Source organism: Haliotis rubra, unplaced genomic scaffold (genome assembly GCF_003918875.1).
Source record: "Haliotis rubra isolate DU_JTF1 unplaced genomic scaffold, ASM391887v1 Scf382, whole genome shotgun sequence".
Taxonomy (NCBI): domain Eukaryota; kingdom Metazoa; phylum Mollusca; class Gastropoda; order Lepetellida; family Haliotidae; genus Haliotis; species Haliotis rubra.
In genome coordinates this window covers 551,801-810,421 of record NW_025767060.1, presented here as the reverse complement: position 1 = coordinate 810,421, position 258,621 = coordinate 551,801, and the positions used below count along the sequence as shown (strand labels likewise).

At 41.7% G+C, this 258,621-nt stretch overlaps 6 protein-coding genes across 13 annotated transcripts; 3 read left to right on the top strand and 3 right to left on the bottom strand.

Annotated features, from left to right (window-relative positions):
- Positions 1 to 13,174: 13,174 nt before the first annotated feature.
- On the top strand, positions 13,175 to 20,435 carry LOC124286425 (endonuclease V-like). 2 transcript variants are annotated; one of them, XM_046722803.1, is made up of 9 exons: positions 13,175 to 13,332; positions 14,017 to 14,299; positions 15,928 to 16,120; positions 16,716 to 16,850; positions 17,330 to 17,369; positions 17,625 to 17,737; positions 17,943 to 18,011; positions 19,188 to 19,316; positions 19,913 to 20,435. In XM_046722803.1, exons 2-9 carry the CDS (start codon positions 14,028 to 14,030, stop codon positions 19,964 to 19,966), a joined length of 1,005 nt encoding a protein of 334 aa, XP_046578759.1. In that variant the 5' UTR covers positions 13,175 to 13,332; positions 14,017 to 14,027; the 3' UTR covers positions 19,967 to 20,435. The 2 variants fall into 2 exon arrangements, with proteins under 2 accessions (XP_046578759.1, XP_046578758.1); XM_046722802.1 differs by having other exon boundaries at positions 13,176 to 13,637.
- Positions 20,436 to 63,034: 42,599 nt separating this feature from the next.
- LOC124286416 (dehydrogenase/reductase SDR family member on chromosome X-like) lies at positions 63,035 to 73,957 on the top strand. The gene is made up of 7 exons (XM_046722790.1): positions 63,035 to 63,182; positions 63,947 to 64,048; positions 64,303 to 64,371; positions 65,466 to 65,567; positions 67,796 to 67,997; positions 70,139 to 70,358; positions 72,186 to 73,957. The coding sequence occupies exons 1-7, from the start codon at positions 63,044 to 63,046 to the stop codon at positions 72,378 to 72,380; spliced, it is 1,029 nt and encodes a 342-aa protein (XP_046578746.1). The 5' UTR covers positions 63,035 to 63,043; the 3' UTR covers positions 72,381 to 73,957.
- LOC124286414 (arylsulfatase B-like) lies at positions 73,830 to 195,152 on the bottom strand. Of its 7 annotated transcripts, none has more exons than XM_046722785.1 (15): positions 194,825 to 195,152; positions 193,814 to 193,925; positions 192,776 to 192,827; positions 191,877 to 191,980; positions 188,809 to 188,915; positions 188,241 to 188,305; positions 187,147 to 187,248; positions 186,830 to 186,893; positions 185,488 to 185,585; positions 185,057 to 185,196; positions 182,461 to 182,519; positions 161,724 to 161,835; positions 161,508 to 161,546; positions 74,952 to 75,043; positions 73,830 to 74,185 (listed from the first exon to the last, which is right to left on the bottom strand). In XM_046722785.1, the coding sequence occupies exons 1-15, from the start codon at positions 194,931 to 194,933 to the stop codon at positions 74,013 to 74,015; spliced, it is 1,428 nt and encodes a 475-aa protein (XP_046578741.1). In that variant the 5' UTR covers positions 194,934 to 195,152; the 3' UTR covers positions 73,830 to 74,012. The 7 variants fall into 7 exon arrangements, with proteins under 7 accessions (XP_046578741.1, XP_046578743.1, XP_046578744.1 ...); XM_046722787.1 differs by lacking the exons at positions 73,830 to 74,185; positions 182,461 to 182,519; positions 185,057 to 185,196; ... (7 more) ...; positions 193,814 to 193,925; positions 194,825 to 195,152 and adding exons at positions 74,314 to 74,575; positions 162,137 to 162,195; positions 162,995 to 163,134; ... (7 more) ...; positions 172,704 to 172,815; positions 173,436 to 173,587; XM_046722788.1 differs by lacking the exons at positions 73,830 to 74,185; positions 161,508 to 161,546; positions 161,724 to 161,835; ... (9 more) ...; positions 193,814 to 193,925; positions 194,825 to 195,152 and adding exons at positions 74,314 to 74,575; positions 75,282 to 75,393; positions 76,516 to 76,574; ... (8 more) ...; positions 88,249 to 88,360; positions 90,680 to 90,821 and having other exon boundaries at positions 74,952 to 75,082.
- Positions 195,153 to 200,299: 5,147 nt separating this feature from the next.
- Positions 200,300 to 220,792, bottom strand: LOC124286407 (beta-alanine-activating enzyme-like). The gene is given in 19 exon segments (XM_046722775.1): positions 200,300 to 201,784; positions 202,073 to 202,204; positions 202,768 to 202,893; positions 203,069 to 203,232; positions 204,442 to 204,593; positions 205,083 to 205,773; positions 205,918 to 206,005; positions 206,862 to 206,965; positions 207,923 to 208,133; positions 208,755 to 208,906; positions 209,463 to 209,572; positions 209,987 to 210,216; positions 210,961 to 211,128; positions 211,515 to 211,684; positions 211,744 to 211,957; positions 213,395 to 213,512; positions 216,911 to 217,002; positions 219,158 to 219,287; positions 220,375 to 220,792. Coding segments are annotated over 19 exon segments (4,512 nt in total). The 5' UTR covers positions 220,377 to 220,792; the 3' UTR covers positions 200,300 to 200,326.
- A 7,832-nt stretch (positions 220,793 to 228,624) lies between these two features.
- LOC124286406 (probable maltase) lies at positions 228,625 to 242,916 on the top strand. Its single transcript, XM_046722774.1, is given in 12 exon segments — positions 228,625 to 228,732; positions 229,034 to 229,286; positions 232,206 to 232,385; positions 233,553 to 233,710; positions 234,398 to 234,523; positions 234,793 to 234,918; positions 235,094 to 235,212; positions 235,546 to 235,732; positions 240,361 to 240,546; positions 241,098 to 241,136; positions 241,138 to 241,233; positions 242,132 to 242,916. Coding segments are annotated over 11 exon segments (1,800 nt in total). The 5' UTR covers positions 228,625 to 228,732; positions 229,034 to 229,057; the 3' UTR covers positions 242,486 to 242,916.
- Positions 242,917 to 244,106: 1,190 nt separating this feature from the next.
- LOC124286431 lies at positions 244,107 to 250,120 on the bottom strand. Its single transcript, XM_046722808.1, has 5 exons — positions 250,022 to 250,120; positions 248,802 to 248,868; positions 246,211 to 246,351; positions 245,406 to 245,741; positions 244,107 to 244,220 (listed from the first exon to the last, which is right to left on the bottom strand). The coding sequence occupies exons 2-5, from the start codon at positions 248,860 to 248,862 to the stop codon at positions 244,210 to 244,212; spliced, it is 549 nt and encodes a 182-aa protein (XP_046578764.1). The 5' UTR covers positions 248,863 to 248,868; positions 250,022 to 250,120; the 3' UTR covers positions 244,107 to 244,209.
- Between the last annotated feature and the right edge of the window lie 8,501 nt (positions 250,121 to 258,621).

Below are 258,621 nucleotides of genomic sequence, written 5' to 3'. Positions count from 1 at the left end.
TATTTATGAAAAGAGAGTGAGTGAGTTTAGTTTTACGCCGCACTCAGCATTATTCCAGCTATATGGCGGCGGTCTATAAATAATCGTGTCTGGACCAGACAATCCAGGGATCAACAGCATGAACATCGACCTATGCAGTTGGGATACGATGACATGTGTCAACCAGGTCAGCGAGCCTGACCACCCGATCCCGTTAGTCGCCTCTTACGACAAGCATGGGTTGCTGAAGATCAATTCTATCCCAGACCTTCACGAGTCATGAAAAGAGAGATGCCTGTCAAAATATTTCATATAATACAAATATCGAAACGAGCTGAAATTTCGGATCATATTACGTTTCAGTGTTTGTACAAGTGAAAACGGAAGACCCATGTAGAACAATAAAGGAAAGCTAGTGCAGTCTGCTGCCAGATCAGCACATTTTGTATCGGAAATGAAAATTGTCTACTTGCCCAACGCCCCATCCGGCCAACATCGCGCCTTTGCTTAACAATAAAACCATCCCCAGGCCCCCACCCCAATCCTCCAACCCCCTTCTCTCTTCCCCTGCCCTTTTGACGTCAGATTGTCGCAGGGTCACCTAATCAGCAGTTCCCAAGTGCTCCTTAATGATCCTTCCTTCAACCATACCACATAACAGAGCATGACACATACTGACAACGGGGAAGCTGAAGCGACAGGTTGTTTCAATAACACACGCCCATACTTTACATGTGGGTGTCCCCCGCCGTGATATTGCTGAATATTCCTAAAAGCGGCGTAAAACTATACTCACTCACTATATATTCATATGCCTCATTGTAAACTCAGTTGCCAAATGAACAAAAATCTACCCGGTATCCAACAAATGTTTAACGAAATTGTACGTACGTGGTACTTGGAACTGAACTGAACGTGTACAACATTCCTTGCTTGACATCTGAACCACTTCACGTAGCTGGTACACCGTTTTCTGTATATAGTGCTCTTTTGTAGATAGAATGTGCAACATTGTGTAGATTGCGTACTTTGTAGATAGAATGTGTCACATTGTGTAGATTGCGTACTTTGTAGATAGAATGTGCGACATTGTGTAGATTGTGTACTTTGTAGATAGAATGTGCGATATTGTGTAAAGATTACTTCGAAAACAGAATGTGCGACATTGTGTATCGATTACTTCGAAAACAGAATGTCTGGCCTTGTGTTTATGATGTACATCGCATGTAAAAATGTGTGACAATATGTATTGTGTACATTTTGCATGTAAGAATTGTGACATTCTTTATAAAGTGACATTGTAAATATATAGAATGCGTGCCGTTGAGTATACAGTGTACTTCGCATGTAACAAATGTGCCGTTTTATAGTTTACTTTAACAACTAGACTGTGCGACATTGTTTACATAGTGTACTTCCCATGTCACAGTGTGCGACGTTGTTTACATAGTGTACTTCCCATGTCACAGTGTGCGACATTGTTTACATAGTGTACTTCCCATGTCACAGTGTGCAACATTGTTTACATAGTGTACTTCCCATGTCACAGTGTGCGACATTGTTTACATAGTGTACTTCCCATGTCACACATAGTGTACTTCCCATGTCACAGTGTGCGACATTGTTTACATAGTGTACTTCCCATGTCACAGTGTGCGACATTGTTTACATAGTGTACTTCCCATGTCACAGTGTGCGACATTGTTTACATAGTGTACTTCCCATGTCACAGTGTGCAACATTGTTTACATAGTGTACTTCCCATGTCACAGTGTGCGACGTTGTTTACATAGTGTACTTCCCATGTCACAGTGTGCGACATTGTTTACATACATAGTGTACTTCCCATGTCACAGTGTGCGACGTTGTTTACATAGTGTACTTCCCATGTCACAGTGTGCGACATTGTTTACATAGTGTACTTCCCATGTCACAGTGTGCGACATTGTTTACATAGTGTACTTCCCATGTCACAGTGTGCGACATTGTTTACATAGTGTTTCCCATGTCACAGTGTGCGACATTGTGTACTTCCCATGTCACAGTGTGCGTGTACATTGCGACATTGTTTACATAGTGTACTTCCCATGTCACAGTGTGCGACATTGTTTACATAGTGTACTTCCCATGTCACAGTGTGCGACATTGTTTACATAGTGTACTTCCCATGTCACAGTGTGCGACATTGTTTACATAGTGTACTTCCCATGTCACAGTGTGCGACATTGTTTACATGTCACAGTGTGCAACATTGTGTGTACACAGTGTGCGACATTGTTTACATTGTGTACTTCCCATGTCACAGTGTGCGACATTGTTTACATAGTGTACTTCCAATGTCACAGTGTGCGACATTGTTTACATTGTGTACTTCCCATGTCACAGTGTGCGACATTGTTTGCATAGTGTACTTCCCATGTCACAGTGTGCGACATTGTTGACATAACGTACTTCCCATGTCACAGTGTGCGACGTTATATTTGTGAATAGTTTGCTCGGTGTAAGAAACACACACATCTGTCTATGTAGCGTTCCGTGTGTACAGAATGTGTCACATCGTATACATGTGTTGTAATTGTGATATGGAATGTGTGACATTAAGCATTAATAATGTACATGGCATTTGGGAACGTGCAACATTTTATAAATATACTCCATTAGGTAAATAGAAGGAATACATAGTGAACTGACAATCGGCAGTGATGGCTATAGTGTATATTGCATACTCTGTGCAATAGTGAGTGAGTGCGTTTGGTTTTACGCTGCTTTTAGCAATATCCCAGCAATATCACGGCGGGGGACACCAGAAATGGGCTTCACACATTGCACTCATATGGGGAATCGAACCCGGGTCTTAGGCGTGACGAGCGAACGCTTTAACCACTGGGCTACCCCACCGCCCCCTCTGTGCAATAACAATATGCTCTTCTTTCTTTGTCTGAAGAATGTTGTGTTTGTTTGTTTGATCTAGCCCAGATGATCGCGGTTGGTCAAAAGAATGTTACACTTTATTGTGTATGCATTGTACTTGGGAATATAGAGTATACTGTGCAAAAGTGTATAGAGCTATGTTTAGTGTACTTTGAAAATAAATGAACATTCTGATCAAGGCGGTTTAGTTAAAAGTGATGCAATCTATGTAAATTCACCCATTCGTAGCCTCCATTTGTGGCCATCTGTACACGCCCATGAAACCATAAATGTGTTTTAAAATTATATTATATTTACCTAAGAACAACATTACTTTTAATTTTTCATACATGTTTCTCCTTCAACAACGGGGCGGTGGGGTAGCCTAGTGGTTAAAGCGTTGGCTCGTCACGCCGAAGACCCGGGTTCGAATCCCCACATGGGTACAATGTGTGAAGCCCATTTCTGGTGACCCCCGCCGTGATGTTGCTGGAATATTGCTAAAAGCGGCGTAAAACCAAACTCAGTCAGTCCTTCAACAACGGATGCGGTTTTATTATTTGTTCAAATCAATCCCTGGCTTTACATTTTGCTTGATGGTAGTAGAAGTTGTAAAACCCTTTGTAGTGTGATTGACTTACAAGGATCATCTTAAACATCCAGTTATATTAAAAAATCTTTCAGGTGTAAATGAGAGCGAGAGATCCTACAGGTGCGTTCCGAGTAGTCATATATAAGATCATGACGGCCTATACATGTGTTGGAGTTGTCAAATATGACAACGTTGGGACCTACAGTTACGATTAAGTTACCAAATACAATAAGGCCTACACGTGTGTTCATATGTTGAGATCGCCAAAGACAACACTACAGGGACCACAGATGCGTTGTTGTCGTTAAAGGCACAGTGTCACACATTTTCGACAATATTTTGGCCTTTTATTTTATATATTGGGGGCATATGCACTCACTTTAGCTTCCTATTGATGCAATAAAAGATCTATTATCCCTTACGACTTGCCTGAAATCGATAATTGAAACTTCGAGGCGAACAGCTTTCAAACAGAGAACACTTGCCATTTATGGAATGTAAACTACATTGAAAACTGTCGCACGCTTTGTTGACGGTGCTTGCCGAACTGGTTTCAATCACACGTTGTCCGTAGGATATTCGTGAAGAGCGCTCCAAGGGACACAACTCTATGGGGTTCGCTTGAAATAATGTTCGGCCGGTAGAGGCGCGAGAGTCGATTTAATGCAACGTTGCATTAATTCAGTCGAACTTTTTAATTTAATATTGTAATCTAAATACGTAATAATATATTTGGAATAAATAATATGGTAGGTTCCCCGAGGGCTGATAGTTAGTATTATTGAGAGAAATGCATTATGTATTTTTAGAGAAATGTGGCGTGACATTTTGCCTTTAAATATAAATAACGATAGGACTTACGATCGCTGTATATGTTATTACCTTCACGTCGATCATAATAACTTTACCTTTAGACGTCTGTAGTAAATGGGCGATAAACACTTCGCTGAGGATTGTATAAACGTTTATCCAGCCTCATGTAAGAATGTCGAGTTTTGATTGGTTCACGTGGTTCCGCGAGCAGGAAGTACAAAAGTCATATTATCCCGCCACGCGAGGTGAGAAAAGCGTGAATCGCCAAGCCTTTAGTAAAACGTGCGCTGCATTTGTCATTCGATCAGACAGACAGACAGACAGTATTTCAATATACAAGGCCATGGCCCACATTACAGAATAATTTTACATTTGGTTTGATGCTGGTAAAACCAGTAATAGTCATACATAATTGCCTCTGAAAGTTATGGAAACATTTTTGCACAATGTACAGGCATAATATACCCTTCTAAAGAAAAAGTAGCAATACTTATCAAAACATCATCCTTAGATGACACAAGTCTAACAAGACTATCTTTACACGGGTTACCAATATATATGTAAGGTGGAAAACATTCTATCTTATGCATTTTTTAAACATTGACAATTTAAATGGTATTCCTCTTCAACTACTGGTATAGCAATATAAACAGAGTTTATTACAGTACAGTGTATTATGCCTGCCTGTTACAGTTGGAGGTTGGAAGCTATTATATCTGGACTAGCTTAAAACATGTTTATAATACTGTAGAATATATCTAAGGAAATATATCTTTCAATTTGCACAAGTGTCATAAAGTGACAGTATGTTGTATTTTGCTTTATAAAGTGTCTTACATATTTGCACAGTGTATAGGCATAACATATCTAAGAAATAACATATAGATCTTAATGTGTAGAACATTGACTGAAATTTATGCATTTCTAATTTTACGATCAGCTGTTGTCAACAAGTCGATTCGATGCGTATTGTTTTCTTTTGATTTAGTAAAAACATTCGGCTAGATAAATGCGTTATCACATCGTGTCTCGGGAAATACGGGGTTTTATCAATCAGCTGTTGTCAACAAGTCGTAAGGTATACAACCTTACTCGGGACTTGATAAAACCCCGTATTTCTCGAGACACGATGTGATAACGGAAAACGAGTGGTTTTGACTCGCATTAATTAAACTTTATAACTAAGTATTTGTTTGTAAGATCATCAGAAACGTCAAGTTCGCCTGCAGTGTTAAGAAAGGTTACCCAAAATCAAGGATCGCCAAAATGTAACCAACATGTAACCATTATGTTCTTTCCCAGACATCAAGTTGTCTGATCAGCGGTGGTGTAGCGTTAGTGATCAATGCGTCCACGCATACGTCACCCTGAAGACCCGGGTCCGATTCCCCTCATGGGTACAATGTTTGAAGCATTTCTTGTGCCCGCCGCCGCGATATTGCTAAAAGCGGCGTAAAACCCTTCTCACTCACTCAAGCTGTCTGATATGCCAAGCTAACATGACTTGATGACGTATCATCCCACTGTGTCAGTCACTGACCTTGAAATGTATCTACAAATCTGATATCTCCAGTCATACACATTGAAGCATTGGTGGCAAGTCGTCCAAGGCGCCGTAATTCGACATAGCTTCGTCCCTCGGGAGTGCCAAGAAATAAGCTGGGTTCCTGTTCTCATATCGCAATATACGCTGACGAAGCGCCAAGGGAGCCGGGAACCAGCTTATGCCAGTAATCCATGATCATGGAGTCGAATCCCAGTTCACCTGGATCATGTTTCTAGGTTTGATACCACCAGACACGTGGGTTTAACCAGTCCCCTAACACCTGCATCAATTAGGCCTGTCTTTATCAGACACGTGGGTTTAACCAGTCCTCTAACACCTGCATCAAATAGGCCTGTCTTTATCAGACACGTGGGTTTAACCATGCAGTCCTCTAACACCTGCATCAAATAGGCCTGTCTTTATCAGACACGTGGGTTTAACCAGTCCTCTAACACCTGCATCAAATAGGCCTGTCTTTATCAGACACGTGGGTTTAACCAGTCCTCTAACACCTGCATCAATTAGGCCTGTCTTTATCAGACACGTGGGTTTAACCAGTCCCCTAACACCTGCATCAATTAGGCCTGTCTTTATCAGACACGTGGGTTTAACCAGTCCTCTAACACCTGCATCATTTAGGCCTGTCTTTATCAGACACGTGGGTTTAACCAGTCCTCTAACACCTGCATCATTTAGGCCTGTCTTTATCAGACACGTGGGTTTAACCAGTCCTCTGACACCTGCATCAATTAGGCCTGTCTTTATCATCACGCTTACAAGTTGTTGTGATATACCCGAAATACTGTCCCTCGCGGTATTACACCCCACAACACTGGTAGGTTACTTGGTCACAGTGAGAGTGGAGTCTTTGTGATTTTTGCGACGGCAAGGGAAGGGTAAGGTACGGTAAATGGCCTGTATGCCTACAAAATGAATATTACAAGAGAGTTGAATCCACATTTACTTACATTAGGATTCCATCAGTAACAAGTAAATATTATGATGTTCAGAAAGCTACTGATAATCATGTAAAACCATTAGTTGTCACGAAATTAATCCTTTTTGTTTTGTAAATAATCGGTATATTGTGACAAATGATCCCATAAAGAAGTGTAAAAATAATACAATGTGTTCCGATTAGGGTTGATCCCCTTTCATCATAAAGCATGTGCTGTTTTATCAGCGAAAAACACGCGTACATGTATATCAATTTCCATGCATTGGTCTTATGTCACAGAAACTTTGTGATTACGAAATTGATGTAACGGAAAATTCATTCATTGTCACAGGTAATTCCCAATCACAAAATGGGGTAGACGGGGTTTGATGCGTCCAGTCTGGACAGTGAATCCGATTTGGACGTCTCTTCAAACATATCTGAAACATCATCGCAATTGAAACATTACCATGGTCCCTATGAGTGAACAAACTCAATCATGATCAAATACTGTACACAGTTGTACCTCGTTAGTTGAGATCCTGTTACTCCAGAAACCCCATCCTCCTGGGAATTCTTACATTACAAAGTGGCATTATAACCTAGTCCTGACTCGTTAATACTTGTATGTGTTATTCCGGACGACTTCAGTGTGGTTTTGCTTCACACATTTTACCTATGTTGGGAATCGAACCCGGGTCTTCGGCGTGCCGAGCGAACGCTTTAACCACTAGGCTACCCCACCTCCCCCACTCACATAGAAGATATAACGCAATACAATACGAAAATGGCCAAAATATACGTTCGTTAAAAGATAACGCACACTCAGTCGAACTATAATAATCGCATGCCTACGTAACTGACTTTTTATCAAACACTTCCCCGGAACCCAAGCAGAATATGTTCCCAGCAGCTGAAGTCTGGTCATATGAGCCGACTTTGTGGACAGGGTGGTCGAATACCGAGTCCTGTCTGTTGGCGTGGTATCTTGCCCGGCCGGCGTGGGTCGTTGCTCGTGTTATCGATCACTGGTTGGACTGATGGAGACTTGACCATTTCCAGGTCGCCGTCAGGCTTTAACAAACCGAAAATGGTCTACAGACATGACCCATTCCATGATATGATATAGCTTTCTCCAGGTACAGGGGTTGGAAATAACAGTTGTCGGCGGTTGTGTCGAGAAAGTTGGGGCATTATAAGAAATTGGGAAATGTAGAAATCAGCAGCGCATGATGTTTTATATATGATATAGGGTAATAAAGGCAAAGGGGGGTTGGTTCACGGAGCGCGTTTAATAATCTCTGCCTAACAAGCACGAGGCCAACAGAGCATCCATGTGAGCAGACGACAATTCTCGCTTGGTGGGAAATGTTAAGGTTTGTTTCGCGGTTGATACGGAAGGATTACTTCCACCTGAGTCAGTGTAGGGACGACAAAGTACAAGGACTAAGTTGTGTCTGCTGATGGCCCCAAGTGAGGTATAGGGCAGAAGCTAATGCTGTCACGGTATATGTTATGCGTTCATGCTTGGCGGATTCCATCCACTCAAAGCTTTGTGTACCTGAATAAAGAGATATATTATAGCTGCAGCTCTTCTTCACCTGTTTGGCCCTTTCATTGCCCGATAAGGCTTTTCATACATTTTCCCTACGTTTCCCATCTCCCGTCTGCACTGATTTTTTATATCCCGATGGAAAATGATAAAACGTTTCCTTATCTCAGTGATCTCCGCCGTTGTATAAATATACGCTCCGGTGTGATACGGAAATACTTCAACCATCACACACTCACAAAACACCCAGGTCACCGTCCTATTTCTTCAGCTACACTCTTCAAAACAAGAAACGCACAGGCGTTTTCAGCAGTTCATTTCGATATATTTTGACAGCAATCGTCATTAAGACATTTCCTATGTTCGAATCCCGTTGATCATGTCGTGGTTGTCGTGCGCGTCAACGCATCACAAAATTGGGGTTTAAACGTTTGTCATAAATAATGAAAACGATACATGCAAAGTGCATGCAGAAAAAGTTATCCAAGTAATGCACGTGCAATTTGTTGGAAATATGAGTAGAGACATCGACTATAAAAGGCCAAACCATAGTCATCATTTAATTACGAAAGTTACGACGTAAACGAAGATAAAAAGTACCAAGATGCTACTGACCGAAATATTGCCATTGGACGTTTGGAAGCAGGGGAGTCCCCGTCTGCCGTTGCAAGACACTTACTTCAACGTCCACCACAGCACTATATCTCGATTATGGCATCGATATACCCGCTTCAATTCAACTCAAGATAAGAGCTGGTGGTGGTTCATGACAATCTCACGGCAAATCGCTACATTGACCAAATCCTGCTACCTCATTTCCCCCCACTTTTTAACCGCAAGAGGGAGCTGTTTCAACACGACAACGCTCGACCCCACACAGGTGCCTATCTCGCCCATGTAGACGTCAATGTCCTTCCCGGCCTTCCAAATCTCAAGTGTGTCGAATTTCCTTCATCTATGTTCAAGCTTAATCGACTTATGTACACTTAAATACGTTTAATACATTTCCTTATTTTTGGCCTGTGCGTTTCTTTTTTCTTTTTTTTGAGGAGTTCTATTGTACATATATGTATACATTTTTACATAAATGTATATTTTTGGGGTTTTTTTTGTAATATATTACGTGAAACCCATAAAAATATGGATGTCTAACATTATACAGCATGTAATTAATAACATGTAGACCAACCCTAAGGTATTCACATGGTATAGGGATCGTATGTGACACTGATAAATGTGGCCCGTTCGATGCCCGATTTCGTGAAATTCGCATCTGCACGGTGCTACAATGAAAAGGGAGCAACGTCTTTAATACATAAATGCAACTAGTACCGTTATCAAGCATATGATGTGAGTGAGTCTAGTTTTACGCCACACTCAGCAATATTCCAACTATATGGTGGCGGTCTGTAAATAATCGAGTCTGGACCAGACAATCCAGTCATCAACATCCATGCATCATTCTACGCAATTGGGATATGATGACATGTGTCCACAGGGGTTCGAATCACTGTTTGGACAATAATTTTTAAAAATAAAAAATCTAGACATTTGCAATCGTATATTGTTTTATATGGTATGAGCAACTTATATTTCAAATTTGAACGAAATCGGTGAAGAAATGGATTTTTTAGAAAATTCTCCCGCTACACTTACCTAAAATACATGTAAGTCTAGATTTTTTATTTTTTTAAATTATTGTCTAAACAGTGATTCGAACCCCTGTGCATGTGTCAACCAAGTCAGCGAGCCTGACCTCCCGTTATCCGCCTTTTACGACAAGTATGGGTTACTGAAGACCAATTTTAACCCGGATCTTCACGGGTCAAGCATGATGTGTGATATCACATAAGTTGCTTGATAACGGGTTTAGTATCAAATTAACACGTGTATATTTAATAACGTGCAAAAGCTATATACATTCGTTTTTTAAACGTTATACAACCCGTCTACAAACAGTACACGAGATCAGTGTAGAAAGTAATATAATTCTAGTTTGTTTATTCATTCAAGTCAAAGGCCACAGGCCCATAGGACATACATTAACGGCATGTACACATACTTGTTATACATCAATATATAAACGATGAATAAATTTCACAAGGTACTACAGTAATACACAATGCACGATAATAACATTATTGGTGTACCAATGGGTAAAGTCTAAATGTTAAGAATACTTACTTACTTAGATTTAGCAATGTTTGAGGACATGTGGAATTGATAAGATTGACAAATGCTGCAACAGAGGGATGTTCATGGTATACAGGGTGAATATATGATTTTCGTAAATTTGAAAAAGCTTTGCATACAAGTAAGAACTGAAATTCATTTTCAACTACATCTATTCCGTAGCGGCTGCAGTGTGTACATAATCTGCTTTCTACATCTATTCCGATTCTTCGTCCACGTTCAATCCTTAAATTGTGGCATCCACATCTAAATCTTGACAAAGCTTGACGGTATATTCTTAAGTTGATATGAGTTAGATAGTGTTCGACATTTAAAACTGATTTGTAGGTAGCATATGAGGATAGTTTAGAGTTGTTTTTAATGTCTGCTTGCCATTGTTGAATATCTACGTCGACGATACGTTGTTTTATTTCTGATAGAAAGAGTGTTTTATTTCCGAAGTCCTGCATGATCCACGTGTATCCAAATCCATATTGAAATAATATCTGTTTAACCTTTGAAGCCCATGATGTACGATTTAAACTGTCCAACCCATATAACATCACATAGGTCTGCTTTGGAAGTCGGCGATTGTCCATCAAAAGAAGTTTGGTCCAGTATGTGATTAACTTCATTACATGTGTGACGAAAACAGTATGTCTTCCACAATCTCCAAGAACGGCAGCATTGCATGCATTTTTAGGTACATAATTTTTTTGAAAATATTTCAGCTGAACTTTTTCTATGTATTGTATATGTTGAAAACCCCAGATATCAGCTTCATATGTCAAGATTGGTAAAGCCATTCTGTCGAATAGGTTTGCAGCTACATTGATCGGCAGTCCACCACACATATAATGTAGTTTGTAGATTACCTGACACACTTTCTCGGCTTGCTGAGCTAAAGTTGTTGTAGCTCGAGTCCATATTGCTTTGGGTGTAAAGATCAGTCCGAGATATTTATAGTATGACACCACCTAAATCTGCGATCCTTTATAAAACTACCTTTCGTAGTTGCGCAGGTATCCTCCGTTTCGAAAAACTACAATCTGCGATTTAGTTTTGTTTAGAGCGAGACCCCATTTGTCACAGAAGGTACTAAGAACATCAATATGTTTTTGTAGTCTCCCTACTGTATCTGTTGAGTTAGCCACGTCATCAGCATTTAAGAGAGAACACACTATAATTCTAGTTCAGTGATGCAAAAGAATACATCATGCGTTGCTGATGATTGTACAGACAGACTGTTCTTTTAGGTCGGGGCGGTGGGGTAGCCTAGTGGTTAAAGCGTTCGCTCGGTTCGATTTCCCACATGGGTACAATGTGTGAACCCTCTGGTGTCCCCCTTCGTGATATTGCTGGAATATTGCAAAAGCGGCGTAAAACCCAACTCACTCACTCACTCTTTTTGGTCGACCGAGCAGAAACGGGCGCAGATCACCGAAATCAATTGTATAAAATACACTTATATATTTATAAACTACGTTTATAACGAACACACTTCTAACGAAATGACGGATAAAACGAACAGGATTTTTTCGCCCCCTGGCACATACTTTATCGTTGGGCCAGAATGTGTATAACGAACTACGGTTAAAACGAACTGAAAGTAGTGGTCCCTTTGAGTTCGTTTTAACGATACTTTACTGTATAATAAAGAGGACAGTTAATTGTTTTGCAGGCGTCTAATCACAAGCATCACCAACTAAGACACATCAACATTCAACAGAAAACACTGCCTGAAAACCGAATCAGTGTATGCGACGGAAGCCGGAGAGCCGCTCCTCTCGTCGCGTCGTGTTGGCTTCACGACCTCCTATAGGTCACAACGTTATATGTTACGAACTGGTTGTACTTGTCGCCTGCGGAGCTCAATAGATTCACGATACAAGGTTGCATCTGTTGACATAATGAGGACATTTCTAACGACTGTCCACTTTGTTTAAGTGAGACAAAGTACTCTCATTAACAACATGAAGTTCAAGGTCGCGAGTAGACTGGGCGACAGTCGATGAGACATAATGTTTTGTTTATTTATGATGGTCTGACCTAATGCCACGATTCTCACTATAATAAAAACAGAGTTTATCCTTTCTCTGATATAAACGTATAAATTCTGCATGACCTGCGTTAGACCAAACGCTGCAATTAGCCGACTTCAAAATTCAAATTATATGTCAACAATGTAGCAACTTTTGACATCCGTGTCAACGCAGATCTGATGTTTCGTGCAACTTATAAGGTTCTGTCGGGAGTATGGTTAATAATGAAAGTCGGTTTTAACGTCATTCCAGTTATCTAAGGGGCAGGTTGGGTAGCCTAGTGGTTAAAGCGTTCGCTTATTAACAAAACTTAATACAACAATTACTAGAGAACTCACAAAAATGACTAAAAGTCCAAAATTTAAGTTAGGGAACGGAAGGAACTCTTTCCGTTATTTGGATTCCATGACGCTATTAGCTCACGGAACTGTGTACTTTTTAAAAAAGTGCACGTGAATATGTAACAACGCGCAATGAATTTCTACACGGTTATCTGCATGAAAAAAAATGTCATTACCGGGGTACGAACGGGAATGTTGCGGGCTTTGATCGCGGTTCAGTAGGGAGAGTGAGCGTCTGATTGAAATTTTAGAGTTACTCCCCTTTTACCAATCGGAAAAAATTGTCGTATTTTACTTTCTCGGGTCATCGTCACCAATGCTGTGACATTGAGGGTGTTACGGAAAGGGCCGAATGGCCGAGGTTTTCTGATAGACACGGATCTTGCACAATGTTTACATCTGACGATTTACAAGAATGATCTTGAAAATTCTATGCTGCAATACACGTGTAAGTCGTGGGTTTACACATTGATATGAAATATAAACTAAACATTAACGGCATCTCTGCAGGACACACTCACACTGAAACGGTTAGTCGGTTAGTGGTGTGCAACAGCAAGGCTGCTGGGAACAGTTTATTGATATTGGGATGCGCGGACTGGGTTCAATCTCTGGATAACGCCCGAAATCAACATTTACCTAGCTAGAGATCCCGCCGACTCAGATTTCACTTGATAGTCCATGTGTTAGTCACTGATCACCTGCTGACATTGGACCCCGGCCAGTATTTCCTCAGTCCAACAAGGAAGACCGGTAAGTCACCACCAGCGCTCTAATTAGGAATGTTGCATGTTTCACAGGGGCTTGTAACGCTAAAAACTGCCATCAAGGTATGTACTGTCACTAACGCGGTCTTAGCCTTTTATATAATGCTAAGACCTCGTCAGTGACAGTACATACCTTGATGGCAGTTTTTAGCGTTACAAGTCCCTGTGGCATGTTTAAATATATTGAAATATGAAAATATAATATAATTTACACACATTTGTGGCCATACACATATATGTGTACAAAATGGGTGACCCCACCTCAAAATCATCATCATCACCCCCCAACCCCACCCCACCAAGAAAGATCACATCAGTATGTTCAGTACAAATATAATTTAAATGTTTTCTTATTTCCATTACAGAAGACATCAGAATGATTTATTGTGCCGACTGTGGTATTCTCCTGTTTGATGATGTGAGGGGCAAACAGTATTGCAAGGCATGCAGAACCGCTCAAGAAGAAAGAAACAAGTTATCGAGACAATCATCCTGTGGCTGCAATTACTGTGATCGAAACTATGATTGGAATGACAAGGAATTTTCCTGCAGTAGGAAGTCAACAGCCTCTGAAAAAAGCAAACCCAGGCCACTGAGGACTCCAAGAGAAGCACTGGTGGACGAGGGAATCAGGACAAAGTGGGAAAAGTAAGCTTGTTACTCATAGTAATGATAAGATAGCTGATATTTGTTCAGCAGGATCATCTGTTATAGTTACAACAATCAAAGGTATCACATAAATGAAAACACACTGATCAAATGTAGTACTTTGTTCCACTAATTCTACTTCTTTAATACATTATGTCTCTGTAGCTTTTGGGGCAGTGGGGTAGCCTAGTGGTAAAAGCATTTGCTCGTCACGCTGAATACCCTGCTTCAATTCCCCTCATGAATGCAATGTGTGAAGTCCATTTCTGGAGTCTGACACCAACATATTGCTGGAATATTGCTAAAAGTGGCGTAAAACTCATACTGGTTTATCAAGGTCATGATAGTCTGATAGTTGCCATTCAACTAATCATTATCCAAGGGAGATAATTTGGCAGAGTTGCTCGTCCTAGTTTGTAACGAAGATACCATCCAAGATCTGCATTATTTCTGCCAACCTTACCTCTCACATCAAGCTGGTGTACCATGAGGGAACTGGAATACTGTTCAACGTAGTGTTAACCAAACTGCTGACTCACAATGTTGTGAATGTATCGACTGTTAAGATAAACTTGATTACATCACAGATGACAAATATGACCCATTATGATGTGCACTGTAAGCAGGATGAGCTGTATTGGCAATACTTGTTACAGCCACTATAGGGTTAATACAGAAACAGCGGTAATCAGTGCACATTCTACAACACCTCTCTAACCTTCATCAGAAGACAAGGAAAGAGGCAACTGATGGTGAGGTGAGGTGAAATTGGGTTTAACGTCGTGCTTGAGAATATTTCGCTCATATGACGACGTGCATGCCTGTGTATGTGTATGCTGCTGCTTGTACTAGCCCAGACTGAAGCTGGTGTTATAGTGCTAGCCCACTGAGATACCATGCCACAGTGAAGCATGAATACCCCTCTCAGACACATTATACTGACTCCGAGCCGACCAGTCCTTGTTCTACCCATTAATGCTGAGCGCCAGGCAGGGACCAACAAGTACCATATTTTAACGTCTTTTGGTATGATGCCGCGAACCCGCGAATTCTGTAGTCCTCGGGCGGACGCTCTAACCACTACACCATGGAGGCGGTCGGCAGCTGATGGTTTTCATGGGAGACTGAAACCTGAAGCACCTGTTGTCTGTATCAATTATGTTTTGGGTCTTATTATTCATTGGCATTTGCATTGACATAAACACTCTTTTCATATTCTGAACTATTGCCTTGATTACTTTAACATTTTTTACTTGAGCTATTACTTTAACATCTAATACTTGGTGCTTTTGTTACTTATTATGTTTCAATTATTTTTGTAAATTTTCCGTGGAAACAATATAGACTTAGTCTCAAACAAGAGAAGAGTTCATTGATGTGAAAAGCATTCAGCATGTTCCACTGAAAGTTTGGATACGCTTTGCTCCTAAAGCTTCTCACTGTTCATTATGAACATAAAGAGTCAACATGACATCAGATGGAATGCTGTTTAATCAATGGCTTAAGCAGAATCTGTACTGGTATTTGTTTTGCTAATATTGTTTTTCGGATTTACAAACACTTCCAAACTTAAACTTAGTTTATGAGTAGCAATACATTCTATTTGAACATTTTGTTGTTGTTTGTAGAGAGCAGATGGAATTAAAACGACAGCTGCTGACGGAGGACAGTGATGTCATCAAATCCATCACACAGAACATGAAGAAGGACCGACTGAAAGAGGGCGACCTGTACGTTGGTGGCGTGGACATCTCGTTTATCAAGGGGGACGATGTTAACGCATGTTCAGCATTTGTGGTCCTCAGTTATCCAGATTTAGAGGTAGGACATTTAGTATGTCTTTGAGTCGAAGCATGGCTGGTTTCTGAGATTGGCAGGCTAAAGAAAACGTTATTTGATATAATTATTTCATGAGATTCCATTTACATTTGACACACTTGTACAGTTCTGTTTCCAGACTGTCATATTTTGATGTTAATTTGGAAGTTGTCCATTTCAGAGTTAAAATAGGGTCAAAACTTCCTTATAAATCCATGTACATCACATCTGTTAATACATGTTCAGTTGCTAAAAATATTGGATCTGATGCATATAACAAATGGGTTATATCCATGATAAAATGCCTGTGATATATATATGATATCATGCATGTGACATGCATATGATATGCATGAAGTATACAGATGATGTAATGCATGCAATATGCAGATGATATGCATGCTAAAATGCATGTGATATATAGGTATCATAAATATGATATACAGATAATATGCATGTGATATATAGGTATCAAAAATATGATATACAGATGATATGCATGTGATATATAAGTATCATAAATATAATATACCAGGTACAGATGATATCCATGAAATAATACATGTGATATATATATATATATGCGATGTCCATACAGGTTGTTTACGAGGACTACCAGATGATCCAGCTGACGGCACCATATATCCCAGGGTTCCTTGCATTCCGTGAGGTGGAGTTCCTGGTAGCACAGTACCGCCACCTTGAGCAGACAAACCCGGAATACCTGCCACACGTAGGTTCATAGTTTAGTTAAAACAGGCACATATCTTCTGTCCACAACACCTGAACAGTGTACAGCTTACTTTCTTACATACATTATGTACATTTCTCTATGATTATTGGGGCGGTGGGGTAGCCTAATGGTTAAAGCGTCGGCTCGTCACGCTGACGACCCGGGTTCGAATCCCCACATGGGCACAATGTGTGAAGCCCATTTATGGTGTCCCCCGCCTTGATATTGCTGGAATATTGCTAAAAGCGGTGTAAAACCCAACTCACTCACTCACTGTATGATTATTATTTTATTATAATTATGATTCTTACCTTTTCCGGATTATAGTAAAATGAATAAAATTGGATCTTCTATGTTTTTCAAAAATTGTATAGTTACAAATAGTTTGCAACCATGTTGTGCAAAGAAGATAGATAATGTTTATGATAGATTGCTGCAATATTTTGAGGTTATTGAAACATATTTTGATATTTTTCCAGGTCATCTTTGTTGACGGGAATGGAATTCTGCATCCAAGAGGTAAAATAACAACTTTTTCCAAAATTGAATAAATACTTCCTTTCAAAAGTTTAGACTCACTTAAAACACTCCCTTATCTCTGGATAAATTATTAAAGTTTTTGAAAAGATTTACATACTTTCAGCAAGGTCACTCACGCCAGTTCTCATATTTTCATCTTGGTCAATTTGTTTTTCAAATAAGTATGCTGTTCAAACATTTTATGCCCATGAATCTCCCTTGTGAAATTACTAGTTAACCATGTTTTCATTCCAGGATTTGGCTTAGCAAGTCAGTTGGGGGTGCTGCTTGACGTGGCGTGTGTAGGCGTCGCTAAGACACTCATACATGTTGATGGTCTGGAGAATGACGACAACCACAAAGACAAGGTGACTATGTAGTTTCTTAAGTAACTTTATTGAGCAATTTAATGTCTCAAACATCAACTGTTTTAAGAATGGTATATATTATAAAGTGTTTCTCGCATGGATAGCAAGTCAAGAACCTCTAACTTTGTGGAAATGCAGATATTTTATAATTATTTTATGTCAAGTGGAGGGATCATGTAGAGATTGTTGTTTATGTTTGTTTCAGAAACACCTGCTGAAAAAGGAAGGGGACACATTCTTACTGCAGGACAAGTCAGGGCATGTTTTGGGAAAGGTAATGGGAAAGGAACTTTTTTATTTTATTGGGCGAAGGAAGGATTCACAGCAGTCCGTGTACCAAACTGAAATAACAAATGTGTCCACTCATTCCTTGTAGTGACATTTTTCTCACTTTATTGGAATAACATCGGCTCAAGCTGAACATGGAGAATTCAGCTTAGTCTGGTCGTGAACATCAGTGTTGGGAATTGGTTTCAATCTCATAATTGATGATTGGTTCATTACAACCGATCAATCATCGAAAATAATTGAAATTTATGAAATTTCCCTGGTTATGTTTGTTAATGCACAAAAAATAAAGAAAAACATGTAGTTCTCTCGGTTTTTTTCACAAATTGCACAAAATGCATTTGCAAATTTCACATCTTTAAAGGATGACTAGTGTGTTAGGAACATACATTTCCTGGAGTTGTTAAGATAAACTTAATCATGACTTGGAACGAGCTTGTAGTGCTTATGCAGTGTAGAGACAAAACAAACCTTTTGAAAAATATTGTTATTGCAAACAAGTGTTCCAAACTTGTTTGTGTTCGATTATGAGAAAACATGATTGATTGCTTGGTCGTTTTGTCATTGCGACCAATCTTCGATTATTTCAATTAATCGGACCACCACTAGTGAACATCAGTGCAGTGGTATTGTAATCTTCTGTATAACGATTGTACAGTTGTATCTCTTGACACATTGCTCTTATCACATTAATATATGACCACTTGGGGCATTGTTCATAATGGCAGTCACCTGACAATCAATTTGATTTAAGCTAATGGCATGATCCTGATGGCACATATTGGTGTTCGTTGAGTCAATTTGTGGTATGAGTGGGGTTCGATTCCTCACATGGGTACAATGTGTGAAGACCATTTCAGGTGTCCCTTGCTTGCATATTGCTGGAATATTGCTAAAACGCGACGTAAAAGTATACTCACACTAGTTTATCAAGGTAATGATAGTCCAAAAGTTGCAATTTTATTATCCAAGGGAGATAATTTGACAGAGTTGCTCCCCCTAGGTTTACTGTGAAGATATGTTTCTTTTGCTGTCTAAACTAGGTCATATTTTCCCTGCTGTCATTTATCTGTAATATAATATTATATGATATTTTCATAAGCACCAATTTAAGATATATAAAACGTGATGGTTATAATATGCAGATATATTTGTGTTGCAGGCCCTGAAGAGCACTGATAGCACCACTAACCCAGTATACATCTCGGTGGGACATAAGATTAGCATTGACACAGCAGTATGGCTTGTCCACAAGTGCTCAAAGTACCGTATTCCTGAACCAACAAGAAAGGTAAAGTCTGCAACTACATGTACTGGAATTGATGGAAATGTCAACTTATTCTCACTAATCATATCAAATGGTATTACACAAGAAACCTAATGAGACACTCACTTCCTTGACCCTGTTCCTCAAAGCGATCATAGATGATCGCAACTCCCACACTTTAACACAGACTTATGACTGTCATAGCACTATGAGAGCTTTGAGGAACGGGGCCCTGTTGACAGTTCCAGTCATGTTTACATGATGCCACCTCCCTCATGAGATTAAAAACCCTCATTTAAAACAAATAGATGTTTAAACACCATTTTTTGAGTATCTTCCAGCATGCATTTTCTGACAATTTCTGACCACTTCAAGTATGCCCAAAAACAAAGGGCATATGTTTATATTTTTTTTTTTTGTACATAATAAGATATAAGACTGTATAAACTTCTACTGCATCAGCGAGTTAAATTTGGTTGAAATACATAAATTGTTCTGTATATTTTACACTTACCTGTGCTGCTCTAGTGTGGTAAGTATGTGAAAAGAACTGTTCCAGTACACACACGTTTTCTTTCCTCAGAGGAAAATTTAATTATTTTAAACTTTTTGGGTTGCAGGCTGACTTAAATTCAAGAGAATATCTCCGTGTCCACCATCCACAAGGAGCATAAGTTTTACCGGAGTCTTCTGTCTACTCACATCTGCAAACCTGGCTGTGATACCAGCGGCCGTGTGAGCAGTGTGATAGTGTACGTGACTGTCACACCTGAGTGAATGAGTGAGAGGGTGGAGGGGTTGATGAGAAAGCGAGTGAGTGAGTGTGAGTATGTTGTTCATCAATTGTTCACATCTGTCAATTGGCATTGAACATAAAACTATTCTGCTGTGTGACACCTGAGCAGTAAACTTGGACAAAGTGCTGTGACTATGTGTCCCAGTCCCCCCAGCTGTGAATGGGTACCTCATAAGGATGGGAATGCCACAATAACTCGGTGCGCCTAGTGGCTGCAAGAGTTGTATGCTCCCCAGGGAGTTGAGATTGACAATACGATGTGCCGTTGAGCTTGACACTGAACGAGGGAAAACAACGCGCCTTTGAGCAGCTGAGCTGAGCTGCATATTGGGTTATGTATGTATGTATGTATGTATGTATGTATGTATGTATGTATGTATGTATGTATGTATGTATGTATGTATGTATGTATGTATGTATGTATGTATGTATGTATGTATGTATGTATGTATGTACATTGTATGTATGTACATTGTATGTATGTACATTGTATGTATGTATGTATGTATGTATGTATGTACATTGTATGTATGTATGTATGTATGCATGTATGTATGTATGTACATTGTATGTATGTATGTATGTATGTATGTATGTATGTATGTACATTGTATGTATGTATGTACATTGTATGTATGTATGTATGTATGTATGTACATTGTATGTATGTATGTATGTATGTCAGTGCTAGGACGCTCCTTGTTAACATTACCATGATGTCGTGATATGATAGTCACTAACTGTCTGTTTAAGGCCTCAAGGAATCTGGCAACCATGTTTTGTTGTTTATTGTTTAAAGCTGCACTCGGCAATATTCCAGCTATACGGTGGCGGCCTGTAAGTAATCGAGTCTGGACCAGACAATCCAGAGATCAATAGCATGACCATCCGTCTGTGTAACTTGGATACGATGACATGTGCCTGCCAAGTCAGTGAGTCTGACCATCCGATCCCGTTAGTCGCCTTTTACGACCAATTTTAACCCGCTGGCAACTATGAGCTATGATGATGCATATATACGAGTCACATATGTTTAGTGAATGTTCCTCATTATTATGCAGAATGAACCACAGCAATAAATAGTCGATACACTTTTGAAATATAACAGTTTATTTGGGATAACATTGTCCTAGTAAAGTACAAATTGTAGTACATTTTAGGGTGTAAACCCACATTTCTGAGGGTGAGCCACTTCACGGACTTCAGTGATCTAAACTACCCATTAGGCTTTCTTAAAAGTACACGAATTTGTATTCAACAAAGAATGTGCAATCCTATATCAAACAGATGTCAATATAATATGCTTAGAAAAATGATGTTCTAGCAAGAACAATAGTTTTGAAAGAGAATAACTTCTGAGTGGCATTGCTTAGAAGTTGGAGAGTAATAAACAGATAAACTTTATGGATAAACAACTTCTTTATTTGGTAGATGCGACGTTTCGATACAGATCTGTATCGAAACGTCGCATCTACGGAATAGAAGAAGTTGTTTATCCATAAAGTTTGTCTGTATATTGAAAGAGAATGATCAAAGACTTGTGTTTCAAAGTATACTCACTGAGTGTGTGATCTCATATCTAATAGATGTGATATGATAGGATATGTTTCCTGAAAAGTTTGTAAGAGTATAAACTGACACCTGAGTTCACCATATATATTTCTCAGGGATGGTGATACAATAACTTGAGCATACCAATGTTCTGTAAGTATGTTTGTGTCAGCAAGTATATCACCCTGATAGTAATGTCTTGTTGATATGTTTGACATCTTAATTAGTATATGTTTTTGTTTATTTGTTGTTAATGCTGCAACTCAGCAGTATTCCAGCTATTTGGCAGCGGTTTGTAATAGTATTGATTTGATGATTTAATTTAGATGACTGCATGATTTTAGAAGGTCACTTTCTTCAAAATGTTATTTTTATGCAAAGTTTACAAATGTTTATATGTGAAATTTGGCGAAAGAGCCTCCCCGTTGCGTCCTGACATTCCTCCCTAAACCAAGCTGTGATGATATTAAGTGTATTTTTGAATAAAAAAGGTGGATATGTTTTGTGTTCAGGTTCAATGAGTTGTATTACAGTGTAGAACGAATGTGGCCTCTCAGAGTTTGTGGTATGTGGTAACTTCGGCCACAACATTGAAGTATGAGTGATTCTGATTGGTCAAAACATCATTCAAATTACATTTGATATGGGGGAATTAACAAGTGTTTTTTTAGACACAAACAGAGCATATTGGAGACATGTTGTGGTGCAGCTGGGGAGATTTTTGGGGCAGCACTTGGCCCGGTGAGTCTTGCATTGATGTTGTTCCATTCAGCAGGATGAATGTCACCCTGGATTTAATGTCGTTGTGGATCTCCCAGAAGGTGGTCACATAGCCTGTTTGGACAGATGGAGGGGACATTTGAGGATGGGTCCACATTCGTCCTATTAATGCAATGTGTAAAGTTGTTTCCTGTCCATCTCCATGATATTGCTGGAATAATTGTTGTTTTAAAAAACTGTTCATCCATCAACGCAGTGTCCTCCAGAGGCGATGGGGTAGCCAAGTGGTTGAAGCGTTCGCTCAAGAACCAGGTTCGATTCCCACATTCCTACATTGTGTGGAGCCTGTTTCTGGTGTCCCCCGCGGTGATATTGCTGGAATATTGCTAAAAGCGGTGTAAAACTAAACTAAGCCCATTCACTCATTGTCCTCCATACCCGCACAGGCGCCTGGTCCTGTTTCGTCCATCCATCAGTGGGACATGAGCGCCATGTGTTTACACACGAGTCCAGATTCAGTCATTCCACAAACTGATCTCATGGCTGCGATCACCGTATAAACAATACAACTGGGCTCTAGGGTCGCCTCTTTTGTAGCCCAGATGCTCCTTTCACGAGGCAAGTTAACCATAAGTCCCATTCTTTAACATTGCATTAAGGAGTGAGTGAGTGAGTTTAGTTTTACGCCGCACTCCGCAATATCCAAGCTATATGGCGGCGGTCTGTAAATAATCGAGTCTGGACCAGACAATCCAGTGATCAACAGCATGAGCATCGATCTGCGCAATTGGGAACCGATGACATGTGTCAACCAAGTCAGCGAAACTGACCACCCGATCCCGTTAGTCGCCTCTTACGACAAGCATAGTCTCCTTTTATGGCAAGCACATGGGTTGCTGAAGACCCATTCTACCCCGGATCTTCACGGGTCTTGCACTAAGGTTACCTTAGCGACTTACGATCACTTTAGTGCTTTGTGAAAGGAGGCACAGGCCTGATTAAAGATTCCATGGTTTGTGTTGATACAGAGATGGCTAACTTCTCTCATCCTACTGAAGCACCATGTAGAATAATAAGATCTTAGAACCTTACGCTGAAAAAAAACATTAAGCTGAGTCTTGTCGTCACTTAGCGGTCAAGGATAAGTTTGATTTCCACGAGAATATCAGGTTTGATGGAGTTCATGGTGCAATATAACGGTCTTGTTTGGGAATGCGTGAGTACGTCATTGCCTGTCTGAAAGTAAATGATAATTATACTTAATAATGCAAATAACGATGTGTACTATAGCGCTAAATTCCATACACCAAGTGCATGCTCGAAGCGCAGCTAAACAGCTCATTATTAACCCAGATAAACCAAGCTGCCTGTGAGGCGCTAGGTTTATAGTCACATGACTTATCCCACCGGGTACCCATACTTGTGATGGTTGTTACAATCAGAGACAACGTGCAACATAACTTAAGTTATATCACCGACCATTACATTTAGAAACGTTTATAGACGTTATTCAATGGTCGGGTTTCTGGACCATGTCGCTTGTAGCGGGATTAAACTTTATAAACAACGATTGAAACACAACGTATCTTAAGTATAGATTCACACCCGAAAATTCGGTTCCTTGGCAGGGGTGGATGCAGCTTTTCGAGGAGGGGTTGGGGGTCGTGCAGAGTTCATTTTCAACCATTCTCAACCAAGTTTCAACCCAACACACACCTACACCACACACACCTTCTGGATCTGCCAATGTTTAGCGTCTTTTTACATTTTAAATCTGATATGCCGTATGTATTTGATATCCACAACTCGTGTTTGAAATGTGCACGCCGAAGGCTCATGAATATGTATCGGCTACACACCGACGGATTGTCTCAGTAAACCTTGGCATCTGACCCTGCGCGGCATCCTCTACATCTCCAGGGCTTGCGGCAAACCTACACTACCGCCTGAATACAGTCCGTAATTCCTGCAGTCGCAAATTACCTCCTGTCCACCAAAGGGATTGTGAGGACTTTCTTTTGCGTTCGTCATCATTTCCATGTTGAACTTGTGGATCATGAGCAATGGTTCCAGCTGCCATGTTGTTGATATTGCCAACATTGAGGCTGGGACGATGGGTAGAGTGCCGCCATTCCGAGACTAAACCGACCCGCCCTTCTTGTCTTATTTGCTACTTTGATAGGGGCAACGCTACTCGATTTTACTGAAACTGCGACTTATAAGAAACCAGGGCTGGTTATTTGAAAGAAGCCAGAACCACGGGCATGAACCCAAGGGTTATAGTGTTGGTGTACAACTAAAGTGTAACCACTAGGGCTGTAACGATGCATCGAACTATCGATGGATTGTAATTGTTGAATCTTCGATAGCAATTAAACGATGGTAGAAACGAAAAACTATATCGATGCATCGATAGTATGTGGGGCTATCGATAGTTCAGTAATTGACTTCCGTTGATAAATGTGCAGCGCAAAATATAGGATATTTGGGTGCAGACTTGCAGCTTCATTGAGTTTATGTTTTAACTGTTTACTTGATCTGGGTTTCAAGTCTCTTGTCAGTTATTAAACGAGACTTTCAATGTTTTTATTTGATATAAACTTAACATTCATTTGGGAAATGCCTTCAAATGAGGCATTTCAAGGAGAAAACTATTGCAATAGTTGGTCGTAATAGTTTTTTTCCCGTCAGAGTCACCCCTAGTAATTGGTACCTTGAAATATCAGTTTCAATCTATTCGCCACGGAATCTAACTGGCTTTGCGAGGGCAAAGTTTAGCTGTTCTAGCTACCTGTTATTTGTCCTTCCTGCAGACATATCCTTTCTGAATACTCGGTTGACAGACCTGTCCAACACGACACTCGTGGTAGGCACACGCACCTGCAATATCCTGCAATGTAGATTGATCACACGTTGCATGGTGACATAAAGCTTGTAGTTAATTTCATAACGACATTTTCGTCACGCCGAAGACCCGGGTTCAATTCATTTCTGGTGTCCCCCCGCTGTGATATTGCTGGAATATTGCTACAAGCGGCGTTAAACTAAACCTTACTCACTCATTGGGATCAAGTTACAGACAAGTAAACAACCAATTTAACGTCAGAAAAATTTACAAACAAACCACGTTTTTTAACCACGTTAAATACAGGCAGGTTTACAGACAGACGACAACAGTCGAGAAACAAAGTTTTGTATTTTATCGGTATCTGTTCATAGAAACTGAAACGACAGCAGACACAGTATCAGTGAGGGATCATTATTTTTCAGTCACTTCGTGCAATAGACCACCAGCATCACTGTCATCAATCTACAGATAATATCTTTTCATATACACTGCACGATGTATTCCACATCTAAACGGGGCGTTTGTCATATATGCCTGTGTATTATGGATTTACATTTTTTTTACGTTCTATTCATTTATCACAGCGTGTTTAATCATTGATAATATACTGAGGGAAACAAATAAGGGAATATCACTTCATGGCAGTGTGCCAATATTTATTCTAAGGTTACCTTCCACAGTGCTATTCAAAGCTGCTGATGAAAACTTGAAAATATTAACGGAACACCTGAATTCCACTGTGTTCCTTTATGTGTTTCTCTCAGTAGATAAGATATTTCCGTTGGTTAATATACCCTCTTCAAGAAAGTAAGACATTGGCTTACTTTGAAAATTTAATTGTGTTCAATTATATTAATTTTTGCATATTTCATTTCATCTGATTGATAAAGGATGAAACGTAAGAGGGGGGAAGTCGTGTATTCTGTTGACATACTGGTAATGCTGACTGTCCTATCACAAGACACGTAGATCCACGCGGGGACGGTCCAATCAGTACCTCTGCTCTACATCTCCTTTGCACAGACTACGGATTTTGTCCTGTGAGACTCTTTTTCATTTCCCCTGAAGCATGTTGACAAGTTGTGCAAATGCCTGTGGAGGATGATGCCGTTGCCGCGCATGTCTATGAGGAGAAGGATCAAAGAAGTAAGCCCGCGGCAGAGGGAAATTGGGGAGGGCCGATAGGCCCGACCCAATTTCCTCGAGGCCAAGGGCTTACTTTTTCAAACAAAACCGAGGAGGATGTTTTGATCAAAGTTATGAACGGACCGAAGATATACTTTAGATATAATATTTGGTATTTACTGTTGAAATCAACAGGGATGCGACTGGTAGCCGATACCTTGCCTTGCACCACGCGCTACCCGTGTCCTGTACGTGCGCTGCTCGCACTGCCCATCTTGTGGGCAACACATGGCTCATACTGACAAAGAATCATATTCTTCACAGCGATCCTTCGTAACCTAGTGGATAAAACCAACAAATTTGTCAGCGAAGGGTGGCAGGTTCGAAACCAGGCAACGGCACAATATATTGGAGTGAGTGAGTTTAGTTTTACGCCGCACTTAACAATATTCCAGTTATATGACGGAGGTGTGTAAATAATCGAGTCTGGACCAGACAATCAAGTGATCAACAGAATGAGCATCAGTCTACGCAATTGGGAACCGATGAATTGTGTCAACCAAGCCAGTGAGCCTGACCACCAGATCCCGTTAGTCGCCTCTTACGACAAGCATGGGTTACCGAAGGTTCATTCTAACCCGGACCTTCACGGGTTCAATATATTGGAAGTTTTCAATGATGTGATATTTTACGATCGTATTCAAAACTTGTACAAGTAAAATAATACAAAGTCAAGGGCTATTCTTCAGAAAATCCTTGGACAGTTCTGAAGAAAATCCCTGGGCCCCGGGCAGTTCTGTAGAAAGTACCCGGGATTTCTGGGAGAAAGCCCGGAAACTGCCTGCTGACTTTTACTCGCTAAATGTTGATTTATTAGTTCATCCCACAGAAGCTGTACCTGACTCAGATACTCATTGGAAGTAGTTCGAATTATCATCACCAATGACAAAAGTTGTCAGTGGCTTAGCACTGTCATTTTGAAACAACTATCTCAGATTGTGGATAATCTGAAGGAGCTGGTATTGAATAATCTGGCCGACGTACGATTTTTGGTATTTCCCCATGAACCACCAGCAAGTGAGAAGTATGTCTGATGTATCTACGTCAACACACTTCCAGCACGGAATATGTCCACCTGTCGCACAAAGTTGGGTGCAAAACGGTCATGTTGACGTCTGCGGATACTTTGTCTTAGGGCTGTGCAATATTACCGGTAAACCAGTATATACCGCTACAGCATCTCGCGATACGATTATCGCGATATGGTTCAGATTCTGCAATATATTGGGTCATTCAGAGCTAGCTCCATTTGAATTATATGCCCTTGACTTCCATAGCAAACAAATGCGCTCTAAAAGTGCCAAATATACTTTTATTTCTGTTGGTTTCATATAACATTTTACTAGTGGAAGTGTCATTATAAGTGGCTCCAAAATTGCCAAATAGTCTACCAAATACTTTACGTTTTGTGGGTGTGAATGGTTTCATTTGAAGGAATTAAGTGGCCTCAAATGGACCAATTTTATATTTGGACTTATCAGTAGAGCCTCGGGCTCTGAGTGACCATTTCACAGTTCACAGGATTTTGTTATTTTTGTTTGTTTCGTGATGGAGCATATAATATCAATTTATCATACAGGCCTGAGTCTTAGAAAAATTGTAGGACTGTATAATGACATTCCAGGCAAGGCTCTTAGCTATTGAGGTTACATGCGATTTTGATCTCAAGTAGTTCAACTAACTCTTGTTTTTGTTTCATTTGGCAATAGTTCATGTTAACACACTGAATCTGAATGAATCGCATACAGTAACAATAATTATATACTGCATTAAAGTGCATTCTGTTTAAACACAACACTGACTATGAAAAAACATGTTATGTATTACCTTTATCATTATGTTTGCTGAACGTTGGTGCAATATATTCCACATTCAGGCTCTATATTATTTTATCTGTAAACGATTGGCATACACCCATACACAATGGGGACGGGGAGCCTGAAAGTATGGTGTAACCGCAACTGAGAAGATGATGTCGCACACAGAGAGCTATTATGAATTTATGATGTACAAACTTGGGCAGAAACCTTCCAGTGAATATATCACAATATCTATTGCAATGTCTCTTAAATTATTGCAATATATCACAATATGAAAATCAGGGCAATATCCAGCCCTATACTTTGTCTTATCTCGGCGGTGGAATGGAAACCATGATTCACCACTGAACCAGACTCGGTGCCCGCGGAAAGGAAACCATGATTCACCACTGAACCAGACTCGGTGCCGCGGAAAGGAAACCATGATTCACCACTGAACCAGACTCGGTGCCCGCGGAAAGGAAACCATGATTCACCACTGAACCAGACTCGGTGCCCGGGAAAGGAAACCATGATTCACCACTGAACCAGACTCGGTGCCCGCGGAAAGGAAACCATGATTCACCACTGAACCAGACTCGGTGCCGCGGAAAGGAAACCATGATTCACCACTGAACTATACTCGGTGCCCGTTTCTGGAACTCCCCCTTTCGCAGACAATTCCGGATTGTTTGGTCCGATACCCTTCTCAAACATGGCACATGTCCTGCAATCTCAGTGGCTGTAACATGCCGATGAAGTAGATGAAAAACTCGGATGAAACCATCATGTGCAGGGGAGGTAACTCTTACTCTCTCATACACAAGACGTGGTGCTCTCATGTACTTTGCAATGACGTGAATTTGCACACAAGGACTATGCAGCTACAAGTAGACAAATGGATGACAGGATGTTCGAAGTCATTATCACCTCACTTTATTGTCACAACATGCTGCTTTTCTCTTTCCGTGAATGCTGCCTGTTGCTGTAGAAAGCTATCAATATGTAAATGCGTTTTTTTGCACTCTGCCAGTTAACGAGCAAATCAACATTACCGTCTATTCGTTTCATTTTTGTAATAGTATGTGTGTTCACATGGTTAACATTGCAGGAAAATGTCGAATATATCAGTAGCACAATGGCTACGTTTTATAACATAACTCAGGTTTCCGCCAACGCGTTTTTAAGTATAAAAAAATCGTGCCTAATCTTGCTTAACAACGCCGGGTGATGAAGGTGAGGTACAGAAGCTTTCTTTGCTTTGTTAATTGTTACACCAAGAGTGAGTGGGTGAATACTATATTCCAACAATCTCACGGATGGGGACACTAGAAATAGGCTTCACACATTGTACCCATATGGGGAATCGAACCCGAGGTCTTCAGAGTGGCGAGCGGGAGCTTTAACAATTAGGCTACCCCTTCGACCTTTTAATGGAGTTGTAGTCAAAGAAAATACAGCTAAATCTCTGTGCTGGCTTAAATACTGGTTCAGGCTATATGGCCTTACAACTCTACGCAAATGCGGTTATATTGCTGAAAAATCAATTCTGTGGTCGCGACGCCGATAGCCTGGGTGCAGCCAAGACTAACAAGATATTTTGTCTGGTACAAGTCAGAGTTGGCAATTAAAGAGTTATATTCCTATATTTCAAATAGCTCACATTATCTCGTAAGACATGTATCCAGTGTACTCCTAGCACACACTCAATGTTCTATAAAACCCAATGAGCCATAGATCAATATAAGATTCATGTATGTGATGGTATTTCCAACTTAATGCAATAATTGCCCAATCGGTCCTGACCCAATATACTTCATGGATCAAGTGCTATTTCACACAGATGCGTGCAGCAGCTGGACCAAGGCCAGTAGAGTATTCATGGGTCTGAAGTGTAATTCCGCAATAATTATCTAATTAGTTCAAGGCCAGTATAGGATTAATTGACTTCACAATTCATACAGTAAAATAATTATTCAAATGAATTCACATAAATATGCGCAACAGCTACCAAGTTGGTCCAATGCTAAAACAGTGGTCACGTATTGGATTGTAAATTCACCGACATTTGTACTTACTCTGGGAAACTTGACGATAAACCCACCGCTGGATTGGCACGACTGCGTAGCTGTGTACGATGATCCGCTGCCTGGGTTCAGATCCAGGACGCATTTATATGTGTGAGAAATTCGAACATGGTTGACAACGAAAAACTTACAGCTATTCCTCTTCAGACACTCCTGTGCACAGTGAAGGCGACTTTTGGTGTCCAGTCGTTTTGAATTTTTATCCGTTAATGCCCTAAATATGTTACCGAAGCTATGTGCACTGAATCTGAAACTTGTGTGCCTCCTAGCTTGCAGGGCCATTATCACCACCCATAGGTATAGGTGTGTGGCCCGCATCCTAGCTACCCGGATAGTGGCTCACAAGTGAATGCGCTGAGGTTATTGATTTCTATATTCAATACACATTCCGCCCACGCCATCGTTTCCATGTGTACGCGTTGTAGAAAGATGAACAATAAATGTTTTCTTTACATTACAACGAACGAGGAATTGTAATAGAATGACCACAGGTATTAATCAAGTCAATTTATGACCGAAAAAATGCTAAGTTCAAACAAATTGCAAACGAATGTATGTTAGTAGTTTCAAGAACAGAAACGTTTGATACATGACATAAAAAGTCTCAAAAAACTCAAATCAATTTTGCAAATATGATTTCCCTTGACTCATCATATGTGTTGGCCAACTTGATATCTCTCCTATTGTTACCAGACATGAATATACGTCGATCGCCTCTGTGATCATTTCCCATTCCATCTTTTAAACAGCATAACCCCATATCAAATAACTTTCATAGTGATCTGTTCAACCTCTTTCTCTTCATAGTGATCTGTTCAACCTCTTTCTCTTCATAGTGATCTGTTCAACCTCTTTCTCTTCATAGTGATCTGTTCAACCTCTTTCTCTTCATAGTGATCTGTTCAACCTCTTTCTCTTCATAGTGATCTGTTCAACCTCTTTCTCTTCTCTAGTGATCTGTTCAACCTCTTTCTCTTCATAGTGATCTGTTCAACCTCTTTCTCTTCATAGTGATCTGTTCAACCTCTTTCTCTTCATAGTGATCTGTTCAACCTCTTTCTCTTCATAGTGATCTGTTCAACCTCTTTCTCTTCCTTTGGTCTTGCTAATCTCCTTGAAGGTCAGGTTGAAGGTCAACAGAAGGTGCGTTGGAACAGTTGATACCTCGAACAGTCTCCTCGAACACTGAACAATGAAAACAATGTTAGTGGCTGTTGAAGCCTCACTGGTCACAGTCTGTTTCACTGTGACATCAAGAGATCTTCAGTTTTGTTTAATCCCGTTGATGATGACTGCATTACAGTTTGGTTTAATCCCGTTAATGATGACTGCATTACAGTTTTGTTTAACCCCGTTAATGATGACTGCTTTACATGTTTGTTTAACCCTGTTAATGACGACATTACAGTTTTGTTTAACCCCGTTAATGATGACTGCTTTACATGTTTGTTTAACCCCGTTAATGACGACATTACAGTTTTGTTTAATGCCGTTAATGATGACTGCGTTGCATGTTTGTTTAACCCCGTTAATGATGACTACATTACAGTTTTGTTTAACCCCGTTAATGATGACTACATTACATTTTGTTTAACCCCGTTAATGGTGACTATATTACAGTTTGGTTTAACCCCGTTAATGGTAATTATATTACAGTTTTGTTTAACCCCGTTAATAATGACTGCATTACATTTTTGTCTCATACACCCGGCAATGAAGACTGCATTTTTTTGTACATATCAACACCGTTTACGAACAGTACATTTTACAGACCTTTTATAACCAAATGTATATATTATAGCCAAATGTACGAAAGATGGATGTTTGGTCCCCATCAACTTGTACAATCGCTACAGTCTCTACTTTTCCACCGCTCTGCTGTCTATACATGTATACATAATGTGCGTATCATTTAGCACATTGACCAATGAAAACTGTGAATTTGTGAACGAGATATTGAAACGTGATACAACCAAATGACAACCGTAATCCCGATTTTCCATGTAGGACCTATTATCTATAGCGGTAGATATTTGAGACTGCTTATAATCTGGCATTATGGTCGGATTATTTAAGTTCTGTTTCCGCATCCTTTCATAAAACCGAGACCATGGTACACTGAGCGGTATTGATTTCATTTTATTGATTTTCTTAAGTAGGCACAATGTCTGTTTGAAGACAAGACAAAAGACTATTCATATAACATATTCATAACAAGACACAACAGATGGTTATAGATTCCTGAACTTGAAGGCTCAAATTGAAGCCGTAACACCTGCTCAGGTTTTAAGTGCTACACAATGACAACTTCTTTTGACAGAGTAACTCTTGTTGCCATTCGAGACAGAGCAGATCTTAAAGGTCACATGCAACCAAAAATCAAACATAATTAAAACACAATTATCACTTATTCATGACATATAATATACATTGCTGGTTATGAAAAAACATATAAACAAAATTATAAGCGTACAATCGCAAATCAAAAGTGCAATATTGTGTACTTGGGTTTACTTCCCAAAAAACGAAGCAGCCGGGATACCGAACCCAGTCAGAGCGCTTGGGTGTGCACTCAAGTGTAACGGCTGGTTCATTTGCAGATGCCCTCACGGCTCATTGTGTGTGTGTATATACATTGTATAGAGATGTTGGATTTTGTAAATACATGCTCATTTTTTGTGTATAACATTTTGCAATCAACAGACATCATTACATGTCATCTGTTCAAGTATCACACCTGCCTGTCTGTGTAATTACATAATGTGACAGAGACCGAACTCGGGCCATAAATCAATGCGTTATATAGTCAATGTATAGCCTGATTGTGTTAAGTTCGAATTGCATGTGGTCAGTGATCGCAGTTGTGTACTGAATATTGTCATTAGCAGACAGGCAGGCAGACACACAGGTGTCAATAAAACAAGACATTGAGTTTTGTCTGTGACAGCGACATATCTATATCACAGTTAGAAATTCTGTCAACGCTAAATAATGACATTGCTTTTAAGTATCGAACTGAGAAAGTGACTCGGTAAGAAGAACGTGTGGTGAAATAGACAAATGAAATTATATAAACAGTTTATTTACTGTCATAACATATAAAAAGCTCGCGCCTGTGAGATATCAACAAAACATTAGGAAAATAGCTCACACCAAAGCCTTCACCGAGTATTCACTGGACAGCCCGCTTCCAAGTTGCGCGAACCTATTTCACTGCGCACGTGCTATGAGCGCAGCTCAGCTGTTGAAACAAGTTTTCCCCCAAAAGTCGGGGGAAAATTAGTGAATTTTTTTAACTCCGATATTGCGCGTTTTTTTTCATCGCGTTATTTTTCAACTTTATAAGTTGAATTTGCATTTTTGATGATTTTTCTTGGTAAGTCCATACCGAAATTAAAGGTCACATGCAACAAAAATAAACCATAATTAAAAGACAATTATCACTTATTCATGACATGTAATGTACATTGTTGATTATGAAAAAACAAATAAACAAAATTATAGGCGTACAATCGCAAAGCAAAAGTGCAATATTTTGTACTTGGCTTTACTTCCTTCGAAACGAAGCAGCCGGGATACCGAACCCAGTCAGAGGGGGTGTGCACTCAAGTGTAACGAAGCCTTTCATTGGCTTGTTCATTTGCCGATACACTCAGGGCTCTTTGTGTGTGTGTATAGAGATGTTGGTTTTTGTAAATACATGCTAATTTTTGTGTATAACATTTTGCAATCAACAGACACCATAACATGTCATGTGTACAAGTATCACACCTGCCTGTCTGTGTAATTACATAATGTGACAGAGACAGAACTCGGGTGCACGAGCCATACATCAATGCGTTTTGTTTATGGTGTATAGCCTGATTGTGTTAAGTTCAAATTGCATGTAGTCAGTGATCGAAGTTGTGTATTGCATATTGTCATTAGCAGACAGGCAGGCAGACACATTTTCTCTGCGCATGCGCCATGAGCGCACTGCAGGGCAGCAACAGCTGTTGAAACCACTTTTCACCCCAGCTGGGGTGAATTTAGTGAATCGTTTGAACTCCGTTTTCGCAGGGGCTTTTTCATCGCGTTATTTTTCAACTTTATAGGTTGAATTTGCATTTTTGATCATAACTGTAAGTCCATACCGAAAATTTCGGTATCTGCAAAGTTGTGTTTTACGTTGCATGCGACCTTTAAAGACCTATGCAAGTCACAGAGTAACTCTTTTGTTGCCATGCGAGACAGAGCAGATCTCGCCATGCAAGTCATAGCTGTCATAGAACACTCTCTTGAGCCGGGATAGACTGCGTAGCTAGAAAAGAGCCATGAGAGTCACAGAGTGACTTGGAATCGACTTACTTATAACCCACCATCTCTTCCCACTCGAATACAAGCGACAAAAATACTTCCATTGTAATAAAAACTGCTACGATCCCCACTATATAGTAGGCACATCTAATCGTGTTGATAAGTGATGGCGAAAGGATGCGTATCCCGCCCTACCGGTTTAACCCTTCACAAACACATACAAACACAAGTTATGCGTTCATCGGAATAAAGACTTATTGTACAAGAGGAATTACATTTGGTCATTATTCTTGTGACTGGTGCCTCAGCGTGGACATTCCCTTCCTCAAGCCTTTGGAAATGTAGATATCGTTAGAACATCCAGGTTAGAATTGGTCTTCAGTAACCCATGCTTGTCGTAAGAGGCGACTAACGGGATCGGGTGGTCAGGCTCGCTGACTTGGTTGACACATGTCATTGGTTCCCAGTTACGTAGATCGATGCTCATGCCGTTGATCACTGGATTGTCTGGTCCAGACTCGATTATTTACAGACCGCCTCCATATAGCTAGAATACTGCTGAGTGCGGCATAAACCTCACTCAATGTGGACATTCCCTTTCTCAATAGTTGAAGATGTGAAAGATATCATACGGAATATTGCATCAAATATAGCTTGCAGTTGGTGGTGGTCGGTTGTGTGCGTCCGTTCGTGCTTACATGAATGCGTCTATGAATCAGTTCGAGGGGACCTGGATAGGACATTCTGTGCTCATTGAGAATGTTACATCTTGTCAAACTACCAAATGGCATCCATGCAGAATACCAGCTTTAAACATATTGATTTCTCAGTGAACTTTGGATGACGTTTGTTGGATGATTTCCCTAAACCTTTGGATATATGAAATATATATCTGAAGTTTGTCACGTTTCAGTTTAAGACATGGCATTCTACTTCAGTGTTTCGTGTGTGGGAAATCTTGTAACACAGCCGCACTTGATAGTTTTCCTAGATCAGAAATAGAGCAGCTATCTAAAGAGGGAATATAAAGATACTTGACTGTACTGGGGATTATTGTTAATGTTTGAGATAGGGTTTAGGTAGTGTGTGTGTGTGTGTGTGATGGTGTGGTGGTGTGTGATGGTGTGTGTGTGTGTGTGTGGGGTGTGTGTGTGTGTGTTGGGGTGGGGTGGGGTGGGGGTTGTGTTTTGGGTGGGGGGGGTGGGTGGGTTTCAGCCTAATGGTCAAGGCGTTCGCTCGTCACGCTCAAGACAATGTGTGAAGCTCATTTCTGGTGTCCTCCGCCGTGATATTGCTGGAATATTGCTAAAAGCGGCGTAAAACTATACTCAGTCGTTCAGCCAGTTTAGGTAGTGGATTTGTTGCAAAATTCACGCCATGCAGACCATCCAAAATGTGATAGTTATTTCCACCCGACTGTCTGCTGTGAAAATGGTTATATGTTATCACAGTTGTACTGCCGGGGAAGAGAAAGTTGGAAATGTGATAACGAAAGTTATCAAAGGTCAATGTCCTAAAACCCTTACTTGTTTGTTTCATACTTGGGGCAATCAACTTGGGCAACGTTGCCCGCCAGTGCCTACAGCCATGCCATACCAGTTATCGTATGGTCGATAAATGTCACGAGAGAAACCGTGAAAGAAAAGTTGAGACCAGTGTGTCAACCATGTTGTCATAGATACTACAGATTGTAAATTTCACTTCCTGTTGGATAAATTATACATAGCATGCCCAGTACACTTTCATAAATCGCGGTGGGGTAGCCTAGTTGTTAAAGCGTTGGTTCGTCACGCCAAAGACCCGGATTCGATTCCCCACATGGGTACAATGTGTGAAGCCCCTTTCTGGTGTCCCCCTCCGTGTTGTTGCTGGAATATTGCTGAAAGCGGCGTAAAATCATACGCAATCACTGTTAGTGCACTTAAGCCAACAAGTCAACTGAGTTCTGTTCATATAATTTTCATCACTGGTCGATATTCGAAACCGATATATTATCTGTCGCTGACATTGACAATATACTGGTTCTATTTTCTTTAACCTTTCGCATACAGATCGTGGTATGTTGAGATTCATTGATTTCCTAAATGGCCTCTTGCCAAACTGTAGAAACATATACCTTGCTGTAAGTCACTCTAAGTGCTTGTGCTTATACATTTCTCATTTCATCTATTGTTTGGAAATCGAAACGCAACAACCTACTTATGTATTATCTGTTGCTTCTTTATGGATGTGGAAAGGGTTTTGTCACTTCTACTTGACATTATGTATGATGTAATATTATAACATCTTTCAACTCAGCATACAATTCCAAACTGGTTTCTTAAAGTCCATGTACAGATAATATCTGTTCATATACACTGCACGACGTATTCCACATCTAAACGGGGTGTTTGTCATATATGCCTGTGAATAATGGATTTACATATATACTGGCCACATAAAGAAACTGTGCACACAGAAAATATAAACATAGGCACACAGCGTATTTATACATAAATACATTTGTGAACATAGCAAGTATTGGAGACAATCAAACGCTCATGCACGTGCCAGGCGACGTGACGTCATTGACGGTGGCCTATGGCCTTGCAATATGTTACTGCACGTGCAGCCCGTACAGCTGCACACAACATGTGAAACTCAGAAATTGCTGTCACTTTCGAAAGCTTGATCTTTGGTCATTCAAACGTTCACAAATCCACATGAGAAGTCACATGCACATCATGCCATATTAACTTCTGCTCAACGTCATGAAACCATTGGAATGGTTCTAGCAGGAATGAGCTAACAACAGGTGGCAGCACATTTCCAATGCCATCGTAACACGATTTCTGCATGGGTCAGGCGTTATCGAAACAGTAATGACGTCGCCGACCACCCACGTTCTTGGCGTTCCCGATGTAACGACGCCAAGACAGGACAGGTGGATTCGGGTGACTCATCTCAGATACAGGTTCCAGACAGCAATGACCACGCCCCAGTCCATTCCCCAGGCCTTCAATGCTCATTTGCTAGCCTCTATGCGTCGTCGATGCACTGCTGTGCTTCACGCACATGGTGGTCATACCCGTTATTGACTTTGTGACTTCGTCGTGTGACCCCCTACTCGATTTTGAACTTCTGACGTCATCGTTACAGATATTGTTCATGTTCTTTTGACACTTTCTTGTGGTCCGAAACTTCAGCTTATAAAGTGTCTACATCATTTCGTCTTTGCTGTGTTGTATTCCAATTCTGAAGGCATTTTCTGTGTGCACAGTTTCTTTATGTGGCTAGTATATTTTACGTTCTATTCATTTATCACAGCGTTTTTAATCATTGATGATATACTCATAAATCACAGAGGTAAGTGACGTACATTGTGCTATATTTTATATCCATTATCAGGAAGATTAGATTTATATCCCGGATGTGGTAGACGTGTGGTTAATGCTTTCGCTCGTCACAACGGAGATCCGGGATCCATTCGCCACTTAGTGTGACGCCCATTTTTGTGTCCCTCATAGTGGCATTGCTTGAATATTGCTGAACGCGACGTACAATTATGCCACCCTGGGATTATCATCCCTTGGTTGTTCGCTCCACCCCCCCTGCATCCGCCCAAACAATAAATATCTAAAATCGATAATGTTCGATGGAAGTTGTCAGCTGAGGAAACTGAAATATCCGGGCCTGTGAATTGTACCGAGCTTTTTAATCCAGTCACCTGGGCTTTTCTCGGTACCTGCGACGATTCGGGATAAAACTGATCTTCAACAATTCAAATGGGATCGGGTGCTTTTGCACCTTAACTTGTCAAGTTTGGAATGAGCTGACACTAAAGATTGCCTGAAATTACGATTTTTTCTTGTATCCCTTTGGATTAATTTTTTCTCTTGTCTGTAAACATATACTTGTCAATAATACAACTGTCTTCAGACTAGTTGTATTGTTGCACAGTGCCACAGTTCACAACGCCACGGGTGAGCTATATCGCAACTCGTCCTATTGCCAATCGCTAGGTTCTCTGTCGTGTTGTATAGGTCTGGTGTTGCTGTTCTGTTCAGTTTGTTGGTTGGATCCTGTTACATGCGATGGAGAAGATACGGAGTTCCGTGACGGAGAACCGTCTTGTTATTCTTTTACCACTGCTTTCTGAAGCGGAAGCGGAACTACTATCGACAGACGCCATGACGTCACGAGGGGTCACGTTTTCTCTGCCAATCAGGGACTTGGTAGAAGAGTCAGAAGACAAAGACTCTTCCCGCCTGATAAGCCTATCTTCAGCATTAAACCTATGTATATCGGCAAGGGTCTGCATCTTGTTACCTCCCAAACGATGAAAAAAGCGTTGCTTCCCTGGACACTTCCGCTTTACCTCTTCCTGTTTTGTATCGAGAGGCGCCCTCTGTTGGGCGGCTGGCTCGTCAAGGATCCTGTCACTGTCGCACACACAGCGCTCTTCCAAAGCTCCTCGCATCGGCAGACCACAGGTGTCACAAGTATGGACTGGGCCTACAGCTTTGGTCCATGCCATTACTGGAACAAAACGCTGAGTGGGGGAATATCTTAAGTACAATAAGCGCAAGGTGTAACCTTATAACATTTATAGTTTCTATTGTTTTCCGAGACCTAAGTAAGCAAATATTATGTGACAAAATATTTATCGGACTGTGGAAAAACATTTATTAGCTTAAAAGGGGAACACAAAGATTTTACCACAAATGTTCGTAGGAAATTCTAGGGGTGGGTATTGCAGAGAATTTTCATACTGCGATATATTGCGATGCGAAAGCATATATTGCGATATGTATTGCAATATATTGCAAGAAGTATTTTTCAACAAAAAACTACTTATAATCGCGTTAAAGCTTGGTTTTTAGAGCAAAAACACAACAAAAAAACTATGCTTGATTAAGCTTTAACAACAACCTTTAAACATGACAAAATAGAAATGTAAATAATATTTGGCACAAATGAAACAAGGAAATATCCGAAGATTACCGAGTGTTACGAAGTTTTCCGAATGTAAGTCAAAATACCGGTTTTTGATCAGCGTATCGCAATACGTATCGTTTTCATGTCTGAACCGGTAAATACCTGTAAACCGGTTATATTGCGCAGCCCTAGGGAATACTGAAGAAAATTCTCTTATGAAAATCATTTATCTTTCGGTATCGTTTTGCAGTCATGGTTCTAGTACACGTGGCATGTGACATCCTGGAAGAACAACAGGAGGCAAGGCAGAGGTAGGTACATGGACTCACGCTGTCGGAGAGCAGCCGCCTGATCGTCAGGGTGTTTCGTCTCAGCTCCAACGATGACAACTGACTCAGTCACCTCGATAAACGTTTCCTGGTACCGAAGTTTTCTATGTGCCTTTAAGGTATAATGGAACAATATTGAAGATATCAAGATGTGCATGCAAATGCAAAATTGTCTTATATGTTCCAAATACTCTGGGGTGGAGTGGTAGCCTAGTGGTTAAAGCGTTCCCTGTTCACGCCGTAGACCCAGGTTCGATTCCCAACATTGGTACAATGTGTGAAGAGGATTTCTGGTGTCCCCCGCCGTGATATTGTCGGAATATTGCTAAAAGCGGCGTAAAACTAAACTCACTCACTCCAGGTATTCTAAGGGTTTTCTTAGGTAACCAGCTCCACGTTCTCGACTTCTGTAGCCGGTAATATCACAAGTATTTCAATAGCGATATTGGTTACCAAGCTAACCATATAGTTAATGTATCGGTCGATGTATCAATTTACGGGTCAATCATATAACAGAATTATCTCTTTCAACAACCTGTTGAAATAATTGGGTCACACCTAAGAACCTTCTATATATCAGAGTAAATACCAATACCGACAGTGTAAGAGGACTGGCCACTACAGCAGGTGAAAGGACTAACAACATACCCTGTCGAGAGGATTCTCCGTAAAATCAGGGTATGTTATGGGCTTTTTTCTGATCAATGAAGTACTGAGGACATACCCTCTAGGGAGGACTCGCCACTATATCTAGCCATGGAAGAACTGGGAACATACCCTGTAGGGAGAACTCGCCACTATATCTAGCCAGGAAAGAACTGGGAACATACTCTGTAGAGAGGACTCGCCACTATATCTACCCAGGAAAGAACTGGGAACATACCCTGTAGAGAGGACTCGCCACTATATCTAGCCAGGGAAGTATTGAGAACATACCCTGTAGGGAGGACTCGCCGCTATATCTAGCCAGGGAAGAACTGGGAACATACCCTGTAGAGAGGACTCGCCACTATATCTAGCCAGGGAAGAACTGGGAACATACCCTGTAGGGAGGACTCGCCACTATATCTAGCCAGGGAAGTACTGGGAACATAGAGAGGACCCTGTAGCCAGGGAGGACTCGCCACTATATCTAGCCAGGGAAGAACTGGGAACATACCCTGTAGAGAGGGACTCGCCACTATATCTAGCCAGGGAAGTACTGGGAACATACCCTGTAGGAGGGACTCGCCACTCGCCACTATATCTAGCCAGGGAAGAACTGGGAACATACCCTGTAGGGAGGACTCGCCACTATATCTAGCCAGGGAAGTGGACTGGGAACATACCCCAGTAGAGAGAGGACTCGCCACTATATCTAGCCAGGGAAGAGTACTGGGAACATACCCTGTAGAGAGGACTCGCCACTATATCTAGCCAGGGAAGTACTGGGAACATACCCTGTAGAGAGGACTCGCCACTATATCTAGCCAGGGAAGTACTGGGAACATACCCTGTAGGGAGGACTCGCCACTATATCTAGCCAGGGAAGTACTGGGAACATACCCTGTAGAGAGGACTCGCCACTATATCTAGCCAGGGAAGTACTGGGAAACATACCCTGTAGAGAGGACTCCACTATATCTATATCTACCCTGTAGAGAGGACTCATATCTAGCCAGTGAAGTACTGGGAACATACCCTGTCGCCACTATATCTAGCCAGAAGGACATACCCTGTAGAGAGGACTCGCCACTATATCTAGCCAGGGAAGTGGGACATGGGAGGACATATATCCCAGTGAAGTACTGGGAGTAGAGAGGACTCGCCACTATATCTAGCCAGGGAAGTACTGGGAACATACCCTGTAGAGAGGACTCGCCAGCCAGGGAAGTACTGGGAACATACCCTGTAGAGAGGACTCGCCACTATATCTAGCCAGGGAAGTACTGGGAACATACCCTGTAGAGAGGAGGACTCGCCCCTGTAGGGAGGGACTCGCCACTATCTAGCCAGGGAAGTACTGGGAACATAACATACCCTGTAGGAGAGGACTCGCCACTATATCTAGCCAGGGAAGTACTGGGAACATACCCTGTAGAGAGGACTCGCTGCACTAGCCAGGAAGTATCTAGTAGAGAGGACTCGCCACTATATCTAGCCAGGGAAGTACTGGGAACATACCCTGTAGGGAGGACTCGCCACTATATCTAGCCAGGGAAGTACTGGGAACATACCCTGTAGGGAGGACTCGCCACTATATCTAGCCAGGGAAGTACTGGGAACATACCCTGTAGAGAGGACTCGCCACTATATCTAGCCAGGGAAGTACTGGGAACATACCCCAGGGAAGGACAACATATGTGAGACCTGCCACTATATCCATAGAGGAGGACTCGCCACTATATCTAGCCAGCCAGGAAGAACTGGGAACATACCCTGTAGGAGGACTCGCCACTATATCTAGCCAGGGAAGTACTGGGAAGTAACATACCCTGTAGGAGAGGACTCGCCACTATATCTAGCCAGGGAAGTACTGGGAACATACCCTGTAGTAGAGGACTATATCTAGCCAGGGAAGTACTGGGAACATACCCTGTAGCCAGCCAGTGAAGTACTGGAAAACATACCCTGTAGAGGGAAGGGACTCGCCACTATATCTAGCCAGGAAGAAGTACTGGGAACATACCCTGTAGAGAGGACTCGCCACTATATCTAGCCAGGGAAGTGGGACATGGGAACATACCCTGTAGTAGAGAGGACTCGCCACTATATCTAGCCAGGGAAGTACTGGGAACATACCCTGTAGAGAGGACTCGCCACTATATCTAGCCAGTGAAGTACTGGGAACATACCCTGTAGAGAGGACTCGCCACTATATCTAGCCAGGGAAGTACTGGGAACATACCCTGTAGAGAGGACTCGCCACTATATCTAGCCAGGGAAGTACTGGGAACATACCCTGTAGAGAGGACTCGCCACTATATCTAGCCAGCTGGGAGGAACATACCCTGTGGGAACATACCCTGTAGAGAGGACTCGCCACTCTAGCCACTATATCTAGCCAGTACTGGAAACATACCCTGTACTGGCCAGAAGTACTGGAAACATACCCTGTAGGGAGGACTACCTAGCCAGGGAAGTGTCGCCACTATATCTAGCCAGGGAAGTACTAGAGGGTACTCGCCACTATATCTAGCCAGGGAAGAACTGGGAACATACTCGCCACTATATCTAGCCAGGAGGACATGGGAACCCTGTAGAGAGGAGGAGGGAAGTACACCCCCTGTAGAGAGGACTCGCCATATCTAGCCAACATACCCTGTAGGGAGGGAAGGAAGAACTGGGAACATACCCTGTAGGAGGACTCGCCATATCTATATCTGGCCAGGGCCAGGGGAAGTACTGGGAACATACCCTGTAGAGAGGGACTCGCCACTATATCTAGCCAGGACTCGCCAAAGTACTGGGAACATACCCTGTAGAGAGGGACTGTAGAGAGGACTCGCCACTATATCTAGCCAGGGAAGTACTGGGAACATACCCTGTAGAGAGGACTCGCCACTATATCTAGCCAGGAAAGTACTGGGAACATACCCTGTAGAGAGGACTCGCCACTATATCTAGCCAGGAAAGAACTGGGAACATACCCTGTAGAGAGGACTCGCCACTATATCTAGCCAGGGAAGTACTGGGAACATACCCTGTAGAGAGGACTCGCCACTATATCTAGCCAGGGAAGTACTGGGAACATACCCTGTAGGGAGGACTCGCCGCTATATCTAGCCAGTGAAGTACTGGAAACATACCCTGTAGAGAGGACTCGCTATCAGACAACATAGTAGGCAGGGCACACAGCAGAAGACATTCTGCCAGTCGAATAGATGATTGAAAGGGGCTCCCTTCCCGACGGCAAACCTTCCTCCAGTAACGGTGAAGTCATCTCTTAGGACGTTTTTGACCCATCGTTTTATTGCCGGGCCAAGGTCAACCTGTTCAGACATATAGCTTATGGTTATATATCAGGGGTCAGTTGGACAATGTATTAAGAAAAAGTTATAGTATTGTCACGAGGACTAGTATGCTCTTTAAGACGGACATTCTAGCACGACATTGTGTGATACTCGATTCTGATTGGTTGAGAGCTCATCAAAACCGGCAACTTAAGGACCGCTAATTAATGTAACCGAATGACCGCGTATGATTACAATGAACTCGTTGGCCATTTCGTTTGTAAACAAACAAGTCGGACATCGGCGATTTGTACCTCGGCAAAACACCTTTGATGTTTTTGAAGTGGAAAGCGAATGGTTTCAGGAAGAACCTTTTAAACATAATCCCTTAGAAGAAACTTCGAAGCAGGAACATTCTACAGGTAGCGATAATATTTATAATAGCAGATCCGGGTCTGGATCTAGCGGGCATGACATGGACAACACACGTCCTTATCCGTCCGCTTCCGTTCCGTCCCGTCCGTAATGCCCAGTCCTTCCACTTCCACTGTCCATGTTTCCCACATAAAAGCTGGCATGTCAGGTCTTTTCCAAATTGGGAATAGTATCGTGGTTATCAACAATTACTTCCATGAATAAAGTTTGCGGCGCCTAAACTTCACTGCCAGAATTGGGGCGAGTCGGTTGTCAGTAGTAGGGGAGATTAATAATTCACTTGAGAAAAATCAAATAATTGTATTTGCTCACAGTATAAACTGTATTTTGTAACCTATAATGGTTGAACCTGAAGTAAAGCATTTATGCTGTTGAAAATGTCTTATTTTGTTCTTTACACAACTTGTCCCTCAGCTGGACGATTCCAAGCAAATTCCAGGAAAATGTGTTCCTTGTGTTCTTGCTCACAAAAGAGTCCGTTTTTAAAACTCTTATCAGTTGTGCTAGAATGAAGATAAAGCTACTCTGTTGTCAATTTTGCGGTCATTTATCGTTGATTTAAGACCGCTAAATGTAATTTAAAAACCGAACGCGTTAGCGTTTTAATCAGGGATATCTGCGAGAAAGCATGTGTGATATACTATCTGTTTACCTCAAAATAGAACCTTTGAAGTGGTTCTACATCTTCTAGAGACAGTAGACTGTCCACTAAGTCGTCAATACACTGAGCTTTGGACTGAATCACGACCACAATGGGAACTGTAAAAGATAACATCTACAATGAATGTCTTGCCATAGTGTCAATATTCTATGGCAATTATACAGCCATGTCTTATCATGCCCAGAATCTCTCGGCATATTAATGTTTGCATAAATTTATTACTCGCCAGTGGAAGATACTGGGGCCCGATCCACAAAGCGTTCGTAACGTTACGACCTGTCGTAACTCTATAGTTCAGCATAGGCTTACGAATGTCGTAGCGCTAGGAACGCTTTGTGGATCGGGACCCTGCACTGTACTATTTTACGGCAATTGTATAGTGTAATAAAACACACTTTTGCCCTGAACTATTATAGTTAAAGCACGAGGACGCTTGCGTCCGAGTGCTTCTAACGTATAATAGTTCAGGGCGAAAGTGTGTTTTATTACACTATACATGGTGGTAGAGCGAACTGTATTTCTTTTCTAAGATGCCAAATTTAATACTTTCTAAGGATAATTACGATTAATTTAAGGCAGAAAACAAACGGCGGTGTCGGTGACCTAAATTAAGAATCCTCGCACAGGGCTAACTGGCGCGCTGTTCTATTGATGTGTCTGCCCCCTACGTTAAGACGAACGTTACCAGAAAAACAAATGATAAACAGTTTGATGACGGTTTACGTTCGGATTAAATATCTTCTCTAAATTATTTTAATTACATCTGTGATTAACGTAAACCATGTGAATATGAACGTCGCATTTCTACTACCAACGTATGTTTAGATCAGTACATCCAGACGAAGCTGAGTAGTCAAGCGACATTCCACGATTGCATTGTGGGAATGTAAACATTGCGAACGTTACCGTGTCGCTGAAAACTTGTGAGTCGAATTGAGACATTTTAAACGTCAGAAAACATAAACGTAATGTTTCCACCAGTGATGTTAGCTGCGTGAAGCAACTGCAAACCAAGAAACGGGATGCAACGCAGTAGTTTACTGTAGGAGGCTGTACGAGGCGATGACAACTGACATGCATCGTGACGTCGCTTACATTGTGACGTAATGTAAAATGGTTCGATTACGAGGGGGCACACTAGAATGGCGCAGTGACGGGATAACGTCATTCAATTGTTACGTCATCAAAAAACTATACCTTTATTGTCTGATAATGTTGCATTTTCTAAGCGCTAAGCATCTGAAACTATTGAATGTCCAAGATATTTTTATGGATTAAACTTCTTTTAATTTCTCTCACGACGTTTCGAGACCATTCATCAGGTGAACTGGCAGTTAGGACTATGACGTCGTCACTATGACGTCATACCTGAGTTATGACGTCACAATGCAAGTGACATCACAGTACACTAGGGAGAGTACTGTATAAATGAGTTTCAAGAGTTAATTACATAATGATGAAAATTCATGCTAAATAATAGAGTTGAAAGTTGAATTGTCAATACACAACAACTGCTAATTACACAAAGGTTACTTGATAGCAGGCTTTCCAAAAAGAATAGTAGACTCGTTTGTCTTTTATCTAAAGTTCATCAAAAGTTAATCAAGAGGTCCCACGCACTTGGCAGGTATACACCTTGATCACGATTAATTGCTGGTTTATGTCTCCTTATCTCGACAGCTTCCTGTAGTTTTCTCCGACGCCAGTCATTGTTATTTCTCGAAATCACCCTAATATCATTCCACATGATTACATGACTTGGGTTATTTGCCTTGTGCTCCGATATAGCTGACTTATCATTTTGTTTGCATACTGATGACTTGTGTTCAGCAACCCGGGTGTTAATGGGCCTGAGAGTCTCGCCAATATATTGATCGCCACAGCTGCATGGTATTTGGTATACACATCCTCTAGGGTTGGGGCTTCCATTGCAAGATCCTCTACCATTTGCCCGGGAGGAGTGTCTTAATTGCTGTACCGCTAGAGAAAGTTATATCAAAGCCCGCTTTGCTCTTGATTAGTCGGGCTATTTGATGACTGACTGGTCCGACGTAGGGTATTGTGATTCTGATCGGGGATGGTTCAGGCTTGAGGCGCGGTTCTGATACTTCAAGCGTTTTGGTGATAGTCCTGGAGACAAGACGGGCTGGGTAGCCATTGAGGACAGTAAAGGTTCTCTTGAGGTAATCAATTTCACTGTTTAAATTATCTGGGTGACAGATCGACTTGGCTCTTCTAGTGAGAGTAGCAATAATTGCGAGCTGTAATTGATATACTGATCCGTGTGAGTTGGCTTCCCTGTACACAGAGTGACGAGATCTTTGTCTGTAGATTGAGGCAACATCTAGGAAAGGAAGTTGCCGGTTCTGCTCAGTCTCCATTGTAAACTTTATCCTCGGATGCTGGTTGTTGAGGTGCTGCAGTAGCTGTGCTGGGTCATCTTGCTTGTCTATGGTTGTGAACGTATCATCTACTTTGCGATACCAGCACAAAGGTTGAAAGGGTGCTGTGGAGAGAGCAGATTCTTCAAAGGAGGTCATATATATTTCAGTGATAAGCGGTGACAATGGTGAGCCCATAGGCAGGCCATGTATATCTGTCTATATATCTTGTCATTAAAATGTGAAATAAGAGAAATCAAAACAGGTTGTAAAGGAGTGCTAATGATGCTATTTATCGTGAGACTGGTGTCAAGTTCTTTGATTCGAGTCTGGAGCTTGTTCCGGAGAATTCAGGGCTTCTGGCAAAGGGATGTTAGTGAATAGGTCAACTACATCATAGCTGACCATGGTGCCGGAAAGTTGATCTTCTTTTCAGCTTGCTTATAAAGGCCGATGAATCGCTGATGAATGCCTTCCCATCTTTACCTATGGGTGCCAGGATGCGTGAGGGTGCTGCGCAGTGCTGTAAAGACGGATCCTCGTGAACAGACAAGTACCCTGGCTTTTTGGTGGTTCTTATTGTATTTTATGGTTGCTCTACCATATGGAGCTTGAGCTGATAGGATTGAGCTTATTAAAAAGACACTATCGTTTATCTCTCTGTTTTCGTGAAGCTCCTTAAGGGTCTTCTTATGCTCACGCTCAAGTTTTGCAGTGGGGTCTTTTGTGACGATGAGATAGGTTGAGGTATCAGAAAGGCTGTTGTTTATGAGCTGTTCGAAGTCTTGTGTATCCATGATAACAGCTGCTTTACCTTTATCGGCTTCAGTGATGGTGATAGCTTTATCTTGTCTGAGTTCAGCAATTGCTTGTCGTTCTTGCACAGAGAGGTTGTTCCGTGGCCTGGGCGCCTTCTTGATGGTGTCTATAATCTGGTGACGTAGGTAATCCACGTTGCCATTGGGTGCAAGTTGTTGGAGACCACTCTCTATGCTTGTGACTGGCATAAAGACTGTAGTCAATTTGAGCAGTAAGAATCTTACAGAAGCCCAGACCTCGCTCCTTGCCAAAGGATTAAAGTATGTACCTGTGAGTGCTAAGATAAACACTGATGCTTTCATCACAAGCATAGAGAGTGGTCTCCAACAACTTGCACCCAATGGCAACGTGGATTACCTACGTCACCAGATTATAGACACCATCAAGAAGGCGCCAGGCCACGGAACAACCTCTCTGTGCAAGAACGACAAGCAATTGCTGAACTCTAGACAAGATAAAGCTATCACCATCACTGAAGCCGATAAAGGTAAAGCAGCTGTTATCATGGATACACAAGACTTCGAACAGCTCATAAACAACAGCCTTTCTGATACCTCAACCTATCTCATCGTCACAAAGACCCCACTGCAAAACTTGAGCGTGAGCATAAGAAGACCCTTAAGGAGCTTCTACGAAAACAGAGAGATAAACGATAGTGTCTTTAATAAGCTCAATCCTATCAACCCTCAAGCTCCATATGGTAGAGCAACCATAAAATACACAAGAGCCCACCAAAAGCCAGGGTACTGTCTGTTCACGAGGATCCGTCTTTACAGCACTGCGCAGCACCTCTCACGCATCCTGGCACCCTTAGGTAAAGATGGGAAGGCATTCATCAGCGATTCATCGGCCTTTATAAGCAAGCTGAAAGAAGATCAACTTCTTCCGGTACCATGGTCAGCTATGATGTAGTTGACCTATTCACTAACATCCCTTTGCCAGAAGCCCTGGAAATTCTCCGGAACAAGCTCCAGACTCGACTCAAAGAACTTGACACCAGTCTCACGATAAATAGCATCATTAACCCTGCTACAACCTGTTTTGATTTCTCTTATTTCACATTTAATGACAAGATATATAGACAGATACATGGCCTGCCTATGGGCTCACCATTGTCACCGCTTATCACTGAAATATATATGACCTCCTTTTGAAGAATCTGCTCTCTCCACAGCACCCTTTCAACCTTTGTGCTGGTATCGCAAAGTAGATGATACGTTCACAACCATAGACAAGCAAGATGACCCAGCACAGCTTTACTGCAGCACCTCAACAACCAGCATCCGAGGATAAAGTTTACAATGGAGACTGAGCAGAACCGGCAACTTCCTTTCCTAGATGTTGCCCTCCAATCTACAGACAAAGGTCTCGTCACTTCTGTGTACAGGAAGCCAACTCACAACGGATCAGTATATCAATTACAACTCCTGTCACCACCCACAGATCAAACAAGCAATTATTGCTACTCTCACTAGAAGAGCCAAGTCGATCTGTCACCCAGATAATTTAAACAGTGAAATTGATTACCTCAAGAGAACCTTTACCGTCCTCAATGGCTACCCAGCCCGTCTTGTCTCCAGGACTATCACCAAAACGCTTGAAGTATCAGAACCGCGCCTCAAGCCTGAACCATCCCCGATCAGAATCACAATACCCTACGTCGGACCAGTCAGTCATCAAATAGCCCGACTAATCAAGAGCAAAGCGGGCTTTGATATAACTTTCTCTAGCGGTACAGCAATTAAGACACTCCTCCGGGCAAATGGTAGAGGATCTTGCAATGGAAGCCCCAACCCTGGAGGATGTGTATACCAAATACCATGCAGCTGTGGCGATCAATATACTGGCGAGACTCTCAGGCCCATTAACACCCGGTTGCTGAAAACAAGTCATCAGTATGCAAACAAAATGATAAGTCAGCTATATCGGAGCACAAGGCAGAAAATAACCCAAGTCATGTAATCATGTGGAATGATATTAGGGTGATTTCGAGAAATAACAATGACTGGCGTCGGAGAAAACTACAGGAAGCTGTCGAGATAAGGAGACATAAACCAGCAATTAATCGTGATCAGGGTGTATACCTGCCAAGCGCATGGACCTCTTGATTAACTTTGATGAACTTTAGATAAGCCTGCTATCAAGTAACCTTTGTGTAATTAGCAGTTGTTGTGTATTGACAATTCAACTTTCTACTCTATTATTTAGCATGAATTTCATCATTATGTAACTAACTCACTTATACAGTACTCTCCCTAGTGTACTGTGATGTCACTTGCATTGTGACGTCATAACTCAGTAATGACGTCATAGTGACGACGTCATAGTCCTAACTGCCAGTTCACCTGATGAAGGGACCTGGAATGGTCTCGAAACGTTGTGAGAGAAATTAAAAAGAAGTTTAATCCATAAAATATCTTGGACATTAATGTAATACCGCTAGACGCATGACGTCATAAAGGTTTACATTTATGACGTCACAATGCTAATACCTCTCGCGTAATGTTATTAGACATGGCTTGACTCGCGGAAAGCTGAGAGTCAGCACACTGTAGGCGGTTTCTATATATGTTCGAGAGTAATAAACAGAAATAATAAACTCGCTTCCGTGAAATACCATATTTATTAAAGTCGTGAAAGTTTTTTCTTGTTTGATCTAAGTCATTAACTCGTTAAATAATATATTTTTACACGGAAGGTTTTGTAGAATCCTCTGTATATTATTTAATAATGTAGGGTATAATCAATACAAATATATCACAACTATTAATATTTGAAAACGTTCATGAGAAAATTAAAATTCTTCAAAGGCATTTAGAAGTTGGTGTAGTAATACAAGACAAATCTTATGGATAACAACTTAATTATTCACCTGAAGGGGCAAGAACTAGCCAAGAAACGTTGTTGAAATATAAACCAAGAAGTTGTTATCCATAAGATTTGTCTTGTATGAGAAAAATAGTTTAACAGTGTTACAGTGACATCTGCTTGAGATTTGCATTCGTCATTAAACGTAGATGTTGCTAGATGATTGGCCAAAGCGCCCTGCTGTCTATTACGTCATTACGTCTCGGATTCGACGAGACATACTTTTAATCAAATGTCCAACATCAACTTGGTTCATTCCTTCTCATTCTGAGCACTGACCACGTTCCGAGCTCGAGTTACTCAACAATACAAGCCCTGTGTGCTCTTGCGTTGTCATCATGAAACTCAAAACGGTTCGGCCCGCAAATGGCACATGTGCCTTCATGATGTCGTCTCGGTGGTTCTGTTCAGTGAGACGTACGTGAATATCATGTAAAGGTGCTCTGCCAGCCACACTAATCCCATCCCTTGAGCCACACCAAAAATGATTGTTGTGTCTAATGTCAACAACATGAAAAGGCCCATTCCGTTAACGCCACACTATATTGCGCCTGTAAAGAAAGTCCAAACTAATCCTTGACTCAGCAGAAAATATAACGTTTGCCCGACGACAATTTGTCAGGCGCTACCGCTACAAAGGACATACATGTCTTGCAGTAATGCGTCCATCAATTGTGGAATAACACGAGGCCGTCGGGCAGCAGGTTCCGTCTATATAGCCGATTACCAATCATCTGTCCACTCACACTGTGAAGCTCATCTCCAGTTTGAAAGTCACTTAGACGGTGGATTGGAAACACAGTTTTTCGAATGAAACCAGTTGTGTGTCATCAAGGATAGTTGTTAGTCGATATCGTGAAGTTATTCTGATGTAATTACTGACTGTGAAACGTTAAAACCTCGTGCAACAGTGCTCTGTCTTCTTCCAACTTCCAACATGACAGTTGCATGTAGCAAACGCTGTCACAAACACGTTTGATTGAATTTAAACAATATCAGACCCGTGAAGATACGGATCAGACTTTATCTTCAGCTTTGATCCCAATGCTGGTCGCAAGAGGAGACGAATGGGATCGGGTGGTCATGCTTGAATCATGTTTGATTGCGTAGATCGATGGGCTTGCTGTCAATCACTGAAGTGTCTGTTTCAGTTCGATTATTTACAGACCGCCGTCATATAGCTGGAATATTGCTGAGTGTGGTAGTAATCATCATCAGCAAGAATAAAATAATATCTAAACAACTTTCAATCCGGCGTTAACACTGTAATGTAGTGCAACACAGACGCGTTTCACTGTATATTTGTACCACGACCATGTTCACATGCACAATATGAAAAACACTTGTACGACATTTGCGTGTTTGTACAAAATTCATAACGCGTTGTGAATAGAATAATCATTTCCTAAATCCATTTTTATATACAATCATACTACTTCATTCCCAAACAATGTCTTGGATGCGCTGGTAGATAGTGCACTGGCTCCCCTTAACGCCTTGGTTCGATTATACATTGGATATAAAATATACCGATATTTCCGTGTGCTATATATGCTTAGATGCCTTATAAAGCATCTGAAAACATACTTACTCAACCATACCCTAAAGTTTATTTTATGTGTTCACGAATTGTAAAGAGTAATGTTCCAAATTAGTATTACGTTGGTTGGTTGGTTGGTTTAACGCCGCACTCAGCAATGTTTCAGCTATATGGCGGCGGTCTGTAAATAATCGATTCTGGACCAGACAACCCAGTGATTAACTGCATGAGCATCAATCTACGAAACTGGGATATGATGACATGTGTCAAATCAGCGAGCCTGACCACCCAAATCCGTTAGTCGCCTCTTACGACAAGCATGGGTTGCTGAAGGCCCATTCTAACCCGGATCCCAGTATTAAGTGATTATTTAACCCTTTTCGTGCCACTACTAGCTTTCATTAGTCAGAATGTACTGGTCAGAATTTAAATGGACAAAGCAGCACAACATTGTTTCTACTGGTGACGTGTAAACAAATCACAAATATGATTGACACATATACATTGCACCATTGTATTCTCACATCTACCATGCGGATGAATTTGAATAAATGACCTTGTGACGTCGCTTGCGACAAGTACTTTTTGTTCCTACGAAAGCGTGTTCATACGCAATCTTGACATTTTGTCCACTGAATAATTTTAAAAGAGAAAATATTCAATACTGGGCTTATCCATCCGTAAACTACGATAAACTGTATTTCGGGTTATGACTGGTCTCAGACTGATGTTTGTGGTTGCAAGGACTGACGGTAAGGCTCACGCGTCCTGGTGGAGTAGATTGGCATTAATTATGTTGGAGTAAGTAACCTTTTCCAGGCTCGATTAGTTAACGCCGTCATTAGGATGGACTATTGTGAGTGTGGTATTGAACAACAAGCAAGCATGGCGGCAGTAAAGCTGGGGGCTACTTACTTTCAACGGACGCTTCAAGAAGCGAGCTGCTCCGCACTGTGGCGCCCACTATAGTTGGGAAGGACGTCAGACGGTAGAGGGTGTCGCCGAGCTCACGTTGGGACGTTACTTGGGTCACCCTGATGTAGTAGAACATCATCATTACGTATTGATGATGATGATGATGATGATGATGATGATGGTGGTGGTGGTTGTGCTGCTGCTGCTGCTACTGCTGCTGTGCGGGTGGTCGTATTTGTGGTGACGACGACGGTGGTGGGGATGACTGATGGTGGGGATGATGATGAGAAGTGGAAGGACGATGATGATGATGATGATGATGATGATGATGATGATGATGATGATGATGATGATGATGATACAGGGGTTTATATAAGGTTTGATGCATCTCACATTACGTGTGCCAAATGGAACCATTTACACAAACTGTTCACACTACACTGAAAATGAGGTTCTTGAGAGGCTTACGGTGTTGGTATTCAAGTATAAGACAAAATATTATGGATGTCATCTTCTTTATTTCCCTGAATGAACCTGACAAAGGGCAAGGAAAAACCCTGAAACGTGTATACAACAAAGAAGAAGTTGACATCCATAATATTTCGTCTTTTCCACTGAAAATAATTTGATTTATTACCATGTCTGAGAAAGCTCATCCATTGATCCAAATATTGATTCCTGTAAGTCTGGGGCCGCCATCATAACGTTGATCCAGTCATCATAGATTATCTTCCCTTTCATGAGTCGGAAGGACTTGCTCACACCCATGGGGTCTGTTTGGAGCACCCGCCAGGGGACTAGTACAGCATCCGCTTCTGGCAGATTGAGAAAGGTCGAGGTCACGGAGTAACCTCTGTAATCAGCATTCTCTCTCTGCGTGTGAATACGCGGTTTCACCTGGATTCTCTTCATCTTGGAGGGAGGCATTATCTATCAAATCGTTCAGACATAAAGACAGCACATGGTTTTGAAATATGATATATGTGAGCTAAATGGGAACGTATTTGGAGCATTGTTTCAATCACCTTTGAACATATATCAAGTCTCGTTGGATAAACATGGAGTGATGGGTTGATTATGTGTGCGTAACTTCTTTGAGTGGCATCTTTAGAATTTGGAGAGTCAGATAAGTACAAACGTTATGGAAGAACAACTTCTTTATTCAGGTGATGCGACGTTTCTATACAGATTCTTACCTGCTTGACAACGTTACAAGAATCTGTATCGGAACGTCGCATCAACTAAATAAAGAAGTTGTTCTATCATTAAGTGTGTCCTTATATGCGTGTGCATAAGTTCTGTCACTCATAGATGTCGTATCACTACCAAACCATTAAATGTCTTGTGAGGGATACATACACATTCGTCTTGGCTTTTTTAAAGTTAAAGACGAAAGACACTTTGGCTTGGTAACAATACATGTTTGATTTTCAATGAACAAAAATGCACATATTAAGAAAAGTACCTCCCTTTATCAACAGAAAGAAATGAGCTTAATACTCTTCAGCACCAAAGACGTCAATTGGCAACTGCAGATTTGGGCACATGACGAGGCACACTTGTATCTCGATCAACAAAAAATTACATTGCACGTGTGTTTGGTCACGGTGTAATCACGTAATGGACTCAGTACAGGACATTTGAAATAGCCAGTGACCGCATTTCGTGAATTACAGTCTCACAACTGACAGTAATTGTGTTTTCGTTTTAATTTTGACTTTGATTTACGTTTCATTTTTGTTTTGGTCAGATCATCTCATTTTTGTTGTAAAGTGTTTTTGGGTTGTATTGTGATACATCTTATGTCATGCCTTCTCGCAATATTGTCTTTGGCTATTTCAAACGGTACCCACAGGATTCGTTGCAAACTCTGAATTGTACATTTGATACCTGAATGACGAAGAATGATATGTAATACCAAACGCTTACCATCGTACATTAATGGTTTTATCTATATTTTCATCCAGTTTTATGATACTTGCAAAGTTTAATTGACTCATAATCTGAATAATAATAATAATAATTAAATATTCTCATTGTGTTATCAAATGAATATTGTTATTCAATAACAGATGCAGTGTCGAAGTCCCCAGTTTGACATATTACCAGAATATCTTACACATATACAATATGCTCTTTTATAAGCCTATTGAAGGAGAAATAAATCACCGTATAATAATTTTACTTACCTCAATTTAAATGTGTTGTTTCTAGAAAGGATTTATTATTTCTGATTCCCCAATATCTACACACACTGTTCCGCATACAAAATATTTTCTGAGAAGCCGTTTGAGATAATTACAGTTCACATGTAAACTGTCGTGGCATATACACCCCGATATCTACAAAGATTATATTATGCTTCTACAGTATCGAATTCCAAAGCTTTTCATGAAACCAATCTTATCATCGGAGTCATATTATTTCTGGAGTAACCAATCGGAATCAACTATACTAATGGGAACGAACGTCAGTCGGAAGTCATGTGACAAACAGACTGAACCCAGTCACCACTATCAGCGCTGTTTCAATAAAGGACAATATCCGATCACCACGATACGGAAGATTGCCATCGTGGCACGCAGGTCCTTTGTGTATTGTCACCATAGATGAAACGGTTCCGTTCACTGTTGCTACCAATTACGACTACAAGATCAGGTTCCATCGATTTCCATTTTTACATACAACGATATAAACATATGATGCAAGGTAACATGTTAACAGCAAGATCTAAATCGCCGTGTGCGCCGACACGGCACATACAGACGTATATAACAATGTTAAAATGATCCTCATAAGACTTGAAATATACACGGTCACCCGTGTTTGATGGTCTCTAAAACTGAACCATATAAGCAGTGTTTAATCGATGGTAATGCATTTGATACCTGGGCCCGTATTCTCGAAAGTGTCCCAGCTAAAACAGATCCTCAGTAGTTAAGACAGAAGTTAGGACATCCTACCGTTATGATAAGACCCATTTTCGAAACGATCATATCCCTGTCCTAACTTGTACTGCCTATCCTAGCTAGGATAGCGAGCTCTTCAGTAGGTGAGATAGAAAAACCCTCATTAAGTTGGAGATTCCTCTAAATATTACTCATAATTCATTTCATAAAAAAACACATAATATGAGGAAATTCAGCTTTTGATGGACTTAGTAAATCTAGAAGATTGTTGATTTCCACTAAGATAGACTTAGGACAAGTCAGAACCGATCCTAGTATTTGTTATAAGTTAGGATATCCTAGCGCTAGGATACTTTTCGAGAATAAGGTAGGACACCTATCCTAGACCCTAGGATCAAAGTTAGGATATCCTAGGGCTAGGATCCTTTCGAGAATAGGGGCCCAGTATTATAACAATGTTCGTCAGCGACAGTTGCCTTGTAGTTAACCTTTTGATATTCTATGTAATGTTGTCATCAAATCTATTTTTAGATGTATGCATCAATTTGCCGCGCACTTTACTTCACAGATAATTTTTATAGTGTAATTCGAACTGAATAAGTCAGACTAAATAATATATCTAATGACTCTATTTTTGTATCAGACTCTTCAAATAATGGCGTTCCTCTGGTGAAACGTATTTCTATGTTAGCCACTGTATAGTCAAGAATGTCCAAATTCTTTGTACATCCTTTGACACCTTACCTCAGCGCTGTTTGCATTTATCGAGGTATTGTCGTAACTGGCGTTTGGGTGTTAGAAAACCCTACCGCAGTTACCTATTGATTATGGTCGTTCCACATTGTCAGGGGAGATGTAAGCTCCAGCTCTGCACTCGCTTGGTCCATGAGGAATGCTCAGTCAAGGAGTGAGGGGTCGGGCGACCGTGCCTCCTAACTACTACATCACATTTATGTACTGCCTACATACATTAAAGGATATACGCAACACCAAGTTCTTTCCTCACATAGGTTTACTGTCTCTCAGTTCATCTCTCTCTAGGTACAACTTCAACACAAGACAGAACGGGCTCGTATCCCACAGAGAACTTAGACTGACTGTCTGAGTTAGGTTTTAAGCCGCTTTTAGCAATATTCCAGCAACATCACGGCGGGGGACACCAGAAATGGGCTTCACACATTGTACCTATGTGGGGATTCGAACCCGGGTCTTCGGCGTGACGAGCCAACGCTTTAACCACTAGGCTACCCCACCGCCCAGAGAACTTAGAAAGTGGATTGGCTTCCGAAATGTTGAGCTAGTACTCTCCGCATTCTGAGCTCTTAGCGCCCAAACATGTCTTTTTAAATGAGACGAGGCCTGACCTTATCTTGATCACGTATTTGATTCGTTACTAACTGCATCTGTCCTTTCACTCATGTGTATTATAATTAGAGGGTCTCGGACAGCACCGATCAGTGACTCCCCTTTTCAGTGATTTGTAACTTCCGCCTCCGCCCTTTAACTCATATATTTCTCAATTTTCCTCTGACGACCTTGCCGTGTCCTTGCCTCGCGAATGCTCTAGCCAAGTTCATATCTCAATGTTTATCTTTCTCTTAATCCCGACTATCTGTCTCCATTCTGTGTTTAACCGTTCTTAGTAATGAGCCAAAGGTTATCAGTTCTGAGCCATACTGCTAATCGAAATACGGAATCTGCTGTACTTCTCTTAATGTTTTAGGGATGCATTTTCACCTTATAACAGTATAAACGTGAAAGCCGGTCTTTGCATTTTGTGTAAATATTTAAAGCACCTTTATAATGATGATTCATACTTCCACCACATGTATGCAGTATAGCCGCCATCATGAACATGAGATCATGTTGCTGCTGAAATCCCAGAGTGCATTCCAAAGTATATTATCAGCTCCCTTGGGATCATTGAATCCTGGATGCCTTAGAGAGTAAGCCATATTTTTACGAGGTTCCATATAAGTAACATTCCTTGTGTGTTACTGAAGACATTTTCTTTCACCACACTTTAACACATCCCAATATCATTTATAATAAACTTTCAAGCATTTCCACAGCAAACGAATGTTACCAATGAGCAGCTGAATGGTCGGTAAACGTTTTGAAATACTTTGTCACTCACCCACACACTGGTTTTAAAGACAGTGAGCATTTAAACATCAGTGATCTCTGAGTATATTGCATTCTGGATATCCACGTCCAAGGGGTCATCCCTTAAATGGCGCCTGATCTTTGAACGACGTGCGTAATACTTGTGATTCTGAGTATGTGCATTCTGGATATCCGCGTCCAAGGGGTCATCCCTTAAATGGCGCCTGATCCTTGAACCACGTGCAAGGGAGCTGCAACATGTTTATTAGTACCAGCTAATAAGCCGCTGCTTCTCAAATGAGTGAGTGAGTTAAGTTTTACGACGTTTTTAGCAATGTTCCAACAATATCACGGCGCAGGACACCAGAAATGGGCTTCATACATTGCACCCATGTGGGGAATCGAACCCGAGTCTTCGGCGTGACGAGCGAACGCCGTAACTACTTGGCTACCCCAACGCCCTGCTTCTCAAGCCACACCTGTCAATAAGCTAATTTGGCTCTTTACAACTGAAGGCACGAATGGGTCACTATCGAGAATGAAATATAGAGCGTTATATGTGTGACAGTATAAAACTGGTCATGCAGTGGTCTGGTCAATTCACATCAACAGATCTCATAACGACAGCACCGAGGGACGTTTGAAGGTAGTCCGTAGGTAGGCCTAGGTAGTCCGTAGGCCAAACAATACTGCATATGTCATGGATACAACAGACAACGTCTCATGGGAACTGCACAGTATACTTTCAATGACAGCAGTGGCTACATCATTCCCCTTATCATATAGGTATATGCCTTTTCAGCTGATCTTTTCATTCTTAGGTTTATCTATGAAAACATATACTGTAAAACCTGAATATCACTTTAAGAGGCAACAGCCACTTTTAGGACAAAATACATTCATACCAAGCACCGAGGCAATCATAAATACACCAGTCTGCCTTAGGACAATGTCAGTCATATCAGGGACGATGGCAGCAATATCAAGGTCGTCACGCCGAAGGCCCTGGTTCGATTCACCACATGGGTACAATGTGTGAAGGCCATTTCTGGTGTCCCCTGCCGTGATATTGCTGGATTATTGCTAAAAGCGGCGCAAAACCACATTCACTCACTCAATATCAAGGACAATGTCAGTCATATCAGGGTCGATGGTAGCAATATCAAGGACAATGTCAGTCATATCAGGGACGATGGTAGCAATATCAAGGACAATGTCAGTCATATCAGGGACGATGGTAGCAATATCAAGGACAATGTCAGTCATATCAGGGTCGATGGTAGCAATATCAAGGACAATGTCAGTCATATCAGGGACGATGGTAGCAATATCAAGGACAATGTCAGTCATATCAGGGACGATGGTAGCAATATCAAGGACAATGTCAGTCATATTAGGGACGATGGTAGCAATATCAAGGACAATGTCAGTCATATTAGGGACGATGGTAGCAATATCAAGGACAATGTCAGTCATATTAGGGTCGATGGTAGCAATATCAAGGACAATGTCAGTCATATTAGGGTCGATGGTAGAATATCAAGGACAATGTCAATTAGGGTCGATGGTAGCAATATCAAAGACAATGTCAGTCATATTAGGGACGATGGTAGCAATATCAAGGACAATGTCAGTCATATCAGGGTCGATGGTAGCAATATCAAGGACAACGTCAGTCATATTATTATAAGTAATTCAAAGACAATGATAGCCATATCAAGGATAGTCGTAGTCCTATAAAGGACAACAATGGTAGACATATCTAGGACAATGGTAGTCAGATCTAGGGCAATGTCATATTAACGACAAAAAATAATATTAAAAACAGTAGAGAGAGAGAGAGATATTTAGTTTTTTAGGCTTATAGACGCTATATATCCGGAATAAGAATAAAGACACACAAGTAGCTCAGCATTGTGTATTTGGCGATGCGATTTGTACTTATAATCAGCTTGACTGTATATCTGGCTGTTTACATCTGTACAAATAGCATCTATATATTAGACTGAAATATCACAGGCATGTTTATGGTTATAACATATTATAACACGACTTATTTCTTTGTGTTCCACTGTACCTATGGCAGTGTATGAAATAAGGCCCGTCCGACCGCCCGAGACGGGCTAGATTTCTGACGGACGGTCTAGATTTACAGCTAGCCAGCCCGATGATCTGGTAAAACTTTTAGATGTTCCATACATATCTTGGTGTCTGGTCTGGTTAAATCCATTTTGGGCTGGTAACATGTTGAAGTTACCAGCCCTCATGTCTGACTGGGTTTGGGGCTTATTTCATACACTGCCTATGGTTTCATGGCAACACCGTGCAGATCGGTACGAACATACATAATTAATTGAATACATATTTGTCTATTAGAACATTTTTCTTGTCAAATGTTAAGATTATAATCGTCTGGTTACTTACAAAAAAGGCAAATATTCGTTTAATTATGCATGGAATGTCTGGAAATCATATATTTTTAGCCAAGCCTTAGCACAAAAGGGTCGTATTTAGGCAGAAAAGAATATAGACAGTCATATGTATAATCAGTACAGTCATATCGTGTTTGAAGAGTCATGTCAAGAGTACAGACAGTCATATATGGGTAAAGTAGTCAAAGTTGATAAAACGTTAATATTTTGGAAGAAAACAAACAGTTTACTATAAGTCAAGCTTATGTCCAGTAGCAAAGAGGCATGTGTAGTGATTGAATGAGTGTGTTTTATGCCGCTTTTGGCAATATTCCGGGTGGGACGCCAGAAATGGGCTGCACACACTTGTCACAATTGGCTCAAACATCGCTCAGCGTATTTTTGGCATCTCATGTTTTTTCTTTGGGGTACAGATTTGTAAATTCCTTCCTCACCCTTGACCTTACTGAAATAATTTGTTTTGCCAGAAAATTACAAAGCTTTGCAGCGTCTGGCCATGCTCACCAGACAGGGTCGGCGCCGTGTCCTGATCAGGACCGTCACATGTTCGGTGTAGGAACTGTCTGGTTGCCATGGTATTCCATGGATGTTGTGCTGCTGCTGGTGTAGATTGACGATTCGTCCACGGTGTGTACAATCGGTGTAGTCCTGAAGACAGGTCGTTGACCAACGCTTCTCGCAAACAGGAGGTGTGGTGAAATTGGGTTTAACGTCGTACTTGAGAATATTTCGCTCATATGACGACGTGCATGCGTGTGTATGTGTATGTGCGGCTGCTTGTACTAGCCCAGACTTAAGCTGGTTTTATAGTGCTTGCCCACTGAGATACCATACCGCAGTGAAGCATGAATACCGCACTCAGACACATTATAGTGACTCCGAGCCGACCAGTCCTTGTTGTACCCATTAATGCCGAGCGCCAGGCAGGGACCAACAAGGACCATATTTTAACGTCTTTTGGTATGACGCGGTCGGGGATCGAACCCGCGACCTTCCGCTCTCCGGGCGTACGCTCTAACCATTACACCACGGAGGCGGTCCGCAAACAGGAGGACAAAAGGTGTTAGAATGTTGTTCCGGGACTGTCTCGGGAGGCTTACTCATAGTGCTGCAGCATGACATAACCGACGATCTTCGATCATGAGGTCTGACATAGGTTTGACCTTCATTCCGACGTCACCAGACATGTCACAAATGTTACCTCACAATGAAGAGTGAGTGAGTTTAGTTTTACACCGTTTTCAGCAATATTTCAGCAATATCACGGCGGGGGACAACATAAATGGGCTTCACTCATTGTACCCATGTGGTTTGGTTTGGTTGGTTCCCCCAAATTATTGAACTTATTTTACGTTGTTTTTAATACAGTCAAGCACCGTTGTCTCGATATTCATGGGCCCAAGAAAAAATATCGAGTTATCCGAACTTCGAGACATCCTATGGAAGAGGGTGGGTGGGTTAGGTTGTAGAGCTCTTTTAGTCCCAGTCTAGCAGCACCGAACGAGGACGGGGGTTCAGACATTTTACCTATATGTTTTACGCCGCTTTTAGCAATATTCCAACAATATCACGGCGGGGGACACCAGAAATGGACTTCATACATTGTACCCGTATGGGGAATCGAACCTGGGTCTTCGGCGTGACGAGCAAACGCTATAACCACTAGGCTACTCCACAGCTCCCGGACGAGAAAGACATGATATGGATAGAGTTAACTTTTCCTGTTAAATGCTGTACCCTATGAAGCATGTGAATAAATTCTGAATCCCAAAGCTACACACATTTCTTGTCCTAAGTTTCACAAGCTTGTGTTCTATAGATTTTTGGGGGCAGTGGGGTAGCCCAGTGGTTAAAGCGTTCGCTCGTCACGCTCGTTAATGCAGCACTGTTCATTTTCACCCGTTTTCACGAGAGTTGTTATTTGACAAAATTTCACCCCACCCCCTCTGGATCCGCCTGTGCTGATAATTGATCGGATGGTTTCTTTCGCTATTCAAAACTTTAAAACGTATAACTCTTAAAACTGTCTTTATTTTGTGCTATTATTAACGCTACTGCTTCATTTTCCATCGATTTGGACGTCTTTTTGTGTAGGATAGCGTGGAAGCTTCTTTCGGTTGTTGTGTCAAAAGATTGAGCTCTGAACAAAGCCAGCACAGCAAACGCTGTGTGGAGTCGGCAAAACCGGAAGTTTACAAGGGGAAGTAATCATCAAACGATGCGAAATGTCAGAAGGGGAAAGTCTTCAGATTTCTTTTCAGATTTTATTCCTTCATATCTGGTCATGCTTAAAACTCTACCTCATCGGAGTATACGCATTGCTTAAAGAACTAGCAGAGAAAACAGTAGTACCTGTGTTTGAGGGTAGGGATCACTACATAGTTACAGATTATTTCATTTTCGAATTCCTGCAGATTGAACGAAGTGTTGTAAAATATCGGCATGATACGGTTATGCGTTTTCTTTGTGTTATATTTATTCATAAGTAGGAAAATGCGGCATTATTGACTGCAGTGATGCCTAACACTAACGAGTGGTCTCAATATATGAAAAAAGATGGATTAAGAAAACTATAAAGCTCTAAAACAGACCTAGAAAAGAACTTTAGGTAGGGTGAGATTTACACAGAATTAGAGCTGTGGCGATATATCGTAGTAGTATCGATAATCGTGATACTTTTTCTGACAGTAAATATATCTATACTTTTTTCCGTATCGTGATATATATCGTTGACCTTTAAATTGTGAATTTTTTTTACTAGAAATTGACGGTTATGTCAAAATTTACACTGTTTCTTGTTATCAAAATACACTTTTTTAAAGAAAATAACTAAAGATAGCATATCGTGATATGCATCGTATTGAATCATATCCTTCCATGATATATCGCAATACGTATCGTATCATGAAATTTCTGTATCGTCACACCTGTAGTGAGAATAATTCTCCTCTTTACCCTATATTTGCTTGAGGCAGGGTAAATCATTTGGATGATGTGCATCATTCCTTATTATACGGTAGTATTTTGTTTGAATCATGATGTTGCATAAACGTTATAAACACGATTGAGATGTATTTATCACATGAATGACATGGATTTAACATTACTTCATACATTCTCCCTTACAGATACCAGTGATGGACTGGTAGCCATAGTAACAGGGGGAGCATCTGGCATTGGATATCAAGTTACCAGGAAATTGGCTCTGAAAAATGTCCACGTTTTCATAGGTAATGCAATTAAGCAGGTGAAAGCCTAATAACCAGGTGGTGCATTAAACAGTTATTGATGATCATAATTGAGTTTTCTGTGTTCCTATGTTGTATGTCATGTTAAATCATTTTAATGTTGAAAAATGTAAATGTTTATGTGAGATAAATTAATAATTTAGTCCCATTTTTGCTAATTCTGTACAGATTCCTTATAAACATGGAAGATTTATTGATAATAATATGTCATGATACATCCATAATTATTTCAACAGCTGGCAGAAGTAAGCAGGAAGCTGATGAAGCTATAGCGAAGATCAGAGCTGAACTGTCAACAGTTAGAGGTCAGAAAAATAATATTATTAATAGATTTTTAATATGTAATCACCATACAATGAAAATGAAAGAACAAAAGTTATGTGAAGAAATACACTGAACATACATACAGCATTAACCACTGTTAACACAGAAAGCCAGTGTCTTTCATGGCAGATTTAGAGGTTTATGGTTCCAGTAATTACATTTTGTAACTCTGGAAAAAATATGCATTCATGTGCTTGTATGGATAACATTTGCAAACCCCTGTACACAGCTGGGAATTGTGGAGTCTATGTCTATTGAACAACTACAAGAGTCCACTCCTGTTCATTCAGGTGGATGTTGTATGGTACATTGGGTGAGCTGGTCCCATTTCCACAAATGGATGGGAGCACTTGGGTTATAATACATCTGGTCTTTTTACAATTAGTATACAATGGAAATGAATCATCAAAGCTTAGGTCAAGAAACATACTGAACATACTACAAATCAGTGTATTGACCACTGTTAACAGAGATAGCCGATGTCCTTTACTGACAAACTCTTTCTGGTTTGCATGCAACGATGCATATCAGCAATTATCTTTTTAAACTTTGGAAAAACATTCATGTGCTTGTATGGATAACATTTGCAACAGCCTCTAAACAGCTGGGATTCATGAAGTTCATCATGTTTTAAAATGAATATGACCATTGAACAACTGCAACAGTAACAGTCCACTCCTGTTAGATTCAGGTGGATGTTTTCATGTACATTTGGTGAACGGGGCCCATTTCTATAAAGGGATGGTAGCACTTGGGGTATTTTAAGCCTGTATTAAAAAGTAAGGTTTGATCATCCTAGTTCTACAGTTCCTGTGTGGAACTGGGTGCTGATCTCCACTGCTTATGTCTGACCCTTATACAGCGAAATACGAGAGAGCAACCTCCTCAGTTATGTCAGTGGTGTTATGAATTATGGGGAGCAATAACAGTTACATATTTAGTGATTTATGCAGAATGCGTCGTAAAACTAAACTCACTCACTATGATCATTGGTCAGCACCACACCTGTACAGAACCAATATCATTCTGTTCTTGGTCGTGCTTGAAGTGATTAACCCACAATTGTCTTTTCTAGTTCAATTCCTACACCTGGATCTAGCATCTCTGACATCTGTCCGGTCATTCGTAGAGAACTTCCAGCACACAGGGTTGCCGCTGCACATCTTGATCAACAATGGTATGTGTCAGAGACATTGACGGATTACTGACTGATTTTATATGGCTTTGTCAAAGTCAAGGATCTAAGATAAGAAAAGTAAGGCTGAAGAGTTGAATGAATGCCAAGATGATGGTCATGGTGCAGAACCACAAAGCAATCGTAGTGTTACGATCTCTGGTGCCGGTATACTTTATCATAGCCTTACAAATACTATGAACAGTTTGTGGATAGGACCCCTGGACTGCTATAGACACATATCCATTTTCTGTCAACGACACTTCATTTTGAGTCATGAGTAGATGCAATGTGATAGTGATTGCTGCAAATAATGCGGACTGAAGTTATAAGTATATGAGGGACACTCAATTTCACCGCAGTTAATATGAACATTCTTTTGTGACATGTGAGTAAAATTAATATTAATAAACTAGATTGCAAACATAAGTCCAGATATGCAAAGAACATGTTTTCTCATGAGATAGTATAACAACAGGATTAACTTTCATAATCCAATATTGATTTGCTGCCATTCTATCCCTAGGCTTATCTATGGGATCAGCTTTTCTACCGTAATATACGGTGGTTCACTTGTGAGTTAGTATTTTTGCAGTGCTTGTAGCATCTTTGACTAGGGACCATTAGTATCAATGACTAGGGACAAAAGAAGCAGGCATCAAATTTTGTACACCTGATGGTGACTTAACTACATGAATGATCAAATACATACAACAATAACCGGTAGCTTAACATCTGGACTTGACATTGTTTGATCATGTAATTCTCTGTCCTTGGCTGTATGAACACAGTCTGTGTGGCTTCACAATGAAGCTTTCGCTAGCTAAGACTTAAAAAGTATATATGAATCTTTGACTGTGCAATCAACAAGCTATCGGTCCAAAGTCACAGTAATTGTATACATGTAGCTAGGGACCATTCATGTTTATGGCTGTAGGAGGCATGATGATGATTTTTATGGAGGGCAACACCCACCACCCCAATGTGAACCCCACCCACCCCTCACACACCATTAAAATTTTATGTACAAAGTAAGTGAACCCATTGCATGTCATGTACAAAATCAATGACACACACCCCTCGATAATTTTTAAGCATTTGTTTATAAAAATGTAATGCCGAAATTTATGTACAGAATTGACACCTCCCCTCCCCAGAACAGAATGGGTGACCCCCTTAAAATCATCATAACCCCTCTAGCCATAAATTCTGAACAGTCTGTTATAAGTCTTGGGCGATAAGTTATAACTTGATACTGCTTACTAAGTAAATGTACAGCCTTCAATAACACCGTTTCTATACCATCATAGAATTCCATAGCAGCCATGGAAGTTCCTAGTCTCTTTACCCGTGAAGGTACGGGTTAGAAAATTGGCCTTCAGTAACCCATGCTTGTCGTAAGAGGCAACTAACGGGATCGGGTGGTCAGGCTCGCTGACTTGGTTGACACATGTCATCGGTTCCCAATTGCGCAGATCAATGCTCATGCTTTTGATCACTGGGTTGTCTGGTCCAGACTCGATTATTTACAGACCGCCGTCATATAGCTGGAATATTGCTGAGTGCAATGTAAAACTGAACTCACTCACTCCTAGTCTCTTTATGTTTGATTTGGTGTCTTCATTTCTGTAATCAAATATGCCAGCATATTTGGGAAAGTCATGAGAACTGTGATCACATGTTATTTTCTGTCACGTCTCTATCCAAGCTGATACAGTGTAAAGCATGGATCTGTACTGACATTATTTGGAAGGATTCACTAAGATCTGTGAACTTATATAACACCTGGCATTTACTCAAAGCAGAGGGTAGTTGGATGTATCAATACCAGGGGTATATGCAGCTTTTTGAGAAAGGGGGTGCACACTATTGAGAGGGGGGGGGTTTGCACACTTCATTTTTACCTGAGTTTCAATGGTCATTAAACAAACTTTCAGGACAAAAGAGGGGGTGCGCACCCCTGCACCCCCCCTCTCGATCAGCCTATGAATACTGTATATTCAACACAGGTGTTTGTTCAGAGATTTGGGATAATGCAATGTTGACTTATTTTGGGAAGGTTGTAATCATGCATTTGAAATTTGTCAATTGTTGCCATGGTTTCATGTTTCTGCCTTTATAATTCTTGAAGAGATGCATGTTTTATGTATACCAGCTACTGGTAATGTAATTTTAAAGGTATGTGTTCATCATAAGCAGAGATTTATCTGAATGGATTGTGTCTTCCCCAGCTGGGGTTATGCTGGTTCCCTACTCTGAAACCGAAGATGGACTGGAGACTCACTTCCAGGTGAACTACCTGTCTCACCTGTACCTCACGTCGCTGCTGCTGAACAAGCTGAAAGCCTCTGGTAAACCAGACAGGTGTGCTCACATCATCAACGTGTCCTCCGTTGTACACTGGGTTGCTGATGCCACCGACATCCAGCCAAGGTGAGGAGTCGGACTAGAGCTGATCATTCCTGTCTCTGAGTGTGGTTACCATTCTGGTGCAGAGTTGTGTCCCTTGTTTATGCTAGGATTTGCAGTTTGAGGGTTCAGATCACGATATACTTCCTCATTACTGATTTTCGTATGTTTACATCATACCTAAGTGTGGTTACGATGGTTTTAGCATTTTGGAAAAGTGCAGGGTCATTTTCTGTTTTGGCACCCTGGTAATTTTTTTAGAAAATGCAGCACTGGTTATTCTTGGGCTGTTATTTTTGTTCCCCTTCAGTGTACCTGAATTCCACAGAAATTGTCCCAAATGCATTTTGTGAAGTGTGCTTGAAATGGGTCTGTGTGCCCGTTGTTTCCTGCAGCATAAGACCCGTGAAGGTCTGGGTTAGAATATTGATCTTCAGTAACCCATGCTTGTCGTAAGAGGCGTCGAACGGGATCGGGTGGTCAGGCTCGCTGGCTACATGTCATCGGTTCCCAATTGCGCAGATCGATGCTCATGCTACCGCCGCCATATAGCTGGAATATTGCTGAGTGCGGTGTAAAACTAAACTCATTCACTCACTCCTCCAGCATTGAAGCTGGTATACAACCCAGAATACTGTTCAAACCCTGCTTCACATGAAAAGTAACTAACAAGATTGGTGGTTAATCCTTGTCAATGTATCCAAATGACATAGATTGATGCTGATGATGTCAATCACTGACTTGTCTGGTCTAGACTCGGGTATTTACAGACTGCCATCATATTGCTGGAATATTGTGTGATATTAACAACAAACAAATGAAGTATTCAACTTTCATGCACTCACTCACTCCACTATGGATCTCATAGGGCAGGTGGGGCGGTGGGGTAGCCTAGTGGTTATAGCGTTGGCTCATCACGCCGAAGACCCGGGTTCGATTCCCCACATAGGCACAATGTGTGAAGCCCATTTCTGGTGTCCCCTGCTGTGATATTGCTGGAATATTGCTAAAAGCGCGTTAAACCAAAGTCAGTCAGTCAGTCAGTCATAGGGCAGGTACATGTTCCTGGAAAGATGACTCAAATGACAATACGTGGTTGGTCACCTCCAGGACAGTCCAACTCTCCACTTGTTACATGCTGTATTCTGTATGATAGTTCACAGCAGGTCTTCACAAAAGTTGAAACTGATTAAGCTGGCATGTGTAAACATCACGTGATGTGGGGCGGTGGGGTAGCCTTGTGGCTATAGCGTTCACTCATCACGCTGAAGACCAAGTTCGATCCCTCACATAGGTACAGTGTGTGAAGCCCATTTCTGGTGTCCCCTGCTGTGATATTGCTGGAATATTGCTAAAAGCGCGTTAAACCAAAGTCAGTCAGTCATAGGGCAGGTACATGTTCCTGGAAAGATGACTCAAATGACAATACGTGGTTGGTCACCTCCAGGACAGTCCAACTCTCCACTTGTTACATGCTGTATTCTGTATGATAGTTCACAGCAGGTCTTCACAAAAGTTGAAACTGATTAAGCTGGCATGTGTAAACATCACGTGATGTGGGGCGGTGGGGTAGCCTTGTGGTTATAGCGTTCACTCATCACGCTGAAGACCAAGTTCGATCCCTCACATAGGTACAGTGTGTGAAGCCCATTTCTGGTGTCCCCTGCTGTGATATTGCTGGAATATTGCTAAAAGCGCGTTAAACCAAAGTCAGTCAGTCAGTCAGTCATAGGGCAGGTACATGTTCCTGGAAAGATGACTCAAATGACAATACGTGGTTGGTCACCTCCAGGACAGTCCAACTCTCCACTTGTTACATGCTGTATTCTGTATGATAGTTCACAGCAGGTCTTCACAAAAGTTGAAACTGATTAAGCTGGCATGTGTAAACATCACGTGATGTGGGGCGGTGGGGTAGCCTTGTGGCTATAGCGTTCACTCATCACGCTGAAGACCAAGTTCGATCCCTCACATAGGTACAGTGTGTGAAGCCTATTTCTGGTGTCCCCAGCCGTGATATTGCTTGAATATTGCTAAAACCAAACTCACTCACTCAGGTGATACACATTTACATACTCACGTGTGCACACAATACATTCATGAACTGTGTAGAATTGTGCAACATGCCTGTTGATTTAACGGAGACTTTTTCTTGATATTTTCAGCCACACAAGTATATCTTCGTACTCCCCACATTCGGCATACGCAAGTTCCAAACTTGCTGTGATTATGTCAACCTACATACTCAGCCAGTTGCTGAAGGGAGATAACTCTAATGTGACTGCCAACTGTCTCCATCCTGGAGTTGTCAATACAAATTTGTATGACAATATACACTGGTCAGTTCGATGGGTCATGGATATAATGCGTCATCTGTTCTTCAAGGTACTGTCACGATTGAATCTCATGTCACCAACCTCCTTGGTCTGCAAATGTGGAAGGGTAGTCTAGTGGTTAAAGTATTCACTGTTCCTCTTCACCTTCAAGGGGGTGGGGTAGTCTAGTGGTTAAAGTATTCACTGTTCCTCTTCACCTTCAGGGGGGATGGGTAGTCTAGTGGTTAAAGTATTCACTGTTCCTCTTCACCTTCAGTGGGTGGGTGGGGGTAGTCTAGTGGTTAAAGTATTCACTGTTCCTCTTCACCTTCAAGGGGTGGGGTAGTCTAGTGGTTAAAGTATTCACTGTTCCTCTTCACCTTCAGGGGGTGGGTAGTCTAGTGGTTAAAGTATTCACTGTTCCTCTTCACCTTCAGGGGTGGGGTAGTCTAGTGGTTAAAGTATTCACTGTTCCTCTTCACCTTCAAGGGGTGGGGTAGTCTAGTGGTTAAAGTATTCACTGTTCCTCTTCACCTTCAGGGGGATGGGTAGTCTAGTGGTTAAAGTATTCACTGTTCCTCTTCACCTTCAGGGGGGTGGGGGTAGTCTAGTGGTTAAAGTATTCACTGTTCCTCTTCACCTTCAGGGGTGGGGTAGTTTAGTGGTTAAAGTATTCACTATTCCTCTTCACCTTCAGGGGGTGGGGTAGTCTAGTGGTTAAAGTATTCACTATTCCTCTTCACCTTCAGGGGTGGGTAGTCTAGTGGTTAAAGTATTCACTGTTCCTCTTCACCTTCAGGGGGTGGGGTAATCAAGGGTTAAAGTATTCACTGTTCCTCTTCACCTTCAGTGGGTGGGGTAGTCAAGTGTGAAAGTATTCACTGTTCCTCTTCACCTTCAGTGGGGTTGGTAGTCAAGTGTTAAAGTATTCACTGTTTCTCTTCACCTTCAGGGGTGGGTAGTCAAGTGTTAAAGTATTCACTGTTCCTCTTCACCTTCAAGGGGGTGGGGTAGTCTAGTGGTTAAAGTATTCACTGTTCCTCTTCACCTTCAGTGGGGTGGGTAGTCTAGTGGTTAAAGTATTCACTGTTCCTCTTCACCTTCAGTGGGGTGGGGCAGTCAAGTGTTAAAGTATTCACTGTTCCTCTTCACCTTCAAGGGGGTGGGTAGTCTAGTGGTTAAAGTATTCACTGTTCCTCTTCACCTTCAAGGGGTTGGGTAGTCAAGTGGTTAAAGTATTCACTGTTCCTCTTCACCTTCAGTGGGGTGGGTAGCCAAGTGTTAAAGTATTCACTGTTCCTCTTCACCTTCAGTGGGGTGGGTAGTCAAGTGTTAAAGTATTCACTGTTCCTGTTCCCCTTCAGGGGGTGGGGTAGTCAAGTGTTAAAGTATTCCCCTTCAGGGGGTGGGGTAGTCAAGCGTTATTGTATTCACTGTTTCTCTTCACCTTCAGTGGGGTGGGGTAGTCAAGTGGATAAAGTATTCACTGTTCCTCTTCACCTTCAGGGGGTGGGGTAGTCAAGTGTTAAAGTATTCACTGTTCCTCTTCACCTTCAGGGGTGGGTAGTCAAGTGTTAATGTATTCACTGTTCCTCTTCCCCTTCAGGGGTGGGTAGCCAAGCGTTAATGTATTCACTGTTCCTCTTCACCTTCTCCTGGGATATAGCTTACCTATGTCTAAACTAACGTTGTCACTCTGAGGCGTGAGTGGATCATTATGTACATGTGCCAAGTAAATATATTTCATAATTCTGCATCCACCTTTTTATCAACTTTTTCAGTTCTTTCCACTGATAACTTAGTATATTTTATGAGTTACAAGTATGTAATATTTCACTTTTTTACTTAAGAGAATGGTCAATTCTTACATCAATTTCTCAAAATTGTTCTTTTTCAGAATGCCATTGAAGCTGCTAACAGTGTGGTGTTCTTGGCACTCTCTCCCTTGGTTGAAAGTCATACTGGAGGTTACTATGACAACTGCAAAGTCAGCCAATCAAAGCACTGTACTTACTCTAAGACATGTCAATATAATTTAGAAAAAATGTCTTGTGAACTTCTGGGTATTCAGAGTTTCAGTCAGACATCCTGACCAAATGACTGTCACCATTTTTGTATTACCAATATATTTATTTATAGTCCTAGTCTGTTGGAGCGAATATTGATGGCACTGATGCAACCTTTGTTCCCTTTTGTCCTTGAATCCTCATTGGATTTGTCTTTCTGGGGAATAATTTGAGCGGAAACTGATCTTGTATTAAAAACTTTGTCTTCGAGAAAGATAGATCAATTTGATGCTCAATACTGATTACAAGTTGATCCAAATATTAACATTTGTCTCGCTATCTTGGTTTGATGTTGGATTTCCAGACAAGAACAAATTGCCTTGCCATTCTGATCACAGCTTCACTATCACCATCATCCCGCTGACGAACCTGCTTGAGTTTGGTGACAGAGGACACACTGTCTGTTTTGGCCCAATACAGACACAATGCCATTACATTCAAGTCACCAGTTGTGACAACGTAAACATCTTTTCCCTTTGACCGTCGAAGATGGCTACAGGAAGATCTGGGCTAATACCCATGGTGAACTGAGCCATCCCAGATCATCACACACATGAATTGGGGCTTTGGCACTCAACGCCAACAGCTCTGTCAAGGACATTGGTCCAAGGATGTTTTTCTTAGTGCAACTTCATCACCTTCGGCCCCTGGGATCTGTCAGTCGAAGACATCAATGGAGTGCACATATTCCGGCCTCTGAATTTGTCGACATCAACACAGAGGTAGAGGTGCGACGATCTGAGATGCCCCAAGCTGTTACCCTTGCATGTTAGGTATTGGATGATTGCCTAACTCAGTACCAAGAATATTGCATATCGTAAGGGCAACAACGGTTCCTGATGTTTTGAGCAACAGTTGCAACATAATCTGGATCAACTTATCACCTGTCCTTGGTCGAAAGATGGCGAATACTGGGGAGCAGGCTGGGAGGAAGGTGGTTGGAATACGTGTTCGAGTGAATGTTCTACTTTGTTCTAAACTATTGATAGAGTGAGTGAGTGACTTTAGTTTTAAGCCGCCTTTAGCAATATTCCAGCAATATCACGGCAGCATTTTATGATCGAAGATGGGAGAGATACGGATACTATTGTGTCAATATAAGTGTAGAAATAAGGGGACATCCTGTGTTTCAGTACCATTGATACAGTTATGTATTTGAGTGACCCTGTATATGTGTGTTTTCTATTGTATTATACATGTGTTTCAGTACTTTAGTACAATTACATACTGTGTCGTCTTCTCAAGTCATATTTCTACTCACTGCTCAAAACTATCGTCAAACATATGACTTATATGAAAAGAATACCGACTCAACGTGCACTGGCATATGAAAACTTGGCTGACAGCCTGACACACATGCTCGTTAAAGCGGATATATGTGGCTAGATTTTTTTTGGTACACACGAAAGAACTAAGTCGGGGAAAAGCGACCGTAGGTCAAAAATATTAAATTGAATGTAACCGAATACAATAGCTGTTATCTCTACTGTCATTTTATGGGCATTTGTCTCTGCAAGATTAAGAAGACAGCCAATGTACAGTTACGTCATGTATATTTTGATTTCATGTAATGTATTTGCTAAAATATAATATATCGTTTTGATTGTGCTTTTAAGATTTTCTTTCCGTGTAACATTGTGGAGCTTACATCAGGTGTTCTAGCACCATCCGGGGGACCACACTCCACCCCAGTTTTTGGGATTGGCCTTGGGGTCTTCAGGGGGGTAGTGTGCCGGCACCATGGACTGTCTCCACCCCTCCAGTCTCTGCTTCATGGAGGCCAGGAGGTCGGGGAACTCGGTCGCCAGGTCATGGTGTTCAGTCGGGTCAGCTGGAAGGGGCAATACGTTTTAGTGTTAAACTGGTCCAATGATAAAGTTTCACTACAAACTTGACGTTCAGGTAGCCCATTTATACACGTTGGCTCCCGTCTAAGCAAACTAAAGAGTAAAACAAATGGACGATTCAGTCATCTTTATTTAGATTATGGGTGTATGTGAAAACGTATTTTGAACCAAATACACATTTTACACAATACAACAGGTGTTTTAACACCATCCGGGGGACCACACTCCACCCCAGTTCTTGGGATCACCCTTGGGGTCTCTAGGGGGGTAGTGTGCCGGCACCATGGACTGTCTCCACTTCTCCAGTCTCTGTTTCATGGAGGCCAGGAGGTCGGGGAACTCGGTCGCCAGGTCATGGTGTTCAGTCGGGTCAGCTGGAAGGGGCATATACGTTTTAGTGTTAAACTTGATAATGCTGCCAACTCAAAATATCTTCAAATTCATAATACTGTAGTCTACATAAGTCCACACATGAAATGCCCGTTTTGCTGGGTGCTCCCTGGGCTGTGACCCATGCTTGTCGTAAACGGTGACTAACGGGTCGGGTGGTCAGGCTCGCTGACTTGGTTGACACATGTCTTTGTATCCCAATTCATGCTGTTGATCACTGGATTGTCTGGTCTTGGCTCGATTATTTACAGACAGCTACCATACAGCTGGAATATTGCTGAATGTGGCGTTAAACAACAAACCAAACCATCCATCCACCTCAGAGATCTAGTTGACCTACCATCATGAACCCTGACATACCTGTAATGTTATACAGCTGGTATAAAGGCCATGTCTTTTTGTCCACTTGGATATCTTCATCCAACCTCGGCAATGGGTACCAGTCGTTGTAGGGGCCGGGTTTGCCGTGTATCAGCTTCAGATCCCCATACCTAGGGGAGACAACACATATCTTCACCCGTACACTGCACATGTCTCTAATCAGGGTAGGAAAGTGTCAAATGTATGGTCAGCTTATATACTAACACAAATAGGTAAATAAGTCCATGGTAGTGAATGGATCTAGGCATTGACTATAATAAAATATGTCAATGGAGTATCACGGATGGGAAAACTGGATTAGCAACAAACCTGATGGCCGAGTTGTTCGCGAGGTCATCTATGTTGTACACAAACTCCTGCCTGTTGCTGGGCGAGTTCCGACTCAGCATGTCCCACTGGTTCACGCCATCCAAGCCAGGGTCTGAGATGACAAGCAGTTAATGTCAATACCATAAGGAGAGTGTTGGGAGAAACAAATGGCTCAAGACGGTTGGTTGCCCTGACCATGATACGCATCATATTATAATCAAAACTCCAAATACAATGATTGGAGTATTGGTAGTTTATGTAGCTGATTTGGTCATATACGTTTCGTCATGGCTGTATGATTTTTGCATTAATAAATCATACATGGGAAACCCATTATCAATATCACAGTTCTAATAAAGCACATTTTTGCCCTGAACAAATATAGTTAAAGTACGAGGACGCTCGCGTCCGAGTGCTTTAACGTTATAATAGTTCAGGGCAAAAATGTGCTTGTTCCCATGTTCAGGTAGTTTATTACACTATATATGGGGGTAGAGCGAACTGTATTTCTTTCCTCAGATGCCAAATTTAATACACACAGGGATTAATCAAGGCAGAAAACAATCAGAAAAGCGACGGTGTCGGTGACCTAAATTAACCATCCTCGTTCTGGGCTAGCTGACGGGCTCTTCCAGTGACGTGTCTGCTCCCCTACGTTAAGACGCACGTTGCCGTGAAAACAACGTAATTCAATCGCATCTGTGATTAACGTAAACCATAATAGCAATATGGATGTCGCGTTTCTACTACCAATGTAAGTTTAGAACCCTAAATCAGATGAAGCTGGAGTCACGCGACATTCCACGGATGCATTGTGGAACTGTAAACATTGCGAACGTTGCCGTGTCTATAATTGTGAGTCGAGCTGAGACATTTCCTTTCTGTCTAAAAGCAAAAAAGTAATGTTTCCACCAGTGATGTTAGCCGAGTGAAGCAACTGCAAACCGAGAAACGGAGACCGTAGGAGACTGTACGAGGCGATGACAACTGACATGCATCGTGACGTCGGTTACCAAGGGTACGTTTGATAACGAGGTGACAGACGAGCAATGGCATATTGACGTCAACACAGTGTGACGTCATGCAAAAACTGCACTTTATCGCCTTATAAAGTACTGTCGGTGCCATTGATCCTTTAGAAAAGTATCTTAGAAATCCTGGTATAGTAGGAATAATGCAAAAATGTCATACACTCAACTCACTCACTAACTGGCTCACTCATTCACTCACTCACCTGGTCGACCCCCAGCCAGGTGGAGGAGTGTTGGGAACCAGTCAACTGCGTGTATCATTCTGCAACACACAAACTGGCTGTTTGCTACAAAAGGCAAATGTGCCTAGTAATTTCCTAAAGCGAGCAAGACACTGAAAGAACTATTCAGCCAGGACTAAACACAGGCCCGTGAAGGACATGAGTCATACACTTTTCATCATTTATCAGTGGCCACACATAAGACAATATATCATTGATCAGCGAGGGCGTGGCTTGAATACAAACTGTTTCAGAAATGGTTGTCAATTACACATTTTCTTGCGTCAAAGTTTCAATTTATATTCAACTGACACAATCAAGTGCTGATTTATGTTTTGAAATATATGGCGACTACCAGTGATGACTCACCTTCTCCCAGTGTAGCCCACCCCGAATGATAACTCACCCAATGTTCGTGCAACCTACCCTTAATGATGACTCACCCAATATTCGTGAAACCTACCCTTAATGATGACTCACCCAATACTCATGAAGCCTACCCTTAATGATGACTCACCCAATGCTCGTGAAACCTATCTCTAATGATGACTCACCCAATGATCGTGAAGCCTACCCCGAATGATGACACACCAATGCTCGTGAAGCCTACCCTTAATGATGACACACCAATGCTCGTGAAGCTATCTCTAATGATGACTCTCGCCCAATACCCCGAATGATGACACCCAATGCTCGTGAAACCCCTACCTAATGATGACTCACTCTAACGCTCGTGAGGCCTATGAAGCCTACCCTGAATGATGACACACCCAATGCTCGTGAACCCCACTCCTAATGATGACTCACCCAATATTCGTGAAGCCTACGCCTAATGATGACTGACTCAATGCTCGTGAAGGCCTACTCCGAATGATGACTCACCCAATATTCGTGAAGCCTACGCCTAATGATGACTGACTCAATGCTCGTGAAGGCCTACTCCGAATGATGACTCACCCAATATTCGTGAAGCCTACGCCTAATGATGACTCAACCAATACTTATGAAGCCTACCCTTAATGATGACTCACCCAATGCTCGTGAAACCTATCTCTAATGATGACTCACCCAATGTTCGTGAAACCTACCTCTAATGATGACTCACCCAATGCTCGTGAAACCTATCTCTAATGATGACTCACCCAATGCTCGTGAAACCTACCTCTAATGATGACTCACCCAATGCTCGTGAAACCTACCTCTAATGATGACTCACCTATGTTCGTGAAACCTACCTCTAATGATGACTCACCCAATACTCATGAAGCCTACCCTTAATGATGACTCACCCAATGCTCGTGAAACCTATCTCTCATGATGACTCGCCCAATGTTCGTGAAACCTACCTCTAATGATGACTCACCTATGTTCGTGAAACCTACCTCTAATGATGACTCACCCAATGCTCGTGAAGCCTACCCCGAATGATGACACACCAATGCTCGTGAAGCCTACCCTTAATAATGACACACCAATGTTCGCGAAGCCTACCCCGAATGATGACACACCCAATGCTCGTGAACCCCACTCCTAATGATGACTCACCCAAGGCTCGTGAAGTCTACCCGTATTGATGACTCACCCAATGCTCGTGAAGTCTACACGGACTCACCCAATGCTCGTGAAGCCTACCCGTAATGATGACTCACCCATTGCTCGTGAGGCATACCCGTAGTGATGACTCTCCCAATGCTCGTAAAGTCTACCCGTAATGATGACTCATTCAATGCTCGTGAAGTCCACCCCAAATGATGATTCACTCCGTGCTGGTGTAGCCTACCCTTAATGAGGACTCACCCGATGCTCGTGTAACACGAACTCCTAAGGATGGCTAACCCTGTCGATGACTCACCCTGTGTTGGTGTAGTTCAACTTCTCCAACAACGTCTTACTGTACACGAACGCCGTCCCTTTGGTCCCTCCTTCCCACAGAGTCTTCTTGCCTCCTCGGAGAGGCAGGTTGTTCGACCCAGCGTAAGTAGGACCACCGTTCTGTTTCAATACATTTTATCATTACTCATTCTGTAACCGATATTTACATTAATGTCCCTGCTACTTACTTATTTAACTCTAGTCATAAAACCACATTAAAGAGTTAAAGCGTTCACTCGTCACGCCGAACCCCCGGGTTCGATTCTCCACACGGGTACAATGTGTGAAGCCCATTTCTGTTCCCCGCCGTGATATTGTTGGAATATTGCAACAAGCGGCGTTAAACCCAACTCATTCACTCACTTTCCCATAAAACCCTGTACGCCCCGTTGTTGACACGCTTACCTCATAAGTCTTTGGACCAATATTACCAATACTACCAATACTGCCAATACCACCAATACTACCAATACTACCAATACTACCAATACTGCCAATACTGCCAATACTACCAATACTGCAAATACTACCAATACTACCAATACTACCAATACTACCAATACTGCAAATACTGCCAATGCTACCAATACTAACAATACTGCCAATACTACCAATACTATCAATAGTGCCAATACTGCCAATACTACCAATACTGCCAATACTACCAATACTGCCAATACTACCAACACTGCAAATGCTACCAATACTACCAAAACTGCCGTAGTGCCAATACCGCTGCCATACTACCAATCACTGCCAATACTGCCAATGCCTACCAATACTACCAATACTGCTAATACTACCAAATACTGCCAATACTACCAATACTGCCAATACTACCAATACCATGCTGCCACTACCATACTGCAAATACTACCAATACTGCCAATACTACTGCAAATACTACCAATACTGCAATACTACCAATACTACCAATACTGCCAATACCATTAATACTGCAACAATACCAATACTGCCAGTACTACCAATCACTACCAATACTGCCAATTATATCAATACTACCAATACCAATTGTACCAACCGCAAATACTACCAATACTACTAATACTAATATTACTACTACCAATACTACCAATACTACAAATACTACCATACTACTACCAATACTACCAATACTACCAATACTCGCCAATGCCACCAATACCGCCAATACTACCAATACTGCCAATACTGTCTGCACTACCACTACCATCACTACTGCTATGCCAATACCACCAATACCAATACTGCCACTACCATCATGCACCAATACCGGCCAATACCGTGCCAATGTCACTACCAATACTGCACTAATACTGCAAATACTCGCCAATACCGGGCCATTACCGCCAATAATACCAATATCCAATACTACCAATACTCACCAATATCACATCACTGCTACTACCAATACTACCAATACTGCCAATACTACGTATACCAGTCTGCAGATGACACGATTGCGCAAGGACCGGCATTTAACTAAGGAAACCCCAGTTATGTGTCCCCGTCAAGTTGACATACTAACGCACGTCGGTGGTGAAGACAAGAAGGAGGTTGTCTATGAGGCCGCTGTCTCGTAGTGCCTGGGTGATGTTGCCGATCGCCTCATCCAGTGCCGATACCATGCCTGGCATGTACAGAAGGAATGATATAAACATAGCGTCCTGCAGAGTTTGAGTGTGTCAGAGATCAAACCAATGGTCAGCAATGGCCTGGCATGTACAGAAGGAATGATATAACATGGCATCCTGCACAGTTTGAGTGTGTCAGAGATCAAACCAGTGGTCACCAATGGCCACCGCATGTACAGAAGGAATGATAAAACATGGCGTATGGCCTTGGCATGTACAGAAGGAATGATATAACATGGCATCCTGCACAGTTTGGGCGTGTCAGAGAGCAAATCAGTGGTCAACAATGGCTGGCATGCACAGAAGGAACGATATATAACTTTGGCGTCTTGCAGGGTTTAAGTGTATCAGAGAGCAAAACCAATGGCCGACAATGGTCTGGTATGTACAGAAGGAATGATATAACATGGCGTCCTGCAGAGTTTGAGGTAAGCCAGAGATCAAACCAGTGGGTCAACAATGGCCTGGCATGTACAGAAGGAATGACATAACATAGCGTCCTGCAGAGTTTGAGTGTGTCAGAGATCAAACCAATGGTCAGCAATGGCCTGGCATGTACAGAAGGAATGATATAACATGGCAAGCAAACCAGTGGTCAACAATGGCCTGGCATGTACAGAAGGAATGCTATAACATGGCGTCCTGCAGGGTTTGAGTGTGTCAGAGATCAAACCAGTGGTCACCAATGGCCTGGCATGTACAGAAGGAATGATATAACATGGCGTCCTGCAGGGTTTGAGTGTGTCAGAGATCAAACCAGTGGTCACCAATGGCCTGGCATGTACAGAAGGAATGATATAACATGGCATCCTGCACAGTTTGGGTGTGTCAGAGATCAAACCAGTGGCCAACAATGGCCTGGCATGTACAGAAGGAATAATATAACATGGCGTCCTGCAGCGTTTGGGCGTATCAGAGAGCAAACCAATGGTCGACAATAGTCACCAACTATGATGACAGAGGGTCACTGACAGATGAACTAAATCAGTCATTACTCGGTTGATGTGACATAGGAATATATTCCTTCTTTCGCCACTGAGACAAAACAACAAAATTCACCACTCAGCAATGTCATCAGGTCATCAAGACAAATTGTCATCGCATCTTACAATGTTAGGATCTTTTGTCAATGGTATCATCGAGTTTCTCGGACCCGAAGTGAATTGTAGACAACTACCATCATGTAGCAACGATGGCAGAGGTTCACTGATGAACGAAATAAGCCATAATTAACGGATCGTGAGAGGTGTTGGTGCTGACGGAATGCGTACCTACCTTCCCCATCGTGATGACCTAACACCCGTCAGCGAGCCTGACCACCCGATCCCGTTACTCGCCTCTTACGACAAGTGTGGGTTGGTGAAGACCATTCCATCCCGGATCTTCACGGGTCACTGTCCTCTGTATACAAGTATACGTGCCTGTCAGAGTCGTCAGCACCACCTGGTGTTCAGTGTTAAACTCCCAAGGGACAATGGCATAAATTACCGCAATATGTCCTCCTTTGTGTCGTCTGGATGTTCTTGTACATATCTTCAAATCGTTGTGGAACCTGAAACATGACGCAAGATATTATCGTGCAATTGCCCCAAGATACATATTCAGATACATTCAGAACACTCTGGCGGAGAGAGAGATCTTGTGTCGTATTGCGGTACTGTATTCTATGTGTATGTGTGTATATCATCTTATGTTCTATAGCGGCACTGTCCGATGTGTGTATACCATTTTGTGTGGTATAGCTTTACATCGTACTGTCCCACTATAGTACACAAGATGGTATACACATTGTACTGTCCCGCGATACGACACCCGATGGTATATACACATCGTACATTACCGCTATAGAACACAAGATGGTATACACATCGTACTCTACCGCTATAGCACACGTATAGCAGCAGTAGTACCAGTACACATCTTGTGTCGTAAAGCTCTTTAGTACGATGTATACCATCTTGTGTTGTATAGCTGGACAGTACGATGTGTATACCATCTTGTGTTCTATAGCGGGACAGTACGATGTGTATACCATCTGAGTTCTATAGTGGTTCTGAGTGATGGTACTGTACAATGTGATCTACATGTAGTGATGGGTCACGATGTTCGGGGTATCTGATCTACCTGTAGTGATGGGTCACGATGTGTGTACGGGGTGTATCTGAGCTACCTGTAGTGATGGGTCACGATGTGTATACCGGTTCTATCTGATCTACCTGTAGCGGTTCATGGACAGACTGGAAGGGCAGGTACAGGTACAGGGGTTTGGTCTTGTCGTGGGTCCTGATGATTTCTTCAGCTCGCGAGGCAAACGTCATCTGAAACAAACACATCCAGTCGGGAAACCATTAACTTAGTTTCAAAATCTGGTTCCAACTACCAAAGATCGGAAATCTGACCTTTTTGGTTTGCTAGTTTGATTAACCACGTCTTAGCATTTGGCCTATAACTTTCTACTGGCCCGAACCGTGAGTATGGTCGTTTAATGATTGGCCGTCTGTTGATTGCTCTGAATCAATATTTGGTGGCCATCTAGGGACTGCTCTGCAATCAGTGTTGCTCACTGTCTAATGCTTATTCAATAACGTACCGCGGAGTAAGGTCCACTGTAATTTCTTGCCACTGTTTTATTTAACCGGAAGTCAAACCCACCTGCAAAACACAAATACAGACATGAATGTGTCGGGGTAAAATAGTAACAATCCACACATCATGCTTTTTCCAGATAATTATATTTAGTGGTTTCCAAGGTCGAGTATTACTATATGAACATCAGTTATCTCCCCTAACTTTGCAAGGTGCAGAGTTGCACCATGCATATATTTAGGATAAGGCACATGGAAATGGTGCCCTTTGGGCAAGACCATGACAAGCCACAAAATCATGGCAGGGCACATGCTATCTGATCAAGATGTTTTGAGAGAAATCTCCGTCCAGAGCGAAGATGATGACTGGACCCATGTTCCCAACAATAAAGAAACTTCTCAAGGATCTGATTCTGACATTTCTTGACATTTAAGTGTTAAAAATATCACTTTTTCACTCTTTTATTATTTGGAATGGGTTATCATGTACTTGCAAAACTGATCATTTTGTGAATTTTGATATTCCAATATCCACCCAATTTGGAAAGCCTTTCGTGTAAATTCTTCTATTATGACTAAACAGATCATATGCACTTAGAAACACATTACTTAACTGTTTGTATGCTCTGGAGAGCACTAAAGCTGAGATACACAACAAAAGATGGGTTATCACATTTTTGGTACAAATACAATGCCACAATTTGAGGGATGTCATTGTAAACCCACATCCATCTTTGAAAGTGAAGTTATTTTTTATTACAAAAACTAACTAACCCTAAATAAACATGTAGCAAAGCACTTTGCATGAAATTTGATCATACGCATCGCATATGCATTTGTGCACAATGAACGTTTTCACTTTTTGCATGCTTTTTGACACCTGAAGTTCACACACCTGATGTTGAAAATTGGAGATCGGTTGATTATTCTCCAGCCTCTGAATGTTGAGGAAACACGTTAATTTCAGCCTAAACTGCGCGTACGCCATGCCACGGCTTACATAAAAAATCAGCGTCTCTATGTCGTGGACATGCTGGAGACTGGAATGACCCAATATGAAGTGACCAGACATTTTGGTGTCCATCGAAACACGATCTGATCTCTATGGAGATGTTTTCAACATAATGGGTACATGGGGGGAACGGTGTGACATAACGTCGGCAAGACAACCACATTCGACTGACCCATCTAAGGAATCAAATCCAGACTGCCAATTTGACTGCTCAGACCATTCCTGGCGTACGTCCAATCAGCTCCTGTACTCAACCGGCTGAGGGAGCACAACCCTCTGCCCCGACAGTCTGCAATACGTTCAATTTTGCTCAAACGTCACCGACAGACACAGAAATGTAACTTTAAACTTCAGCAAGATAATGCCCGTCCACATGTCGCTCGTGTTGTAACATATCTCCTGAGACAGCAGAACATTCCGGTACTTCTCTGACCAGCTGTTTCTCCTGACCTGTCCCCTATCAAGGGATGAAATGGAGCGACGTTTACGTCAAGCCCAGAATCAGCCATTAGCGTTAGCTGAATTGGGACAAGCGTTGGTTCAGACATGGAACATTCCCCAAGCTTTCTTCAATCGCTTAGTGTCGTTTTGCATCGTCGTTGTCCAGCCTGCATCAACGCCATATTATAATGGTCTAACTGAGAACGAAGGGTACAGTCGGGTTTCCACATGCGAAGCCTATGTATAAGTTTCCCGTTTCTACAAACCAAAGTTGCTGCCTGATACTGGTCAACTTCTGTGAAGGAACACGCTGGACGAAGGTGAATATAACATACTTCCTTTCAAAACATTTTCCATACTGTTTAAAGGTACTGTTTACACATGAACTGATGTTTTGTAAAAAAAATTCGTAGCGTGTCTCCTTTGTAAGTACTGGCAATAATGAATAATGGCCGCCGGGTAGTCCGAGTGGATCATTTCTGACAGGTCGTTGCGACATACCCGGAATATTGCTGACTGTGCCGAAATCAAAAGGAAACAACACATATGTTGACTTTATGTCTTTTATGTCTGAGATGGTTCCTTCACATAACTAGCCGCGAAAACCCGGGCTAGTTATGGACTTCACCACCCATGCTTGTCGTAAAAGGGATCGGGTGGTCAGGCTCGCTGACTTGGTTGGCACATGTCATCGAATCCCATTTGCGTAGATCGATGCTCATGCTGTTGATCACTGGATTGTCTGGTCCAGAGTCGATTATTTACAGACCGCCGCCATATAGCTGGAATATTGCTGAGAGCCATGTTAAACAACAAAGCAAGCAAGCAACTAAACCAACCAACCAGCTAACCAACCAACCTTCACATAACTGCGTTTCTTGTACCATGCATGTGTTTGAATTAAAGCAGTGTTACCAGCAACCTTCTCTACCTCTGGTGTGAGTGTAGTAGTCTTCTGCTCCAATATAATAGCCCAGGAAGGAGTCGAAGCCACGCATTGTAGGGGTGTATTTCCAGTTACAGAACCCGAGATGCCATCTAATAAAAACAAATACTCCACATGGAAATAGCAATGGATGTGGCATGTCCCTGATCATAGTGTATGTTTTTTGTTTTAGTGATACTCCTGTGTCATCACGGTAACCTGCAAATGATCGAATCTGGACCAGGCGAACCAGTGATACGCAATAACGTCCAAACCGTGGCTGACCAGCCAATACAAATAAAGCTAGGTTTCATGTGTACGTATTGTCTGCGTAATTGCGTGATGCGTATATTACGTGTGCATAGTGTCCAATTCCTTATGAATAATGGCTGCGCGATGTGTTAAATCAAATCCTTCTTTTCCGGGAGATCGTACTGATCACAATTGCTGTCAACAATGCCACCTTGTTTCTCTAACAACGCTACAGAACTAACAGACATAACAGATGATGAAGAGGATGTGGTTACTGCAGATTTAGTCTACTGTTACGTGAAAACAAACCAACAAAAAACAACAACCGAAGGTACCGGCTGTGGGTTCATGAACTCCTGAGACAAACAAGGACAGTTCAGTTAATTGTTCAAGCAGTAACTCGGCACAAAGTGTTGTTTACGCATCACGCACTACGCATCACGCACACATGGAAACCCGGCCTAAGTCGCATACATTTATGCTTACGTAACTCACTTGCCCACTGCGTGTGTCGCATAGCCGAGCTCCTTCAGCTTCTGTGGCAGCAGAGTGAAGTTGGCGGGTACATACCCCGGTATCGACGACTGGATTACTTTGTGCTGAAATACAACACACAACCATTTTGGAATAGTATGTAAATAGTCCTGAATGTTTTATAGTATTAAACAACTCGGGTATGTCAACCGGTATCAGCGCCTGAATTATTGCATGTTGTAACAGAAGAAACCCTTCTCACACGGACAGATTGCAATCCAGGATGCGCAAATCAAAAATCACTTAAGAAGGTTTAAATTTACTGAAGTTAAATTGAATGAGGGAGTGAGTTAGCGAGTGAGTGAGTGAGTGGGTGAGTGAGTCGGTGATTGATTGAGAGAGTGAGTGAGTGAGTGAGTAGGTGTGTGTGTGTGTGGTATGTGAGGGATTTAGCGAGTGAATGAGTGAGTTGGCGAGTGAGTGAGTGACCCACCTGTAGTCCCGTGTGGTAGGGATAATATCCAGTCATGAAGCAGTTTCGGGACCTGGAAGAAAACCACACCATCAGTAGTACAACTGAATATGCAAAATTCATTTGTAAAATAAACGGTTTGAATCCGATTTGATGGCAGAGATTGGTTGAGGTTTGACTTCATGAAAATGACGGAGCCAAGTCAGGATCTCATGACATAAAAATGTTATGTGAATGATAAGTGGGCTCTACAAAGATACAATCCAAAGACCGTCGATTTTGCTGTAACTGCATTTGCATACCTTTGTACATACCTGGGCAATATTGTCTAAGATGAGTGGCTCTGTCTTGCATTGCTTATGTGTCCATGGTATCATAGGTATCAAATACGTGTGCATGGTATTATAGGTATTAAATATGTGTGCATGGTATCATAGGTATCAAATCTGTTTGAATGCTATCACAGGTATCAAATATATTTGCATGGTATCATAGGTATCAACTATGTTTGCACGGTATCATAGGTATCAAATATGTTTGCATGGTATCATAGGTATCAAATACGTGTGCATGGTATCATGGGTATCAATATGTGTGCACCTTGATGAGATGTTATTAAAATTTATGACATAACCTTTTCCGTAAATAACAAGTTTATTGTTCTTGTCCATCGATGTGCCATATCAGGAAATACGTTAATCTGTTTTGTACACTTATATTCAATGAACAGGACTTACAGTACTGCTGTACGTAAGAGGAGTCCAGTATCACTCCCTGAATGGCTACACTGTCGATGTCTCGTAACACGACTTACGGTGAAAACATGTACTGTGCGTAGGAGTTCAGTATCACTCCCTCAAGGGCTACACTGTCAATGTGTCGTAACACGACTTACGGTGAAAACATGTACTGTATGTAGGAGTTCAGTATCACTCCCTGAAGGGCTACACTGTCGATGTGTCGTAACATGACTTACGGTGAACACACGGGCTGTACGTAGGAGGAGTTCAGTATCACTCCCTGAATGGCTACACTGTCAATGTCGTAACACGACTTACGGTGAAAACATGTTCTGTGCGTAGGAGTTCAGTATCACTCCCTGAATGGCTACACTGTCAATGTGTCGTAACACGACTTACGGTGAAAACATGTTCTGTGCGTAGGAGTTCAGTATCACTCCCTGAATGGCTACACTGTCAATGTGTCGTAACACGACTTACGGTGAAAACATGTACTGTATGTAGGAGTTCAGTATCACTCCCTGAATGGCTACACTGTCAATGTGTCGTAACACGACTTACGGTGAAAACATGTTCTGTGCGTAGGAGTTCAGTATCACTCCCTGAATGGCTACACTGTCGATGTGTCGTAACACGACTTACGGTGAAAACATGTTCTGTGCGTAGGAGTTCAGTATCACTCCCTGAAGGGCTACACTGTCAATGTGTCGTAACACGACTTACGGTTAAAACATGTACTGTATGTAGGAGTTCAGTATCACTCCCTCAAGGGCTACACTGTCGACGTGTCATAACATGACTTACGATGAAAACACGTACTGTACGTAGGAGGAGTTCAGTATCACTCCCTCAAGGGCTACACTGTCGATGTGTCGTAACATGACTTACGGTGTACACACGTATTGTACGTATGAGGAGTTCAGTATCACTCCCTGAAGGGCTACACTGTCGATGTGTCGTAACACGACTTACGGTGAACATACGTACTGTACGTATGAGGAGTTCAGTAATACTCCCTGAAGGGCTACACTGTCAATGTGTCGTAACATGACTTACGGTGAACACACGGGCTGTACGTAGGAGGAGTTCAGTATCACACCCTGAATGGCTACACTGTCGATGTGTCGTAACATGACTTACGGTGAACAGACGTACTGTACGTATGACGAGTTCAGTATTACTCCCTGAAGGGCTACACTGTCGATGTGTCGTAACATGACTTACGGTGAACAGACGTACTGTACGTATGACGAGTTCAGTATTACTCCCTGAAGGGCTACACTGTCGATGTGTCGTAACATGACTTACGGTGAACACACGGGCTGTACGTATGACGAGTTCAGTATCACACCCTGGCGGGCCAGACTGTCGATGTTTGGAGTAATCATCTGAGGGTTGTGAAATCCTACATCGTTCCATCCTGGTCATAGGAATGTGACGAAATATTTGTGTTTGAGCAAGTCTCATACAATAACTGCTGTCATCATTGAATCGTAGCACCACAGAGCTGTGAACTCTGATAAGCCAACAGCATTGGCTTATACCATGAATACACAATTCCATTTGGTAAATGGTCAAACGTAACATATGTTATAGCCGCGCTGGCTGAGCGGGTTAGATCGCTGACGTTGTGTGGCGATTTGGTACCTGACTCTGAGAGTGATGGTTCTAATTCGAGAAGGGACTCAACCTAACAAAAGTACGTTAATCGGTACCTTTCTAAGAATGTGCAATCCCAAATATACCATATGCTACCTGTGTAATATCATAATAACGTGCACAATCATTCTACGATATAGTCAATATAGTTATGCTTTAAGGGTACAGAACTACGTCATAATGTATAAGCCAACAGAGTTGTAATATGACTTACGGGTATGCAGAACTACTTTATACTATGTAGCTAACAGAGATGCGTTATACAATTAAAGCATACAGAACTACGCCATACTATATAAGCCAACAGAGGAGTTGTGTTATAACAACTTGCAGAATAACGATAGACTACATACGTAACAGAATAGTGTTATAATACAAAAGCACACAGTTGGCATAGTTGTGTTATACTACGGCATAGTATATATCGCCAACAGAGTTGTGTTATACTATTATACTATAAACACCTACAGAAGATAGTTGTGTTATACTTTAAACACATACGGAAGATTATACTATATAGTTGGCATAGTTGTGTAATACTATGAACACATACAGAAGCTTATACTATATAGTTAAGATAGTTGTGTTATGCTATAAACACATGCAGAAGGTTATACAATATAGCTAAGATAGTTGTGTTATACTATAAACACATACAGAAGGTTATACAATATAGCTATGATAGTTTTGTTATACTATAAACACATACAGAAGGTTATACAATATAGCTAAGATAGTTGTGTTATACTATAAACACATACAGAAGGTTATACAATATAGCTAAGATTATACTATAGCTAATAGTTGTTATACTATAAACACATACAGTTAGAAGGTTAAACACATACAGAAGGTATACAATATAGCTAAGATAGTTGTGTTATACTATAGATACAGAAGGTTATACTATATAGCTAAGATAGTTGTGTTATACTATATACAATATAGCTAAGATAGTTGTGTTATACTATAAACACTTACAGAAGCTTATACCATAAACACATACAGAAGGTTATACAATATAGCTAAGATAGTTGTGTTATACTATAAACACTTACAGAAGGTTATACAATATAGCTAAGATAGTTGTGTTATACTATAAACACTTACAGAAGGTTATACAATATAGCTAAGATAGTTGTGTTATACTATAAACACATACAGAAGGTTATGCATAAACACATAAGGTTAGAAGGTTATGCAATATTAGCTAAGATAGTTGTGTTATACTATAAACACATACAGAAGGTTATACTATAAAAACACATACAGAAGGTTATACAATATAGCAATATAGCTAAGATAGTTGTACAATATAGCTAAGATAGTTGTGTTATACTATAAACACATACAGAAGGTTATACAATATAGCTAAGATAGTTGTGTTATACTATAAACACATACAGAAGGTTATACAATATAGCTAAGATAGTTGTATTATACTTTAAACACATACAGAAGGTTATACAATATAGCTAAGATAGTTGTATTATACTTTAAACACATACAGAAGATTATACTACAGAGCCAACAGAGCTATGTTCCACCACACACATGCAGTCCGTGTTATGCGGCACTGACTTACAGTTACCCCAGACTTTATGGAGCTGCATCACACCATAACAGCCTATAGAGTTTGTGATTCGATATCAGTCTACTTAGCTGTGCTATACTGTGGTCTTGTGCTACGTAATTTTCTCTAATCAATCTAAGCCAAGACCGACTGACTGAGTTTGGGGTTTTACGCCGCTTTTAGCAATATTCCAGCAACTTCACGGCGGGGGACACCAGAAATGGGCTTCACACATTGTACCCATGTGGGGATTCGAACCCGGGTCGTCGGCGTGACGAGCCAACGCTTTTACCACTAGGCTACCCGACCATCCCTCTAAGCCAAGAGACCTATGTTATATTATGTCAGCCAATGAGATATGTCATATGATATACTTCTAGTTATCGAGAGAGTGATACGATACAAGCCATTACGACTATGTTAAACGATAAAATCCAACAGAAATTAAAGAAAGAGGCACCTGAAATGTACATGTGTATAAGTATATATATGAAAATAAACACTTACCAAGATCATCCGCCACAATGAACACTATGTGGGGTGGTTGCACACTAGAGGCGGCGGGGACGACCCACAGGGTACACACTACCGCCAGCGACGCTACCAACCTCTCCATTGTAGAGTATGCAAGAAACACTGATAAGACACCGTATCTCTGTCTGGAATGTGTGTTAAACCGTCAATACCTTGCCCAACTTTGTTATACACCTGTTACAATGACCGTCATGTGATAGATAACAGTGCACCAAGAATGTTGGTAAAATGTAAAGTATTTGTAGCTCTGTGTATCCGCACGATTGTCACGTGACAACCGGCTGAAGCGGAATGTGCCTTTGGTAGCCGGGAAAGAAAATGTGGCCGGGTTAATGGGTGATTTAAAAAAATCCTCTTAAACCGAAACCATGTTTCGCTATTTGTGGTTAAAGAGTTCGCTCGACACGCCGAAGACCCGGGTTCGATTCCCCATATAGGTACAATGTGTGAAGCCCATTTCTGGTGTCCCCCGCTGTGATATTGCTGGAACATTGCTAAAACCGGCGCAAAACCATTCTCACTCACTCACTCACTCACTGCACCACAAGTAGTGCATTTGTGACGCATTTTACTAGGATTTCCGCACTTTGCTAAACCAAATGAAAATAACCAACACGAGTCGTACAGTTGTGTTGGTTGTGCTATCGCGATCTGGCTGCCTGGTCCAAAGCTACGGGACACAATGTATGGCTGTCTGGTTGTGCTTTCACTATCTGGCTGCCTGGTCCAAAGGTACGGGACACAATGAATGGCTGTCTGGCTGTGCTATCACTATCTGGCTGCCTGGTCCAAAGCTACGGGACACAATGTATGGCTGTCTGGTTGTGCTATCACTATCCGGCTGCCTGGTCCAAAGGTACTGGACACAATGTATGGCTGTCTGGTTGTGCTATCACTATCTGGCTGCCTGGTCCAAAGGTACGGGACACAATGTATGGCTGTCTGGCTGTGCTATCACTATCTGGCTGCCTGGTCCAAAGCTACGGGACAAAATGTATGGCTGTCTGGCTGTGCTATCGCTATCTGGCTGCCTTGTCCCTTAGCTACGGGACACAATGTATGGTTGTCTGGCTGTGCTATCACTATCTGGCTGCCTGGTCCAAAGGTACGGGACACAATGAATGGCTGTCTGGTTGTGCTATCACTATCTGGCTGCCTGGTCCAAAGCTACGGGACACAATGTATGGCTGTCTGGCTGTGCTATCACTATCTGGCTGCCTGGTCCAAAGCTACGGGACACAATGTATGGCTGTCTGGCTGTGCTATCGCTATCTGGCTGCCTTGTCCCTTAGCTACGGGACACAATGTATGGCTGTCTGGCTGTGCTATCACTATCTGGCTGCCTGGTCCAAAGCTACGGGACACAATGTATGGCTGTCTGGTTGTGCTATGGCTATCTGGCCGCCCGGTCCAATGATAAAGTTTGACTACAAACTTGACGTTGAAGTAGCCCATTTATACACGTTGGCTCCCGTCTAAGCAAACTAAAGAGTAAAACAAATGGACGATTCAGTCATCTTTATTTAGATTATGGGTGTAAGTGAAAACGTATTTTGAACCAAATACACATTTTACACAATACAACAGGTGTTTTAACACCATCCGGGGGACCACACTCCACCCCAGTTCTTGGGATCACCCTTGGGGTCTTCAGGGGGGTAGTGTGCCGGCACCATGGACTCTCTCCACCCCTCCAGTCTCTGTTTCATGGAGGCCAGGAGGTCGGGGAACTCGGTCGCCAGGTCATGGTGCTCAGTCGGGTCAGCTTGAAAAGGGACAATAAATATGTTTGGTTGTTCATGTTTTTAAGTTACCCAGGTACACAACGAGCCCTAGTACATTAGAAGGGGGATGAAATAATGAATATTGACATTGTTCGTCTTTGCTCGATCGTGATCGAGGGTTGACGTCTGCAAGCAGGGAAGAGCTTCTGACCGTTGACTATCTGCACGGCAACGTCGAGGATAGATAGGTTTGGTAGATGAAGGTGCAAAGAGTATAGTTACAAGGACGCTGAAGTTCCGAATTCCAGGTGTGTTGAAGAAATGTATAACAAGAGTTATACCAAATTCCGAATGCCCAATGCCGAGTGCCGAATGTGCAAAAGAAAAACCCGAATATGAACAAAAATGCAGATTCGGGATTCGAATCCCCAATCCGTTTCTAACTTCATCTTGCTACATCCCTTTGCTATTAAAAGTAACCACAAATGACTAGATAGTGGCCAAACGAATATGTGCAAAAACACCTAGTTGCGAGTACAGCAACGTGCAGTAAACTTGGACAAAGTACTGTGACTGTGTGTCCCAGTCCACCCAGCTGTGATTGGGTACCTCGTAGGGATGGGAAAGCCACATTAACTTGGTGCGCCTAAATGGCTGCAAGAGTATTGTGATCCCCAGGGAGTTGAGACTGAAAAGTACGATGTGCCGTTGAAATTGACATCCAATGATCGAAGGAAAACCAAACTGCCTTTGAGCAGCTGAACTGGATATTGGCGCTATTCAAATACTTGTATGTATGTATTTATGTATGTATGTATGTATGTATGTATGTATGTATGTATGTATGTATGTATGTATGTATGTATGTATGTATGTATGTATGTATGTATGTATGTATGTATGTATGTATGTATGTATGTATGTATGTATGTATGTATGTATGTATGTATGTATGTATGTATGTATGTACGTACGTATGTATGTGCGTAAGTACGTGCTTGAGTGAGTGCGTGCGTGCGTGTGTGAGTGAGTTTTACTCCGCACTCAGCAATATTTCAGCCATATGGCGGCGGTTTGTAAATAATCGAGTCTGGACCAGACAATCCAGTGATCAAAAGCATGAGCATCGATCTGCGCAATTGGGAACCGATGACATGTGTCAACCAAGTCAGCGAGCCTGACCACCTGATCCCGTTAGTCGCCTCTTACGACAAGCATGGGTTATGTATGTATGTATGCGTGCGTGCGTGTGTGTGTGTGTATGTATGTATGTATGTATGTATGTATGTATGTATGTATGTATGTATGTATGTATGTATGTATGTATGTATGTATGTATGTATGTATGTATGTATGTATGTATGTATGTATGTATGTATGTATGTATGTATGTATGTATGTATGTATGTATGTATGTATGTATGTATGTATGTATGTATGTATGTATGTATGTATGTATGCATCACACGTGCTTAGGACCAATTTGCTTAGTTGACGTTTTGTCACCAAGATAGACATGGCAAGCTGTTGTAGAGTTAAAACATTCCCTCATCATTGTGTAGGGGCCTGTGTGTGAGTATTGTTTGTTGAAATAACGCTGAAGGTGTCGGGACCTATGTCTGAGTATTGTGTTTGTTGAAATAACGCTGAAGGTGTCGGGACCTATGTGTGAGTATTTTGTTTGTTGATATAACGCTGAAGGTGTAGGGACCTGTGTGTGAGTATTATGTTTGTTGATATAACGCTGAAGGTGTAGGGACCTGTGTGTGAGTATTGTGTTTGTTGAAATAACGCTGAAGGTTTGTTGTGTTTGTTGATATAACGCTGAAGGTGTAGGGACCTATGTGTGAGTATTGTGTTTGTTGAAATAACGCTGAAGGTGTCGGGACCTATGTGTGAGTATTGTGTTTGTTGAAATAACGCTGAAGGTGTAGGGACCTGTGTGTGAGTATTGTGTTTGTTGATATAACGCTGAGGGTGTATGGACCTATGTGTGTGAGTATTGTGTTTGTTGAAATAACGCTGAAGGTGTCGGGACCTATGTGTGAGTATTGTGTTTGTTGAAATAACGCTGAAGGTGTCGGGACCTATGTGTGAGTATTGTGTTTGTTGAAATAACGCTGAAGGTGTAGGGACCTGTGTGTGAGTATTGTGTTTGTTGAAATAACGCTGAAGGTGTCGGGACCTATGTGTGAGTATTGTGTTTGTTGATATAACGCTGAAAGTGTAGGGACCTGTGTGTGAGTATTGTGTTTGTTGAAATAACGCTGAAGGTGTAGGGACCTATGTCTGAGTATTGTGTTTGTTGAAATAACGCTGAAGGTGTCGGGACCTATGTGTGAGTATTGTGTTTGTTGATATAACGCTGAGGGTGTAGGGACCTATGTGTGAGTATTGTGTTTGTCGATATAATGCTGAAGGTGTAGGGACCTATATGTGAGTATTGTGTTTGTCGATATAACGCTGAAGTTGTAGGGACCTATGTCTGAGTATTGTGTTTGTTGATATAACGCTGAAGGTGTAGGTGAGGTGAAATTGGGTTTAACGTCGTGCTTGAGAATATTTCGCTCATATGACGACGTGCATGCGTGTGTACGTATATGTGCGGCTGCTTGTACTAGCCCATACTGAAGCTGTTTTTATAGTGCTAGCTCACTGAGATACCTTGCCGCAGTGAAGCAGAAATACCCCACTCAGACACATTATACTGACTCCGAGCCGACCAGTCCTTGTTGTACCTATTAATGCCGAGCGCCAGACAGGGACCAACAAGTACCATATTTTAACGTCTTTTGGAATGACGCGGTCGGGGATCGAACCCGCGACCTTCCGCTCTCCGGGCGGACGCTCTAACCACTACACCACGGAGGCGGTCCTGAAGGTGTAGGGACCTATGTGTGAGTATTGTGTTTGTTGAAATAACGCTGAAGGTGTCGGGACCTATGTGTGAGTATTGTGTTTGTTGATATAACGCTGAAGGTGTAGGGACCTATATGTGAGTATTGTGTTTGTCGATATAACGCTGAAGGTGTAGGGACCTATATGTGAGTATTGTGTTTGTCGATATAATGCTGAAGGTGTAGGGACCTGTATGTGAGTATTGTGTTTGTCGATATAACGCTGAAGTTGTAGGGACCTGTGTGTGAGTATTGTGTTTGTCGATATAACGCTGAAGGTGTAGGTACCTATGTGTGAGTATTGTGTTTGTCGATATAACGCTGAAGGTGTAGGGACCTATGTGTGAGTATTGTGTTTGTCGATATAACGCTGAAGGTGTAGGGACCTATGTCTGAGTATTGTGTTTGTTGATATAATGCTGACAAACCTTAGGAAAGAAATGTTCGTTTTGCTGAATGCTCTGATGGCATATGAAATACTGCCCATTTGTGCACTTCTGAATGTGGTGTCCAATTATTCTTTTGCCTTGGAAATATTACTCTACTTAAAATCCACTCCTGTTAACACAGATTATAATCTGATCTGTTGAATCCAGACTGGAAACTTGGAAACTTGGAAACTCAAGGTCTTTGAATGACATTTAAAAGTGATACACTTAAGGAAGAGAGTTTATGGCTGGAAACACATCTCCCTTCTACAAATCTACAAAATTAACCTCAGTGACATCTTTATATGATTTGTATTTACAGGTGTACCTGTAATGTTATACAGCTGGTATAAAGGCCATTTCGTTTCGTCCACTTGGGTACCTTCATCCAACTTCGTCAATGGGTGCCAGTCGTTGTAGTCGCCAGGCTTTCCGTATATCAGCTTCAGATCCCCATACCTAGGTTGAGCAACATAGATCATCACCCAGAGATCACACACTGCACACATTACTCCGATCAGGTTCCCGATCTACAAAACGTTCGTAGCGCTGCGACATTCGTAAGCCTATGATAAGTTACGGCAGGTCGTAACGTTACGAACGCTTTCTGGATCTGGACCCAGGACAGGAAATTGTTGAATGTATCGTCAGTTTATCTATATTGGTATTCACCAAGTATCGCTGGATGAATGTTGTCAGTGTACATGGTAAGGCAGCCATTGAAATTCATACTCGCCAGAAGATTACTAAACAGTACCGAGGACAAGTAAAACTCCAGTGCTTCTAGTCAATCTCTTTTAAGGCTGTAGCTCTGAACTAGACGTCAGTACCTCAATTTCACTATACATTGTGTAAAATGCTCAAGGCTGACGGAACATGCAAACATACTAAGCAGTTGAGTCTCATTCAGAAAGACTAGTGTTTTTACTCATAACCTCTCATCTCTAGACATATAATACCCTAGGGCTATCGGAGACATGTTAGACTCTGGCTTGGCTACAGACCTGATGGCTGAGTTCTTCGCGAGGTCATCTATGTTGTACACAAACTCCTGCCTGTTGCTGGGCGAGTTCCGACTCAGCATGTCCCACTGGTTCACGCCATCCAAGCCGGGGTCTGTGATTACAAGCAATTAGTGTCGCTCCCACAAGAAGAACGCTAAAAAGAAACCAGTGGCGCTTGCCTACCTACACAGAACAGTTACCCTACACAAATTATCATTTATCATAACCAGCTCAAAACAAGGTTTTCTGAGTGCTGGTAGTTAATGGAAACTGGTCATACTCTATTTATGAATAATCCGATTCATATTTTGTTAATTACAGATATGTATAACATGTGGGAATAGAAGTGACAAAACCCTTTCCACATCCATAAGAAATGTCTGCTAAAAGTAGAATCGATTGTGCAGTTGTTACTGAAACAGGAGCATGTATTTGTTTCAGCAGTATGACAGCTGTACAATGTTATTTGAAAACAAATCGAGTCTAGACCAGACAATCCAGTCATTGTCACCTTACGATATGATGACTACTATGAGATAGTGATGCTACCAGGTGTTCCTGAAAAGGTGCGCTTATTAGGTGACACCCGTCATAAACATATGCTAAGTCTAGTCAATTTGTTCATCATTAGTATCCCACGTGCTGGCATTGTTGGAATAAGTCTTAAATTGTGCCACTCATTCACTCACTCGAACATACGTATACACACATACATATAAACAAATCTCACTTACCTGGTCGACCCCCAGCCAGGTGGAGAAGTGTTGGGAACCAGTCAACTGCGTGTATCATTCTACAGCACACAAAAAAATAATTGTATTAGACACACATAAATTATCATAAAATTATGAAATTATTGTCGATAAGGACCACCTTGTGTTTACCTAATACCATCAGCTGTAAAGAGTAGCTTGCGACACCAACTGCTAAGAACATCTTCCCTTTGCAAGGTATCTTCAGGAAGTACTAATACAGACTACAGTTCTAGTGTATGTTGCAATACTTTTCCACAACATGGTGTTTTGTCCAAACAGGTAAGTCAATCAGTGTGTCTGTTACTGACTCCCCCTGTGACGGTGTAGCCTGTCCGCGTATAGATGGCTCACCGTGTGATGGTGTAACCTGTCCGTGTATAGATGACTCACCCCATGATGGTGTAACTTGTCCGTGTATAGATGGCTCACCCCATGATGGTGTAACCTGTCCGCGTATAGATGGCTCACCCAATGATGGTGTAACCTGTCCGCGTATAGATGGCTCACCCCATGACGGTGTAACCTGTCGGCGTATAGATGGCTCACCCCTTCATGGTGTAACCTGTCCGCGTATAGATGGCTCACCCCATGATGGTGTAACCTGTCCGTGTATAGATGGCTCAACCTGATGTCCGTCCGTATAGATGGCTCACCCCATGACGGTGTAACCTGTCGGCGTATAGATGGCTCACCTGTCCTGTCCGCGTATAGATGGCTCACCCCATGATGGTGTAACCTGTCCTCGTATATGATGGCTCATAGATGGCTCACCCCATGATGGTGTAACCTGTCCGCGTATAGATGGCTCACCCCTTGATGGTGTAACCTGTCCGCGTATAGATGGCTCACCCCATGATGGTGTAACCTGTCCGTGTATAGATGGCTCACCGTGTGATGTTGTAACCTGTCCGCGTATAGATGGCTGTGACCTGTCACCCTATGATGGTGTGACCTGTCAGCCTATAGATGACTCACCCTGTGATAGTTTACCCTGTCCGTGTAAATAGGTCACCGTATGATGGTGTAACCCGTCCGTGTATGGATGATTCACCCTGTCATGGTGTTACCTGTCTGTGTATAGATGACTCACCCTGTGATGGTGTATCCTGTCCGTATACAGATGACTCACCCTGTTATGGTGTAACCTGTCCGTGTATATATAAGTCAGTGATGGTGTAACTCCCTATGTATATAGATGACTCACCGTGTGATGCTCTACCTGTCACCTATAGTCTATAGATACCGACCCTCCGTGTAAATAGGTCACCGTGTGATGGTGTAACCTGTCAGCCTATAGATGACTCGCCCTGTGATGTTGTAACCTGTCTGTGTATAGATGACTCACCGTATGATGGTGTAACCCGTCCGTGTATAGATGACTCACCCTGTGATGGTGTAACCTGTCCGTGTATAGATGACTCACCCTGTGATGGTGGAACCTGTCCGTGTATAGATGACTCACCCTGTTATTGTGTAACCTGTCTATGTATAGATGACTGACCCTGTGATGGTGTAACCTGGACAATATATAGATGACTCACCCTGTTATTGTGTAACCTTTCCGTGTATAGATGACTCACCGTGTGATGGTGTAACCTGGACAATATATAGAGGACTCACCCTGTTATTGTGTAACCTGTCCGTGTATAGTTGACCCGCCCTGTGATGGTGTAACCTGTCTTTGTATAGATGACTCACCCTGTGATGGTGTAACCTGTCCGTGTATAGATGAGTCACCGTGTGATGGTGTATACTGTCCGTGTATAGATGAGTCACCGTGTGATGGTGTAACCTGTCTTTGTATAGATGACTCACCATGTGATGGTGTAACGTGTCCGCGTATAGATGACTCACCCTGTGATGGTGTAACCTCACCTCTGTCTATAGATGACCCACCGAGTGATGGTGTAACCTGTCCGTGTATAGATGACTCACCCTGTGATGGTGTAACCTACCTCTGTATACATTACTCACCTCGTGATGGTGTAACCTGTCTGTGCATAGATGACTCACCGTGTGATGGTGTAACCTGTCTGTGTATAGATGACTCACCCTGTGATGGTGTAACCTGTCTTTGTATAGATGACTCACCCTGTGATGGTGTAACCTGTCCGTGTATAGATGACTCACCCTGTGATGGTGTATACCTGTCCGTGTATAGATGAGTCACCGTGTGATGGTGTAACCTGTCCGTGTATAGATGACTCACCATGTGATGGTGTAACGTGTCCGCGTATAGATGACTCACCCTGTGATGGTGTAACCTCAATGTCTATAGATGACCCGCCGAGTGATGGTGTCACCTGTCCGTGTATAGATGACTCACCCTGTGATGGTGTCACCTACCTCTGTATACATTACTCACCTCGTGATGGTGTAACCTGTCTGAGCATAGATGACTCATCGTGTGATGCTGTAACCTGTCTGGATATTGATGATTCACCCTGTGATGGTGTAACCTGTCAGGGTATAGATGACTCACCATGTAATGGTGTAACCTAACCGAATATAGATGACTCACCCTGTGATGGTTTAACATGTCTGTGTAAAGATGACTCACACTATGATAACTTAACCTGTCTGTGTGTAGATGACTCACCCTGTGATGGTGTAACCTGTCCGCGCATAGATGACTAACCGTGTAATGGTGTAACCTGTCCGTGTATAGATGACTCCGCCCTGTGATAGTGTAACCAGTCTGTGTATAGATGCTTCACACCATGTCATGATGTAACCTGTCTGTGTATAGATGACTCACCCTGTGATAGTGTAACCAGTCTGTGTATAGATGCTTCACCCTGTGATGGTGTAACCTGTCCGTGTATATATGCTTCACCATGTCATAGTGTAACCTGTCCGCGCATAGATGACTAACCGTGTAATGGTGTAACCTGTCCGTGTATAGATGACTCACCCTGTGATAGTGTAACCAGTCTGTGTATAGATGCTTCACCCTGTCATGATGTAACCTGTCTGTGTATAGATGACTCACCCTGTGATAGTGTAACCAGTCTGTGTATAGATGCTTCACCCTGTCATGATGTAACCTGTCTGTGTATAGATGACTCACCCTGTGATAGTGTAACCAGTCTGTGTATAGATGCTTCACCCTGTGATGGTGTAACCTGTCCGTGTATATATGCTTCACCATGTCATAGTGTAACCTGTCCGCGCATAGATGACTAACCGTGTAATGGTGTAACCTGTCCGTGTATAGATGACTCACCCTGTGATAGTGTAACCAGTCTGTGTATAGATGCTTCACCCTGTCATGATATAACCTGTCTGTGTATAGATGACTCGCCCTGTGATAGTGTAACCAGTCTGTGTATAGATGCTTCACCCTGTCATGATGTAACCTGTCTGTGTATAGATGACTCACCCTGTGATGGTGTCACATACCTCTGTATACATTACTCACCTCGTGATGGTGTAACCTGTCTGTGCATAGATGACTCATCGTGTGATGCTGTAACCTGTCTGGATATTGATGATTCACCCTGTGATGGTGTAACCTGTCTTTGTATAGATGACTCACCCTGTGATGGTGTAACCTGTCCGTGTATAGATGAGTCACCGTGTGATGGTGTATACTGTCCGTGTATAGATGAGTCACGGTGTGATGGTGTAACCTGTCTTTGTATAGATGACTCACCAGGTGATGGTGTAACGTGTCCGCGTATAGATGACTCACCCTGTGATGGTGTAACCTCAATGTCTATAGATGACTCACCGAGTGATGGTGTAACCTGTCCGTGTATAGATGACTCACCCTGTGATGGTGTCACCTACCTCTGTATACATTACTCACCTCGTGATGGTGTAACCTGTCTGTGCATAGATGACTCACCGTGTGATGCTGTAACCTGTCTGGATATTGATGATTCACCCTGTGATGGTGTAACCTGTCAGGGTATAGATGACTCACCATGTAATGGTGTAACCTAACCGAATATAGATGACTCACCCTGTGATGGTTTAACCTGTCTGTGCATAGATGACTCATCGTGTGATGCTGTAACCTGTCTGGATATTGATGATTCACCCTGTGATGGTGTAACCTGTCAGGGTATAGATGACTCACCATGTAATGGTGTAACCTGTCCGTGTATAGATGACTCACCCTGTGATGGTGTAACCTGTCCGTGTATAGATGACTCACCCTGTGATGGTGTAACCTGTCTGTGTATAGATGACTCACCCTGTGATGGTGTAACCTGTCCGTGTATAGATGACTCACCGTGTGATGGTGTAACCTGTCCGTGAATAGATGACTCCGCCCTGTGATGGTGTAACCAGTCTGTGTATAGATGACTCACCCTGTCATGATGTAACCTGTCTGTGTATAGATGACTCACCCTGTGATAGTGTAACCAGTCTGTGTATAGATGCTTCACCCTGTGATGGTGTAACCTGTCCGTGTATATATGCTTCACCATGTCATAGTGTAACCTGTCTGCGTATAGATGACTAACCGTGTAATGGTGTAACCTGTCCGTGTATAGATGACTCACCCTGTGATGGTGTAACCAGTCTGTGTATAGATGCTTCACCCTGTCATGATGTAACCTGTCTGTGTATAGATGACTCACCCTGTGATAGTGTAACCAGTCTGTGTATAGATGACTTCACCCTGTCATGATGTGTAACCTGTCTGTGTATAGATGACTCACCCTGTGATAGTGTAACCAGTCTGTGTATAGATGACTTCACCGTGTGATGGTGTAACCTGTCCGTGTATATATGCTTCACCATGTCATAGTGTAACCTGTCCGCGCATAGATGACTAACCGTGTAATGGTGTAACCTGTCCGTGTATAGATGACTCACCCTGTGATAGTGTAACCAGTCTGTGTATAGATGCTTCACCCTGTCATGATATAACCTGTCTGTGTATAGATGACTCGCCCTGTGATGGTGTAACCAGTCTGTGTATAGATGCTTCACCCTGTCATGATGTAACCTGTCTGTGTATAGATGACTCACCCTGTGATGATGGTGTCACATACCTCTGTATACATTACTCACCTCGTGATGGTGTAACCTGTCTGTGCATAGATGACTCATCGTGTGATGCTGTAACCTGTCTGGATATTGATGATTCACCCTGTAATGGTGTAACCTGTCTTTGTATAGATGACTCACCCTGTGATGGTGTAACCTGTCCGTGTATAGATGAGTCACCGTGTGATGGTGTATACTGTCCGTGTATAGATGAGTCACGGTGTGATGGTGTAACCTGTCTTTGTATAGATGACTCACCAGGTGATGGTGTAACGTGTCCGCGTATAGATGACTCACCCTGTGATGGTGTAACCTCAATGTCTATAGATGACCCGCCGAGTGATGGTGTCACCTGTCCGTGTATAGATGACTCACCCTGTGATGGTGTCACCTACCTCTGTATACATTACTCACCTCGTGATGGTGTAACCTGTCTGTGCATAGATGACTCATCGTGTGATGCTGTAACCTGTCTGGATATTGATGATTCACCCTGTGATGGTGTAACCTGTCAGGGTATAGATGACTCACCATGTAATGGTGTAACCTTAACCGAATATAGATGACTCACCCTGTGATGGTTTAACATGTCTGTGTAAAGATGACTCACACTATGATAACTTAACCTGTCTGTGTGTAGATGACTCACCCTGTGATGGTGTAACCTGTCCGCGCATAGATGACTAACCGTGTAATGGTGTAACCTGTCCGTGTATAGATGACTCGCCCTGTGATAGTGTAACCAGTCTGTGTATAGATGCTTCACCCTGTCATGATGTAACCTGTCTGTGTATAGATGACTCACCCTGTGATAGTGTAACCAGTCTGTGTATAGATGCTTCACCCTGTGATGGTGTAACCTGTCCGTGTATATATGCTTCACCATGTCATAGTGTAACCTGTCCGCGCATAGATGACTAACCGTGTAATGGTGTAACCTGTCCGTGTATAGATGACTCACCCTGTGATAGTGTAACCAGTCTGTGTATAGATGCTTCACCCTGTCATGATGTAACCTGTCTGTGTATAGATGACTCGCCCTGTGATAGTGTAACCAGTCTGTGTATAGATGCTTCACCCTGTCATGATGTAACCTGTCTGTGTATAGATGACTCACCCTGTGATAGTGTAACCAGTCTGTGTATAGATGCTTCACCCTGTGATGGTGTAACCTGTCCGTGTATATATGCTTCACCATGTCATAGTGTAACCTGTCCGCGCATAGATGACTAACCGTGTAATGGTGTAACCTGTCCGTGTATAGATGACTCACCCTGTGATAGTGTAACCAGTCTGTGTATAGATGCTTCACCCTGTCATGATATAACCTGTCTGTGTATAGATGACTCGCCCTGTGATAGTGTAACCAGTCTGTGTATAGATGCTTCACCCTGTCATGATGTAACCTGTCTGTGTATAGATGACTCACCCTGTGATGGTGTAACCTGTCATTGTATATATAAGTCACCCTGTAATGCTGTAACCACTATGTCTATAGATGACTCACCGTGTGATGGTGTAACCAGTCCACGTATAGATGACTCACCGTGTAATGGTATCCTGTCCGTGTATAGATGACTAACCCCGTGATGGTGTAACCTGTCCGTGTATAGATGACTCACCCTGTGATGGTGTAACCTTTCCGTGTATAGATGTCTCACCCTGTGATGGTGGAACCTGTCCGTGTATATATGCTTCACCATGTCATAGTGTAACCTGTCCGTGTATAGATGTCTCACCCTGTGATGGTGTAACCTGTCCGTGTATAGATGACTCACCCCATGATGGTGTAACCTGTCCGTGTATAGATGACTTACCGTGTGATGGTGTAACCTGTCTTTGTATAGATGTTTCACCCTGTGGCGGTTTAACCTGAGAGGGTGTAGCCTGTGCGTGTATAGATCATTCACCCTGTGATGGTGTAACCTGTCCGTGTATTTATAAGTCACCCTATAATGGTCAGAAGGAATGATATAACATGGCGTCCTGCACAGTTTGAGTGTGTCAGAGATCAAACCAGTGGTCAACAATGGCCTGGCATGTACAGAAGGAATGATATAACATGGCGTCCTGCACAGTTTGAGTGTGTCAGAGATCAAACCAGTGGTCAACAATGGCCTGGCATGTACAGAAGGAATGATATAACATGGCGTCCTGCACAGTTTGAGTGTGTCAGAGATCAAACCAGTGGTCAACAATGGCCTGGCATGTACAGAAGGAATGATATAACATGGCGTCCTGCACAGTTTGAGTGTGTCAGAGATCAAACCAGTGGTCAACAATGGCCTGGCATGTACAGAAGGAATGATATAACATGGCGTCCTGCACAGTTTGAGTGTGTCAGAGATCAAACCAGTGGTCAACAATGGCCTGGCATGTACAGAAGGAATGATATAACATGGCGTCCTGCACAGTTTGAGTGTGTCAGAGATCAAACCAGTGGTCAACAATGGCCTGGCATGTACAGAAGGAATGATATAACATGGCGTCCTGCACAGTTTGAGTGTGTCAGAGATCAAACCAGTGGTCAACAATGGCCTGGCATGTACAGAAGGAATGATATAACATGGCGTCCTGCACAGTTTGAGTGTGTCAGAGATCAAAATGGCCTGGCCAGGAATGATGGTCGTCAATGGCCTGGCATGTACAGAAGGAATGATATAACATGGCGTCCTGCACAGTTTGAGTGTGTCAGAGATCAAACCAGTGGTCAACAATGGCCTGGCATGTACAGAAGGAATGATATATAACATGGCGGCCTGCAGAGTTTGAGTGTGTCAGAGATCAAACCAGTGGTCAACAATGGCCTGGCATGTACAGAAGGAATGATATAACATGGCGGCCTGCACAGTTTGAGTGTGTCAGAGATCAAACCAGTGGTCAACAATGGCCTGGCATGTACAGAAGGAATGATATAACATGGCGTCCTGCACAGTTTGAGTGTGTCAGAGATCAAACCAGTGGTCAACAATGGCCTGGCATGTACAGAAGGAATGATATATAACATGGCGTCCTGCAGAGTTTGAGTGTGTCAGAGATCAAACCAGTGGTCAACAATGGCCTGGCATGTACAGAAGGAATGATATAACATGGCGTCCTGCACAGTTTGAGTGTGTCAGAGATCAAACCAGTGGTCAACAATGGCCTGGCATGTACAGAAGGAATGATATAACATGGCGTCCTGCACAGTTTGAGTGTGTCAGAGATCAAACCAGTGGTCAACAATGGCCTGGCATGTACAGAAGGAATGATATAACATGGCGTCCTGCACAGTTTGAGTGTGTCAGAGATCAAACCAGTGGTCAACAATGGCCTGGCATGTACAGAAGGAATGATATAACATGGCGTCCTGCACAGTTTGAGTGTGTCAGAGATCAAACCAGTGGTCAACAATGGCCTGGCATGTACAGAAGGAATGATATAACATGGCGGCCTGCACAGTTTGAGTGTGTCAGAGATCAAACCAGTGGTCAACAATGGCCTGGCATGTACAGAAGGAATGATATAACATGGCGTCCTGCACAGTTTGAGTGTGTCAGAGATCAAACCAGTGGTCAACAATGGCCTGGCATGTACAGAAGGAATGATATAACATGGCGTCCTGCACAGTTTGAGTGTGTCAGAGATCAAACCAGTGGTCAACAATGGCCTGGCATGTACAGAAGGAATGATATAACATGGCGTCCTGCACAGTTTGAGTGTGTCAGAGATCAAACCAGTGGTCAACAATGGCCTGGCATGTACAGAAGGAATGATATAACATGGCGTCCTGCACAGTTTGAGTGTGTCAGAGATCAAACCAGTGGTCAACAATGGCCTGGCATGTACAGAAGGAATGATATAACATGGCGTCCTGCACAGTTTGAGTGTGTCAGAGATCAAACCAGTGGTCAACAATGGCCTGGCATGTACAGAAGGAATGATATAACATGGCGTCCTGCACAGTTTGAGTGTGTCAGAGATCAAACCAGTGGTCAACAATGGCCTGGCATGTACAGAAGGAATGATATAACATGGCGTCCTGCACAGTTTGAGTGTGTCAGAGATCAAACCAGTGGTCAACAATGGCCTGGCATGTACAGAAGGAATGATATAACATGGCGTCCTGCACAGTTTGAGTGTGTCAGAGATCAAACCAGTGGTCAACAATGGCCTGGCATGTACAGAAGGAATGATATAACATGGCGTCCTGCACAGTTTGAGTGTGTCAGAGATCAAACCAGTGGTCAACAATGGCCTGGCATGTACAGAAGGAATGATATAACATGGCGTCCTGCACAGTTTGAGTGTGTCAGAGATCAAACCAGTGGTCAACAATGGCCTGGCATGTACAGAAGGAATGATATAACATGGCGTCCTTCAGAGATTGAGTGTCAGAGATCAAACCAGTGGTCAACAATGGCCTGGCATGTACAGAAGGAATGATATAACATGGCGTCCTGCACAGTTTGAGTGTGTCAGAGATCAAACCAGTGGTCAACAATGGCCTGGCATGTACAGAAGGAATGATATAACATGGCGGCCTGCACAGTTTGAGTGTGTCAGAGATCAAACCAGTGGTCAACAATGGCCTGGCATGTACAGAAGGAATGATATAACATGGCGTCCTGCACAGTTTGAGTGTGTCAGAGATCAAACCAGTGGTCAACAATGGCCTGGCATGTACAGAAGGAATGATATAACATGGCGTCCTGCACAGTTTGAGTGTGTCAGAGATCAAACCAGTGGTCAACAATGGCCTGGCATGTACAGAAGGAATGATATAACATGGCGTCCTGCACAGTTTGAGTGTGTCAGAGATCAAACCAGTGGTCAACAATGGCCTGGCATGTACAGAAGGAATGATATAACATGGCGTCCTGCACAGTTTGAGTGTGTCAGAGATCAAACCAGTGGTCAACAATGGCCTGGCATGTACAGAAGGAATGATATAACATGGCGTCCTGCAGAGTTTGAGTGTGTCAGAGATCAAACCAGTGGTCAACAATGGCCTGGCATGTACAGAGAAGGAATGATATAACATGGCGTCCTGCACAGTTTGAGTGTGTCAGAGATCAAACCAGTGGTCAACAATGGCCTGGCATGTACAGAAGGAATGATATAACATGGCGTCCTGCACAGTTTGAGTGTGTCAGAGATCAAACCAGTGGTCAACAATGGCCTGGCATGTACAGAAGGAATGATATAACATGGCGTCCTGCACAGTTTGAGTGTGTCAGAGATCAAACCAGTGGTCAACAATGGCCTGGCATGTACAGAAGGAATGATATAACATGGCGTCCTGCCAGTGCACAGTTTGAGTGTGTCAGAGATCAAACCAGTGGTCAACAATGGCATGGCATGGCATGTACAGAAGGAATGATATAACATGGCGTCCTGCACAGTTTGAGTGTGTCAGAGATCAAACCAGTGGTCAACAATGGCCTGGCATGTACAGAAGGAATGATATAACATGGCGTCCTGCACAGTTTGAGTGTGTCAGAGATCAAACCAGTGGTCAACAATGGCCTGGCATGTACAGAAGGAATGATATAACATGGCGTCCTGCACAGTTTGAGTGTGTCAGAGATCAAACCAGTGGTCAACAATGGCCTGGCATGTACAGAAGGAATGATATAACATGGCGTCCTGCACAGTTTGAGTGTGTCAGAGATCAAACCAGTGGTCAACAATGGCCTGGCATGTACAGAAGGAATGATATAACATGGCGTCCTGCACAGTTTGAGTGTGTCAGAGATCAAACCAGTGGTCAACAATGGCCTGGCATGTACAGAAGGAATGATATAACATGGCGTCCTGCACAGTTTGAGTGTGTCAGAGATCAAACCAGTGGTCAACAATGGCCTGGCATGTACAGAAGGAATGATATAACATGGCGTCCTGCACAGTTTGAGTGTGTCAGAGATCAAACCAGTGGTCAACAATGGCCTGGCATGTACAGAAGGAATGATATAACATGGCGTCCTGCACAGTTTGAGTGTGTCAGAGATCAAACCAGTGGTCAACAATGGCCTGGCATGTACAGAAGGAATGATATAACATGGCGTCCTGCACAGTTTGAGTGTGTCAGAGATCAAACCAGTGGTCAACAATGGCCTGGCATGTACAGAAGGAATGATATAACATGGCGTCCTGCACAGTTTGAGTGTGTCAGAGATCAAACCAGTGGTCAACAATGGCCTGGCATGTACAGAAGGAATGATATAACATGGCGTCCTGCACAGTTTGAGTGTGTCAGAGATCAAACCAGTGGTCAACAATGGCCTGGCATGTACAGAAGGAATGATATAACATGGCGTCCTGCACAGTTTGAGTGTGTCAGAGATCAAACCAGTGGTCAACAATGGCCTGGCATGTACAGAAGGAATGATATAACATGGCGTCCTGCACAGTTTGAGTGTGTCAGAGATCAAACCAGTGGTCAACAATGGCCTGGCATGTACAGAAGGAATGATATAACATGGCGTCCTGCACAGTTTGAGTGTGTCAGAGATCAAACCAGTGGTCAACAATGGCCTGGCATGTACAGAAGGAATGATATAACATGGCGTCCTGCACAGTTTGAGTGTGTCAGAGATCAAACCAGTGGTCAACAATGGCCTGGCATGTACAGAAGGAATGATATAACATGGCGTCCTGCACAGTTTGAGTGTGTCAGAGATCAAACCAGTGGTCAACAATGGCCTGGCATGTACAGAAGGAATGATATAACATGGCCTGCAATGCAGAGTTTGAGTGTGTCAGAGATCAAACCAGTGGTCAACAATGGCCTGGCATGTACAGAAGGAATGATATAACATGGCGTCCTGCACAGTTTGAGTGTGTCAGAGATCAAACCAGTGGTCAACAATGGCCTGGCATGTACAGAAGGAATGATATAACATGGCGTCCTGCACAGTTTGAGTGTGTCAGAGATCAAACCAGTGGTCAAGTCATGTCTGAAATTTCACTGAAGCAACAATAGTGCTTGATTTCCTTTGGCAATACATTTGTATCCGATAGGTTTTAAAATACGATGCTTAACAAATAGAACAACATGAATATTGTTCGTTCTCTATCTCATTCCAGAATATACAAATGTCTCAGGGATGATCGGTTTGTTTCGATGAAATACCAGGATGCAGTAGATTGTTTCACCTTCCTATCAATTAATGCTCCTTGCATAGACGTAGAACAGCTATTGCCCTTCAGAAATATGTTAACGTTTCTATCTGTCATTGTCCATTTCGTTTTTATCAGAATCGTCCAGACTATGCATGCTTTAAATTACCCCTAGTGGAAGATGGTCGTCACATAAATTACCACAATATGTCCTCCGTTTTTCTCCCTGATGTTCCTGTACATGTCTTCAAATCGTTGAGGAGCCTGAAACAGTTGGCTTGGTACTAACTGACAGTACACACAAGGTACATGCAACATTACTGGTCCATATTGTTGGTATTCTACAGCACGATGTGTGTACCATATTCTGTTGTACAGATGTACTGTACGATGTGTGTATACCATCTTCTGTTGTACAGATGTACTGTACGATGTGTGTATACCATCTTCTGTTGTACAGATGTACTGTACGATGTGTGTATACCATCTTGTGTTGTACAGATGTACTGTACGATGTGTGTATACCATCTTCTGTTGTACAGATGTACTGTACGATGTGTCTATACCATCTTGTGTCGTACAGATGTACTCTACGATGTGTGTATACCATCTTGTGTTGTACAGATGTACTGCACGATGTGTGTATACCATCTTGTGTTGTACAGATGTACTGTACGATGTGTATACCCATCTTGTGTCGTACAGATGAACTCTATCCCATCTTGTGTTGTACAGATGTACTGCACGATGTGTGTATACCATCTTGTTCGTACAGATACTAGATGTACTCGTACGATGTGTGTATACCTTCTTCTGTTGTACAGATGTACTGTACGGTGTGTGTATACCATTTTCTGTTGTACAGATGTACCGTACGGTGTGTGTATACCATCTTCTGTTGTACAGATGTACTGTACGATGTGTGTGTACCATCTTCTGTTGTACAGATGTACTGTACGTTGTGTGTATACCATTTTGTGTCATACAGATGTACTGTACGATGTGTGTATACCATCTTGTGTTCTATAGCGGCACTTTACGATGTGTGTATACCATCTTGTGTCGTACAGAAACACTGTACGATGTGTGTACATACCATCTTGTGGTTTATAACGGTACTGCACGATGTATGTATACCATATTTTGTTCGATAGCGGCACTGTACGATGTGTGTATACCATCTTGTGGTTTATAGCGGTACTGTACGATGTGTGTATACCATCTTGTGTTCTCCGCAGTACTGTACGATGTGTGTATACCATGCTGTGGTCTAAAGCGGTACTGTACGATGTGTGTATACCACCTTGTGTATTCAGCAGTACTGTACGATGTGTGTATACCATCTTGTATTCTCAGCATTACTGTACGATGTGTGTATACCATCTTGTGTTCTCAGCAGTACTGTACGATGTGTGTATACCATCTTGTGTTCTCAGCAGTCCTGTACGATGTGTGTATAACATCTTGTGTTCTCAGCAGTACTGTACGATGTGTGCATACCATCTTGTGTTCTCAGCAGTCCTGTACCATGTGTGTATAACATCTTGTGATCTCAGCAGTCCTGTACGATGTCCTGTAAAGCGACTGTGATGTGTGTATATAATCTTGTGGTCTAAAGTACGATGTGTATAACATCTTGTGCTCTAAAGCAGTACTGTACGATGTGTGTATAACATCTTGTGTTCTATAGCGGTACTGTACGATGTGTGTATACCATCTTGTGTTCTCAGCAGTACTGTACGATGTGTGTATAACATCTTGTGTTCTATAGAGGTACTGTACAAATGTGTATACCGGTTCTATCTGATCATCTACCTGTAGCGGACTATGGACTGACTGGAAGGGCAGGTACAGGTACAGGGGTTTGGTCTTGTCGTGGGTCCTGATGATTTCTTCAGCTCGCGAAACAAACGTCATCTGAAAGCAAACACATCTTGGTTCGAAAACATCAACATTAATTTTCAAAAGGGGACCATTTGACCACGGCATTTGCCCGCATTGCATGAATTTATCACGTATTAAAATTTAGCCCAAAACATTTGACCAAAAGGAATCCAGAATATATTTGGCAAACACATTGGGTGTTCATCAACCCAATGTTCTGACACTCGAATAATGTTCTAACTGCACTGAAACGACAAACGGTAATCCCTACGTGCTGATTATATATGGATTGAACAGATCCGATGTGTGCTCATCAAATATGAATTGCACAGATCCGCTGTGTGCTGATCGTGTATGGATTGTACAGATCAGCTGTGTGCTGATAATATATGGATTGAACAGATCCTCTGTGTGCTGATCATATTGGATTGTACAGATCCGCTGTGTGCTGATCATTTATTGGATTATACAAATCCGCTGTGTGCTGATCATACATGGATTGTTCAGATCCTCTGTGTGCTCATCATATATGGATTGTACAGATCCGCTGTGTGCTGATAATATATGGATTGTGCAGATCCGCTGTGTGCTGATCATATTGGATTGTACAGATCCGCTGTGTTCTGATCATATATGGATTTTACAGATCCGCTGTGTGTTGATCATATTGGATTGTACAGATCCGCTGTGTGCTGATAATATATGGATTGAACAGATCCTCTGTGTGCTGATCATATTGGATTGTACAGATCCGCTGTGTGCTGATCATATATGGATTATACAGATCCGCTGTGTGCTGATCATTTATTTGATTATACAAATCCGCTGTGTGCTGATCATAGATGGATTGTACAGATCCTCTGTGTGCTCATCATATATGGATTGTACAGATCCTCTGTGTGCTGATCATATATGGATTGTACAGATCCTCTGTGTGCTGATTATATATGGATTGTAAAGATCCGCAGTTTGCTGATCATACATAGATTGTACAGATCCTCTGTGTGCTGATCATATTGGATTGTACAGATCCGCTGTGTGCCGATCATACATGGATTGAACAGATCCTCTGTGTGCTGATTATATATGGATTGTAAAGATCCGCTGTGTGCTGATCATATTGGATTGTACAGATCCGCTGTGTGCCGATCATACATGGATTGTACAGATCCGCTGTGTTCTGATCATATATGGATTGTACAGATCCGCTGTGTGCTGATCATATTGGATTGTACAGATCCGCTGTGTGCTCATCATATATGGACTGTACAGATCCCCTGTGTGCTGATTATATATGGATTGTAAAGATCCGCAGATTGCTGATCATTCATAGATTGTACAGATCCGCTGTGTGCTGATCATATTGGATTGTACAGATCCGCTGTGTTCTGATCATATATGGATTGTACAGATCCGCTGTGTGCTGATCATATTGGATTGTACAGATCCGCTGTGTTCTGATCATATATGGATTGTACAGATCCGCTGTGTGCTGATCATATATGGATTGTACAGATCCGCTGTGTGCTGATCATATATGGATTGTACAGATCCGCTGTGTGCTGATCATTTATTGGATTGTACAGATCCTCTGTGTGCTGATCATATATTGGATTGTACAGATCCGATGTGTGCTGATCATACATAGATTGCACAGATCCTCTGTGTGCTGATCATATATGGATTGTACAGATCCGCTGTGTGCTGATCATATATGGATTGTACAGATCCTCTGTGTGCTGATAATATATGGATTGTACAGATCCTCTGTGTGCTGATAATATATGGATTGTACAGATCCTCTGTGTGCTGATAATATATGGATTGTACAGATCCTCTGTGTGCTGATCATACATGGATTGTACAGATCATCTGTATGCTTTTTAAATATGGATTCTACAGATCCGCTGTGTGCTGGTTATCTAAGGAGTTTCCTTCAAAGGATGGCCAGATACTAAAGACAGGGCAATCGAAGTTCTGAAATATTGGTTTTCCCTGATAAACATGTAGTCGCTGCAAGAAAAAGTGAAAACCTATTTTCGACACTTGTCTCTGTAAAGCATAATGTTTGACTTTAGATGCAGTGTTGTTCACTGTCTAATGCTTGCTCAGGGACGTACCGCGGAGTAAGGTCCACTGTAATTTCTTGCCACTGTTTTATTAAACCGGAAATCAAACCCGTCATCTGCAAAACACAAATAATGCTGTGAGATCTCTCAAAATATTTTAGGATTAAGATATAATCGGCTTTGCATTAGCAATCAATATGTCTCGTAATGTCGAAGCTTACATCAAAGCACACTAAATCAAATTTAATACCGAATTATGTGTCTCAATTTATTGGACAGCATTCGAAAAGTAAACCAGTGGTCGAAGGCGACTTGGTATATACTACATAGACCATATTGTGAACTCCGATTGAAAGACACCCTGGGTATCTATAAGAACAGGACACCAGGTATTTAGCCTCTGTGTTAAGCATATGTTTGGTGTACTCGGACGAATTAAATCGATGACGATGCCAAAACCTGGTCTGTTAGGCATCACTGGATTGTCAGGTCCAAACTAGGGGATTTACAGGAAATTGTTGAAATAGTCGGGTATAAAACAAGAAACAAAAACACTTTCTTTGGACATAGAGACGAAATTGCAGCTTCACTGTTGCTTATGTTCCGGGATGATTCCTTCATCTCTCGGTCGTCTATATGTTGTACACCATATACGATGCCATGTATCTCTCTAAATGTAATTACCAACAACCTTCCCTACCTCTGACGTGAGTGTAGTAGTCCTGTTCTCCATTATAATAGCCCAGGAACGAGTCGAAGCCACGCATTGTAGGGGTGTATTTCCAGTTACAGAACCCGAGATGCCATCTGATAAAAACAAACATTGCTTTTATCTTCGTAGTTCACTAGTGAAGGTTGTAATGGATGTGGCATGACATCAGTGTTTGCTTGTTATTATGCTGTAATTACACACCCATTTTATCACAGTAACCTGTAAATGATCGAATCTGGACTAGGCAAACCAGAGTGGAAATTAACGCCCGGCTCCAGCCATTACGTCATCTTTCATCACGCAGTTCCAGTCTGTTAAACTATTTTCATGGACGCATCGTGACCTCCCTACCCACAGGTCATGTGAAAATATCTGCTTCAAATAATCTTTTGTCTGGAAGTGAAATTTTAATTTTCAATTTCACGTGTGCCTCAGTTCTCCATTACTATCAATATTTTTATTATAGGATATTTTTATAGCGCACATATCCACTCAACTAAAGTACTGTCGGAAATGCTAGAAAAATGCTTTTTAGCCTTAATATCTTTATAAAGGTGATATATGTACTATGTTGTCAATATATCAACTCGTCTATTGTCTACCTAATATTTATTGCAACTGATTTAACATTCCCATGCATTTAAAGGGCAGTTTACAGGAGAGAATTTGGTACCAAAACAGCAACTTAAGATTTTTTCAGAGTTCAACAACAGAAATCTGTTTTTAAACAAATAAATGTTGAATGTTTGTGTTACTTTACTTAATTATCTTTTCTTTATTGAAGAAATATAATATAAATGTTAAGTCTTGATAAATAAGTTTCCCGTCATGCATGCACATCTTTATCACAGCGTCCACTATGACCAACGATTTGTTATCGATTGTTGCAAAGGTTTATAGGTTTTTTTCTGCTTAAAAAAGACAGAGGTAAACTTTTCATTAGTTTAAAAAGGGTTTATTACAGAACTTGTAGAGCTGTTGGCATGTCTTACCGACAAGTTTACAATATTGTAAACAAATCAGACAAGACAGGGACCGTCTCAAATGCAAAACCGGGACGTAAAACCATCCTTGACAACTTTGACAAGGGAGTGCTTAGACGGGCGGTCTACAAACTTTATGAGAAGAAAAATATATATATTCTAAAGAAGCTACACCAGTGACTTCGTTTAATCTTTGGCCAATGTTCACAACTAGATTAAACTGACCGAATTACATCCATATTTTTGCAATGAAATATACTGTTGACATGCAAAACATTTATTAAAACGTTCCACATTTCTACAATCAATCGATAAGATAACACAAGTGATAGGATTCTTTCCAATGTACAGTTATTCGTATGTTTATTTCAAAACAAACACACATACACAAATGATCCCTTACATAACCGATACGTATGCTATACGTACACATATTCAACATTTTGCAGAAAACACCTATTGAGATGACCCCTCGCCCGAGCGTGTGCTCAGGTGTCAATTTCACCTGTCGATACCGTGGATGCTGATGACGTAACACAGGCAGTTAATGTTTGTATCAAATAACGTCCCACTACCCCTTATTTTTCGAAGTTTTTGGTATTTTCATCAGTAAAAACACATTTTAGAGCATGTCTCAAAATTTATTTCCTCGGTCTACATTAGGTAGATGCTTCTTGAAGTGATATTTGTTATTTAAGTAACTGTAATACCTCTGAATTTTAAATATAGGTCAAAAAGCATTTTTCTAGCATTTCCGACAGTACTTTAGTACATGCGCAAGGTGCTGGAGTGTTCCCTTGATGTCTTTTTTCTGGAAATTGTTTAACCAACTCAACTCCCTGGGTCGTACCATGGATGGACCTCGGAGTCAAAGGCACAGGCATGTCGGAGACGGTAGTAAAAGCAACGAGCCATGCCATCATGTCGTTTAAGATGCCAAGGAAGGGCATCCACTGACAACGTGTTGGACAGTCTCCGTGAATTCATTGCAAAGTCGACATTTCATATTGATATTTTCTTTAAGAATCACATTTAGGCCATTGCGAGTGGGAAGTGACTGGTCCTGAGCAGCAAAAAGGAAGCCCTCAGTTTCACATTTAAGACCAGCCGACTTCATCCAGGCATAGGAGTCGGTCGGATTGCTATTCTGTTCAACACACTGCATGTACACACGATGCAATGGCTTTTCAGAAGGCTTCTCCTCAAAAGACCGACTCTGGGCAGACTTGGTGAAGGACTTCACCTGGTTTACTCCCATCACTGTACCGTCCAGCAGTACATCGCCTTCAACAAAATCAACCTCAAATCTCAGATTCTGTCCAACAACCTCGGCACGCTTAAAATAGCTGTGGAATTCCTTGCTTTCATCATGAGTCTTCACATGCATCACTAGAGGATCATCCGATAAATAAATATGTGCAAAAGTACACAATAAAATTCTGTCATGAAGAGCCTCCACATTTATCAAACCCCGACCTCCAGAATTGATTGGCATGTATAAACGGTTAAGAGAGGAATGAGGGTGGTGGGCTCTGTTATCAGACATGATCCTTCTGGTCAGACGGTCAAGACTCTGGATGTCTTGTTTTGTCCAATCAACTACTCCAAAGGAATAGGAAAGGACTGGCACAGCAAAAGTATTGGTGGCTTTGACCTTGTTTCGAGCATTTAGCTCTGAGCTCCAGATTTTCTTTAAACGAGATTTATGCTCGGCCCAAAGTTTTTCTTGAATCTGGGTATTCTGGAGTTTGTCTCGAACTTGCATTCCAAGATAGGTGTAGGCCTGATCTTCCACAAGATGCTCAATAACTCCTCCCCCTTGTAACTTGACCGATCCATCATTAGTTACCTTGCCTCGTTTCAAATGAAGAGTATTACATTTGTCGTGTCCAAATGTCATGCCAATATCATTAGGAAAGGACTCGACAAGGAGAACCTGCTCTTTCAAATGGGAATCTCCTTTGGCAAGGAGCTCGATGTCATCCGTGTAAAGGAGATGAGTAAGAGGTGTTGGGGATCTGTGCTGAGGAGGTCCGGGATGGTAACCCTCCTCTTTATTGAGCAGAAAGCTCAAAGGATTTAAAGACAGACAAAAAAGCAAAGGACTAAAGGAATCCCGCTGAAATATTCCCCTTCTGATTGGAAGAGATTCCGAAGTCTGCACCTGCCCTTGCGAGTACATCTCAAGTTGAGTTGACCAGCAACTCATTAAAGACTTGAGTAAATCAAGTAGTCGCTCAGGCAGGTCAATACAATGAAGCGACTTCAGAATCCATTCATGAGGGACAGAGTCGTATGCTTTTTTGTAGTCAAAACGAGATTTGTATTATTATTATTATTATTATTATGTTTTACAGATTAAAAATTGTATGCAGCAGAGAGGGTTCGGGTGATCCTGGCACAGTCAGGCTGGTAAGGCTCATCATCAGCTCAGGGCCCTTGCCCCCTCTACACGCAGCCCAGACAGCGAATGGGACTTCTCCCAGGAAACGCTGCCTAGTCGAACCCACCAAGAACTTTCCGGAGAATATGAAGGCTCCCCAACACTGCAGCCTTCTGCATTACCCAGAGTGTCAGAAGGGCTGTACTCCCGGTGGAGAACTCCGGCACTCTCCTGATCTGCGCCAAGAGATCAGGAGGTACCAAACCAAGGGCACTGAGAACAATGGGGAGCCTGACGACAGTGTACTTGGGATGCAAGCGAGACATTTCAAAGGCGAGGTCCGCATATTTATCATGCTTTTCCTTAATCTTGCCAATCACATTGGTGTCAAAAGGACAGAAAATTCAATGATATAAATAAATTCATTGGCTTTATCAAAAAGGACAAGATCAGGTTTGTTAGCTGGAATTCTTCTGAGGCTGTATATGGGCCTATTCCACAGAAGTTTGAAAGCATCATTTTCCATGACGCCCTGGACATGTTCAGGGTCGTACCATGGATGGACCTCGGAGTCAAAGCCACAGGCATGTCGGAGACGGTAGTAAAAACAGCGAGCCATGCCATCATGTCGTTTAAGATATGCTGTTTGTGCCAAGGAAGGGCATCCACTGACAAGGTGTTGGACAGTCTCTGTAAATTCATTGCAAAGTCGACATTTCATGTTAATATTCTCTTTAAGAATCACATTTAGGCGATTGCGAGTGGGAAGTGACTGGTCCTGAGCAGCAAAAAGGAAGCCCTCAGTTTCACATTTAAGACCAGCCGACTTCATCCAGGCGAAGGAGTCGGTGGGATTGCTATTCTGTTCAACACACTGCATGTACACACGATGCAATGGCTTCTCAGAAAGCTTCTCCACAAAAGACCGACTCTGGGCAGACTTGGTGAAGGACTTCACCTGGTTTACTCCCATCGCTGTACCGTCCAGCAGTACATTGCCTTCAACAAAGTCAACCTCAAATTTCAGATTCTGTCCAACAACCTTGGCACGCTTAAAATAGCTGTGGAATTCCTTGCTTTCATCATGAGTCTTCACATGCATCACCAGAGGATCATCCGATAAATAAATATGTGCAAAAGTACACAATAAAATTTCTATCATGAAGAGCCTCCACATTAATCAAACCCCGACCTCCAGAATTGATTGGCATGTATAAACGGTTAAGAGAGGAACGAGGGTGGTGGGCTCTGTTATCAGACATGATCCTTCTGGTCAGACGGTCAAGACTCTGGATGTCTTGTTTTGTCCAATCAACTACTCCAAAGGAATAGGAGAGGACTGGCACAGCAAAAGTATTGGTGGCTTTGACCTTGTTACGAGCATTTAGCTCTGAGCTCCAGATTTTCTTTAAACGAGATTTATACTCGGCCCGAAGTTTTCTTGAATCTGGGCATTCTGGAGCTTGTCTCGAACTTGCATTCCAAGATAGGTGTAGGCCTGATCTTCCACAAGATGCTCAATAACTCCTCCCCCTTGTAACTTGACCGATCCATCATTAGTTACCTTGCCACGTTTCAAATGAAGAGTATTACATTTGTCGAGTCCAAATGTCATGCCAATATCATTAGAAAAGGACTCGACAAGGAGAACCTGCTCTTTCAAATTGGAATCTCCTTTGGCAAGGAGTTCGATGTCATCCATGTAAAGGAGATGAGTAAGAGGTGTTGGGGATCTGTGCTGAGGAGGTCCGGGATGGTAACCTCCTCTTTATTGAGCAGAAAGCTCAAAGGATTTAGAGAAAGACAAAAAGCAAAGGACTAAAGGAATCCCCTGCTGAAATATTCCCTTCTGATTGGAAGAGATTCCGAAGTCTGCACCTGCCCTTGTGAGTACATCTCAAGTTGAGTTGACCAGCAACTCATTAAAGACTTGAGTAAATCAAGTAGTCGCTCAGGGAGGTCAATACAATGAAGAGACTTCAGAATCCATTCGTGAGGGACAGAGTCGTATGCTTTTGTAGTCAATCCAGCACATGGAGAGGTTGCGGTGATATGTTTTAGCCTCTTCCAAAATCATTTTCTGTACAAGAAGTTGATCCTTGCACCCCCAACATCCCTTTCTTGCCCCCTTCTGCTCTCTGTAAATTATATCATTGGAAGAGCAGTAAGATGACACGAGGTTTGTCAAACACCCTGTGAATATTTTGTATTGTGTATTCAAACATGTGATAGGGCGGAAGTTTTGGGATCAGTCAAGTCTCCTTTCTTGGGAGAAAGTATTGTGCGACCTTTGCAGAACCATGGAGGAACATCACCTGTGTCCACGAGAGTATTGAAACAGTGCAGTAATGGTGTTTGGACACAGGGGAACAGTTTCCAATACCGGTTTCGAATGCCATCAGGCCCTGGAGCTGTATTAGATTTGACTTTTTTATAACACTTTTCAGGCAATCTGGTGAGATGTAACAGACAAACGACCTAGTTACCTTCTCATGCATTGCATGGTCATAATCACGGACCCATGGTGCCTCAAGGTTACAGTTGCCGGGTACAGACCACAACTGTTTCCAGAACCTTTCATTGGCATCCATGGGAGGCCGTTTGTCATGTTCACCATCACCTTTTGTTTTCAGTTGCCTGTAGAAGTGTTTTTCATTATTTCTAAAAGTTTATTTTGTTTGATGAATTTATTTTTCTTTTCCCATTTTTCTTTTTTCAGTCCAAACCTTTTTATTTTGGCCTTAAGGGAATCGACAATTTGGGAGAAGTACCTTTTCTTTGTTGTCTTGTATTGTAATTTTAATTTTCTCAAATTGACTTTTGCCGTTTTGACATTGGACTCCCTGATGATCTTAACTTCAGGCACAGTTCTATCCAGGAAATGTATTTTCTAGTTTCCGTTAGTTTTACTTGAAACCGGTTTTTCTTTGGTGTATTGTTCTTAGTGTTAGATGTTTTTCTTTGGAAACTGTGTGGAATTTCCTCCAAGGTTCGAGCAGCAGCGTAGACACAACAATTAACTTCATGTAATGAACAGTCCAATGAAAGTTTCATAGAAATAATATCATTTAATAAATTGATTTCATTTTGGGAAAAGATTCATTTGTTTGTTTAATTGGCCTCCGATTTTCTAAAGGTATGCCAGATATTTCATCATAAATAGAATGAAACAAAATACACACAGGGTTTTCGGAAAGATCTGCAACTGAAGAAGAGGAAGAGTGAGGGTCTGAAATTTCGGGGCCAATTAGCTCTTTGTCGGAAGAGTTTCCATCAGCAAGAGGAAAGAGGTTGACACGGACGTCCATTAGAAGTTTTGGGTCTGCTGCCACTTGAGCATTCTGTTCATGCAAAGGTTCCTGACGGGCACCAATTGTGGGTTGAACTGGCTCACGGGGCAAGAGATTTTTAAGCCGCCGGAATTGGTCGCGGAGATTTTGCTCCGTCAGGTAAGCATACATGGGCATGGCATTGTCCCAATGCAGCTTCAGCGACTTGCCATTGATTCGTGGGTTTGATTCCTGTCGCTCTCGCACACTCAAGTAGTGTGGTTTTAAGGTGGTTTGACCAAGATATTCTTGGTCGGGTTCTGTGCCTTCCCCTGGGGCAAGTCCCATCTCCAGTGTGGTTGGTGTCACTACCGGAGGAAGGCTGACTGGGCTGCGGAAGTGAATTTAAACTTTCCTTTTGGCTGTCTGTAACCCAGTGAAAAACCAGCTTCGGGGGGTCAGCCCTAACTGGGTGATGCACGTTTGGTTCAGGGAATATAATTCCCCTATCTAGGCCCACCACGGAGAGGCGTACATCATCAGGCCCTTATTATTATTATTGTTATTATTATTATTATTATAATGAAAGCTTCACAGCTTCGGTGCGCTGTACGATGTGACCCGAGTTTACGATTTCATGTCCTAGGCGTGTTTGCTAAAGACACTTTACCTATGCTCACCCCAAGCCTATGTGCTAAAGTCGTTGGACTCATCGCCAACACGGAGTACAGTTCACACGAAGGTCGTCACTGGATTGCCATGCATTTCAAAGGGAACCAAACATAATTTGTTGACAGTTTAGCAGAACAGCCCGTTGATAGGGTATTTGATCACTATATGAAGTATGAGAATAGCAGCGCCTACACTCGCAATACGGAACAATTACAATCTTCCAATTCAAAAACCTGTGGGTTGTTTACATTGTATTATCTTTTATGTAAATTCAAAGCAAATATACGAATGAATTATATTGTACAGCAATTTGATATGAATGATCATGTGTTCAATGATGAATATGTTTCCGCATTTATTTGTAACTACTTCAGATATTACACTGATTCATGTCTACCTTGTATCTCTAAGACGAAATATTAGTATCTGATTTCAGTGTGGTGTATACCCTGTTCATTACATAAATGAATCATACATAGATTGTAAGACATCGATTGAACCGCAATAAAAACTTGTATAAGTGTATAAAATACCTTTTCTTGTCATTTGTAAATGTCTTGCATGATGGTAAGAAAGTAGAATAAAACTCCACCGCAGTGCCGACTGACTTGCATTTTCACTCTTGCCTGCTGATGGGTAAGACGTCATCTTTCAACATGATGAGAGCCCTACAGCCATTTTCAAGTCCAAGTCAACAAAAACCAAAGGCACAAAAGAGATCGCTAAAGCGACAGGTTACATCTAGCCAGAAAAAAAGCACAGCTCTAAAGGAGAAAAAAAGATTGTTTTGAAACAACAACCCATGTCGAAGATAAAGGCTGTTGTGAAACGAACCCAAGCGACGTTGAAGCGACACATGGTTGAAGGGAATAAAAGAATGCTTCAGACCCTGTAATGCCACACTTGTGTTTAACCACCATGGAGGTTACTACCACTTGTCCAGACTGTGACAAAAGGTTTACACGAATAGATAATCTACTTAGACATCAGAAGCAGTGGCATCATTGTCGGACCCAGTGGCTGTGGAAAGTCGGTGTTTGTCTTCAACCTATTATGACATTGATTCATTCAACCTCCGCCTGACTGTATTGTGTGGTGTTACATCGTGTGGCAAGCTCTTTATGATAACATTCTTCAAACTTTACCCCAAGTACGGTTTGTTAAAGGAATACCTTACAATCTCGAAGATGAAAACTACTTCGATGCCCACAACCAGAACATGATGTTGTTGGATGATTTTTTGTCTGAAGCAAAGAATGACAAGCGAATTTCTCGTCTGTTTACCCAAACCTCCCACCTTAAAAATGTTATTATCTTTTTGCTATTGCAAAACCTCTTCCCCAGAGGTAGGGAATCTCGTGACATTGCTCTAAATTCTCATTATGTAACGATTTGTAATTGACCTGTGGACAGACATCAGGTGAAGTTATTTGCCAGAAGAATATTTCCTGACGACATAAGTAGATTCATGACTATTTATGAAAGGGCTGTTGAAACTCCTTATGGACACAGACAGTGGATCTAAAACCTGGCCCGAGTGAGAAGAATAGACTGCATGTCAATATCTTGACAACCAGATACAATAAATCTGGCCAGAGTGGTTTACAGCAACAACAACAACAGATAAAAGATCTCTCGCCAGCATTACATGTTCAGACAACTCCTGATATTTGTGCTGATCACACTTTCAAAGAACTGTCTCTTAGCTTTAACGTCGAAACAATATCCATCTCGAGTGACAACACAGGACCTTTTACCATGGCCACTGCGTGTACTGACTGCGGTGTACTGATAGACAATTTGCATGATCTACAACGACATATCAGATCATGGTGTCCAGCAAACGACAGTTTGAAATTCAAGAGGAAACGTCTCAGATACGAGACTGACGACAGCAGTTATGACGAGGAATTGTAAGCTGGAGGTCTTGCTTTCAAACATCGTTGTTGTGGGAAGCCATCAAGCACAGACATGGAAGTCGAAGAGTGGCAAAATGTAGGTTTACAACGCATCTGGAATCGTGTGTACAACAACAAATGTGACCCGATGAAACTTAAGAGGAAAAAGTACAGAAAACAAGGTGGTCGTACACATGAATGTATTGACAGAAAAATGAAACAGATGTAGGAACATGAATTGACCGACAGCCTTACCAGTGTCATAGAGTTCACCCAATACTTTAAACAGGCACCTCTAGTTCAGTCCATTCGAGACAGCCTGAACGATATGGATCCTGGCACTGATCAATCTATCATCAAAAACAAGATAACCCGTTTCATGAAAACCATCATGAAGGACATTCTAACTCGCATAGATATGCCTGAAGCTGAAAGCGACACTGAATCTCTCATCCCTCCTGAAGATGACAGTGATGAAGATGCTGCTGATGATGATGATGATGAGAGCGAAAAAGAATAAAAACATGGCTAGGGAATATACAAACCTTGTCTGGTGTTCCAACCCTTCAGTCGAGATTTTGTTAGCCATAAGAATGACACGGAAAAATCCGTCTCTGAACCAGTGTAAAGGAAGGAGGAGATGTGGACTTATTCATATATTAACAACACGACCTATCATGAAGTCAAAACAGATTTCTCCAAATGACACCAACAACTCCTTAGCAAAGAAACAGATGGTCCTATGCATCAGGAGACCAGCCAATTTGGGACCTCCAGGGCGCAGATCTCTTTTGGTGCCATAAATGTCACAAAAAGATGGCCTTCGCAGCTATATCCGAGTTTCATGTCGAGATGAAACACATTAAACTTTTAACATCATTGAACCGTGAAGACTCCTATTTTTTGTTTGTCAATAGCTGAAATTACCCGAGCCTTACACTTGTAAAAGACTCTGCCCTTATGTTGCAAATAAAAGAAGGTGTATTGCAATTTTTGTTTTGTTTAGTTGGTAATTTTTTTCTTAATTCAGATTTCAATGGTGAGTTAGTTTAGTCTTACACCTCACTAAGCAATATTCCAGCCATATGGCAGCGGTCTGTAAATAATCGAGACTGAACCAGACAATCAAGTGACTGCCTGACTGAATTTAGTTTTACGCCGCTTTTAGCAATATTTCAGCAACATCACGGCGGGGGACACCTGAAATGGGCTTCACACATTGTACCCATGTGGGGATTCGAACCCGGGTCTTCGGCGTGACGAGCCAACGCTTTAACCACTAGGCTACCCCACTGCCCCGACAATTAAGTGATCAACAGCATGAGCGCAATTGGGATCTGCGCAAATGGGAACTGATTACATGTGTCAACCAAACCAGCGAGCCTGACCACCCGATCCCCGATTCCATTAGTCGACTATCACAGATTTCAATGGTGTTATTCACATCATGAATATGCTTCTGGAAAACAATTATTGTTATGCTTCTACAAATCGATCACAACAATTTGCTACTGTTTTTTTTACATCATACATTCACAACACAAAGGCTGACATATGTACACATATAATACGACATATTCTAATGATGTTTTAACACAACGTAATGTATATATCTTTGGATTTCATTTGAACATTATTATCCACCAGGTTTATTAGAAAAGATCTACCACTGTCATTGTAACAATTGTAATATCTACAATCATTACACCTATAAAGTATGTCAAACTATGAACAGAAAAGGGGTGATAGGTAGTTGCTAGTGTTTGAGTAGCATACATTTGCTAACACAAAGTCGGACATATTCTAATAAAAATAATTCTGACGCAATACGATTAATTGATAAATCCATTCTATCTATCTCCATCTACAATGAATACACATCATGCCCATAAAACTACTAAGTTATCAGAAACACACACACACACACACACACACACACACAGTTATACCTCCAAGAAATGAATGGCTCAACAAATGAACTCGTCCCACCTTCTCGGTCAGGTCACCGTGACCCCCTCCCAAGACTCCTAATAATAATGTTTAATTTACAACAATGAAATAACAGATGAAGTTGGTTTTTTGTTTGTTTGTTTGTTTTTTAAGATGAGGCAGGGTTTGAAGGCTCTGGGGTCAATCATTACTGTGATTTACCTCTTAATGATGCATGTATCGCCTCTCCCCGACGTACCATAAACAAACACAGAGCTAGGTTTTATCATTTCCATATGTTTACATGTTATGAGAGAAGGATTACTTCATTAGTGTTATCAGACAGTTTAAAAAATTCCATTTATAATGTAAATATTAAATGTACTTCACATTATGCGATGACACAAATGTTTTGTACACATGTATAAAGGATTAACTCATTAAACACAACGTGTTGATCCAGAACTGAGCCATACAGGATCTCATTTCGATATAACGCACAGAGGCGGGATTTACCCTTAGCAAACGTGGACACAATATGAGACGTCTTACAGCGAGTAACCGAGGGGATTGCAGCAACCTTATATTGACACAAGTGGAAGTCATACCTCCCCTCTCTGCAGTCCACAGAATTTGAAACACATGCACTACATCGATCGCCAATCCACTCGTAGTAGAACTTCCATGTATGGAAATCGATACTATGTCTCGTTTTGACTTAATTAACGATCACACAACTAATTGCTTAGTTGTAACTAATTAGCTCATTGTGTTTTATCATTGATGACCTATGACATCATGCATATATTGCATATTAATGACGTTACGTGGGTAAACATCTTACATATTATCTACTGACGTCACTGATAATGTCAGAGGGTCACACATGTGGTGTAGATTTCAGGTCAATAGGTGCAAAACCATAGAGCCACAAAATTGGGGCTCTAAACATCTTTAAAATCTCCCCTGATATTTTGATAACTAGTATAATAATCTGATAATCAGCATGAAAATCTTATTGTGGATGCAAGAACACAAAACTGATGCTCGCATTAACAGGGTTTATTGTACATGGAATACTTTGACTGAAGACTTGACAGAGCTGAGGAGTAGTTGCGTTGAGTTGCGGAGTTGAGTTGATGAGGTTCAGAGAAATATGTGGCTTTACATAGTTCAGATTACAGTCAGCTTGACAAGCAGGCAGCATGGAGGTCCAATACACACTGACAAGTATGTGCTTTGGAAGGTCATGACGTCACCTGTGACCTTTGACGTTACACATGAGGGTTAAGGCCACAGGGAAACATTGTTTACACTTTTAATTGATAAGGGTTCAAATTGAAATGGACTTTAGAACATTAGATTAATAACAAGGTGTTTTAATTATTGGACCACCATGGATAAAATAATTAAACAGTTTGTACATTGAGTGTATGTAAGGGAATCTTGCATTGACATAATTAGTAAGATAATCTGATAATTAGTATGATAATCTGATAATTAGTATGATAATCTGATAATTAGTATGATAATCTGATAATTAGTATGATAATCTGATAGTTAATATTTTTCACGCTGTGTTTGTATTAGTAGGTGAGCCAGTCGTGCAAGGCGCCAAAATGTTCCTTAGTCGGACTAGAGGCCGATAAACGAAGGTTCGAATCCCAGACTTGCAGTCATTGATCCGCCATGCTGGCACCATATTTCTCTCAAGAGGTAACCGACTAAACCAGCATCGCTTTTAAAACATGAAGCTTACATCAACTTATGTAGCTGAACGACTAACCGTGGTAAATCCCCCACAACTTACTTGCCCACTGCATGTGTCGCATAGCCGAGCTCCTTCAGTTTCTGTGGCAGCATAGTGAAGTTGGCGGGTACATACCCCGGTGTCAGCGGATGGATTGCTTGATGCTGAATAAAATACACTCATGTCAAGACTCAATCTACTATGTGCAAAACAATCATTGAAAAAGATAGTACGTGTTTTTGTTTGTTGTTCAACGCCGCTCTCAGCATTTTTCCAACTATAAGATCTCGATATGTAAATAATCGAGTCTGAACCAGACAATCCAGTGATTGATATCTCTCACCATGCATCAAATCAGCGATCCTGACCACCTGATCCGTTCCTCAGCTAGCCTGACCTCCCGATCCTGTTAGTCAGCTTACCTCACCTCCCGATCCTCTTAGTCAGCTAACCTGACCTCCCGATCCTGTTAGTCAGCTAACCTGACCTCCCGATCCCTTTAGTCAGCTAACCTGACCTCGCAATCCCTTTAGCCAGCTAACCTAACCTCCTGATCCGTTAGTCAGCTAACCCGACCTCCGGATCCCCTTAGTCAGCTAACCCGACCTCCCGATCCCTTCGATCACCTAACCTGACCTCCCGACCTCTTTAGTCAGCTATCCTGACCTCCCGATCCCTTTAGTCAGCTAACCCGACCTCCGGATCCCGTTAGTCAGCTAACCTGACCTCCCGATCTCTTTAGTCAGCTAACCTGGCATTCCGATACTGTCAGTCAGCAAGCCTGACCTCCAAATCTCTTTAGTCAGCTAACCTGACCTCCCGATCCTGTAAGATAGCTAACCTGACCTCGCAATCCCTTTAGCCAGCTAACCTAACCTCCTGATCCGTTAGTCAGCTAACCCGACCTCCGGATCCCCTTAGTCAGCTAACCCGACCTCCCGATCCCTTCGATCACCTAACCTGACCTCCCGACCTCTTTAGTCAGCTATCCTGACCTCCCGATCCCTTTAGTCAGCTAACCCGACCTCCGGATCCCGTTAGTCAGCTAACCTGACCTCCCGATCTCTTTAGTCAGCTAACCTGGCATTCCGATACTGTCAGTCAGCAAGCCTGACCTCCAAATCTCTTTAGTCAGCTAACCTGACCTCCCGATCCTGTAAGATAGCTAACCTGACCTCCTGATCCTGTTAGTCAGCTAGCCTGACCTCCCGATCTCTTTAGTCAGCTAACCTGACCTTCCGATCCCTTTAGCCAGCTATCCTGACCTCCCGATCCATTTAGTCAGCAAACCTGACCTCGCAATCCCTTTAGCCAGCTAACCTAACCTCCTGATCCGTTAGTCAGCTAACCCGACCTCCGGATCCTCTTAGTCAGCTAACCCGACCTCCCGATCCCTTCGATCACCTAACCTGACCTCCCGACCTCTTTAGTCAGCTATCCTGACCTCCCAAACCCTTTAGTCAGCTAACCCGACCTCCGGATCCCGTTAGTCAGCTAACCTGACCTCCCGATCTCTTTAGTCAGCTAACCTGACCTCCTGATCCCTTTAGCCAGCTAGCCTGACCTCCCAATCCCTTTAGTGAGCTAGTCTGACCTCCTGATCCCTTTAGTCAGCTAGTCTGACCTCCCGATCCTGTTAGTCAGCTAGCCTAACCTCCTGATCCCTTTAGTCAGCTAGCCTGACCTCCCAATCCTGTAAGTTAGCTAACCTGACCTCCCGATCCATTTAGTCAGCTAACCTGACCTCCCGATCTCTTTAGTCAGCTAACCTGACCTCCTGATCCCTTTAGCCAGTTATCTTGACCTCCTGATACATTTAGTCAGCTAAACTGACCTCCCGATCCCTTTAGCCAGCTAGCCTGACCTCCCGATCCCTTTAGTCAGCTAGCCTGACCTCCTGATCCCTTTAGTAAGCTAGTCTGACCTCCCGATCCTGTTAGTCAGCTAGCCTAACCTCCTGATCCCTTTAGTCAGCTAGCCTGACCTCCCAATCCTGTAAGTTAGCTAACCTGACCTCCCGATCCTGTTAGTCAGCTAACCTGACCTCCCGATCCCTTTAGTCAGCTAACCCGACCTCCCGATCCCTTTAGGCAGCTAACCCGACCTCCCGATCCCTTTAGTCAGCTAACCTGACCTCCTGATCCTGTAGGTTAGCTAACCTGACCTCCCGATCTCTTTAGTCAGCTAACCTGACCTCCCGATCCCTTTTGCCAGCTAACCTGACCTCCCAATCCTGTAAGTTAGCTAACCTGGCCTCCCGATCTCTTTAGTCCGCTAACCTGACCTCCCGATCCCATTAGTCAGCTAACCTGACCTCCCGATCCCTTCAGTCAGCTAACCTGACCTCCCGATCCATGTTAGTAAGCTAACCTGACCTTCCGATCCTGTAAGTTAGCTAACCTGACCTCCCGATCTCTTTAGTATCCTGACCTCCTCGCTTACTAACTGACCTCCCGATCCTTTTAGCCAGCTATCCTGATCCTCCTAGACCTCCCGATCTTTAGTCAGCTAGCCTGACCTCCTGATCCCTTTTAGTCAGCTAGTCTGACCTCCTCCCGATGACCTCCTGTCCCTTTTGGTCAGCTTAGCCTAGCTAACGTGACCTCCCGATCCCTTTAGTCAGCTAGCCTGACCTCCTGATTCCTTTAGTCAGCTAGCCTGACCTCCAGATCCCGTTAGTCACCTCTCACGACACGACAAAGTGATTGAAAGTGTTTGTACTATAACGTCATATCGACAGGGTTTCAACCAAACTGTGATTCCAACTCAGAAATATGATCGCGATCTGGAACTTAGGTGTAGGAGGTCGAATCAAAGTAAACGAATCGTACTGTAACCTACACGGTGAACAAACGTCCTTTTGTCTCGAATACAGACGTTTATTTCACACAGAGAGGAGAGAGATGTGGGTGATGAGCGAGTGACTGGAGGTACTTTGGTGTCACTGTTTGTTGTTTAACGCCGCACTCAGCAATATCCCATCTAAATGGCGGCGGAGTAAGTGAGTTAATATTTTAAGTCACATCTGTAACATTTCAGCCATAACGTGACTGCAAACAAGTTATAATTTTACAATAAATAATGGTATATTATGAAAAAACAACTAGTTGATCACAGATTTCAGTTTAAAACTAGAAATTAACACTAAAACATTTTAACTAGAATTGACAATACAGTATATAAACAGGCTATAGATCGCCAACAACTGAAGGTATATCACCATACCAGGGTCCATGGGGACTTACAGTACCTTTGCTACCTGCATGGACCCTAGTTGGATTTACACCATCCCTTCAGCCGCTGGCTATTGTAGGAAATATTTAGCCAAAAATCAAAATCACAAAAATACTACGTTTAAAAAACCCTGGTAAGTTTAAATTGACTTTGAGAGTTTTGGGACTTACGTACCCTCTCAGGAGGACAAAAAAGTTACAATACTTCAACCCTCTTTTAGGGTACAGCCACTAACAATCTCTGTTACTAATCTAAGCTACCAATAATATAATACTTATCTATTTACAAACCATGTGTCAAAATTTATCAAGTAATTCTATTGCTTTTAAAAATTCAATGATTAAATGATAATTTACATTAAAAAGATCCTACACTCTCTTAAAGGTCACATAAACCCTAGGGGGTACAAATACATAAATCACTAACTGGCATCGTTATAAATGAAACCCCGTCATTAAAACTACTCATTTCGACCTTTAATTGACTTAAATCGACCTTTTTGACAACAGTGCACAATTCTCACCCGCGAACGAAATTTCAACCAATCAGAGCGGCGCGCCTCTGTGACGTCATATGAGGAATCGCTTTGAGAGCCGATGCAGAATTCATCTACATTTTAGGGGGTAAATTATCGTGTTTACAGGCTTGTATAAACCTGAAATCGTGACAATTGTTGTGGAAAATGAAAGCTATATGTTCTCACAATCTACTGTCATTTATTTTTGTCTCCTGCTTTGCCTAGTTTCCGAGTTACAACTTGTTTTCATAGACGATTCTGTCAAAATCGATTGGTGTCGTTAGGCCCTATTTGTATAATGACTGATCCAAATTGATCCCATTTCTGTGTTGTTTTACCTCGATATTTAATCATGTCATGTAAAAATAAGTTTATATTCTCAAAACAGTGTCGGCCCATAAGTTTTCACATGCAATACAGCAATTAATACTCCCTCGTTGTAACCCGTGTTAGGTGGTATAAACCTACATTACGTTATTTGTCATCATTCACTTGATGGTCACTTAATGAATTTATAACAGGTATAATTAGTGGTAACACACTTAGATTACCCGACAAAGGTTCCCATTTGGCATTTCTTGTGTCTGGAGTAAATATTCAACATTATAAACATCGATCAAAGGATTAACCGATAACACGCTGATTGATTAATTACTTTTATCTTACACAGCGGAATTGTCAAAAGGTAGTGTTTATGTATGTAGATTTACTAATCTATACTGAATACACTCTGTCGTGTCGGTGTCTGCGTAAAAACAACGTCCTTCTTTCAAAGGATTAACCGGCAATACATTGATTGATTGCTCATTATTGGCTAACTAAATTACTGTTTTTAAAGAAAGGCGGACATTATGCAATTAGTTGCCAGGTGTGCTATGTTGGGTGACCAATGAGACTATACACCAATACCTGAAAAGATTTATCACTTTTTCGTATATTAAACTGTTAAAAAGACACATCATTTGGAACAGTTTTGTGGATATTGATGGATACATTCCTCGAACAAGGTAATGGCCTGATATTGTTCCTATAACTTTAATCTGTTTTAATTTTAATATTTGCATTTTGTTTTATTCATTTGTCGTAGCATTCAACAGAATCATTGTTTTTCTCCGTGAAGTGTAATGAGACAGACAACATACACTAGGGTGTGTGTGCGAATTATGATTCACATTGGCAAACTATAAAATGTCTAGATATTACAGTTCTGTTATAAATTCACTATAAGTATCAGCAGATCGTCTGCTTTTTATTTAGTTTCAAAATGCATACAAGTGTGATAATAAACTAATTAGGATTATAAGACCAAATATAAAGACGCACATTGACTAGTATCTACATACTGGTGAGTGGACATTAACCATGGGAATGTAGCAAGAAATTTATCGCGCAGTATTGTGACTTCGACCCCCACCTCGCTTCCGTGGAAGAAATCGTTATGTTATAAGTTGTGTCATGCAAAATCCGTTTGGTTATGATTCCAATACATATTTAACAACGAGTAGAAAGTAGTTTTGATTTTCTAACTTGATGAAAACAAACTATAATCTCATTAATTCTAACAGACTTTACGATTTTCAAAAATGGCGGCGCCCTGTCGGGAACATCCGCCAGTCTGAGGATAAATGGTATTTAGGTTTGTTTTCACCGAGTTACAAAATCAAAACTACTTTCTACTGGTAGTAAATATGTATTTTATTGATGGCCAATAGGATTTTGCATGACATAGCGCTATATCATAACAATTTCTCTCGTGGCAGCGAGGTGAGTAGTCAATATAATACTACTTACAATATTATTGTTACTTCGACCACAACCTTACTTCCGAGGAAGAAATCGTTATGTTACAAGTTGTGTCATAGAAAATCTTTATGGTCATCAATCATATGCATATTTTACTACAACTAGTAAGTAGTTTTGTTAACATTGAAACATTTATCCCTTGTGATGGAAAAATAAATGACGGCGGAATGTAAATAATCGAGTCTGGACCAGACAATTCAGTGATTAACGTCATAAGAATCATATACACAAATGGGATACGATGGAATGCATCAACAACCCGTTAGCCGCCTCTTACGACAAGTATGGGCTGTTGAACACCAGTTCTAACTCGGGTCTTCACGTGAATGAGTGAGTGAGTGAGTGACCCACCTGCAGCCCCGTGTGGTAGGGGTAATATCCAGTCATGAAGCAGTTTCGGGACCTGGAACAATAAACACCACCAAGTTCAGTAGTACAACCGAACATGCAAAACTTTGTAAACCAGTCGGTTTGATTGCATAGGAGGAGATATCATAGGTATAAGATATGTATGCACGACACATATCACAGAACATGAATATGTAGCTAATGCTGTTAATGTTGTTTGTAGCACTGTGACATGTGTATATTGTAATGAGATGTGGATGTGTGTTCTGTACCTGAAAAGACTCAATGCACGAAACGTGTCGTTACATGACTAACAGTGAACACACGTACTGTACGTAGGAAGAGTCTAGTAGCACTCCCTGGCGGGCTACACTGACGATGTGTCGTAACATGACTTACGGTGTACACACGGGCTGTACGTAGGAGGAGTTCAGTATCACTCCCTGAAGGGCTACACTGTCGATGTGTCGTAACATGACTTACGGTGAACACACGGGCTGTACGTAGGAGGAATTTAGGATCACTCCTTTGAGGGCTACACTGTCGATGTATCGTAACATGACTTACAGTGAACAGACGTACTGCACGTAGGAGGAATTTAGTATCACTCCTTGGAGGGTTACACTGTCGATATATCGTAACATGACTTACGGTGTACACACGGGCTGTACGTAGGAGGAGTTCAGTATCACTCCTTGAAGGGCTACACTGTCGATGTATCGTAACATGACTTACGGTGGACACACGTACTGTACGTAGGAGGAGTTCAGTATCACTCCCTGAAGGGCTACACTGTCGATGTGTCGTAACAAGACTTACGGTGAACACACGGGCTGTACGTAGGTGGAGTCTAGTATCACTCCCTGGCGGGCTACACTCTCGATGTGTCATAACATGACTTACGGTGAACACACGGGCTGCACGTAGGAGGAATTTAGGATCACTCCTTTGAGGGCTACACTGTCGATGTATCGTAACATGACTTACAGTGAACAGACGTACTGCACGTAGGAGGAATTTAGTATCACTCCTTGGAGGGTTACACTGTCGATATATCGTAACATGACTTACGGTGAACACACGGGCTGTACGTAGGAGGAGTTCAGTATCACTCCCTGAAGGGCTACACTGTCGATGTGTCGTAACATGACTTACGGTGAACACACGGGCTGTACGTAGGAGGAGTTTAGGATCACTCCTTTGAGGGCTACACTGTCGATGTATCGTAACATGACTTACGGTGTACACACGGGCTGTACGTAGGAGTTCAGTATCACTCCCTGAAGGGCTACACTGTCGATGTGTCGTAACATGACTTACGGTGAACACACGGGCTGTACGTAGGAGGAGTTCAGTATCACTCCCTCAAGGGCTACACTGTCGATGTGTCGTAACATGACTTACGGTGAACACACGTACTGTACGTAGGAGGAGTTCAGTATCACTCCCTCAAGGGTTACACCGTCGATGTGTGGTAACATGACTTACGGTGAACACACGGGCTGTACGTAGGAGGAGTTCAGTATCACTCCCTCAAGGGTTACACTGTCGATGTGTCATAACATGACTTACGGTGAACACACGGGCTGTACGTAGGAAGAGTTCAGTATCACTCCCTGGCGGGCCAGACTGTCGATGTTTGGAGTTATCATCTGAGGGTTGTGAAATCCTACATCGTTCCATCCTGGTCACAGAAATACAACTACAACATTGTGACACATTCTTTTTATTCCTCTCTGTCTCTAACAACAGCTTATGATATTCAATCAGAGTACCACAGCACACAACGTAACATGTAATTACGTCATAAGCCTCATATATGTCACATAGATGTCATTATTATATAAGCCTGCAGAGCTGTGGCATACGGCATAAGCCTGCAAAGCTAATTTTTATTATAAAAGCCTACAGAGCTGAGCTAAAATTTGAAATTATACATTGCTGCGTTATCCAATGCAGGCCTTCAATGCCTAATTATACAATAAAAGCCAACGGAGCTGTGTTGGGCTTAAGTCACGCGCAGAAGCTCAAACAATTGTTGTGACATGTCCAGTCGAGTCTGCCTTTGAAGAGGTGAGTGAGTGTAGTTTTACGCCACACTCAGCATTATTCCAGCTATATGGCAGTGGTCTATGTATAATCTGGAACAGACAATCCAGTGATCAACAGAATGAGCATCGATATACACATTTGGGATACGATGATATGTGTCCTCCACGTCAGCGAGCCTGACCACCTGATCCCGTTAGTCGCCTCTTACGACAAGCATGAGTTACTGAATAACAATTCTTTAACACGGATCTTCACGGGTCGCCTTTGAAGAGGAGTCAGTAACCGAGGAACCCAGCGTTCTGACACCTTGGACATGTGCATTTGGTTATGCATGATGTTCCATGCACTGCTATAACTCAGGCCGGTCTCATGCATTATTGTTGGTATGGTTCTAAACCAGCGCCTCGACTTTCTACACGGTGTCAATGTCAGTCAATGAGGGGCGTCCTCTTCTTGGCTCCTCTGTAAGGAAAATTTCTTTTCCATTTCGCAACAGTATCTCAAGATTTTTCATCTCCTCGTGAATCTGTCGCGCAGTGCAACCCTTCAAGTTCAAAAACTTGATAACACTGCGCGCCTCAATCCTCTCCATACCTGTCACGCCAAAGACCCGGGTTCGATTCCCCACATGGATACAATGTGTGAAGTTCATTGCTGGTGTCCCCCTGCCGTGATATTGCTGAAATATTGATAAAGCGGAGTAAAACCATACTCACTCACTCACTCTCCATACTTGGGGTTACTTGTGTTTAGGATCAACTAGCACAAGATTAAATAAAGCGAAGTTGATAGTTTTGGTCCATTAACTACAAAGGATAACTGATGTTACCTTCAAGCTTTCATCATAATCTCTCAATAAATGTATGGCTATAATTAGAACGTTTTATATTCCCTCGTGAAAACACGACTTACCCAAATCATCCGCCACCATGAACACTATGTGGGGTGGTTGCACACCAGAGACGACGGGGACGACCCACAGAGTACACACTACCGCCAGCGACGCTAACAACCTCTCCATATTGCAGAGTTTACAACATTTGCCGTATCTCTATCTGATTTTTACTTGAATGTGAGTTGAACAGTCACTACAACATGAATATACACACACAATTCCAAATCTGAAAATACAGCACATTTTCAAGCATGAATACACACATATTATTCCACATGCACAGATATAACACCCCTTGGCTCCTCCAATGCATAATATAAACTTTAATGTTGTCTTTAGTAACCACCACCAGCACCACACCACCCCACCCCACCCGAACCCCGCCCCCTCGAACAACAACATCACATGTGCCTGCTTAATGTGGGAGAAAACCCCGAAGTAATGCAGGTCTCAGACGATTATCCCCTTTGTGAAGGCCATGGAGCTGATATTATAAGAAAATGCATCTTGTAAGCAAGAAAAGTATATATAACAAACCCATTGTTGAGAATTGCTGTTATTTCGTGATTCTTGGTGATAAATCAAGATGTATAGAACATCATAACTTGGAGAGGCAGAATACTAAAGGCTTTTAAAGTTTTAGTTAACGAGACCATGGAATGATGTAACTTTGAACGAATCAGAAATTCTGTATCGGAACATGTGACATGGCGGAACATACTCGAACACTTTAAAATGGCAAATCGTATTTCTATGTGAAAGGTTTCTCCCTGCGGGATGTGCTAAATGGCAATAACTCAGTATCTCATCAGACGAATATGGATATTCTACGGTCAGTCCACCAATTCATTATTACATCAAAACGTTTTGATTCATAAAGTTTTGTAGCTTCTCTTCTTTTTTTATTTGTATCAACTGGCCACGAAACAAAACCAAGATAAATTGTTGATATCCATGATTGTTATTATTCAGAGATAACTTGTTATAACCACTATAAATATGTATTATGCACAAATGTGAACCTTCACATGTATTATGGAGCGGCATTAATATAAGCCATTTAGGCTTGTTTGCCAATCCTTTTTTTTCTTCTTGAATAGAATAAAATATGTTTAAACCAAATGGCAAGTTACATTTGGGATTACACTTTCTCAGTAAAGTACAGATTCTTGTACATTTTAGGGTTGAGTCCATTCCGGGATTTGAACCCACACCCTCAGAGTCAGGCACCTTTACTGAGAAAGTGTAATCCCAAATATAACAAATGTTACATTTAACCACTTTCTAAATGGCATTGTACACATGTGTATTCGTATTCACTTTAAAATGACACCGTGAACACTAGAAAAGGGGTGCGGGTTTCAAAGTCTTAGTTAAGCACACACACGTACGCACGCACGCACGCACACACACGCACGCACACACACTGACACATCTCACGTTTGGATGAGACCCGATCTTAACCCTTTGGAGCATATCCGGGGCATGATTGATCGTCGTTTGCAACAAAGGGATCCTCCTGTACAGAACCTGGCCCAAATGCAAGTTGCTTTACACGAGGAATCGCGTAGCCTTGCCCTTCAGAGAATCAGGAGGCTGGCAGGGGGTATAGTGAGGAGAGTGCTGGCTGCCATACAGTCACATGGACGTGACACTCGGTATTGACCTTGATTCGTGCAAGACATGCAAAACCACAGTTTCAACATAATTCAACATTAAACATTCCAGGACCATACATGTACTGACATGGTTTTGTATGAAAAACAGTGTTTGTTTTTTGGGGTTTTTTTTTTCTTTCTTTTTTTTTTGTTTTTGTAAAATGAGCAATAGTAACATGTGACAATTGTTATCATATTTTTCCAATGTTGATGAGATATATCTTTGTTTTAATTCCATGTCTATGTTTATGTTCATAATCAATTTTTTTTTCATTTTCAGAATCCAGGAGTCTCCTTCGACCAGTGCTGCGCTTGTTAGCATTCAGAATCGAGTTTATTCTGTGTGTACGAAATTACATTTCCGACGTTGTTTTTATTTTTCAAAACAAAAACAATACAATATGCCAGATTTATGAGGGAATGGGCGATAGCATCAGTTACCAAAACAGTTTTGGTACGTACTCATTACACTGTCATTCAGTGGTTGGCTGTGTTAGATGGATGAATGTTAGATGAAGAATTTAAAGCGGAACAAGAATTGCTCCCGTACTGGACAGTTGTCAACAAAGATATATTATAATGCATTTGGACATCGGAAATTAGTGAATGGCCGTTTGAGTCTACCTTGGTCCCAGTCACGTTAATAAAGACAGCTTTAAATATGATCAAAAAACGTTTAAATTTGGAATATCCGTTGTTTCACGTCACTCATAAGGATCCAAGTTATCGGGACTTGCAGACATCTGTTGTCCTGAGGGTAGGGTGTATGGCACTGATTGAGTGAACACATTAATCGGTATCATTATAATCTCAGTGACCTTAACTCAAACTGAAATCATATTCCACTGCACTTTTCAGAATTTCACAGCACCCAGTGACTTAATCCCTTGTAACAACACCGGCACCACATCAAGGAGACTATACTGTAACAACAAAACTCTACTTCCCGGGATACCCCATCGGGACTGTACTGTTCACTGAGCTCGCGCCGCAGAGTCAGCTTGTTTCCCTTATTGTTCCTATCCTCATTCCACTCTACCTCATGTACACCGAATTAATTTATTTGGTTTACCAATTCATCAACCAGGTACGCGCGTCACTCAGGTTATGAATTTACCTGATTATTTGACTATTTTAGAGGCGAAAGATCACTATATTGAATTCTCTTCAAAGGATGTTCAAACATGTTATGGTGAACACGAAAAACACTGTCCAGTTTTACACAGTCCGAAACCTAAAACATCTCTCACAAGCGCACTTGCTTTGTTTAATCAAGAACCACCAGAAATTAAATCCTTCGCTGATATTAAATTCAGATTAAATGAGAATTCATAACTGTCAGAAAGAGACATCGGCTTCTAAATTATACCCTGCTAATCTTTTCCTCCTATCAGATTTGTATCAATTCGTCCACATTAAAAACGTTTAGACTTTTAAAACCTCTCCTTGAAAATTCTACTTTTAAAATTCCACATCTATTACTTAGGGGATAACTGTACAGTGTTTGACGAATTGGGGACGTATACCGGTGGTTATATAGCCGCAAATTTAGTTATATCGGCGACGCGTAAGGATGTAACTAATTTGCGGCTATATAACCACCGGTATACGTCCCCAATTCGTCAAACACTGTACAGTTATTCCACATTCTAATTCAACTCGTTTTATGCTTTTTTTTCGTGAAAGAAATTCATTATTTAAACCAGGTCAAAGTTCCTCTAGATCAAAGGTTAGTCATATCACTCATTGAACTTACATCATCGCCAGAAAAAATAGTTCCTTATTCAAACTTCAACACATTTATTATGTGCACACTGTCTAAATCTGACAATGATGAATAAATCATAGTGTTATAGATAAAATGGACGGAATTATGATGAAGCCACTCCCTAGTTATCAGAAATGAGCGGCCCGCTGATTCCTCAACTACGGGCCATATTATCAGTTCTGTTGTGAAATGACGTCATAATCTTGTTTCATGATCTAACAGTGTTAGGTCAACAGCCCGTTGCGAGTAAGTTGTTTGAACTTAAAATTATATTTATGATACTGTTTTGTCTATTTTGAACACACATTCCACCCATTTTAGCTGGATAGGGGAGATAATTGGCCAAGGGCTTCTGCATATGACAATGCCCTGAAAAACAGCGTTACCCCAATTGTGTAGGAATACATTCTAAGGTTTTGGTGAACCGGTTTTCAAAATGCGACCGTATATGCTGATTATACGGTCGGAAATTTATAGCATTGACCAATCAGAATTCGTGTTACATACTAAGTTGAATTAGAATTGATAATAGAGTGATAATAAAAAGGACAAAATGTTTCAAGTTTATTTACGCCTTATTCCCAGCGTATGAAAAAGGCACAGGTTTTTTAGCATAATATAATTGATGGCAGTCGGATATATTCCACCAATCTTGTTTGTCTCACAATGCTTTGTTTATTAGCCCCTGAGACCTTACGTTGACTACCCGTGAAGATCCGAGTTAGAATTGATCTTCAGTAACCCATGCTTGTCATAAGAGGCGACTAACGGGATCGGGTGGTCAGACTCGCTGACTTGGTTGACACATGTCATCGGTTCCCAATTGCGCAGATCGATGCTCATTCTACGGCTGGGAATTACGATGGACAATTCAAAGAGGAAGATTACAAATGTCAGGTGGAAATTGGATTGTAGGAAGGCGTTTCCTATTCTCGCGGTACTTACGGATATCGGCTGAAAAAATAACACAAACAATTCTTATCGTATTAATGCATGTTGTTTTTAAATGAAGGGCCTTCTCCTCTAACATCTACATCTATCAGCTGCCAGATCCATCAGGTGAATTACCACTCGTGAGCCCGGTGATAAACAATGCCATCCGCCATTGACGAAACGAGGCTACTCCCCATTCTCGCGGAATTACCAGGAATTAACGTTATTGAGTGTATGTAAGAGCAATCCTGCCGGAAAGGGCGGGAAAATGTAATGATAAGTCCAAGTTGGTATAAACTCCCCAATATTCGTGACACTGCAAGATTTTGATCACTCACAGACTTGGTCCACTTCCTAGTTACCAGTCGGTGATGTAAACAACCGCTAAGTGTCGCGCATCGGCGATTTCGGCAGAAAACGTGTTTACCGCGAGAATAGGAGACCCGCGAGAATAGGAGACGGACCTCATATGATGTTTGATAACATGCTCATAAGGATACAGGCTATTATTATCGGGAACGCGCTGTTCATTGTTCTACACCTAGAGATTAAATTTTAATTTCGTTCATTGTCCTTATATTCGACTCTCCTCGATGTATATCGAATTAATTCATTCGGTTTACCAATTAATCAGTCAAGTTCGCATGTCACTCAGGTTATGAATTTACCTGATTATCTGGCAGTTTCGGAAGCGAAAGATCAGAATATTGAAATTTCTACCTGGGACTTTCAAACATGTTATGGTGAACATAAAAAACACTGTCCAATTTGCATTGCTCCAAACTAAACACGGTTTTCACCTGCGCACTTGCTTTATTTAATCAAGAATAATGGGAGGAATTATATCATTGTGTGATGTTAAATTTAGATTAAATGGGATTCGTTCGATGGCTCTCGAAATCGAAACAGACCTTGTTCTTCTCAGTGTCATGAAAACTATTATCTTAACTTGAAAGGGTCGCTTTGAGAAGCGTCCAGTTTGTCAGATTTGTATATATATAATTCCTTGCCAGTGTGCGTTGAAATTGGATGAAGTCGACATAGACATGAGAATTCGTAACTGTGAGAAAAGGTCAAAAACTTCAAACTTATATCCACCCAATTTTCTACACTTATCGGAATTGTTCAATTTGACCGCACTGAAACCTTTCGAAACTTTACAACCTCTTTTATTTTATTAAAATTCTGCTATCAAAATTCAACATCTATTAATCGATGATAAAGTTTTCGATGACATTTGGAAAAAGGACATGGAAATGCATGTTGATTTAAGCCTTATTGAAATATTCAGAACATGAAAAAGGGTATAATAATGTATAATTGACAGTATTTGTATATATTCCCTTTCACAAATCCCGTTTGTCGTGAGATTATGGTCTCACAATTCTATCTTTGTTCCCGAGACCTGACGTTATCAGCTAAAAATCCTCTGACCAATTTTCATATTCAACAGGAATTAATTTCTTACTTACTTACCTTTTGACTCTCCCGATTTGCAAATGTATACCAAACACAAACTCTATATATTTCTAGAAAGATATATATCAGCTAGCTTAATTATTCCTTCTAGCTGATTACCTCTGATTTATATCGCAGGCAACATCTTGCCCATCATTTCAAACTGCTCTCAATCTTTGCCATCTGGTATGCACAGACAAATTTGACATTTCCTTTGTCCCTGATGTTATCTGGATGGAAATAAGCTGCATGTAGTCATTTGACCTTTAGCTCAGAAGATTGATGAAGGTCTACAGCAACTGGCGACTGGTTTCCTATCAATCGATCCTGTATTGACGTCATTGACCTTGGACACCTGCATGGGATCGATCTCAACTTACTGTGCAAACGTGTTGCATTGTCTTATAATCCATTTATTCATCGACCTAATGAGGACACTCTTTGCCTTGTGATACCACTACGTGGGGCACGTGCTGTAGCCATGATGTACTGGAGGTTATGTATTCACAGCAATTCATTTTAACGTCACCGGTTGTCAAAAGGTATATACTAGTATGTTAAACATGATCCTTTTATATCGACAGGCACCCGTGAAGAGCAACCTCCTCGTTGTGGGTGCTGGGTAACGCTAATAGCTCTTCGCCCCCGTGTGAACCCGGGGTCGAATAGGTTCACAGCACTCAATTGCTTGTCGCAAGAGGCGACCGAATTGGGCGACGTGTTTGCCGTGGGTTGCGTCCCTGTGTCGGTGGAGGAAGGGATTCTTGTGGTTGATGGTACTGGTTCCAGGAACAGCGTTCCTGTGCCCAACACACCACTTCGGCCCTGACTTCACCTAAACCAGTGATAGAATGGGCCCGGTTCTATCAATCGGCTGGTCACGCGGAGCCCTGTGCATAGTGAATATTTTTGCACATCTAACTCGTTTTTGGGTGTTGGCCATTTTCTATTTCCAATTTATAAATTATTGATACATAAAATCGCCCAGAGTCCCGGGCAACAAAGCGGTGGCGCATGAGCCAATCTAGTGATGTTGACCCCCAAATAATGTATATTTCAAATATTCTGTAATGGGCCGAATCTGCCTGACATTTGATTGGTAGATAAATGCAGCTATTTGTGTGATATCCCTGGTGTCAGAATCTCGGATCTCCGGTGCTATTAAAAAACTGTCCTTGTTGACACTCCGTGGTGGGTGGGGAGCAGGGATGCTGAATCATATTCCTTTCATCTTGTCACTATAACAAGCTTGTTCATCTCGTCATGAAAAGAAACGACGTCTTGACGAAATAGATCAATCAACTGACCAAACAAGTAAACACGTTGACTCATGGGCTCAGTTCCTGGTAACAGAAGCTGCAGATTCTCTTCCAATGAAACTGAATCCTTTTGCTATTTCAAAGGCTATTTCTGGGATTTGTGGAGAGGTGAAGAATGTGACCCGTTTACGTAGTGGTTCACTTTAGGCAGAATGTTCTCGGAGACAACAATCTCTCAATTTGTTATCAATGGAAACATTTGCAAATATAGAGGTTGCTGTCTCCGTGCACAGAACGTTAAACTTTTGTCGTGGTTTAGTCACGGTATACATTGTATACAAATATATGTGGTGAAAATGACTTTCCAGGTTTTGAAAATTTAAGATACAAAATACAGGGAACTTACTTAGACTATCAACACTTGTTAAACAATATTCCACATAACTGGAGATATCAGATAAGAAACACAACATTTACATTCGATCAACCCCATATTAATAATATATGCAAATGTATTATCTGTAATGCTAAAGGTTCAAGAAAATTCTATGATGAACTAATTAAGAATGATACTACACCCAAGTCCTTAGAATATTGGAACACTTTCAGCATGATATTGACTGGAAAGATGTATTTAGCTATTATAGGAAATGTATATACATGTATGACTGTATGCTCTTAGACTTTCAATACAGATTTATAAACAGAATAATTTACACCCAAAAAGAATTATTGAAGATGAAGTTAGTTGATGATGATACATGTACATTTTGAAAACCGCCTCAGAAGATATATCACATGTATTCTTTGAATGTCAATTTGTTCGGAACTTTTGGTTTAAAGTTAAAGAATTCCTTAATGATAACCTCCAAACCAATCTGACACTATCTAAATTCATCATTATGTTTGGACTGCCCTCAAATAACCAAGTAGTAAATCACCTTTTACTACTTAGGATTAATCTATACTTCAAGCCTTAAACAGCAAGATATATCCTTTGCAGGATTTCTCATGTTGCTTACGGACATATGCTATATCATAAGGTTTACTGCAATGAAAAATAATAAATTTAGTTGTTTTACTAGGAAATGGCACCATTTAAATACCGTACTCTGACATTGTAAATTAGCACACATACAATTTGACTTACTCAAACTATTATGCCCACTGCAGTTATAACATTTCCACCCAGCTCCTATTTATCTATATATGTACACCCTCATATGTGTATACAATTTTGTACTAACTTGGTGATGTAACTGCCAACACACGTCACTCTTCTGTCTGAACATGCAACTTGAAATGGAATAAAAAATGATGAACAAAAAACAAAAAAAACTCTTGTCGTGGCATCATCTCGCGACAGGGTTCGTTGCTTTACTTTGTGGTTTAAACATATTTTTATTCCGTCAATGCAGAAACCTGGATAGGCGAACAAGCCTAGTTGTTGTTGTACACGGGGGGGGTTGGGCAGATTATCCGCCATTTTGTTTTTATGACGTCACATAGGTGTGACCTTTGTGTGACCTAATCGATTGTTGAACCCCACCCTCCTTTGGGAGTCCCCTTTCCGGCCCAGGTGTGTGTGACCTTCAGGTTGACCTTAGTGGGCTGTGATTATTATTGAGTTATTTTATGAGTTTGCCGAGTGTTCACACAGCAAATTTTTTTTTTTTCAACGTAGAATTAATATCACACTATGCATATGAGGGGAATTTAGCTGCTATTTATTAGGTCAAAAGTTGTGAAAATATCAGAGCGCATTTTGTTAAATCAAAGGTATGACTAGCCAGGTTTAAAATAAGCTGTCTTTTGGTACACAAGGAACAACTCCGAAGTTCTAAATATTTATTTTACATATCTGTGAACAATAAACGATTGTAGCTGTTAGCAAATAAAATTCATGCGCCACAATATGATATGTGTGAATGGAGGGTGCAGTCTATGCACGATACTAACAGTAGAATCGCTTGTTCGCTGAGTCAGGCGGTAACTGAAGAGACATGTGACAGCTGTGATTGGATGAAATAGTGTAAGGTGTCATGTTTGCTAAAATCCATCCAGTCATTAAAACTGACCACCATTTTAAGTATTTAATGCTGTCATTTGTATCACCATGTCTTTTTTTTCTTTTTCATGTTTTTATTCCCAGAATTATGTTTACAGACTTTACCTCAGTAGCACAGTACAGTACAGGTAGCTTCTTAGTATGCAAGTACAGTGTTTCCTTGATCTCATTGTCAAATAACATGCTGTTCACAAATATGTAAAAACGGTCAAAAACTAAGCATGTATATGAAGTGTTACATGTTTACAGATTTTACCTCAGTAGTACTCAGTACAGTACAAATAGTTCCATTGTACACAATCACAGCGTTTCCTTTGTCACTCACTCAAACATCATGCTGTTCACAAATATGCAAAATGGTCAAACTAAGTATGTACGTGAAGTATTACATGTTTACAGATTTTATCTCAGTAGTACAGTACAGTACAGTACAGGTAGCCTCATAGTTCATAAATATGTAAAATGGTCAAACTAAGCATGTATATGAAGTGTTACATGTTTACAGATTTTACCTCAGTAGTACAGTACAGTACAGGTAGCCTCATAGTACACAAGTACAATGTTTCCTTGATCATATTGTCCCATATCATGCTATTCCCAAATATGTAAAATGGTCAAACTAAGCATATATATGAGTGTTACATGTTTACAGATTTTACCTCAGTAGTACAGTACAGTACAGGTAGCCCCAGAGTGCACAAGTACAGTGTTTCCTTGATCATATTGTCCCATATCATGCTATTCCCAAATATGTAAAATGGTCAAACTAAGCATATATATGAGTGTTACATGTTTACAGATTTTACCTCAGTAGTACAGTACAGTACAGGTAGCCCCAGAGTGCACAAGTACAGTGTTTCCTTGATCATATTGTCCCATATCATGCTATTCCCAAATATGTAAAATGGTCAAACTAAGCATGTATATGAGTGTTACATGTTTACAGATTTTACCTGACTTATGCTTATGCGAGTACAGATATGTTCAAGTAGGTGACAGTTGGTGCGGACCTGGGAGGGTTGATGTGTTTACCTTCCTGTGTGTGGGTTCCTGTGCTCGCAAAGTTCAAGTTGACCAGAAATTGTTTTATTGTAATTTAAACGTCAGACTGTAATCATGTGTCCATGGAATGGTCGTTGATATTTTTCAGTGTGATGGCGCACAGCCTACAATGAATGTATGCTGACAAGTGGTCAGCCTTCCGTTATGTAGGGAGTTAAATACAGGAAATAGTAAGCAGTTGAGGACTGATGGTCACTGAATATTTCAAGTAGGGTGTAAAGTGGTTGTACAGTGATGAAATGATTTAGCATTTGTCATATATATTACTGAATAAGAAAACAAACCTACATATGTTCTCCTGTAAAACTTTCCAGCGCTTTTCCTCAACATTTTAAAGCTGAAGTTTGCTCTCAAACTGCAAACATAAAAAAACCAATCTTATGTCCATGAATACTATATATGACACTTATTTGACATCATGTGACACATAGGTTAGTCACATGCCGTTAGCCGCTCTTATTCCACACACAGTACAATGAAATACTGGTGTAAGCTTCTTGTGACTGTATTGTGTAGGGTATGAAGAGGTTATGACCTCCTTGTGTTAAGAATATGTATTCTGTGGATTCAGTGACATAGGGTTGAAATTGGTATAATAAAACAAAGATTTGTACAACGAACAGTTGTCTAATGTCAATCCTTCAGCAATGCATTAAGTGAGTGAGTTTAGTTTTATCTTGCACTCAGTAATATCCCAGCTATATGGTCTGTAAATAATCGAGTCTGGACCAGACAATCCAGTGATCAACAGCATGAGCATTGATCTACCCAAATGGGATATGATGATGAGATGTGTCAACCATGCCACCGAGCCTCACCACCCGATCCGGTTAGTAGCCTCTTATGACAAGCATGGGTTACTGAAGGTTCATTCTAACCCAGACCTTCACAGGTACAATACATTAAGAAAGAAGAGAGATATACAGATTTCATTGTTTATTAGCTCCGTTTCAAATGAGTAGGCTTTAGGATAGGAGTTCTCCCAAATGTCTACTTTACATGTTGTGCTAATTGTTTTTGTCCTTCCTCATTGTCCTGTCCAGAACCTTTACTCTCTACATCCGATGTCATGTCTCATCATCATCATCACTCATCATCATCATCATCATCATCATCATCATCATCATCAATTAAGTCTTCTACCCAAGATTTATATTTGTAAAGTTTGGAAAACATGTCATGATACAGATTATTTGTGTCTCCTACACCTTTCAGTATTCCTTGTGTCTTTGGACCCAACTGCATATGATACAGATAAGTAATATATTGGGCATACGTCTCTTTAAACGTGCTCCATATTAATTTTTTCAGTTTGGCTTGAATCATGTCTTCGTGTAAACCTCTTTTCATGTACAGCTGTCGTTTCTCATCCAAAAAGTCTTTATTCAGCTCATGTGTACATGAATACATTTGTCTTATACCTTGCTCTTCGAGATCAGCCATCTTATTTTTCCCTTTGTTTTGTGTGACATCGCTGAACGATACAGCTTCATCATCATCATCATTTTCCATTTCAGGACATTGTTTATCGTGAAAATGTCTTTGTAAGTTGTGATTATTGCTAAACACTTGACCACAATAGTCACAATCTGGTCATGGTCGTGGTCGTGGTGGCTTCACAGCAGAGAAGACCGCCTCCGTGGTGTAGCGGTTAGAGCGCCCGCCCGGAGAGCAGAAGGTCGCGGGTTTGATCCCCGACCACGTCATACTAAAAGACGTTAAAATATGGTGCTTGTTGGTCCCTGCCTGGCCCTCGGCATTAATGGGTACAACAAGGACTGGTTGGCTCGGATTCAGTATAATGTGTCTGAGTGGGGTATTCATGCTTCACTGCGGCTTGGTATCTCAGTGAGCTAGCACTATAAAACCAGCTTCAGTCTGAGCTAGTACAAGCAGCCGCACGTACACACACACACACGCATGCACGTCGTCATATGAGCGAAATATTCTCAAGCACGACGTTAAACCCAATTTCACCTCACCTCACAGCAGAGAAGCTGTCGTCTTCCTCCCACTTCCTTTTAACTTGGGGTATTCTAGATGGACCCACTGAAGACTTTTCAGGCCACCAGTTTCTTTTGTGTTTTTGCATATCATGCACGTCTTGAAACACGAGTCCACAGTCATCACAAGATGGCATTGTTCGGAGGTTTTCTTGACACGTCTGCTCACTCTGAGTGTCTAGCTTGGACTGAATTGTCCTAGCTTGGAGGTCTCCTTTTAAACTGAATGCATTGGGACAAAGTCGCAAATAGGGAGGTGTTTGGGGTTTTAGATCAACCAACAAGTAGCCATAAGGTTTCTGGGTAGCCCTTTGAAATGGCTCCATGAAATGGTCTGTGTTACCTGGATACATTTGCCTCGCCAAAGTCATGATGGGTTGTTGATCAATAGGGTTGTTGAACAGAAGCAGATAATGACAGTTTCTTCGTTGTGTGGGATCCTTACTGTAATACAAATTCTGGTTCAAGGCTATCACTGAGAGATTATGATGATGACTTCCTTCGGTAAAAAAGATCTGTAATGCGTGGATCTTTGCTGACAGTAGACATTAAGTCGTCGAGGATAACCACGTTCACAACACTGGGGTCCAGCAACGCTTTCTTTTCGAGGTGAGAAGGAATGCTTTGATGAAATTCAACGTAAGGATGAACACAGGCTTGAATGGTGTTATACAGTGGCTGCCATCGTTTGTAGAGCCATATAATACGTTCAGGATAAGGTTTAATGTTCATCCTTTCTAGAAGCTGCTTCACTAAGTAGGTTTTCCCACAGGAGGTGGGCCCTGAGACGATCATGGTGAATGGATGTCGCAGCCTAAATTCTTCCAATGACTGGGTAGTACTTTCTGATGAATGTGGTTGCACTGGTTGCATCATAGGGGATGGTACTTGTGGTGGTGATTGAGGAGTAGGAGGAGGAGGAGGAGTAGAAGGGAAGGGGGAGGAGGAGGAGGTCATTGATGTTTCTGTCTTCTATGTGTCAACATATTGTCTGTCCTGGAAAAAGTCTGATAGCACACTGGACACGTTGTTGACTGCATGGTGGTCGGAGTCTAAATGGAAGGGAACCATGTCTTCAGGCTGCTTTTATCTAAAAGGTCGTCTTCCGTTTCTTCATGGGACTCTGGGAGGAACTTCCAGCTTTAGATCCCCTTTTCTTCTGCATCTGAATAAGAGCCTTGGCCTGTTCGACCACTTGTTGAGTAGGGGTAACAAAAATAATCTTAGGTTGCTCTGAGGTTTCTGATTTTTGTTTGTCTTTCTTCCACTCTGGGTCATACAGTTCCAAATATCGATCGACAGACATCCTGGCAGATTTTTCACCTCCACGCATTATAGAATGATAAGGATCTCCTTTCCCTTCAGCCTGGAGCATGTAAAACCGTGTCCATTTATCGGCATCTGGTACGAAGAGTTTGTATTGTGGATTATTCATGATGAAAACGGGAGCGACTTGAGATGAAGTGTCACTGTCACTGGTCCACGGCTAAATGAAGCTAGATAGCCCTGTGGCCTGTTATATAGATATCCATGGTTTGAATTGACCTGTCATAGCTTGATGTAGCTTTCAACATCACTGCCAGGATGTTTTTGGATGGTCATACATGCTCTTTCCACGGATTGACAAATCTCCCCTTCAAGAACCTATTGATAATACCATTACGGCAAGAATCTGTTCTCTGTTCATTTCTAAGATGTCTTGTCGAATCTCCTCAATGTTTTGAAACATTAACATGAACCTTAAAAATTCGTAATGTTTCAACACGTACCTAGCCATAATAATTCTAGCAAACAAGCTCTTATCGGGGTTGGGATCTCAATGAGATAAGTATTTGAGTAAACCTCTCTTTATACATCGACAAAAAGACTATACATAGACAAGAAATGCAGATGTACTCTTAACATTGATTTATTTCCAATATTCAAACATTTTACATCACACTCTTGGTTGCAAATCCACAAGACTACCCCAGCGGGCCACCTCTTTCTGAGGTACTCCCACCAGGGTCAAATACGGACAGTCTGGAGACCATTTTTCATGTTCGACCCAGGGATTGTCATCTACTTCCCAGTTCTTGAAAACGAGACCACATTGAAAACAAGTGTCCCCTCTAAATAAGTACACAAATCCTGCCTGGGCCATGTGACTAGTACTCTGTTTCATCTGCACTGGCCAGTCTTGAAACGAACGGAGTCTTTTCTGGAATGAAGTCCATTCAGTATTGATTGCACAGCAATCGAGTGTCCTGTCGAGTGGGTAATGTCCACACACATCCATGATATCCCAGAGCTGTAGTTACACGTCCGCACACTACAGTGTCTAAACCAAGAATGGCTTTACACCCAGTGACTGTAGTCACTAGGGTTACAGAAGGGTCACATGAGGTACCCCATCTGGTTTTGATGATCGTCCTGAAGCATACAAGGAACCATCTCTTTCAGTTCTGGCCCAAAGTCAAACTTGACTCTTACACAATCTACCAGCTTTTCCCACTGATCTATGGACAACAGAATTCATTTGTTTGTAGGTATCACTCTACCATTTTTCTGGCCATTCTCCCACTGTCGTAGATCCACACCAGCATTTGGATCCAAAGTAGCATACATATTGGCTCCCACATGAGCATAATCATGGGTCCTTCCTTGATTGATGGCCTCCTGAAGCTTGAAATGGACACCACGAGGTTCCAGCCAATGTTTCAAACCCAGGACAATACCACGTTTGGTAGGATAACTTCTCCCACTAGGATATACATTGTACTTCCTTACATGAATTCCTAGTTCTCCATTCCACATCAAGGCCGTCACAAATACGTCTATATCACAACGAGGATTTTGTAGCTCTGTCTTGTCTGTCTCTAGTCCCAACAATGTCATAGCTTGTATCTTTCCACATTCCTCCAAAGCTTTACAGAAGAGGGTGTAAGCTTGGGGTCCTCGCTTTGGATGGGTATCTAATAAAGCTCTGACCCGGTCAAAGGAAGTTTGTGGTTTTTCGATAATCTCTGCCTTCACGAAGATGGTAAGGACTTCAAACTGTACCAGTTTGTCGACCATCTCTTCTACACGCTGTATAGCTACCACGAGGTCTGAGCGATTCTTCCTCAGGATATCACGGTGAATGGCTTCCATCTTCGAGGTAAACGGCTACCTGAACCAGTTGAGTCAAGAGCATGCGTGCGTTCTCTCTGGCGACTGAATGACATGGGGACTGTTTGGAAGCCTTATATTTTCACACACAAGTCTAAAAATACCACTGGGAAAGTTATTTAGCCCAAGGTCAGCTCGTTACATTGCCTCCCTGTGAAATGAGGTCAACCTGATGGTCACACACACCTGGGCCGGAAAGGAGACTCCCAAAAGAGGGTGGGGTTCAATAGTCGATTAGGTCACACAAAGGTCACACCTATGTGACGTCATAAAAACAAAATGGCGGATATTCTGCTCAACCACCCTGTATACAACACCTAGTTGCTTATATAAACACCACTCCAGTACATGGTTCCAATATAGCTGGATACATAATTGAAATAGTCTGACAAAAAAAGAATAATACTGAGACAAAATTACACTCAGAAAAATGATTGAATAATAAATATTTGGTGATGGCGTTGGTTGTGCCTAGCGACGAAATGAGCTGCCGCAGAAAATCAAGTTATATCAATCCTGTCTTGCATTGAATAGACATGTATTATAGAGGTGATAATCACTGGAAGGGGTTACTTTTAGAAATGAACTGGTGTAAGGAGTTGAGAATGTCACTACTTCTTGAGTTATCCAATGTGCCATTACCTTATAAGGTAGTTTTCACATCGTATCCTTGAATATACAAAATACACCGTTTGTTCTTAAATTTTGATAGTTCCGACATGTGAAAAGGTAGTGAATGACGTCTTCGTTATAATGACCACATGAACACTAAGCTGTTTCTGATATATGTCAATTATATCTGTCTGTGTTCAGATCACTACAGCCGAGCTTGAGGCGACAATGGATGATTTGACAAAATCTAGTCCCAAAAGTTAAATCAAAGGAGTTTCTGTTGGATTTATCATGGTTTTAAACAGCCTCAGGAAAATAGCGTTAACAGCTCCATCGGGCAATGACTTCCACGACATAATCGCGCTCAGTAAATATGATTGAGAATATCTTTGCGTTCTACAGTTAGTAGTTTGAATGGAAGTACTATCTCTAAGAATATAGTTGCTTTGTTGAAATACTTTACCTGGTACAAGATCATTCAGATAATCAGGAGGCAGATGATGAAACATTTTATAGAAAGTTATAAGTTTAGAGCGATATTGTCTTTGTATCAGTGTGCTATAATTGGTTTCCTTGTATATTTTATCATGACTGGTGCCACGAACCTCCACATATAGTTCTTAATGCGTCTAAGTGTAAATTTTCCAGTAAAATCGCCTGTTCAATCGTACAATTATCCCATATGTGACAGCAGTAATCAAAAAGTGGTAAAATAAAGGAGTTAAATAAAGTATTTAGCGTTTTCTAAGATAAACGATATTTCAAACTTCTCAGACAATTGATCATTGGACTAATTTTCTTGACTATGTCACCTATATGAACTTTCCTAGAACAATCGTTTTGAAGTGTTATACCTAAGTGTTTATGGTTATCAACGTCTTTAATAGTTTCGCCATTCATTAATAAGTTCGGCCTGGCATAATTTTTCGTTTTACGAGTGAATGTTATACTCTCAGTCTTACTAGGATTAAAACTTACTTGCCACTTTCTGAAATCTTTGCCAAATCATTGTTTATAATTGCGGCTGCTGTCATATGATCAAAAAGGTGAATGTTACTGTCTATACCATCTACAATGTCATTAATATAAGTGATGAACAGAAGTGGTCCTAAAACGGAACCCTGGGCTACACCAGCTTCCACAGATTTGATACCTGAACTATAGCCATTCATTACCACTTTCTGCATTCTACTATCTAAATAACTTTCAAACCACTCCAAAATTTCTTCCCGTATACCATAAGCGTGAAGTTTATGAATAATATCTTTGTGCCAAACTTTGTCAAAGGCTTTACTTACATCACAGAATACCGCTCTGATTTCCTTTCCTTGGTACATCAGCAATATTTTGTTCATTGTCATAAACTATGTTATTGCTGACAATTGATGTAACCGACGATTTTATCGAATTTGTTTTAATATAATTCTTAACTAATTGCCACCACATTTTAGTACCATGAGTGTTATTTATAGATTCATCAACTCGTGCTATTACTTTGTTCCGAAGTGTTCTGAACTTAGTCTTTCATCAGGAAGGTTTCTGTTTTTTGCAATCTTATGTGCACGATTTCGTTTTCTTATTAAGGATCGGATTTCGTTATTCATCCACGCGGGATCTTTGGTTCTAATTGTTACAGTTTTATTTGGAATATATTCATTCATGATATTCAATAACAAAGATGTAAGGTTTTCAGTGATATTATCTACGTTCCCCAAAGAGAACAATATATCTGAGTTTATCTCTTTGATACTTTCATCCATTGAAGAATAATCATAGATTTTCCTTTTGAATGAATTATTGTACTGCATCATTTCTGCTATGTTAACAAATACGGGGCAGTGATCGCTGCATATAGGATCTAATACACCAGAATCTTTAACAACGTCGATACGAGAAACAAATATCAAATCGATCAAAGTTTTACTACTTGCGGTTATTCTAGTAGCATCCTTGATTATTTGTCGAAGGCCTTAGTAACTTTGTATATAGTCTATCTTTTGATTATTGCAATGAAGAACGTCAGTATTGAAATCACCGGTTATAATTGTCTGCATATTAAGATCAACCTGTTACCTATTGATTCATCGATCAAATTCCAATATTCGGAGCTCTTGTCGGCGCGATAAACAGTTCCAATCAGGTAGTTTCTTGTTTTACATTTAATCTATATTCATATCACTTCAAGTCCGACTATGTCTAAATCAGACATCAACAACGCCCAAATAGTATCTTTTACACAGACTGCTACACCGCTGCCGCGAGTTTATCTGTCTTTACAGAAAGGTAGATGGAAGCCAGGAATTTATATATCATTGTTATTTGTATCGGAAGTTAACCAAGTTTCGGTTAGACACATCACATCATAAAATCCAAGTTCAACTCTTAAAATATCTAATTTCTCCTTAAGACTACGTACATTTATATGGACTATCCTTAAAGCATTTGTGCATTTAGGTCCTGGATTAGGATGAATATCTCCACTGCACAGTAGCAAAAGTGAAATCATTATGGAAACACAACTGCCATACAGACAACGAAATTTGAATAGATGTAGATAAAGAGCAAATTTACCTGAGTGATTACCTGAAGTGCTGCAGAATGAAGTGCTGCCTGTCTATATTGTGATATTTCAATCGGCATCGAAAATTAGAAACTGGTGATAAAAAAAGTAGACAGTGGGCCTTGAGGATGCAAAACTGCATAGGCACACACCAACATCATAACTGAATGATATAATGCGTAAACATATCAAGGGCATTCTTTTCTTGTCACATTCATAACAGAAATAATCAAACAAACAGAAGAGGAAAGGGTAAAAAGGAAATACAAAGGCAAAAGCATTTGTCTATTTAGTGAAAGGAAAAATTCGAGAAAATTTCATGTATATAATTTTTCAAATTGCCTATATGAGTCATTCTCAAAAGTTGCAGCTATTTGGTGTACAAAAGACAACATTATGGAAGTACAAAATCGTCAATCAAGATACGTTGTTAAGGTTCACATATCAATAGTATTTGAGGCTTAATTATGAGCCATATTTTTATGAAGACTAATTAAACTAATTAGGACGAAGACGCAATGTCTTTCCTGTAACAACAGTAATATTCACATTTGTCTCAAAAATACATTGATATGTAGAGATATTGCATTGTAAAATCTACCTTATGTGTTATTTTGTTACTCACGCTTAAACAATCAGTTCTAAAATTGTATTTTTATGAAATAAACCCTGTTCTACACTGTGTCAGATGAAAAAGTGAAATCTGACGGTACTTTGCAATACTCTTGATATCCTTTCAAGTGTCTCCCCTCAAAAATCGTTGCACAGAAGGTGATTTGAAGAGAACATTTTGATATTTCTGAGAGATTTTTGACAATGTCTTACTCTTTAGATCATAAAACATTTACTTTTTAGTCCTGTTATATGAAAGACAGTGTCGTTATGCCAAAGACACCCTATGTTATTGGAAAGAAAGTATATCAAATATATTTGAAAAACTATTTCATTGTAGCAAATATCTTTGATCTATCTGTAATGAAAGGAAGAGTTTTTTGCCTGTTACCATCAGAAGTATAGTAAATGTTACATGTTATATTTATATCTCCAAATAAGGCGAGTAACAATGACACGTTTGTTACAGAGAAGACAATTCAATCGTATATTTGAGTTAGGATAAGAATAATGGATGGCAGTGAAGATAAGTTCAGATTAATCAATTTATAAAAGTATTGTTTTTACCATACTTGAAGTGCAAAATATATAGTCTATATTTTGGAACTTAGCCTGTGTGTTACCCCAAAGACATGTCAGTGTTACTGGAAAGACATTTCAGATCAACTTGATGTAAGACAAAGAAGAATTAAATTCTGGTGTTCAATAAAAACTTTAGACATTGTGCTTTGAATAAACAACAATAAAAGTAGCAGTTACCATTTTGAAATTTGTTTTCTAGGAACTCAGAAACTCATTTCACAACAAGTTTGACTGTAATTGCCATGAATTTATCAAACTGTCAAACAGGTTTGCAACTAGCAAAAGTATCCAAGTTTGGATCACATTCCTCAAACTGTCAAACAGGTTTTGCAACTAACAAAAAGTACCAAAGTTTGGATCATCTCCCTCAAGCTGTCAAAGTAACAAATCAATCACTAAAATTAATCTCCATATTTGCCATACCCATCTTGCCAGTTCTGAAAAACATACAGAAATGAATGTTTTATTGAAATTTTGTTTCAGATTATGACACATTAACTTTATATAGGAAACTAGATGTTAACACTTTGATGGTCTTGCAGACTGATCATTACAATGTCATATTTATCATAGTCACAGTCACACACTGTCTTACAAATAACAGTCTTTAAAAATGCATAAAAGCATTCAAAGTTTCTAAAACAGACTTCTTGGTGAAGCATAAGGTAATCTTATCTCATATATTTAATGCTCATCTGAATGAATCAGGAAAGAAAGATAAAAAAGAAATATATTTAGTATTAAACTGTCTTTGCAGTAACAACATAAGTCTTTTAAGAATCAGCTATTTAGAAAGACATATAGCAAACAAATTTTTAGGGAAAATATGAATTGTTACTCAAAATATAATCTTACAGGTCCTAATATGAGCACAAAGCAAATCTAGATGAACAAAGACCTACCAGAGATAACGTTTATTTTCAAATTTGTATTGAATTGTCTTTGCAGTTACAGAATTTGTCTTTCCAATAACGACCTTTGACAAAAATTAGTATGATTGCATTCAGACAAGAAAGTGTAAAACATGTTTCAACCTCAGCATATATAAACCTTAGATCATTACCACAAGTCAACTGTTAATGACATTGACATTAAAATAAAAGAATATGTGACTAATCAATATTGATGTTTCTTTGAAGTAACACTGAAGGTCTTTCCAATAACAAAATAGCTGTTACAGAAAAGACTGTTATATGAAAGACAAATTGTAAGAGTAAATTAAGAGAAAAATAATGACTAGTCCCTTTCCCATTTCAGACAACATTCTTGTGTTATAATTATGGTTCCAAATGCAAAGAGAAAAACATATTTGTGGAAAATTGGGTATTTTTTTATAATTGATGTTATCTAAAAGACACCGATAAAAAATACTCGCAAATGCTGACCTTTTCAACTTGATTTTCTTTGAAAATTTTGTCTTGAACTCAACACCACATGTTCATCACTCTCAACCAGAAGTTGTTAATAAGCATAACATGTAGTTCCACTTTCACAGGATGAGGGATCATTAATTATTTCATAATTCTATGGAACTGTTACAGGAAAGACATTTTTCTTGTATACAAGAGAAACAAGTTGTTTTTTATATCAAAATTCAGCTTGAAAATCATGAACATCTACCAGGAATGGGAAAAAGGTCTATTCTTTTCAACCACTCCAGAAACAATACCTTCTTAAATAAAATTTAGTGCGCAGCAGACACATGATGTTTGGTTTTTGCACCTGGATACATGACAAAATGCATGTCCCTTGTTACAAAAAGGAAAAAAATAAACATTATTTGGTCCTTTTGTTTGTGATAAAAATTCCCAAGTAAGATTAGATATTGGCAATGAAGGAGAAATCAGATTTTTAACACACTGATAAAATTTGACGGTTTTATTGAGGTTTTAATCCTGATACGGGAAAAAGCTGCATCTTTTGAGAATGACTCACTTCAAATGTTGGCAATCTATAGCCTGATTTTATATTGCATTGTCATCTATAGTTAAAATGTTTTTGAGTTAACTACTAGTTTTAAATTGAAATCTGTAATTAACTAGTTATTTTACTGTTCTTCGTTGACATCGTTTTATAATTTACCTTTAATTATGAAATTATAACTTGGTTTTAGTCACGGTATGGCTGAAATATTGCCGATGTGACTTAAAATCTTAACACATTCAATCACTCTACATCGACAGATGTAAAGATCAATTTATGAAGAACAAATCAAACTCCTAGATCAGTCTCTGTCATCTTATCCACACAATCAGAAACAAAACACTTAAATGCGTGGACGCATGTTTCCCGAACAATATTGTAATTTGCTACTTCAACAAACCCATCCTATCAATGTCCAGATATGTTCTTCTGAGTATTCATATTGAAGAAATTAGCGTGCTTCCTTCGGAATTAATACAGAATTCATAATTGATCTTGACCCAACTAATCAGCGCTCGAAAATGCGGTATTGCCTCGCCTTAAATACAGACGAATATAATAATAAGCTACCGGCCAAGAGAAAGTTATCACCTTTAAAGTAACTGTATAAAAAACAAACGCTGGTACAGATTTGAACCGAAGCAGAAAAATAATCGCCAGAAAACAAAATGGCCCCGATAACTACGCAGCCGTCCGAAAACTGTACGAATCGTACATTTTCCAAAACGTGAAAAACCTAATTGTGAGACATTGGTCCAAATGCACAAGCATGGTTGTGGCATAAATACCGATGTTAGACAGAGCAAGCATGCAGTAACCAAAAACATCACCACGAATATGCCAAGACTTACCCAAGCGCAACGACACAGGGCGATCGGTATGGCCAATATGGGGTTTCACAACCACCAAACAGATCCACAAGAGTCAGCTATAACCGGCAGATCCACCTCTGGAACAAATTGGTGACGGCGATAGCACTAGGACACGCTATCAGCAGACGAACAACCCTTTGACGACTTGGTATGACTGGTATACGAGCCTACCGCCACTTCCGTGGAATGTCCTTCACGCGTCTACACCGTCAACGCAGACTGCAATGGACACGGACTGTAAGTCCATGGCAGCGAGGCGACTGGTGACTGGGAGAGAGTGCTCTTTATAGATGATGTCGATTCAGAAACGATGACAGAGTTCGAGTTTTTCAACGTAAAGGAGAGCGGCTGGCACCAATGTACGTTTGTGAAGTTCATCAGTTCGATGGAGGAGGTGTCATGGTAAAGGACAGCATTTGTAGCCAGTGAAAAACAAGACTGGTTACCATTCGAGGAAATCTGAATGTCCAGTGATACAGGGATGAAGTGTTGAGACCTTTTGTGGTACTCTTTATTCGACAACCGGGTTTATAGCATCATAGACCACAAGCGTGTGTCTCGAATAAGCGTCAGGCAAGTTAGATTTAAATTTCTTACGTTGGCAGCCCTCCGTAAAACTGACATGTCGTGCTGTAACTGAACACGATGGAGCAACTGTGGGATGAAGTTAAACGACGTGTGTGTCAGCTTCAGTATACGCTACAGACCCTTGCACAACTGCGGCAAAAAGGGAGAGGGAGGAGGATTCTACAGAACAGAATAGTGGACCTGTTCAATCAATGCATTGTGCTGATACCATGCTTGCCTGGCCCAAAGTCACAGGACAAAATGTATGGTTGTCTGGTTGAGCTATCACTTGCTATTTTCCGGGCCTAAATTACACGACATAATGGTGAATGTCTGGCTTTTTGGATTTCCTTGTGCAACGCGATAGTACAAACGACGTAGCTCTGTACTGACATATACACGTTGGCTCCCGTCTAAGCAAGAGTAAAACAAATGAACGATTCAGTCATCTTTATTTAGATTATGGGTGTATGTGAAAACGTATTCTGAAACAAGTACACATTTTACACAATACAACAGGTGTTCTAACACCATCCGGGGGACCACACTCCACCCCAGTTTTTGGGATCACCCTTGGGGTCTCTAGGGGGGTAGTGTGCCGGCACCATGGACTGTCTCCACCCCTCCAGTCTCTGCTTCATGGAGGCCAAGAGGTCGGGAAACTTGGTCGCCAGGTTATGGCGCTCAGTCGGGTCAGCTTGAAAAGGCACGATACATTTCATTCGGTAACTTCAAAATGCCGCCACCTCAAAATCTATTTAATACTGCGAGTGCGAAAGAGTCAAAACATTAGACACAGTGACATCTTTGTACGTCTCTATGGGTATCTTGGTGGAATATACCTCAGACATGCGCAGTAGCCAACTGATGAGACAAGCTGATTAGGACCAATTTGCTTAATTAGTGTGTGCCGCGAGGATTATTCTAACATTGCCGGTGGCTGACGGGATCTAATTTCTAAGGCTATGACCGAGTACCATAACTATTTCCATAACCAAACAATGGGGAAACATACTAGTATTTTATAATTCACCAGTTTTCGGGGAATAACTTATCTGCGTCGCGAATATTATCTCTGCTCGACCAGGCTGGGATCTTGTATCGAGACATGATACGTTATTAATGAGAACTAGGGTCCTAATTTTTTATTTCAACAAAATAATTCCAGTGTAATTTTTGAAGCAGATAATTTTTGTTTTCCCTCGTCTGAAGCATAATTATTTTGTTTTTAAATCCCAGACACTCTACAGTCACCCATTTGACACAAAATGAAGTGTAATCACATTTTTCTGGCAATAATTCTTAGTGACTGGTCATATATTATAGGGGTGAGTTTGCTGGCTGGAACTGTATGACATTTTGCTGACAAATAGTAATCTTGTTAAATGATATGGTCTATTTTTAAATTTATTTTGACCTCAAAACGGTGCCTCAGTTTCGCTTGATTCTTCTTCTTCATCTTCAGTGGAAGATTGTCTTGCAAGATGTAAAATCGGATCGTATTGATACGGTCTAACATCCATTTCAGAAATAACATTAGGAACATCTTTTACTGCTTCAGAATCCACGGACGCTGTTAAGTTGTGAGGTAAAATCAAAGAGGAAGCCATCAGCAATAGGCACTTATGACGTCATGTCATGTGATACCCCATCTGCTCATTAACTGTCGGGTGTTTCCGTAATAGGCGGAAATACAAGTACGTTTTTGTGTTTTTATTGCTATTTTACAAACATTTTGTTCAATTTTAATCACGGAAGGTGACTTTTAGAATATCCTTTACAATATATCAAAAGTTTTGTTTTCGTTCGTATTCTCCTTTAATCGTATAATATGTGTCATTTTGATGTATGGCTAGATTGGTCTAAATTGCAAACACCTGAAGGGATGATATAAATACAGCTAGGGTCCATGCTGGAAGCAAATGTACTGTAAGTCCCCATGGTTCCTAGTATGGTGATCTACCTTCAGTTGTTGGCAATCTATAGCCTGATTTTATATTGTATTGTCATCTATAGTTAAAATGTTTTAGAGTTCACTACTAGTTTTAAATTGAAATCTGTGATAAACTAGTTATTTTACTGTTCTTCGTTGACATCGTTTTATAATTTACCTTTAATTATGAAATTATAACTTGGTTTTAGTCACGATATGGCTGAAATATTGCCGATGTGACTTAAAATCTTAACATATTTAATCACTCTACATCGACAGATGTAAAGATCAATTTATGAAGAACAAATCAAACTCCTAGATCAGTCTCTGTCATCTTATCCACACAATCAGAAACAAAATACTTAAATGCGTGGACGCATGTTTCCCGAACAATATTGTAATTTGCTACTTCAACAAACCCATCCTATCAATGTCCAGATATGTTCTTCTAAGTATTCATATTGAAGTAGTCTCCGGGCTTGCCGTATATCAGCTTCAGATCCCGATACCTAGGGGAGGCAACATTTATCATCACCCATCTGTTACTGTCCCTTCGGGGACGCCGGGCAAGTTATAAAATAAACACTTTCATATGGAGGTATGTCTCCTAGGTAACCCAGAATTTTGAACGTGGGTTCCATGACGAGATTCATGAGATACCGATAAACTCTGGATTGGCTACAGACCTGATGGCCGAGTCGTTCCTGAGGTCATCTATGTTGTACACAAACTCCTGCCTGTTGCTGGGCGAGTTCCGACTCAGCATGTCCCACTGGTTCACGCCATCCAAGCCGGGGTCTGAGATTACAAGCAATTAATGTCGCTCCCACAAGAAGAACGCTAAAAAGAAACCAGTGGCGCTTGCCTACCTACACAGAACAGTTACCCTTACAAAGTTATCATTTATCATAACCAGCTCAAAACAAGGTTTTCCGAGTGCTTGTAGATAATGGAAACTGGCCATACACGTTTTGTGAAGAATCCGATTCATATTGTATTATTTACAGATGACATAGAGATTAATGCATAAAGTGTGTTAAACCCAACTCACTCACGCACCCACTGGCCCCCTCACTCACTCGCTCACTCACTCACTCACCTGGTCGACCCCCAGCTAGGCGGAGGAGTGTGGGGAACCAGTCAACTGCGTGTATCATTCTGCAACACACAAAATACTTGTATTAGACACAAGAAATAGCAATTCGCCTGAGACAATATGTTTTCGATTTATGAGCACGATACTTTTACACCGACCTACAAACGACTTTCATCATACACTTTTCGTCCTTCATCATATGCACACATAACACAAGATATCATTGATCACGGAATACGAAACTTTCATAGAGTCGACTTCTGTGACGTCATTCTATTGTTTTGTTAGTTAATTGTCAGGAATGGACAGTTGATTGTCAAAACATCATTTTCTAGAGCCAACATTTGAATTACTATACAACTGACGGAACCGTTTTGTTTTGAATACTTTATTTTGTCAAAAAAACATACATACCGGGCTCAAACCCGCGCAATATGATAGCTCATTAAATCATATTTTGCTTTGGCGACACGTGATATAATGGTGTGAAATTAACTATCAGATATTTTTAGAAAATAAAATGCACAATGTCACTGCACTTGACAATAACGGACGTAAAGTATCCTTTGATAAAACAAATAGATATATAGTAGTAACATAATTTCCTTGAAGGACTCTACATTTCTAATAATTCCCGTTGGCCTGTTCTCAGTGAGGATCCATAGAAACTGTGAATGGTTTGGTACAATGTATTGTAAAAAGTAGCTCGCGACAGCAACTGCTGAGAACATTTTATATATGTATCACTTAAAAGCGGAAGTTATAATATAGACTACACATTTCTGGATTATTTTGCAAATATTGTCGACAACAAAGCTTTTTGTCCAAACAAGTCAGTCTATCATCTGTTTACTGACTCACCCTGTGTTGGTGTAGTTCAACTTCTCCAACAGCGTCTTACTGTACACGAACGCAACCCCTTTGGTCCCTCCTTCCCACAGAGTCGTCTTGGCCCCCCGGAGAGGCAGGTTGTTCGCCCCAAGGTACGTAGGACCTCCATTCTGTATCAATACTGGTTCATCATTATACATTTTGATACCGTTTTATCATTAAAGGCATCATGTTTTATGTGATTCATGAAGCCTAATTCTGGACATGGGTCGGTCGGTCGGAAAAAAACAACAAATAGAAAAACCTTATTAAAGACAAAATTATCTGAATAATGTTATTGAATCACAATGCTTTTGCGTTCTTTGGAACTGTGGCAGTGTTTGACTTAAAGATAAACATTTTATATGACGAGGCGGTACACTTTAGGTTCGAGTCGGCGGTGTTGGAATGAAATAATAATTTTATTTTTTATTTTATATATAAATATATGTACACATGTATATATAAAAAATCAAATTTATTTTATTTTTTATGGGGTTTAGCGGCAATAAAATTAGAAGGGTCGGTCGGGCGATGAGAAACACAATAAATACAAATGATGCCCTAATAGTTGGAGAATCATGCTTGCGTTGATAACATGCGTAAAACGCTCATTTATACTTAGACCAATACTATTCTTACTCATGTAAGTTACAGGGATAAATCCATTAAACTTCAATCCAAGTCTTCCAATGTTACCATGTTACTATTTGAGTCTAAATGATAACGTAAAGTCAGATATTTAATTTTGGAAAACACAGTTATGTTTTGGTGTTATGTTTCCCCGTTCCCATAATGACGCACGTCGGTGGTGAAAACGAGGAGGAGGTTGTCTATGAGGCCGCTGTCTCGTAGTGCCTGGGTGATGTTGCCGATCGCCTCATCCAGCGCCGATACCATGCCTGGCATGTACAGAAGGAATGATATAACATGGCGTCTTGCACAGTTTGAGTGTGTCAGAGATCAAACCAGTGGTCAACAATGGCCTGGCATGTAGAGAAGAAATGATATAACATGGCGTCCTGCACAGTTTGAGTGTGTCAGAGATCAAACCAGTGGTCAACAATGGCCTGGCATGTACAGAAGGTATGGTATAACATGGCGGCCTGCACAGTTTGAGTGTGTCAGAGATCAAACCAGTGGTCAACAATGGCCTGGCATGTACAGAAGGAATGATATAACATGGCGTCCTGCAGGGTTTGAGTGTGTCAGAGAGCAAACCAGTGGTCAACAATGGCCTGGCATGTACAGAAGGAATGATATAACATGGCGTCCTGCACAGTTTGAGTGTGTCAGAGGTCAAACCAGTGGTCAACAATGGCCTGGCATGTACAGAAGGTATTGTATAACATGGCGTCCTGTAGAGTTTGAGTGTGTCAGAGATCAAACCAGTGGTCAACAATGGCCTGGCATGTACAGAAGGTATGGTATAACATGGCGTCCTGTAGAGTTTGAGTGTGTCAGAGATCAAACCAGTGGTCAACAATGGCCTGGCATGTACAGAAGGAATGATATAACATGGCGTCCTGCAGAGTTTGAGTGTCAGAGATCAAACCAGTGGTCAACAATGGCCTGGCATGTACAGAAGGAATGATATAACATGGCGTCCTGCAGAGTTTGAGTGTCAGAGATCAAACCAGTGGTCAACAATGGCCTGGCATGTACAGAAGGAATGATATAACATGGCGTCCTGCAGAGTTTGAGTGTCAGAGATCAAACCAGTGGTCAACAATGGCCTGGCATGTACAGAAGGAATGATATAACATGGCGTCCTGCAGAGTTTGAGTGTCAGAGATCAAACCAGTGGTCAACAATGGCCTGGCATGTACAGAAGGAATGATATAACATGGCGTCCTGCAGGGTTTGAGTGTCAGAGATCAAACCAGTGGTCAACAATGGTCATGAGCGATGATGAAACAGGTTCACTGATGAATGGAATCGATCAGTAGTCAATGGATGTGATATGAATTGGTTCTGGTCTAAAATGAACCAATGAACTTAGCCACTTAGACTACCCAACCCCCTGCATCAGTCAACTGCACACAGCGAAGTCTGATATTCCAGCATTCCATGTATAATGCGAAATGAATTACCACAATAGGTCCTCCGCTGTTTCGTCCTGATGGTCTTGTACATATCTTCAAATCGTTGAGGAACCTAAACCAGAAACCTTGTTATTCATCGCCAATAGGCGCAAGATAAATACCTTGCGGAATTGACCTGGTTTATAAATATTAGCGATTTGCTGTTCGGGTTGATAAGGTATTTGCATATGGTTTGCTATCACCGTCTGCATTCTGTATACCATCTTCTGTCTTACAGTAGTACTGTACGCTGTGTGTATATCTTCCAGAGCCTCATAGCTGTACTCAACAATATGTGCATACCACTTTGTACCTTACAGCAGTATTGGACGTTGTGTGTATATCATCCATCATCTTATAGCTGTACGGTCCCATAAGTATGTACCATTGTGTATCTTACAGCAGTAGAGCACGATGACTGTATCTGGCTTTCTTTGCTGTTTAATGCTGCTCAGGTTTCCAGGATCCCGATCCACAAAGCGTTCTTAACGTTAGGACCTGTCGTAACTCTATAGTTTATCATAGGCTTACGTTTTGTATCCAGTACAAAAGTGCTTGAAGTTCAGTGATTGACATCATGAGCATCTATCCACGCACCTGGTCACGATGACATGCATTAAACAGGTCACTGAGTCTGACCTCCCTATATTGTTAGTTAATCGCCTATTACGACAAGCATGGGTTGCTGAAGACAAATTCTAGTGATGGGTCACGATGTGTGTATCTGAGCTACCTGTAGTGGTTCGTGGACAGACTGGAAGGGCAGGTACAGGTACAGGGGTTTGGTCTTGTCGTGGGTCCTGATGATTTCTTCAGCTCGCGATGCAAACGTCATCTGAAGCAAACAATAAAATGAATCAACCGTATACAGTATATATACACTGGGTGGTCATCCATGGATTTGGCAGATTGTACAATGGGTAAATATTTATGGATAGACTCGATAGATGGTAATTGCCATCATTCGTGACCAACTCGTGTCGTGTCAGAGAATTATAGCTCTTTGATATTCTAACGTAATTATTACAAGCTTTTCCACCATATATTTCCAAATGTATATTTCCAAATATTGTTTAAGAATAACAAATGGGATTTGTTTTATTGAATATGCAAATAAATAATCGTTTTACAGCTACAATAAATCCCAAAACAAATCCCAAATATTTAAATGGATACGCTGAACAATGAATGACCACCCAAAACGTCAGACTAAAATATTCCAAGAGATGAGAAATATAAACCGAATGTTAAATATCAAAGTTGGTTAGTTATATATAGATGTAATATTATTGTTTTGAAACTCGTAGCGATTTATGATTATATTTCCTAAAAATGTTGGTAAGCGCACTTACAATCTCCCAAATAAGCCCACAAGATGTCAGAAATACACTCAGTTGTAACCATGACAGTCGTTATGTAAAGAAACGCATGTGCGTGTATTTGAAGCTCTCACCATCCATGACATTATCCTTATTAACAACTTCACGTGAGGCAACACAATTCTGTTAGCTACGTTCTTTGTACTTTCAATATGACGATATATTTTTCATGAAACAATCACATAATGTTATAAACGATTTAAGTAGTCGGGATTATTTTTATCAAAGCACCGCAGTTATTACGCGATTTGATTGGATTGCCACGATTCTTTGCTTAATGGCGTACTATTCAGGAACAAGTCTTCTTGTAGGCCACGGAAAGAGGCGAGTAGTTGCGAATTTAACCTCCATGTGTCCATCTGTTTTCCATCTGTTTTATATACAAAAAAAACATGAAAAAAATGAAAGCCCCTTTTTGATCCTTGCCTCTGTAAAGCATAATGTTTGACCTCAGTTGGGCGATGTAGTGTTGCTCACTCTAATGCTTGCTCAGTGACGTACCGCGGAGTAAGGTCCACTGTAATTTTTGGCCACTGTTTTATTAGACCGGAAGTCAAACCCGTCATCTGCAAACACAAATACTGCAGTGAGATCAAACTAAACATTTACACAGAGGACGAAAGATGCAACTTCGACGTCATGCAGCCAAATATATGTTTCATAATGATAAAACTTTCAGCACGTCACATTATCCAGCATCTGCATTCAACATTTGGTGACTTAGCCCGTGTGTATATCTATTGGTCAATTGTTTACAAGCAAAACGTTTGACGAAGGCGGTTTTATATATACTAGAGACTTCATAGTGGCAACACCGAGGCACCCTGAGTGCTTCCTGCTTGTTAGAACCGGGCACTGGGTGTTTAGCCTCGTGTCTTGGCTGGCCGTGTGCCCACGTATTCTGGACGATGATCACGATGTAAAATACCTGTTCTCCCTGGCCCGTACCTGGATCGTTGCTCCTGCTGTAAATCACTGGATTGTCAGGTGATTGACAGAACTCAGGTGTTTTCTAACAGCTGTTATAGTTTGGATATTGCTGGCTGAGACTTAAAACAATAGACCAAAAAAAAGGGGGACATCGACTTCAGATTCATTGTTGCATTTTCCTAGATGATTCCTTCATCACTCGGTATTAATCATCCTCGATAATCTCCAGGGTGTACGTTACGATTACTCTCCACTACACCTTGGATGCATCCAGGGCTTTCCCGATTATTTTAATACCTCCCTTTGCTGGCTTTTTATCTAATCAGGTGTCTACGCTGGGATGTTGAGCGAACCAATCACAACTCACTGTCGGTTCTTAAATTATCTAACCGTTTAAACTTGGCAACACAATTGATGCAGAGGTACTCTGAAAGAGGTAGAAGGAGTTCTTTTATATATATTTTAAGGTTTCAGATCTGTCAATTTGTCTGTATTATTTTCCCCAAAATGTGAGTGGCACTGCGACCGCTATCTTTGTTAATACTGGCAAGCTTGGATGTAACGAATGCTTCGTTGATTGGCTACTGTGAGAATGCGGAGCCAGCAAAGGGAGGTAATATAATTATCGGGCCAAGCCGTGGATGCATCCAGGGTATAGTGGAGAGTGGTCGTAACGTATAACCTGGAGATTATCGAGGATGGGTATTAATGTGGTACCCAACATACAGGTTTCTCTCTAAATGTAGTCACCAACATCCTTCCCTACCTCTGACGTGAGTGTAGTAGCCCTCTGCTCCATTATAATAGCCCAGGAACGAATCGAAGCCACGCATTGTAGGGGTGTATTTCCAGTTACAGAACCCGAGATGCCATCTAATAAAAACATTTATTGCTTTTACATTCCTAGTTCACATGCAAAGTATTGATGACGATTGCGTGACCTCAGTGTTTGTTTGTTGTCCAAATATACCTGTTTTCCATTTCTAGTACACTAGTACCCGTGAAGGTCCGGGTTAGAATTGCTGTTCAGTAACCCATGCTTGTCGTAAGAGGCGACTAACGGGATCGGTTGGTGAGGCTCGCTGGCTTGGTTGATACATCTCATCATCATATTCCAATTGGGTAGATCGACGCTCATGCTGTTGATCACTGGATTGTGTGGTCCAGACTCGATTATTTACAGATCGCCGCCATATATCTGGAATATTGCTGAGTGCGGCGTAAAACTAAACTCACTCACTCACTCTAGTACACTAGATGATGAGGAAACCTTCTATCATCTGCCACACATCTGTAGTTTTATTTTCTATTTAAGTTAAATATTTCCTATGATTTTTTTACAATTATTCCATGCGGTATATGAGTAGGCATATTATCAGTGACAGTTGTTTTCGAAAGAATTAAAACGCTATTGGGAAATTTCAACAGAGAGCCTTTATCGATATATAAGCGGCGTAAAACCCAACTCACTCACTCACTTTATCCATATGATAAAGAAAGTCTAATGTTCACAACAACTCTACAATTCAACCTCTTTGTCGGGAATTAACAGCAACGTATAATAACTATAGATAACTTAGATTGATGTATATCATAAAAAGTTTCTTTTCTATGCTACATTGTGTTTGTACACAAAAGGGATTACAGGTGCTCCAGTCGAAGCAGGCCTCGAAATTTACAGTGAGTTGCTTCCCCTTAGTCTGGCCAAATCCGATGGTTCGAATTCATATTTTCCGTCAACATGATGCTTGATCCGGTATGTTAGCACCCTATTATGGTCAAAGATTTCACTCCAATGGTAACTGTCCAAGAGCTGCGTCATTTCGGCTTTTTTTCCAAAGTGAGGCTCATGCCACGTGATGAACCATTAACCGCAATTAACCCCACACAACTTACTTGCCCACTGCGTGTGTCGCATAGCCGAGCTCCTTCAGTTTCTGTGGCAGTAGAGTAAAGTTGGCGGGTACATACCCCGGTATCAGTGGGTGGATAACTTCATGCTGAAATAAAGCATACACTTCTCTCAGGAGCAGAAACAAGCACTGAAGAAGATTACAGTTTTGAGTGACTTCCCTGGAATAGTAAATGAGACTATTATTACGACAACCTTTTAACCATGTTCTGATTCTGGCTCAGCAATATGACCGTGATTTGGAACTTAGGTTATGGATTTGGAAGTCAGTTCTGAAGATAGAACGGCTACATATTGGACTTATGTCAACGTTTCAGTAACATGCATGATGAAAGAACGTTCTCTCGTCTTTGAAAACCGAATAGTTTATTAGTTGTCGCATGTGAGAGGGAGTTGGGGTCGGGGATTGGTGTTTTCGTAGTGACAAAGAATGAGATCAGGGACTAGTGTAGACTGAAAGTCATGTTAAAGATAATTATTCTGATTGAGGCTGAGGCGCATTTCCGGAATAATGACTGACTGACTGAGTATAGCTTTACGCTGCTGTTAGCAATATTCAAGCAATATCACGGCGGGGGACACCAGAAACGGGCTTTACACATTGTGCCCATGTGGGGAATGAAACCCTGGCCATTGGTGTGACCAGCGAACGCTTTAACCACTTGGCTAACACCCCGACACACACACACACACACACACACACACACACACACACACACACACACACACACACACACACACACACACACACACACACACACACACACACACACACACACACACACACACACACACAAAACACAAACACACACACACACACAAACACACACACACACACACACACACACACACACACACACACAAACACACAAACACGGAATAAAGACACACGTTATCAAAGTAATCCACTGTGTATTAATTGCATAGATTGATGCTCGATGTTGATCACTCGATTATTTACAGACCGCCGCCATATAGCTCGAATATTGCTAAGTTCGGCGTAAAATTAAACTAACTCACTCACTCGTCCAGTGTACAGTGTACCTATGGTTGCAGAGAAGCATCATGAAGATGCAATAGAACATTTGTCTATTTGAGAGTGAGTGAGTGAGTGACCCACCTGTAGCCCCGTGTGGTAGGGGTAATATCCAGTCATGAAGCAGTTTCGGGACCTGGAAGTATAATAAACACCATCACGATCACTAGCACAGTAGTACAACTGAATATGCAAATATATTTGTAAATTGTCGGTTCTAATACGGTTTGATTAACGGGGACATGGACTTTGAAGGAGACACGGACCTGTTACAAGTCGAAACGATACATAAATAAACATGGGACGGCAAATTGTGTGATCCGATGGATGTAAATGTTTCTGTAACACTGATATTGGATCATGTGTATAGTTTAATGTGATGGTATGAATGTTTGTGGCACCATCTTAGGTATACATATAGAAAGAAATTAAGCAAAGAACATTTTGCATCTTGCTGTATAGCATGATTTTGTTAGATATTCTTTGCACGTGCACGTGCAATGCACATGCAATGCCATATCCCCAACATTGTAAAAATCAGATTTTAACTGAAAACATGTCACACTCTCTCCTTTTCAATTTGGATTTAATATTCAGTACCGTAATTGTCAAAGCACGTCGTAACTTGTCAGACGCTACAAGGTGGCAATTTATTGGCATGCGAAATACAGGAGCGTCGTTCAGATAAACTGGACATCCAGTTGGGCGCAATCATTCAAGACTGTTGAACAACACCGGACTATCAATGACGTTAAAGATCTTCCAAGACCTGGCAGACCCCTAAAGACAACACTAGGGTAGAATAGAGCATTATTGAGACTTGCTAGGTGCCGTTCATGGGACTCAAGGCAACAGTGGTTATCAGGGAGAGCCATTTCCTGCAGGACCATCGGGAGTCGGCTGAAAGCAGCAGGATACAGGGCCAGAAGACCCATCAAGCACGACTTGCCTGGGGTAAGCAACGTGTTCGCTGGAACATTGCATCATGGCGGAGAGTTCACTTTTCCGATTAAAGTAGTTTCTTATTGCATGTGGTGGATGGTCGTTAATGTGGCTTGAGACAAAGGAACAACGCTATTGTTCCCTCCAATATCCTTTGGGTGAATCATGGTATGGGGATTGTCGAGAAGCATCCCTATGCCCGGATTTCAATTTAACCGCCACTCGCCCGGTTAAGTGAGGACTGTGTTTTCTCTGATTTGTTTGTACTGTGGAATATGGGTTATACACGATACAAGAGAGCACATGTTTTGGTGTTTTGCGTTGGAGTTTGATAACCACTTGACTAAGAAGTGCCTTGATAGATTTTTCAGGGATGGATTTCCTTGGGTTACAAGATGGATATCATAAGCATTCGCGGTACCTTAATGGACCTCGGTATCATCAGGAGATCCTTGAGAGGGCTGTTGTTCCACATTTTGATAACCATCCTCTGGTCACAAGACCCATATAAATGGATGCAATGCCAGGCCTCACAGTGCATGTGCCGCCACTCAGTAACAGAATGTTGAAATGAGAAATGAAAGAGTATTTCTCACAATCAAATCAGGAGACTGAACCAAGGAATGAGGAGATGTCTTGAATCAGTTGTTCGTGTGCTGGGAGATAACACCAGGTACTGATGGAAAGTCAGTATTTAGACTTTCAGGTCTTAGAAATATTCCTCAGTTCCGTGAACATGGTGTGCATGGTACTGAAAGGTTGGTGCAAGAAAAGTGAAATTCGTAATGTTTTTCCATGAAATAACGTCATATTCTTAATCCGTACCATCTTCCAATAATAAAGATTATGTCCTGGGAATCATTCTCCTTAACCCTTTCTTTCCACTACAACATTTATATGGTACTAAACATATTTATGCACCAGTTCATTGAAGTTGCTCAGCATGAGAATTTACGAGCGTTGCTTAATTAATTTCTGTATGTGATACATTAAAATACATTTACGGAATTGCATTTATTTAACCAAAACTGAGTGATTCTTGTGAACTATCGGGGCATATCAGTTAGGAAACTTGTGTGCTTTGTACAACTGATGACAACTGAATGAATAAACTCAATGCATGTGACGTGTCGTAACCTGACTTACGGTGAATATACGTATTGTACGTATGAGGAGTTCAGTATCACTCCCTGCAGGGCTACACTGTCGTTGTGTTGTAACATGACTTACGGTGAACACACGTACTGTACGTAGGAGGAGTTCAGTATCACTCCCTCAAGGGTTACACTGTCGATGTGTCGTAACATGACTTACGGTGAACACACGGGCTGTACGTAGGAGGAGTTCAGTATCACTCCCTCAAGGGTTACACTGTCGATGTGTCGTAACATGACTTACGGTGAACAGACGTACTTACGGTGAACAGACGTACTGTACGTAGGACGAGTTCAGTATCACTCCCCCACGAGCTAGACTGTCGATGTTTGGCGTTATCATCTGAGGGTTGTGAAATCCTACATCGTTCCATCCTGGTGAGAGAGATACAACTACAACATTGTGACATCGCATGATTCCAGCAGTAACTGATGACATTCAAAGTGCCAGAGCACACGACGAGTGTAGACTTCATCAGCTTCATACACAACACATCGATAGAAGTTTTAGAATGTCTCAAACAGTAACTGGTGCCATCTTTAAAACATAATAGCCAATACCTACACGGTCAACTTTAGACGACATACACCTGCAGAGAAATATCATACAATATAAGCCTTTAGGACAACGGTATATGCCAACATTGTGTTGTTATACGATAAAATCCTACAGAGTTATGTAAACCAACACAGCATTTTTAGGGATGAGCCAACAGAGCTGTTACACGACGAAAGCCACAGAGCTAGCTCATAAGATCCGCAGCATATAATAGCTTATGACACACACACACACACGCGCGCACGCGCACACACACATAGTGCGGCTAACGAACTATGGTATACGATTATGCAATATAAGCTTACGGGGCTATTTTATGCCAAAAAGCCTGAACATACCGATGTCACACATTGAGTAACCCAATATATTACAGAAAAAGGCTGCTTGCACCCGAGGCAACGCGGTGTTGAGTAGATGTATAAATAACGCGACTTACCCAAATCATCCGCCACAATGAACACTATGTGGGGTGGTTGCACACTAGAGGCGACGGAGACGACCCACAGAGTACAGACTACCGCCAGCGACGCTACATACCTCTCCATTGTAGAGTTTGCAAGAAACACTGATAAGACTCACCTTATCTCTGTCTGGAATGTGTGTTAAATAGTCAATACCTTGCCCAACTTTGTTATACACCTGTTACAATGACCGTCATGCGATAGATAACAGTGCCTCAAGAATGTTGTTAAAATGTAAAGTATTTCCGACTGACTGACTGAGTTTGGTTTTACGCCGCTTTCAGCAATATTCCAGCAACATCACGGCGGGGGACACCAGAAATGGGCTTCACACATTGTGCCCATGTGGGGCTTCGAACCCGGGTCTTCGACGTGACGAGCCAACGCTTTAACCATTAGGCTACCCCACCACCCCTAAAGTATTTCTGTCTTCGCGTATCTGTTTTGTTGTCACATCCCATGTGGCTGAAAAGGAATGTGCCTTTAAAAGCCTTGACGTCTGGTTGTGTTCTTATGTACTGTCTTTAGAACCATTGTTCCTCTATCAATCAGTCAAGCCTGATACTTTCTACACCGAAGCGTCTGGTTTTTGACGCAAATATAGCAAGTCGCCTCCTGTCGCCAGAGGTCAATTTGTTTGGCCAACCTGCTGATAGTGGAATAAGGAATAGAGAATATATTATCGTCTATTTTCTCTCAGTGACCAATGTTGATGTGATTCATAGACTGTATAACGTCCACAGGGCCTTTGTCGTCTGAACAAAGGGAGGTAACGCTGGTCACACTTGACAAATATTACATGCGGAATTGTCTCCTTTGAATCAATGTTCTGCATGCACCTAGGGCACGGTAAGATTTTTCAATACTTTTAGGTCATAGTTTAACACACATCGACAACAGTTATTGCAATTGTATGTATTTTACTGGTTTGTGTGACATCAGGTCTGTGAAAGCTTCTGGTTAAGGCTGACATGATACTCTGCGTGCCCACTCACCGGCAGATTGGCTGGTCCAAAGTTACATGACACAAGGTTTAACTGTCTGACAGAGCATTCACTCGATGTTTGGCTTCCGCCAAACCACTGATGATGTGGGAACTAAGCGACTAACATCCCAAACGCCCAGTGCCCTTCTATGGCACACGTGTATGGCCAGAAATATTTCGAGAATAACATGTGCGGTCTCTGCTGCATGACACGTGCTCCATTACTACAGTAGTGTTTGGATGTGGTGTCGTCCTCGATTCTCATGTCATATTTCACTCCGTGCTCAATACATTGTCATCACTGACATACACGTATTTCTTCAGTGTAAAAACTACCTAAACAAAATGTACCGTTATATAAAAACTTGTCTTGATTCAGCCCACAAGCATTAGGGTTCCCTTGCTCAAAGCGATCGTATTACAAATGTACTGCAAATATCAACCGTCAATTTATATAATAGTCACACTTCAACACGAACTTGCAATTTATATAACTTTGTATGGTCATAGCATGGTAATTTAATGTTTTACAGCTTATTCTTTGAGACAGGGGTATTTTGGCATTTCTCAGTCTTTTCATGGAAATGTGTCAGAGTGATTTATTTAATGGCAGTTAACATTATTTTTTGTTACTAAAACAAGTTGTTTTGTTTCTCTTTACTTCTAGAGTGACGGCATGTTATTAGGAATGTTTACATATTACCAAGATTTCAAAATGGCCGCCAAAATGGCCGCCATCGTAGTTTAACTACATATACTTAGTGGAGGACTAAATTTGTACTGATATGAAATCCAAACAAATCATTTGGTGTCTAATGTTGAATACAGTATAGGAATAGAGCTAAATTTCGATGATGGGTCAATCAAAGCTTCACACTCCTAAAATATTTGATGAAATAACATTATCCAAAAGTGTTTGAAAACTATGCTTCATGGCCGATAACTACGTCTAAGCTTTGGTTGTAGGTATTCAAATTGTTCTATCAGATAACTCTTAATCACTTTTGATACATCCATAAGCTTGCAATTAACCCTCCTTTTCACTTTCTTTCATGTCATATGTTACTTCATGTCACAATCGGACCTGTGAAGATCCGGGTTAGAATGGACCTTCAATAACCCATGCTTGTCGTAAGAGGCGACTAACGGGAACGGGTTGTCAGGCTCGCTGACTGGGTGGACACATGTCATCGTATCTCAATTGCACAGATTGATGTTCATGCTGTTGATCCCTGGGTTGTCTGGTCCAGACTCGATTATTTACAGACTGTCGCCATATAGCCCGAATATAACAGAGTGCGTAAAATTAAACTCACTCACTCACTCATGTCAGAATCGGAGTCATCTACTGGCAACAATCATCTGCCATACAAATAGACATGTCTCTGTGCACACTATATTATTCTTTCTGCTGGCATGCTGACTTTTTGCATTTACACGATGTCAGTTCAACCAATCCACGGGGAGCAGGATCTCTCGACATTAGAATAGCTGACCATCACAAATGCTCCAACCATGGTCAACTGGTGAAGGGATGTTCATGATTGGTTGCAGAGACTGTTTCCAAACATGGACTTGGTAGTTTACTCTTTCAATGTGATGTTTTAGACTGTTGGATGTTGGTGGGAGGTTTTCATTCAATATCTTGTGTCATCTACAGACATCACTGGATTATTTGGTACATGCATAGAACTCACAAACTGGCCACAAGATATAATGAGTGTTTCTTGAACATCCAAATTGTCATCCATTTGTTGTGTGAAGCTTCTCATCCCTAGGCTTTACATCCTTTTTGGATGTCAGTGTCAATTGTGTTTTTTTTTGTTGGTGATTTTCAGAGGACTTATGTAAGTCAATTCCCCATGTCGAACGTTCTACACGTTCTAAAATGGGACGGAGTAATAACGTACGTAAAATGAGATTGCCATACTAAGAACGGAATCGCGGCGCTTCAATTTTACTGGGTATGTGTGAGGACGTAGTGCAGTCCGGCATCAATTGCAATACGTTTGTACACAGTTTCCACCTGGTCCATCCCGTTTGCAGAACTCTACTGAACTCTAGTTAGTCGCTATTCCAAGCAAATATGTTCAAAACAAAATGAATCGTTCTGAAGAAACTTGTAGTACACGGTTCTAACAGTTTGCAATTGGTTTTCATCACGTTCTACTCGTTGTTAGTATGTTTATGTAGTTCTCATGCAGTCCTTACTATGTCAACTCTGTGTGCATTACGATATGACAAGGTAGGGTATATATACATGCGTTTTTAACATGGTCGTCATTTGGGATAGAGTTTCTATGAACAAGTTTGCAGCTGTCAGAATATTGAATGCTGGTTTCCTGTAATTTTATCGGAAGCAGAGCAAGAGAACAATGAGTTGGTAGAGCAATAAAGAAGGGAAACACAAGAACTTGTTGGGTGAGGAACTGGCTTAAACCTGAGAGGTGAATAGCTGTGGGACATTATCATCAACTGATGGACGAGCTCCGCCTTGATGATCATGAGCCCTTCTACAACTTCTTGAGAATCACCCTACCCATGTTTGATGAACTTCTTGAACGCATTGACCCCTTTATAAATTAGATGTTCACCCTTCTTCTTCCTTGGAGGCATGGTGATGTCATCTTCCTTGGAGGCATGGTGATGTCAATGTTTCCACCTTGAAATTGAGAACGGAATAAGAATGGGCAGGGTATTTATATAAATCGAACCAGGAAATGATTGCTATTACGATTGCACACACTAGAAACGGAGTGAGAAAGTAGTGAGAATGGGAAGAAGTGCCTGAAAATGAGTTGGTTTAGAAGAATGAGTTAGAACGGGGTTGTGCGCATTAAGAACGAGATAGGTTTAGTTCAGAAGGGATATAAAGTGACTATGGACAGGATTGGACTGCTTGAAAACGTTGTCCACACGGGGTGAACGGGCAATTCTACCCACTCTAAACGTAACACCAACTGTCTGAGGACAGGGTAAAGACGAGACAGACGTACTGAGAACTGTTTATGATCAAACTAGCATTGTAATTTATACAAAAGTTACACGTTCTATCCCGTTCGAGGTCACTTTACAGTTATTGTTTGGACAGGGCAGGACGTCCTAAGAACTACATTGGTGTGACTCAGGCTTTACCAACAGGTAGCATGGCTGGACAAACAGAACACCATCGTTCGTTCATACATGCTACAAGACTAGACTTGTTGACAGGACTGCTGATGTTTTTTCCCCCATTGTCTTGGCAGTGGTTTGTTTTTGCCAACAATCTTGACTTCTAGCGCCGTTGGCGATCCTCTTTTGATTTGCTCCCCTGCTTTGATTGAATCTTGTCTGGCATACCTGTCCCAAACAACATCAACTCTAATACAGTCTGTTCGATTCAGAATTAAAGTGAAGTTGTCTCAATGCATATCAGCCAAGTGTCCAAATGTGGAAGCAGCTCCCTTTCTGAACATTTGCAATTTTGCCATTCCATCAACTATATGAACTGGCAACATTCTCTCTTCTGCTAGTATAAGCAGCGAAGGACCAAAAGCTTTTAAAGTTCATTTAACAAACCGCTTTTGATGTTCTTTCTTAATGTTCCATCTGAATGGGCCATTGTAAAATGAACACTAGAAATGTCCATGTTCACATCAGGGTTGATGACAAATCCACTCAATCTTCCAAATGAATGATGTCTGCATCTTGTGAACATTGGAAGTGGAGTTGTTGTCCCAAAGGATATGATTCACAGCCTCTTGCATGTTAAACAGATTGGGGCAGAGCAAAGGGATAACATCATAAGTAGTCGATTGAACTCTTCCAGGACAAACTTGTGGTCACCTTTACATCGACTGAACCTGAAAACCTTTTCTACATTGATTCCAAGAAAGGATGTAAAGCCCAGGAATGAGAAACTTCACACAACAAATGGATGACAATTTGGATGTTCAAGAAACACTCATTATATCTTGTGGCCAGTTTGTGAGTTCTATTCATGTACCAAATAATCCAGTGATGTCTGTAGATGACACAAGATATTGAATGAAAACCTCCCACCAACATCCAACAGTCTAAAACATCACATTGAAAGAATAAACTACCAAGTCCATGTTTGGAAACAGTCTCTGCAACCAATCATGAACATCCCTTCACCAGTTGACCATGGTTGGAGCATTTGTGATGGTCAGCTTATCCTATTCTGATGTCGAGATCCTGCTCCCCGTGGATTGGTTGAACTGACATCGTGTAAATGCAAAAAGTCAGCATGCCAGCAGAAAGAATGATATAGTGTGCACATAGGCATGTCTTTTTGTATGGCAGATGATTGTTGCCCGAACACATTTGACTTGTTGCCAGTAGATGACTCCGATTCTGACATGAGTGAGTGAGTGAGTTTAGTTTTACACTGCATTCAGCAATACTCCATCTATATGGCGGCAGTCTGTAAATAATCGTGTCTGGACCAGACAATCAAGGAATCAACAGCATGAACATCAATCTGTGCAATTGAGATACGATGACATGTGTCAACCCAGTCAGCGAGCCTGACAACGTTACCAGATCCCGTTATTGGGTTATTGAAGATAAATTCTAACCCACATCTCTGCAGGTCCGATTGTGACATGAAGTAACATATGAAATGAAAGAAAGTGAAAAGGAGGGTTAATTGCAAGCTTATGGATGTATCAAAAGTGATTAAGAGTTATCTGATAGATCAATTTGAATGCCTACAACCAAAACAGACGTAGTTATCGGCCATGAAGCATAGTTTTCAAACACTTTTGGATAATGTTATTTCATCAAATATTTTAGGAGTGTGAAGCTTTGAATGACCTTATCATTGAAATTTAGCTCTATTCCTATACTGTATTCAACATTAGACACCAAATGATTTGTTTGGATTTCATATCAGTTACAAATTTAGTCCTCCACTAAGTATATGTAGTTAAAACTACAATGGCGGCCACTTTGGCGGCCATTTTGAAATCTGGGTAATATGTAAGCATTCCTAATAACATGCCGTCACTCTAGAAGTAAAGAGAAAACAAAACAACTTGTTTTAGTAACAAAATAATGTAAACTGCCATTAAATAAATCACTCTGACACATTTCCATGAAAAGACTGAGAAATGCCAAAATACCCCTGTCTCAAAGAATGGCTGTAAAACATTAAATTACCATGCTATGACCATACAAAATGACTTGTTTTGTGCCAAAGCCATCATTCTAGGAAAACAAATGTCAAAACACATCAAAAGTATCAACTTTGGATGTAAATGGAAACATTCGATGTACATTTTATGTAGATTTAAGTGCTGAGAAGGCAAAACACGACAAAACAAAATGGCGGCCATAATGGCGGCCATTTTGATTTTTTCAAAACAAAATTATGTCCAAATAATTTCTACATCCTTTAGCAGTACACAGAAGTCAAAATAGAAAGTGATCTGATTGATGGTAGTAAAACTATTAATGATTAACTTTGAGGTGTTGTCGGGCAGCAAACCAAATGTGATGAAAATGCCCCCAGACCCCCACCACATATAATGGCCTGTAAAAAAAAACTGATACCACAATCTGAGAGTATTACAGGCCTTTTCATGAGCCCAAGACATCATACTAACTGAAAATAGTGTCAAACAAAATCAGTACTAGGGAGGCTACGAAATCCTATTTCTAGGCCCCTTTTGAGATTCTCCTCCTGGACTATAACGTTTCTTGGTGGTTCAGGGAGATTAAGAAAAGAACCAATGTACAGTGAAATCATATTTATTTACATGGTGCATAAGGATTAAAATATATTGAATCTAGATTTCTCATTTACATTGTGCAGCTTACACAAGCTGCTCTACGCATTCTAGCACCATCCGGGGGACCACACTCCACCCCAGTTCTTGGGATCACCCTTGGGGTCTTGAGGGGGGTAGTGTGCCGGTACCATGGACTGTCTCCACTTCTCCAGTCTCAGCTTCATGGAGGCCAGGAGGTCGGGGAACTTGGTCGCCAGGTCATGGTGTTCAGTCGGGTCAGCTGGAAGGGGCAATACGTTTTAGTGTTAAACTTGATAATGCTGCCAACTCAAAATATCTTCAAATTAACATTACTGCGAACTTGAAATGTCTAAGCATGAAATGCCCGTTTTGCTTTGTGCTCCCTTTGGCTGTGACGAAAGGGCTTATACGTTTCAGTGCCAAACTTGATAATGCTGGCAACTTAAAATATCTCCGAATGAATAACGAAATGTCTACACTTTATTATTCGGGCAGATACATCTATCCCCAGTGCGTCAGACATGGCAACTGATCAGGATAGCCTGGTAAAGCTAGGAGACTGAGATGACCTGTTGCCAGCACGTCTCAGCAGCCTGGGTTTGTGGTCACATGTCATCAGCCCTCGGTTGACTTGGCAAGCTGTTTTTCCCCTCCCACCGTCCACAGCTGTCAATGCTCTCTATAGTTATATAGCATTCACTCAATCGTCATTATTTGGAGTCCTGTATGTGATTATGGTCCAGGGTACCGATCCACAAAGCGTTCGTAACGTTACGATCTGTGGTAACTCTACAGTTTATCATAGACTTACGAATGTCGTAGCGGTACGAACGCTTTGTGGATCGGGAACCTGTTGAAGGTTATTTTGGTATTCACAATCCTCAAGAGAGAAATGCTCTTTTCACTGAATGCGATTCTGGCTTTTGATGAGCAGACACACACAATTTAGATCATTTCAGCAACTTAGGCCATTAGTCCATGGGATAGTCGCCATGGTTATATTCTACTGGCGTTATTGCAGCCTAATCTGACCCAACTAACATTGTACATGGAAAGTGACAATCTCCAAATGCTGACAACAGACAATTATGTACACCTACTCTGTGACAGATCAGCTTAGAAGGCCATACCTGTAAGGTTATACAGCTGGTATTGGGGCCATGTCTTTTTGTCCATTTGGAAAATTTCATCCAACCTCGGCAATGGGTACCAGTCGTTGAAGTCTCCGGGCTTGCCGTATATCAGCTTCATATCCCCATACCTAGCAGAGGCAACATAGATCATCACCCATCTGTTGCTGACAATACGGTGACGCTAGGCAAGTTATAAAAAACACAATTTCATATGGAGGTATGTCTCCTAGGTAACCCAGAAACTTGAACGTGGGTTCCAAGACAGATTCGTGAAGTTCATGGGTTTCACGTGAATGGAAATGGCCTGTGAATTGCATTCCATAGTAAAATGACATATATTGTGCAGCGTTCGCATCCTTGAATATCCTGGACAATTTCCTACTCCGATAAGCACTTTCAACCCGGACGTACTCATTACGAATGTGACGTCACCTTCTCCATCTGCCTTATCACGAACATAGCACAGAATGTCTTCTGCTCGTCTGAGTAATTCTATAGGATGGGTTTTTTTTCGTGATGGTAGCAAATGCGTCTTGGGTATTCACTTCAAATTAGTAACTCAAAGGACATTAATAAAGTATCGGAGACGTTAAGCTGGGTACAGACCTGATGGCTGAGTTGTTCCTGAGGTCGTCTATGTTGTAGACAAACTCCAACCTGTTGCTGGGCCAGTTCTTACTCAGCATGTCCCACTGGTTCACGCCATCCAAGCCGGGGTCTGAGATTACAAGCAGTTAATGTTTCTCCCAAAGCTAGAGTGTTGGGAGGAAGTAAATGATACTACCCTATCTACACAGAACAGTTATCCTGATCATCTTATCTTTTTTCGTAACCAGCTCAAAACAAGTGAGTGAGTTTAGTTTTACGCGGCTTTTAGCAATATTTCAGCAATATCACGGCGGGGGACACCAGAAATGGGCTTCAGACATTGTATCCATGTAGGGAATCGAACCAGAGTACGTCCTTGGCGTGACGAGCGAACGCTTTAACCACTAGGCTACCCCACCGCCCAGAATCTGATATCCATTACTAGTTTCCCACGTCCTGGCACTGTTGGAATAGGTCTTAAATTGTGAGTCACTCACTCACTCACTCATTCACTCAAACATACACATAAACAACTCACCTGGTCGACCCCCAGCCAGGTGGAGGAGTGTTGGGAACCAGTCAACAGCGTGTATCATTCTGCAACACACAAAATACTTATATTACACACAAAATATTAAAAACAAAATACGGTTAAATCCATATGCGTTATCGTCCTCGATTAGAACCCTCTGGCGATACAACCTAGTACCATGAGCTGTAAAGAGCAGCTCGCGACACCAGCCGATGAATCTATACATCTGCAAGGGCGACTCAAGTAAAAATACCGACTACAGTTCTATCCCTTAAGTATGACTCACCCTGAGATGGTGTAACCTCTCCCTTAGGAATGACTCACCCTGTGATGGTGGAACCTCTCCCTTAAGTATGACTCACCCTGTGATGGTGGAACCTCTCCCTTAGGAATGACTCACCCTGTGATGGTGGAACCTCTCCCTTAAGTATGACTCACCCTGTGATGGTGGAACCTCTCCCTTAAGTATGACTCACCCTGTGATGGTGGAACCTCTTCCTTAAGAATGACTCACCCTGTGATGGTGGAACCTCTCCCTTAAGTATGACTCACCCTGTGATGGTGGAACCTCTCCCTTAAGAATGACTCACCCTGTGATGGTGGAACCTCCTCCCTTAAGCATGACTCTGTGATGGTCCTCCCTTAAGAAATGACTCACCCTGTGATGGTGGAACCTCTCCCTTAAGTATGACTCACCCTGTGATGGTGGAACCTCTCCCTTAAGTATGACTCACCCTGTGATGGTGGAACCCTGTGATGGATGGTGTAACCTCTCCCTTTAGTATGACTCACCCTGTGATGGTGTAACCTCTCCCTTAAGTATGACTCACCCTGTGATGGTGGAACCTCTCCCTTAAGTATGACTCACCCTGTGATGGTGTAACCTCTCCCTTAAGTATGACTCACCCTGTGATGGTGTAACCTCTCCCTTAAGTATGACTCACCCTGTGATGGTGTAACCTCTCCCTTAAGTATGACTCACCCCTCTGATGGTGTAACCTCTCCCTTAAGAATGGTGGACTCTCCACCCTGTGATGGTGGAACCTGTCCCTTTAACCTCTCCCCCTTATGGTGGTAGTATGACTCACCCTGTGATGGTGTAACCTCTCCCTTAAGAATGACTCACCCTGTGATGGTGGAACCTCTCCCTTAGGAATGACTCACCCTGTGATGGTGTAACCTCTCCCTTAAGAATGACTCACCCTGTGATGGTGGAACCTCTCCCTTAAGTATGACTCACCCTGTGATGGTGGAACCTCTCCCTTAAGAATGACTCACCCTGTGATGGTGGAACCTCTCCCTTAAGAATGACTCACCCTGTGATGGTGGAACCTCTCCCTTTAAGTATGACTCACCCTGTGATGGTGGAACCTCTCCTTAGGAATGAACCTCTTCCTCCTCTCACCCTGTGATGGTGGAACTCACCCTGTGATGGTGGAACCTCTTCCTTAAGTATGACTCACCCTGTGATGGTGGAACCTCTCCCTTAAGTATGACTCACCCTGTGATGGTGTAACCTCTCCCTTAAGTATGACTCACCCTGTGATGGTGTAACCTCTCCCTTAAGTATGACTCACCCTGTGATGGTGTAACCTCTAATGGTGGAACTCCCTTAAGAATATGACTCACCCTGTGATGGTGTAACCTCTCCCTTAAGTATGACTCACCCTGTGATGGTGTAACCTCTCCCTTAAGAATGACTCACCCTGTGATGGTGTAACCTCTCCCTTAAGTATGACTCACCCTGTGATGGTGGTAACCTCTCCCTTAAGTATGACTCACCCTGTGATGGTGGTGTAACCTCTCCCTTAAGTATGACTCACCCTGTGATGGTGTAACCTCTCCCTTAAGTATGACTCACCCTGTGATGGTGTAACCTCTCCCTTAAGTATGACTCACCCTGTGATGGTGGAACCTCTCCCTTAAGTATGACTCACCCTGTGATGGTGGAACCTCTCCCTTAAGTATGACTCACCCTGTGATGACTCACCCTGTGATGGGTGGAACCTCTCCCTTAAGTATGACTCCACCCTGTGGTGTAACCTCTCCCTTAAGTATGACTCACCCTGTGATGGTGTAACCTCTCTCCCTTAAGTATGACTCACCCTGTGATGGTGTAACCTCTTCCTTAAGAATGACTCACCCTGTGATGGTGTAACCTCTCCCTTAAGTGACCTCACCCTGTGATGGTGAAGAATGACTCCACCCTGTGATGGTGTAACCCTCCCTTAAAATGACTCACCCTGTGATGGTGTAACCTCTCCCTTAAGTATGACTCACCCTGTGATGGTGTAACCTCTCCCTTAAGTATGACTCACACCCTGTGATGGTGTAACCTCTCCCTTAAGTGACTGACTCTGTGATGGTGTAACCTCTGTGATGGTGTAACCTCTCCCTTAAGAAATACTCACCCTGTGAAGGTGTAACCTCTCCCTTAAGTATGACTCACCCTGTGATGGGTTAACCTCTCCCTTAAGTATGACTCACCCTGTGATGGTGTAACCTCTCCCTTAAGTATGACTCACCCTGTGATGGGTTAACCTCTCCCTTAAGTATGACTCACCCTGTGTTGGTGTAACCTCTCCCTTAAGTATGACTCAACCCTGTGTTGGTGTATTTCAACTTCTTCAACAACGTCTTACTGTACACGAACGCCGTTCCCTTGGTCCCTCCTTCCCACAGAGTCGTCTTGGCCCCCCGGAGAGGCAGGTTGTTCGCCCCGGCGTAAGTAGGGCCACCGTTCTGTGTCAATACGTTTTATCATTATTATTTTTATCATTAATAATTGAAGGATATAGCATGTTGATGCCAGTTCACATCATAAATCTACGAACATCTCGCTGAAGACATGCATAACTAATAATGCTTTAGACAATACTCTTCTTACTAATGTACGTTAAAAGAAAATTCTACAATTATTTAACTACAAACCACGTCTTCCCATGCTACAATGAAACCATTATAAAGATATCTAATCTTGTAAAACCCAGTTTTGTTTCCCCGTTATGTTTCCCCGTTGCCTTAATGACGCACGTCGGTGGTGAAGACGAGTAGGAGGTTGTCTATGAGGCCGCTGTCTCGTAGTGCCTGGGTGATGTTGCCGATCGCCTCATCCAGCGCCGATACCATGCCTGGCATGTACAGAAGGAATGATATAACATGGCGTCCTGCACAGTTTGAGTGTGTCAGAGATCAAACCAGTGGTCAACAATGGCCTGGCATGTACAGAAGGAATGATATGAACAAGGCGTCCTGCAGGGTTTGAGTGTGTCAGAGATCAAACCAGTGGTCAACAATGGCCTGGCATGTACAGAAGGAATGATATAACATGGCGTCCTGCAGAGTTTGAGTGTGTCAGAGATCAAACCAGTGGTCAACAATGGCCTGGCATGTACAGAAGGAATGATATAACATGGCGTCCTGCAGAGTTTGAGTGTGTCAGAGATCAAACCAGTGGTCAACAAAGGTCATGATGACAGGTTCACTGGTGAACTGAATCCTTCAATTATTGAATGGAAGTGATATATATCTTCCTGTATATGTACAGATATATACGACCCCAAGAATATTGGGAGATTTGTGTTCTCTTGCTCATGTCAGCATTTACCAAAATTAGCCATGAGACTCCTCAATGTACGTCATTAGTCGACTGCAAAGTTCGGTCGAGCTGGACATAATGGTATCGGATGGTACAATGATTCCTTGAATGTATTAGTCCTACAACTGCACCTTCATTCGCAGTAACCGGACAGTACATGGTGACCCGATCTTGACACACAACATCCGTGAGTTCTTTCCTGCTGTCTGAAATTTCACTGAAGCAACAATAGTGCTTGATTTTCTTTTGCAATAAATTTGTATCCGATAGGTTTTAAATTACGATGCTTTAAAAATAGACAATTATTTTGGGTTTCTCTATCTCATTCCAGAATTTACCAATTAAAGAAAATGTCTCAGGGATAAACTTTTCTTTGTTTTCTCTCAAAACGGTTTTGCTACGATGAAATACCAGGATGCAGTGGATTGTCGACTCTGGTGTGCTCATTTTGACACTTTAGTTTTGTGGCTTAATCTGTACAGTGGAATTCCATTAATGCACACAGTAATGTTCCAGAAGACATCGTCCAAATCATTGTTCCTTTGTATACATGTATATGTACACTTACCTATCAAAAATTGTCCTTTGACTTCACGTTCAACAGCTATTGACCTTTAGAAATATGTGACGGTCTCTGTCCGTCTTTGTTTTGGAAATATGTACACATTTATGTCGGTGATTGTCCTTTCGGAAATGTAGTCGTTTTATAATCAGAATCGTCCGTACAAGACGTGCTTCAAAATACCCATTTTTGAAGATGATCGTCACATAAATTACCACAATATGTCCTCCGCTGTTTCGTCGTGATGTTCCTGTACATATCTTCAAATCGTTGTGGAACCTGAAACAGTTGGCTTGGTACTCACTGACAGTGTACACAAGGTACATGCAATATACTAGGTCCATACACAGTAGTTATTGGTTGTATGTTGTACAGCTTGATGAGTCGTTATCCTCCTACTCTGATACAGTAAAGGTACTGTACGGTGTGTGTATACCACCTTGTGTGTTATAATTCTACTACGATGTGTGTACGGGGTGTATCTGAGCTACCTGTAGTATCTCACGAGTGTGTATGGGGGTATCTGAGCTACCTGTAGTGGTTCGTGGACAGACTGGAAGGGCAGGTACAGGTACAGGGGTTTGGTCTTGTCGTGGGTCCTGATGATTTCTTCAGCTCGCGAGGCAAACGTCATCTGAAAACAAACAAATCTTGGTTCGAAAACATTAACAGAAATAGGTTTTCAAATTGAGGTTCCCAAAAGGTGGAGTATTTGACCACGGTATTTGGCTGTTTTGGTTGAATTTACCACGTGTTAGAATTTGGCCCAAAACATCTGTGACCCAAATGATTCAAGAATATATTTGAATACAGCTTCCAAAAGTTTACGGATTTAGTAGTCTGACTGGTTTCTTTCTATGGTCTTGGTGTTGTCCCAGTTGATGGTGTGGTTAGGGTGGGCTTTGATGTGGTCAGCAATGGCTGATTTAGAATTGTTGTTCCTAACTGAAGCCTGGTGTTCCTTGATCCTGAGGGTGAGTGGTCTTGGTGTTTCTCCAACAAAGGAGTCACCGCAGTCACATTCTTTGTGGTAAACCACACCTGAGGGGTCTACCTGTGACATGCAAGAGGTTCTGGATGCTGTTGCCTCTTTGGAGTCAGACTACAAAATTCGTAAACGTTTGGAAGCTGTACACATCAAGAAGATAGGCCCTTCCATCAACAGAGACAAAGGATACTACAGTCCTAAAGCCTACCATCACTTGATAAAATAATCGCCCTTCACAGAATAAAAGAAGTTGTATATCCATAAAAATTGTCATCATGCTTAGTCAACTCAACTTCTTAAATGCCCATCAAAGAACTGAAGCCATGTGCTGATCATATATGGATTGTACTGAAGCCACGTGCTGATCATCTATGGATTGTACTGAGGCCAGGTGTTGATCATTTATGGATTGTACTGAATTTACATGGAGGATCCTCTATGGAGTTTCCTATAAAGGATGGTGGGATACTAAAAGACAAAAGAATTCGAAGTTCTGAAATATTAGATTGCCCTGATATAGTCGCTAAATGAAAAAGTGAAAACCTATTTTTGGCCCTGGTCTCTGTAAAGCATAATTGTTTGACTTCAGTTGAACGATGCGGTGCTGCTCACTGTCTAATGCTTGCTCAATGACGTACCGCGGAGTAAGGTCCACTGTAATTTCTTGCCACTGTTTTATTGAACCGGAAGTCAAACCCGTCATCTGTAAAACACAAATACTGCTGTGAGATCTCTCAAAATATTTTGGGATTAAGATGTAATCGGCTTTGTATTGGCAATCAATATGTCTCGTAATGTCGAAGCTTACATCGAAGCACACTAAATTAAACTTGATACCGAATTATGTGTGTCAATTTACTGGTCCGTATTGGAAAAGTAAACCACTGGTCGAAGGTGATTTGGGTATATACTACATAGACCATATTGTGAACTCCGATTGAAAGACACCCTGGGTATCTGTAAGAACAGGGCACCAGGTGTTTAGCCTCTGTGTTAAGGATATGTTTAGTGTACTCAGACGAATTTAATCGATGACGATGTCAAAACCTGGTCTGTTAAGCATCACTGGATTTTGAGGTCAAAGCGTTTGAGAGGACGATTCAGCTTCACTGTTGCTTATGTTCCGGTATGCTTCATTCATCGGTCGTCTAAATGTTGTACACAACATACATGTATGTCGAAACAGTTACCAACAACCTTCCCTACCTCTGACGCGAGTGTAGTAGTCCTCTGCTCCATTATAATAGCCGAGGAACGAGTCAAAGCCACGCATTGTAGGGGTGTATTTCCAGTTACAGAACCCGAGATGCCATCTGATAAAAACAACATAAATTTCATATTATTTTTACATACATACGTGGAAGTCGTAATAGAGGTAGCATGCCCCAGACATATTCATATTCCTACTTCACATGTTCCGTCTGTATATGATCGAATCTGGACCAGGCAAACCAGTAACGTCCGGCGCCAACCAGCCAATAAAATTGCACAATTCCAGTCTGATGAACTTACTAGTTTCATGGACGCATCGTGACGTCCCTACCCAGTCAGTTTAGGTCACATGTCATGTGAGCAGACCCTGCTTCAGATACCTTTTTACATGCTTACAATTGGAAATCTGATAACTCGTGTGATAATCTGATAACTAGTGTGATAATCTGATAACTCGTATGATCATCTGATAACTCGTATGATAATCTGATAACTAGTTTGATCACCTGATAACTAGTATGATAATCTGATAACTAGTTTGATCACCTGATAACTAGTATGATAATCTGATAACTAGTATGATAATCTGATAACTAGTATGATAATCTGATAACTAGTATGATAATCTGATAACTAAGTATGATAGTCTGATAACTAGTATGATAATCTGATAACTAGTATGATAATCTGATAACTAGTATGATAATCTGATAACTAGTATGATAATCTGATAACTAGTATGATAATCTGATAACTAGTATGATAATCTGATAACTAGTATGATAATCTGATAACTAGTATGATAATCTGATAATTAGTATGATAATCTGATAATTAGTGTGATAATCTGATAACTAGTATGATAATCTGATAATTAGTATGATCACCTGATAACTAGTATGATCATCTGATAACTAGTATGATCATCTGATAACTAGTATGATAATAACTAGTGCGATCATAACTGTATGATCATCTGATAACTAGTATGATAATCTGATAATTAGTGTGATAATCTGATAACTAGTATGATAATCTGATAACTAGTATGAAAGTCTGATTACTAGTATGATAATCTGATAATTAGTGTGATAATCTGATAACTGGTATGATAATCTGATAATTAGTATGATAATCTGATAATTAGTGTGATAATCTGATAACTAGTATGATAATCTGATAACTAGTATGAAAGTCTGATAACTAGTATGATAATCTGATAATTAGTGTGATAATCTGATAACTGGTATGATAATCTGATAATTAGTATGATAATCTGATAATTAGTGTGATAATGTTATAACTTGTATGATAGTCTGATAACTATAATGAGCAAAACTCAAAATTTGATACTCAGGATTTTCCGGAGTAACTTTTTAATATTTGGTTTAAGACATTAATTATAGTTGTATGCTGTGCACAGAACATCTTGACATCAACGGTAAACAAAAAAACAAGTCTCGCCGAACCTCTTTAACAACGACAACGTTCATGATGTCAAGGTACCCTCCAAAATGAAGTTTACAGCGTAAAAAAAATCAACTGAGGTCTTCAGATAAGGGTTGTGACTTCCTCTTGCGTCTCTTTCAGCCACACAACGTGTCCTCATGGAGCTTAGAACGCTAGTAAACAAACCCCGAGGAAGACGTCGCCATTGCTCAACAAGGTGACGTTGAAGATCTTGCAACGTCTCTGGTGGATTTACTTGCTGACGAACACGTGGACCCAAATCGTCCCAGATGTGTTAAATAGGATTGAGGTGGGGGCTACGCGACGGCCAATCCAGAACTTTAATCCCGGCATTTCGTAGAAAATTCTGTGTAAGAATTGCCGTATGCTGTCAATCGTTGTCTTGTTGGAACGTCCGTCTAGGGCCATGTCTCTGTATAAATGGGCAGCATTCCCTTGAACAACAACAACGGGATAACGTCCGTGTGCTCAAAACGGACCCATACCATTACACTTCACCACCAAATCTGTCCACGTCACGGACGCCGATTTAACCGTGACGCAGATTTAACCGTGACGTTCACCTCGCCTGTGGTACACTCCAGCCCTCAATGTGAATCGAGATTCGTCGGTGAAGACAACCGAATTCCACTGTCTTTGATTGAACCTTATGTGTCTTGTGGCCCAAACCAGTTGGTTGCAGTGATGAAGAGGCCTTGAAATTGGTCCTTTATGGGATCTTCGAAGTCTAGCGGCACGCAAGCGATTTGTGACAGTTTGTGCAGTTATCCTTCCTCCAAACATCTTCCTACTTGTGGAAGTTGCAGTAACAAATCTGTTCCGAAGATGACGTAGTCGTATTGCTTGATTGTGTACTACTGTTTCGTATACTTGAAAAAGAAATCTATCAGTGTCAAGTTTTCAATTTTGCTGAGTATAGTATTTTTTCACGCTGTGTTTGTATGTGAGTCGTGCAAGGCGCCGACATGTTCCTTAGTGGGACTATAGTCCGATGAACGAAGGTTCGAATCCCAGAATTGCTTACAAATATGTTGGTTAAGCCAGAACCAAGTTTCTCTCAAGAGGTAACAGACTAAACCAGCATCAGTTCGACCATTTCATAACGTGAAGCTTACATCAACTTACCTCACACACAAATGTCGTTTTGTGATTGGCTGAGCGCTCTTCTGTTATTTTCAATGTGCCCGCTTACCACCGAGTAACATTTTCCATGTTACCCGCTGGGAACGCCGAACTGTGGGAATTCATTTGGTACTTCCTGTTAGAAATTCTTTATTTCGAATAATTGAGTCACGTATGATGTACGGGAATTACCGATGTTTTGCGAATGCAAATTGTTGGAGGGGAGATAACTCTAAATTTGTTTTTCGTGTCTGTCGTCGGTATTGGCTAATTACCTAACTCTGGTACTCCTTATTATGAACCGATACCCGTGCTTCAAACATTTCAAAATTAACATTGAGGTGTTCGGTAAGATAAATACAGTGTTCAATGGTCCATCGGGGCTCATGGGTTGATGTACCCTCGTGACCAGTGAACATCTTATAGTGTAACTGAACCACTAACCGTGGTAAATAAACCCCACAACTTACTTGCCGACTGCATGTGTCGCATAGCCGAGTTCCTTCAGTTTCTGGGGCAGCATAGTAAAGTTGGCGGGTACATACCCCGGTATCAACGGGAAGATCACGTCATGCTGTATAAAATACATCCATCTCAAGAACGCAATCCCTGGTGTGCAAAACAATCATTGAAAAGGATCATTCATGTTTTTGTTTGTTATTTATTGCCGCATTCAGCATTAGTCCAACTATAAATGATCGAGTCTTAACCAGACAATCTAGTGATTGAGATCACTGGGCATGCATCATACGCTCCTGTGTATCAAGTCAGCTAACCTGACCACCCGGTAGTCGCCCCTCACGACAAGACCGAGTGATTGAAAATCACAGGGTTTCAACCATAATACCATTCTAAGAAATATGATCGCGATTTGGAACTTGGGTATAGTGAGTGTGTTTGGTTTTACGCCAATTTTAGCAACATTCCAGCAATATCACGGCAGGGGACACCAGAAATGGGCTTCACATACTGTGCCCATGTAGGGAATCAAACCCGGACCTTCGTCATGACGAGCGAACGCCTTCAACCACCAGGCTACACCACCGCCTCGGAACTGGGGAATAGGAGATCGGATAAAATTAAACAAACTAAACTGTAACCTGTACGTGGGTGTACAAACGTCATCTTGTCTGAGGACCGCTTTTGTCACACCGAGAGGAGAGGGGTGGGTGTGGAGAGTGATCAGTGAGTGACTGATTTACTTTGGTTGGACTGTTTGTTGTTTAACGCCGCAGTCAGCAATATTCCATCTATATGACGGTGGTCGGTTAATAATCGTTTCTGGACCAGACAATCCAGTGACTGACATCATAAGAATCATCTACGCAAATGGGATGCGATGGATACAATGAGTAAGTGAGTGACTCACCTGTAGCCCCGTGTGGTAGGGGTAATATCCAGTCATGAAGCAGTTTCGGGAACTGGAACAAAAAACACCACCACGATCAGTAGCACAACCAAATATGCCAAACTTTGTAAACCAGCCGATTTGATTGCAGAGGCCCGGAGGTATCATAGATATAAGATATGTATGTACGAAAACTATCATAGAACATGATGTTGTAGCTAGTCCTGCAAATGTTGTTTGTAATACTGTGCTCATATGTAAATTGTAATGAGATGTGGATGTGTGTTCTGTACGAACATGTCGTAACACACGCACTGTAGACACGGAGGAGTTCAGTATCAATCCTTGAGGGGCTACACTGTCGATGATGCGTAACATGACTTACGGTGAACACACGTACAGTACGTAATGGTTCAGTATCACTAGTACTCCTTCAAGGGCTACACTGTCGATGTATTGTAGCATGACTTACAGTGAACACACGTACTCAACGTAATGGTTCAGTATCACTACTTCAAGGGTTACACTGTCGATGTGTCGTAACATGACTTCCGGTGGACACACGTACTGTACGTAGGAGGAGTTCAGTATCACTCCCTCAAGGGCTAAAATATCGTTGCGTCGTAACATGACTTACGGTGAACACACGTACTATACGTATTAGGTGTTCACTATCACTCCCTGCCATGGGCTACACTGTCAATGTGTCGTCACATGACTTACGGTGAACACACGGACTGTACGTAGGTGGAGTTTAGTATAACTCCCTCAAGGGCTACACTGTCGATGTCGTAACATGACTTACGGTGAACACACGTACTGTACGTAGGTGGAGTTCAGTATCACTCCCTCAAGGGCTACACTGTCGATGTATCGTAACATGACTTACGGTGGACACACGGGCTGTACGTAGGAGGAGTTCAGTATCACTCCCTCAAGGTCTACACTGTCGATGTGTCGTAACATGACTTACGGTGAGTGAGTGAGTGAGTATTGTGTTACGCCGCTTTTAGCAATATTCCAGCAATATCACGGCGGGGGACACCAGAAATGACTTACGGTGAACACACGGGCTGTACGTAGGAGGAGTTCAGTATCACTCCCTGGCGGGCCAGACTGTCGATGTTTGGAGTTATCATCTGAGGGTTGTGAAATCCTACATCGTTCCATCCTGGTCAGAGAGATACAACTACAACATTGTGACACATATTTTTTTATTCCAGCATGTCTCCAGCAATAACCGATGACATTTAATCAAAGTGTCAGAGCACACGACGTAACATTTTCATTAAATCAAACAAATCGTTAGAATATAATTATATAAGCCCGCAGAGCTGTGGCATACGACACAAGGCTTACAGAGCTCCTTTGTATGATAAAAGCCTACAGTGATGACCAAAAACATGTAATTATACAGACTATTTTATCCGATATAAGTGTATAATGCCTAATCATATACAATATATGTCTGCAGAGCTGTAGCATACGACATAAGCCAACAGAGCTATCTTGTATGATAAAAGCCTACAGAGCTGGGTCAAAAATTGTATTAAATTAATATATATACATTGATATGTTATCCGATGCAGGCCTACAATGCCTAATTACACACTGTAAGCCTACGGGGCTGTGTTGTGCTATATAGGCCTACGGGTCTATATGCTGTGCTATGTAAGCCTACGGGGCTATATATAAGCTGTGCTATGTAACCAACGGAGCTATGTTGTGCTATATAAGCCTTCAGGGCTGTGTTGTGCTATATAAAGCCTACGGGGCTCTATAAGTCTATATGCCTAAACCAACGGGCTGTGTTGTGCTATAGATCTATAAGTCTACAGGGCTGTGCTGTGCTTTATAAGCTGGCCTACGGTGCTGTGTTGTGCGATAAACGATATAAGCTATAAAGCTATCTTATCAGATGCAAACCTACACGTCATTTCAGCCTATGAAGCAGTGTACGATTTAAGCCAACACAGAGCTGTGTTACGCGCCATATCACAGGAAGAGGTCGCTTGCACCGGAAAGCAGTAACGCGCTGAGAAGTCGATGTATAAAAATAACGCGACTTACCCAAATCATCCGCCACAATGAACACTATGTGGGGTGGTTGCACACTAGAGGTGGCGGGGACGACCCACAGAGTACAGACTACCACCAGCGACGCTACCAACCTCTCCATTGCAGAGTCTACAACATTCGCCGTATCTCTATCTGATTGACTGGAATACGAGTTAAATAGTCAATACCGTCCATCAGCTTGTCACATGCCAGTTACTAATACTATCACGTGATGTGGAAGAGTGCATCTAGAATTTCTGTAAGCATGAGAAGGTAGTGTTTCGGTGATCGGTTCGGTGATCAAGTGGCTGAAGAGGAAGGTGTCTTTAAAAGCCGGGAAAGAAAGTCCAGCCGGGTCAATGGGTGATTCAAAAATATGCTATTGAAACGAAACACGTTAGAGCTTATCATCTTAGCGTATCCCAGTTGTTCGCTACAATCGTGTTCAAAAACGAAAGTCTAGAGTACAAACAATGCTATACTTAACCGCATATGTGAAATCACGTATGTTGACATTTTGTGAGCTGGTGTTATATTCATTATGACAGCTAAACCTACACACAGAAAATACCCAATTTATTCATTTGTGATGTATTTCAGGATCAGGATAGGCGTACTGTACGATGTTAACATACACAAAACTCGTTGTAAAGGTACCTTAGCTCTTATCGTTACTTGTTTGTGGTTTAAATTCACAGCTGCGTGCGACACTCAATTATTACTCCTGAAGGGCTACACTGTCGATGTGTCGTAACATGACTTACGGTGAACACACGTACTGTACGTAGGAGGAGCTCAGTATCACTCCCTCAAGGGTTACACTGTCGATATGTGGTATCATGACTTACGGTGAACACACGTACTGTACCTGGGAGGAGCTCAGTATCACTCCTTGAAGGAATACACTGTCGATGTGTCGTAACATGACTTACGGTGAACACACGTACTGTACCTGGGAGGAGCTCGGTATCACTCCTTGAAGGAATACACTGTCGATGTGTCGTAACATGACTTACGGTGAACACACGTACTGTACGTAGGAGGAGCTCAGTATCACTCCCTCAAGGGTTACACTGTCGATATGTGGTAACATGACTTACGGTGAACACACGTACTGTACCTGGGAGGAGCTCAGTATCACTCCTTGAAGGAATACACTGTCGATGTGTCGTAACATGACTTACGGTGAACACACGTACTGTACGTAGGAGGAGCTCAGTATCACTCCCTCAAGGGTTACACTGTCGATATGTGGTAACATGACTTACGGTGAACACACGTACTGTACGTAGGAGGAGTTCAGTATCACTCCCTCAAGGGTTACACTGTCGATGTGCGGTAACATGACTTACTGGGACACCAGAAATGGGCTTCACACATTGTGCCCATGTGGGGAATCGAACCCGGGTCTTCGGCGTAACATAAACAAAACTCGTTGTAAAGGTACTTTAGCTCTTATCGTTACTTGTTTGTGGTTTAAATTCACAGCTGCATGCGACACGTAGACATTTATCAGGTGTTTATATTACTACTTATCTCAACACCCAGGTCTTTTGGACTTTCTTTATTAATGTTCGTCCCGAAAAGACGATATGTGAGCTCGCCCCATCCATTCAAGAGTGTGTAAGGCTTCAGTCAGTTACCGAACAATGGTTATCTTTTAACGTAGTGAGTGAGTGAGTGAGTAAATGTGTCAACTTAAATTAACTTGACTTTTAAACTCTCAGTTACATGTATATCCAGGTTTCAGGTTTCTGCGGGTGTGGGATCTGTCCCACATTTTACATATGTGTATATAAACGGTTGCATATTTAACTGTTGCCTCTCATAACAAGCAAAGCCGCTGTATAAAACAGGCATGGGCTACCGAAAGCTCCCGAATGCCAATTCTAACCCAACTCTGCATGGGTCATTACACTTGATATATTTTCTGGATAATATTGATCTGTTTAATATATTCAATGTTCACATTGATGAGTCATACAGTACATTCATCTGCCGCCATAGAAAAAACATGTTCGAAGTCAGGTGTCCCCGGATCATGTACAATTTATTACATAATTCAGGATATTTCATTCGTGTCTGTTTGTAAAATAGTCGCGTGAGTCGTTTGTTTCATGTGTTTGAGAAAGGTGAAATGTTTGATTGGTCAATTAAGATACCCCACGTGACAATTATGTGAAGAGAGCCATCTTGAATAATCATTTGCGTAAGAAGGGGAATTCCGGGGGAGTCTGTTCCACTCTTGCTGAGCATAGCGGCGGGCTACACATGACGTTGACGTTTACCTATCATGTCCAAGAGGTGTTCAAAATAGGGAAAGGTCTGAGTTATCATTGTATTCCATAATCGTTGTACTGCTGGAGGCGCGCTGTGCAGTGGGAACTGGCGTTGTGGTTCTGAACGCCGACTCAACTTACAAAGGGAACAACAAAGGGTGCCTGTACGCTGTCCCGACAGTACAGTCCAATGATCCTTCCTTGCACCATAACCAACCCACCGCCAAATCTTCCATCAGGTGTCAGCTTGATCATTGACGTTCACGTCAACGTCGCCAAACAAGATCATAGTGCCGTGGTACAAAACCTCAGCGCTAAGACAGCGTAACTCTGTGTTAAGGTATGGGAGTTACGGTCACCTTTGTACAACGGCCCCCGTGCCTTTTAGAAAGTGCAAAGCGACACGAGACTTGGGATTACGACAATATGGACGTTGTCTGTTGGCAATATGGCGGCTTGTCAGTGGCGTCAACACGTTATTACCGAGGATGGAAATAAGCTGCATGTAATCATATGACCTTTAGCTCAGAAGATTGATGAAAGCCTACAGCAACTCGCTTTGCTCTTCGTGACTGGTTTCCTATCTATCAATCGATCCTCTATTCACGTGGTTGACCTTGGACACCTGGACGGGATCGATCGTCAACACACTGTGGAAACCTGTTGCATTGTCTGATAATCCATTTATTCGTCGACTGTCATCAGAAGAGTCAAAATCAGAAACGACACTCTGTGCAGTGTGGCGCTAAGGCGTGTTGTAACCATAGTGTACTGGGGGTACGTATTCAAAGTAATTCATGTTAAGGTCAACGGTTGCCAACAGGTACATACTTTGTAACATCATTCCTCTATATTGACAGATGTAAATATCAACTTATGAAGTACAAATAACACTCCTAGATCAGTCTCAGAAATCTTATCCACACAATCAGAAAAAACACTTCAAGACATGGATATATGGATATATCTGGATAGAGCTGTATTGTTTCCACAATATTGTACTTTGGTACTTCAACAAATAAAACGCCTTCCTATGATTGTCCACATGTTCGTCTGATTATCTATATTGAAGAAATTAACGTGTGCCCTTTGGACTTAATACATATTTCATAACTGAGCTTGCCCTAACCATTCTGCAGTAAATACAGACGAATACAAGGCTATATTTGGGATAAGGTCTTCTCAGTAAAATACAGAGTCTTATACTGTTAGTGTAAGGATGTTTGAACCCATTTCTGGTTTCCCCCGACGTGCAATTGCTGGAATATTGCTAAAAGCGGCGTAAAACTAAACTCACTCACTCAGAGTAAGACGTCAGCACACCGAGTCAGCGACCTAACCAACTATTCTTACCGTGCCATATGTACACGCAAGCTGACTCGGAGAGGTAGGTGGCGAGAGGCAGTATGAGCTATAAAGTGAAATGAGTGAGTATGGTTTCACGCCGCTTTTAGCAATATCCCAGCAATATCACGGCGGGGGACACCAGAAATGGGCTTCACACATTGTACCCATGTTGGGAATCGAACCCTGGGCTTCTGTGCGATGAGCCATCGCTTTAACCACTAGGCTACCCCACTGCCCCATATGCTATTAAAACAAACTGGTAACGAGACACAACTAAATCTCCAATCTTTATTCTTAATAGTATGATAGTAATGGACACATAATACAACATACACTACAACTAGAGGCAAGCGGCCACATCCACGTTGACAATATTCCACACCGGTAAGGCACTATAATAGAATCACAGACGTCAGGTTTTAAGGGGCGCTTTGGCCTCTTTACATACACAGAAACAACCTGGTTATAATGCCACCGGTTATAATGCCATCTTTATCTTAAAACGGATTTCTGCAAAAATATATAATTATCTTTTCATAATGCCAACCTGGTCATAATGCAAGGCTATGACCATGCACGCTAAAGCCTCGCCTGTTAAGAGGCCATCATGCATATTATACAATGCCTCTGGTGGTATATTAAGTGTTTATGCTCAACTAAACCACCAGGGCCGCAGTACCCGTGGTGTTGCAAACATGTTCAAAGAATAATTGAGTTGGGTTTTACTCTGCCTTTAGCAATATTCGGGGACACCAGAAATGGGCTTCACACATTATACCTATGGGGTGAATCAAACCCGGGCGTGACGAGCGAACGCTTAACCACGAGGCTACCCCACCGCCCCGTTCAAAGAATAAGCTACAAGACGTTTATTAGTGGAAATACGGTAGGTTATTTCGATACCTCACAGGTACTCCTGCACTGACATCACACAACCCTATCTCAAGTTATCACAGATATAAAGACTTGGTGTGAAAACTTCGTTGCTTGGTTGCACAGTACCGCACACCCTTAACACTGTGTTACCGGGAACGAGTGAAAACGGCCTATGGTCAAAACGGATACACCAAAATGGCGGTTGGCCACAAGTATCTCCACGAAAATGTGTTCAACAGTGACACCTGTTCTTGTTGTGTCTACTTCTGTAATACACTAACATGCTTTGAAACTGCACTGACTGTCTTGATCTCAAGATAAACCTGTTTGTGGAAACTGTATTTTGGTGTTCGGCCATTTTGACTTTATCGCGGCCATTTTGACGTTTTATGGCAGTATGTAAATACAGAGACCATAAAATATCACATGGTCTCTGGTAGGTGTTTCTAATGTGGGAAGAAAACCCTAAGTGATGTATGTCTGTGACGTTTCCCACTTTGGCCAAACCCATCACAACCCTAGACACATGGTGGTGTGAACCCAATAGTTTGAGCACAAGACATAACATTTAGACTCTTTTCTCCAACTAAGGATGGATACATTCAATATAACACAAAAGAACAAAATAGAAAATAACTGTTTGTAAAGAACTGCCCTATTTCAAAAGTATGCCATTAAAGTATTGATATGGTGTATCGTAACATGTATAACAGACAATGCCCAACTGTCAGTATTGCACATGCCCCACTATTGACAGCTGCCGTATGTATGAGCCTTGTCAGATCGTTAAGATAGGTTTCAACTCATGTTACCTACCTAGTTTCAAATACTAGTAATTCCGGTTACCATGGTTACAAGGATCTCCAGGGGTTCGGACCCACCACCCCCATCCCCCTTTTGAAAATGACTTAAGACCACAGTGAAGATTTTTATTTGCGTTGGCGGAGCCAATGAAATAAATGTATTATTTGATCCCTTAGTCCGCCCATGCCAGACACAGACTGGACTGGTTCTAGATGTCACCCACCCTGAAACAATAAATGTTATTATCCCTGCACCCAACAACCAATCGCCCATCAACTACAACAGGAGAGGAGAAGACTTCTCCAGGTAGAAGTGTATTGTCCAGCTGCTGTCCGGTGGTCACACAGAGAGCAGTCAGGTTGCCACTTGTGGAGGCCACATACACCACACCTCCACTAGTCGGACATCTTGCTGGGGATGCTGTAGGACATTCTCGGGACAAGCACCTGCTTCGTCCACACCCACAGCATTCCCTGGCTGCAGTCTCCTTGGTACATACATCCAGTGAGGATGTGTCATGAATAGCACCAGACTTGGACATATCTGATAAGAATGTACCTACAACAGGACCAGACCGTGACATCTCTGGTAAGGAGTCTGAAGAGCCTTGAGAACCTTGACAATGACATGGATGGACGTGGGCAGATGGAGGGTTGGATTCATGTGGAATGTTTTGTATCTGGGCCCGCTGCTGTGTTGAATCACTATGCACTGAGATATTTGAGTCAAAAGGCAGCTGTCCTTTTGGAAGACATATCAAATGCTGATCAATTTGATCTGATATCTGCTGAGAGGTAGGAGGGGTATTTTGGTTATTGTCGGTAGATTTTCCATCATGAAGACAAAGATTCAATCCAGAACCTTTCCCTTGAGGATCAGCTGCAGCTGAGGCAGTTTTAGACAATGGAGGATGGAACTTTGAGGAATGATCCAGTCCTAGGTTTGGCCATGATGCAATGAATGACATTTCTGAGTTTGTGGATGGTTCAAGAAGCTTTTGATGATACTGAGCATGACACAAATCATGTTCATACACCCGGACTTCTTTCAAGTGAGAAGCACTGTCAATGTGATATCTCTGCTTCTTGACACATGGTTCTTCCTTTGTGCTGAGGAAAGTTTTGTGCTTTAGGGAACTACATGTAACACAGTCCACTGAGCTGATCCTTGCGACGCTGTACAAACCCTGTTTATATGGCATTAGCTTACAGTCATTACATTTGTGTCTGTGAAGGGAACATTTACAAAACACACGTGTCAGTTTGCTTTGATCTACCAAAAGATGTTTTACAGAATCGGCCAGTTTTGAATCTGAGCTGAAAGTCAGATGCTGTGTTGCTGTGGGCAAAGCTATTCCATTAGACAGCTCTGTCTGATAATGAAGTTCCTCTTCCAAAGATGTCCCTCTGGAGGCCAGCCTTCCCTTCCTCTGAGCCGACACCTGTGGGGCTCCCTGGTGCCAGACAAATGGCGTGGTGTATATGGCTGATTCTGCTGCCCAGCACCATAGCTTCTTCCCGGTCATAGTGAGGCAGTATAGGTGCTTGTCATGAGATCCAACCAACACCACGTCCTCCGGTTCACTTGAGGTACATGTGGGGACCAGGGATGGAGTAATGACCAGTGGTGAGGAAAACACTGGGCCATCAGTGGAGAAAGTCCAAGTCTGTGACAACGATACAAAAAAACTTCATCACTGTCAGTACATTCAAAGGCAAACATGTCTTTCAGCAATGCATGTGACGCAATTTGGTATAATTGTTACCTGTATCAAGGTAAGGATGCAAAAGCTTTGGCTCATCAATTTTACCATATTACATTCAAGAGCAATAAACCTAAATTTGCAATTAAATCATAAATAAGAGATTCATTTGCACATTCCTTGTAGATTCACGAGAATTTATTTTAAAAAAGCAATATTACATTCAGCGTATTAATATTTCACAATTGTTACCTTGTCGCCGTGATGGTTGAAACACAAAATGCTACCATCCACACAACCAACTATAACACTACTGTAGTTCTCTGCTGGAGAGGAAAAGATGGGTTTCGTTGTGTCCCTGGACCACAGCACTTCACCTGTATCCTGTTCAGGAAAACAATGAAAATGTCAGTTACCATACTTCGAAACCATTCCCAGCCTGCTGTGATGATATTAAACACTGGTCATCACATTAGAATAGCATGACAATACAGGGTGCCATAGAAGATAATACTGGGTCGAGCAGGATAACACAGGGTTAGGTTGAAGATACAAGATCAGATGTGGATAACATGAGGTCAGGTGTGGCAGAACAAAGGACCAGGTGTGGGATAAACAGATGACTAGGTGTGGGATAACACAGGATCTCACATGGGATAACACATGATCAGGTGTAGAATAACAAGGTCAGTGTGGGATAACATGGGGTTAAATGTGGGATAACAAAGGATCAGGTATGGGCTAACACAGGATCAGGCATGGAATAACAAGGTCGTGTGGGATAACACAATGTCATGTGTGGGATAACAAAGGATCAGGAGTGGGATAACACAAGGTCAAGTGTAATACCACAGAATGAGTTGAAGGATATGACACGGTCAGCTAAAGGATAACACACAGTCAGCTAAAGAAAGACACAGGGTCTGTTGAAGAAAAGCTACACTCACAGGGTTGACAGCATGTAGGTTTGAGCCGAGGGTGCCCACATAGACATGGCGATGATGGCGACTGACACAGGGAGAGGAGAACACGCTGCCAGTACCAAGACTCCGCCTCCAGACACACCTCTGCTTCTGTAACACCATCACATCACACACAATGATTTTCCATACAATCAGACCTGAACAAGGAACAGAATCCATTATCCACTGAAAAACAGGAATTTGTTTGATTGTATTATATCAGTTCCAACATGTCAGAGAGAGTTATATGTTTATATGCAACCTGTTTTATCTTCTGCAATCTTACATTGATATCCACTGAATGTAGGCAGCCATCATGCGAGCCAATGATGATATGCGAGGTCATGGGGTCAAGGGTCGGAGAGCTCTTGACGCAGCCACCTGTTTTATATGTCCACTTGATATCACCTGACACTGCACATAGCATGTATACACAGTTGTCATAGCAACCTAGAAGAAACAAGGTCACAATGGTTAAAATTTTAAGGTCAATGTCAGGGAGCTATGAGTGAGTGACTTGTATTGGGTTTAATGCCATTTTAAACACTATCTCAGTAATAACAGGGTCTAATGGGGAAAAGAGTCTAAAGTGTTGCAAGTTGAAGACAGTTGCCATTTCTGTGAAATGCAGACACAAATGGATATATTTCTGCAAAACCTGGAAACACTACTTGGGCATACTGGGTTTTGCAGGCCTCAGACATTTGCCAATTCTGTGAAATGCAGACACAAATGGACATATTTCTGCGAAACCTGGAAACACTATTTGGGCATACTGGGTTTTGCAGGTCTCAGATACTTGCCATTTCTGTGAAAAGCAGACACAAAAGGATATATCTCTGCAAAACCTGGAAACACTACAGGGGCATACTGCGTTTTGAACTCAGAGTCATCAAATTATGATGTGTCTAAGGGATGCAACTCTTCACAGGGCACTTCAGCACCGTCACACCTACCCCTTGGAGTTGTACTATATATGGAGACTACCAAAACGATTTTTATCGCATTCACAAGTACAACAAGGTGCAGTGAGCGGGTCAGTTTAGTTTTATGCTGCTTTTAGCATATTTCAACAATATCACAGCGGGGGATGCCAGAAAAGAGCTTCACATACTGATCTTAGCGCTACGATAGTCGTAAGTCTATGTTTAAGTATGGGAGTTAAGATCATCTTAGCGCTACGATAGTTGTAAGTCTATGTTTAAGTATGGGAGTTACGATCATCTTAGCGCTACGATAGTCGTAAGTCTATGTTTAAGTATGGGAGTTACGATCATCTTAGAGCTACGATAGTTGTAAGTCTATGTTTAAGTATGGGAGTTACGATCATCTTAGCGCTAGGATAGTCGTAAGTCTATGTTTAAGTATGGGAGTTACGATCATCTTAGAGCTACGATATTTGTAAGTCTATGTTTAAGTATGGGAGTTACGATCATCTTAGCGCTACAATAACTTTGTGGAACGGGGCCCAGGATAGAAGTACATGACAGTACTGACACGTCCCTGCTGCACACCTCAAGGAGCTGCTTATGGATAGCTAAAATCCCTAATGTTCAAAGGGGCTATTTTCTGGGTTCTTGCACTCGCATGTCAGTGTAATGAAACTAACCATGATCTTACTCATTTGTCAAATTCAATCAAATCTGAAGCTCCACCTACCTACAACTACCCATCGTCCACACTGGCTGAGACAGGCTGAGGACTCCACACGGTCACCGAGTCGCGTCCGCCACAACTCACAACCAGTTGTCAGGTCTATAGCACACATCAAGTACGAGTGGGAACCGATGTACACAACATGGCTGCCAGAGCTGGAAAAGACACTAACACTGAAGTCTGGGGAAACACAAAGCAGTATGAACATACAGAGTTACATATGTCTTCCTTTAAGCATAAATTAGGTTACCCTTCAAACTATCTGAATCATCAGAAAGCTGTAACACAGGATTAGTTCAATCAGAATACTAAACAGAAGACTTGTTTCAGATCAAACCACATTGTTCAACAGTTTCCTGGGTCAAACTGATGCAGGAAGCCAAATCAATATCACAATGTTGTTAAACTATATTTGAGGTAACAGCATCTACATTATTATAAACTTTAAAAATTATCACATTTGACATTTTCACAGTTCAAGAGGGTATCATGAATCTTCGAAAAATACTAAACCTTTAGAAAGGATAATTCATCATATATAAATTATACAGTGAGTGAGTTACAAAGGAGCATCTGTGTGAAGTAACAGCTATAGGGCATGATGAACCACCACCCAATGGGACATGTAAGGTCTAAAGCCTCACCTGCTGACTGCCACCAGAGGAGAAGCATCCACACACTTCTCAGTGTCATACTTCCAACACAAGGACATTGACACACGATCCTGATCACCTCCTGCATGTCTTGAATCTACTCCATCCACCAACACACCATCCTTTTCTCCTGCTGATACCTGCTCACTCAATACTCGATCCAGCTCATCATCTGAACATTTTGTCACACGATCCTGAAGGTAATCTGTAAGACCTGTGTCTACACTGGCCATTGATAACCTAACTGGAACTGACGAGGAGGCAGCAGCTGTTCCCTGATATCTACTGCCTCGAGAAACAGATCCAGCAAACTTAAGCACATGCTCTGTCAAACAGTTTTCACTCTCAAGGTTCATCTGGCTATTTGAGCCATCATGGACACCTTCCATAACATCATCTGATACAGGCTCACTCCCATCAGGATGAGCAGGTGTTGCTGGAACTGCTTGAAGTGGATCTCTCTGCTCCTCTACAGATACAGTGGCTTCATCTTGGCTCTGTTTAGTTGCTGGACCAGCTTCAGGATGATCCCTCTTCCCCTCTCCACATACAGAAGCTTCATGTTGGCCCTGGATGGTTGTTGGTAGGGCTTCACGATCCTCACGTTTTCTCTCTACAGATAGAGAAGCTTCATATTGGCCCTGGATGGTTGTTGGTAGAGCTTTAAGATCCTCAACCTTCCCTCTACAGATACAGAAGTTTCATCTTGGCTCTGGACATTTGCCATCATCTGCTGGACATGCTGGACAAAGTCAAGGAAAGCCTTATTGAGGACAGTGTCCAGAAGCAAGGTGCTTTGTTCCCCCAGTTTGTCCTCTACCATGTTAACCAGACGGACTGCCTGGAGGGAGTTCCCCCAGAGCCAGAAACTCATCCACATCCAGCACATCTCTGCACCGTTCTGGTAGATGGGCCTGGAAACAGAAAAGGCTTTCTTAAACACATTCCATTCACCAGACACTTCTACAGAAAGAAAATAAAATTTCCAAAATTTAATATAAAATTTCATAAAAAGTAAAACATATACTGCTCATTGGAAGTTCTTACAACCTGAAGAAGAATAAAAATATGCTTTTGCACAATTCATTGTATTCATTTTGACCAGTAACACAAACTAAACATGGCTTTATGAATCTTATAATCCTTATAAAGGTAGACATATTGTAAAAGCTATCATATTTTCATAAGAAAATGAGAACTAGGATCATCACAATTATGGACATCTAAACACATACTGTCCCATCATGCCTAGCACTTATCACTAATGTTATAGTAATTTCACTCCATGAAGTCATGTTTAATACTTGAGTCTAAAATATAATACTCTATTGATGTGTATGTGAGCAGCTGGACTTTCTGTTCTGTGCCACACTGACAGACAGTAGGGCTGGCTATCAAAGATCAAAGAGATGATAACTGTTCACTAAATATTGATTGATTATTGATAAATACCTGAGAAAATATCAGATGAAAGAAATCAACATATTCCACATCAGTGGTGAGTGGTGACATACTTAGACATGGTCGGATTACTAACTAAACATCATCCTGAACATAATTCAAGAGCAACAAATAAATAAAAACTAATCTTTGTGCATTGTCCAAGTAAATTAAAACTTTATTTCATCACAATAGTTCATGCAAGATATTATCGATGACTCGATACTCATATTGATAATCATTATATTTTTTCCAGTCAACAATATTTCCTATTATCAATCAATTTTAGCCATCAATACAAGACAGTGTAGAGCTTCCCTGCTTCCCCACCTGCCAGAGACTGTTGCACCAGTGTCGGACATCGGTCAGCAGTGTGGGTGACCTGATGATCTCCTCCTCCCACATCCTTGCCAGCAACTTGGTATCAGTCTTCCCTGACAACAAATAACAACAGCTGAACACTCACAGACTTCTACCTGATATTATCAAATACTTACAGAATGTCACAATATGTGATGCCAATTACTGAGTGACTAGTTAACTAGCCCTGGGTCTAGCTAATAGGAGTGGTAGCCTAATGATTAAAGCGTCTGCTCGTCACACTTAAGACCCGAGTTCAATTCCCCACATGGGTACATTCAGTGAAGCCGATTTCTGGTATCCTCCGCTGTGATATTGCTGGAATATTGCTAAAAGCGGTATAAAACCATACTCACTCACTCTCTGAGCCATTATTAGAGAAACATTTGCTCCAAGTTTCATACAGTCCCACTGAAAACAACTACTTCTTTGTCAAGTGAGTTAGATATAATGTCAAGTTGATAGATGGTCAGTTATATCACAGCGTGTGAGTCTGGTGTGAGGGGGAAGCTTAAAGTGATGCAGATTGTACATGTCTATCATACCAGAGAAACCGATGTTCAAGGGTAACACTACCACACAAAATGGATTCCTGACCCTAAAAATGCAAAATGAAAATTTGTAAGTATGCAAAAGTAGCTTGGAAATTTAGGTAATAAGACAACATTAGAAAATATATTTTACAGTCTTAAGTCAAGTAAATGTCAACAGCAACCAATATTTTTCTTAAGAGGTGACTAACAGGATTAAGTGGTCAGATTTGCTGACTTGGTTGAAGCATGTCATCATGTCCGAACTGCGTACATCTAGGTCCATGATGTCAATCACGGGATTGTCTGATCCAGACTCGATTATATATACCGGTAGCTGGAAAGTTGCAGTAAACAAAAAACAGAAATCTAATAAGAATGATAACAACTATTAAGATATCTATACTTGGAATTACATAACAAGTTCAGTCAGTATCAGTTCCAACCAGCTTCCACTAGAAGCCCATCACTAGTTCTATGTGAGTCAGTCATTGTACTCACCATGTTTAGTGAGAGGAATCTGGTCCACCAGCATCACCTGGTCTGGCTGATAGTGAGGTGGTAGCATCTCCTGTAAATGTGATGTGACCGCCATCTTGAGTGATGCATGCTGGGCGTCTTCACAAGGGGCCTCAGACACAACAAACAGCAGCAGACGATCAGCAAGGGAGAGAACTCTACTGTCCATGATTCCTGGTAGCTGTTGAACAGCCTGTGATGAAAGTTCACATTCAGAATGAAACAACCATGAAGGGGAAGTGACATTGGGTTTTATATTGTGTTCAACATTTTTGCATGAGTAGAGCTACCTGCACCAACCTTCTCCCCTCAGAAATCTCAAATCTCTTATTATCTTCACAAAGTTTACTCCATGCGTAATGAAATTTGATACAACAAAAGAAATTGTTAAAACAAAAGCACAACCCTGTACTACATTTGCAAAAACATGCTTGCTTACATTTACGTTACAGCCTAATGGAGAGCAAACTCAGACAAACCAATAAGACAAATTCTATTTGGGATGACACTTTTTTAGTATATGCCATTGTGTATTCCAATTTTCAGATAATTTGATGCATAATGGAGTCAGTGATGAATTTGATGCATGTCATGGAGTGAGTGAGTGAGTGAGTGAGTGAGTGAGCAAGCAAGTACAGTTTTGCACCACTATTGGCACTATTCCAACAATATTACAGCAAGGGACACTACAAACAGGCTTCCCACATATTGTAAGTGACCCAGGCCTCACCATTACAAGTGAACACTTTAACTACTAGAATAAATCAAATACAGTGACTTACATGCTGTATAGCTGCTGTGTTCAACCTCTTGCCATGCCGCTTGATCTGATCATCAAGGCGACCAATATATATAATGGTGTTATCGTCCTGGACACATACAATATCCCCTGTGTCTCGCCACACGGGAGACTCTCCATAACAGCTTCCGTCTCATCATTCAGGAGACATACTCGCTCACGGCTGCCTGCAATGGGAAATTTTCCTCCTTAAATAAACCAAAAATTTAGCAAAAGGTAAGAAAACATTCTGTCAGTTCCTGGACTTATGCCTAGTTCATTTAGGACAACACATTTTAAGGCAAAAACAGGTAGTCTCAAAGGGTTCCTATGGCAACATAATTTTGCAAGAAACAATCACAAATCATTAAGCATAGTTCATGCAGTGACATGATTTAAGGTTGTATCACATGGATAACTATATTGGCAGTGCGTTGATTTTATTAGGTTTACAGTCTTATAAACATCTGACAACCCGAACAATTTGATATATCAAAGGCAATGAGGTTTGATGCATTGTGGTTCTTTGTGGAAAGGGTAGGAACCTGGTTCCCGATCCACGAAGCATTCGTATTATTACGACCTGTCATAACTCTATAGTTTATTATAGGCTTACGAAAGTCGTAGTGCTACGAACGCTTTGTGAAACAGGACCCAGGACTAGAGCAGGACCATAGCGACACAGATCTACCAACAGTATGTGTAATGTGAGATAGCCTCCTCCTTCTTCAGTTGTGCACCTACCTATCTGCAGTCTCCCCTCTCCGCTGGTCACCTGACGACCTTCACTGTCAATGACCTTCACCTCTGTTCCATCAAGAACAGAACCCAGTGGAATATCTCCTTCACCATGCCTTTAAAACATAATTAATTTACATCTGTATTCTGTGAGGTATTTAGGAAACACAAAAAAGAAAAACAAATAGCTTTACTTGTTTAACTCACAGAAACTCAACATTATTCAAGTCTATATATTTCTCTAACATGGTTTATCTATGACAAAGTCCAACTATCAGAGCAAAAACAATTCAGAAAACTGACAATATATGGGACTAAACAGACAACTGACAATACTCACTCAAAATACAGTAAACTATGATTATGGGACCATCAATTTTAGTTTGTTTATGGGACCACCAATTTTAGTTAGTTAGACATTTCACTGAAACTATAGAGCAAATAGCCGTAACCAAACAAACAGTTCATTACATCAGACTGTTCATTATAAGCATGTTATAAACATAGGGCTTAAACCGACCAACACTTACTCAAGAAATGTGGACTTAAACTGGAAGCATGTGGCCCAGCAGGACACTTCGGTCACTCCATACAGGTTGTAGAAGGTGGTTTGACAGTCAGGGGCCATGGCTGACCGAAGGATGTCCCTGGTGGGCAGATTCTCCCCTCCCAGCGCCAGGATCCGAACACTTGACCCCCGACTCAGAAGTGTGGTTCTCAGAACCGACGGGCCAAACCTCAACAATAATGATGGCGTCATCTGCAATACAAGATAAATAATGAGTCATAATGATAGACAGAGGTGCATGTTGAAAGTGTTATCATCACTATCCTGCTCAGTGAATCAGTGGACACTAGACATCCATTCCCAGGTCCCTGAAGAGTAAAAAGCTGCCAAACTGTAGCCATATGGCAGTGTAATTTATCCTCCAATAATGGCTGTAATTGTTCTTCTGTTAAGATACAGGAGAAGCACAGACCATTATATTTTAAAAATAATTAGTTGTATTTAGGATAATTAAAATGTATTACTATCTAACTTATGCAGTGGTACAGAAGTTGATAGATTTTGATGCTTTGGAACAGAAACCTAGAACATTATACAATATAATTGTTAAATTAATACTTCATTGTTGTTTGATGGTTTCACAAGGAATTCTTTTATGCAATTTTGTGGTTTAACATTTTGTTTCAATTTATAATTGACAAATAACAGCGGTCTCTCATCCGACCGCTCATCATGGACTACACCTGACCTGTGACCTGTGCTAGGTATAATCATGATAAGAAGCAGATGTGTGTTGGATTGTCCGGCGTCAACAAAACACATGTAAATATATCTTTGCACTACTGGAGACAAGTTCTGACAATCATGTCACCTTGAACATCACCCTGCACCCTGCCCCCTGCCAACCATCCATGGATAACATGTACTCCAAAGACATTACCACATTGTCAACACTGAAGGACCTCTCCTACAACATATGTACGTGATCAGGTTTACCTGTAGCACTGACACACTGTTCCTGTGGTACAGAATCTCCAGCAACTTCTTTGGTGAGGATTTCACTTCATTGTTGGTGATAAGCAGGGTTGCACCTGAGGTCAAGGTCACAAAGATCTCTACTATGCTTGGGTCAAAGGTCAAAGGTGATGCAAGAAAACAAAGGTCCTCTGAGGTCAGCTTAAAATGTTCCTGTAGTAAAACAATACGAGTTGAATCATATTGAAGGCTTTTTGTACCTGTGATGAATATAATACAGTATATCCTAACTGAGATGACATAAACAGTATATCTTACCTGCGTAGCTATCTAACAGAGTTTACCTGCAACCATATGTGGAATTTGATACCAAATCATTAACTCGTTTAATAAACATGGTATTACGAGGAAGGTTGTTTAGAATCCTCTATCATATAGCTATAAGAGATGATATATACATTATATCATATAGCTATAAGAGATGATATATACAGTATATCATATAGCTATAAGAGATGATATATACAGTATATATATATAGAGATGATATATACAGATATATATACACAGTATACAGTCATATTAATACACAGCTTATTGTACAGTTACCTGAGATGTTGAATGTTGGGCACGATGCAGCTGTGTGGGACGCGGACCACCTTCGGAACACTAGTTGTCCCGGACGTGGTGATGCAGTATGCTAATGAGTTGGCTTGTGGGCATGGCGAGATATCCTGCAGTGACATATAACCACATCATTCAGAGATGATATATACAGGATATGATTCTCAATACCAGTATAACCTGAGATGTTGAATGTTGGGCACGATGCAGCTGTGTGGGACGCGGACCACCTTCGGAACACTAGTTGTCCCGGACGGGTGATGCAGTATGCTAATGAGTTGGCTTGTGGGCGTGCCGAGATATCCTGCAGTGACACGAGAACAAGGCCAAGCTCAAACAGCTCCATACAGGGTACCACGGCTCCACGCAGGGTGTTGGTCACATCTTCCAGTCTCTGCATAACAATAATCAATCCATATGTATCACAGAGTTCTGTATTGTTCACTAGACACATATTAGACTAGTCAAAGGATCGGTGTGCAGAGAAAATGATTCTCAATACCAGTATGTATATAAAACAAACAGGTTTGGCATTCAATAACAATTTTATCAACCAGGAACCAATTGTTGTCACTTGAAAACATCAGTCATTTCAAAAATTCATGATTCAACATGGGCATGTGGGAAGCACAAGAAACTCTCAGGAGTTAAGCTTGCTGAGAGCTGTCAGGTATCAGCCTAATGTATACCATTAGCAATGCTTAGCTTCACCTGACACTGTCATCTCAACCAGTTTGTATTTAACTAGATAATTTATCTACCATAATTTACAATATGATTAGATCTAAAGACACTATGCAGCGAGATAGAATCTTGTCTTTGTGGTAGACAATCGGATAATGTGGGGCTGAATGGTCCCTCCATCCATGGCAGTGCAGAAGCCTAGCAAGAAATGCAGTAACGCCATGGTAAAGGACCGTTCATAATTTATGGCTAGGAGTGAGTGAGTCAGTTTAGTTTTACATCGCACTCAGCAATATTCCAGCTATGGCGGCGGTCTGTAAATAATCAAATCTGGACCAGACAATCCAGTGATCAACAGCATGAGCATCGATCTGCGCAATTGGGAACCGATGACATGTGTCAACCAAGTCAGCGAGCCTGATCACCCGATCCCGTTAGTCGCCATTTACGACAAGCATAGTCGCCTTTTGTGGCAAGCATGGGTTGCTGAAGACCTATTCTACCCCGGATCTTCACGGGTCTTATGGCTAGGAGGGTGATGATGATTTTTATGGCGAAGCATGTACAATGTGAATGACCCCCAACCCCCTAAAATGTATGGACAAAGTAAGCAACACACACCTGCATGTCATGTACAAAATCACTGACACCCCATCCCCTTCTCATAACTTTTAAGCAAAATTTTAAATATTTTTGTGTACAAAATTGACAACCCCCCTACCTCCCCAGAACAAAATGGGTGACCCCCTTAAAATCATCATCATCTCCACACCCCACCCCAGCCAAAAATTATGAACGGTCCCTTACCATGGCGTTACTACATTCCTTGGTTGATAAACAGTCAGTCACAGTTAGACAAACAAAATATAGGTTCTTTTAACTCAGAATAATAAGGGCGGTGAGGTAGCCTAGTGGTTAAAGCGTTGGCTCGTCACGCCGAAGGCCCGGGTTCGAATCCCCACATGGGTACAATGTGTGAAGCCCATTTCTGGTGTCCCCCGCCGTGATGTTGCTGGAATATTGCTAAAAGCGGCGTAAAACCAAACTCAGTCAGTCAGTCAGTCAGAATAATACATAACAGGTTTTCCTGTTTGGTCACATAATGTAAGGATTGAGACGAGCATATGTTCAACAGAGACACCGTTACCTGCAAGTGATCCACATCAACAAGCACAAACCTAGCCCTGATTTGGAGGAGGGCCTGGCGAAGGTACAAGCTTCCATCAGCGTCGAAGGGGAAGAACGATGCTGGTGTCTGCAGAACCCTGCAACATGGACAATGAATCTAACTAGGTGGAATCTCACTGCGATTCAAGGAGTGCAGGGTTTGAAATGGAATCTTGTTTACATGCGACATAAGCCACTCCTGTAAATATGTCAAGTGATTAAAAAGTGCACCCTTTGAAGTATATATGTGCCAACCAGAATAATTCAGTTCTGTAAAAAGGTAGACCCGAATTAAGATGATGTATGTATTTACATGTCCATTATGGTCAGGGTTGTCCTGTCTACTTGTGTGAAGAACTTGACTTACTAGGGGTGTCACAATTCGGTTCGGTTCATCGAAAATCGAATCGATAGATGTACGATTCAATCTCGATTTCAAATGCATCCATAAAGTACTTACATTCTAATACTGAGAGTTTATTTCACCTGAAATCGTAAGAAATTATGTTGAAAATTCGCTCCTACAAGTGTGGCCAGTAAGAGGGTATTCTCCATTGCCGGAGACATTGTAAGTGCCCAGAGGGTATGTCTTTCAAGTGAAAATTCCTTGCACAGAACATGATCATTCCAAATGACTTACAGTGACATTACAGTCACAATGAACACTTGACACCAGATTTTGTGACTGAAACTTAATTTCATGATCACTTGTTCAGTGAATATTGTTGACAACTTGTCTTGACAGTGTTCTAATTGTGCATTGTGTCAATTTTTCAAAGTTTGCCAAATTAAACTGATATTACAACAAATTTGACTTTGTCCTCAGCTTTGGTGAATCGAATCAAAATTAATCGAATCAAATGAATTGAATCGATAATCGTATCGAATCAAAGTGAGAGTGAATCGTGACACCCCTATTAATTACTCACTTCACATAATTGTCACAATTCACTTCTTTTTTTTTAAAAGTGATTTTCTCAGTTTGCCCTTAAGGCCCCGGGAACATTTCTTTTTTATTTACATTCTTTATTTGCATAATATGGGTTGTACAGATTGACATAAATAATTAGACGCTGAAAACACAGGGTGTGTATATGCATGATTCATTTGCTCACAGTCATACCCTCTCAGACAAACAAAACATTTCAAACCAAACAAATTGCCTTAATGAACTTACATATATATAAAACTTTGAAATATTTATTTCAACCATGTTGATGACTCTACATTCTTAAATTTAATCTTGAGAAGTTTTAACCTATTGTTTTCAAGAATCTATTTTTTTGAAAACGCTATCTTAGCTATGCCAATAACACTATAATACATGTACTTTCAAACCCTAAAGTTGAAGAATTACATGAAAATTTCATTTACAAGAACAATTAAAAAACAATTAAAATCACAAATATAATTGATGTCAACCGGAATATTTTTCCTGAGAGGACAATAAAGGCGATGACATGTTTTTTTAACAGCCAGTATCAATAATATTGTATTGACATGGTCTTCCAGCTAGGAATGAGACAATAGACAGCATACATACATATCATTATTGGATATTTATATAGCGCACATATCCATGCTCTAGTGCATGCTTAAGGCACTAAATGACCACATACACACCAGGGGCGTGATGGGCGAACTGTCTAAGGTGCCAGGCTAGTGATCCAGTGAGCTTGGAGGTGACGGGATCGAGCCCACCTGTGACCGGTATAGAAAAACCTTGGAGTCAACTTTGTGTGCAGACTCTTTCAGTGTTGTCACAACCCCTAGTGTACAGTACACAACCCTGTGCACTTAAAAGAACCCACGAATCCGTTGGTAGATGACCAGATGGTGGCCACATGAATACGTGCAAACACCTAGTTGCGGGTACAGCAATGTGCAGTAAACTTGAACAAAATACTGTGACTATGTGCCCCAGTCCACCCAGCTGTGAATGGGTACCTCGAAAGGATGGGAAAGTCACATTAACTCGGTGCACCTAGTGGCAGCAAGAGTTGCATGATCCCTAGGGAGTTGAGATTGATATGATGTGCCGCTGAGATTGACATCCAATGATCGAGTGGAAAAACAAAGAAGCTCTTTGAGCATGCATGTGGGATGGACTATAGCGCTATATAAATACCCATATATATCATAAAAAATAGAGACAATTGTGCTAATTGAGCTAAACATCAACTGCACATTGTTACACAAAAACTAAATGATGCATATATTAACCAAAGGTGTAGAACATTTTTGGGCACTCTTGATGTTATTAGCTTATGACAAAGTTTGTAGAAAAGACTCACAGTATATTTGTAACTTGGCAAATTATACCTGATATGTTATAACCTGCTTCAAATGTCAAGTGCACAGCATGAGGCAGACATAAAATTCTATTTGAAGGTTCCTATGACATTTATGGAACTAAGCTAATGCATTGTTGTTTAAAAAATTTCTGAGTGTTCAGAATCTAATGACTTCTGTTATTTATGAGTCTGAGTCTGAGACACAAGACTTAAATATTCTTATACTTTATCTCGAGAAGTTACTTAAATATTCTTATACTTTATCTCGAGAAGTTACTTAAATATTCTTAAACTTTATCTCGAGAAGTTACTTAAATATTCTTATACTTTATCTCGAGAAGTTACTTAAATATTCTTATACTTTAACTCAAGAAGTTACTTAAATATTCTTATACTTTATCTCGAGAAGTTACTTAAATATTCTTAAACTTTATCTCGAGAAGTTACTCCTTTTCTTTTGTAAGAATCTGTACATGTTGTCATTTAAAACAAAAACTGTCTGTCAGCTTCAGAATGGGAAGCAAAAGAATTCGACAAATAGTTGATTTTGTTACTGTACATAATATATAATGAACACTTTAAAACTATTGCTTTAAAACTGTTGAATAATATGTAGAATATTTATCGATTTTACAGCTCTCCATTCCTTTTTATATGTTCCCTTACAATATCACTGACAAATTAAAGAAACACATAATTAGCCCTCCCCGTGATCATACATTTTTAAGGAGAGATTTTTTTAATCTATAATCAGTTATCAGCTATGTAAAGATATCTTTCTTGTGTAAAATATCAGGAGAATCATACTGCTCCTCAATTATATCCCTGTTCTATATTTATGAGAAATTCACATTTGCAAAGGTAAACCTATAAAAAATTCAGTAAATGTTTGATTTCCGTACCCTCATTTTGGGGATAGGAAACTCACTTTAAATTCATACTATTTTGTAACTATTTCTTATCCTCTTTTGCCAAACAATTTATAAATTCTAACCTAATTTTGCCTTAAAGTAAGTATCAAATGTTGACAAGTTCTAGACATTATATATTTTGTTCTTCGCTGTGTTAAACAAAACCCAAACCAAATCCTTTCTAAACATTCTCACCATTCATACTAGATACAATATCATTCATGAACACATATTGGACTCTAACTAATCCTGTTATGACTACCACTGAGAACTATTGTAGGACTGACTCACCCAAGGAGGACAGATGGTAGGTGAACACTTGGGGACACACACAGCCCGACCGTCTCATTGTCCACTCCACTTGACCGCAGTACCTCGCTGACCTGACAGCAAGGCACAATGCACAGTTTAATGCAGGGGAGATTTTACCTCCACTTCACACAGTTTACGTTCTCGCTGCAGATCTTAACAAAGAAACATTCTCCCTAATTCCCTGAGTCACTGACTGGAAGAGAATATAACTGAAGAATGGGCTCGGAGAACTGTGAATCTCAACCTCAATAATTCTAATTCATTGGACTTTCCTGGCTCGTTCTTGAAAAAAGTAGAAATATACCCAGTAGTTTCATTCTTGTAAATGGTTTAAAAACATATCATATTTCACATGCAGCTACTAGCATTCTTTTTAAACTTAGAATTACAAAAATGAAAACAATTCAAAATGTTCAAAGAATAAGTTATCAAAGGTTCCATTTTTTTCACAATGATTCTTGTCAAAAATTAGATAATTTAAGACTCACAATTTGTGATAAAACTATTTCCCCAAAACAGCGTCAATATGGTGCAACTTAAACCTCTTGCCTGGAAACCTAATCTATTTAACAAAATAAAAACGTTGATGGAAAAACAATTCTTGGGCTCATGTTAATCATGAATAAATGCCCTTCAAAGAACTGAATATATTGGAAAACATAAACCTCATTAGTATTACATTGATGTACTGAAATATTACCTTAAACATATTTTATTCACAAAATTCAGTTGGACATGACAAACTGTAATTCACCTACAACATTCTCTCCATATTGGCATGACTAAAATACCAAAACATTGATGATAACAAAATGTACACGTCTTGCTTAACAGCAATATCAAATACATGCAAATATTTAAATATATGACAGCTATAGATAATTTAATAAAGGTTGTGACGATACTAAATACTAAAAGACTATATGCATACATTTAAATATTATTATAAACACAACAGAAAAATAGAAATGTGTAGTTACATTATCAGATATGGTTACTGGATTCATACAGCTGCCATCATGTTTTAACATACTTACAATTTAAATAATGGCATCATTTGATGATTCCTTACAACAAAAATTAATTCTTTCTAAATTTCAAACAAAATTCCTTAATTTGATTTTGGTTTAACAAAGGTTGTTTATATAATAGGTAATATGTACATTCAAGTATATAATACCATGCAATTTCACATAGAAAGTTACACGAATATGAGATTTGATCAGAGACATTTACTCTGTATAAATCAAAAGAGGTTATTCAAGTTATGTCCGAGGCTTGGGTGTAGTATGTTAACTGCTTCACCACAGTTGAAGTCATCAGGAATTTTGTTGGATTCAAATTGCTCACATTCTTAAACATGACAAGGATGTTATTTATGCCATTTCATAATGAAGAGAGTTCCAGGAAAGCTTTGAAAAGTTCAATATAACAATGTTATTTTCATGATGCAAATTATTGTATTTTACTTCTTCGTCTTGCCTTAATGTTTTGGTCGCTGGCCAGTTTATAACATATAGATTCTCATGTGATGAGAATCACAATCAAAACCTTTGCTGTTTCAGGCCAAACGCAATCTTTGCTGTTTCTTATTTTGATTTTCACTAAAGATGGAGCAGGAATGACTAGTGGTAGACTTCATCACTTTGTTGTTGACTACAGTAACCTTACTCCTTATTCCAGCTGGCATTTGTTTACCAACACTACAACATGTACAATCAAGAATAAAGTACTTGTCAATTCAGACAAACTTAGCAAAGTCAATACATATGCACAGAATAAAATTCCAGTGAGGGTTTAAACTCATTTTTAACTTCTTTGAAGGCATTTTAGAAGTTGTAATGATGAAGGAAACCCAAATTCTATGGATAGTCAACTACTGTACTCACTTGCGTGATAACGGTGTTAGTACCTACACCAAAACATCGCACTCATTGCAATGAAGAAGTTGACTATCCATAAAATTTGGTTTTCTTTCATTTTTAACTAAATGAACACCAAATAATTATTTTTCATGGAAAATGAAATATCATAACAGAATACAACTGATTTTTTCTTATTCTGCACAGGTACTAAATTTTCCAAGGTCCTGTGTAAATCCCTGTAAACATGATAAAATTATCAAATACACTTATTGATTATCCTAACTGTTTATTACCAACAAATCATATTTATATAATAATATAGTACATGCACCAATTATTTTGTTCTCTGATAGTAACTTACAATATTGGCTGTGTTGCAGAGGTCCTGGTAGGTGATGAATGACTTGTTTATTCCATCATCGAACTGAACAGCCACTTTATAACACTGTCCAGAAATCTGTTTTTCCACCAAACCGTGCAATGTTTCCATCCTGTGCAAAATGAATAGTGTTCATTATTTTTTATGTTAACCATATTTACTCCAGCAAGATTATCATTCAGATGAAATATAAACAACTAAACAAAGAAATGGCGATGATAAACATTTTATGTTGTCATAACTATAATAACAGTAACCAAAATCTATGCAAATATATTTGGATCACATGTCAAAATGAATATAAATTCATATAAGCTATATATCAACTATTTTATAATAAATGACGATTCCTTATACCATATAATCACACATGAAAATATAATTCCCACGTGATCAAATTAAATAATTAACTGCTTTAAATACAAAATACAAAAAACTCATGAACATCATAACATGTGTTAAGCAGAATGAAATAAATGTAGAGGTTCAACATAAAAAATATTAAACAATGTATAAATATAGAAAAGTAAAATGATATTTTGTCCTTTCCATTTTCCATAGAGCAGTCATGTGGCATTAATACAATCATTTTGTTCCTTCATGGGCACATTCTAATTTTCATCCATACACCAAAAGATCACATACAAATAGAATTATTTGTGCCCAGTTATTATTGACTGTCATACAACATTTTTCACAACAACAATCTATATCAGAATTCCTTTGTCACAAGGAAGACTGAATCAAGTGATCTTTACAGCAGAACATTTGTGAAAGAAAAAAAGCTCAATTCATCAGCATTCTAAATATAATGTATACATCTAATTGTTCTATTTATCTATAGTGTTTTAACCTAGCCAGAAAAACATAGTTTTACTGAACAGTATATAAGAAGTTTCCATTATCAGTGTCATTCTTTATGTGTCCAAACCGGGATGAAATTCTGTGTCATTATTACAGACTTATATGATTAATAAAACATTTCCGACAAACCGAAAAATGTAAATCACACCTAAAAAAACATAAGAGAACATGCTTGAGAAAACAGGAATTAATTAAGTTTAGCATCTGCCTATTTTGTCAAAAATGGCAGAAAGCAGATGTGAATTTGCATTTTCATTGTCATAACTCAACAATGCACAAAAGCTACTCAAAAATAATTACTCAATATTAAATAAACCATATATATAAATGCTCACATTTTCTCCAGTAAGATAAGATCAGCACCTCCCAGCACCCATCCTCACAATGCTGCAACGTAAGGATTCTTGCCGGTATACTATGAAATGATAAAATCGCGACTCGGATAGATCGATATTCTCTTGGGCTTTGCTTTAATTGGGCTCGGCTTATTCATTCATTATAATTGCCACCATTGTCAACGTAATTCAATGATTGTGTTGCGGTGAATGCGGTAAACCGCCCACACGGCTTTGTGTGAAGGCCCGCTGTCAAATAATTCATCGTCAGAAAAAAGTGGATAGCATATGCTGCTTGTGAGACTCTAACACATCTAAATATGATCTCGTGTTCAAGAAATTCAAAACAGTTTAAATACATCTCATAAATGTGTATTTATCTCAAAATATCGTAAAGATTTTGACACCCGGAAGTGTACACTTTATATGGTTTTACAAAACAAAAGAACATTAGAGTTATCTGCCCCTAGGGGGATTTTACGTCAAACTGGCGTCGGATAGTTAATGCGGACAGATGGTCCAGTGACACTTTGAGTTATCACAATAATACATAATATTTCAGTCAATATATAACATTTTCAGTGTCTGTTTAGTGTTAAACAGTCACATGGCAGAAAATTGAAATTGATTTTGTGGCTCAGCTATAGCTGAAATTGACTAAACCCTAAATAATTGAGAGAACCATTGTTGTGAATGAACCATACCTCATGTATGGCTTAAAGATGGTTGATAAAGGCTTTTATCATTCGTTCCATGTGTATTATATCAGACTGAAATAAATATATGTTAAATGCCATACTGTTGTATACATAAGACCTAAACAATATTCATATCAAACTACAAAAACACTGCACACAGTATAAATACACGGGCCTTGATAGAAAAAAAAAGAAAACTCCAGATTTTGTGAAGGCTGTCTTTGGCAATATTAACGAGCTTTAGAGGCAAACGTTCTCAGAGGGAATTAAGTTGTTCAAATTGCCCGAAGGTGTGGTTAGATCGACGAAAACAAGCCAGTCTTTGTTCACATTTCATGAAAAGAAATATTGATTTTCTTTTCACAACGTGGTTCGGGTTATGAAGAAAATTAACGTGAGGTCTTGGAAGTGGAGTCGAGATTTCATTTGGGGCCATTTGCGATTTGACTGTGTATACCTAACAAAATGGCACCTTGAACAACACACGGTACCATGTTCAGTTCCGAATATCCGCAATTTCATATTGTAGAATTGTGAAAAAATAGTGGCATAGGCGAATCCAGAGAACGGGGGTGCTACAAAATAATTTTTCCCCTTTTTGTTTTGTAAGTTTATTAAATGACCATTGAAACTCTCGTGAAAACGGGTGAAAATTAACTGTGCACCCCTTTCTCAAAAAGCTGTATCCCCCTGATACTGTGGTTCCAATAAATTTAAGAATTGGACAGACTTAATTATATGCTGAATCATGATGGTGAACTTATGCCTGAATGCAGGTGGTCTGGGAATGTTTGGAACCATCTTTTAGCTGGTGGTTGTGTCACGTGATCAGGATGCGAAGCGACCACTGAGGAACGTAACAAAATTGTCGAAGAATAAAAACATACTGAAATGTTAGTGTTTTCGTATAAAAAAGTATAAACACACTCTTCGATGGGACTATGAATTTCAAAAAGGTTATAAAAAACTCTCGTCTTTACTACGCTGAGTACATGCATATTTTATTCATGAAGCTACTGGTACAATCCCGTGTTTTTTATGGTACAAAAGTTAAATTATGGAGCTGTCACATGAAAAACGACTTTTTAATGTTACTCTGTTCCATTCCCATCAGACCAAGAGAAAATACGGTGCTATTGTAATTACTACCATGATCAACATATCAATGAGAGATGCAAGACTGCTTTGTGTAAAACTCCTGGCATCATCCCATAATTCTTGATGCGTTAATAGCAGCATGACCGTGGTTAGTTAGACGAGTGTAGTGAGTCACACGGAGTTTAATGATGCCTAACCCCCACAAGAGAGGGCCCAGTACCCAGGGGCCACGTGTAGGGCCTAATCATGTTGCCGCGCTCCACGGCTCAATACGAGCCTTTCAAGTTTGCATGTAATAATGTGTTGTAAATATTATATTCGATTAGTTGACTTTAAATGAAGTACTAATAAAAACCCTAGGATCCTTAGCAATGGAGGGTCTGCCATTTAGCAGAACCAGCTCTCTTCTTTATCACGCTCTGGGAAATATGCTTTTTTTCTTCGGGATTTCGGGTTGTTTTTCTGTGTTTTTGTTAACCAGAAGCTACAAAATGGCCTATACAATTATGAGTAATATTACTAACTCGATAACCCAGCCTTACAAAAGAAATGTTTTTGCTTGATAACTTTTTTAATCGACAGATACGTGTCTTGTCTAAGTTCGGCCTCGATGTGTCTGAAATGTCTTTGGCCACGACTGTGTTTGTGTAATAAGCTCCATCACTGAGATAGAGCAAAAGCTACAATATCAGATAAACAGTATTTGTATGTGTGCGCCCATGCGATTGTGTCTGTGTGTATATATATATGTGTGTGTCTGAATGATATGCGAGGGCGTATGTATGTGTCTATGCGTGTCTATGTGTGTCTCTGATTTTTATGTGTGTGCATGTGTGTGTAAGTGTGTATGTCTCTGTATGAATGATATACGAGGGCGTTTTGTCTGTGTATCTGTGCGTGTCTCTGTTTTAATGTCTGAGTATATATGTGACAGTGTGTTAATGGTGTTCGACTGTGTCTATGGGGGTATGCGCCTATTTGAGTGCCAGTGTATTAACGATGTGCATGATTGTATCTGTGTGTTAAAGGTGCCTACCTACCTCTGGGTTATTATAACCATGTTCTGAAAGTGCAATCAGTTTCTGTTTTTGTTGTAAGAAATATAAACCGCAAAATGTGTTTTTTATTAACCAAACGTGTGGTAGTGATGTCTCATCAGAAACCATATAATCTATGATATGGTCTCTGGTCTCATGCACTTCTAATAAACGGCATACTATATGTTGATGATATTTCGTCGTGGTATATACGTTCATTTGGAAATTTTTGATTTTTTATGCATATGACAAACGGCCACGTTTGAGATGGAACAACCTATATATACACAGTGCAAGACAATTCATTCATGTTTGTGATTTATGAAACTATATAAATTCAAACACTTCATAGAACGGCTGTATGAAAAAAAGAAAAGCCTCATAATTCAGATCTTACACCTTTAAGAAATGTCTTCATGAGAAAGTCATCCATTGTGCCTGTGTTATTTTTAATTACTTTTTCTCTTATTTTCCTTTACAATGAACATTCTGAACATTTTGAAAGAACTTTCGCTTCGATCCCCACCTCGAAATTCAAGTGTATTCGACAGTGCAACTTGGAACAAATCAGTGTTTAATTCACTACAGTGATTCTAGGAATGAGTGTAGAAGATATTTAATGATCTTTACCACAGCGCCAGGTCCGAGCACCAGATGGACGGAGGAGAGCACATGCTGGTGTTGGGTTTCAGCTTTCTGTACGACCCCATTTCATTATTAGTCAGGGACATGAGGGAGGTGAGGTGGTTTCGTGGTTTACAGCGTTCGTTTGTCACAGCAAGGAAGATATGGTGGTCTTGCGGTTCACGGGAGGGGAGGTGTATAGTCTTGTGGTTACAGCGTTCGTTCGTCACGGCTTGGGTGAGAAAATCTTGTGGTTACTGCGTTCGTCACGGTTTGGGTGAGGCAGTCTCGTGGTTACAGCGTTCGTTCGTCACGGCTTGGGTGAGGTAGTCTTGTGGTTTTCAGGGTTCGCTCGTCACGGGACGGGAGGTGAGGTAGTCTGTGGTTAGAGCGTTCGTTCGTCACGGCTTGGGTGAGGTAGTCTTGTGGTTTTCAGAATTCGCTCGTCACGGGACGGGAGGTGAGGTAGTCTGTTGTTAGAGCGTTCGTTCGTCACAGCTTGGGTGAGGTAGTCTTGTGGTTTTCAGGGTTCGCTCGTCACGGGACGGGAGGTGAGGTAGTCTGTTGTTAGAGCGTTTGTTCGTCACGGCTTGGGTGAGGTAGTCTTGTGGTTTTCAGAATTCGCTCGTCACGGGACGGGAGGTGAGGTAGTCTTGTGGTTTACAGGGTCCGTTCATCATCGACGGTGAGTCGAGTATAACGGAAAAACACATGGGAACAAGTGACGGAATGTGTTTTTACTGAATCATTAGTCCTTGTGAGATACCGTATGTGCCCCACAGTCACATGAAATCGACAGACCAACTCTGGTGATTTGTCTCATAATTTTGGACACCAGAATATAAAAGTTGTTTTACAAACGATCATTATTTTGTTGTCACTTTTCGCTATTTCATACGAGGGGGGACCACTTGCTGGTAGAACAGCCAGGTGTGCGAGTTGTACGTGTGAAATTGAAATTTCACTGCACATGCTTGTTGATTACCTGGCTGTTCTACCTCCTAGTGGCCCCCATCGTAAGATATAGCGAAAAGTGACAACACAATGATCGTTTATTAAACAACTTTTATATTCTGGCGTCCAAAATTATGAGAAAAATCATCAGTTGGTCTTTCGATTTCAAAATTAGTTTTTTGTTGCAATTATTAGATTTTTCTTAGTGAGCAATTCATCGGTCTGAAGTGAAGTCAAACGGACAATAGCACGTTGATAGTTTCGCTGATATGAAGCATTTAAGTGAACACCTCTAAAACCCCAAACCTGTCTCACAGTCCCTGAACCACATTATTTTCCCTTCCATCCCGCACTTTCTGCAATGCAGAATCCCTAAGTGATGCAAGTCTAGATTTCCCCAGCTTCAGGCTCTGAATGAGTCTGTCTCACAGTCCCTGAACCACATTACTTTCCCTGCTGCCTTACCCTCCTGACAATGCTAAAGCCCTAAATGAAACAACTCTAGCTTTCCCCAGGTTCAGGCCTGAATCTCCCAACATTCTGGGGCTCCTTTTCAATTTCAATGGGTTTATTTGTTAATATCAAAATCAAAATCATAATATATCCAGGGACTAAGTGTTAGTCTAGCTCTGAATCTCCTACCGGTATTCCATGGGTTCAGTTCCCCTTGATGCCCGCACACCCCTTTTCTGCTCCACCCCCTTCCTCCTCCACCCCTTTCCTCCTCAGCTCACACGGTGTGGCCTAATTGAAACACAGGCCAACAATCACCTCACGGTCGCTTCTACAACACTAACGGGTTGGCAGCACGGGTTACAGACACATGCGAATGAGTGAGCTTAGTTTTACGCCGCTTTTAGCAAAATGTCAGCAATATCACGTCGGGAAACACCAGAAAACAGACACCTGTAAAGTTGATAGCAATTACCTACATATATACCACATGGGTTGATTATCGGGTCAATATTTGGGGTTATTAATTTTTGTGAACGACCTCTCAAGGGGCTGGTTACTATATAACCCAACAGGGTGGTTATCTGACCAACTCCCGGTGCAATACCGGGAGCAAGGCCCGGCTTTGCCTCACCTTCTTCCTGGTATCGCACCTCGAGAAGAACTTTTCCCTTGGCATATCGGGTCTGACAACCCTATGCCTCTACCTCAATGTTTTTGTTGGAAACATCTTCATTAAATAAATACAGAACCATTCACATTTTTTTATTATAATATCTGCACATTGCAGGCAATAAAAATTCAACTAAAGTAAGTATTGTTTTATCTTGTGGTATATGCGAAACACCTAAGCTCGTGATTCGTTTCGATAACCACCTCTCGGTTCCCCCGAGGTGGTTATCACAGCGAACCATTCGCTTGGCGGTCATTATGTCACCCATTAACAAGGGATCGGTGTACGATTATCGGCCGGGAGTGGCAACACGAAGTCGATGGTTCGCCATTAACACAAGCTTCCTTTATACATGTAGACACATACAAGAAGACTCATGTGCCAGTCATGCACATAGTGATAGCAACTAGCCTAACCCTTCCTGGGTTAAGCGTGAGATCTTTCTCACATTTTGTCTCTGGACCAAGGTTCCTATTTATATTCGATCTTGCACGGATTAAGTAAAAAATATATGGAACGGTAACATTGTAAAGTAACATTGTTGCACAGCATGTTCAGGAGGGCTGACAGTCAAAGCGCAATATAATGGTTAATAACGACTGGGATATAGCATCTTATAAGCAGTGGATCTTACGAGATATTTACGAATATTGTCTTTGTATTTTCATGTCGACACTTCTTTTGTTTCTTTACTCTTTTTAAAATGTCGTTTTAGTTTTTAGAAAATTGGCATTATGAAATTCAGGAAGTCCCCCAGTCGATGGTAGAAACTCAGAGGCACGCTCCGCGAGCAGATGAAGGAGACGCTCGCGTTACGCTGTATCAGCGCCCGGTTACCGCAAAACCAATAACTGAACGGATCACACAGCGAATGATTTAAGGATAGGGGCTGAGAGCTGCTTGGCAGAGACAATACCAGTGTCCTTGTAACTAATGAAGGTCTCACGGCTGTTGTGACGTTGGATTACAGCATGGGCAGAGCGGGTTCATCAACCAGACCGCACTTGAGGGTGTTGATTTCTGTAGAACGTTCACGTCGACTCGCTCAGATGTCCTGTGTCTTCGGATCCAGTTCCCCGACACAACACACTAACTATTGTGTCAGCATCTGTTTATTCGACTAAGTTGCTTTAATTTCCTTTTGCTATTTAAAAAAAATGGCAGGTTTATTTTTTACGAGTTTTGAAATTAATTAATATATCACCCCTATGACCTTACTAACGTCTCTTGAGTTTGAAACACCTTTGTCTCTGTATGTCAACCGTTCCTCAGCTAGGTCTGTTCATAACGGGTTTAAACTTTTTTTCTGTTTACCCCATGTTAATGTTTTATTATATATGTCCCCAACTTCTAAAATATAGCACAGGAGAGCGAGGGTGTGTATGAAGCTTTATAAGGGTCCTGGAAATAGTCGAGTCTGGTCCAGGAAGTACAGTGATAGATGAAATGAACAGTGATCCACGTCAGCTGGGTATTCGATGACTCGCAGTAAACTAAACGTGCCCCAGGACCATTATGGCTCCATCTAAACTGGATCTACCTCTAAGCGAAACATACAAGCTGGGACCAAGCATGAGGCACAAGCCCTGACCCAGCAAAACATACAAGCTGGGACCAAGCATGAGGCACAAGCCCTGACCCAGCAAAACATACAAGCTGGGACCAAGCATGAGGCACAAGCCCTGACCAAGGATAAGATACAAGTTGGGACCATGAGTGAGATACTATTTGGATGAAGCCCGAGGAAAATTGTTGGACCAAGCATGAGTTTGTGACTATTATTATGTGCACTGGTTACAGAGGGCACCTTTCCTATGTGCAGGGAGACAATAGCAATCCTGGTAACCTCTATTATAGCTTACAAACCGCTGACCAAGAAATCAAAGGTGACAGAATCCTGAACCACCATTGGTGTCTACGACAGCTAAAATGTCCACATTCTCTGATCATACGATACGCCCGCCTCATCGATGGCTAGCCCATTTCTGATCTCTGTGTCCATGTTTATTCCTGCATATACGTCGACAGCCCCGTCGGCGGTGGGGTTCCAAGTGGTTATTGTTTGGCATGTCGTCTTGAATGACTGAGTTTGATTCCCCAAATGGGTGCACTGTGTGAAGTCCACTTTTGTTTTGGTTTTTTGGTTTTTTTTCGTTGTGATATCTCAGGTAATATTTCTAACAACGATTTGAAACCGTCTTCACAATGTCACCGGATGATGGGTGACTTGGCAGAGTTTCTTTCCAAAGTCGTCGAGTTCGAATCCTGGTACCGGTTCATAATTTTTTCTGGCTTGTCAACACTAAAGTTGAAAAATCCAAAACTTGCATCATTTGGGCTTTCCTCCCATATCAGGGCGGTGGGGTAGCCTAGTGGTTAAAGCCTTCGCTCGTCAAGCCGAAGGCCCGAGTTTGATTCCCAACATGGGTACAATGTGTGAAGCCCATTTCTGGTGTCCCCCGCCGCGTTATTGCTGGAATATTGCTAAAAGCGGCGTAAAGCTAAACTCACTCACTCACTCCTCCCAACATCGATCGTATATACCAATCAATCATAACTGAATGAACATGACGCTATTCCACTCACTCACGTTTTACCGTTACTTACGGTACGCCCCTCCAGCCCGTCAACACAATCCTACCCGACTAGGAGAGCATGGCATTTCCCCGGGTACTGTAATGTCATATCTACATCTGGACTCATAGGTAAGTGACGAGAGGTCATCTGTTATCGCACGTACAGTCACAGTCAGTCGTAGTGAATGTTCTATATATTTTAGCCCCGGCGAAATCACAGCCGGCTACGGAGGTTTGTTTGCAAGGTATATGTTAACTGTGGTTTATGTGAAACTGAATTGTGGGTTATTACCAGACGGGGTCTACATGTATTGAAGCTTGTAACGTCTCAACCTGTAAGTTTCAGGCTGCTTATTAATAGATAAATTGTGAATCTGCATTTTACAGATATGCATTTTACGATTTCGGAGAATACTTCGCTTCAGCTTTAATATGGACAAGGACTCCTAAGCGTTTGTAAACCGACGTCTTGAGCATCCGATAACATATCGTTACCGTCACCGAACACAACGTTGACGGGTAGTACATGCATCCCTTCGTCTTCAGCTTCAGTTTGCCTCCACCGCCGCCATGACGAAGGACAAGTCCCAGCACTTCTGCAGCACCGTCAAATGTCAGTGCTTGGTGTTCCTGCTGACGGCGGGGTGTATCGCCGCCGCTGTGTGTGTAGCCCTGCTGTCGACGGCGGTGAGGGGGCGCATGCCGCCGGACATGGAATGGTGGCAGACGACGATAATCTATCAGATCTACCCGCGTTCCTTCATGGATTCTAACAACGACGGGATCGGTGACCTAAAAGGTAAAGACACGTATAAAATTAAATATTCACCTTACCCTTTAGTTAAAATCAAATTGCAAACTTCTTTACATATTTCAACTGGAAAATATATCAAAATGGTATAAACAGGTACATATGTTTACATGCTGAGATCAGTGCTGCGCAAAACGTTTATCTTCTGTCATGAGAACTACTCCATGGATGTCATGGGTAATCCACACTACCCGGTGTGCACAGGCGACCTTGACCTTAGGTGACTGAGCTCTGATAACGCCAGTAAGAGATATGCTCTTTGATGTTGTAATATGCGACTACAGTATATTTTCACGTCTTATCAGTTGTCTTGATATATGTCACTGATAGTTTGTTTTAAAGTATATATATGGCAACTTTCAGAAAATGTCATATTTACTGGAGTTCAGGTGCTGTTGCTTCAAAGTAAACACTATAGACGTAACTTATAGACGTTACGCTGGGTCTCCGTTTATTGAACACATAAGGTGTTGTTGTTGTTGTTGTTGTTGTTGTTGTTGTTGTTGTTTCACACCATGCAATTTCACGTACGAACATGTTTTGGAAAGTCAGGTTGATGTATCTCAATTGCATAGATTGACTCCGTTACATAGTTTCAGTCTTTTTGGGTGCGACGTTAAACAACAAACAATGGCGTTAAACAACAAACAAATGCAATAAGGACTTTGTACAATACAAAATGAATATCAATATGTTACGGACATCGTTGAAGAGACACAAGTCCCGAGTGACCCAATACTGAACTCTTCACTTGTTTACCTACAGCCCCTGATAACACAAGCACAACGCCGGCACGCCACAACCTCACTTGGTATATATCATGGCGACTGTCACACGTGTTCTGTTCCTACATGGAAATCTCGGGACGAAAGAGGTTTTGATTCTAAATGACCTGACCCCTAGCGCATTAATAGTATCTAAACTAGGGCTGAGAATACCGTAGGTAACCCCTTAACTAGTCTGTCAGACCCTGAAGCAAATATATCCAAGAAATCCCACGCAAATCTAGAAAATGTGGCAAGTCTAGTTTTCCACAGTTTCTGAAAATGAAGAAAGTCTCAGGGCTCCTTTTTATTATATTTTAGTTTGTTTTCACTGTGAGCCTTTTTTCTGTAAAATATGTTCATTTCAGAGACCAGTTGTTAGTCTACCCCTTAACTGTCACACAGATAACACCTGGGTGGCGTTGTACAGATAACATCTGGGTGCCGTTGTAACGATAACATCTGGGTGCCGTTGTACAGATAACATCTGGGTGCCGTTGTACAGATAACATCTGGGTGCCGTTGTACAGATAACATCTGGGCGCCGTTGTACAGATAACATCTGGGTGCCGTTGTACAGATAACATCTGGGCGCCGTTGTACAGATAACATCTGGGTGCCGTTGTACAGAGCAGGCTTAGCGCTATCACTGTCGTAAGTCTATGTTAAGGTATGGGAGCTACGGTCACATTAGCGCTATGGTCGCATTCTACAACGGCACCCTGGACTGCGTGCCTGCAATGGAATGTTTACAGTACTACTACTTTATTAATAAAGCACTATAATTGTGATGAGCCGGTACTGTGTTGATCATCTAACATGATTGTATTGTGTCTGGTTCCGAGTGAGTGAGCGAGCGAGTTTAGTTCCGATGTACCTGAGAGAAAAAGTCTTCGTTGTCACCACCGTAAGTGTGTTCATTCTTGTCACTGCGATATCTTGCAACACTTTTGGTATGTTCTCTTCTTGACGTGCCTTCATCTTGGGTAGGTGGTGTAGAGTGAGGGGTAGATGGAATTTCCACTGGCATATAAATAAACCATTTCCATTGTCCACAGCATATGTTTGTGAATCATTATCAGATAGTAGTGATGGCAGGTGTTCGCGAAAAGGTGACCTTCTTTAGAAAAACAGACGTTCTCGTCACAAACACACGCAGAGGCCAGGCAAATGCATATCTGATACATTTAATTAAAGAGTTATGTATGAAATACTGACAATATCCGTTTGGAACACTTAACACTATTTATTGAGTGAGTGAGTTTAGTGTTACGCCGCTTTTAGCAATATTCCAGCAATATCACGGCGGGTAACACCAGAAATGGGCTTCACACATTGTACCCACGTCGGGAATCGCATCCAAGTCTTCGGCGTGACGAGCGAACGCTTTAACCACTAGGCTACCCCCACCGACCCTGTCAATATCTAAGAAATAACTAAATTATCCAGTGATTTTGATAAATGCCTAACTCTGAGAACTCTGTCTTAACATGTTTTAAAGAATGGGGTATCATATTTACATTCTCAGATGATAGTAAAATCCAACTAAATAATCAAGTTTGTCTACAAAGCCAAGGTCGACATCCTTGAATATCCGAGTTAGTGAGTATAGTATAGAGCATCAGCAATCTTACAGCTATTCGTTATTCGAAGTTCCGATTAAGAAGTCAAATCAGAAATCGATTGTTGTTACATGTGGACGTATTCACGCTCGCTGACCTGGTTCATATTGTCATCGTATCCCAAGTGCGAAGAATGATCACCATGCAACGAATTGCTGTATCGTCTGGTCCAATATCTGCTTTTTACATATAACTGGAATATTGCTTAGTGAAACGTTAAATCCGATGCAGAACAATGGGATAAAAACAATCCAGTGGGTATCCAGAACACAACACCGAGGGGAAAGAACCAAAAGCAATTCAGTTGTACGTCAACGTGTCCTTGCTCGAAGTATTCACCAACGCACAATGACGTCCGGAGACAAAGGGTAATCCCAGTTTTGTAGGTCACGACACCATGCAGTATCATTCTGAGTATCATTCTGAGTATCATTTTGAGTATCATTTTGAGTATCATTCTGAGTATCATTTTGAGTATCAGCAATTCCAGTGGCTTACATCTTGTGTTCTTTACTTTCAAGGCATCGTCAGCAAGTTGGACCATTTCACTTATCTCAATGTCAAGGCCATCTGGATCAGTCCCATCTATGAATCCCCCATGAAAGACTTCGGCTACGACATCAGCAACTTCGTCGACGTCGCCCCCATCTTCGGCAACCTCACGGACATGCAAAACCTCACGGGAGAGGCCCACAAGAGAGGTAGAGTTGATGTTCAAGCTTGCAATATGTCTTGTAACGTTAACAACTCCATGTTGTTGCCACTAGCAGACGACTTCAAATAGATTGACGATTAGACTGTAGCACTGTTCAATGCATTCACGCAACACAATCTAACATAACCACATTATTGACAAAGAAACTTACAAACAAACAAACAAAAACAAATAAGTTCCAAAATACAATTTCTCAAACACTTTACTTAAACTGTTTCAGAGTTTTTAATGCCTTTGGAACACAGCAGTCAGGTGGGTAGGAGTAGGGCTAAAAAGAATTCAAACCATTTGTGTCCAGAAGACATATATGACGATATAGATAGATTTTATGCATACATATTATACTTCTTTTAGTTTTGGCACTTGTGGAGATTTTGTAAAAGTGCCATTGATCACCTGGGACAATTAACATGAGCATGGCCAGGTTCTTTCTTCTTCCTTGACGAGGAATGATGAAGGTTCTTTTGGCCAGGTAGAAATAGCTATATTTTAAAATTTCGGTACAATTGCAGTTTTTGGTGTGGATATTATCATGCCAGCTTTATTGTTGACAGTAGATTTGTTTTTCGTTCCGGGGCACTTCCAAACATGGACTTGTGTGTGACCAAGTGTATAAGAATGATTAAAATATGCTAGAAGCAAATCTGTGACCAAACACAAATCAGGACAAAACTTGCTCATGGTCATATACTTATTACATGCTTAGTGAAAACCTCATTAAGCAGACCTTTTTGCAGTTTTCAACTTAACGTGTATAAAGTGTTGCTGTTCCAAACCAAACACATTGTTGAAATAAACAAAGTCCAGTTGTCATTCACATGAACATATCTGGTAACGTTCATGACAATGTTCGGTATTTTACTGTGGGAATAATCCCAAGTGTTGTTGTCTTTGCTTAATAGGAACTATTTGAGACTGGATTAACGAGGGTTCGCCATATGTATAAGGGTATGGGCACAATAAAAGCAATTCATGCGTTTACAAAGGCGTTTACAGAGGACAGAGGCGAGTTAAGAATGAAAGGCCTGCACTTTTCTGTTTAATGATCAAACCTGGTTTACTTTAAAGAGGGGTGAACTGTTGCCTGGCAAGTTAACATACAGGGGAGCTCCGTAGTGGTGATCGATGTATGGAAGTTTGTTTGTTTCGCCAGGTTTGAAGGTCATCCTCGACTTCGTCCCCAACCACTCCAGCAACTGTCACACGTGGTTCAACGAGAGCGTGAAGGGAACCGCCAAATATAAAGACTACTACATCTGGAGCGACGGGACAACCGATTCTAATGGAACCCACTTGCCCCCGAACAACTGGGTGAGTGAGAAATATACTCTGGAGATATTTGTCGGTGAAACTGAAGGGATATACACCGATATCTGACGAAGAAAGTGATTTGTGGGGCATTTCCGAAGATAGCAAACTCCTATCACAGCACTGTGACAGTCTGAAGCACGTGACCTTGGACAGCACGTGCAAAGGCGGCGTGCCAGATATATTATTGTCATTCAGATTCAGTGTTGTCGGCAGTCGCACATTCTTGAGTGAGTGAATATTTTTACGAGCGAACCCTTTAACCACTAGGCTACCCCACCCCATATTCTTGACAGGAAACGTCCAAAGAGACTTCATCAAATACATTTCATTCAGGCTGTAACCATATTGATCCTGCAAAGCAGTGGACGTTGACATGCCATAGGCATTTTGCAGGTGTCAGACGTCAGGATATTGTTGCCCAAACACCGCATGTTTCTCGGTCTGTCTTCAGCATATTGTCGACTAAAACCAACAAACACAGAACGTCAGTGATCGACGCCGCTCTGGGCGCACAAGGGCAGCAACTCCACCCCAGGACATATTAGTCAGAACCATCGGTTGTAAACAGTGCCAGTCTGGTCAATATTTGTGAATTTCCAATCTCGTGACCTTTAGTCTACATCATTTTAGTCAGGTCGAGACCGTGTTTTACCCATTAACCTCATGATCCTGTATTTCCACCTTCAGCTCTCCGTGTTCAAGAACTCCGCCTGGGAGTGGAATGATGAGAGGAAACAGTATTACTATCACGCCTTTCTGAAGGAGCAGCCCGATCTCAACTACAGAAACCCAGCCGTGGTGGAAGAAATGGAGGTGGGGGCCAAACATTTGGACGTTCAAGATAAGAATATGGTTCAGGCGACTTTCGTATTTTATTGATGTATGTACGATTGTATGTACGATTGTTTTGGGGAAGGGGACGGATGGGATTCAGGGAATTGAGCTCAGCGTTGGGGGTGAGCACTAACTACCGCCATCACTACCAGCAGAATGTGAAGTGGTTGGACAAGGAGTCCTCTGCATCACCCAGCACCTCCAGTACTCGGGTAGATTTGTGATTGTTCGTATCATTTGTGTTGTAGAACGTCTTGCGGTTCTGGCTGGAACGAGGCGTTGATGGGTTCAGAGTTGACGCTATACCTTTCCTGTTTGAAGTGACCAACACCTCCTGGAACGAACCTCGGAGCAACAGAACAGACGTAGACCCTGTAAGTGTAGCCTTTACACACACACACACACACACACACACACACGCACGCACGCACACGCACACGCACACGCACGCACACACACACTTTAAATGCACTTCATTCGGTGAAAAGGGTAAAATATTCAATCTTGTCAGAGAGATTAGTTGTGTGGTTTGTTTGTTATTTTACCCAGACACAGTTTGACTACCTCCTTCACCCGTACACCGAGAACTTAATGGATGACATGACCAAGGTGTTGGCTGGCTGGAGAGCCGTGCTAGACGAATACCAGAACTTGGACGACAAGCCGAGGTGAGTTAGTAGTCGCCATGGTGTCACCGTGATCTGTTAGACGAATACCAGAACTTGGACGAGAAGCCGAGGTGAGTTAGTAGTCGCCATGGTGATCTGTGGTAGACAAGTATCAAAACTTGGACAAAAAGCGAAAGTGATGACAAGGGTACCGTTGTACAAAACAGTCTAACCTATTGAACTGTCTACTGTCGAAGCAAGTGCTGTGATAAACTGGCACCGACGGGTACTGTCTGACTCAACTAGCAAGGTAGTAGTAAAGATCACTGCAGATATTCTGTCCTGACGAACTCAGCAACATTTTTATTCCATGGTGCCACTTTGTTCTTTCAGGTTCCTGGTTGTGGAGGCGTACACCAGGACGGCGGCGGAGAGGGAAGCCTATTACAGGACGGCGGCAGACATGCCCTTCTACTTCGGCCTCCTCAACATCAACAAGGACTGCGGGGGCTCCTGCATCCGCGACATCGTCGATGATGAATATAAAGGCCTGCCTGATAACGCATGGCCAAACTTTGTTGTAAGATTTTAAAAATCTTCGAAAACATTTATTTCTGGGGAGTGAGCCCCGACACGTACAGGTTGTATGTTGACGATTGATGTCAATACGAAAACAAAACAGGGGAAGGTCTGTCATAAAGATACGCACAGAGCAAAAAGGGAAGGGAATATTATAATCACCGAAATTGGTAAAGAAGCGATATTCATTCACAAAAGTGGTTTAATACCCATGGGCAGAGATCACTGGTCAGTAATACAAGGTCGGGTTGCCTCAGCGGCCTTTCAACATCATGGTTTGAATGTTAATAGACACCAAGTTAACTGGTAATTAGTGCAGTCGTTGCATCATATGCGGCAGCTGCAAACACCAAGCATTTTTACAGCAAACACGAGGATTCGTCAGGTGGAAATAGCGTCTGACGAAAAGCGAAGGTAGGCAGTTCGATTCCCGGCCATGTGCTCGTGTGAGCGTGTATTCTTGTATTTGTCTAATGTTAGTTTTATAGTGCTAGCAAAATACGATAGCATGCAGCAGTTTTACACAGGTCTCTCACTCCTACTGTGGCAGTATATTGACTCACATGTAGTACGCACCTTGCTGTAATCTTGACCGCGGGTCGACGTTGAAATGAGTGAATGTGGGGAATCGAACCCGGGTCTTTAGCGTGATGAGCAGACGCTTTAACCACTGGGCTACCCCACCGCCTGTGACGTTAAAACCCATTAAAGTTATACAATAAATATAATATGTAACATGGTTGGCAAGAATTTATCCTGTTTCAAGATTTGTATAATATTAAACAAAGCGTACTTTTCATATCAAGCTCTAAGTGAAATAACTATTTTTGGTATATGTTGCTTACTGTGATTTTAACCAATTACACACAAAATTACGCCATGTTGTAAATGTTTGTAAAATACGGCCGAATGGCTGGACAATGTCCAGGGCCCCGTTCCCCATTTCACATTTAGGGCTACGACCTATCAAGACTAACTAAGAACCCGACTAGTGCCGATTCGTCACCTACGATGTTATCGTTCTCAATCGGCCAGTTTTTGTTTATATTTTCCTTTTCTACGCAGTATCTACGGTAAACCTACGTAATGGACGATGAAGAGACTGTAGACTTACGTATAAATGCCGATAACACTGCGATTGAGCACCCGTTGTTGATACGATTTCACCCAGTATTGGCCGATTGGCTACGTGTAAATCACGTTTCTGCGGCGATATATCTACGATTCACTCCCGATTCCTCACGATGCTCGCCGACACAGTGATGTAAGGCTTACGATATCGAAGACTCATTGCCGTAATTACCGATTACACGCGAAGATTACCGATCGACGCCGAGTAAAGTACGTATAATTGCCGAGTAAGACACGTACAATCGGCCTCCAAACCACAAAATGGACCCGATTCTGGGCTATAAAAGCTGACGATGACAGCCGATTCTTATTATCTAGCAACATGCTCACAGCTGCACAACTACTTCTTCTGCTGCATTAACATATGGGATTGGAGATAGATATCTATCAATACAGAAGGAACCAGGAACGAAAAAGAAGAAGAAAACAGAAACGGTTTTGGGTACGTCCGTGAGGTTGGAAAGAAGATTGAACTTTGGAAACTATGACAATCTCCTATCTGAACTCACATTCGAAGACACGTCTTCTTTCTTCAACTATCTGCGAATGCCTTCTGATATGTTTGATGAACTGCTTAATTCCCTGTCTCTCTAGACTTACCAAAAAGACACCAACTTCAGGAAAGCTCTGCACCCTGGTCTGTTAGCAGTTAGCAGTTACCATAAGGCACCTAGCCTCTGGAGACAAATACCCCTCCCACTCAGAGTGTCAAGACACACCATAGCCATCTTTCTCCCAGAGGTATGCCAAGCCATCGTAGACCACTACAAGGATACAGTGATTGCATGTCCTGTCACACAAGGGGATTGGAAGACCATGAGTCTGGAATTCGAGATGGAATCTCCCTCATTCTGTTGGTGCCCTCGATGGAAAACACATCGCGATTCGTAAGCCACATGGTAGTGGAAGCCTCTACCACAACTACAAGGGTTTCTTCTCCATTGTCCTGTTGGCCCTTGTAGATGCTAATTACAGATTTCTATGGGTGGACGTCGGAGGCCTGGGTCATATGTCAGATGCTCAAATCTTCAATGCCTCAGAGTTGAAGGAGTGTAAAGAAGATGGCAGCATATCCTTGCCCGAACCTGAACCATTGCCAAATGATGATTTGGATACTTCATACTTGCAGATGATGCATTTGCCCTTCGTCAATACCTAATGAAACCCTACTCAAGAAGAGGTCTGTCAGAAGCTGACCTGATTGCCAACTACAGGATCTCCAGAGCAAGAAGAGTCATGGAGAATGCCTTTGGTATTCTTGCAAACCGATGGCAATTTCTTCTCAACACTTCGCAACAGGGTCCAGATGTGGTTATGATTATGGTTGAAGCTGCCGTGTGTCTCCATAACATAGTGCGAATGAGGTACACAGGGTTGCAAGAAATCATGGTGGATAAGGATGCTGCTGAACACAACCTCATCCCTGGGCAGTGCCGTAGTGCTCCTCCATTAATTCCCTGCCTGGCGCTCGGCATTAATGGGTACAACAAGGACTGGTCGGCTCGGTGTCAGTATAATGTGTCTGAGTGGGGTATTCATGCTTCACTGCGGCATGGTATCTCAGTGGGCTAGCACTATAAAACCAGCTTAAGTCTGGGCTAGTACAAGCAGCCGCACATACACATACACACGCATGCACGTCATCATATGAGCGAAATATTCTCAAGTTCGACGTTAAACCCAATTTCACCTCACCTCACCTCTTCCATTGATTGTGGAGGCTCGTCCTGAGAAACGGTAGAGAGCGCATCCTGGCTGTCTTCTGGTGGTGGGGTGGGTGATCTCACCCTCTTCCTGTTGGCTGATTTCTTTGATCTTGCCATGTTTCTATGTTTACATTACAGCAGTTGAAATTGGAGTGATGTTGACTTCGATCGCCGGTGCTTATATACCTTTTCTATCGGTCTGATGTGAATCGTGCAAATCGTGAGTATAGCGTGAACATTACGTAAGTGGATCGTGTCTTCTTTGGTAGGAATCGTGCTGATGCGTGGCTGTGACAGCTCTGCTTTGTTAGGCAATTAGCTTGTCGGTTCCTTGTTGGATATGTGTCGGGAGGTAATCGTGGTTGATCGGGTGTGAAGCGTGGCATTACGGAGATGACACGTGGCCGTTTCTGCCACTTAATAATGGTAGGACTCGTTCACGCTTCACCTACGGTTAAGCCGATTGCTCATGATGCTTGCCGAAGGCATTCCCGTTAACTCCCGACTCACTGGCGACTATCCCGATCAGTCACGCATAACTTACGACTTTTTTCAATCGGCTCATGTTTTCGAACCTGCTCAAAAACTTGGGCCGATTCAAAAATCACCTCCAGATTATGCAGACATACCCACGTATCTTGCTGATCTCTGCCGACTACTCCATGAATATTTCCGACATTATACGATCGCTGGCGCTTTTTAAAAAAATGCAATCGGGACCGATCGTAACCCAGTGAAATGGGGGTATATTGTTTCGGGGGATAGATCTTCTACATTTGAAAACAGGTTTTGAGAGATGTTATTTCATGAATATGTGTATTATATTACACACGTAGTACTTGCGTGTGAAATTTAGCCATAACTAAACGCCTTGACACTTACAGAGGTATTTTGTCCAAAGAGGAGTTTTTGTGTATACACACCGACTGTAAACAGTGTATACAATACATTCCTTCCGAAATAATACAAGAAAAGACGAGCGAGTCACGAAATAAACAAACATGGCTGTGTTTTGTATGAGACGTTTTTCATTAATTCACGTCTCTAAAGAACACAGATGGATGTGCCCGATCAATCCATTCCAGTGTAGACCCGAAAGGTCAAAATTATTTACATAGACTGACGGACAGAAGAAAGTATACACGGGTTCTTGATGGTGTCTAAAATACTTATTCGATTTGATACGGGTGCCATATTTGTTTTGGAACTTAAGTTTGCCCTTCAACTGTGTCCACCCAAGTAACGTTTTTGTGACGTCTGTAATTTGTTAAATTTGCTTAATATAATTTAAAAGTGTAAAGTTTCGTCTCTCCGTCATTTTAAGTGATATTGAATCATACTGAATGTACTCACTGAGCAAGGGTTCCTGGCATATTGGGAACTGAGAGAAAAGAGTCATGACGAGAAAGCAGGGGCATTTTGTAAATATACTCTGGATACAATATTTGTGCAGTTGTTGCACATGTTCAGCTGGGCACATTAAAAGGGACTTTGATTGACGTTAAAGGCGGTATACCAGGCAACGCTGCACAGAAACATTTAAACAAGTCCAGAATCTGTACGCAGCCGGAAATACATTTGAAATACCCTCGTAAATTAAACAGTATCTAAAGTGATTCTGACGTATCTAAATGATACTTACTTTGTATAAAAGGTACCTGAAAATCAAAATGCAATGCTATGATAACTAACGTTTGGACAAATGACAGAACAGCAACAAGGATTGAGATATTACCAATGAAATTGGTTTGTAATTGCAGTTTTGATTATTTTAAAACTGCTTGAATTTCAGCTAGGTAACCATGACAACCGGCGTATCTCAACGAAGAAGGGTCCCGAGTTTATCAATGCCTTCAACATGTTGTTGCTGACGTTGAAGGGGACTCCGACCACGTATTACGGCGAGGAGATCGGAATGCTGGACATAATACCCACCTACAACCAATCAGTCGACCCACAGGGCAAGGCGTACAACGAGGTACGGAATATGTGTTATCGTGATAGAAACTCGTTTATCCAGACGTAAATAGACCAGTCTCCACATATGCTAGAACGTCTTCTTGATAAAGAAAAAACACTTCTTTATGGTTTTAGTTGATATCGACCATGAACCGAAAGGATATATTAATAACATTAATGCATTCATATTTCAGGGAGTATATTGTTATTACGCCGAGAATTTTCGGGTTCCAAACATTGTCTGAAAATGATAAGCCTGGACATAAAATTATTGCCAATTAGAAGATAAAGCTACTCTGTTTTCAATTTTGCGGTCCTTAATCGTTGATTTAATACCGCTAAATGTAATTAAATAACCGAACGCGTTTGTCAAATTAATCTTTCTGTATCAACATTGATTTTGGCCTAGACTTGTTTCCACTTTCGTGAAACTACGAGCACGGGGATGACGAATTCCGGAATGGAACCCATAACTATACGCTTGGCACACACAATAAGTACTTAACGTTGGACATATGACATAGGAAGCTTGTTTGATAGCCTATTGTACAGTTTGTCTGTGGTTTCCAGTCGTTGTTCTTGAATTATTCCCGTGACCCCGAGCGCTCCCCCCATGCAATGGAGTGACGACGAAATGGCCGGTTTCACCAACTCTACGACATCGTGGCTGCCTGTTGGCAACAACTCCGACACCATTAACGTTGAGGTAAATATGTTACAGATCATTAGCTGACCGACAGATGAAAAACAGTGGGTGGGGGGATGGGGGTAGCCTGGTGGTTAAAGCGTTCGTTCGTCACTGCCGAAGATCCGGGTTCGATTTCCCACATGGTTACAATGTGTAAAGCCCATTTCTGGTGTCTCATGCCGTGATATTGCTGGAATATGAACTAAACTCACTCTATCACTCACTCACAAGATGATGGAAGAAGTCAGAAGCGACTAAACATCACTGTATGAGCATCCATCAACAGAATGGGTGAAGACCATCTTGGTGTCCCCACCTTGATATTTTGCTAGAATAATGCAAGAAGCGGCGAAGAACTATACTAAATCACTCACTCACAGATGTGTATGGATGTCGCCAAGGCGTTTACCAGCAGTCTAATATGTGTAGGAGTGTATCCCAGATATACTACACTGACATACAAAAGAAAGTATCCACTGGTGTTCTGGCAACAGGTGAGGTGAAATTGGGTTTAACGTCGTGCTTGAGAATATTTCGCTCATATGACGACGTGCATGCGTGTGTATGTGTATGTGCGGCTGCTTGTACTAGCCCAGACTGAAGCTGTTTTTATAGTGCTAGCTCACTGAGATACCATGCTGCAGTGAAGCATGAATACCCCACTCAGACACATTATACTGACTCCGAGCCGACCAGTCCTTGTTGTACACACTAATGCCGAGCGCCAGGCAGGGACCAACAAGTACCATATTTTAACGTCTTTTGGTATGACGCGGTCGGGGATCGAACCCGCAACCTTCCGCTCTCCGGGCGGACGCTCTAACCACTACAACACGGAAGCGGACCGATAATTTGTGAACATTATATCCGTGTCCCTGGACATTGTCCTCTATATACTTTATGGTGTGTGTTTCAGACTGAGAAAAACACGACGGGCTTCAGCACTATCAAACTGTACCGCACCCTGGCTATACTGCGTGAAGATCCTCCCTTCAGATACGGGCTGTTTAAAACCGCCGTGGTCAACAACAACACCTACTCCTACGTACGACACGCCGTGGACTTCCCTCAATACCTCGTCGCCATCAACTTCGGCAAAAACACCGACACCAGCGACTACAGTCAAGCCCCGGTGAACGCTGAGAAGGGCGTGGTTGTCGCCAATACCGGCAACGTCAACGCGACGTACAACGTCAACAGCACCGTTGATCTATCTCGAATCACACTCCACTCTGCTCAAGGACTTGTGATAAAAATCACAAACAAATAACGAAATCCTGATTCGTTTGATCATGTCGTTAGTTAGTGTTTGTAGTCAGAAGTCAAACTTATATCATGCAATATCGGTTTCTTGAAGTACGTTGCTATATATACATACATGTATATATGTACACAACTTTTGCATGCATTGTCCATACACTGAGTATATGTCCTGATGTAAAGTGTTTTGAAACTTTGATAATAATGCAATTACCCTGACCATGTTAAGCATTTGGCGCGGAATGACTGCATGAAACCATGGAACGTTTGTGACTTTACAACAGAATGGTGTCACATATTCGAATACATCTTGGGAAATGACATGCCATTAGTATCGGTAATACCTCTGATTCAACATGTCAGTGGATTATTTTCGAATAGAAATAATGAACCGGACAATTTATTGAAAACAAAGAAAACATTCATTTGAAAATTGAACAAGAAAATATATTAAATATCTTAATCATAGGAACACTGAATTCTACGCGATGTGCTACAGTTTCTTTCCAACAGCGTGGAGAGGAATATATTGAAAATTCATCCATTCAAATTCGAGGTGTTTAAGTGTCTATTAAAATGTCCTTTAAAAAACATATGTATGTTCAAAAGGTTCGGTCAGTATTAAAGTTGAAAAAAATGACTGTATCCTGAACATGCGTATGTTTATATAGTGAGTGAGGGCCAAATAGTGCTCTACTTATTACGTTCTTTTGTAAATATTGCACTTTCCATGTACAGAAATGTCGGTGGATGGGTTTATTGTAAAGCAGGTGGGCAATATTCAGACTATATTAGTACGCCGTGCAAACTGACATCAGGTTCCAAAGACCAACCAACAGGCCCAGTTTGAATAAATATAAACATCGATGCACAATGTCTGTTTGAAGGGAAGGTGTGGGTACTGCATCAAAGAGAATATTTTCATAAGAAAACCTAGTCGTGTGAACTGTGCTAAAGACCTACATGTCCAAAAATTGTCCCAACACCCAATCTTGCAGTGCTTTCCCTAGTCTGTCTCACAGTCCCTGAACCACATTCTTTTCCCTACTGCCAAGCCCTCTCTGCGGTGCTAAATCCCTAAATAAAGCAAGTCTAGATTTCCTCAGGTTAATCTCTGGTCTCCCTAGGGCTCCTTTTCAATATAAATGGGCTTGTTTGTTACTATCAAAATTATATATATTCAGAGACTAAGCCTTAGTCTATGCTTTCCCTTGCATGTGGTTCCACAAGGAGTGACCGTCTTTGACCTGCATTTCCTATGGTCTGCCTCAATCTCTAAGTGTGAGTGAGTGAGTTTAGTTTCAGTAACGTTTCAGCAATATTACGGCGGAAATGGGCTTCAAACATTGTACCCATGTGGCGAATCTTCGGCGTGACGAGCGACCGCTGTAACGACTAGGCTACCTCACCTCGAGCTCCCTCCCCTTCACAAAGACACTGGTAATACTCATCCACTATTATAACGTCACTCCGAGTTCAACCTTCAGACCCTTTGTTTATAAATACAGAGAAATACTGAAGTACAAACATCGTACCTGCCGCTGTACCACGACGTCCCCGTCATTGAAGCACCCGGTCTGTGTTAGTTATCAAGTGTTAACTAGCTAATGACAAGCCCAAACAAGATCAAAAAGTCAATATGCATATATTCAACATTCATTTATTCACATGTCACCGCCACAGTTAAAAACACAGATTACGTTACTTCTGATCGTTGACAGGATCTTCATATATCTATGGCGATTCTGAAAAAATACAAAAAGTAACCTTGAAAGCATGTCCATTTTCGGCAATTAACGTACATCATTTAGCTGATTAAACATATATTCTTTTGGTCAGGAAAAATAGCTTGTAATATTTTAAAAGGAAAATCAGCAAGGGATATAAAACGACAATCAGACCTAACATTGTAAGTACCGTTAGATGAATAAGCAAACGCTAGATTGATAGTTGTTTTACGCCGCACTCAGCACTATTTCAGCGGTGGTCTGTAAATAATCGATTCTGGACCACACAATCCAGTGATCAACATCATGAGCATCGATCTACGCAATTGGGATACGATGACATGTGTCAACCAAGTCAGCGAGCCTGACCACCTGATCCCGTTAGTCGCCTCTTACGACAAGCATGGGTTACTGATGATCAATTCTAACCGGATCTTCACGGGTCTGTAAGTATATGACACACCACTTGTTTGATAACAACCTAAACACCACTCTAATTTGTAATGAAGAAGTTATTCAGCCATATATTTTATCCTTGCTTTATCCAACTTCTAACCTCTCTAAGACGCTACCCATAATTGAACAATAGCTACACTACAACGAAAAGCCCAGCCTTCAGTCAGAGCTGGATCTCACATAGCGTGACTGTGGTATCCCGTATAAATATTGCAATGGTCTTTATACTGATAATAAAGTATTTTTCATTGTAACAATTCGCAACGACTTAACGCAGTGGAATATTACATGTATTTGGGAGTATTTGATCATACAAACTACCTGACATTCTTCTATATGATCATCATCACCAACTGAATTTTTTATACGGTTGTTTGGACCAAGGATATCTGAGCTGCTTTGTTATTCTGTAAACAGCCTGAAAACGGTACAGTAAATTGATCTAACAGGGAAAAACGCTGTCCATAAACCAGTCAAATAATTGAGAGAAGTCTATCATTGTTTAAACGAAAGAAATAACCTAATTGCGAAAGGCGGTTTTCCTCACGCTTGAGCGCACACGCTGGGTGTTGGGTTTCGTAATGTTCATCCCAAAACATTCAGTTGTAATGATCTTGATACAGCTTTCACAGTGTGAGCGCCTCCATTACGTGGTGGAAAAAGACGATCTAATGATACTATTCAGGCCGTAAACCTCCCCCGCCACACTCCTTCCCACCCTACCCTTCAAGATGGCCGGGCGCTTACCAATCACGATATCAGACATCACACATTCGTCCACAAAGGGCTTAGCAGACTGGATGTCTTCGCCCGCTTTCTTGAAGTCCGGCTTGCACGTGCATTTTCTGTTCACACAATGCTGCGTTAGGGCGAACTGACACACCCTAGTCGCGCTGCACTCCTCCCCGAGAAGGGAGTAGCCCACGGTGATGGGGGCGTTTTTGCAGCGGTTGTTACTCGCCCGTTCGTAGCCTGAAGCCACGGAACATTCGCATACACCGTCGATGCACTCGGCTTTTCCCCAGGGGCCTCTGCGACATGTTGTTCCGGCTGCGTCTGCGCAGTCGCCACCCAGGTCCACAACTGAAGTATTGAATACACAAAGGAATGATTAGTGATCATTGAACATTGAATGATTTTTACTGTAAGTTATTTGGTTTTCTTCGAATGGATAATGAATTGATATTGATCTAAATTTATATATAATCGTGTATGTTAGTGTAACGGAAGAATTAGATTAAATCACTACATACACAAATATATCGGCAAGCGAAACAATAAAAAAATAATTGTATTATCATATTTCACCTAATAACTCAGCCTTTTATTATTTCAGTGTTTTTTCATAAACAGTACTATATTTAGCTTCGAAACAGTACCTCTATATCTTAATTCGAAAAATATTAATGTTGCATTCATGCTTTCATAAAGAACCCAAGAGATGTTCTTTTTGTTAAATGAAAGGAAGTATTTTCATTGAATAGATTATCATATCTGTTATAATGATGAAAGGAATCAGTGCTAAACACTTTTAAGAAAATAGCTTCCTTACTCTTCAGACATTGGGATCCGGTGGGGCTAGGCTGGAACTTGGGGTCACACAGACACTCCTGTTTCTTGTTGAAGATCTTACAAGCCGAGTTGGGGGGACAGGAATTGGAGCCAGGTTGGCATGTCGCTTGGAGTGATGCACCTGAAACATGTCATCGTAAACGTAATACACATGTATACCTTTGCTTAGGTATATTTTCGCTGAAGTCAGGAAGAGGACAGTGAGTGAGTCAGTGTTAGCTCTGAAGTGAACGGTATTTCAGTTTCATGAGAGAGTGAGTGAGTTTGGTTTTACGCCGCTTCTAGCAATAATCCAACAATTTCACGGTGGGGGAGACCAGAAATGGGCTTCACACATTGTACCCATGTGGGGCCTTCGGCGTGACGGGCGAACGCTTTAACTACTAGGCTTGAGCTGTAAAGTAGTTGTCTAGTATTTGTGCCTGTATCTAGTATATTTTCCTGTGTCAAGTATATGCGCCTGTGTTGTGAAGGTCGCGTATATGATAATGTTCCGTAGTGATGGGTGATCTTGCTGTTCTGTGACCAACTGTATGTGGATGATGACGCGGTCCTTGTCCAACATTAGATTACAAGGAATAGAAGGAAAACACACGCGTACACCTCTTACTCGCTTTCATCGATTACCTAGATCACAATACTCATCGATGAATCAGTGTGACAAAACTTTGCAGCCTGAAATTTCATATCTAGCGCTACGCCTATCGTACGTGTATGCTAAGGCATGGGAGTTACGATCGCCCTGACTCTAATGTCACCGGAAACAAGGATCCCCTCACAGAAAGCAGTAGTGGAATTGGAGAAGCTGGAAATGTCTAATTCTAAAAGAAATCACGTTTAATGATGTGTACAGAAATAATTCTTTGAGTCCGAAAGCACATGCAGCAGCATGCCACTGGACATGACGTCAGGCCAATGTAACACGGTTACACGGGCGCCTGGTAGCCTAGTGGACATGACGTCAGGCCATGTAACACGGTTACACGGGCGCCTGGTAGCCTTGTGGACATGACGTCAGGCCATGTAACACGGTTACACGGGCGCCTGGTAGCCTAGTGGACATGACGTCAGGCCATGTAACACGGTTACACGGGCGCCTGGTAGCCTAGTGGACATGACGTCAGGCCATGTAACACGGTTACACGGGCGCCTGGTAGCCTTGTGGACATGACGTCAGGCCATGTAACACGGTTACATGGGGCGCCTGGTAGCCTAGTGGACATGACGTCAGGCCATGTAACACGGTTACACGGGGCGCCTGGTAGCCTAGTGGACATGACGTCAGGCCATGTAACACGGTTACACGGGCGCCTGGTAGCCTAGTGGACATGACGTCAGGCCATGTAACACGGTTACACGGGCGCCTGGTAGCCTAGTGGACATGACGTCAGGCCATGTAACACGGTTACACGGGCGCCTGGTAGCCTAGTGGACATGACGTCAGGCCATGTAACACGGTTACACGGGCGCCTGGTAGCCTAGTGGACATGACGTCAGGCCATGTAACACGGTTACACGGGCGCCTGGTAGCCTAGTGGTAAAAACGTTTGCTCACCCGCCTTATTCCCAGGTTTGTTCAAATGTAAATGTGGAAAGCCATAATTCCCTATCAGCTTCAACTCCTTAATCCCTCATACCACCCCAACCCCCACCCCCCCCAACCCATCCCTGCTGCACCCTTCCAATACACCACCACCACCACCACCCTTAGGTATTCAAAACCGCTGCCATAAAAGGCGACTATCTTGTCGTAAGAGGCGACTAACGGGATCGGGTGGTCAGTTTCGCTGACTTGGTTGACACATGTCATCGGTTCCAACTTGCGCAGATCGATGCTCATGCTGTTGATCACTGGATTGTCTGGTCCAGACTCGATTATTTACAGACCGCCGCCATATAGCTGGAATATTGCTGAGTGCGGCGTAAAACTCAACTCACTCACTCACTCACTCAAAACCGCAGAGTGACACCTCACTTCATCATCAGCCTGCGCTACAAGTCAAAACATTGATCACACAACAGTCTCGTTTCCTGTTGACTGGGTTCCGTCCTATTGCGCAACTTAGTACAGTAACCAGGCCAACACTACGTTCCTTATAATCCTTGCAAACATGTCGTACAGCGAGCACTGACAAACAGAAACCTGGAAATCACGGAAATCTCAAAACGAGGCTCTGCCGCTAGAAAAGTTTGACCGTCTAGTACGGAATTGATATTATATCAGTCACTTTGTGCATTACAGAGCTACACTGAATAAGCGCAAAAAACACATAACAGATGCATTGTGAATCATTTTACGACCTCATCAAACTGGGGCAGTCTGTGACGTCTTAGTTAAAGTCGTGCTGCCTACACCGCGCCATAAAATTTAGAAATACGATGTTATTAAAGTTTAAAATTAAAATTCAGTTGTAAATACCATTTTTTATGAAACAAGGAATTGGAATTCAGTGTAACCATAGTTATTTGTGATGCATATTTTCACTTTCACACGAGAAAATTCGGATCGGCTGAAAAGTAGGTCATTGTCTGAATAGATTAATGAGACTCATGTTTCAGTTTGATTCTTACCTGCCGCGACGAGTGTAGATGTTGATACAAGCAGAACAAGGAGAGATGTGGTCGCCGTCATGATCTTCTGAAATACACTTTCAGTATTAAATTTTACTCAAGACCGTCCGAAAATGTATCTCATGATTTACATTGAGAAAATATCTGTATTCTTTTAAACTGAAGCTGAGTCAAATAAGGGTTTGGTACAACCAGTGTTCTCATTACAGGAGATCTCATTGTAAATGCGTATTTAAGTCACTGTGTTCTTTTGTACGATGATTGGTTGAAAACATGATCAAACATCGTATTCGATTGTAAATTCGCTGCAGTTAATATATTAATACATACAAACATCGCTCACACAATTGTATTGTTACGTCGTCAGCATATATGACGGTCATTCAAATCATACGTATGACGTAAAGTCCGAATGACGTCACAAAATGAGCAGTTCCAGATGCTACCATCCGGGAGACAGCCGAAACGGCCGGCTGATGACATTGCACTGCTGTACCCGTACTCGATGTCAATGAGTGCAGACACAAAAACGTGTGGACCTTTTGGTTTACTTTTGTAAGCAGCAAATGTCGATAACATCATGCTATGTTGGTACTTTTCAGGTGTTATTGAGCATTTGAAGCATCGGAATATTCCATTTGAAACCTCCGGCTGACGCCGTCGGTTCCAAATGAATTCCCGTGCTTCAAATACTCAATAACACCCGGAAATTCGCCAACACATGATGTTTATCTCCTAATTCACAGTGCAATATAACTTTCACTGGATCATGTACTAATCCACTGTACCATACATTAATCCACAGTGCATCATAACCGTGTTTAAATAGCCCAACTACTTGTCTTTTAAACTTATATGTTCTTAATGCCTAAGAATAACATAATAAACTTTTGACACTTGTAAGCGAGAAAAAGCACGTTATGTTATTCCTATACCCGTTTGTAACTTTATGTCCGTAACATTGTTTTCCAGAGGTTTTTATGCTTTTTAACATACAAAGAACTGACAAAACAGCAAACAATTCGAACCAGTATCTCATGTCATCGACACGTGGCCTCACAGCAAAAACATACCTAAACCTACGAGATATGAAAAATACAGTATAATGTGAATTATGCATACCACGTATTGTCCTCAGAAACAGATGATTTCCAACTGAAAATATTGTGTAAGTAGACAAAGGAATTAATCATGAGATGATTTTAACGTCACAAACATACCTGACTGGTGATACCCGTGTGAGCTGATCCCACGAGAGTACGGAGTGCAGGAAGAAGGATGCTAGAAGACCTGTATATTTTCGTGTGACCGCGCCCAGTTTTGTTATTGTGTTTGCTGAGCATGTCTGAGAAAAAGATAGACGTGTGGAGGAGGGAATAATCTCTATAATATTCACCTCACGCCCAGTTTTCCGCATCTATTGTTCAACACCCGTCTGTCAAAGGAAGGGTTTCTGGGTGGGGACTACCCGGGGTAGGCAGTTCCCGGAAGGCTATTTATAGGGGGTATAAGTATACATACTGCCACCTTTGATTCAGATGGAGAATCCGAGTGGCAAATAAGTCAACATGCTTCACTCCCCACATGAATCTAAGGGATGTTATCATAAATGATTCTAGTTTAATTCTGACGAAGAATGGGTCATGAAAAACTCGGCGAGTGTGAGTGTATTGGGATTGGGATTGGGAGGGGTCTGTTCGGCGTTAAAAGTTTAACGGTCGTCGGTCATCTCCTACCGGGTACCCTTTAACTGCAAGGTGAACATCCAACGGATTGCAACTTCTGAAGTGGTCGATTGCAATGTGTTACAATCCAAACCCCAATAAGGTTGAACAACATAGCTTTATGATCAATAAACATACTGACGAGCATTTGCGTATGGACCCAACCTACCACCATATAACAACCTTACAGAAGACCCAACACTACCACGTATATAACAACCTCTCTCTCTCTCTTCTCTCTCTCTCACACTCTCACACTCACTCTCTCTCTCTCTCTCTCTCTCTCTCTCTCTCTCTCTCTCACACACACACCCTCTCAAGCTTCATCACGAAAGTCTAAAATGTTAACATGTTAATCATTTCAATTATTCGTTTCAATTATTCAAGCTCGACATTAACCTAGACAATACCACAATGTTGTAACCAGATCTGTATCTGCAATATCCCTGGAAACACGTTTACAAAACTCAATCACCCAGTCGCCAGGTAGATCACAGAGTTGAGGGTTTATCCTCATGTCTGTGGAATATTTACTCTGTGTTTTGGTGTCGACGGTGTTGATGGATGTGTCGATGTCAAGGAGCAACATTGAATATTCGCCTTGTGGAGTACTGATGTGCCGTGATCTGTGTCGAACAACAGGAAAATGCCTCGCCTATCGTACAGATACTTCGCAGTTATCGTGCACCCTCTCCTTTAATCCACCAGATCTCAGACATCTCCAGGGATACATTGAAATTACCGTAAATACTTTTTCATTTTATGCTTTACCAATAGCTGTGTCGGTGAACGATGGTCCGGCGCTCTCGGACACTGCACTCTCTGTGTAGAGTTGACGGCAAGGGAGGTTTCTGATGTAGACGGCAGAAGGCAAGGGACGTTTCAGTTGTAGCTGGGAGAAGGCAAGGGAGGTTTCTCTTGTAGCTGGGATAAGGCAAGGGACGTTTCTGATGTAGCTGGGAGAAGGCAAGGGACGTTTCTGATGTAGCTGGGAGAAGGCAAGGGACGTTTCTGATGTAGCTGGGAGAAGGCAAGGGACGTTTCTGTTGTAGCTGGGAGAAGGCAAGGGACGTTTCTGATGTAGCTGGGAGAAGGCAAGGGAGGTTTCTGTTGTAGCTGGGAGAAGGCAAGGGACGTTTCTGTTGTAGCTGGGAGAAGGCAAGGGAGGTTTCTGTTGTAGCCGGGAGAAGGCAAGGGACGTTTCTGTTGTAGCTGGGAGAAGGCAAGGACGTTTCTGTTGTAGCCGGGAGAAGGCAAGGGACGTTTCTGTTGTAGCTGGGAGAAGGCAAGGGACGTTTCTGTTGTAGCTGGGAGAAGGCAAGGGACGTTTCTCATGTGTAGCTGGGAGAAGGCAAGGGACGTTTCTGATGTAGCAGAAAGAGAAGGCAAGGGACGTTTCTGATGTAGCTTGGAGAAGGAAAGGGAGGTTTCTGATGTAGCTGGGAGAAGGCAAGGGACGTTTCTGATGTAGCTGGGATAAGGCAAGGGACGTTTCTGATGTAGCTGGGAGAAGGCAAGGGACGTTTCTGATGTAGCTGGGAGAAGGCAAGGGACGTTTCTGATGTAGCTGGGAGAAGGCAAGGGACGTTTCTGTTGTAGCTGGGAGAAGGCAAGGGAGGTTTCTGTTGTAGTCGGGAGAAGGCAAGGGACGTTTCTGATGTAGCTGGGAGAAGGCAAGGGACCTTTCTGTTGTAGCTGGGAGAAGGCAAGGGACCTTTCTGATGTAGCTGGGAGAAGGCAAGGGACGTTTCTGATGTAGCTGGGAGAAGGCAAGGGACGTTTCTCATTGTAGCTGGGAGTAGGCAAGGGACGTTTCTGTTGTAGCCAGGAGAAGTCAAGGGACGTTTCTCATGTAGCTGGGAGAAGGCAAGGGACGTTTCTCATGTAGCTGGGAGAAGCAAAGGACATTATTGATGTTAGCTGGGATATGGCAAGGGACGTTTCTGATGTAGCTTGGAGAAGGCAAGGGACGTTTCTCATGTAGCTGGGAGAAGGCAAGGGGACGTTTCTCATGTAGCTGGGAGTAGGCAAGGGACGTTTCTGTTGTAAAGCTCGGAGAAGTCAAGGGACGTTTCTGTTGTAAGCTTGGAGAAGGCAAGGACGTTTCTCATGTAGCTTGGAGAAAGGCAAGGGACATTATTGATGTAGCTGCTGGGATAAGGCAAAGGGACGTTTCTGATGTAGCTGGGAGAGGCAAGGGACGTTTCTGATGTAGACAGGGAGAAGGCAAAGGGACGTTTCAGTTGTTGTAGTCAGGAGAAGGCAAGGGACGTTTCTGATGTAGCTTGTAGAAGGCAAGGGACGTTTCTGTTGTAGTCAGGGGAGAAGGCAAAGGGCGTTTATATGCTAACCGGGAGAAGGCAAGGGACGTTTCTGTTGTAGCCAGGGAGAAGCCAAGGGACGTTTCTCATGTAGCTTGTAGAAGGCAAGGGACGTTTCAATTATGTAGCTGGGAGAAGGCAAAGGGAGGTTTCTCTTTCGTAGGCTGGGATAAGGCAAGGGGCGTTTCTGATGTAGCTGGGAGAAGGCAAGGGACGTTTCTGATGAAGCTGGGAGAAGGCAAGGACGTTTCTGATGTAAACGGGAGAAGGCAAGGGACGTTTCTGTTGTAGCTGGGAGAAGTCAAGGGACGTTTCTGATGTAGCTTGGAGAGAAGGCAAGGGAGGGTTTCTAATATATGGCTGGGAGAAGGCAAGGGACGTTTCTCATGTAGCTTGGAGAAGGCAAGGGGAGGTTTCTGTTTTAGCCAGGAGAGGCAAGGGACGTTTCTGATGTAGCTGGGAGGGAATGCAAAGGACGTTTCTGATGTAAAGCAGGAGAAGGCAAGGGACGTTTCTGTTGTGGCTGGGAGAAGTCAAGGGACGTTTCTCATGTAGCTTGGAGAGGCAAGGGACGTTTCTCATGTAGCTGGGAGAAGGCAAGGGACGTTTCTGATGCTAGCAGAAGAGAAGGCAAGGGACGTTTCTGATGTAGCTTGGAGAGAAGGGAAGGGAGGTTTCTGATGTGGCTGGGAGAGGCAAGGGACATTATTGATGTAGCTGGGATAAGGCAAGGGACGTTTTCTGAGTGGCAGCTTGGAGAGGCAAAGGGACGTTTCTGATGTAGACAGGGAGAAGGCAAGGGACGTTTCTCTCACTTAGCTGGGAGAAGGCAAGGGACGTTTCTGTTGTAGTCAGGGAGAAGGCAAGGGGAGGTTTCTGTTGTAGTCAGGGAGAAGGCAAGGGACGTTTCTCATGTAGCTGGGAGAAGGAGAAGAAAGGACGTTATTGATGTAGCTGGGATATGGCAAGGGACGTTTTCTGATGTAGACAGGGAGAAGGCAAAGGGACGTTTCTGATGTAGACAGGAGAAGGCAAGGGACGTTTCAGTTGTAGTCAGGGAGAAGGCAAGGGACGTTTTCTGATGTAGCTTGTAGAAGGCAAGGGACGTTTCTGTTGTAGTCGGGAGAAGGCAAAGGGCGTTTATATGTATGTAACCAGGGAGAAGGCAAAGGGACGTTTCTGTTGTAGCCAGGAGAAGCCAAGGGACGTTTCTGATGTAACTTGTAGAAGGCAAGGGGACGTTTCTGTTGTAGTCGGGAGAGAGGCAAGGGGAGGTTTCTGATGCTAGCCGGGAGAAGGCAAGGGACGTTTCAGTTGTAGCCGGGAGAAGGCAAGGGACGTTTCTGTTGTAACCGGGGAGAAGGCAAGGGGACATATCTGTTGTAGCTGGGAGAAGGCAAGGACGTTTCTGATGCTTGCTTAGGAGGCAAGGGAGGTTTCTAATATGGCTGGGAGAAGAGGCAAGGGACGTTTCTCATGTAGGCGTAGAGAAGGCAAGGGAGGTTTCTGTTTTAGCCAGGAGAGGCAAGGGACGTTTCTGATGTAGCCGGGAGAAGGCAAGGGACGTTTCAGTTGTAGCCGGGAGAAGGCAAGGGACGTTTCTGTTGTAGCTGGGAGAAGGCAAGGGACGTTTCTGTTGTAGCTGGGAGAAGGCAAGGGACGTTTCTGTTGTAGCAGAAGAAGGCAAGGGACGTTTCTGTTGTAGCTTGGAGAAGGCAAGGGACGTTTCTCATATGTAGCTGGGGAGAGGCAAGGGACGTTTCTGACTGTTGTAGCAGAAAGAGGCAAGGGGACGTTTCTGATGTAGCTGGGATAAGGCAAGGGGAGGTTTCTGATGTAGCTGGGAGAAGGCAAGGGACATTATTGATGTAGCTGGGATAAAGGCAAAGGGACGTTTCTGATGTAGCTGGGAGAGGCAAGGGACGTTTCTCATGTAGACGGGAGAGAGGCAAGGGACGTTTCTGATGTAGCTTGTAGAAGGCAAAGGGACGTTTCTGTTGTAGTCGTCAGGGAGAAGGCAAGGGAGGTTTCTGATGTAGGCGGGAGAAGGCAAGGGACGTTTCAGTTGTAGCCGGGGAGAAGGCAAGGGACGTTTCTGTTGTAACCGGGAGAAGGCAAGGGACATATCCGTTGTAGCTGGGATAAGGCAAGGGACGTTTCTGTTGTAGCCAGGGAGAAGGACGTTTCTCATGTAGCTGGGGAGAGAGTCAAGGGACGTTTCTCGTATGTAGCTGGGAGAAGGCAAAGGGGACGTTTCTCATGTAGCTGGCTGGGAGAGGAAGGCAAGGGACGTTTCTGATGTAGCAGAAAGAGGCAAGGGACGTTTCTCATGTAGCTGGGAGAGGCAAGGGACGTTTCTGATGTTATGGCTTGGAGAGGGCAAGGGGACATTATTGATGTAGCACAGGAGGAAGGCAAGGGACGTTTCTCACAGCTCACAGGAGAGGCAAGGGACGTTTCTGATGTAGGAACAAGGAGGGAAAGGGACGTTTCTGGCAAAGGCAAGGGACGTTTCTGTTGTAGTCGGGAGAAGGCAAGGGGAGGTTTCTGATGTAGCCGGGAGAAGGCAAGGGACGTTTCAGTTGTAGCCAGGAGAAGGCAAGGGACGTTTCTGTTGCTAGCCGGGAGAAGGCAAGGGACATTTCTGTTGTAGCTGGGATAAGGCAAGGGATATCTGTTGTAGCCAGGGAGAAGGCAAGGGATGTAGCCGGGAGAAGGCAAGGGACGTTTCTGTTGTAGCCAGGAGAGGCAAAGGACGCGTTTCTGAGCCAGGAGAAGCCAAGGGACGTTTCTGATGTAGCTTGCTAAAGAAGGCAAGGGACGTTTCTGTTGTAGTCGGGAGAGAAGGCAAGGGAGGTTTCTGATGTAGCCGGGAGAAGGCAAGGGACGTTTCAGTTGTAGCCAGGAGATGGCAAAAGGGACGTTTCTGGCTGTAAGGCAGGGAGAAGGCAAGGGACATATCTGTTGTAGCTGAGAGGAAAGGGCCCGGCAAGGGACGTTTCTGTTGTAGCCAGGAGAAGGCAAGGGACGTTTATATGTAACCAGGGAGAAGGCAAGGGACGTTTCTGTTGTAGCTGGGAGAAGGCAAAGGACGTTTCTGTTGTAGCCAGGAGAAGCCAAGGGACGTTTCTGATGTAGCTTGGGAGAAGGCAAAGGGACGTTTCGAGTTGTAGCCTACCGGAGAAGGCAAGGGACGTTTCTATTGTAACCGGGAGAAGGCAAGGGACATATCTGTTGTAGCTGGGATAAGGCAAGGGACGTTTCTGTTGTAGGTGTGAGAGGCAAGGGAAGGTTTCTGTTGTAGCTGGGAGAAGGCATGGGACGTTTCTAGATGCAGCCGTGGTTTTGGGTGTGGCAGGGTGAAGGTTTGGAATGTTTTTCAATATCCTCTTCTAAACCTGATATCTCATGAAGACAACCTCAGGATACTGGGAACCTGTTCTTTTGCTGTGTATCTCAAGTAGACAATCATTGGGTATTGGGGCCCTGTGTCACTAGTAACCCCGGATATCTCAAGTAGACAACACTAGGTGGTACTGGGGACTGTTCTACCCCGGATGTCTCAGGTAGACAACACTAGGTGGTACTGGGGATTGTTCTACCCCGGATTTCTCAAGTAGACAACACTAGGTGGTACTGGGGACTGTTCTACCCCGGATTCTCGGGTAGACAACACTAGGTGGTACTGGGGACTGTTCTGCACCCCGGATGTCTCAGGTAGACAACACTAGGTGGTACTGGGGACAGTTCTACCCCGGATATCTCAGGTAGACAACCACGGGGTACTGGGGACTGTTCTACCCCGGATATCTAAAGTAGACAATACTAGGTGGTACTGGGTGCCTCTTCTATCCCCGGATATCTCAGGTAGACAACCACGGGGTACTGGGGACTGTTCTACCCCTGGATATCTCAAGTAGACAACACTAGGTGGTACTGGGGACTGTTCTAACCCCGGATATCTCAGGCAGACAACACTAGGTGGTACTGGGAACTGTTCTACCCCGGATATCTCAGGTAGACAACACTAGGTGGTACTGGGGACTGTTCTACCCCGGATATCTAAAGTAGACAACAGGAGGTACTGGGGACAGTTCTATCCCCGGATATCTCAGGTAGACAACGCTAGGTGGTACTGGGGACTGTTCTACCCCGGATATCTTAGGTAGACAACTATAGGTGGTACTGGGTGCCTGTTCTATCCCCTGATATCTCAGGTAGACAACACTAGGTGGTACTGGGGACTGTTCTACCCCGGATATCTCAGGTAGACAACACTAGGTGGTACTGGGGACTGTTCTACCCCGGATATCTCAAGTAGACAACACGAGGTGGTACTGGGGACAGTTCTATCCCCGGATATCTCAGGTAGACAACGCTAGGGTGGTACTGGGGACTGTTCTACCCCGGATATCTCAGGTAGACAACACTAGGTGGTACTGGGGACTGTTCTACCCCGGATATCTCAGGTAGACAACACTAGGTGGTACTGGGGACTGTTCTACCCCGGATATCTCAGGTAGACAACACTAGGTGGTACTGGGTGCCTGTTCTACCCCGGATATCTCAGGTAGACAACACTAGGTGGTACTGGGGACTGTTCTACCCCGGATATCTCAAGTAGACAACACTAGGTGGTACTGGGGACTGTTCTACCCCGGATATCTCAAGTAGACAACAGGTGGTACTGGGGACAGTTCTATCCCCGGATATCTCAGGTAGACAACACTAGGTGGTACTGGGGACTGTTCTACCCCGGATTTCTCAAGTAGACAACACTAGGTGGTACTGGGGACTGTTCTACCCCGGATATCTAAAGTAGACAACAGGAGGTACTGGGGACAGTTCTATCCCCGGATATCTCAGGTAAACAACGCTAGGTGGTACTGGGGACTGTTCTACCCCGGATATCTCAGGTAGACATCCACGGGGTACTGGGAACTGTTCTACCCCGGATATCTCAGGTAGACAACGCTAGGTGGTACTGGGGAATCATGTTCTACCCCGGATATCTCAGGTAGACAACACTAGGTGGTACTGGGGACTGTTCTACCCCGGATATCTCAGGTAGACAACACTAGGTGGTACTGGGACTGTTCTACCCCGGATATCTCAGGTAGACAACACTAGGTGGTACTGGGGACTGTTCTACCCCGGATATCTCAGGTAGACAACCACGGGGTACTGGGTGCCTGTTCTATCCCCGGATATCTCAGGTAGACAACACTAGGTGGTACTGGGGACTGTTCTACCCCGGATATCTCAGGTAGACAACCACGGGGTACTGGGTGCCTGTTCTATCCCCGGATATCTCAGGTAGACAACACTAGGTGGTACTGGGGACTGTTCTACCCCGGATATCTCAGGTAGACAACCACGGGGTACTGGGGACTGTTCTACCCCGGATATCCTAGGTAGACAACATTAGGTACTGGGGACCTATTCTATCCATGGATATTTCAGGTAGACGTGTTTTTAACCTGAATCCCAAATCAGAAAACGAGGACGAGGTTTCTTTATAAATGGTTCCTTTCATTGCCAGAAACCTGTAAATGTTGGTCACAAAATCCCGTTTCGGATTGTTTATGGTTCACACAGTGGCTTCCATACCCCGGTCTGCGTCATTCCGGGTTTTAACTGAAATATCAAATTGCTTTTCGTGTTGTACTCAACTCACATTCTCACTCACTAACCCACTCAACCGATTCATTCACTCACTCACTCTTCGTTCTCAGGCGTGGAACACTTGCGTCAAGGGAGAGATACAGATCAGGA

Coding starts and splice junctions, on each gene's coding strand:
- LOC124286414 (XM_046722785.1), bottom strand. CDS start 194,933: ATGGAGAGGTTGGTAGCGTCGCTGGTGGTAGTCTGTACTCTGTGGGTC. Junction 193,926..194,824: donor CATTGTGGCGGATGATTTGG/GTAAGTCGCGTT, acceptor CTCTCTGACCAG/GATGGAACGATGTAGGATTT. Junction 186,894..187,146: donor CTGTCCACGAACCACTACAG/GTAGCTCAGATA, acceptor CAACTGTTTCAG/GTTCCACAACGATTTGAAGA.
- LOC124286431 (XM_046722808.1), bottom strand. CDS start 248,862: ATGACGGCGACCACATCTCTCCTTGTTCTGCTTGTATCAACATCTACA. Junction 246,352..248,801: donor ATCTACACTCGTCGCGGCAG/GTAAGAATCAAA, acceptor GACATGTTTCAG/GTGCATCACTCCAAGCGACA. Junction 245,742..246,210: donor CGGATCCCAATGTCTGAAGA/GTAAGGAAGCTA, acceptor TCAATACTTCAG/TTGTGGACCTGGGTGGCGAC.
- LOC124286425 (XM_046722803.1), top strand. CDS start 14,028: ATGATTTATTGTGCCGACTGTGGTATTCTCCTGTTTGATGATGTGAGG. Junction 16,851..17,329: donor ACCCGGAATACCTGCCACAC/GTAGGTTCATAG, acceptor ATATTTTTCCAG/GTCATCTTTGTTGACGGGAA. Junction 18,012..19,187: donor CAGGGCATGTTTTGGGAAAG/GTAATGGGAAAG, acceptor TTTGTGTTGCAG/GCCCTGAAGAGCACTGATAG.
- LOC124286416 (XM_046722790.1), top strand. CDS start 63,044: ATGTCAGAAGGGGAAAGTCTTCAGATTTCTTTTCAGATTTTATTCCTT. Junction 64,049..64,302: donor AAATGTCCACGTTTTCATAG/GTAATGCAATTA, acceptor TTATTTCAACAG/CTGGCAGAAGTAAGCAGGAA. Junction 65,568..67,795: donor GCACATCTTGATCAACAATG/GTATGTGTCAGA, acceptor TGTCTTCCCCAG/CTGGGGTTATGCTGGTTCCC.